Below are 282,745 nucleotides of genomic sequence, written 5' to 3'. Positions count from 1 at the left end.
TGCTTTGACCTGCCTGTGCGGGGGCCACCTCTCCCAGCCCTGGCCCGGATCTGCAGCTAACCAGCCCGTCCACAAATCTCCATCTCCAGCCCAGACCACGGGGGGCTCGGGACCCTGAGATACAGGTCCCTTTGGGCATATCCTCTTGAGTGTTCTTCTTGCAGAAACAGATGGTGCTAGCCGATGGCACCTGGCTCCCCAGCCCACAGGCCAGCCTGGAGACGGCAGCCTTCCCTGTAACAGCCTGCACACCCGGGCAGGGAGAGCTGTCACCGTCGCTCAGAGACGCAGACTCCTGCACGGCGCCTGCAGGAAGATGCGGCCCCCTCGCCACACTATGATGGCCTCATCTCCCAGATCTGCGTAGGGAAAGTCAGCTGCCTCTGCTGCCCTCATGCAGCACAGAGAGACCGCAGCGTTCGGACAGGAGAGGGTGCTGGTGGGGATTCGCCCCGAGAGGCTGCAGTTTCACTGTTCAGGGGCCAAAGTGCCACCTCGGGAAGAGATGACTTGAAAGGGGAGTTAGAAGAACCTCCATTCCTTCTCTGTGCCCAAGAGGGCAGTCTGGTCCCTGAGCAGAAAGACCAGAGGCAGCCCCTCAGTCCTTGCCCCCCCCTCACTTACTTTGAGGGCGACAGTGACACTGGGCCTGGACAATGTAAGTTTCTGCTGCTCAGGGAGAGGCTGTGGGTGGGTCTGGAAATGCCTTCTGGGTGACACATTTAACAGGGCATAGAAGGCAGGTGGGACCCTGTGACCAACCTCTGGTGACCTCAAGTCCATCTGATGGCACTTCAAGGAATGCAAGTGGCCCAGTGCCGGGAGGTGGCCCCCGTGCGATAGAGCCCAAAGCCCTGGCACAGAGCTGGGGCTCCGTAAACGGCGATGATGTTGGTGACACATACCGTCTGCCAAGTCTCGTCTCGAGAAGGGCCGGATGTGTTGAGAAGTGGAAGAACGTGTGTAGTTGTTTTCAAGGAATTTATCGTCCGAACAATATAGTTTAAGGAGCACACGATTTCAAGGGAAACAAGCTGGGTCTATGTTCCTGCTCCGTCCCGTACACACGTGCGCTCCACCTGTGGCTTCATTTCTTGTTTGCTGTTTACCTGCCTGCACGAAGAGGGTCATAGTTCTTAACCGTGTGGTTCACTCTCCTTATTGTTGCTCACCGGTTGTCTGCGGGCTCCGGCCAACCCGCACCCGGGCAGAGGGTGTCAAGGAAGGGAAGCCTCCGTGGGCCGGGACTTCGGAAGCAACGAGCGCGTATCCTGGGTGAGACCTGTGCAAATACAGACAGAGAGGATTTCAGCTGTCAGCTCTCAGCCCCGAGCAGAGCTGGCTTCTCTCTCACTCTCCCTCCTAATGGATGCTTTTTAGTGCATCACTTATGGGTTCATCTCCTTTTCCCTTCAGGATAGCAGGCAGCGCTTCCTAGAAGCTGTTTGCCTCCTTTTATGGGGCACTCGTGCGGCTGAGCCTTGGAACCCTCCAGGCGCTGGGACAAGGAGGCTGGCTCCCTTCCTGGCGGCACAGCGCTGCCCTCCGCGCAGCCGGCCCGGGGCACCTTCAGATCTGCCGCCCCCTTCCTGAACTTCCTGTTGATTTGTAACCCATGGTGATGTCCTCACGGGCTCGCCCTAGAGCTCCACCGGCCGTCCAGGACTCAGGAACCCAGCCCTGGCCCTGGGAAGGCGGAGGGGGAGGGGCCCGAGGCCTGCAGGGCAGCAGATGCGTCAGATGCGTCCTCACAGAGCCCTGCAGCCAGACTCGGGGTTGGCTCATGCCTCTGACTCCTTTTCTCTGTTGGGCCCATGAGGAGAAGAAGCAGGTGGTGGTCCATGTGCTCCAGCCCCGGCAGGTGTCAAACTGAACCTCCAGGCCCTGGCCTCACCCGCCGCCTTCAGATGCAGCCGTCAGCGACGCAGGATTCCGCTTCTCCTCCTCCCGTCCGGGGGCTCCCGGCTCTCCAGGGCCCTCACTTGAGAGCTGAGTCCATTTCGGCAAGTCGAAAGTTCTCTGAGCTCCATTTTCCTGCTCTGTAAAGTGTGAGCAAAGCTGTCTGCTTCACGGGAGGCCGACAGAGCCCCGGCTCTGCTCCTGGGCTGTGAGTCCACGGCCGCCTCTGCTGCGTTCGGAGTCGAGCCCAGTTCTGCACTGAAGCATCTCTCCTTAGTGCAGCAGCTCAGACAAAATCTGTCTTGATGTTTCTAACCCGTGCCGGCTGCAAATTTTTTCTTTTACACAGACCTCCGGGGTGTCCCACCTTCAGGCCTTTATGAACCCCACTGTCTGAACACTCGTGCACAGGATTTTGTGTTTTCGTTTCTCTTGGGTGTATACGTAGGAGTGGAGTTAGTGGGTCATATGGCCAAGATTCAAATTTAACAGAACGTTCTGTGTTTCATCTGGCCCCGCCCATGCAGGCATCTTGCAGCAGGTGGGGGTGGACATCCACCTAGGGGCCCCAGGGGGCTTCTCCCCAGGACTGGAACTGAACCCACTTTGGAAAGCAGCAAATGCAATGAATCGAAGTGGCTGCTGTCTGTCCCTGGCCCCCTACAAACCTGCATGCAGGGCCTTCGAGGGGCCACCGGCTCCACCTGCCTCAACTCTGGGTCAAGGTGGTCAGCATGAGGATGAGGCCTCTGCCCCCGGCTGGTGTCCTAGGCACCCCAGGGACCCCAGGCAGGCCCCACAAACAGGAGAGGAAATGGGTGCCTTAAAATACCGGCCCTGGGCCTTCACACGTGGCTCGGTGAGTAGGCGAGTAGAAACAGAAAGCAAAAATTCACAGAGCCCCGAGCTGCCGGCTCCTGCCGGACGGCCGTGACAGAGCCCCGCTGACCAGGAGGCCTGAACCCCAGAGACCTGTGCCCTCGAGGTTCCCAGCTTGGATGCCAGATCAAGGTGTGGGCAGGGCTGGTTTCTCCACGGCCTCTCTCCTGGGCCTGCAGACGGCAGGCACATTCCTTCTCACTGTGTCCCCGCACAGCTTTTCATCTGTTTGTGACGTCTCTGGTGTCTCTCCGTTTGTCCAAATTCCCTCCTCTATAAGGACACCGGTCACACTGGACCAGGGCCTGCCCTGAAGACTTCGTTTTGCTTAATCACCTCTGTGAAGGCTTTATCTCCAAATACGGTCCCATCCCGAGATCCTGCGGGTTAGGATTTCAACACGTGAATTCAGAGGACACAATTCAGCCCATAACGTGAACTAAACCTGAAAGTCATGCTGGGGCTTTATCTGGGGATGGGCCGTCACCTCCGGGAAGGAAGAGGATCCCGGAGAACATCCAGGTAGGGCAGAAGGATGGAGCTAAGGAGAGAGACAGAGGAAGAAGATGTGAAGGTGGCTGGCGAGCTCGTCCCTGGAGACGGCTTACGCGGGGCCTCGGGGGCTCTGCGGGGAGGAAGGGAGGGGTGACCGCTCCCCAGCAGCACGCTGGCTTCGGATGTGCCGGCGAGGCTCCCGCACGGGCCTGTTGGGTGATTTCCACATCAGGGATGTGCCGAGGGCTGAGCTCACTGCCCCCCGCCCAGTGCTGCTTTTCCAGTTAAGGGCTCCGTAAGTCAGCCCCTGTCCCCTTTCTCTGTCATTTTAATTAAAGTTAGAAGCAGCCCCGGTTTAGACGGTTGCCATTATTAGCACTAAATCAAGCGCTCTTTTCAGATCTCGGCCCCTTGAAAGTCAAAATGGCAGGACAGAGAAATAAATATTTGAAATAATCGAGAAGCCATGGAACGGCACCCCTCGGCTTCGCTGGTGCGGACATTAGCTCTGCTGACCCACCCCCCACAGCAGAGCCGGTGCCCAGGGTGAGGCCCCGTGAGAGGGAGGTCAGGTGCCCGAGGGGCAGACGGGCCAGTGCGAGCCCGTTCCCCAGGAGCAGAGGGGAAACGGCGCCTGGAAGAGAAGCCGCTGGGTCCAGGCAGCTTTCCTGAGTCGAGCAGCCTCCTGAATCCTCAGGCACGGGTGCCCTCACTTTTAATTGTCTTTTCTTTTTTGGAAGGGGGTCACAGGCCCTCTTAGGATGCTCTGAAGGTGATGGCTCCCACATACACACCAGCATCTCACGAAGAGATAATAGGTAATAAATGCGTTGTACCCAGCGATTCAGGAGGCTCTCGGGCCCGGGGGGAGGGCCCCTTGCCTATGAGTCTGTGTCTACAGGAAGCAGTGAGGATAAAACACACCCCTTTGGGAAAAGTAAAAGTAACTTCACAGGGGAGAAGCCTGACAAGCACGACCTCAGCCAGGCGATCCAGGTCAACGTCAACAGTGATGGTCATGGTGACAGCACGACCTCCACAGGGTGTGATGAAAATGGCACTCACCTCTGTGGTCCTCCTCCCAAAAGCCGTCACCCCAGTCTAATCTGGAGACTGAGGAGTCTGGAGAAGTGGCCCAAGGAATCTTGTTCCCACGCCACGACAGGAGAAACACGTCCCCCAATGGAGGGACTGCCAGGCCTCCTGAAAACTATCCAGGTCACCAAAAACAAGGACGGTCTGAGAAACGGTCACAGCCCAGGGGAGCCCAAGGAGACAGGATGAGTCCCTGTCATGTGGGGTCCTGGATGGGATCCCGGGATGGAGCAGGACATTAGGGAAACAGTGAAATCAGAATCAAGTCTGAAGTTTAGCTAACGGTGGCGTAGTGACACTGTTGGCTCCTTAGCTGTGACAAATGGACCTTGGTCATGTGAGATGTTCACAAAGGGGGACCGGGTGAGGAACACACAAGGACTCTCTCTGTTATCTTTGTGACTTTTCTGTAAATCTAAAACTAGTCAAAAATACGTTGATGAACACGTGTTTACCTACATACACATCCAGACCCCCTTCCAGGATGAGGCTGGCGTCAAAGGAAAACAGCTGTCCCCAGAGAAGCAGGTTCTCCTGATCGTCTTTCCAGAGGTGAAGTTAGCCAAGAAAGATTGTTCCTGAAGCCCCTGATGGGAGCTCCACAGCTGGAATCTAAAACCGTCATTTGTCGTCCCCAACTTTCTGTATGCTTTTGAGGCAGGCTTCGCTTTCTGGTAGTTATTTGCCCCTTATCCTATCTTGGGTGTTTCGTCAAGCTCCTGGGACCTGCAATCGTGGCGCCAACGCGGGGTTTGCACTGACTGTGCTTTGCCCAAACCTCTTTTCGTTCTCACAGCGACACGATGAGGCAGGCAGCGTGGTTATTCCCGTCTAATAAGTGATCAAACCGAGGCACGGGGCGTCAAGAACTTGCTCTGGGTGGAGCAGTGGATGCTCCCCCACCTGTGCGTGGGTGTGCCCAGGGGCCAAGACCTACAGACGGACAGGCTGCCCAGAGGCGTGGTGGGAGAGGTCAGCTTCTCAGATCCAGAGAAGTCGAATGGAGCAAAGGTGGCAAGACCGCGTGTCAAACAGGGGGATCCCTGGGCCCGCCTGGCCCTTCTGAACCAGAATCTGGGGCCCAGGAATCTGCATGCCTAGGGGGTTCCCCAGGGATCCCCACATCTGCCTACACTGGGCCATGAGCCACCAGCCAACTGGATTTGGGCCCATTTGGCCACTGGCGACCTTTGGTCCATCTTGGGTGTCTCAGGTGCACATTGTCCTCCCATCTCTGTCCACTCCTTCTCCCCGCAGGCTTCTCCTGCTGCAGGACTGTCACCGTCTGCAGGGAGCAGGCAGGACCTTCGGGGACGATGGGTGTGACGGATGCGTGTGCTGTCCCTCCCAGCCTTGTTCTGATGAGATCCCAGAGTCACCTGCCCTGGAGAGACCACCGCTGGCAGTTCCCCAGGGAGAAGTCCCCACTGCCTCCTGTCCCCCCAGGGGAGCTTGCCGCAGCCCCCATCTCTCAGTTTTTCCACATCTGCCAGACTTCAGAAGCTCCCGTTACAAGCAGGGCATCTAGAACCTGGGGGGACCCAGCTACGAGCACCAATCCCCCCGAGTGACGACGCCCCACAGGCATCCATCTTCCTCGGACAGCTTCCCACCCCACAGCCTTCAGTGCTCTGGGCAGTCCCGGTGCTCGGAGCCCCACTGCACGGGCGGAGGAAGTGCGCCTCTGAGAGGGTGGGTCACCCGCCAGCAGACGGGCCTGCGGCTGGGAGGCGGGGACCCTGATGAGACCCCGTTTCCCCTGGGGCTGACAACGGTGCTCTTTGTTCAAATCTCTCCAGCTATGTCGAGTGGACACAGAAGTGAAGGGACCGCCATTCTGGTCAGGAAGAGAGCTGCGTCTTTGGCTGCCCTTTCTTCCTCCGCTGCCCGGGGGGACACTAGCTGCTGACCCAGGGGAGGGGCTGCAGTTGAGGCTGCCCAGAGGCCTGGTTATGCCTGGGGCAAGAGAGACGGCGTGTGTCAGGGTCCTGTGGCTGCCGGGGCAAATTCATACAAGGTGGGGGCTTCAGACGACAGAAATAAAGTCCTGATCCAGGTGTGGGCGGGACTGGGTCTTCCTGGAGGCCCTCGGCAGCTTCTGTTCCTGCCTCTTTCAGCTTCTGGCCTGTAGACACATCCCTCCGGTTTCTGCCTCCTGGTCACAGGCTGGCTTCCCTCTGTGCGTCTCTGGTTTCACGTGAGCTTCCCGCCCTGTGTCTCCTCTTCTCATCAGGACACCACTCACACTGGACTAGGGCCCACCCTGCTCCAGCCTGGCTTCTTTTTTTTGACTAATGACATCTGTAACGACCCTATTTCCCAATAAGGTCACATTCTGAAGTACGGCGTTAGGACTGGCATGTGAATTTGGGGGAGGAGACACAATTCCGCACAGCACTGGGAGAGGGGGTCTGAGCCTCACGCCTACTGAAACTCTTCCCGGGTCTTTGTCAGAGAAAATTCCTCTCTTTTCTTTTTCTCCCCTCTTGGCAGCTCAGCAAGGGCTCATTCTAATTTCCTTCGTCACTGTCACCGTGTGGTGTCGGTGGCTCTTGCCCACCTTCGGGCCCGGGGAGGGGAGGGGAGAGAGGCCGTGGGGGCCCTGCTCCCTGTCAGGCATCCCGCCTCCCAGCACCCCCCCTCAGTTCCACCCCACGGAGGCCTGTCCTTGTCACATAAACCTTCCCGACATAACTTGGCCGGTCAAGGCCGAGAGGCCCCGTCTCCGTGCTCAGCGGAGGATATTTTCAGCCAAGCAAAAAATATCTTTGTGAGAAGGAATTGTTAAGATCCTGAAGAAAAATAATTGCATGCTGCATCTGTTATTAACCCTATTTTTGGAGAACTTTTCTGGTGCTGTTAATGCTGCCTTAACGAACGGTGATAGAAAGGGATGCATATGCGCACCTGCAAAGCTAAAACCCCAGCAGAGTCTGGATTTGATTTATCAATTCAGGGCGAGTGGAGCTCCAGTGTCAGCTTCACTTCCCATCACCTACCACTCAGCAGAGAACGGCCACTAAGTCTCAGAATCGGGGGAACGGAGTTAAACCGGTGCCGAGGGTCACAGCAGCCTTCGAGCCGGTGCTGCAGATGCCCAGGGAGACTGTGGCTGGCAGCCAGGAGGGGAGGCGTCGTGGAGACCCGGCCCCGCAGGGAGGGTCTGCATCCCGGGTTTGGGCTGCCTGGAGGGAGGGTCGCCTTGGCTGCCCCTGGCTGGTGAGACCCCAGCCGATAGGAGGCCCTGGGGCCTCAGCAGGGAGAACTGGGGCGTACACACCACTTCTCCGAGGCTCTCACCGACATCTGCAAACAGCCAGCCTTTCCTCCTCAGACCCTGCTGACGAGGGTGCCGTTAATCCCACCGCAGCGAGTGGCGATGGAAGGGGATGCATGTGCGCACCTGCGAAGCTGCAAGCCCAGCAGAGTCTGGATTTGATTTATCGGTCAGGGCGCATGACCTCCGGTGTCAGGTTCCTTTCCCCTCACCTACCACCCAGCAGAGAGAGACCATGAAGTCTCGGGTTCGTCTGTGCATGTGCTGCGGCGGTCCATCTCCGGCAGCGCTCCCACCGCGGCCTCACGGTGGAACCCCTGAGAGCTTTGAAAGCTACCGGCGCTTGGGTCGCACCCTGGGCTCTAAAGCTGTGGCCGGGCGTTGGGCTTTCTCAAAGTCCCCCCGTGATGCTAATATGCCACCAGCTTGAAGGCCTGGGAGAGCAGGGACGGCACCCTCAACCCTCCAGACTAGTCTGTCTGGATGCTGCCCTGGCATCTCAGACCCACCGCACCCTCTTCCTCCTGCCCCTTCGCTCCCCACACCCACAGCCACCTGCAGGTCAGAGCCAGCTTCTCCGCTCTGCCAGCTCCGGCCTCCTCCAGGCCCCCACGTGATGGCCCCGCTCCCTGCTTGGACACCCACAGCCTCCCAGGCCACCTGGCCAGTGTTCAGGACTCAGCTTAGAAAGCGCTTCCTGGGGATGACCCCTGACTCTCTCGGGCTGAGTCCTGCCCTGGCCCACCCTGCAGTGCTGTGCTGACTCCCCGGGGGTCTAGGGTCAGGAGCCCGTGCCTCTCAGCATCCAGCACGGAGGGGGCCTCCGTCAATAGTTACTGAACAGACAGGAAATGGGGCATCTGATAAAGCTTCCACCCCAGACAGGGGCTGGCTGGGGCCCTGGTCTCTGGTGCTCAGGTGGGTGAGCAGTAGGAAGACTCGCAGGAGGGCTGCTCTGTCCCCTGTCCCCTGCTGATGAGAACCCGGCTGAGCTCTGCCTTTGGTCCTGTCTGCGTCCACGGGCGGCTCCTCTCTGCTCACCGGAAGCCGCTTCCCCGCACACCGGGCCTCCCGGCTGGAACTCTCCGGGGAGGGCCAGGGACTTCTCTGAACCTGTAATTGTTGGTTCTCTGGGGCTCGTAAAAACCCACAGTCACATACTAATTTGCAGTGGACTTCTTGCTGTTTGCTTTGCAGTTAATTATTCTATCTGTCATCTCAAAGCAGAGCTGGGAGGGACCACATGGAAAGGGCCTGGAATTGTCCTCAAAAGGCCCAGAAGAGGCCCCTCCCTGCCCATGGTGGCCTTGGACTCAGGCCGAAGGTGGGCTGGAGATCTGGCCCAACAGAGAAAGGATGCTTCAGAAGAGGACGGGGCAGGACGGGGCAGGTGGGCCCGGTGCAGCTTCCGATGCCAACGGGAACACCTCTGCGTGGCCACCCCATGCCATCTGGGACATGAGGGACACACGCAGTGGCAGAGGCTCCTTCTGCCAGCTTCGCAAGACCCGGGGGCTGCTACAAGGGACCTAAAGATCTTTTCTGCCAGCAATACTCAAAGTCTGCATCAGAACCTCACACAGTATGTGGATGAGAAAAACACGGACACCTTCCCTCCCCTCCCCCCTCCCTCACAGGCAGAGTCACAGGAGAGCAAGGGAGATACAGGATGCCCAGCTCAATGTGAATTTCAGATGAGTAATGAATAGTTTTTTAGTATAAGTATACCCCATGTAATATTTAAGATACACTAAAAAGAATTGGTGATATTTTTCTGAAAAGCAAATTTAATTAGGAGTTCTATATTTTATCTGGCAACCCTTCTCTCAGGTACCCGACATGTTCCCCATGGCAGCCCCAGGGCCACCTCACAGAGCTCTCAGGAGCCTCACAGCCCTGCTCGGAAGCGAACCGCAGGCTCTCAGACAGACTTTCTAAATGGGGAAACACTCCTAGAGCACGCTTGACCTTTCAACAGTCAAATAGCCAGCTGGTGGCAGAAAGAAGCCTACAGCCAAGTCTCCTGACCTACCCACTATACCCATCCATCCATCCATCCATCTACGCGTTCATCATCCATCTATCCATTCACCCGTCCACTTCTGCATCATCCATCTGTTCATCTATCTACCAATATATCCGTCCATTCATCCATCTATCTACCCACCCATGCATCCTTCAATCCACTTGTCCACCCACCCACGTATCTGCCCACCCAACCATCTACCCACTCATCCACCCATCCATCCAACCATCCATCCACCCATCCATCCATCCAACCATCCATCCATTTATCCATTTATCTATCTATCCATCTATCCATCCATCCATCTACCCACCCATGCATCCATCAATCCACTTATCCACCCATCCACGTATCTACCCACCCAACCATCTACCCACTCATCCATCCATCTATCCATCTATCCATCCATCCATCTGCCCACCCATGCATCCATCAAACCACTCATCCACCCATCCATGTATCTACTCACCCACCCATCCATCCATCTGTCTATCCATCCATCCACCCATTCATGTATCCATGCATGCATCCATCCATCTGTCCAACCAGCCAGCCAGCAAACATTTTTTCAGAACCAGTAGGCTCTGAGCCTTGCACTGGCTGTTGGGGAAACAGAAATGAACAAGATGGAGGTTACTCCAGTGAACTTCAAGAGCCTCTGGGGAGCAGACTCTAGCCTAACACTAGCCTAACTAGCAAGTGTCCTGGGACAAGGGCTTTACTCAAAGGGGGTGTGAGGTGCCCTGGGAGCCCTGTGGAGACAGCCCTGAACTCTGGTGTAGGGAGGGGCTGTCCCTGGAGGTGATCTCGGGGCTGTGTCCCAAAGGAGAAGCAGGGAAGCGGGGAAGGCGGTCCCGGCCGCAGGAGCAGCAGGTGCCCAGACTAGGAGAAGGTGCCGCTCCAGCTCGTGTTCCGTTGCTCGGATGTGGCCCAAGTTTGCTCCCGGCTCAGGCACTGCTCTCGCCAGGGCTGGGTCTCTCCCCCTCAGCACCGCCAACGTTTGTGGACAAGATCATTCACTGTTTAGCTGTACCCCCGGCCTCCACCCACTTGACGCCAGCAGAAGTGGTGACAATCAAAAATATCTCTGGGCCTTGCCAAGTGTCCCCTGGGGGGCAGGGTCTCCCCCAGTTGAGAACCCCTGTGTTAGAGGCTAGAGAGGCAAAGGTGAAAACAAGTGGAGTTTTAGGGTCTTCCCGGAACTCTGTGGTGCTGAAGTTCCCGGAGGAGTGAATACAAGGAAATCCCCCGCCACGCTGGTATTTAAAATTTTCTAAACCACAAGCCAACACTTCAAAAATGTAAAACTGGGGCTGGCCCAGTGGCGCAGCAGTTAAGTGCGCACATTCTGCTTTGGAGGCCAGGAGTTCGCCGGTTCAGATCCTGGGTACGCACATGGCACCGCTTGGCAAGCCATGCTGTGGTAGGCGTCCCACGTATAAAGCAGAGGAAGGTGGGCCCGGATGTTAGCTCAGGGCTAGTCTTCCTCAGCAAAAAGAGGAGGATTGGTGGCAGGTGTTAGCTCAGGGCTAATCTTCCTCAAAGAAAAAAAAAAGTAAAAGTATTTGCCAAGGGTTAACAATATGAATTAGATTGCTACTCTTAAATATATATCAATAATGTATATGTGTGTGTACAGAAACAGTCACTAGCATATTGAATTTTTTCACACTGTTTGTCTAACATAATTTGCAGTTGGCCTGTATTTGATTAAATACCATCATCTTTTATGTACGAGTTACATAAGTAAATAGAAAAACCATTTACAGTCCAATGCCCTATGAAAAATTAATCGTGGGCCTGTCCTGCATGCACATCCCGAGGTGTTGGGGGCAGGTGGCTAACCGAACACGGGGAGGGGACGGGGTGTCATCTAGGACGCGCTGTGAACTTCATTTCTCCATTTTAATAAGTTGGAGGCTTCAAGAATTTTCTGCGGATGTGTGGATTAAAAACTATGGTCGATGGTTTTTTAATCAAATAAATCTTGTAGAAGTTTCAAAATAACAAATTATTTAGTGCTCTGCTAGACAGGAAGCTTCTCTTGGGAAATTATTTCGTTAGTTGTAACATGAGCAATGTTTGAAAGCAGCTCCCGTGTGCTGATCGTCGGCCCACCCCCACGGCTCCTGTTTCGCACGTGGTGACGGCTGCTCTGGCCTCAGTCTCTGGGAAAGAGGAGGTGGCCATTTCCCTCTGAGCCTGGGCCTGCTGCTCGGGCCACCAGTGCCGTCCAGGCCCCCGCCCTCCACGAAGGCTGCCCTGGCCCTCCTCGCACACGTGGCTGGTGAGCCCCAGATCCGGCCCACGGTTCAGCTCAGCAGGGCCCGGGCCCAGAGCCACAGCGGCCAGGCAGGGCAGTGGATGCAGAGAAACCAAGCTGGTCCTCTTCCAGGAGCTCTCGGAGACTCCAGAAAAGTCAGGAAGGTACCGCAACTCCCTCCAGCGTCAGTTTCCTGAGGGGTGGGGGGAAGTTTCTCGGCACTGCGCTCCGCATTAATGTCCTGTGGCTGCCGTAACAAAGGACCACAAACTTGATGATTACAACAGTCAGGTCTCTCCCGCCTCGCCTCTCCCAGCTTCTGGTGGCCCCACGAGTTCCTGGGCTTGTAGCAGCCTCGCTCCAGCCTCTGCCCCCATCTTCCCGTGTCCTGCTCCCTGCGTCTGTCTGTCTCTCCTCTGTGTGTCCCTTAGAAGGACACCCACCATTGGATTTAGGGCCCAGCCAGGTAATCCAGGATGGTCTCATCTCCAGACCCTTGACGTAATTACATCTATGAAAACCTTTTTCTTTTCCAAATAAGGATTCATCCACAGCCCCCGGGAGAGCTACCTTTTGGAGGCTGCCCTCCGCCCTTGAGCCCACTCCACCTTCTGCTCTGACACAGGGAGGCTCTGCAGGCCGTCAAACATCCAGAGCTTTCTGCCTTCCCTCTTGTTTCTGGTCCGCCCAGCACAGCGTGCGCTCCCTGCTCCAGACTCAGGCGGGCTTTGCTGGCTGTGTGTCCTTCCTTGTTCCCAGGGTCTCAGGCGCTGTCTCCCGTCCTCTGCTGGACAATCAGTTCCTTTGCCTCCGCGTTCTGCTTACACACAGGCGCTCCCACACACCCCCCCCCCCCCCCCATCCCCGGGGCATCACTGAACTTTCGGGAACACGGCTGGCCTGGCTTCAAAGCTGCTTCCTCCCCCGGCCGGCTCACTGCCGGGCGCTGTCTCCCAGCCTCGGGGCCCTTAGGTGTGGCCACGTGCTTGGAAGATTGTGGTGGTGATGAGATTTTTCCACAAGGAACCAAAAAATTCTCCCAGTTAGACCCTGTCTGTCTGTCTGTATCTCCTTCCAGCATGTTCTCCCAAGGGAGGCCCTCCACGTCTGCAGCTCCTTCAGCAGGTTGACCCGGGAAGCCACGGGCAAAGACAACAGACGCACAAGAGGGAGAGAGCGTGTGCCCTGAGTCGCCGCTCTGAGAAGGTCACCCACCCACCAGGAAGCCCGGTTCTTAACCTCACGTGACTGAAAACTGACACTGGGGGCTGGAGACCTCGTGCTCTAACCAGGACCCTCACCATGACCCCCGCCAGCCAGGGGCTCCCGCTAAGAGCCACCCGGCTTCCAGGATTGGGGGCAGGATGTGGAGCTCTCTTGCCAAAGGCAGTCCGGATCATGCCGTCCCTTTACTTTGAAAGTCTGATGACGTTGGGAAGCGGTGTTAACAACACGGGAGAAATGCTCATCGTAAAAGTTCAGTGAAGAAGGCAGGATATCGAGCTGTCCGGTCTTAACTACTTCCAGCAGAATTCCGTGAGGACGCCGCCCACGGGGGAAGGGCAGCGGTGGGCACGATATTTTCCTTTCTCCTTGTGGGCCTCCGTGCTCCTTTCCTCCGCTGCTGGAACAAAGCACTGCGAAGGCCGTGTCTTCAGACGACACGGTTTATCCTTTCCCAGTTCTGGAGGTGAGAGTCTGAAATGAGGCTGTCGGCAGGTCTGGTTCCCTCGGGGGCTCCAGGAGAGGATCAGTCGCCTTTCCTGTGGCAGCTCCTAGGTGCCTCCCACATCCCTTGGCTCACGGCCCCACCCTCCATCTTCTAAGTGCATCGCTCCAGCTTCTGCTTCCACGGTCCCACCTCCTCCGACCTCTGGCTCCCTCTTATCAGGACACAGTGATGACAGGGGCTCCCCCAAAGAATCAAGGATAATCTCTTACCTCAAGATCCATGATTTCATCACTTCTGCAAAGTCCCTTTCGGGCACTGGGGATTCGGGCACCGTCATCTTCATGGGGGCGTGATTCAGCCCACCATAGCGTCTTTTCCATAACAAATACATATTATTTTATAATGGACAAAAGTATGTAATACATTTATGGTGCGGACTGGGTGGTCCTCTAGAAGTGTTGGGCTCACGTATTCTATTTACAGTTAAAAGTCCTTAGCAAGGCGTCCAAGGTCCTTTGTCTTCTGACACAGCTGCCTCTTCCGGCTTCATCTCCAGGATCCCCCATCCTCCTCCCTTCCTCCCCACCCAACCTCCAGCTACAAACACCCCACATCTCTCCAGAGCCTTCCCTGCTTTGCTGTTCCTTCTACCTCATGCCCTCCCTCATTCTTGACCTAGAAAATACACACAGACCCTGAGCCTCCACTCACAGCACCGCCTCCAGGAAGCCCTCCCTCCCAGTCTCTTGCAGGTGGAGTTTGTGCCTCCCAGACTGTGCCTCACAGGTCCTGGCTCTGTGCCTGTGGGAATAGCGCTCGCTGTCTCGGACTCTGGCCCAGAGCTGCACACAGAGCACCCGGCACAGTCAGGCGGGGACACCAGGGTGGAGGGGGCTTCTGCTCGCAATGGGGCTCACTCCTTTCTCAAGCATGCGGTTCAGCTTCGACGGCTACGGTTGGGTTTCTGCCCCTGCACCGTCCACACTGATCTTGATGAGCTGCCCAGTGACCAGTGACACCCCGTGCCCTCTGCTCCGGCTTTTTGGGATCGTCTCCTCTCTCCTGGAGCGTGCTCCCGGTTTTCCTCTCACCGCACAGGTGCTCCTCCAGACTCCCGCCCCACTGCCCGTTGTGGCCGTGCCCAGGGCCCAGTGCTTCCTCCCCGCCCTCTCCCCTGCGCCCTCTGGCCCAGGGCAGCCACGGGCACCCTCAAGGCTTCAAGATGCCATCTGTAGACCAGTGGCTCCCTGCGTTTCTCTCCGGCCCCGGCCTCGCCCGAAGCTCCCTCCGGCTCAGCTGTTCATCTGCCCGCCTGACCTCACCCTGCGCTTCCTAACACACATCTCAGGGCAGCAGGTTCCAGACACGGCTCCTGGTTTACACCACTGAAGCCCATCCTCTGAGCAGTCTCCACCTTGAGAGAACACCACCGGCACTGCCTCGGCCAAGTCAGAAACTGAGTCATCCTCTCTCCCCACCGTCTACATCACCGCATCTTTCCATCAGTCAGCCCACCTCCAGGATACATTGGACATTTGTCCTCCTCTCCTTGCCTCCTGCCCGCATTCTGGCCAGGCCACCGTCCTGGGACAGCCCCTGGACGACCTGCAAACCTGCACCCATGACCCGTCCCCATAGAAGAGGCAGACGGAGCGTTGAAGAGCAGAGCCCAGATCAAGTCGCTCCGTGCCCAGCACCTTCCAGGGCTCCAGCTGCACCCAGGAGCCCCCTCCAGTCCCCCCGCCACCAGGGCGCACCACTGGTCCCACTGTCTGCCGCCCCTTCCTGACGGCTCTCCTCTGTGCTCCGTGCTCCGGGCTGGGCCCTGCCACATGCCCCCTGACCACAAAGCTCTCCACTCGTGTCACCTCTTCAGGGCCCCCGATCTAAAGTCACCCCCCATCCCAGCAGGTCATTTTCCTGTCAACCCCACATGTTGTCTTCTCGGCTCTTAATACCTTAGAGAATTACCTTCCTCACACTTCATTTACTTGTTGTCTCTTTCCCTCCCTCCGTTCCATGCCCCCCATCCTAACCCCTCCCATCCTCACCCCTCCCATCCTCACCCCCCCATCCTCACCCCTCCCAGCCCCAGAAAGGGTCTCATTCCTTTACCCTGTTCTCTCCCACCCCCACCGGCACATAGCAAGGATTCAGTGAATACTTTCTATACAAATGTCGCTAATCTTTAGGGTCAGTTAGGAACGGACAAAAGTGAGGGCGCAAACTGTGGAATGCCAAGGGAGGTCCCAGGTCCCGGGACAAGGCCACAAGGAGGCCCTTTGAACCCAGAGCTGGGACATGCCATTGATCTGCCCCGGGGGGTGGCTCCATCCCAGCTGAGTCCTCCAAGCCCTGCAGGGAAGACCCCTGGGCAGGCTCATCGTCTCCCCTGCTCCCCAAAGCCCACGCTGCCGAGGACAGAAAGGGCTTTAATTTCCTAAACACGATTGATTTGGCTCAGTTCATTGCAACATGAGTCATTTTCATTAGCACCCTCTAATACTATTTGAGATGAATTTCGCAAATGTTAGCACCTCCCGTTTTTTTTCTCTCCAGAGTCACTGCAATAAAGGGACAGGAGGAGGCCCCTTGAGAACCCCTGGAGAAACCCAGCAGAGGTCCCGGTTGTCCCCACGCCCTCTGCAAGTCACACAGACTCTGGCTGTGCTGGTGGGGGATGGAGGACGCTTCATTGAAGGGCCGGGCTGCTCTCACCGGGCCGGGGTCCCAGGGTGTGGCCAGCGTCACATCAGGATCACACCCTCCCAGGCAGCCAGGAGGCCACCAAGTTGGCGACGGCTCAGGACACCTGGCTCTGCCAGAGCAGCTTCACTCAACATCTGCCAGTGAGTCCTGTGTGCCAGACGCCAGACATCACGTCGTCAGCATGAGTTTCATTCAACACTCACGTGGCCCTGGGGGCCTTGCGGCATGCCATCCCACTTGCGTGTGGGGGCAGTGGGGGCGAGGGCTCAAGTTGACGTGGCTGGTGAGTGGCCAGGCCAGGTGCCACCCCATCCTGCAGCGCTGGTTCCAAGGCAGTGTGGGGCTGGACATTCGGCCGTCTCTGGTCTAGATGAGTCCTTGTATCCTTGTATCCTGTTCACCATTGACCCTCAGCCCAGTTCTGACTCAGACATCCAAACACGGCCTTGGCTGCATTTGTCCTCACTGACGTTCGAGTTCTCACGGTGGGTCTCATGCCCTGAATGTCAGCCCCATGAGGGCGAGGACCCGTTCCCTGGCCAAGTGCCTGCCCGTGGGGTTTAGGGAACATCTTAAAATAAACAAACAGGGGAATTAATTCACAGAGTAAAGCTAAGGGTTGGGACTAGCTTTCTGCAAATTTGCATTCCCTCGAGGCCTGTGCCTGACAGATGCACAGCAAGTGTTTGCTGTAAGAAGGAGGGAAGGAAGGAGAGAAAGAGGGAGGGGGGAGGAAGAGGGAGGGGGAGGAGGGAGAGAGGAGGGAATGAAAGATGGGAAGAGGAGAGTTTTCTCCAGACGCCGTGTCACCCTTCCCAGGTCCACTCAGTCTGACCTGAGGACAGCGTGCTGTGAAGCCCTGGGCCGCACCTGGTTCTGGCCGGCCAGCCAGGACACTGTGAGGTGCCAGCCTGCCTTTCCTCCTCAGTCCTGATCCAAGCCCCTCGACAGTCATGTCTAAGAGCCAAGCTCTGGAGTCGGCCCCGCCTGGGCTCTGGCCCGGCCTCGGCAGTCCGCTGGGCAGGTGGCCTTGGTAAGTCTTGCGCCTGTTGGAGTTCACTTTCCTCCGCCATCAGAGGAGAACCTGACCCACCCCCCCCCCCCCCGCCAGGGATGGCCGGGGGAAGGAGGCCAGCTCACGGCTGTAGCTCAGAGCCCATCAGCTCCCCGGATCTGGGGAGGGTCACTGAAGTGCCAGGAGCATCTTCTGTTCCCCTCTCTCAATCCTCTGACTCCTGTGGGTCACAGTAAAGAGACAGCAGTGTCACCCGTGCACGAGGATGCGCCCGCAGACTCTGTGCATGAGCCTCCCTGGAGTCTGGGCCGCGCTCTGAGGCTGGCCTTGGAGACCTCCTCTCGGGGCCAACACTCCTCCCTGGATGGACCCACAGCCCAGCGTCACCCACCACCGCCGGACCCTGGTCCCCGGCTCGGCTGCGTCCCCAGCCCCCTGGCTGCCCAGGCACTCGGCTGCTCACAGGCTGTCCTGAGAGGCGGCAGCCGCTGTCCTGGTGATGTGGATCCCAACGGTCGATGAGACTGATCAGGGAGGATCTGGAGGGAGGAGCCGAGCAAACTCCTTCGTGGAGGGCTGTCGATCATCGGGATTTCTCCCCCATGCACGCTTGAGAATTAGATCTGTCTAGAACAAGGCTGGGAGAACGATTAAGGGAAACGGGAACCTAAGTCAAGGTGGGAATGGGGCTTCGCCTCCACCGGGCGGGCTGCCCCATTGCTAGAAAATGACCCGCTTCCTTTCCGGGCCTACTGCGGCCTGAGCTCCGGGCCCCGCGTGACTCAGCTTTCCAAGGAGCCACCGGGCACGTCCTCCATAGGCATCGAGCACAGCGTTTAAGGCTCTCTCACGTCCACACTCTCATTGTAAAAAGGCTTCTGGATGATCAGGTGCTTAGCGTGTGCCAACTTCTGAGCAGAGCACGTCAGAAGTTAGTGTCCTGTCCAGCAGTGAAGCCTGTGAAGGAGGTCTCATTATTGTGATTTTCCCCGGGAGGAGACTGCGGTCCAGAGAGGTTAATGAACCCGCCCAGGGTCACACAGCAAAGAGACTGAGACTCTGCTCTGAGTCCCTCTTCAGTAGGCCCTCGGCCACCCCTTGCCCAGTCCTCCTACCCGCCCACCTGACAAATGACCAGTAGCCCCACTTTCCCACAAGAAACAAGAGTCATTCTGTGCAAAGACAATGACAGTGGAGCATTTCGGATGCTGGTGATGGGCACGCGAGGAAGGCATATGCTCTCCTCTCTCTGTTTGGGTGTTTGTGAAGATGTTCATGATGAAAAGTTGAAAACAAGTAAATAAACTAGAGGTGCCCGGCCACGCCTGGAGCTGTGGATTCAGGTCCTCCCGGGCGGGGCTCCAGCCAACCTCCACCGACACTTCCTTGCTGCAAAGGAAATCTAATCTGTACCGTTTGAGACACCCTTTTCCTCGGCCTCAAGGCTCAGCTAACTGGCACTAGCCCGCAGACGCCGCGTTTCTGCCGTGAAGCCTGCGCCCCGCTAGTGAGCGGGTCGGCACTGACAGCTGGCACACAGCTTGCTCCTGAGAGGCGCCAGGACGCACCTGGGTCCCGGGAACCTCAACCCTCTGGAGAGCCGAGCCAGGCGCCGGGAGCAGAGCCCTGGGTCAGGACTTCACAGCCAGGAGCTGAGAGGACTTTGTGGTCCAGGGAGGCTGGGGCTCTTTCCGAGTTTCACATGCAGACCCTTGGTGATGAGGGCCCTCTCCTACAGACAGCTGTGTGTCCTCGGGCAGGTGACTCAACTCCTCTGTGCCTCATCCACAGAGTGGGGGCATCCTGAGGATTAAACCCAACGGAAGGGGGTGCCTGGTACGCAGTAAGCACTAGTCACGGAGTATGGTCTGGCGCTGTGGGCCTCGGCAGGGATCTGCGCAGAGTCTTTCTAGAAATCGCTGCAGGACAGCCACTGGGTGGACTACCACGTTCAGAGCATAGAGCCCCGCCTGGGAGGAGGCCCTCTGGGAGGGCTCCCTGCCACGCCTCTCCTCCCCAGTCTCCTAGGGGGAGGGCGCCGTGGCAGGTGGGGAGGCAGCTCACAGGCACTTGGGAGACCCTCCCCGCCCGCTCCACCAGCCAGGCTCTGCCACCGCCCAGCGCGGGCTTGGGAGGGGGAGACCGAGGAAATGGGGCAACTGCCTTCTGGGCAGCTGGGCCTCGCGCGGGAGGACGGGGCGTGCGCGGGGTGTGCTCCGCCTGAAGCCGGCTGCCTGCACCCCTGACCCACTGGCCCCCAGCTCCCTCCGTCCCCTCCCCACTAAATTCCCAAAGCAGCGATGGCCTCTTCACTGAACCCCGGGCTCTGCAGGGGACGACGTGGAACCTACGTGTGCGTCTGGCTCCCCGCAGCCTCGGGGGGGCACCGCATGCACCAGTTTCCATCTTCTTTTCCAAATCCCCAGTGCCTCGTATAATGCCAGCTGCAGGGGGTAAACTCAAAAAGAACAGAATGCTGACAAAAAAAGAAGATGATGGGTGCTGGTGACAGGGGACATTCTAAGCTCTTCGACAGACCCCATCGGCAGAAGGAGGAACACACTTCCCGGAGGCCTGGCCTAGTGCTGCTGTTACTTCCAGTGCAAAGTGACAAAGCAGTCGTGAGGCTGGGGAGAAAGCCTTTCGAGAACCCCCCGGCCCAGCCTTCTGCCTCGAAGCCCTCCCCTGAGACCCCAGGACGGAGTGGCCGTCGGGGGCCCAGCGAGCCCTCTGCCTCCCGTCTGGCTGCACGTGCCGCGAGACGGACGCCCTCTCGGCTCCCCACCCACTGGCAGCCCGGGAGGAGAGAAGCGTGAGAGGGGAACGGAGGGCCTGGGCTCCATCCGACATGTTCTGCCTCTGACGGCGTTTGCTCTGAGCCGGAAGCTGGCTCTCCCTGTGCGTCCGGATCTCCTGCAGCCCCTGGCTCACGGGGCCTCCAGCTTCTCCCGAACACATGAGAGGCCCCTTGAGGAGGAGGACCCTTTGTTTCCCGCCAGCAGGCCGGTGTTTCAGACCTTACGGAGTCGAGGCACCTGTGTCAAGAAGAAACCAGCGTGTCCCCAGGAAGTCAGCCAGCACTGGGGCTGCTGCCCACCGGCTGGCCCTCAGCGCCTGGATGTGGACCCTCAGCTGCCAGGGGCCTGGCTGGAAGGACACTGCAAGCAACAGGAGAGCGAGGCCACCCGGCCCGAATCCCACATGAAAATCCCTCATGACATTCAAGGCTGCTTTCTAGGCTGAGCGTTAAAACACACTGCGACGGCTTCAGAAGTCTATTTAATTAGGCAGTAAGTCTTAAAATTAAATTACGGTGAAATCCATAAATCTCTTTTGTACAAATTTAAATGAGGACGGGTGCTGAGTCCCTTGCACGGAGGAGGCTCACCTCCCATCTCCCCCGACACCTCTGGGGTCGGCCTGGCGCCCTCGGCCCACGGCGTGGCCCCCGGCGCTGGGGGCAAAGTCAGACAAGCCCCCTCGATGCGGCAGAAGCAAGAAAGTCAGCGAGCACGGACACCGGCCCCTCCACCGGCTGGGCCGTGACCATGACCTTGTGTGGTGCGTCCCACGGCCCTCCCTCAGCAGGTGAGAGAGACAGGGCTCTGAGAAGTGGAACAGCACCAGGTGGGTATGTACGCCCCAAACCCAACCCAGGCCCCGGGTGACCCCTCAACCCACTGTCCCTGGATGCTGCGGGGGCAGCTGTTTCTCCAACGTGGCCAGAAGAGGCAAGGTTGCTCAGGTTTCAATGACCAAGTCTGTTTTCCCAGATCGAAACTCTGCTTGAAAGGAGAATGAATACTTGCTGGTTTTCTCTAATTCTGCTAAGCGTCCCACCCCCCGCCCAGTTCTCCGAGCACCCTGTCAGGGTCCTGAAAAGACAGTGGCTGCCGCGGTCAGGGCTGCAGGTTAGGGAGATGCCCACGGCACTCCCAGTGCAGGCTGGGATCTTGGGCAGAAGGGCGGAGGGTGCCTGGTCCCCGATCCCCAGCCCCAGGCAAGCATGCGCCCAAGTACCTGGGCAGGGAGGCGGCCCCCTGATGCCCCTCATTCTGAAGAAGATGGGGGAGAGACCTGCTTGGGTCCCAGGTGTGGACGGCGGAGGCTGGGAAAACCAGCTGCCTGGTTCCTGGGGTTCCCAGGGTGTAGCCCCTCCTTCTGGGGAGACAGGAGGCCACTAGTTTTACAGGAAGTTGGGTTCGGGGGCCGCCCCTCCCAGTGGGGTAAGGGCTGGGCCCCATCGCAGCCAGCTCACGACCCCACAGGGCTGAAACCAGAGTTTGGCGGCAAATCACAGAAAACCCAAGTTTCCATGCTGAAAAGTTAATGCCTTTATCCCATGCGCAGCGGCCCAGACCCTGTGAGCCGGCAGGGAGCTCCGGGGCCGGTGGACGTCGACAGACAGACAACATTCTGGCTCGGCCAGCCGGGCCCGGAGGAGGAGGATGGGAGACAGCCGGGGGCAGGCCAAAGCAGCAACTATGGAAACTCAGGGGAGGGCGAGGTTACTGCAACCCAGGCTGCTCAGATCCCCCGGGCCACCACCCGCCCCCCCCCCCCCCTGCACCTGCTGTTCTGGAACGGGGAAAGGCCGAGGGGTTGCTCCTCTGACATTGCACCAGGAGGAGATGACCGCTCCCCTGCAGAGAAGGGGGACCCTCTGCAGGCTTCCCCTGTTTCTAAGCCAGGGGAAAGAGAAATGAAGCTAGGTCTTGTCAGCACCTAAACAAGTATGTCGACGGCTCATTGGGCACCTTCCAGAGATAATCTGTGGAGTGGGCACCATGCCCTACGATGAAGTTACCGTCTTGTTGTTGTTGTTGTACGCCCAGTTACATGCTCCCTCCCCCACCTGTGATGTCCCAACAGGCGACCCCTCCTTGCACACTCCAGGGAGGGGAACTCACCCTCACCCTCGGAGGAGGCAGTCTTCGGGGTCTAGGACTCGAGCAGGTCTCTGTGTGCGGGTTTGGTCTGTGCTTCAAAACCCAGCACGTTTAAAGCTCGAAGCAAGCAGGGAAGTCCGGCCTTGCTGCCCCCGGCCCTCAGCTTGTCCTCGCTCAATTCCAGGATGAACGGCCCCCAGGGGAACTCAAAGGGCCCCAGGGCCCAGGGGTGGACATGGAGACGCGCGGCCCAGACCCCCTTCAGGACGGCCAGGCTGCCCAGCTTTGGGCAGTGGGCAGCACACAGCCTCCAGCCCTTAGCTCCCAGGCAATTCTATCAGCCTTCACTTTGTGTGTTTTTGAAGCTCTGTTATTAGGCGCATAAATGTTGAGGTGCGTAATTTATGTCCCCCTATAAATGGACTCCTTTATCATTATGAAAAGATCTTTTTTATCCCTGGTGATGCCTTTGCTCTGAAATCTTCTTTGTCTTATATTAATATAGTCAAATCAGCATTGCTTCACTTAGTGTAGCATGACAGATCTTTCCTGGTCTATTTACTTTTAGCCTGTTTCTGTCTTTATATTTAACATGGGTTTCGTATGAGCTGGATATTGCTGGGTCTTGCTCACTTACCCAATCTGTCCATTTCTGCCTCTTCATTTAGGCTCTTAGACCATTTACATTTAATTATTGGTTTTCAATCTACTGTCTTGGTACTTTTAAAAAATTTATCCCATATATTCTTTTTTCTCTTTGTTCTCTTCCCCAACTTTTTAAAAAGCAAATGTGGTGTTTTAGAAAATTTCACTTAACTCCTTTATTGGCTGATTAGCTATAAATATTGTCAAAACAAATAATATTTTTAAAATCTCAATAATATCAAAAGTCATCTATAGATTCAATGTCATCTCCATCAAGATTCCAACGGCATTTTTTACAGAAATAGAAAAAAAATTCCTATTTATATGGAATCACAAAAGACCCTGAATAGACAAAGAAATGCTGAGAAAGAAGAACAAAGCTGGAGGCGTCACACTTCCAGCTATAAAATAAAGATAAATAAGGGATGCAGCGTACAACATGATGACTATGGGTCACATGCTGTATGATATACAGGAAAGCTGTTAAGAGAGTAGATCCTTAGAGTTCTCATCACAAGGAGAAATATTTTTTTCTTTTCTTTTTATTGCATTTATATGAGATGGTGGATGTCAGTTAAACCTACTGTGGTAATCATTTCACGATATATGTAAATCAAACCATCATGCTGTACACTTTGGGTGCCCATCACGGGACGAATGGATAAAGAAGATGTGGTATTTATCCATAATGGAATACTACTCAGCCATAAGAAATGATGAAACTCGGCCATTTGTGACAACATGGATCGACCTTGAGGGTATTATGCTGAGTGAAATAAGTCAGAGGGAGAAAGTCAAATTCCATATGATCTCACTCGTAAGTAGAAGATAAAAGCAACGACGAACAAACCCACAGCAACGGAGAATGGACTGGTGGTTACGGTGGGGGAAGAGGGCAGAGGGCAAAAGGGGTGATGAGGCTCACATGTGAGGGGATGCACTATGATTAGTTTTCAGGTGGTGAACATGATGTAATCTACACAGAATTCAAAATGTATTACGATGTACATCCGAAAATAAAAAATAAAAAACCCCAACTTATAGATCAATTATTTCTCGATAACACTAGACAAAAGCGGCCAGCTTGACAGTTGTGCTTTTCTTCCAGACTTTAAAGATGTTGCTGTCCTCTCTTGTAGCTCTCATTGTCCCAGATGAAAGATCTGCTGTGTTCTTCTGGATGTAATGTGTCCTCTTTGTTCTGACTGCCTTTAAGATTTTCTCTTTATCACTAGTTTAAATCAATTTGATTATTTTGTGCCTTTGTAGTTATGCTCGGGGTTTCTTGTGCTTAGAATTCATTGAGGGCTGGCCCCATGGCCGAGTGGTTAAGTTCGCGCACTCCACTCCGGCGGCCCAGGGTTCACCAGTTCGGATCCTGGGTGCAGACCCATACGCTGCTCATCAGGCCATGCTGAGGCGCATCCCCCACAGAAGAACTAGAATGACCTACAACTAGGATATACAACTGTGTACCGAGGCTTTGGGGAGAAAAAAAGAAAAGAAGAAGATTGGCAACAGATGTTATCTCAGGGCCAATCTTCCTCATCAAAAAAAAAAAGCATAAAAAAATTCATTGAGATTCCTGGATCTATGGATTTATAGTTTTCATCAAATTTAGAAAGGGTTTGTATCTTATTTCTTCATATATTTTTTTGACTCCTTTCTCTTTTTTTTTCCTTTGGGGACTTCAGTCACATATATATCAGGATGCTTGAAGCCGTCCCACAATTCACTCATGCTCTGCTATTTTTTTCAGTCTTTTTCTTTTTATATGTTTTATTTTGTGAAGTTTCTGTTGCTATGTCTTAAATTTCACAAATCTTTTATTCTTCAGTGTCAGTTCTGCCAATAATTCCATCCAGTGTATGTTTCATCTTAGACATCGCAGTTTTCACGTCTAGAAGTTTAATTTGGCTCTTTTCTTACACCTTCTGTGTCTCTATTTAATATACTTCTTTTTTTCCTGTAGCTTTCTGAACATATAAAATACAGTTGTACTAAGCACTTCATGTCCTTATCCGTTAAATCTACTCTCTGTGGCATTTCTAGGTCACCCTCAATGATTGATTTTCCTCCTCAGTGTGGGCTGTATTTTCTTGCTTTTTGCATGCCTAGTCAGTTTTGGTTAGATGCTAGATATCGGGAATTTTAATTTATTGGATACTCAAGATTATAAAATCTTATAAATATTCCGGAGCTTATCCTGGGACACAGTTAATTACTTGGAAACATTTTATCCTTTTGGTGAGATTTTCAGATGAAAACAGAGCAGCTTTTTCTCTAGGGCTGGTTTTCCTCACTATGGGAGCGAGGCTCTCCTGAGTGTGGCCTTCGAGGCCCTGTGACATGATGGCCTACCCTCCAGCTGGGGGAACAGGTGCTACTCCTAGTCTTGCGCGTGTCCCAGGATTGTCCCTTGTAATCCTGAGTGGTTTTATCCCCTGGCCTCAGGGAGTCTCGTGACATACCTGTGCCGGTTCACTGAAAACTTAGGGTCCCTCTGCTGAGTTCCAGAATTCTCTGTACAGTGCTCCCCCGTCTTGGGTGCTCCGCCCTGTGGGCTCTTGCCACCTTGGCCCCCTGAACCCCAGCTCTGTTTCCTCCCCTTTGGGGACCTCCAGGCTCCCCCCGGGGCTCCCCCTTCTTGCCGGCAGCCTGGAAGCTGTCCCCAGGCGGTGAGCTGGAGCACTGAAGGGCTTGCCTCCTCTGTTCCACGCCTTTCAGGGTGTGTTTCTTTCATCGTGGGATGTCCAAGCTCTTTAGAACCATTGTTTGCTATATTTTATCCAGTATTTTGGGTTTTGTTTGTTTGTTTTGAGCTCTCAGGAGGGAGAATACTGTGGCTCCTGTTACTCCAGCTTGGCTGGGAGCTATGTTAATTCTTAAATGTTCTCCAGCCGAGGGAAGGCTTTGCTGGAAACAGTCATTCGGCAAATATTTATTCACTGAATGTCAATGTGCTGGGCAGCGGACCGGGGCTGGGGAGGAGGCGCCGTGAATACAGACAGGATGGCCGCCCTCAGAGGCGAGAGGGCTGTTAAGTGAATCTCACAATTAGCTAATCAGTTAAGGTTGTGATACGTGAGGGTGCTAAAAGCCGACAGTATCCAAGCAGATGTGGTCAAGCAACGTGAGGATTCCCGCCACGTACATTTTTGGAAACTGAGTCAGGATGGGTTCGTTTGCAGAATCAGGTAGAGAGAATGGAAGTGGGTCCAAACGGCCCCTGGGTTCATCAGGTGGGGAGCGAGGAGCTGCTGGCTGAAGGATGTGGGCAGAGGAAGGCAGACGGGGCCTCTGGAACACCTGCTGCCTGCACTAACCCCAGCTTGAACCCCTCCGGCTTGAAACTGTAGCCACTTCACTCCACAGCCCAGCAGCCAGGCTGAGGTTCACCGGGCTCACACACCCCGCCCAGCCTACACTAAGGGCTGAGCTGACAAAGCAACAAAGAAACAAAAACAAACAAAGAGGACCAACGAGCCAACAAAGTTTGTTCACAGGGCAGGAAAAGTATAATAAGTGCTGCTCAGGAAAATACTGGTTGCTGGGAGTTTGGGGAAATGGAGGGAACTGGTGCCGGGCTCACGCTTCCAGGGCGGATCCAGCTATGCAGCACGTGGTGGTGGCGCTGCTTACAGGGAAGCAGGAGAGGGACAGAGGGTGGAGAGGGCACCCCAGCCAGTGCGGGCTCTGGGGGGGAGGGTGGTGCGATGTGGGAGGAAGAGAAGGGCAGCACATGCCCGGGGAGGGGCTGAGAGCCGGGCTCAGGCTACCCCAGGGCCGCCTGAGTCTGAGTCATTCGAACAAACATGCACAGAGCATCCACAGGTACGAGGAACGATCTGGGTGTCTCGGCTGAAAGGGATGTTGGGACAAAGGGTCGGTCAGACGTATTTGGGATTACATGGATTAAAACCCCGCATTTTTCTAGGTCATCTCTCAAAATTGGAGCTCGGCTAGAGAAGCCATTTCAGTGAGCTGTGGGACTTTTGGTTGGTGTCTTGTTCCTCCACTGAGCGTTCGTGGAGCCCTCCATGTTCCAGGCGCTGGAACTCATCCATGCACAGGGTACTCGCCCAGCCAGGTGAGGGGGTGAGTGAGTGCTCCTCCTTCCATGCCAGGGGCTGATGCTGACAAGGACACAGAGGAGCCCGGGGGCTGGGGGCAGGAGCAGCCACCCGGTGTCTCCCCCACCAGGAACGGGAGCAAGACGCAGAAGCGAGACTTCGCCTGTTGCGTGGGAAGTGCTGCTGCGGCTGGGGCCCCGCTTCTCCTCGCCTCCTCACGCTCACGTCTCGCAGGGAGAGCAGAGCAGAGAAAACTGAGATTTTCAGGAACTCCAAGGCTGAAATGCACCTCTCCTTGGTCATGCCCTGGGTTGACCAGGAGGAGGAACATGTCCCAGGACAGCACTCCCTCCCAAGGAGCAAGGAACAGGACTCTGGACAGTGCAGGCGTCCCCTGCGGTCCACCCAGGCCCATTCTGTGCTCTGGAGCTGAGCCCATTGCTTAGGAGGGCCCAGGACCTTTGCACGGAGAAAACCGATTCTACGGCAGCCAGGTCGGGCGGCTGGTGCTCAGGGGAGGGGCGGGCATGCACTGGCTGTCAGGGCCGTGTCTCTAGTCCCTTCCTCCCTCTAGTGTAGCCCAGATACTCAAACTGCCGGAGTAAACGAAGCCCTGGGGGCCCAGTCTTCCCCACCCCCACTTTTCAGATGGGGAGAACGAAGCTCAGAGACGGGGAGGGGGGATGGCTTGACCGAGGTTACACAGAGAGCTAAGGATGTAGCTAGAATTTGACACCCAAATCCCCTGATGTCCGGTCCCAAATATCTCCCCACCTTGCCCAGTTGGCCAGAGCATTCCCGAGGCGGGGCGTCCGTCCGGAAGGGAATTCCTCCCCCTCGGATGATGCAGGGCTGGGCAGGCAGGCGCGGGCCCTCGACAGGCACTCACGGTGCCCTGGCGCGTTACAGGCCCCACCTTTCCCCAAACCGCCTTGCAAAGCACCAGCCCTCCCACACTGGGCCCCAGCTGGCAGACCCTCTGCCGTGTAGGATTCACACCAGGAAGGTTTAGGAGGGGCTGGGCACTTGTAGGTGGGGGAGGACAGTTAGTGTTTCATTAAAGATTGATGACACATGCGGCTGGTCATTGAAATAATGGCTCTGCTGACACCGTTAATTGAATGATAAATGGTTCCGCCTGGCTCCTCTGCATCAATGCAGCTCTGAGAGCTGCTCCGGGAAACGCAGCCAGCCCTTCTCCCCCACCCGGAGGTGGACAGTCAGGGAAGGACCGGCGCTCAGCCTACACGTAATGTCAGCTTTGGGGTCAAGGGCGCCGGGCTGGACGTTTCAGCCCAACCCAGTGTTCCTGAGCCCCCGCATGGCACCAAGAGCTCAGCCCACTTTAAATGTCTCCATGAGGAACTTAATTTCATTTTAATAAGACGGATACTGTGTGTAGTCTAACGTCCTTCCTTATTAAATGCAGACTGAGGAGGGTGAAGTTATGAGACAGCCGTCCCAGGGGCAGTGATGTCAGCACGGTCCTGCCAGAATGCAATGAGCACCCAGCCTGCTGGAACCGAGGGAGGCAGCCACCGAGGCGTGCATTCATTCGTTCATTCATTCGTTCACATGTGGCCCATGAAGGAATGTGGAAGCAGGACAGACACAGCCTCACCTTCCCTCATCCTCCTCAGTCCCGTGGGAAAGAAGGACAATCCACAGAGAGCAGCCGCACAGGGGCTGGGCTTCTAGAGGCCCCAGGTGCCCGTGAGCACTGGGAGGGCCCGACCTGCACTGGGGTGCGGGGTGACGGCAGGAAACACATGCCGCCCTCCCCTCCTCGCCCACCTCCCCTGAGGGCCAGAGCCTGCCCACAGAGCCTCAGCCAGAGGCAGACGGGAGAGAGGTCTGAAGTCCTGGGATCACAAATCCCGGGGTAGGGAGAGGGCCCCTCGGGAGACAGGAGCAGGGTCAAAACAGCTGGTGGGGGCGCAAGGAGGCAGGAGGCAGGCCTAGGCCCCCAAACACCAGATCCTGAAGCATTGGCGAGGACGGAGGATTCGCATCAGGGTTGTCAAGAGCCATGGACCCGGCTGCCTGAAATGCTGGCAGGAAGTGAGCAGAGACTGGGGTTCCTGTTGGGGTGCTCCTCTGTAGGGGGTCACAGCCTAGGAAGCAGGAGTCCAGGCAGGCTCCCTGGAGGAGGTACCCTTCGGGCAGGCCAGGCAGTCAGCATGTTCCAAGGGGCACTGAGTTGGCCTGGCACTCTCCTGCACTGACTGTGGATGTGTTTCCCCCTGAATTTCTACTGAAGTTTGGTCTTAGCCTGACTGTGTCTTCCCATGTACTTTTGCCTGTTCCCAGGTGAGGTTTTAGCCCAGACGCACGGCCCCATTAGGCTTCTCCAGCTGGGAAACCCTGGGATGCGGCCTGAGCATCCCGGTCTCCCCCACCCGGGCACGGCTTTGCTTCCAGGCCCTTCCCTGGGCTGACACGGGCCCCCGCACACGGGGGTGAAGGGACGCGGGTGATGTACGGCCCTCTCTTCTCCATCCTTGCCTGAGACAGAGCTGTGGGCAGCAGGGGACCACGTGACACCCACAGAGCTGGGCTGGAGCTTTGCACGCTCAGAATAATGAGGATTTAGTATTTGTCAGCGCTCCGGCTTAGCAAGCATTTCCGCGTCCACATTCACACCATGTGCAACCACCTGCCTCCCCTCTGACAAATGCAGAAATAGGGCTCGGAGAGGCAAGCGCAGGTCACACTGTCAGCAAAGCCACCACGACCGGAGTTTTTCCACAGGACAGAGCCCTCTGGGTTCTCCAGATGGCTGGATCTTGTAGAGACAAGACTTAGGGGGTTCCTGGGGCCTCCCCTTTGTCCTGAGTCCCGGGCACGGCTTTAGTCACAGCATCCAGACCCAGAGGGCCTCTCAGGGATGGAGGACCCAGCCTGCCAGCACTGGGGCTGCCTGGACGACCCTGAGACGTATGGAGAGAGCCAGGCGGGGGTCCAGCAGCAGGGTAGGCCTCGCCCTCTGCTGCACTTCTGCTGAGTGACCTTGAGCAGCTCATGTTACGTCTCTGGGCCACGCCGGCAGATGTCAATGAGACGGAGTCCGAATATTGAACGTGCAGCCCCTGGCCTGCACAGAAGGGGCTCCTGAATGCTCCTTTCTCACCAGCTTCCCAGGCTGCTTCAGGAGCACACACATTGCCCTTGCCAGACAAGCCCCAGGCCCAGGAGGTTCCCGGGGACTAGAGTCCCTCCAACGTTCCTGGCCATGAGGCTTCCTGCAGCCCACCCCGACTTCGTCTTCATTTTCTTCCAGCACAGAAGGCGAGCATCTGATCTGTTAAGTGCACGGCCCACTTTCGCACCCTCAGGCCAAGCAGGGTGCTCTCTGGTCCTGTGTCGCCTCAGCACACGCAGCAATGGACTCCAGGGCGGCGGCGGCCCCGGGAGGTGGGGCCGGGGCTCAGCACAGGCAGGGCGGCTGCTCTGGAGTTAGGATGCAGCATGGTCCATCGTCCCCTGGGGACATTGGAGAAGGAGGTGAGGGGGGGACAAGTCGGGCTGCCCACAACCTGCCGGAATCCAGGCGTCGTCTTCCCACCTCTACCTGTCGTGTTCTCATCCGTGAAGTAGCACACACTTGCTTTTTCACAAGTACGCCTCTGAGGTCAAATAAGAGAGAATGCATATAATAGACACTTGTCCCAATTATGCCTCCTCTTTATTTTTAAGGAAAAAGGAACCAGAATTCAGCACTGTGGAAAATTAATATTGGGAAAGCATCACCAGAAAAATAATTATGCCTCTCCAGCAGCTCATCCTCCCTTGATGGCTCGAGCGACAGAGCCCTCTGAGCTGGCCGGCTGTGCGGAGGCTGCGGCTGGGCTGAAGCAGGCGCACGTCCCCGCGGGCCTGCCCGGCCTCCAGGCTGTCAGCGCTGCCCACGCCCAGGCTGACGCTGCCCACAGACGCGCTTTCCATAAACGGAGGAGGCCACATTCTCTCTCATCTCGGGCAGGCTGGAGAGGGGAGAAGTCACAGCATGGAGAGGGCGGCCGCCTCGGGGAGCCTCCAGCCAGGACTGTCGGATGAGCACAGGAGCTGAGCAGCTCCTTCGAGGTCAAGTAGTGAAGGAGGCACTGCTGAATAGTGCTTAGGTTTGTCTTTTAAAATCGACGACAAAATGAAAGCTTCGCTTCTCGCGAAGAGGAACATAAGCTGTGTGTAGGGCGAGCTAAAAGAGCCTCTCCCGGCCCATCCTGGCGTCCCGAGCGGGACCTCTGCTGGGCCGCATCCTCACGGCAGCTCTGAGAGAGGCCCTGGGTTGTCCCCAGCCTTATAGTTGAGCAACCCCAGACTCTGGGAGTTGTCTGTCCCGTGTCCCCTGATGAGGCTCAACCATCGGGACTCTGTGGTCAGAGGCTTTTTCCCGAAGTCGCTGTTCTCAACCTGAGCTGGGTCTTCATTCACCAGGGACCCCTTCCTGCCCCATCCAGGTGGGGAAACACTTGAGGGCGTATTGATCGCTTTCACCTCGGTGTGTCCTGCTCCGACGCCGTCCCCTGGACCAGTCCCCCACGGGGCCACTCCAGAGCCCACAGAGGCTGCCCACAGCCTCGTGTCACAGAGGCGGAAACAGGCCTGACCTGAAAGCAGGCCCAGGGTCCCCCAGGGGTGGTGACCAGCCTAGATCCTGGTGCCACTGCCCACCAAGCCCTGCTCCGGGGCCGTGGCTGGTCAATGCAGGGCAGGACTGACCAGGTTCAAGCCACCGGGAGCCCGGCCCGGCACCTCCATTTACCTCCTCCTCTGCCTGTCCCCAGAGCAAGGCCACCCTCCCACACGCAAGGCCCACAAGCGAAATGAGTTCTCTTGGTCATGGAAGAAACAGAGAGTTTGCAAGTGCTTCTTACATGCGCTGCGGCCTCAGCGTATTAAGCACCGTTAAGTGCCTGCTCGGCCCATCACAGAGCGTCAGGACCAGCCCTGAGTGGCCTTTCCAGGAAAGCCCATTAGCAGGCGGGGACGGTCCGGGGACGGGGGAGGGTGCTCCCAGTCCAGCTCCATTAACCTTGTTTTCATGGTTCCCAGTCCATCTGGACCAGCTCTTCTTACCAAGCAACGAGCCCATTTCCGCCCCTCTAAGGACTCTGGGAGAACAGGCTCTGCCTCCGGGAGTCAGAAGAGGAGGGAGGGAGCAGCCTGAGCGGAACCTGAGACACACGGGGAAGCTGCCTCCAAATTTCAGGCGTCTTCCCAGCAGCCAGCGTTTGGAACGGGTCCCATCGCGTGTTCTCCCCTCTCACTGTGGAATCCGGGAGATCCAAGTCCAAGGCTTGCTGTCAGCCCCATCACTTTGAGATACTTTATTTCCCCCCTTTCTGAAGCCATATGTATTAATCTTAGAAGGCTTAAATAGCAGAGCGAAGCCTTCATTCCTTTTCTCACCCCATGAGGATTTGTGGAGGTCTCTCGCTGTGCCTGGCACAGAGGTGGGTCGGGGGTTCAGAGAAGCGAGTTATGCCAGTTCACCTAGGCCCATGTTCAAGACTAAGGTCCTTGGAAGGGGGTGGCTGGAGAGCGGGTGAGACCCTGGGGGGGGACAGTGAGGCAGGCCTGGTGCCCCAGATCTGCCCTTAGAGCCTCTGAGAGGCTGTGGCCGGGGTTTTACACCCACGTGGTCAGTTACTCTCACGCTGCCTGGCCGCTGACTTCCTCAGTCCAGCCAGGGGCTTCTCGGAATTCTGCTCTGAGTGGACACAGAGGGGAAGGTGGGGAGGCAGGGACAGAGTCCCGTCCCCTCACCCTGCAAAGATGGTGTGTTAGTCATCAACTGCCACATAACACATTCCTCCAAAACATAGAGGCTTAAATGACAAACGTTCCTCCTCTCACAGTTTTGTTGGGTCAGGAATTCGAGACCAGCTTAGAGGAGTGGTCCTGCCTCAGGTTTCCCTTGAGGTTCAGTCAAGGTGTCGGCCAGGGCTGCACCATCTGAAGGCTCAACTGGGGCTGGAGAAGCTACTTCTAAGATGGCACACCCCCATGGCTGTGGAAGGAGGCTGTGGTTCCTCCCCATGGGGCCTCGCAATGGGGCTGCTTAGGGTCCTCAATACGGGGCAGCTGGCTTCCCCAAGAACAAGTGGTCCCAGAGGGGAGGCAAGGAGCAAGCTGCGGTTTCATGATCAAGTAGAAGTCACTCACTGTCGCACCTTCCACATTCTATCATTAGAGACGTGTCACTAAGTCCAGCCCACGTTCAAGGGGCGGTGAATTGAGTTCCACCCTCTGAAGGGAGGATTGCCAAGGAAAGTGTAGGCATATTTAGAAATTTTTGTGAAAATCTTTCTGTATTTCTCTGTGTTTACTTGTACCTATGGATATAAATATTTAAATTTTTAGAACTTAGATTATTTTATATAATCTGTATAGAATCCTGATCCTTTCATTCAGTCCTGTCATGGAGAAGACCCTATGTCTGTGAATACAGATCTGTATCATTATTTTTGCGTGACTGCATATTATTTCAAATGACACAACGTCCCGATAGGTGCTTATTGAATAAATGGACAATGGATGAATGCCTGGTGCCGTCATTCAGTATATTTAACTCACAACTCACAGGGCAGCCAAGTTGGAGTCAATGTTTAACTCTTTTAAACAGATTTAGATGAATATTGTGGCAGACATGGCTGGTGCTCCACCCGTGTTCTCTTCCTCCAGGGCATGCGTGACCACGTGTCGCAGGGGCCGGTGGGTTGGGCGTCACAGTGTACCTGAGTCTGGCAGATATGGGAGGAGGCGATGGGCTCCACTTCCAGGTCAGTCACCTTCAGACTTTGGAGTTGAAGAGACCGAGGGCCGAGTCTGAGCTCAGCCACTTTCTGCGTGATGAAGGTGGGCTTAATCTCTCCGGGCCTCCGTTTCCCCTTCCGTGTGTGGGAATGACGATCCCATCTCGTCATTAAGGGAACGGATCAGCGCAGCTGGCCAGCAATGTGGTCATTATCGTCCCCAGCTGCTTTGTTCCTCCCCATAAGCCCATGTGGTAGGTGGGAGGGATCTCCTCACATACCCTTTTCTGCACAGCAGGAAAGTGACGTTCAGAAATGTCAGGGGTGTGCCGAGCGGGGTCTGGAGCACAGTCTTGATTTCGAACACGCTGCCCTGTAGGATGGCAGGACGGACCCGGGCTCAGAGCAGTGACAGCAGGCTGGCTGGACGAGGAGAGCTCTGGAAGAGCTGCCCGGAGGCAGGTGTGCCTCGTACAGGCACAAGTTTACGTGGGAGCGATTTTCTTCCTGGCGCTTCAAATAAGCACGTGGTAATGTCACCTTTATGTTCTGAGCAAGTTAGAGACTGTGTTTAAGGCATTTGTTTGCCTCTGTGGCCTTTAAAAAGCCCTATTAAAGTTTACAGCTCTGGAAGGGAGAGCAGCCTTCGTTTCTCTTGCAGTCCGCCAGCTGGCGTGGTCCTGAGGAGGGGACCCCACCATCTTCCTCCCACCTGCCTCGGGGAGGGAAGGGCTCTGCCCAGGAGGGGAACAGCGCAGACCAAGCAACTCTGCCACGTGGTCCTGTGCTGTCCCAGGAGGAGCTGTGATGCGCCAGCTGTGCGAGGCCTGCGGCCTTGCTGACTGCCGCGTGCAGAGAGCGCGCCTGGCATGGCTCCAGCTGCCCTGGTGTCAGAGGAGCCGGGGTGGAGTCAGGAGTGGGCGTCCTCGGGGTGGGAGGGGCCAGGAGGGTCCTGAGTGGGCAGAGCTGCAGCAGCTGCCCTGCTGACTGCTTGAGTGGGACACGGGACCCCAGAGTGGCCCGGATGTTACTGTGCTGGTGACTGGAAACAGTTCTGTTCCCCTCCCCTCTCCTCCGAGTGTCCGCAAACGCTGTTGGAGGCATCACAGACTTCCGTCTGCTTTTTCTAAATTTTAGCTTTATTGAGGTGTAATTAATAGACAAAAATCACACACATTTAATGTATACAGCTCGCTGACTTTGCACATGTGCAAACACCCTTGACACCATCACCACAACCAAGAAGCTCGCTTGCTGTCCGTCAGTCAGTGCCGTGACTATTAGCATCTTATTCGGAGCTTCAGGAAGAGCTCTAGACAGAGAGCCAGGAGTCGGGTCCTGGTCCTGGCTCGGCTGCCGTCTCTGCATGACTCTGGGCACAGCCACTCTTGGCTTCCCCTGCCCTCTTAGAGACACCAGAAGGCTGGGGAATTTGGTCTCGAGAGCGAGCCAGCCGGAAAGTTCTATGATTTGATGACGCGGTGACAAATAGACAGACTGGGGCAGCTCAGCCACAGGGGCCCAGGGGCTGATGGCCCACAGGGACTCGACTCACTCGCCTCCCTGGGGTTGGGCAGGGGCTTGCTGCCTGCTGCCCTCTCCCCTCATCTCTCCATCTTGCAGAAGGTTGAGCAGGCCCTTTCAATGCTCCGCACACCTTCCAGGCAGCTCGTCACTGCGCCAGCTGTGCTCTCACTAGACAAGCCACTGAAGCTGCCGTTCCCGCTGCCCTGGGTGGGTGGGAGGATGCAGGACGATGCGAGCGAGAGCTGGGCGGGAGCGAGGGTCTGCAGTGCCCCCGTGCTGGGGGCAGAGACGCTGGACTGCCGCCTGGCAGAGCCGCCCGCTCAGTCCTTCCACCCAAGCCGCTCTGACAGGCCGTCAGTGTGCCTGCAGATCAGACAGGCGGTGTCAGCGCGCCTCTCGGGAGAAAGGTCACGACGCCCTTGTCTGTTTGGCAAGGCTCTGCAGAAAGGGCCTAATGACTAATTAAACCCCGGGCTTCCCAGGCTGGAATACTAATTGCGCAGCTGCTCAGGCCTAATTGCGCCCCTCCCCCACGTCCTACAGAGCAGGGCGGAGGCGGAGGCCTTGTAGCTTCTCAATGGGCCTCCTGTGTACAGCTCGGGGAGCCCCTCTCCTTGGCTTCTCAAAGCCACCGTGACCTCTTGAGGCTGCTCTTTCCCCTCTCTGTCCCGTGAATACATCCAGAAACAGAGTCACCTGAGGGTCAGGGCCTCTTCCCTCCATTTGCTTCTTTCTCACTTCTATCCAAGAACATGGCACACATGGGAAAGCCCAGCTAGGGCCTGGCTGGGACGGGCACATGTTCCCTCTCGAGGGTCCTGCAGGCTTTGCTCAGTTCCCCACTGGTGGTCCTTGGGCCATCCGGCTCAGACTGGCCCATGCCTGTCACATAGCTCGTCCTCACCCACCCCAGCCAGCTGGTGGATGTGCATCTCAGAGGATCTAGAAAGTGGTTTCACAGGCCCTGGGGGGTTGTATGAACGATGAAGTGAGACGCTCGCTCATGGGTTGGCCTGGCTGCGGGCAGGAGGGCTGGTGAGCCCCACCCCAGTCATCGCCCCTTGTCTGGACTCTTCCAGCCTGGCACGAGCCTCGTCATTCCCAGGCGTCCCCGCCTCCAGCCTTAGCACATTCCTTTCCACCTGCCGGAATGCAGGCCAGTGATTGGCTCATCCCCACGCTTCAGGCCCCCACCCTGGGCCCCTTCTCCAAGACAGCCTCCCTCCCACGAGGCTATACCTTCTTGATTTTGTCCAGAACCTTTGCCGGACTCCAAAGTGGGCTTACGCTGTAAGTGTTTCAGGGTGCGTCAACCTTCTCCCCGTGGAGTGTGGCACCTGATCCATATTTGCTGAAGGAATGGGTGAAGGAACAGACAAACGAGTGGACGATCCCAGCCAACAGTGCCGAAGCCAACAGGGTGGCAGTGCTGCCCCGGGGCCAGGATGAGCAGCCAGGGCCGAGGGGGGTGCGTGACGCCTCCTCCTGGAGCCAGAGCTGCCCCAACAACGTCTCCCCGGGCACCCTCAGGAGGGAGACCTGGGGGTGACCCCTGCAGGGAGGGGCTGGAAGGCAGGGTGGCTGTGGTTCAGATCCCTTCTGTTGACCCAGCTCCGAGTTCCCCCAGGGCCGCCTGGGGCTGGGGCTCCTTCCATCTGGAAGGCCCCGGGGCAGCACACGGCCTCCAGCAATTCAATTACCCAGCTCCGAGGCATCGGGCCTCCTGGGAAGCTCACACGCGGCACAACTGAAATGGAAAACAACAGTCCCACACAGGAACCATGCAGAAGGGTTCAGATGCTTCAGGAATGAAGATTTGGGTTATCCATCAGGCAAGGAACCCCGGGCAGCCAGGGTGCATGCTGAGGCAGAGGATACAGAACAGCTGTGGAGGAAGGCGGTCGGGAACACCAGCCACAGCCGCATAACCAGACGCAGACGACGCGGGGAATAGTGTATTTGTTGTCTAGATAGGCATATGCCGCACACACTAACCCGCTGTGCTCTGGCCTCCTGTTTAACTTAAGTTGCGTTAACAGCAGTTAACGTCCATCTCAGTGGGGTGCTCAGGCTCCGGGATGATCCCCATTTTCGGTACTCACGGCTGACGTTCCCCACTCTCCATGAGTGTGGGCTGGACCAGTGATTCCCTTCTAACGACAGGGGAGAATCTGGCCAGTGTGCTGGGCCGTCACTTCACAGTTAGCTGATGAAAGGAATGTGACCTCCTTCTTGCCTTCGCCCTCCCTCTCAGAGATTCAAGCTGCCCCATGGAGAAGCCGCTGTGGCAGGGACCTGACCACTCCAGCGGGCAGCCGCGTGGGTGAGCGTGGGAGGCTCCTCCCCGAGTCCAGCCTCCAGACGAGGCCGCAGCCCGGCTGAGCCCTAACTGCAGCGCTGGGCAGGGCCTTGAGCGGAGGCACCAGCCAAGCCGAGCCCAGATTCCTGTCCGCAGAAATGGTGAGATAATACAGGGGAATTGTTTAACTGTTGAGTTTTGGGGTGATTTGTTACACAGCAATGGATACCTAATACTACATTGTATTTAGGTCACAGGATATCTAAAGGGGAGCGAGACGCAGCTGGAGGAGGAACGAACGTCACCACAGATGGATGAAGGAGCTCCGTCCCTGTTTTGGGGCAGAGGCTGCGTGTGGTCTCAGTTTTACGAATGACAGCAGCAGCACCTTCAGCATAAGTGTGGATTTTGTTATTTATTTGGGCATTACGTCTATTTAAATGGGTTTTATATGGATGCCAGGTTGACAAGGGGTGGACTGTGGGGGTTTCTGTTGTGTCACCTGTCCAAGCCACATCACTGCCCGAATTCCCTTTCCTGCACAGCCCTGGGCGAGTCTGACCCCCAAGAGGAGCTGTGCTTGGCATCTGGAAGGCAGAGGCGTGGCCACCTCTGTGTTCGCAAGGTGGGAGCTGGCAGAGGTGTTGCTGCAGCTCTTTCTCACTGTCATTTGTCTGCTGCACACCTGTGGGCATGGCAGCAACCTCAGTGCCTGCCCGTTTCCTCCATGCTTCTCCACCTCCTGGGCCAGGTGTGTTTAGCTCCCGATGAAGGGCTCCGTCTTCTGCTGCAGGACACCCCTGCGTGGAAGCTGCAGGCTGTGGCATGAGACCACCCTGGGTTCCCTTCGTCCTAGCAGTTTCCGGCCTGTCCCTCCTTCCTCACTTTACGTCCATCTCTCCTTCCCGACCGGCTGCCCTGCTGACTGCAGGCCCCACCAGCTGACACAGAAGCGAGAGCCGCCCGCAGGCTGTGCCGCCAGCTCCCATGATTGCATCAGGGCCAGTGCAGGTAATAAACCCTTTAAATGCATCTCCCGGTGGCTCTGCCTCTCTGATCAAAGCCTCGCACAAACCTCCTCCCTATACAGTGGAGCCCTGTTCCCCTAGTCCCAGAGGAACAGGAAGAAGCTCTCTGTGCTGTGCAGCAGTCACCGGCGGAGCGGTGACCATGTCCGAGGCCAGCCAGACTTTCCACGGAAAGAATCGCACAAGGACGTCCCACGAAATTCACAGAATTGGCTCCGCCCCTTAGGATGCAGGGACGAGGCCCCCGTGAGCAGAAGCAAAGATGTGCCGCAGTAGCTTATCTGGTCCAATCGAGACCACCAGGGCTAGGCTCGGAGACCAGAGCACGCGTGTGTGCATGCACGCGCACACACACGCAGAAACACACACACACACAGAAACACACACACACAGAAACAGACACACGGAAACACACACAGGTATATACACACATAAGACAGGCAGGCAGATGCACATGGACACACAGACACACACACGTACACAGAGAGAGACACACACACAGACAGACACACGTAAAGATGGAAAGGCTTACTATAGCCCCATTTAACTATTTTAACCCAACACCAGGAAAAATGGCACCTTTAGGGCAACCTGGTGGACTCTTGTCATTCTTGTTGATTCTTTGAAACTTTAAGAGGGGAAAAGGATCTCAGAAAATGTGATTGCACCCTGCCACTGACAGATGGTGAGGGTGAGACCTGGAATGTGCACGACGTCCCAGTGTGTGGAGTTTCAAAGGTCTGAGTTGCTGGTGGTGTGGCGACCCGTGCTGGAGCATAGGTCTTCTCTAGGCGTGGGTCTTTCTTCATGGGGCCCACGGTGTGGGAGGTATCTCCCTTGGGCCCCTCTGGGCTGCCTCTTTGCTGCCTCCCAGCTTCCTGGCCGGGAGATGGCATGGATGCTGCAAACCGTGATGGCACGGATGTCCCTGGCTCAGGCCATCACTCCATCCTGGGAGCTCCTTCCACAGCAAAGGCCAAGTGGAGAGAAGTGAGCTGTGGCACAGAAGCATATGGCGCCCCATCTGGCTGGCCACAGCTGTCAGATTGCCGTGGCTGGTGGGCCCAGAGGGACGGGGAAGGCTGCAACACTGCAATGTGGGCTGTGCCAGTGGAGCGAGCACACAGCCTGGGGTTCTGGAGTCTCCCCCAGGGTAGAGAGGAATCATTCTGCAGGTGCCCACACCCATCAGTCAGCCCTGCCTCCCACGTGGGCTTTAGGCACCAAGACAGGCTTACGTACCGCTGCACCCAGAATCAATTTTCGTCCATAATTTATCAGCCTGTGTGCACTTCCTTTATTAGGCTCCATGGGAAACTCCTGTAATTAATAGTATGATATGAATCTGGAGGCTTGTTTAAAGACCAGATTGACAGAGAAAAATATGTGTTTATGTTTAATGAACCATGTTTAATCCTCACCTTCCTCTGACACCATCACTTCCAGGTGACAGAAGCTGGTGCTCAGAACCACAGCTCTCAGGGCTCTGGGAACCCCCAGCCTTTGCTCCAGTGAAGACCCCGCTCCAGCTCCAGGGCCAGGTCACATCAGAGCGTGGAAGAGAGAGGGATGGGCCCCCTTTCTTCCTTACTCTGCCAGCTGCCTGTCCTCTGCTCTCAAACACGGGTCCCAAGGTCAGTGTCCAGAGTGCTCGAAGGCATGGACACCTGGCAGAGTGCCTACTAATGCAAATGCTCTGGATGGCCTCGCTCACATGGGGAGGAACCAGCCATCACCCGCTGGATGCCAACCTCTGAGCCCACTAGGCTTATGTGCCGAGGGGTTTCTCTCCGTCTCCTTCATTCCTGTTTCCCCAGTGCCTGGCGCATAACAGAAGTTCAATAAATATTCATTGAATAAATGAACTTTGCATGAATTTTAATAAAAATTCTGCCACAGTCAGTGTTATTCCCAGACTTCCGTTTCTCCCTCCTGGCACTTGGTGGTTGTTAAATCAGAAAGCATTCTCTGTCTGCACCCGCCCGTCCAACCAACAGTGCGCTCCTGAAGGATCTGTGGCAGCTACAAGGACAAAAGGAGGCCGCGTCTGAATGTCTGTTGTTGGCATCTGCCTGGTGCTCCTTTGCTCCTCCCAGGGGCACCCAGGGGCCGGGTGGCAGATTATCTTGCCTCGAGGACCTAGGCACTGAGTGATCAGGTTTGGTCTGAGGCTCCAACGTTAGCTGAAGGATTGAGAGTAGTGTAGGAAGCAGCTGGTGGGTGTTATCTGAAATCTTAAAGAAGTGAGGACGGAGGAGGGTCGTGGGTGAGCATCAGGGGCAGAGGAAAAAGAAAGGATTCTGGAGATTCTGTTTCTAAAAGTTTTGCTGAGAAAGCAAAGGAACACTCTGCTTAGGCACCATTTAAAAATAACCACAGTGGGGCCGGCCCCATGGCCGAGTGGTTAAAGTTCTGTGCACTCCACTTCGGCAGCCTGGGTTCAAGGGTTTGGATCCCTGGTATGGAACCCTAATCCACTCATCAGCCATGCTCATCAGCCCACATACAAAGGAGAGGAAGATTTATGCATCTGTTAGTTCAGGGCAAATCTTCCTCACAAAAAAATAAAATAAAATAAAATAAAATAAAGTAACCACAGTGCCCACAGCCAACATTGTACTTGATGCAGAAAGACTGGATGATTTTCTCTAAAATGAGGAAGAAGACGTCCACTCTCTCCATTTCTATCCAACATTGCACTAGAGGTTTGACACTTAATAGCCAAAGCAATTAACCAAGAAAAAAGGAATAAAAAAATGTCCGGATAGAAAAAGAAAAAGTAAAACTATCTCTATTTGCAGATGAAGTGATCTCGTACATAGCAAATTCCAAGGAATCCACAATGATAAACCACTAAAAAAACCTAGGATGAATGAAGAGTTCAGCAATGTGGCAGGATACAGGGTCAATATACAAAACACAATTTGTTTCTATATACTTGTAATGAACAATCCAAAAATGAAAACAAGAAAATAATTCCATTTATAATAGCATTAAAAAGAATAAAATACCTAGGAATAAATTTAGCAAAACAAGTGTAAGACTTGTACACTGAAAACTACAAAACGTTGGTAGAAATGAAAGAATATCTAAATAAATGGAAAGACATTCTGCGTCCTTGAAGCGAAAGACTTAGCGTTGTTAAATGGCAAAACTCCCCAAATTTGTGGACAGATTCATCCCCAGCAAAATCATAGCTGCCCTTTTTTGTGGAAATAGACAGGCTGATGCTAAAATTCACGTGGAAATGCAAGGAATCTAGAATAGCCTAGAACAACCTTGAAAAAGAAGAACAAAGTTGGATTCACGCTTCCTGATTTCAAATGCTGCTCTAAAGCCACAACAAAGACTGTGGTGGGCATAGGGTGGAGTCAGTGAGAGCTCAATGGGATAGAATTGAGAGCCCAGAAGCAAACCCACATGTTTGTGGGCAGGTGATTTTCCATCAGAACCAAGACAATTCAGTGAGGGAAGAACGGATGGTTCTGGGACAACTGGACACCCATATGCATTTCCAAAACTAATGCCTACATTAAAATTAACTCAGAATGTATCCAGACTAAACACCAGAGCTAAAGCTATAAAAGTCTCAGAAGAAAACAGAGGCGTATCCTTCGTGACCTTGGTTTAGGCAAGGTTTCTTTGATATGACATCAAAAGCAGAAGGAACAAAAGAAAAATTAGATAATTGGACTTCATTAAAGCTAAAAGCCTTTGTACGTCAAAGGGCACACAAAGAGAAAGCAACTGACAAGGTGGGAGAAAATATTTGCAGATCGTATATCTGACAAGGGACTTGTATCTAGAATATATAAAGAACTCCTACTACTCAACAATAAAAAAGAGAAATAACCCAATTTTTTTAGAGGACAAAGGACTTGAATAGACTTTTCTCTGACTAGTATATGCAAAGGGCTAATAGGCACAAGAAAAGATGCCCAATATCATTAACCATCAGGAAATGCAGGCCAAAAGCACAGTGACACACCACTTCACACACACTAGGGTGGCTACGATCAAAAAGACAGACAATGATGTGTGTTGGTGAGGATGTGGGCATTGCAGCCCTCATGCACTGCTGGTGGCCATGTGTGATGGTCTGGCAGCTGTTCTGATGTTTAAACATAGAGTCACCATATGGCCCAGCCATCCCACTCCTAGAATATGCCCAAGGACATGGAAACATGTGTCCACACAAAAACGTGTGCATGTCAGGAGCTCACCGATCTGGAGAAGGAGACAGGGCCGAGCTGCCGGGAGTCGGGGGAGCGATGACAGTGACAAACCGTAAGTGAAAGAGGTCAGCCTTTCATCACTAACCTCGATGAGCTAAGCGAGAGTCTAAAAACGGAGCAAACGCCGACTCCCCCTGTTCCGTTCCCCCGTGAACCGTGCACAGGGCGAGGGTCTGGTGGATGGGCGCAGCGGTCAGGGAGCCCTGAACTAAAGGCCTGCCAGTTTCATGGACTCTGGGGTTGGGGTGCGCGAGGGGGAGCTAGGAGCGGAGGGGTACCGGGTACTGAGTTGAAGCGGGAAAAGTGTCTTCAAGTTTTCTCTGTCCCCAACAAGGAAGTCTGGGCAGAGGAGCCTGAAGAGACTCCACCCAAGGCCGCAGATAAAGAGACTTGGGACTGAACATGCCAGGGCTGGCGATGCAGACATGTGAAAGAGCAGAGCTGGCTGGGGACCCTGAGTCCTTGACTGCAGCTCCCTCAGAGACCAAAGTGCACGCTGTCACCAAGTGTGGTGTGGGGGGCAGCGTCCCGGGTGAGGTCCCCCAGGTGGAGCCTCTAGAGTCACCTGTGGTGGGGCTTGAAGACTCGCAGAGGGTCCAACCGGGAGCCGAGCTCCTCAGGACGTAGACATTCGCGGCAGCACTGTTCGAGATTGCCAAAAAGCGGAAACAACTCAAACTCCATCAACTGACGGACAGATAATCAAAAACGTGGTACGCGTACAATGGAATATTATTCTGCCCAACAAAAAGGAGGAACACAGAACTGACGCATGCCACAACAAGGACGAACCTTGAAAACATCATGCTGAGTAGAAGAAGCCAGTCACAAAACTCACGGATCACATGATTCTGTGTGTACGAGGCTCCAGCACAGGCAAATCCGTGGAGACGGATGGCAGGTTAGTGAGGCCTGGGGCTCGGGAGGGACTGCTGATGAGACAGGCTCTCTCAGGGGTGACGCACATGTTCCAGAGTTAGATGTGCTGACGGCCGCACGGCTCTGTGAACATGCTAAAAACCGCTGACTTGTAGACTTTAAATGGGTCAGTTTCACAGTATGCATATTATATCTTAACAAACCTGTTTTAAAAATTCCAGTGACCAAAAAAGACTCCATACCCACCCCTGGCCAGAGTCTCAAATGACCAGTCAAGGCGAAGTCTATTTGGAAGCAAGATCCCCCTGGAGGTAGGGGGTAGGGGCTGGAGGTGCAGTCCCAGAGCGACAGCAAGGAGGACATTTATGCTAAAGTGTGCTCTGTTTTCCTTTCCTTTGTTTGAGAAAAATTTCTGAAAAAAATTTGCAGATTTTAATTTAATAAATTTTGACAATTGTAGGCACCCAGGTGACCACCACCCCATACCCCAACCTATGGAATGTTCCCATCACCCTGGAAAGTTCCCTGGAGCCCCTTCCGGTCACCCTTGTGGCTGCAATGCATCCGTTCGTCGATGGCTGTCACCGTCGGTCGTGCCTGTCCTTAGCAATCGCGTGAACGGCACTGCACGGGCGTTTTGCATCTGGCCCATTTTGCTCCACATCAAGCTGAGACTCCTCTGTGCCGTGGCACGTTTCTTTCCACCGTTGAGGATTGTCCCACGGCACCACCATACCCTAATCTGTTTATCCTATTGCCGGACTCTGGGTTTTTCCGGGCGGGGTTGTTGTGAAGAGAGGTGCCGTGAATATTCCTGGCCGTGTCTTCTCGTGGACGTGGTCTCCATTTCTCCCGGGTCAACTCCCGAGAGCAGAACGGCTGAGTGGGGACACGCGTCCCCCGAAGTGAACACCTCAGGGCCGGGCCCCTGGCCGTGTCTGTGGTCCCGTGCCTCACTCCGCCCCTGGCACGGAGAAGGGCCCTAACGGTGCGTTTGTTCATTCGATGGACTTCCACGACAGGAGAGGCACAGACTCCCTCTCACCGGGGACGAGGAGGTAAAGAACATGTGAACACATCCGTAAACGAGAGTCTCTGGAGAAAAGGCGCGGGGTCGGGGGAGACTGCAGGCACCGGACTGTGGGGCTGGGTGACTGAAGAAGGTGTCGCTGTGGGGGAGGCGGCCCCCGTCTCCACACCCAGTCCAGGAGCACAGAGTCAGTGCAGCTATGTCTCTGCTTCGGTGACCGTCCGCTGTGCTGACTCCGGCCCGAGGAAACCGTGTTCGAGGCTGTACATGGGCCCCTGGAGGGTGGTCCATGCGTCTGTGGGGCGCGCCCCATGACCCAAGCCCTCAGCATCAAAGCCCAGCCAGCCGGAGTTGGGGGACATCAGGAGGATGAGAGGAGGCAGGCAGCCCGCGCCCAGCCTCCAGGAGGGTCATGCCCAGCACCCGACACTGCTCGGTCGGAGGAGAGGACGCCACATCCTCCCAGAGAGGGAACGGCTACGGGACGCGAGGGAGCCGCTTGGTGGAGGAAATCGCAGCAGAGCCCAGCGCTCCCAAAGCCCCTGAGCCGGCGACTCCTGTCACTCCCTGTCCTCAGCGAGGCTTCCATGTCAGCCCTGAGTCCTGCAAGGTGAGGGAGGAGAGTGACAAGGGCACCCGTCAGTTCTGGGCTCACAGGAAAACAGTCTCAGAAAGCTGTGCACCTGCTCGCCCCGACGACTGGGCATCTCCTCCGTGACAGGGGACCAGAGAGGGGTGACCACGGGCTAGCCTCACCAGCGTGCACTCTGGCCAGCCACGGCCTCCCCGAGGATGAGTCTCCTGGTGAGGATGGCCTTTAGTTCCCAAATTCCCAAGCCTCTTCCAGACCATCTGGAGAAATAAGATTTTGTTGTTGCTTCTGCTATCTTCTGATGCAGTTTGGTCCCGGGACTCTGAAAGGCAGCTGCAGATGCTGTAAACTGGTAGATTTCTAGGGGAACCTGTCACAACAGAACATGATCTCAACCGCAGTGGCATTGGTGGGCAGGAGGCAGGAGTGGCCTAGAGGTGCCATAGGCACCTGTGATATCATTGGCTTCCTGTTACTCAGAGGCAGAGGATGCTCTGAATGCACTGTTGTAACCCAAGGGCAAGGCCAGCGGCAGCTTCATGTGGCTTGACTGCGTGTGTGCAGTGTGAGGATGCCCCCAGGTGCCCGCAGTCAGAGCCAGAACCTGGCCTCTGTCTCATGCACCCGCTGAGCTCCTGGACAAGGAAGAGGTTTCCTCCACAAAGGTTGCCTAAAGCTCACGCAACGTTTACCAGCCCCTGCGCCCCAGGATGAGAAGGGAGCAGGAGGCCGAGGGGTCGGAGCCCAGCCTCCCACATCAGATAGACAGCTCCATCCCACCTGGGCAAGGTGGGAAAGGGGGAGCTCACGTTTCTGCCCAGATAAAGGGGGCGATGGTGAGGGGCCCTGCAGCAGTGCAGTTCAGGGGCTCAGCGGTGCATGTCCCCCAGCATCGTAGGAGCTCCGGTAGACCCTGGCCGGCTGCCATCAGGGAGCAGGAGGAGTCACGGTCTGCACCAGAGTCCAGCTGGGAAGGAGGGGCGTGGGTTCCAGGACCTAAGATGGAGCACGATGGCCGCTGGCCCAGGTGTGCACAGTAAAAAGACTGGACGGAAGGATCTGAAATGCCACCGCTGGTTATTTCTGGGTAGTTCTTAATTCTCTTCTTTGATTCTTCTGCATTTATGCAGACTTCTATGTTGAGCATGCATGCCTTATACAATTAGAAACTTTGAGCAAACCACCGTGATCACAGCCACATGCGTCAGAGCCACGCTGTACGGGCTTCGCCCTGTGCTCGGCCCTGTTCTGGGCTCTTGGCATGTATTTCTCCTCATTACCTCTACTTTCGCAGGAGGAACCGGGGGCTCTGGTCAAGGACGTTGCCCCAGGTCATGCAGCCCGTCCCCACAAAACATACTTCTTGGTCATGCATTGGCTTTTCATGTAAGCTCCGTTAGCAGCACCAGCTGTGATTCTAAGACACGGTGGCCGAGACCGAACGTGTGCAAAGGCCCCGGGGGGATTCAGAGGGTGGGCGGGGAACCGGTCAGCAGATGCGGCTCCAGGAGAAGACCCCGAGAAGCAGCCAGGGATGGGCCCCTTGGGCTCCAGGGAGCTGGGTTGGAGAGCGCCCGTCTGCCCCTACTGCCCTGCCATGGCCAGGCCTGGGGACACCCAAAGGTGGGGGAGGCGAGGGTGTCCCCAGGGGAGCACTTGGGGGGAGCTGCAACTCCCAGTTCTGCCTTCTTGGGAAGGGCTCCAAGGCAGGTGTGGTAGGGTGGGTCCCGCCTGACCTGAGGCCACGCCGCGGCTCTGTGACTTGCTACCCATGAGCTTCATGAAGGCTTCCCTCCTCCTCTGTGAGATGGGGCTGGTCAGCCTCCTGTCCACCCTGCTGGCTGAAGGGACAGTGGGGCAGGACAGCTCTCCAGGCCATGAGGATGAAGACCAGCCTGAGTGCCTCGTCTGACGAAGGTGGAATGCTGGTGAAGAAGGTTCTAGAACTGCACCTGGCAGGGCAGGGGTGTGCTGTTTTCCCAACTCTGCTGAATCTTCCAGGACCATGATCTGTCTGACCCAGCGTTAAGTGTCACAGCAGGCTGGCCAGGCCCCTGAGCTGCTGGAGAAGCCAGGGTCCACTGCAGGTGATCGAGTGGCCACGCTGGGTAGTTTGGGGCCAAGGGTGCCCCCGGGGTACCACAGGGCAAGAAGAATCTTCTAGTACATTTCAAGGGATGCAACCCTTTGCCCTGCTGGCCCTGCCCTGGAGTCCCTGGGCCAGTAGGTTTCTGTGTGGGCTCTGGCGTCTGAATTTAAGAAATGTGCCTGGGGATTCTGACGCACCCAGGCAGCTACCAGCACTCGGAGGGCCTCGTTCCCTTCCTCCTTCCCGAAGCCAGGGTTCCCCATCCGACCATCAGGGCCCCCAGCCTGCCTTCCCCGGGGCTGTTGAGGGGGGCGGGAGGTGACCGACACGGCAGAGCGTTTCGACAGCTGCATGCAGGTGGGTGGTTATCATCGTGGACAGCACAGCCTGCCCACCCCCAGCGTCCTCGAGACAGATGGCGGAGCCGGCATGGAGCGGGGGAGGGTCTGTGCTGTCCCCGGCTGGAGGCGAGGAAGGGGGCCGGCTGGGCGCCCCGTCTTGTTCTTTATGAGCTGCATACCTCACTGAGCCCTCTGTGGCCTCCTGAGGTCCGGCCGTTGTCATCCTCACTCACAGGCCAGGGAACCGAGACTCCCAGAAGGTGCTCAAGATCATGCCATGAGGCGGGAGGCAGGCCAGGGGGTCCGCCCCGTGGGCTTTTAGTATCCAAGACGCCCGTGGCTTTGTTTCCACCAGGAGGGACCCCTGCACAGCGGCTGCTCCCACGTCCGCGAGCTGTGCCCAGCACCTACAGGGGAAGCTCCAGTTCCCAGGATCTGGGCGAGGCCACCTAGGGGGTGTCCAGTCTGACCCTGGGCAGACTGTGTTCGAGAACAGTGTGTGAGGAGAAGAGAGGCTCACTCCAGAAAGCTCCTCCCTGCCTCAGTTTCCCCCTGTGTAAGATGACTAGCTTGGATGACAACCTCGGAGCTCAGAGGATGAACTCTTCATTATTGGAAGATTGCCCTGAGAAAACATGAACCAGAAGCCCCACTCCAGAAAAGCACCCCTCCCACGCACTGAGGACGCCCGCCCGCCCCGGCTCAGTCTAGTCCTCCTTCCCAGGCTTCACGACGGCACCCAGGTCACCTTTAATCCTTGACGGCAGGTGCAGAGCAATCAGCTCCATATTCTGCCAGCTGTGTGTGTTCGGGTGGGGGGGGGGGGCGCAAAAGGAATGTTTAATTTTTCACTTGTCCCAAAACCTGGGGAAAAAATAATAATAATTCTGTCTTGAGCACCGGGAGAACATTATTTACAGCCTTAAACTTTCACAACAATTTGAATGCAAAACAGGATGTGCCGTATGTATAGCAGCTCGTCCCAACTGGAAAGAAAGGCATTTGGGAGCCAAACAGCACTTTCCTTTAAACTGCTCACTGAGAAAATGGTAAGACAGTCCGCGTTCCAGGGGAGGCTGTGAGCTGAAAATGCGCAGGTTCCGGAGAAAAAGATGACCGAAAGCGAAAGCAAGAGGCGCTCGATGACAGCCCTGCCCCGAGCAGACCTAGGCGGCTTCCTTTTCATCTAAAATAACATTTTTACTGATTTCGGCGTTCGTGCTCAGGTGAGGTTGCAGAGGCAAGCGGACACCACACGGATGAGATGCCCCCAAGGGCGTGCCCACTGAGGCCATATCCACTCCGTACCGAGGAGACAGGGGTGGGGGTAGGCACAGCTGACTCAGTTTCCCCACTCTTGAGAAGAGAACCAGCGCTTCTATTCCCAGGGGCTGAGATGACTAACGAGCAACCAAGGAGAGCTTTGAAGATGAAAAATATCCTCTCCGTCCCGGGGATTAATCATCGTAAAATGCGTGTTCCGTAACTGCGTGGCGACTTCATTACCCAGAGACGACACAGTGATCCTCCTCGTGCTGCTCTCGGGAGGTTGGTCCCGTTTTGGAGGCTGCGGTACCAATTCGGCGGAGAATCAAAGCTGTCTGCAGCAGCAGCAGCAAAGCTCCAGGAGCGTTTTTATACAACGAGAGACAGCAAAGCAGCTTCCAACGGAGCTAGGCCTCGCGGGGTCCAAGAGGGCAGGGCAGGGAGAGGCAGAAATGGCTCTTAGCTTGTGATGAAAAAATAGGATTGCTCCTGTTTCCTCCTGAGCCGGCTGAGAGTGCCCTTGGCTCTCGGAGAGGCCGTCCCAACGCCGGTGGTGGGCCGGGATCGTGGACGCTCCAGGATTTGGTCCCCCGTGGAGTTCTAGCTGACTCCCTCCAGCTAGCCCCCAGGGACGAAACCCTGGTCCTGGGCTTATGCTGAGGCGATAACCCCCGGGCCCGGCTCTTCCCTTTCTGAAGACTTGCCGTGCGGAGATGTGGGTCAAAGTCTCCCTCCACATCATGGGTACGCACAAAACGCCGTCGGCTCAGTTGCCTGAGACAGTCTGCCCTTAGTGGACACCCTTGAACACCTGTCAGCACTTCTGGGGCCCGCCCCCTCTGTGAGCAAGGAGAGGCTCTGTTCTTCTGGCCTCAGCAGTGAGAAGCCGCCGTGGACCTCTCTGGGCCTTTCTGCAGACATGCGACAGGTGGAGATGCCCAAGGTGTGGACTTGCAGCCGGGGGCAGGGCAGAGAGATGCTGAGCCGACCAGCGTGGAAGACTCAGTGCATCACTGTCTGGTTCCCGCTCCCACTATATCCATCACTGTCAACTCCTGAGCAGCCCAGGGCAGCCCACACTCCTGCTGACAGCAGCCCACCCTAGAGAGAGCAAGGAGGAAACAGGTGGAGGGCATCAGTGACCACACCCACCAGGACCACAGGGAACAAAACTGGAGGGTGGGGCCTGGCAACATTCCAGGATCCCGAACGCCCCCTGCAGACTGCTCTCCTCCAGCCTGTGGGGTTGCGGGAGGTAGAAGGAGAGAGGTATCCGCCAAGGGTCAGGGACAAGGTGTCCTGATTTAATCAGTCAACTCCCTGACTAACCATCCAGTTAGTAGCTGATGCACTCTCAAAAGAAAAGGGGGTCCTCCCTGACAGGTTCAGCTTCTCAGTCTCTACAAGGGATCGGGTCATCTCTTGCATCCTTTTAGCCAAGCTAACCAGAGAAATTTGATAGGAGGAAGCAGAATGGATTTGAAAGCTGAGCCTCACAGGAGGAGCACCCCATGAGGATGCTAGCGGCTGGCGGGCAGTGTCTCTGTCCCAGAAAAGACAAAAATCTCCCTCCTTGCAAAGCTGCAGTTCAATTCCCCTCCACGCTCATCCACGCCTCCCTGCTTGCAGCAGCTCTGTGATCTGTACTAGGCTGCCTCGGGCCCCACAAGTGTAAGATGCAGAATGAGGATACCCTCCAGGGGGTTGCGAAGATGAAGAAACATGATGAGGTTGTTGGCCATCCCAGCCAGCACTCAATGAATGTCACCTGCTATTGTTATGCCATTGTGGACATCCTTTATACCAAAGACGGTTGAAATCTGCACGTGGATGGTGCTTCCAGCTGTGTGCCATCCACTGTACAGCCCCTCATGTCCAAAGCATGCCCAGGTGATCCAAGGCCCCGGGGCCACTCCTGCCATCAGCAAGCTCAAAGGGACCGGGGCGGCCAAAACTCCCTCTCCTTGCTGTCCGTGCAGCTCATGGGGTGATGAGGAGGCTGCTCAGGCCTTTGTCCTGACGGGAAGGGAAGTTAAAATATCTGGATGTCCACACTGCCCTGAGACCCAGGAGCGTCTCCATCAGGAATGGGAGTTGTTAGGACCTCTTCTCTGATTTTTCTCTTAGGAGGATTTGTAGGCGGTGGGGAAATTGTTGCACCTGATACCAAAGTGTGAATGACCCCAAACATCACCTGAGCAGCTCTGGTTAGCTAGGGACCTGGGTGGGCAGCACTTGAAAGAGGAACCTGTAGGGGTTCCCAAAAGGCAGTTTCAGTTCAACCGCGAGATGACACAGGGCTTTGCATTCTGCCGAGGAAAAAGCCACGGGATGCCCTCTGACCTTGTTTCCATCCTTATTTGTCATGCCTTTTGAAATGTCTCTTCTTAAAACACTTTATGGGGCAATCACTCAAATGCAATGGTTGGGAAATAGGTCATAACTTGCTCACCCAACTCACTAATCAGGTTTGGAAATTTCTAGATGGATTCTTGAGCTTAGAGTGACCAACTGTCTGGTTTACCTAGGACCAAACGGTTTCTGGGACATAGAACTTTGCTGAAATTGGGACAGTCCCAGGCAGAAGAGGCCAGTTGCTCAGCCTGCTTGAGCCCTGGTCAAGGTCCCCTGCCGTGGCCCAGTAGCTCCACCCCGATTTCCCTCCATCAGGATGATTGACTGGTGGCCAACCAATCAGAAGCTTCCCTGGGATTCTTCCCTTGGAATTACTGGATCATGGTTGCAGAGGAGGATGATGGTGACCCCTCTGTGACCGAGGCTGGGTTCTCTCTGCCTTCCAGAAAGCTGCTCTCCGTAGAAGGTGAGAAAGAACCCAGACCGTCACCAGATGTGTGCTTGCATGAGTCTGCAAATTCACCCACCTGCCCACGGCCATCTCTTGTCTCTGGGATGACCAGGATTAAGGATGCTGGGAGAATGGAAGGAAGAGCTGTATGTCCAGGCCTGAGCCGTGGGCCCTGTGTTCCACTCCACTGGGCAGAGAACCTGCCATGCAACGTGACTGCACAGCGATGAGGGGCGCTGAGGAGAAGGTATTTATGTGCAATAAATATTGAATTCCACCCCGTGCTTCTCCCATAGCAACGCACAGCCCGGATTAGTTTATGCATTCCACCTACGTCTCCACACCCCTCAGCAAGGTTAATCCTGTCCTGATGCAGGTTTAAAAACTGAATCCACTGCGATGAACAACTTGCGGGCAGCCTCAGCCCATTCTTTTACACGGAGCAAATATGTTTGCACAATGGCTCCGGGAACAGGGCTCCAGAGCTGGAAACTCACGCGTTCAACACGGCTTTGTTCCCTTGGCGGCTCGTTTCATGCATTATATATGACGGTCCCCATCCAGCCCCGCCACCGAGCCAGCAAGCGGCAGCCGCTTGTCAGCCTGTTTAAATCAAGAGCAAAGCAGATTGTGTGCTGGTTCCCGGGAGCAAGGAACAGCGGAAGGATTAGGGATTCTAAGAACTAGCTTAACACAGGGGAGACGTGCACCTGAATTTCTTCTCGTCTATTCACAAGATTAAAAACACACGAAACTGAACAACCACCCCCAAACCAGAATAAAACAAAAAATGCTTACTTCCCGATTTACTTTCCCTGAGTTTCCAGAAGGTGAAAATGACCCTAATCTGTGCAAATCGAGAGAAGGACACTGAGTGACCTGTTTCTCCGGTGTTCTCGGGCTTGTCAACTCAGTTAAGACATTAGAAATCAGACGGGTGAGCAGAGTTCTTCTGGGATTCGGTCTCTGCTCCAGTCTTCGGCGAGCAGCACTGTGCAAACTCCTGGGGTCCCGGGGACGCTGGAGAGTTCTGGAGGGATGATCTGACACAACCTATTACCCTGCAAACTCCGGTCGCCCGTCTTCGGGTGCCCAGCAGGTGCTCTGCTTGGTGTTATCATTTCTGGGAAATTAAGTGGGGCCGCAGGAGAGGGCGGCTTCCTGCCAGAGCCCCAGGCACGGCTGCCCCGCCCGGCTGGTCTCCAGGATGTTAGGAGTGTCCTTCCCTCTGGGGCCTGCCACACGGCCCGCTCTCACCCTCAGCTTCCTCTAGGGTTGCTGAGCACCTCGGGGTGGGGGTGGAGGCTTGTAGCTGGAAGAGGGGCCGCCTAAAGCCTAGTGCCTGGGGCTCGGGCAGAGAGGAGGCTGACAGGGCTGGACAGGGGAGGACAAGAGAAAGGAAGGAACAGGAGGGGGAGCAAGGCAGCTGTGCTGAGAAAGCTGGGTGTCCCTCCACAGCCTGCAGCCATGGGCAGAAGGAAACCTCCCCTCCGGGCCTCAGGGGCAGCCCCCCTACATCTAGGGACCTGTTAGCTAGCGTCCTGGGTGCTGGCAGAGCCCCACCCATCACCTTCTTCCCAACACTCTCTCTCTTTTAACAGCTTTATCGAGATCCAATTCACATTCCATAGAATTCACCCACTTAAAGCGCTCAGTTGAGTGCTTTATAGCACATTTGCAGAGCTGTGCCACCACCACCGCATTCTTGTTCTGGACCATGTCATCACCTCCAAGCAAACCCATACCCTTCAGCTCACCCCTCTGTCCCCCTCACTCCCTTGCTCCTGACGACCACAGATCTCCTCTCTGTCCTCGTGGGCTTGCTTCTTCTGGACCGTATTTGGAAGCTTTGCATACTCCTTAGACCATCAGTGCTTCGTCCGTTTTCATGCTCGAATGGTGTTCCATTAGACAGACAGACCACAATCTGTTTATTTATTTTCAACTGATGGGCTTCTGGGTGGTTCGCACCTTTTGGTTAGTATGAATGGTGCTGCTGTGAACACGGGTGTATGAGTTTGTGTGGATGGCCATGTCATTTCCTCTGGGCACATGTGCACCTGGGAGTGGAACCGCTGGGTCACATGGTTGCTCTGTGCTCCAGGAGCTGCCCCCTTTCACATCCCCCTCACGCCGAGCGTTCTCGTGGTTCTACTTCGCCTCAAGTACGGAGACCTGTGGTCAAGGGCGTCTTCCACTGGATCCGGCTCCTATAGAATTTAGGATCTTTTACCCCAGACAGAATCGTGACTCAGGAGCTGGGGCACTCTTGCCTGTCCTGAGAGGCTCCAGTCATGATGCTGTAACCAGAAGCCATGCAGAGCTCTGCGGCAGAAGGCCCAGGATCCCGGGGTCTGAGTGTGGAGCTGGTGAGGGGTCAAGAGGGGGGAGATGCCAGCTTCAGCAAAGAAGGGTCTGGAAGGACATCCGGTCCAAATGTTTCCTTGTAAATGGGGAAACTGAGGCTCTGAGAGGGCAGGGGTGTCCCTGAGGCTGCAGATGAGCCGGAAGCCAAGAGGACCTGGAGCGGAGGAGCTGATTTGGCAGAAGGAGGCCTGTTCTCTGAGACCTTTGCCATCTGGGTCTGGGGACGAGGTCTGCTTTTGCCTCTCATACTCGGAAGCCCCCACCCCTTGCCACTCCGGGAGGAGAAAGGAGGTGACAGCCGCTGAGGCTGGAAGGAGGACACGCCGGGCAGAAGGTGTTCCTTTGCCACCATGACTCTGAATACATGTCATAGTTCCCCAAGCAGTCCCGAGCTCCTGGAGGGCAGGAGCTGACCCCTGCGTCCCAGAGTGTGCAGCTGATGGGACACGTGTCACCAAGACAAGCAGGATCACAGGACTCAGCTGGAGAGAAGAGAGGTTGGTGGTTTTTGCATGTGTGTATGGGGATACATGTGCCTGTGTGTGTGCATGCATGTGTGTGTGTGCGCATGGGGTATATGTGCCCGTGTGTATGCATGCATGCGTGTGTGTGTGCATGCATGCATGTGGATATATGTGCATGCATGCATGTGCGTGTGTGTGCATGGGGATATATGTGCCTGTGTGTGTGTGCATGCGTGCATGGGGATATATGTGCCTGTGTGTGTGTGTGCATGCGTGTGCGTGTGTGTGAGAAGAAGGAGCTGTTCTTACTCTATAAAGAGGGGAACTGGTCTATCTCAGCTCCGCTTTAGTGGGTCATTGAGATTTTCCTGATTGAATGATTTATCTAGAAAAAAACCAATAGGATCGACGGACATATTGGGTATGTCTGTTGGACTATTGGACCTACAAAACTCAATAACATTTATTTTCACCAATAGTGATCCATTTGAAAATACAATTTTTCGAAAGATGCTATTCACAGTAGAAACAGAAACCATAAAGTAGCTAGAATTTAACCTAACCAAAAATTTAAAACTCTGATATGAGATATTTACACAGATCTGAATAAATAGACACCGCGCTCTCCTACAGGAAGGCCTGATGTCGTAAAGACGTCAGCTTCTCCAGATTAACCCCTAAATTCAGTGCGACTCCAATCAAAATTTTTTGCAGAACTCAAAAGTGATCTCAGATTTACGTGGAGGGATTAAGGCCCACAGACAGTGACATCAATTTTATTAAGGAAAAGCAAAGAAGGTGGACTCATCCTATGAGACACGAAGACATCCTGCAAAGGGACAGACACAGAGCTACAGACTGGAACCGAGATCTCAGGGACGTGCCCGACTGACCATGTGTGGGACCTTAAAACACTGCAAAGGTGGCACCACACATCCAATGGGAAAACCACGGTGGTTCGGTAGATGGTTCTAGAAATGGACACACGAGATGGAGGATAAGAATGAAGCTGTGTATGTGGGGGAGTTACATGGAAAAAAAGACTGTGTGGAACCAAGAACCACATACGAAAAGTAGAATAAAGTCAGTAAACGAGATGCCAGTAAAGTTAGTCGGTGAGACTTGGGGCAGGAAAGACGCTGTAAATAAAACATTAAAAGCAAAAATCATAAGCTCAAAAAACTATAAGGGCAAAGTTAACATAGAGCTGCAGAATGGAAGGAGATATTTGCAGTGTTTTAAACCAACACACGATTAACGTCTAGAAAACACAGTGAGACGGCAGCAAGCCCAATCGCAGAAAAACAGGCACAGGCAACAGAAGAGCAGTGTACTGAGAGGACAGCCTCGAGGCTAACGTGTGCACAGCCCTTCAAACTCCCCCGCAGCAGTTAGGAAGCTGGAGAGAGCAAAGAGTTGGTGAGGAAGCGTGGGAAGCAGCGTGGCCGCCACTGGGGGCGCGGCCATTCTGGAGGACAGGCCACTGTTACTCAGTCAAGGAAACCCCACAGTTGGCGCGAGCACAGGGAGATGTTCCCGTGGGTCCCCAGGGAGACTGCATGGAAGCCTTGGGTGGGGGTGTGGGGGGCGGGGTTGGAGGACACCTGGATGACCATGTCGGCAACATGGACAGGTCAAAGATGACCGAGGCTCACCTTTGAGGGTGCTTGGCAGTTGAAAGCAACGGGCTAAATGTAGACATATATATATATGAAGATGGATGTTCCTAAAAGTCTCTCTCTCTCTCTCACACACACACACACACGCACACGCATGCACACACACCTACACACACCCACAATGCAAGCTTAGTGGAGAAAGTAGAATTCAGAATGAGATACAAGAGATGCCATTTGGCTAAAGTAAAAATACACACACACACAAATGTGCTTTGCAAGAACTTGGTTAAAATAAAAACATATCCACTGAACACATTACAGCGGAGAAGAGGAGGAAGCGTGGGGATGTCAGGACACAGAGAGGGGAGGGGTCGGTGAGGATGACAGGTGGGCTGTGATGTACCCACGGGGACTCTGGAGGACGAACTCTCCAGTTCACTGCCCTTTGCTGGTGTCTGGAGAGCCCCTGACCACCCTTTACCTTCTCTCTACCCTTGATCACACCTGCCAGGAGGCCCCCAAGAGCGCGAGTCCCCCGATTCTTTCCTGGATGCCCAAAAGCAGCCTGGCATTCCCTCCGGGGGCTCCCCTTTGCTGGCAGACACCCTGGTGGAAGACCACATTCCTCTGCTGGGGAGATGCGCAGAAAGGAGGAAGGTAGAGAGAAAGCAATGCTTGGACCAGGTGGGAGTTCAGCCCTGACTTCAGAGGGGTTTCAAAGGCCCCGCTGCACCCACATCTCCCCCACGAGGCCTTCGGCTGAAGACCCGGTCCCTCAGAGTTGCGGGGTTTAGCTGTGAAGGTCCAGTCCCAGCTCCTGTGAGCGCTGAGGGCTCAGGTGGGAGGCACAGGCCCTTCGAGCCACCAGGAGTTCAGGGGCAGCGGCCCCGTTCCCTCCTGGCACAGGTCTGGCTTTGCGGCTTGTCCAGGGAAAGGTGCCCATGCGCTGGCCCCCTGTGCCCCATGGTGCCTCCCAGGGCTCTCGTCCCACCTCGTCTTCTCTCTCCGCCCTTGGAACCATCCTCGGAAGGGGTGGGTCCCAGTCTCTCGCCTTCCATCAGGGCCTCTTGCCAGTGTCTCTAAAACCCTCATCCCTGGGGGATGTTGAAGCCTGAGGGTGGTCCCCTCTGTGTAGCACGACAGCCCTCACTCTCAGCCGTCTTCATGGGTGCAGCATGCAGGGGGCTTGGCTGAGGTCACACGCCGAGCTTGCCATGAGCCAAGATGCGCAGCCTGGTCCTCCCCACTACCACTGCCTGCGGGCCATTGGTGCCCAGAGGGCTGCAGACACCTGCGGAACAGGAGGGGCATGGGGCGGGTAAGATTCTCAGGCGTTGGCCAAGAAATAAGGTCACCACTAGGTTTGGGACAGTGAAGAGATAGAGCTTCCAAAATTACGGGGCATGGCTCTCAATGGGGAGTGATTCTGCCCCGCTGGGGACATTCGGCAATGTCTGCTGACCTTTTCAGTTGCCATGACTCAGGCAGGACGAGGTGCTCCTGGCATCTAGCAGGTAGAAGCCTGGGATACCGCTAACATCCTGCAGTGCATGGGATGATCCCCAGGGCAAGAGATCGTCTGGCCCTGAATGTCGCTGGGGCCGAGGCTGAGGAAGCCTGGGTCGGGACCTTGTTTTTGGTGGGAGGCGGAGGGTTCAGGCCAGTGAGAGTAAGAGAGAGAAAAACACCCTCTGACCTCGACAGCCTGGCCGCGGTGCGGACCCCGCCCAGCGCTGCCCGGAATGTGCCAGCAGGGTCCCTAGGGGGAGCGCCTCTTGGGGGGCCCTGGGCACGTCTGTCTTTGTGGGCCCCTTCCTCCACAGAAAATAGAAGAAGTCATATTTTACAACCATGGAGTTTCAAAAATGAATATAGTCTGGGCCGAATCTTATTTGCTTTTTCTTCTGATTTTAAAAGAAATCAAAAACATTTTTGTGACCCCCCTAAATGTGTCACGGGCTGTCAGAACGGTGCCCCCAGAGCCTCTGCAGAGCCCCACCCCCTCGAGGTGGCGCGGCCTCCCCTCCTGGCTCTGCCCACACAGCAGAGCTGGGCCCACCGCAGGGTGCAGCGCCCGAGCCCTCCATGGAGCAGCACCGCTGGCCCAGCCGAGGGAGGGGTGGGGGCAGGGATGGAAGTTGAGGGTGGGAGGCCCCGGGGGGCTGGAGCTTACAACAGCGGCCCAGCAGCCAGCGGGCACCTCCTCCCAGGTTGTGAAACACCGGACGGAAACTGAGGCCTGACCGGCACGGTGCCAGGACAGGAAGGGCCAGCCCTGGAAGCCGGGAGGGGAGGATGCTGGGAGGCAGGTTGCGCCAGCTGGGGAAGGGCAGACACAGAGGCCACTGACCCCTGAGTCTATCGCAGACCCCATACTTCCTGCTTATCATCCTTCCTCCATGGGGTCTTCCAATCCACCCTGTTCTCCCGAGTCACAAGAGAAAGAAGGCTCAGGGAGGTCAAGTGTCTGGCCTGAGGTCACACCGCCTGGATCAGGAGAACCCAGGTCTGCATGGTGCTGCCCGTGGCATCCTTCACAGCAAGCCCTGCTTCCTCCTCCGCCAAATAGAAATGCTCAAATTGTTGTGGGGGCCCCTTTCCCAGGCTCTGGGCTCCAGGCTTGGCTGACAGCCTCTGCCCCGGCTGAAGGGCTCCGGGTGTAGACCGACCTCACAGCCAGAGGTGCCTGCCGGGACTCCCAGGTGTAGTGCGTGCAGCCAGGCGAGCGGCCCTGTTTCCCACAGCCTGTGGACCTGAAGAGCAGGCCGGGAGGGTGGCCCAGCAGAGGGACAGGAGACAACCTGGCTTAGGGGACAGGCCCCACTCCTGGGAGGGAGCCAGACGCAAGGAGGCCAGCACTGGTGGCCTCGAGGAGCCAGTTCTCTGTAGGTGCGGGAGGGCGCGCCTGCTGCTCCCGGTGCCCTGCAGTTCCTGGAGACTCTTGCTCAGGACGATGAAAGCTGCAAACGACTTCAGTGCTCACAGCAGGGATTTCCCCAAAGACCCATCAACTCAGCGATGGAAATCAGCGGTTTGACTGGAAGCTTCTGGGCCCCAAGTCCTCCGTTTGCTGTGCCGACCAGTCCTAAACTATGACGTGGTGATCCGCTGACCCGGGCCCTGTTGCAAGACCCGCCTTGACCCAGACCTCGAGATCTCAACCATGGAACCCCCTCCTCGCTGCCGCCTCGCTACCTAAGCTCTCACCGGGTGTCCTTGGGGAGTTGGAGAGTGAGCATCACCTGACGCACTCTGCCAGCCCTCCTGCCGCAAAGCCCTTAGGACGGCTCCTCCGAGGGAGCACCCAGGCCCCGAGGGCGGGCGTGTGGGAGTCCCAGCCCCCTCAGACCACCCCTCATGACACGGTCTGGCAGCACCACTCCTCCCACACGTGAGCACAGCACAGGGCGCCCCACGCACAGCGTCAACCAGCTGGGACTTCCTCTGGGACTTTCTCAGTTCCTAGAAACAGCAAGGAACACAGGGCCTGCCGGAGGTCTGGGGAAGCCGGGCCCCCCTGTGGTCTCCTCCTGGAGGGAGAGGGCCAGACCCCGCTGGCTGCCCACGGCGGGCGGGGCACAGCAAAGCATCTCCCCCACGGTCCTCCGTCATTGGGCCCCAAGCACTCTGCCTGGGGTGTGGGAGCGGCCAGCCTAGCGGGGGTTTCCTGTTTTAATTTTATTGCACAGCCCTCTTCCTCTAATAATAGACTATCACCTTTCTGTTCTATGAAAAGGGTCAAGTTTCATTTCTTGTTTTTCCATATGAAATCCCAGTAGTTCACACCATTTACTGAAAGCTTATTCTTTCCCCATTGCTCTGTAGAGCCACCACTGTCCTAGGTCAAGGGTCAGCGTATGCCTAAATGTGTCTCTGGACAGTTTGTTCAGTGCCATCGGTTTGGTCTGTGTCCTGGAGCCAGTACCAGGTTGTCTTAATTCCTGTGTCTCATGACAGCATCGGCGTCAGGCAGAGCAAGTCAGCTTTCCTCGTCCCTGCTCGAGAGCATCTTAGCTATTGACCCTTCGCCTTTTATACAAATTTTAAATTCATCTTGTCAAGTTTTGCAATAAAATGAGCATTGAATTGATAATACAATGCATCTATAGATCAATTAGAGGGAAATTAACATCTTTACAATATTGAACGTTCTAATCCATGAACATGGATAGACTATCCTTCCAAATATTTTTATGCCCTTTAATGTCTCTTTCTTCGTATTTAATAGTTTTCTGCACAGAGGTCTAGCATCTGTTTTGTTAGATTTATTCACGGTTATTCAACTTTGGTGTTGCTACTGCAAATTTTTACAATTTCATCTTGTAATACTTTCTGGCTAATTTTAAGAAACACAATTGAGTTTTGCTAAGCATATTCATTCTAAAAATTTAATGTTAGATTCTCTTGAGTTTTCTGCATACTAACTCATATCTTCTGAAGATAATGATAATTTTGTGTCTGCTTTTCCAATCCTTTTACATTTTTTTTCTGCCTTCCAATCCAACGTTGACCAGAAGTGGCGATTCTGACCATCCTCGTCTGTTCTCAGTCTCTGAGGATGCTTTTCAACTTTCACCATTAATCACGTTGTATGTTGGTGTCTGCAGCTTCTGGGGGTCTGCTTCTATAATCTGTTGTTTCTATTTGTTCTTGCACATTTTGTCTTTTATCCGCATGAAGCTGGTGATATTTTACAATGTTCTAACATTTAATTCAAAAATATGTGTATATACTTGCAGAAATGACGTAAGTCCTGCGACAGTGCTATTCTCCTTCAGAGAAGATTTGTGTTGGTTTCAGCTGGAAGCCTGAGGGCGTGAGCATCTGTGAAGACCTTGCTAGAATTTCAGGAGCTGAGATGCTTTTCCTGGGACGCTCAGATGCTGGCTGTTGATGCTTCATCCTTATTCCTAGAGCAGCCCTTCTGGATCCCAAGCCCAAATTCACACCCTCAAGAGGCCCGAGACCCCAACCTTTGACCTTTAGCACTGCAAAATTGTCAAGGAAACCGACCAGCTTCTCAGGTGTCTTTAGGGATTGGCAAAACCCCTGGCAAAGAGGCCCAAGTCCTGGTTTCCCTGCTCCGGACTTCTGGTGTACCCAATGGTGTGGCAAGGTAACCCTTTCCTAGATGGCTGACTCGGCAAGGTAACCCTTTCCTAGATGGTTCACTTGGCTATGCTTTCAGGCAAATACCTTTTTTAATTATTTGTCTGTTTTTCCTTAGTAGGATGGATGACCCAAAATACCTCACCTGCCATTTCCAGAAGTCAAATGTCTCTTATTGATTCAACTTTAAGATATTTGAACTTGACAGAATCTTTCATTCTCACATCCTCTTAGGAACATTAAATGGATATCCGATTGGATTGCTGACGTCTCACCTGAAATTGTTCTACTGAAAATGCAAAGAAAAGGAACCACTCTGGTCCCTAGGGGGTCACATGTTGATAGAGTTGAGGGACATTTACCTGCTGCCTCTCTCGATGTCCTGACTCACCCCAGGTGAGCACTCCTGCTGTCGTTGCTCCCCGACAGACAAAGTGGCACCCCTGAAACCCACGCCTGTGCTGTGGGAGCAGGCTGCCTGGTCCAGAGGCTCAGGGAGGCTAAGTGGTGTCTGAGGCAACACAGCCTGTCTGCCTCCTCTGTCTCATAGGCTGAAGCCGCTGCACAGAAATTGGCAAAGTCTAGTATCATTGCAGCCCTGATAGAGAGGGATCTAAGGTCCTATGTCCCCCTGGACAGCCCACTCCTTTTGCTGAACCTTTGGTCTGGCCGTCCCACCATTCTTTCCTACTTGGGGAGCTGGTGCATTCAGAACGCCAGCCCATGCATGCTGCCGGAGAAACATCAAGTCACAGAGGAATGTCCCCCCGCCCCGCTCCTCCCCACGTGTCACTGTCCTTGTCTCCTCAGTGAGCGTTTCCACACATCTGCAGAGCCCCTTCCCGAAGCACCCACAACGTGCTCAGGCTGAGCATGATCCACAGAACCAGACATGGATGATGCCTCAGGGATTTGCAGGACAAGGCATGTCCTCACCTTCAGGTCTAATGAGCGGACCAGTGGTCCTCAGTGCATCAGGCAGACTTGACACCACATCTGGCTCTTTCTAGCTGTGTGACTTCAATTTTTCCACCTGTGAAATTCAAATAATAGCTCCTATCCGATGGAGCTGGTGTAAGTAGAACTTAGCATATGACAGGAGCCCAGAGTTTTTTCCCTTCCCCTATGTCAAGTGTCAGTGACTGGCTCAGACCCTGAATATTCTGGAGATCAGATGAGGGAGTTATCTTCAGCCAACCCTCCAGGGCCTCAGGGCACTCTTTGGGGATCCTGGGTAATGAAAAGGCGCTTGGAGACTGTGCTTTCCTTAAACCACAAGCCAGGCAGACCCTTTCCGGCAGAGGCATCCTGGGAGCTCAGTTGACTGGGGACAAGGTGTCCTTGCTGGAGGAAGTGAGCCTGATTCAGCGGGCAGCTTGGTGGGGCCCACGGGGAAGGAAACACCCTCTGTGATCATCTCGTACCTCCTGTTGGTGCAACCAAAGAGCCTGCAGGAAGTGGGTGTCCCCAGGGGAGCAGAGAAACTCCGGGCCCGGGCTTGGGCAACCCTATAAGAGCTGGGAGCCTCTTCGAGGCCAGAGACCAGAGGACATGGAGCCGAGCAGAGTTGCCATGGCCCTGGGGCCTGGAGGCCAGCTCCTCTTGCTGCTGTGCATCCAGACCCTGCCTGCCCAGACTGCCGACACCTGTCCAGGTGAGACGGACCTGAGTTCTCTGGGCCCTGAAAGCTGATAACTGGCCCCTCATTGACCACTTACGGAGCCCCCTCTTAAACCCTCTACACGTGTCTTCTGAAGACTGTCAACAGCTCGACTTCATCCTCTGGCAAGGAGACAACTGGCCCGCATGCTTCTGGTGGGAGGGAGAGGAGCAGGGACTTCTTCTGGGGTCTGGATCCCAAGCCCACGGTTTACTGACGGAGCCTCACAGCCGGCCTGGACTGTCTCGCTGGGGAGGAGGAAAACCCCCTTCACCGTCTCTGTCTGCTCATGGGTTTCCGGAGAGGCGCTCTGAGGTTCTCTAACCCGGGGCTCCCCCACCTGCCCGGGGGTTTAACATAGACTGCTGGCCCTCACCCCAGAGGGTCCGACTCAGCAGATCCAGGGGCTCAAAGGGAGAGTGGTCTCCCTCCCCATCCTAGGCAGGCGGATGGGCCACGCCTGGAGAGGGATTGCTCCCGGGTCAGTCCAGCCTCCTCCGGAGTTGATGACGATGCCATATTCCTCAAAGTTTTCTCTCGTGAGGATAGTTGAATTTTGTGATCAATATAATTCAAATCTAAGAAGCAAATAATTCCCTGGTTCCAGTCTGGCCGGGGCTTGCTCTGTGTCCTTGGGTTAAACACCTCCCCTCTCCAGGGGACCCACACGGACTCCTTCTGAGATCTTCTGGCTCAGGACTCCTATGGTCACCCAAGATCTGAGGGTGAAAATGCTACGTTGACCCAAATTCCCAAAGTTTCCTGTAAATATTTATTGTTACTATTTATTGAAAGTACCCACTGTTGATGCAGCTCTTTTCAAATGCCTTGAGTTATACCAGGATTTTTAAAATTTGCATCATCTAATCTAATCCTCTCCACAGACCTATTCCTGTCTTTCCTGGCAGTTCAGAGGACAGAAGCCCAGAGGGGTTGAGCAACTTACCCAAACACACACAGCACTGAGGGACTGGGTTCCCCTTAGGCAGCGTGGACTCAGATGCCAGGGCTCTGCCTCGCATCAACTCCCCTCCTGACCAGCGCCCACCAGAGGCAGGAAAAGCTCACTGCCAGGCTGACCCTCAGCTGAGGCAGGTGACACTGGCCAGAGCCATCTGCCCAGGCCAGAGGTCACTGCAGGGGCAGATCCCCTCACGTCGGGCACCTGTTGCCAGCTCTGCGGGGCCCTCGGCCCGGGACGAGCGCCCTGACTGGCACTTTGTGCTTCTCTGCAGAGGTGAAGATGGTAGGTCTAGAGGGCTCCGACAAGCTCACCATTCTCCGAGGGTGCCCGGGGATGCCTGGAGCCGTGGGGCCCAAGGGAGACACAGGCGCCACTGGAGGGAGAGGTATGTGCTCCGGGATGGGTGAGGGGTTCCACTGAGTTCTTGCTCTTCTCAAATGAGACCCCAAGGTGGGCAACACCACACACGGATCCCGGGTCGGGAGGTTGGGTCTTGGCCCTGCTGGAGCCAGTGTCAGAAGCCCACCCCCCCAGGCCCACGGGGGCTTCTGAAATTCCCTAGAGGGAGCTGGTCTGTGAAGCATTTTATGAGCGCACGTTTGGGCATATTTTCATGGAATATCTGCTTCCTGGTCCTTGATCCAGTGTTGGCTGTACGTGCCCATTGGCAAGATCTCTGGTCTTGTATCCTCCGTATTCTCATCTGAACACTGAGGCCACGACTTTCTTCTGTCCCCACCTCAGAGGAGGAAACGGAGGCTCAAGGAGTCAGCAGCTTCCTGCGTCTCCCATCGGGAGGCCTGGGGCTGGGCCTCCATCCAGGTCGGCTTGCAGGCCGCCAGTGGGTTCTGCGCAAGGACCTCTTGTGTGGCCCCTCTCCCACCATGGTGGCGGCCCGCTTTGCATGGCTTTGGGTCGCCGAGCCTGGTACAGAGGGCAGGTGTGCACCAAAAGGTCAACAAAGGTGCTGCCTTTTGAGGAGAGCGCCCCTGGCCTGGGTTGTGTGTGTGGACACTCGAACGGCAGCTGGTAGCGACGTCGCATCCAGTCCTAGGATCGGGAGGGCTGTGTGTGCTCACCGTGATGGGCTCAGTGAGGAACGCTGGGGAGGAGCTCTTGCCCGAGGAAGGAGGAGAAGCAAGTCTGGGTCCAACCTCCCTGGACCAGGCTTCGACGGGTGGGTGTGGGTAATCTGCCCCCAAGCTGAGCCAGCCCCACTGCTCTGCCCCTGCCCGCTGCAGGATGCTGAGCCTGTTGGGGGATGTGCGGCTGCTGAGCGGAGCCTGGGGGCCTCTCCTGACCCTCCCACCCATCGCTTGGGATGACTTTGGGGGAGGGGAGGGCCCTGCTCTGGGCTCAGGCCCACGTGGTGTGTGGAAGCTGGGAGCTGGCCCGTCCTAGCCCCCTGCTAGCATAGATAATGCCGGCCTGGGAGGTCACATGGCTCCTGACACCTCCTCTCTCCACGAGGAGGGGCAGGTAATTGCACCCCGACCTCTACTGCGCCCAGAGGCTCGGGCTCTCCGTCTCCCAGGGGACCTGGTGTGACAGGGTCTTGGAGGACGTTTTCCTTGTCCCAGGCCCCTGACCAGACGGTCGAGCTCTGTCAGATCAGCACGCACCTGGGCCTGCTCCACAGAGAGCAGTGGAGGCTGGAAGCCAAGTGGTAACCCTGGGGCCTGAGCTCAGGTGCCAGCCCGGGCTGCACCTGTGCTACTGTGGGTGCTGTGTCCCCACCGTCTGCAGTCACTGCCAGCTGAGTCCCGGGGGCCGCGATTCTGCAGACCACTGGGGCTGGAGCAAGACGGGTCGGGTCTTTACCACTTGGAGCAAAGATCCTCAAGTAGAATTGCTTAGGTTGCATTTTTCTCAATGAAGTATCTTTGGAATTTGCAGGAGAAAGAGGTTCCCCTGGAGCCCCTGGGAAGGCGGGACCACCTGGGCCTAGAGGTACATGCCACCTTTTAGATAAAGAGTGAAGACCCCTGAGTGGGACCCCAAGGTCTGTCTATAGAGAAATGAGAGCTGTAGAGACAGACAGATAGACAGAGATAGAAGGGAGGAGACACAGAGAGGGAGAGAGAGATGGGGGAAGAGGGAGAGAGACAGAGAGAAAGGAGGAGGGTGGAAAGAGAGAGAGAAGGAGAGAGACACAGAGAGGGAGACAGAGAGACGGAGAGGGACCCCGTCATATTTTCCATTTCCAAAGAGCCTTGAGATAGTGTGTGAACTGAGTCCTAAATGCAGGGTCCCGGGTCCAGAGTGACCCCTCCTCACCAGGGGAAGAGTCCCAGAGTCCCCTTCCCCTCCCATGAGACCTGGCGCTTTAAAACCATCGTAAGCCAACAGAGCCATGCGTAGGTAGCGTGCAGAGCCCTCAGCCTGGGACTCCACCCAGCCGACCTCCTGAAAAGCAGAGCAGGTGTCAGTGTCTCAGGGACCAGTCGTTCTCCCCATCAGCGGTCCTAACTCCAGTGTCTCTCTCCAGGAGATCGCGGGGAGAAGGGCCAGCGTGGAGAGAAAGGTGAGCCTGTCCCGCCGTCCTGGCTCCTCGGCAGGCTTTGTCCAGGGGAGGGGTCCCAGAGGCCTTGGTCAAGCCCAGCACCACGCCGTGGGGAGGGTCTCAGACCCAAGTGCCCTCTGTTCAGGCAACGGGGTGGGGGGTTCTCTCAGCTCACAGCCCAGCCTCGGCCAGCGTTGGACCCAATGGTTGGCAAGACTACATGACTGCATGAATGTGGACATTCTACTTAGTCTATTCTTTTTCTGATTTACGTTCATTTATAAAAAAATTTGTAAAAATCAGAAAAGGCAAAACTCAGAAAACTCTAAGACATAGTCACATTCTCTGTCGTCAAGCAAAAAATGCAAGCTTGGGGCCCAGACCCAGATACCAAACGCCTCCCAATCCTCTCCACACCTGGAGACGCCGAGGGGGAGGCCGGGCTGAGCTGGACTGACCGTGACAGACCCGGAGCGGTCGGGTCTCTGCTTCTGAGCCCGTGAGGGCCAAACGCGATGGCCAGGACAGCAGTCCAGTCAGTGCCCCCGAGCGATGGTGCTGACTGTCCCCGTCCCCTGCGGGCAAAGCCAGAGGCAGGAGGGGGCCAAGCAAATGAAGGTTTGCCCTACACGCTCCAGAGAAGTAGAGTCTAGGAGCCACCCATCAGAAAGGGATCCCATCCCACCTGGAAGGATCTGGATAATTGTCTCCATTCTCCTTTCAATGTCCGTGGAGCAACTGGGGCTGGAGGGGTCAGGTACTCTGATCTGCAGACTTGTGACATGTGTGTCCTCTGTACCCACACAGGAGACCCTGGGCAGCCTCAAATGTGTGCCACAGGTGACTGACCACACCACTGACCTGGGTACCTGAGCCTGGACCTGCTCCCCGCTGGCCAGCAGCACAGGCTCAAGTTCCAAAGCCCAAGGACAATACAGTGTCTACACATATTTTACTCCCTCAATTACTCAAGTAATAGGCATCTATCGCCTGGATAACTCTAGAATATTCCATAGTAATTCTGCTGAAGGAGCTTATAATATTCCCTGGAAGGCTAGGTGCCTGGGGACTAAGGTGGGGGCAGCCCGGGAGGTGGGGATGGCAGGGGGACCGGGCTTGGCCATCACAACTGGGTGGCCTTGGAGGGCCGCACCTCTGCCCCGGGCCCCGGAGTCCCCCTCCACCCATGTGGATGCCCCCTGTGCCTGCTTCTCCCTCCTGCCCCTCCCCTGCACCCGCCCTGCCCAGGGCTCCCTGTCCCAGAATCCATTTCCCGGGTTCCGTCCCCAGGACCTCGGAACTGCAAGGAGCTGCTCACCAGTGGCCAGACTCTCAGCGGCTGGCACACCATCTACCTGCGTGACTGCCGGCCCCTGACTGTGCTGTGCGACATGGACACGGATGGCGGGGGGTGGACGGTGAGTGTCAGGATCTCCGAGACGCAGCGTGGCCCTTGGGCAGAGGGGGCAGTGCCTGGGACTCTCACAGACCGGGTTCTACGCCTGGCGGAGAACTCTCTCTGTGGCCTTCATGAAAATGTGTGCCCCTGCAGCCCCGGGCTGGCCCTTTCCTTTCACTGAGGACGGGGAGAACGGGAAATGTGGGTGGGTGGTGAACCCATGTGGGAGGGAGTCCAGGCCCTGGGGTGAGGCCAGGAGGGAAGCCTGCTACTCTCCAGCTGTGTGGCTTTGAGCTTGTCGCCTACCCTCTCTGAGTCTGCATTTCCTCCTTGGTCACATGTGGGCACGCTCCTGACAGGCCCTGGGGTCTGGGCCCAGGATGCTCTGTGAGCTACAAATGTTGCTCCCAAGTGTGGCCGAGGTCCCCGGGGGCTGCCCTGGTCTCCCGAGCCCTGTCGTCCTCCACAGGTCTTCCAGCGAAGGAGCGACGGCTCCGTGGACTTCTTCCGGGACTGGGCAGCGTATAAGCGGGGCTTTGGCAGTCAGCTGGGAGAGTTCTGGCTGGGGAACGACAACATCCACGCCCTGACCGCCCAGGGTAGGGCCCGTGCCGGGGGCTTTGGTGGTCTTGGGGTTCTGAAATCCACATGCCCCTGACCTTAGACTTGGGCCATTTGGGACAGAAGACCCTGCTCCTCCTTTACCCACGGGGTTAACTCTCAGAGCAGAACAACTGTGACAACCTAGGACGTGTGTTCTCTTAGACTCTCTAAATGTTAGAATCAGAGGAATTGGGATTCTTGGGGTGAAGACCTCTTCCGGCCTCAGGGCCAGTTATACCTGCCGAGAGGACGGCGTGAGAAGGAGGCCGTGAGGTCTCGGGTTAGCCCCCTGCCACTTCAGACTGTCGGTCTTGAAACTGGGATCTTAGCCCTACCGTGACCCCTCCCTGGCCTCCCCCGGCCAGCACATGTGACAGTCCCCACACAGCCACACGCACCCCAAGAGAGAGAGGACTGTACCCCCATTTCTCTATCCCACAGGATTAGCTTCTCCGCTGGTCCCGAGGTGAAGTGCCACATTGTAGACCCTTTTTTTCCTGCATCCACTACCCCCTGGCGACCGGGAAGGCATCCGCTCACAGGCCTCAAATTCTTAAAAAAGAAACTACAATAGTTTCTCAACCCATCATGTTAGTAGCTTAATCATCTGCAGGAGAATTTACACTTTCAAAATAGAGCAGTGCTTCAATGCATCAAAGGAGCGCTAACTGTGGGATTTCAGGCACGGCTTACGGAATACAGGGAAGAATTTAGAAATAGACCCACTGCCGAGGTCCTCACATCCACATGGGATTTCCATATAGTCCCAGTCGAACTTTCCCTGGATGTCAACTTCAGACATCCCTCAAGAATTTACCCAAATGCTCCATCTCCCCTCGCTGAAGGCAGAAGGACTCAAGGTTGGGACCTGAAAGCCTTTCCCCCCAGGAACCAGTGAGCTCCGGGTCGACCTCCTGGACTTCCAGGGAAACCTCCAGTTTGCCAAGTACGGGTCATTCAAGCTGGCGGACGAGGCAGACAAGTACAAGCTGGTCCTGGGAGCCTTCGTCGGGGGCAACGCAGGTGAGAGTCCGCACCGGGCAGAGTGGCCTGGGCTTCAGAGCCGGGTTGGGGGGCAGAGAGAACTGCCCAGGGTCCCGGCTCCGTCTCCCCTGGGTGACCCTGGGCTGGGGCCTCCTCTCTCTGGGCCCCAGCCTCTCTGTCTGTAAGTGCAGACACGAATTTCCACGTCTCTGTGTGGCACGGGGACCAGTGACATAATCAGGTCCCGCACCCAAGGCCGTGTCTGCGTGTCTGTGAGTGGGGCCGGACGTTACTGACCCTCATCCCTGCTGACACCTGCAACACGACCGTCATTCCACACGGGGTCTTAGGGCCCTGTTCCCAAACTGTGTTCCACGGAACAGGAGCCCTGTGGGATGTTCTCTGCCTAGAGGCGTCTCTGGCCATGTGACCTGGGGAGGCGTTCCACGTGACCTGGGGAGGCATTCCCTACGGAGCGTCCTCTTGGGAAGCCCAGCATGCAGCGAAGGCGCTGAGAGCTGCTCCAGCAGGAGCCCATTTACCTGTGTCGCACCCAGAGCTGCAGAGAGCAAGGCACTCCCCGGGCATTTGATAACGGGAGCCTTCGAGTGTGTGCCCCCGACACGCACGACCTCACTTGGGCCCTCCAAGGAGGGAACGGGGCAGGGCCCATGGTCCCATTTTGCAGGTGGCAAAGCTGAGGCTCGGGGCGGGCGGGAACGGCAGGAGCCGGAGGTGAGCTTCATTCCCAGGGCTGAAGATGGAGGGGGCCCCCGGATGAGGGCGGTGCTGTCCTCACCGGGAGACCCAGAGATGGGGGACGGAGCCCAGAGAGGAGGAGCAGGCTAGGAGGGACTTCAGGGGCCAGAACAGGTCTGACGGTCTTGGGGGAGCCTGGAGGAGACAGGTGATGGCTGGAGGAGGGAGGCAATGCTCTGTGTGGAGGGGGTCCTGGACCAGGAGCGGGTCATGGACCTTCTGCTCCCTCTGCCTCAAGGCCCAGGCAGGCCCTCCGTCCTCGGGGCTCGGTGATGCATCTCTCCAGTGAGGGCGGCGCTGATGAGGAGTGGGAGGCAGGGCCCCTGACAGCGGGGCCTCTTCTGGCACCGACACCACCCTGTTTCTCCCTGAGCAGGAGATTCCCTGACAGCCCACAACGACCGGTTCTTCTCCACCAAGGACCAAGACAACGACCGGAGTTCTTCCAGCTGTGCTGAGAGGTTCCATGGGGCCTGGTGGTACGACAACTGTCACTTGTCCAACCTGAATGGCCGTTACCTGGGGGGCCCCCAACAGAGCTACGCGGACGGCATCAACTGGAAGTCCTGGCGAGGCTACAACTACAGCTACAAGGCGTCGGAGATGAAGGTGCGGCTCAGCTAGCCCGCGGCCGCCTCCCCACCCGGGCGCTTGCTCACCCCCCAGTGCGGCTGCATCCGAGAGCTCGGCTGTCCCCAGAGAACGGCGGGGCTCCCACGGTCCCGTGCTGACCCCTTGCCTCTCAGCTCTGTGTCACCCTCGCTCACAGCCCTTCTCTGCCATCCGTGTGTCCCAACGCACACGCCCGGGCCTCACCGGAAGGAAGAATTAAATTTTTCAAGTGTTTGCTTTCTGACGGTTTTGTTTTCCAGTTTTAATTTGCGTTGAGCACGCGTCCTTGTGAGCATTCCCCACAGCCGTCGTGTAGCAGGTCCCTCTTCACCTGTCGGTGAGGGTGGGGGTGCTCATTTCGCAGATGGAATTACTGCTGTCCAGAGAGGGCAAGAGGCTTTCCCGAGGGCCACCAGCCCAGCCTGCAGCCTCCTCCACTGACAGCATGGGAGGGCCTCTCTCCCCCCAAAGGCTCCTGCAACTCCTCATGACTCACTCACAGCGTCTTCACACCCCTTTAAGAAGGTCACTTTGGGCCTAGAAAACTCTCGTAAAAAAAGGGAAAAAAGTCAAATTGGGACATTCTGTTTCCAGTCACACAGAATGGATACATTGGGCCAGCTGTCCCCTGAGAACAGCTGAAACGCAAACACCGATCCACGAGGAAATGGCTGCCGAGTCGGCTCGGCCGAGTGGGGTCAGCCGGCTACCCGCATCCGAAACGCAGAATTGGGCCCTGACCTCACACAGCACCAACCCCAGCTCCAGGGTGACAGCAGGCAAGCCTCATAGGAGACGACGGAGGAGCGTGCTCTCCATCCCTCACGCCAGCCAGGATTCCTTAACTAGGACTTCAGAAGCGCCAGGCATTCAGCAAAGATGGATAAATGCGAGCACATTAAAATCAAGAGCTTCTGTTCATCAAACCACACCTTAAGAGAGGAACAGACAAGTCACAGAGGGGTGGGATCACTTTGCAACACATACTCGCCCATTTCCTACTCCTGCCACAACCCATTAGCAAAACTGTAGTGGCTGAAAACAACAGAAATGTGTTATCTTAGCGTTCTGCGGGCTTGAAGTCAACATGGGTATTCCCTGGCTGGAAGCCCGTTGTTGGCAAGGCTGTGCTCCTTCTGGGGTCCCAGGGGAGAATCTGTCTCCTTGCCCCTTCCCCGGCGGGTCTGAGCGCTCGTCTCTGACCCTGCTTCTGCGCTGTGTCTGCCTCTGAGTTCAGCCGGGAAAGCTCGTCTGCTTTGCAGGACCCGTGCGATCGCGGGGGGCCCACCCGGGGAACCTAGGGTCGTCCCCCATCTCAAGGTCCTTCCTTCAGTCACATCTGCCAAGTCCCTTTTTCCATGTAAGGTGATGTACTCGCCAGTTCTGGGGACCAGGGCAGAAAATCTTTGGCAGGGGGAACATTATTCTGCCTACCACAAGCTATTAAAAAAAAAAAACACAGTCTCACATCCAGAATATTTAAGAACTCCTACAGATCAACAAACAAATTATAACAGCTCAGTAAAAAGAGGGTAAGAGATCTGAACAGACACCGAACAAGACATGGTATCCAGAGGACCAATCCAGTTATAAAATAGAAATAGACTTCGTATTTTATTAGTTCTCAGGGAAGTGCAAATTATAGTCAAAATGAGGTACTATGACACTAAAATGAGAAAGGCCGACAGCCCCAAGGGTCGGGGCGCCGCAGCGTGAGGGCGATTTTCACATACTGCCCGTGCAATGCGAACTGATGCTGCCAACTTGGAAAATGGTTTGTGTTAACTAAGAGAGCAGAACACACGTTCCCATAACCAGGCCATTCCACTTCCTGATGTGGAAATAACTGTCAGAGGCACAGCCCCCAGAGGGCCTGGTCAAGAATACCTACAGCCAAACTATTCACAGTAGCCGCACAGGGGAATCAACCTAAATGACAATGAGGAAAATAACGGATAAAAATGCAAGGATGTCGGGGCCAGCCCGGTGGTGTAGCAGTTAAGCTCACATGTTCTGTCAAGTTCATTTCTGTCAAGTTCAGTTCCCCGGGCTTTGGCCCGGGATTCACAGGTTTGGATCCTGGGTGCAGACATGGCACCACTTGTCAAGCCATGCTGTGGTAGGCGTCCCAACGTAGAGGAAGATGGGCATGGATGTTAACTCAGGGCCAGTCTTCCTCAGCAAAAAGAAAAAAAGGCAAGAATTTCCATTGCCCAGAACTCCACGCAGTGATGCAGATTAAACAGCTGCAACCACTCTCGGGACCAACGGAGCGAGCAAAGGTGACAGCGGAGGAAGCCAAAGTTCAGAGAGAATGCGCTATTGATTCCACCTCATGGAAGCTGTTTTCAAAAGTAAAAATGCCTCCAGTGTTTGGGGAAGTGTACCAGGTGGTCGGCCTGCAAGGAAGACAAGGAAGCGACTGCACTTGGGGGTGGGAGGGGGTGGTGACTGGGAAGGGACACCGACGGCCCTTTGGGGTCTGGCATGCCCAACTTCTTCTCCCGGGTGATGGTTACAAGTGTGTTGGGACATGGTGATAAAAACACTTATGTTGCTTTTTTCCTTTTATGCAATTTTGTGTCCATGTTATGTTCACTAGCTTAAAACTGTTTTTAAAGAAAGGGCACACCCTAGATCCAGGAACACAGGCATCTTTTCCTGACGTCTGGGGCCGTTGACTCAGCAACGTGAAGAGAGGTCCCTGCAGCCCACCGGGGGCGACCAGATCCCCCCAGGTCCTGGCCACCCTATCTGGTCAGAAGTAAGGTCTCTTCGCTGGGGTGGTGCTTTTCGTCCTTAGTAGGTCAGCATCCGACAAACCCAGGAAGACTTAGAATTAAGCCTAGAATGGTTAATATAATAAAAAGTCATAGAACTACCACTTTTGCATCAAGGACTCTAGACAGGGTGGATATTTCATAGTCTTATAATGTTTAAAGAATTTGGCATATTATAAAGAATCTCACAAGCCCAATCTTTTGTTTCTTAATTTACTTTTTTTTAACTTTTTATTACGAAATTTTTTCCTTTTTCTCCTTTCTTTTATTTTTTTGGTGAGGAGGATTAGCCCTGAGCTAACAGCTGTGCCAATCTTCCTCCACTTAGTATGTGGGATGCCTCCACAGCATGGCTGATGAGTGGAATATGTCGTCACCCTGATCTGAACCTGTGAACCCGGGCTGCCGAAGCGGAGCTCACAGAACTTTAACCACTGGGCTGCCGGGCCGGCCTCTGCAAATCCAGTCTTAAGTGTGTAATTAACTAATTGACTTACCCGGAAGTCTTGGTGCATTTACACAGTTTGGGCTACGAAAGAGACTTCAGGTCCATTGCATTTCTAAAGTACAATTATTAGATTTCTAAAGATGAATTGGTACTAAGAAGGTTTTGTTCATTAGACAATTGAAACAATTAACAAGAAATTTGAATATACTACACTTAGCATTGCAGCATAAAGTGTTGAAGGCATTTAATGAATTAAGTACGTCGTTTTCAAAGGCCCTTAAAAACTGACGATTAAGACTTGCAGGTCTTACAAACAGGAAAACAGGATCCATAAGGAAGACTTAAAGATGAGGAAGAGCTAAGTTTGTGAATTTGCAGCTTTCAAAAACCAAACATTAACTTTAAAATGCAAAGCAAACCTGTGAAGAGTCTTTTTCTAAACACAAATGCCTCTTGAGACTCAAATTGGCAAAACCCAGCGACTGTCAGGATTGGTGCACGCCGGTGTCTGCAGGGTGAGACAGCTCAGAGAAACAACGCTTCTTCCTCTGGGTTCAGCGTCCTCCCTCAGCTCCCTCCCGAGGCCGGGTCTGTTTCTCTTGACCTCCTCTCTCTTCGCTGGCCGTCTTTTGTATTCATTGAGCATTGGCTCATAACCTGAATATTCTTTTGCTGTTTATGCTCAAGACTGCAACTTGGGTCCCTGACTTTTCACAGCCTGAGACAAATGACTCCTTCCACCACTTTCCCAGCAAAGACTTTTAACCCCCTTGAACCACACAACCCCTCCTGCCTTTTGCATCCTCGTGTCAGGCATTCTAATCATCCACTTATTTAAACCCCGGCAAGACCTTGTCATGAGTACCGCTCAGGACCGGCAGTGTTCGTCTTCACGGAGCTGTGATTTTACCCTTTTCTGTCACCCTCTTTCTTCTTCCATCTCCTTTTTCAGTCTGAGATCACTGTCTGGCTGCCCAACAAACTCCCTTTCATTTCTTTTTTTTTTTTTTTTTTTTTGAGGTAGGTCTGCTGGCAATGAATTCTGTTCATTTTTGTTTTCTGAAAACATCTTTATTTTGCTTCACTTTCAAAGAGTCTTTTCACTGGGTGTAAAATTCTAGGTTGGCAGGTGTTTCCTTCCCACACGGCAAACACGTGTGTCCAGCGTTTCTAGATTCTATTATCTGTGGAAAGTCTTAATGTGGCTCCCCTGAAGGTAACGTGGCTGTTCCCCTCTGGCCGTTTATAAGGTTTTCTCTCTGCCTCGATAGTTTTACTGTGATGTGCCTGGATGCGATTTTCTTTGAATCTATTTTCTCCTCTTTCAAATACTTCAATTACACGTCAAGCAATTTTTCCTTTCCCTTGTCCCATGTCTCTCGTGCTATTTTCTATATCTTTATTCTTATTTTTCCCTCCACGTTCAGGCTGGATAGTTTCTCTTGATCTCTATTCCGGTTCGCCCACAAAGCCCTTCACCCTGCCAGGCTGTCAAAACCCCTGTGTGGCCCGAAATCTTTTCTCTGGTTGGTACCTGACCCCAGCAAAGACCCTGCAAATTCCGCTGTCTGGGTTTCTATTTCTGCCCGGTCTTATTCTGGTAATTCCTCACTGCTCTGATCATCTTCAATGCTTAAGAGAATCTCTGAACTTTGTCCAGCTTTCTTTCTGTTTTCTAAAGGAAGATTGGCCCCTGTTACCTAACCTGCCATTACTGGAAGCAGAAATCTGTGCTTCCAGCTTCACTTGCTGTTTATAGTTATTTTTCCGTGTTCCTAGAGTTTGCACATTTAGCATTTTTTCAAATGATCACTTGATATTCCTTTGAGGAAATGGTCATTCTCCTATTCTTGAATAACTTGTATTCCAGCCAGCATTTCACATCTATGATTTTGCCATGAACACGTCTACGTCCACGTCTTTTCCTCATCTGTGGAATTTTCTCTAGAAGTAAGCCCCCTTGTGAGCTTACTGATTCAAAGGGTATAAACTTTTCTTTAGATAAGTGACACTATCCGGGAAAGACTCAATCATAATACCACCCCACCACAGAACAATTTATTTAAGGCATGTCAATAGTTGCTGTAACTGATTTCATCCTAATTCAGCGTTTTTCACATACTTGAATCTTCTGTTGATTTGGATCACTCCTGCCTTGTGCTCTGCCGAGCGGCTGGAGGAACCGTGGACGTGTGGTCCATAGAACCCAAGCTTGGTTGTCACCTCCGTCTACTCGATGTGCTGCCTGCCGCGCAGGCGCCCTCCACACGATCATCGGAATCGACAGGAAGCCCTCCAGACATACAGAGTCCGGGTATCGCCCACAGAGGTTTTGGTTTGCAGGTCTCGGATGGGCTCCCTGAATGTACTTATTTGGGAGCCTTCCCAGACGGTTCTGGTGGACAGTCTGTGCCGGTTTCAGAGAGCTAAGCGTGCTGTTGGGCGGTTTCCGTGCAAACGCATGAAAGCCCTGGACCCTCTGGCTCAGCAGAGCAAAACTCGTGTCAAAGAAGACAGCGGTGCTGGGGGGGAAAGAGAGCAAAGCAAAGTGCCGCAAACACATTTCAATTAGAATCCACACTCGCACAGGCCAGAGACCCCCGAGCTGCGGAGCCAGACCCGTCATCAGCCGAGGCACCTGGTGACATCCGGGCCGTTCACGATCCTCAGCTTCTCAGACATAGAACCTCCTCCTTAGATATGCAGGCCGCTGCCTCCGGAGCGAGCTAGCCTCTCATCTATGGGTGGTCTGGGTTCTTTTTGTGTGTTTCGTTTTCTGAATATGCGTTCTGTCCCTGGTCCCCATGTCTTGGCCACCAGCCCGATAGAGGCCTTTTCTGAGGATGTTGGGGAAACAATCTTGGACTCCCTGCTGGACAGTTCACTTGGTCGCTGCAAAGATGAGCTCTGCACCGCAGCTGGGCCAAATCCGACAATAGGAAGAGCTCCGGATGCCACGGACCACTGTCCTGGGCCACGCTGCACTAGTCCGAGATGACGGCGAGTTCCTTCAGCCCGCAGGTCTTTGGGAGAAGACTGACCGGTCGTCTGTCAGGGCTGGGGGCCGCTGATGCTTTCTCTGTAGGAGAGCACGAACCAGAGCAGCTGTGCCTTCTTTTCCAATTCTTGACTTGATTTAAATTTCAACCCCAATTAAAATTTAGAATACCCCTCTTGTCATGGACTGTGTAGGACTCTGGGAGGGTCGTATTTGCTGCTTTGGGACAGATGGACATTTCCAGATGGCTCCTGGTTCTTGTGGCTTCCTGGCTGGGACTTCTGCCACATACTGGGGTGGGCGGGTGGGGCTTCAGCCTCCTGTGAAGCCCCAGGAATCAGATAATTGGCCATCCCCCACCCATATGGCTGATTAGTCACTGTGACAATGACGACAGAATTGAGTAGCTCCCGTGTGGCTAAAGAAACGGATAGGAGGCAAAGCTGGCTCCGTGCCCAGCACGCTTTAGGACCAGGATGGGAACATACGTTCCCTCTCTCCCCTGCCCGCGCCTGGTCTCTTACCAGGGACACCTCTTTGAGAAGGTAAGTGACAGGTAGCAATTTTGACAAGTAACGGTCGTATCTCAGGGCTGTAATACAATACAAGCTTGATTCTTGCCCAGGCCACCGTCCACGCATGAGCACAGGTGGGGCCAATGTTGCCGTGATCTGGAGACCAGGCCCCTTCTGCTGTCCGGTGCCCCATCTCCCCTTCCTGAAACACTTCGCGCGCTGGGTTTCTTGCCGGCTCACCTCCACCCCTGCCAGTACCCATCCTCCTAGGGAAGCTCCCTTAGACCTTTCAGGCTTGGGTAGAAAGGATCGGGACCTACGCGGCTGAGTCACGCTCTTCCAAAAACGACCTCACTGGTCTTTGTTACTCAAAGGCTTTCAAAAAATCCCATCTCTTACTGTTTGGGGTCTAGAAAATCAGGTATTTTCTAACTCTGCAAGACCTCAAATCCCACACTCTTTATTCCATTTTTTCCTGCTAGCAAACAGCTCACTTCTCTCTAAGCAGCCCTTGCCCTTGCAACACCTAGTCACACGGCAACACAGACGGACACACGCCTCTGGACGTCTGGTTCTCGCACCCGTCCTTGGAGCTCTGAAGGGTGTCCACGGAACCGCCTTTCAAGTTATTGGAGGCAACACTTTCATCAATCCCCCCCACCCCCACTCCCAGCCGCCAGGCCACTGATTCTAGACTCCTCTGAGACCAACTGCTGTTGAGATAGCGTGCATGCAGACGGCCGCCATGACAAACCATCGCGGGATCACGGTGTGACGCTGCATGCGGTGCACACGCAGCTTGGCCGAGGGCCTCGGGGTCTGCACCGGGGGACTGATCAGAGGTGTCGGGGGCCAGTCCTACAAGGGGTCTGCGCCACCGCTGTCAGCATTCCATCCAGACTTGCCCTTCAACATGGAAGTGCACCCGGGCCGGACAGGCAGTGAGGACATGACTGACGGAGCCCTGACCACTACAAGGCAGTTGGCACGATGCTCGAGCGGAAACCAGCTCGCCCGTACTTGAGGGCTTTGCCCCGTGGATGTTCCACGATGGGTCGTGGGTCTGCTCATGATCTGTCTTTCCTCACTGACCGCGTAAGGAGAGCTGTTCTAGTGAAAAACAGAGGTCAGTCCCGGCGCCTTGGACTCCGGAAGTCCACGCCTTCCCCAGCCTTCAGAGGAGGGGAGCCCGGTTCGGGGTTCTTCCTCTGTGGCTAATGATTCGGGCTGCAGTTTTAATAGGCCACTGAGCCGCCTCTCAGGGGGACCAACCATCCTGGTTTGTCCAGGACTGGGGTTTCCCAGGATGTGGGATGTTCAATGCTAAAACTGGGAAGTCTCAGGGTGACCAGGACAAGTTGGGCACCCATTCTTCCTGACCGGAGGCTACTGGGAGAGGACAGAAGCCTAATGGGTGGGGGCACTTGGGTGTGGAGGGATGAAGGGGTGGAGGGGGCCCCTGAACCCCAGCGGCCTAGTGCTCCTAGGATGCTGTCACCCTCCCAAAACGCACAGCTCTTGCTCCATGGCAGGTTGCACCTTTCGCTCATTCCTCTTTTCCCCCAGCGTTCAGCTGTCTCTCAGAACGTCGTCCCGGCTTTTCGCTCCCATGCCCAGGCCCCCTCCTTGGTTGCTTTAAAGTGCAAAACTCAGGACCAAGGCACGAGTGTGTTCTGACCTGTGCAGAGAGGAGCGTGGCTGTCTCCTCCCTTGTTCTAGACATTATGTCTTCATTAACGCAGCGTAAAACAGCGTCCCATTTCTGGTGAGCAATGTCATGCTCCACCTGGATCCGATTGAGCCTGAAATTGACCAGGTGGCCCCTTCCAAGTCCTTCTCTTGTAAATTGGTCTTAAGGCCTCGGATCATTGGAGGAACTTGTAAACTCCTGATGAAGAGAAGGGGATGGGACCTGGGACAAGTGGGTTTGGTGGGCTGGGGCTGGTTTTGGGGTTCGAAGCCAGCCTCAGCTCCCAAAGGTCAGCTTCACTTGGAGGGAGGGGGCGGTCTTCCTCAGGTCGGGAGAAAGAGGGACGAGCCAGTTCTTGCTAGTGGATTCTGACGGCAAAGAGGACAGACAGCCTGGCTTCACCTCTGACCCCACAGAGCACACCCTGGGCAAGTGTGAGTGGAAGGTGATGGAAGGGCAGAGCCTCTGCAGAGCCCCACCCCCTCAAGGTGGCACCGCGTCCCATCCTGGCTCTGTGCACACAGCACAGCCAGCCCACCCCAGGGCACAAGTTCCCAGCACCCTCCTTGGAGCAGCTACTCACTCTCAGCCATCTTCATCGGTGCAGCCTGCGGTGGGCCTGGCTGAGGTCACACACTGAGTTTGCAATGAGCCAAGATTCACAGCCTGGCCCTCTCCATGGCCACTGCCTGTGGGCCATTGGTGCCCAGTGGGCCTGCAGACACCTGGGGAACAGGAGGGGCATGGGGAGGGTAAGATTCTTGGGCATGGACCAAGGAATAAGGTCACCTCTAGGTTTGGAATAGTGAAGAGGTGGAACTCCCAAAATTACGGGGCATGGTCTGTCCTGACCCTCCAAATAAACGCTATCTCAGTTGGGCAGGATGGGCGCACTTCTCTGAGTCATTTGGGGTCACTCCCTCCAAAGCAAGGCTTCCCCGGGCTGGATCCTGTGCCCTCCTGTGACCACAGAGGTCCCAGCCACAGATAGGAATCTAAGGACCCCACCAGGCTCTGCCTCCCTTTCCCACAGCACAGACCTGAGCCCTTGGAGGAGCAAGAAGGGAGGCAGGGCCAGCAGAGGGACAGGGGACAGCCTAGCCCAGGGGACACGCCTGGCCTTGTCCCAGGCTCCAGCTGGCCTCCACCCCCTGCTCCTGGGAGGCAGCCAGATGCCCTGAAGCAGTTCTGGTGGCCTGGAGGAGCCAGTTCTCCCAGGAGGGTGGGGATAGAGCAGGCACCTGAAGCTCCCAGGTGCCCACCCAGGACCAGCTGGTCCTACAGCAGCCTGGGCAGCACAGCCCTTCAGATGCCCACCAGCCAGTTACATCTTCTCAAGGCCCCCACGTGTACACACATGTGCATGTAGTGCATTTGTGGAAATTAATAAAAGGAACCTCAACTAAATTGGAATTGGGAGGGCCTGCAGGGGCAGCTCTCATGCCCTATCATACACATCAGTTACACCAAATGGGAAGAGACAGATGCTTGCATGTTGGACAGGAAGTACAACTACTTACTACTGAAGGAAGACTTCTCTCTCACCCAGCAACAGCCAATCAGAAACACCGTAGCTCAGCCAATCAGAAATGCTGCAGCCCAGCCAATCAGAAGTGCTGCAGCCCAGCCAATCAGAAATGCCACAGCCCAGCCAATGAGGAGCCATCCCCGCCCTGATCTGTTCCTCTCCCCAATGGACTTTCCTTTAGTGCAGCCCTGCCCCCTCTCCCCCTTTTCTCTATAAAAGCAGCTCCCTCCTGTGTTCTCTGGATTTGCCTGTGGTTGGCCATAGCGTGCACGTCCCGAATTGCAATTCTTTTGATTATTCCTGAATAAACTCATTTTGAAGATAAAATAACAGGCGAATTTGTTTTTTAAGTTGACACAATGCGTATGCATATGTAATGCAGATAAGTTTATTATTACATTAGATTAATTATACAAGTCTCCTTTTTCTCTCAAATATCTTTGCATTTTTTTTTCTAAAGATTGGCACCTGACCTAACAACTGTTGCCAATCTCTTTTTTTTTTTCTGCTTTTTCTCCCCAAAGCCCTCCAGTACATAGTTGTATATTTTAGTTGTGGGTCCTTCTAGTTGTGGCATGTGGGTCACTGCCCCAGCGTGACCCGACGAGTGGCTCCATGTCCGTGCCCAGGATCCAAACCAGTGAAATCCTGGGCTGCCGAAGCAGAGCACGCAAACCCAACCACTCCGCCACGGGGCCGGCCCTACTTTGCATTTTTAAGTACTTTTTTATTTAATTTTATCAAGTCCTGAAAGCAAGAGAGTATTTTCAAATAAATTACAGCAAGGCTCAAACTAAATATTTATAAAAATTATTTTTTAGCTCTTAGCCCATCTCTTAATTAAGCAGATTTTTAAAACAACACTTAAAAAAATTTCTGGCTTGCCAGGCTAAAAATGTTTCTGTGTTTCATAGTTTTATTTTTGCCCTCCACAATAATGACATGGCATTTAGGAAGTTCTTTCTCAAGAAGAATTTCTCAAGATTTAATTTCACAACATTAATTATAACTTCAAAATTATGACTTCTCAAACAGAGGATCGTTTCCAGGAGAACCCAGATTCTAGGGCTGAACGGTCAAGACATGGGGTGAAATTCCCGGTTCACCTTTTCCAGCCATGTGAGTTGGGCATTTTCTTTGCTGCTGGAGGTTTTGTCCTCATAAAATGGAGAGGAAATGTGCAAAAATGGGGGTGGGGGCACACAGGAGAGTCCCTGACACCAGGTCACATGTGAGCTCTTTGCTGCCCTCAAGGACTGAGCCTCAGGGCACAGGACGCAGTGTGAGGAGTTGCCGGGTTCCACGGCAGAGTCAGCACCATCAGTTATTTGATATCTTGCCGAAATATTAAAGACCCAGGTCCATGAGAAAAGAGAAATGATTGGGTATAATTTTATAGTGGCTATGCCCTTCGTTTAATAATAAACCATAAAATCAGTGAAATAATAAACTGTAAAATTGCATTTTAAAGTTTGACAGTTTCTGTCCTGGGGATCCACCAGGGCCAATGAGTGAGTGGATGTGGCCTCTGCCCCCAGGCCCAGGGCGAAGGAAGGGCCACTCCCTCCCTCCTGCGGCCACTCCCTGGGCCTGTCCCTCTTGGTCCTGTGCTGACTCGTCCGGGCCTCAGAGCCAGCACGAGGAGCAAGAGCGGGGATGGGGTCAGGGAGCATGAGGCCGGGAGCAGTGGTTCCTGCTCTTCAGGACGCGGCATCCTCCGGGAAAAGAGAGAAAACCGTGGGTGCTCTCCCAGAAAGTCCCAGGACACACCACATTCTCCACAGTTTGCATGGTTCTTAAACCAGCTAAGACCCGTCTGAGGGACTCTTGGAGCACAAGGAAGGGAGTAGCCACCTTAGACCCTTCTAGATGCTCGCCAAGTAGACAGCGAGGCCAGAACAGTCATAAGGGGGTTAGGGGGACTGGCCAATGCCCAGACAGGCAGACCCGGCTGAGGACGCAGGGACCTCTCAGGGCATGGGGGGCGCAGCAGGGCGAGAGGGCCTGGCACCCTCCTCAGCAGACACAAGTCCCCAGGCTAATGTCACTTTCATCTCTCAGATGGCCTGGTCAGGAAAAGGGGTGTCTCTCCCTACTCCACGTCTGTGCCGGCTCAGCGGTGGGGCAGCTACGCCCTGGACACTTCAGTGAAGTGAAGTCTCTCCCCTCTCCTGGAGAGCTCGGAACAGCCACGCCCGCCGCCTTATTTCATTTGAGTTCTGTTTTTGGTGTGGGATTCACAGGCATACAATCACCTTTGTAAGATGCCTGAGGATGGGTTGCGTGAGTCCCATGGGAACCCAGGAGCCTGGGTGGTGTGGGTTAGTGGGGAGGGGGTGCCGAGAGGGGGGGACCTGGACAGTCCACTTCATCTCTGAGCCAGGGGTCAGCCACCACTTTCTTAGGGGGCTGACTAGAGTAGGACCTGTGGTCCTATGGTCTCTGTCTCCTACTCTACTCTGCCTGCAGCTTGAAAACTGCCGGGGAGAACAGAAAGCAGACACAGACGACGGGGAAGCGATAAAAGTTTATTGGCACACGGACAGTGTGGCCCTGCCTTGCTGACTCCTGTCTGAGGCCATCAGAAACTTCCTCAGCCCAAAGGGCACCTACAGTGCCAGGTCACGGGGAGGCCCAGACAGGCGAGCAGACATGGGAACACAAGCAGGGATCAGAGCAATGCAAACGATGATGGCATCCCGTGTCTGCCTTTAGAGTAAGCAAATATCTTTGTTGCAAATACGTGTTGCTGACGAGACCTGGTGTGACAGTCACTCTTATGGTCACGGATGGGAGAGAAGGGGTGAAGATGGTCAAAGCCACAAAACTGAGAGGCGCCCTGCCGAGGGGCCTGGAGGAAGCCCCTCCATTCGCTGAGGATAGTGACCCAGAGCTCCAGGTCCCTTCCTGATGAGGGCTGGGGGACAGGCTCTCCCACCCGCCATGGCATGTGGAAGGACCTGACGGCAGAGGCTCCGGGGCGGCTGCCCGGGCTAGTAGGGCCGCACCTTCATCTCCGACACCATGTAGCTGTAATAGTTTTTCCCAGAACTCCAGGTGACACTGTTCTGGGAGCTCTGATTGGGGAGGTATTGGCCATTCAGGTTGGACGAGTGACAGTTGTCGTACCACCAGGCCCCCCGGTACACCTCAGCACAGTTGGAAGAACTCCGGTCGTTGTCTTGGTCCTTGGTGGAGAAGAACCCGTCATTGTGGGCTGTCAGGGAATCTCCTGCTCGGGGAGAAACAGGGTGGTGTCGGTGCCTGAAAAGGTCCTGCCCCGGGCCCTGCCTCCCACTCCTCATTAGCGCTGCCCTCACTGGAGAGATGCATCACGGAGCCCCGAGGACGGAGGGCCTGCCTGGGCCTTGAGGCAGAGGGAGCAGAAGGTCCATGACCCGCTCCTGGTCCAGGACCCCCTCCACACAGAGCATTGCCTCCCTCCTCCAGCCATCACCTGTCTCCTCCAGGCTCCCCCAAGACCGTCAGACCTGTTCTGGCCCCTGAAGTCCCTCCTAGCCTGCTCCTCCTCTCTGGGCTCCGTCCCCCATCTCTGGGTCGCCCGGTGAGGACAGCACCGCCCTCATCCGGGGGCCCCCTCCATCTTCAGCCCTGGGAATGAAGCTCACCTCCGGCTCCTGCCGTTCCCGCCCGCCCCGAGCCTCAGCTTTGCCACCTGCAAAATGGGACGATGGGCCCTGCCCCGTTCCCTCCTGGAGGGCCCAAGTGAGGTCGTGCGTGTCGGGGGCACACACTCGAAGGCTCCCGTTATCAAATGCCTGGGGAGTGCCTTGCTCTCTGCAGCTCTGGGTGCGACACAGGTAAACGGGCTCCTGCTGGAGCAGCTCTCAGCGCCTTCGTTGCACGCTGGGCTTCCCAAGAGGACGCTCCGTAGGGAACGCCTCCCCAGGTCACATGGCCAGAGACGCCTCTAGGCAGAGAACATCCCACAGGGCTCCTGTTCCGTGGAACACAGTTTGGGAACAGGGCCCTAAGACCCCGTGTGGAATGACGGTCGTGTTGCAGGTGTCAGCAGGGATGAGGGTCAGTAACGTCCGGCCCCACTCACAGACACGCAGACACGGCCTTGGGAGCCGAACCTGATTATGTCACTGGTCCCCGTGCTACACAGAGATGTGGAAATTCGTGTCTGCACTTACAGACGGAGAGGCTGGGGCCCAGAGAGAGGAGGCCCCAGCCCAGGGTCACCCAGGGGAGACGGAGCCGGGACCCTGGGCAGTTCTCTCTGCCCCCCAACCCGGCTCTGAAGCCCAGGCCACTCTGCCCGGTGCGGACTCTCACCTGCGTTGCCCCCGACGAAGGCTCCCAGGACCAGCTTGTACTTGTCTGCCTCGTCCGCCAGCTTGAATGACCCGTACTTGGCAAACTGGCGGTTGCCCTGGAAGTCCAGGAGGTCGACCCGGAGCTCACTGGTTCCTGGGGGGAAAGGCTTTCAGGTCCCAGCAGAAGGGACCCTCTGGCTCCAGGCATGGCAAGGGGGAGTTTGGGTGGGTTTTTAGGGGAAGTCTGAGCTTGGCCTCCAAGGGGAAGTTTCCTCAAGTCCATATAGCAAGTCCTTGATTGTGTTAGGGACTGTGGAACCCCGCTGCCCACGGCCCTCGGCTGCCCCCGGGCTCCCCGCTCGCGTTCATCTGATGGAGCGTGGCGGTGTCTGCCTCAGCACAGCCGTCCTCCTGGAGTGGGCCGTGAAGTCATGCACGGCCCAGGGTGGGGACTGCTTTAGTCTTTCCTTCGTCGGGGGAGGAGCGGTGCCCGCTAGAGTAGCTGTCTTAGGAGAGGGGCATGTGATCCTCGGGAAGGAGGAAGGAGGGGCGATTTTGCCGTCTCCCCAGGATCAACGACCAGCTGACACTCTGGGCAGGTGAGCCAGAAAGTAAAGATGCCGTCCTCATTCCAGACCCCTGCAGAGTCAGCCTGCTTGGGGGCTGACAGAGGACCAGGGCGCAGGCGGGGCTCTCTTCCCCTGAGGCAGCAGTTTTAGGGGAGGAGAAGTAGTGGGAGGTGGAATTAGGGCTGGGGGTGGGGCCCAAACCCCGAGGGGCTCCCTGTCCCTCCTGTCTGGGGTTCTAAGCTGACAGGAGCCCATGGGCGCAAGAAGTCTTCTCTCCAAGGTTCATAACGTTCCCCAACCCTAATGTTCGGAGAGATGGAGGCAGGGCACGTGCGTCCTAGGCTGGCACAGTAATACCTCCTGCTCTCGGAGTTAACCCCGTGGGTCAAGGAGGAGCAGGGTCTTCTGTCCCAAATGGCCCAAGTCTAAGGTCAGAGGCATGTGGATTTCAGAACCCCGAGACCACGAAAGCCCCCGGCGCGGGCCCTACCCTGGGCGGTCAGGGCGTGGATGTTGTCGTTCCCCAGCCAGAACTCTCCCAGCTGACTGCCAAAGCCCCGCTTATACTCGGCCCAGTCCCGAAAGAAGTCCACGGAGCCGTCGCTCCTTCGCTGGAAGACCTGTGGAGGACGACAGGGCCCGGGAGACCAGGGCAGCCCCTGGGGACCTCGGCCACACATGGGAGCAACATTTGTAGTTCACAGAGCATCCTGGGCCCAGACCTCAGGGCCTGTCAGGAGGGTGCCCACATGTGACCAAGGAGGAAATGCAGGCTCAGAGAAGGTAGGTGACAAGCTCAAAGCCACACAGCTAGAGAGTAGCGGGCTTCCTCCTGGCCTCACCCCGGGGCCTGGACTCCCTCCCACATGGGTTCATCACCCACCTGCATTTCCCGTTCTCCCCATCCTCAGTGAAAGGAAAGGGCCAGCCCGGGGCTGCAGGGACACACATTTTCATGAAGGCCACAGAGAGAGTTCTCCGCCAGGCGTAGAACCCGGTCTGTGAGAGTCCCAGGCACTGCCCCCTCTGCCCAAGGGCCACGCTGCGTCTCGGAGATCCTGACACTCACCGTCCACCCCCCGCCATCCGTGTCCATGTCGCACAGCACAGTCAGGGGCCGGCAGTCACGCAGGTAGATGGTGTGCCAGCCGCTGAGAGTCTGGCCACTGGTGAGCAGCTCCTTGCAGTTCCAAGGTCCTGGGGACGGAACCCTGGAAATGGATTCCGGGACAGGGAGCCCTGGGCAGGGCGAGCGCAGGGGAGGGGCAGGAGGGAGAAGCAGGCACAGGGGGCATCCACATGGGTGGAGGGGGACTCCGGGGCCCGGGGCAGAGGTGCGGCCCTCCAAGGCCACCCAGTTGTGACGGCCAAACCCGGTCCCCCTGCCATCCCCACCTCCCGGGATGCCCCCACCTTAGTCCCCAGGCACCTGGCCTTTGAGGTTGATTCTAACATTTTCAGGGCATGAAACTAGGAATGTCATCCCTGATCCTTCTGCAGGCAGGTGACAGGTGGCCAGGCTGACTGCTGGCCTAGGTAGTTGGCTAATGGAGAAGCACAGGACAGGTGGAGCCTCTGGTCTGCCAGATGGGTGGGGACCAGGCTGGGGGCCACAGGCCTGGCTGGGGTGGTGGTCGGGCCCTCACCCGCCTGTTTGACAGTTCTCCGGTTCCCAAGGCTCTCCTGAAGAGGGGACAGACGGACAAACAGGCTTGAGAGGTGGGAAGTCCAACCCCTGGTCCCCCAACACAGAGCAGAAAATAGAGGCACATTCTAGCTCTTTCCGCAGTGGCAATGGCTACCCATTGGAAAAGCCACACTGGCCCTGGTTACTTGGGGTGGCCCTTCCTGTGCTCCTGGGGGAAACTGGGTCACTAAGTTTTTATTAAACGTCCACTTCCTCCAGATGCTCCATCCCGAAGAGAGGGGCCTCGTCTGAGGGGGCCAGAACAGCCTGTCTCTGCAGGTAGACATGGGATTGGGGGGGGCCGCTATTTGGGGTCTGAGCATCATACGGGCTTCTGACCACGGTGGACCTACAATGGGAGAGGAATGAGGGCCGCCAGACCAGGAGCATGGCGCAGGGGACAGCACCTGGCCCCTTAACAAGTGTCAGTCCAGCCAGTACTGCAGCGAGACCATGGTGTGAACGTGGCTGCAGGCAGGGGTGGCGTGGAGTGGAGGAGGACACTGCATTAAATTGCCCCCGGGACCAGTTGCCTCCCACCCCGGGGAGGGAACTGCCAGGACGGGCAGTCTCAATGCTTTTCCACGCCTTCTGGAAGAGCCAAATCTCAAAGCAGGCTCTCACCTGGGCTTGAGTCCGGTTAGAGATGGGGCGGCAGGTCTGTGCCCCAACCCCACCGGCCTCCGGCCCCCATCCAGGTGTGGTGTGAGAACCACGAGCCCGCGTCAGACACCATCACGTGGGAAGCTGGGTTCCACAGGAGACACATCAGTGTCCACAAGTAGCACAGGCCCAGAAAACACCTGTTGCAAGGCCTGTACCTGCAGGGGAGGAAACATCAACTTCCCTCGACCCGTGTTCTGAGCTGAGGCTCCTGCACCATCAGGTGGATTAACGAGAGAGAAACAAAGGGAAGTTTATTAACACGTCTACCTCGTGGACACAAGGGGGCTGCCAAGGAGATGAGTGACTCCCCGAGGAGGCTCAGAATTTGGGACTAAAGACCATCGTCATGGGGGAAGAGGGCGCACAGCCTCATAGGGGAGGAGACTTGGCCTTGGAAGGACAGACGGGACGTACGACAGTTGGTGACAGTGTGTCTGGGTGCGGTGTTGACTTCCAGTCTCTTCTGGGATGAGTTGGTCCTCCTGGTTCACGAAACCCTTGGGGAAGGGAGGACCCCCAAGGCCCGTTTGGAGGGTCCGTCTTTAGGCAGATGAGCGCGATCAGAGGCGGCCTGCCCTGCGTCTGCCATTTTCCAAGCGTCCTGGCTCAAAACAGCCAACGTGCCGGAGCGGCAGATCTTGGGGTGCGTGTTCTGCTGCCCTCAGCCTGAGCTTCTCACGACCCGGGAGGGGCCGCACCCAGCACGGGGCGAACTTGCTGGGAGAGGCGTGTGTGGAACCCGGGGATGTGGCCTCTCTCGTGGGCCTTCTTTCAAAGTTGGGGGCAGGACAAATGCATGGTGAGACCCCTCGGAGCTGAGGCTGGGAGCCACCACGTGCTCCCGGCTGCCCTGGTCCTTAGCAGTCTGGACGATGCGAGCGGGGACTGCCTCCCCCAGTGGCTGTGAGCTTCCCACCAAGTGTGGACAGGTCGAGAGACTGAACCTCACGGTCTTACTAGCTTAGCACAAAGAAGTCTGCATCAGTTTCATGTTTTGAGCATGGGCAATATTTACGAGAATTTGGCCTATGGACCTGATAATCCAGTTAAAAACGTGAACTTGAGTAGTGGAAGGAGTTAGTGATTTTATGTGGACATCTTGCTGTGTTTATGTCACTGCAGGCCCTCTAGGGCCAGTTCAGCTGATCCCATCTGATCAACAGAATCCTTAAGATGGTTTTCAGGAACTGAGACCCCTTGTCCAGTTCAGGCTGGTTGAGACCACCAGCCCATCAGCTGGGCCTGCGCAGATGCCCCATAAGTGAACTTTTCGATGTCAAAGGTCTGAAAACTCAACCCCCAGATCGTGTCAAGGCCGCCACTGTGTGAACACACCTCCTTTGAGGAGGCGTGGAGTCGGACGGAGCCGGCACAGACCGTCAGTCACCTCCCCTCTCCTCGCCTCCGATCGCCTGTCCCCGTCCTTCAGACCCCCCACTCTCCACCCCACGGATGGAGCCCCCGGCCCTGGATCGGGGAGACGGATCCGAGGGCACATGCCCGTCTCCTTGCAGATCCATCTAGCAATAAAGCTGATTTATTTTCCCAAAAGCTGAGCCATAATCATTGGCTTTTTTAATGCACGTTGGGCAAGAGAATCCCAGTTTTGTGCAGTAACATTTATAGTTTTGGAGCAGTTCAGAGACCCCTGGGTTCATCACAGTTACATGTTTACAATATAAGATTTCTAAAATTTACCTTATACTCAGAAGCTTTCTTAAAGTAGACAAGTGAAATGCTGAAATACAAATTTGAGTATATATAAATGCAATTAAAATGTTTAAAGCTGTTGAATTAACTAATCAGTGAATGGACCCAGGAGTATTCATAGGCCCCTTAAAGAGAGTCACTAAATTTCCCTATGACGTATAGAATAAGGTTTATGCACCAAACTTAAAAGCTCAAGGAAGCACTGGACTTCTCAGGTTGTAATCTTAATAAATGAACAAATTAAATTTGAATCAATTTAAAATATGGTCACACACTGACTAATATTCTATGTGCAAGAAACTAAATACAACTTAGGGATAAAATGCTGCAGAGGAAAAAGAAAAATTCAGGGACCATTCACGGCTGTGCCTTTGAGGGCATTGTTTGTTATGGATGGGAACTGAGGCCCAGAGAAGGAAGGAGGCTGCCTGGGGGCCACACGGCCTGCTAGTGATGAGCAGGATTAGAACTCAGCTCCCTCAAGGTGCAGGGGATGCTCGTGCGTCCACCTCCTGCCTCCCTTCCAGCCCCGCCTTGCTCTGTCCCTGCTCTCAGGCACCTGCTCTCTGACTCCTGACACAGGTCTCCGCCCCCCGTGAGGAGCTTAGACACTGCTTGGGCTCCTGGTCCAGTGCTCCTTTCACCGCACAACCCTCATCCGTTTACCCCTGCACAGGAGTCAGACATTCCCAACTGCCCTCGGGAGGTTCCCACTGGAGCTGGCAGGTCACTCACGCGGCAAGTGAAGGTTCGACTCAGGGACAAGGATCATAAATTAAAGTCCTGTCATTGGCTGCTTTGCCCTTGCCCTGGATCTCTGCTCCAGAATCTCAGACTTCTCTGACTCTTGGCCCTCTAGAACCGTCCTCTGGGCCAGTACGCAGGGGACTTGGCTTCTGGTTTATTGGCCTCACAAGCAAGAGAGAAGAGGGATGTTTAATAATCATCTATGATGTGCCACCACTGGGCTGGGCCCTGTGACACAGTGGGAAACAGCAGACAGGTCCCTGCATTCTCGGAACCTGTTTCATGGAGGGAAGAGAGAAAATAAGCAAGTGACACAAAGATTTAATAAGAATGTGATACGATACAGTATAATTTGAGAAAGGAATGTGCGCTACAGAGACTATATAAACAGAGTGCAGGGTTCACGGTTAATCAGATGGAAACAAAGCTTGAGATCTCTGCGACTTCACGCATCATAGTCATGAGAGTCCAACGTGGGTGCTCCGGGCCGGCGCCTCTCCTCTCAGCAGGGACACCAGACCCACACCCGCTCCAGCATGTGGCTGCCACCCTCCACACACGGCTCCTCTCCTTTCGGTCGTCTTCATTCCAGGCAGCCTGAGTGGAATAGAGCATAGAGGCTGCTGCAAGGGCAGCGGCGGGCCTGGAGGGCCTGTGCCTCCCGCCCTTTCACCCATTTTCCTTTGGCCAGCCCTCTACCCAAGCCCTGCCTGACCCCCAGGGACACTGAGGGGGGAGGCAGCCTGGCGTGTGACCCTGGGAAGAGAAACGGGTGTTGCAAAACACACAGGACAATGGGCGGAAGATATTCAGAGTGCATTTTTCAAGGTGACTGTTTGTGTGGTGTATCTTTTTCCACTCATCAACTTTCATCCTTGTGGAGGAGGTCACTGAGAGGTCGCAACCCTGGCTGATCTGTGAGCTGGACCCAGGTAATCAGATTCTCCTCACCCTAGTCCTTGGAATGGACACTCTGCCTACTGTTCCCACAGTGGGAGCAGTCTCAAGGATGTGGCCTTGAGAGTAAGGTGTTGAGGCCATCTGGACAGTAGACATGACTGAATCCAGGTAAGGTTCTAGATAAGTCTTTAAGATTCTGGCGGGCGAGTGTGGAGATGTACTCATCTTATGGCCTCCTAAGACAAGCCTTGTAAATAAGTTCCCTTGACCTGCCCCCTATAGGTCTGGAGTGGTCTGCCTCTTTCTTCCGTCTCTCCCTGCCCTCTGTGTACAGAAGTCGGATTAGGAACCAAGAGTTGGTGAGCCGGCCAGGAGACTGAAGAAGTGGGCCTTGAGAAAGAAGCATCCGTGGGGAAGATCCCAAGCCGGCCATTGACCTCTGTGTGTGTGGGGGACGGCCTGTATGTTAGATGCTTGTGGACCACAACATGAGTATGGGGATGCCCCCCAAAATGCTGGCTGCTTTAATGTGCTTTTTTGAGAAACCGCATTGTAACGAAGAAGGGAAACGCGTGGCTGCACAGGCGTCTGGCCTCCACTCTGGGCAGTTCAGCTGGCCACCAACGCCCAGCTGGAGGCTGAAGCTCGAGTTAGAAAGTGGGAAGAAGAGCTGAGTCGGAGCAGGATGTGCGGTGTCCACTACTCTGCCAGCTTCAGGGCTGGCAGACAAGGCGGGAGAGCAGAATAATACGTTACAGACCTCAGCGTGCTGTTTTGCAAAGCTAGGAGGCATGAGCTGCCACAGATTAAGGTCCAAGTGCTTGTGACAAAGGCTGATAAGGACGCTAAGAGGTGGAATCCTTGGGAACGTGAGGAGGGCAAAGTGGAAGATGTTGTGCTGATTGACGTGAAACAGGAGTGCCCTAGGCCATCTGACCCCGAATACAAAGTGAAATTTTAATTAGCAATTACCCTAGAAACATACCCCAAAACTCCTAGAAGAATATTTGCATTCTTTCTCTATCCCTTCAAGTTGTAAATATTATGTCTTTGAAATTAAACACCCCAGGAGATAACCAAAACTCTGCCCACAGAGACCAAAGGAAAAAAAGGGAGAAGAGGTTTTTCAAAATACAGACTCTATAGAAGCTCCATTGCCCAAAATCTAGTCCACAGCCTTCACTAGGGCAAATACAAATCTCCAAAGTCTTCTCCATAAATATCAGGAAAAAGCTTTAGCCATGAGGGTGGGTAAACTTAACTTGTTCCATCTGCCAGAGACACATTTGGGTCCAACTGTTTTATAAAATACTGAGTTTTGTATTGTTGTACCCGATTCATGGCTAGAGTTTTGGAATGAAAGGCGTGGGGTCTCTGACTGTGTCTATCTATGTGTTTATTATGTCTATGGGTATGTATTATGTATATATGACGTTTTTCTACCTCCAGAGGGTATTGCCAAAATTATTTTGTGAAAGAGCTCTATTTAATTGGCATAGAGAAAAATAAGCTTTAATATCAATAATGTACTTAGGTAAAACTGAAACTTCATCTCCTTTCATCTGATAAAAGGAGGATGTTTTCTTGGACTATTAGTCTATTCTCGATAACATCGTGAAAGGTTTTTCTTTACCTTTTAAGTAATCTACCTAGAAAACAAAGATTCTGTTTTGTTTTTTTATTCAAAGGTTGGCACCTGCACTAACATCTGTTGCCACTCTTTTTTTTTTCTCTCCTTCTCCCCAAAGCCCTGCAGTACATAGCTGTATATTCTGGTTGTGAGTGCCTCTGGTTGTGCTCTGTGGGACACCGCCTCGCATGGCCTGATGAGCAGTGCCATGTCCACACCCAGGATCCGAACCGGTGAAACCCCAGGCCACTGAAGTGGAACGTGCAAACTTAGGCCATGGGGCCGGCCCCAAAGATTCTGTTTTTATCAAAATAATTTTCTGTGCATCATGTTGTCTTTATCAGCTCTTTGATTACTTAAGAAAACGGAGTCTTCTCTATGAAAAGAGCTAGGGGTTTTTACAACTGTCCAACTTTCTGTGTTTGCCTAGGAAGACTTTAATCGTGACTTTGGTTAAATGGATAACTAAGTCTTGTTTCACAGTGACCTACGACCTTATCTAATCGTGTTTTAAATCTTCTGATATGTTTGACAAACTTCTTAAAAGTCAAACTCTAAATGAACTCTTGTTGACTTTGAACTAACTTTAAGATTTTCCAGAGGGCCTCTGGAACATCTCAAAAGATATGTTCTCTCTTCATATAACAGAGATGATAAACTAATTAGGCTTATTTGACATGTTAAATTTCCCGGGAAGCACTGTGAAATAAGAAGTGACGCTAAACTTTCTTTAGGGTGTATTTGTATGAATCTCTTAAAAATCTGGTATGTCCTGGTATAATGTTATCAGTCGTAATTCTCAAATGTACGTCACAGAAATATCTAAATTTCTTTGTCAATTGCATAATAATGAACTCTCATCAGATCTTTAACCATGGCCATTTTGAAGTCTTTTGTCACTTAAAGACAATTATTGTTTTATTCCGATGCTTTTGCAAAAGTGTTCCTGTGAAAGTGCTTCATCTTCAAGGAGATTCGTGGAAAAGCTCGGACAAGTACAGGTTTCTGACAACTAAGGCCAATTTGCCTTCACGTGGAGGGCCGATCACAGACCTTTCAAGTGCTTCCCCAAGGCCACGTGCACAGCCCCACAGCGTGTCACGGATCGGTAGCCCAGGATCTGTCCCTGTTCTCCTTCCCACAACGGTAGGATGGGCCCATTTCGTTGAGGAGACAGAGGTAACGCGTGGAGACTTGCCTCTGCTGTGGGACGCTCTGCAGACGTTGCTGGAACATCCGCAAGGGAGAGGATGGGTGGTCAGCGCACAGAAGGTTCAAGGCCCAGGTCCTGCCATAAAGCTTTTGGGAGTCATTGGGTCAGGGAAGATGCATGCTGTTCTAGAAGCTGTGACTGATAAGATTTAACCCTATCCAGGCCCTCAGAACGTGAAAAGGGTGCAAACCTTTTAAGGATTTTGGGGGTTTTGAAGGACTTTTATTCCCCACCGGGCACAGTGCCTCTGCCCCTTACACCGCCTGGTAAAGAAAGGGCACGTGTGGGGCTGGGGATCAGAGCGGCAAACTGTCTTCAAGAAGGCGAAAATACGAATGAAGCAGATGAAAGCTCTGGGCATCTCCTAGGCTGGGTTACCATTTGGGTGAAATGTTTCTGTGGCTCTGGAAGGTGTGGGTTGGGTACTGTGGCAGAGACAGAAGGAGACAGTGCTCCTAGGATTTTGGTCCCTGTTCTGGAAGGGGGTCAAAACCTGATACACCCCATGGAGCAGCAGCTCCTGGCAGTGCACACAGCACTCCTCTAGGTACAGCCTCTCATGAAGGAACCGTGTGTAACGATCAGAAATTCCCTTCCAGTCGAGGGGTACCTTGAGAATATGTTCCATTGACCCCCCTCTGCCATGGCTCAGACTCCCTCTTTGACTAAGTGGCAAGACTGTTTACAGCAGAGGAGCACCCTGTCCCCCAGCCCACTGTCTCTAGAAATGGGGGTGCTACTAGGCTCTGTAGAGTAGGGAGATCCTCCAAGTGCCCCTGCCCCATTCCAATCGCGGTTCCTGCGGCCTGTAGAGAGGGAGTGGGGCGATTTCCCGCTGATGCCTAGAAGCCTGGAAACAGGAATGAACCACGGCAGCCAGTGGGCTGAACTCAGAGCGGTCTGGCTGGTGATCACTCATGAGCCCTGGCCGTCAACCCTTTGCACTGACAGTTGGGTTGTTCTAAGGGAGTTAACCCTACGGCTTGGACAACGGGAAGCCGAGGGGTGGATGATCACGAATAAGCCCTTGTGGGGTCAGGATAGGTGGGAAGACACTTGGCTTCACCTGCAAGCACCTGAGACAGTCCTCACTGTCTTCCACGTTCAGGCTCATAGGGCGCTGACACTCCCTGGCAATCTGGATGCTGATGTCCCAGCCCGGGTACGAGCCCTAACCTCTGATCCTTCAGTAGACACAGCAGATCGGGTTCATAGAAAGAGCGGCCCCTGCAGGACCCAGGTGGGATGGTCTCCTGCCAGGGATGCCAGATGGCCCTTGATGTACAGTGACTCGGTTAATGCAGTCACAGCATGTCCTGTGTATTCTCAACAACACCCAAGGCAACTGCCAAAGGAGTCTGGGGTCATCCACCCGAGTTCCCAACAAGCGACAGATTGACAAGTTGATTACACTAATCCCCTCCCTCTGAGTGAGGGTTCTAAATACGCCTTGGTTTGTGTGGACACTGCAACTGGTCTAACCCAAGCTTTTTCCTGTCTTAGTGCAAACCAGGCTGCCAGCATTATGAGATCAGAGAAGCTGAGTACCGTGTATGGATACCCTCATAAAATAGACAGTGTTTGGGGGTCGCATTTCAAAGGTCGTGATGTACAAGGCCGGGCTGAAGAACATGACGCTGATGGAGGTTCCATCTCCCCGATAACTCGCAAGCAGCGGGGTTGGTAGAAAGGAAAAGGGGAAGATTAAAGCAGCAGATTAAATCACTAACAGGTAAAACCACGTTGGCCGGAGGGACTAGAGTGCCGTGCCAGGCTTCAACACATTTGAATGATCAACCAGCAGGGCCTGTTGTCCCATGTGCCAGACGGGACATCCCTGCCGAGGCACCCAACACTGTGAAGCTATGGAAATCCTGAGAGACAGCCATTGCCCCGACTCTCACCGTGGATCAACGTCCTATGCTGCTGAGAACACCAAGCCCCTCACACCTGGGTGGGGCGTCATTTACTGGAATTTGCAATGAGATGTCCCACTGGGATGGGTGAGTTAACTTGCACCCCTTAGTGAGAGGGAACTACTCCATCCCCACTGGGATCCAGCTGTCCTGCTGCAAGCTGGACCTGTGGAAATGCACCATACCTGGGACGGAACATGCATCTTTGAGAGGGGAGAAGGTGGGGTCCTGGTCCAGCATACCCTGCCACCGGTCCCTCTCCACACGCCTGATAGTGCTGCCTCCCCCAGCCAACATGTGTGGTATGCACAACTAGATCAAGTTCCTAAAGCTGCCAGCCTACCTCTCCTCAAGGCCAGGTGGGCATGTTCTGCTTTCCAGTGGTACCATCATTTGGCCGCCATCTTTGTTCCCTCCGTTGGCCTGGAGGACGTTATAGGACACACAGAAGCCCTTACTAAGTTCACCCAACAAGCCTTAAATAATAGCCAACAAAGCCTGTCTTCACTGAACATTGAAATCTCTAATGAGAAAAGCTGTCCCCCGGACAGGATGGCCTGGACATTATCACTGCCTTGCAAGGAGGCACCTGCGCCATTATCCAAACAGAGTTGTGTGTTCACAGCTGATGAGTCGGCTAATGTATCATCTTTATTAAATCCCATCAGGACACAAGTGAATGCCCTGAGGGACTCGACCCCCAGCCTAGGGGACTTAGTGAATGAGTGGTTTGGATCATGGGGCTCTTGGTGGGAAAAATTGCTGCTCCTAATGGGAATCCTTATCTTAATCTGTGTTTTCTCTTGCATGTGCGTGTACTGTTGCTGTGGCGTTTGCCTCCACCGCAGCCAGACACCTGCCAAACAGACACCTCCGTGCTGGTGGACCCCTTGCTGATCACGACCCAGGCTGCACTGGAGAAGGGGGCACACGAGATTGTGGGAGCCGGTCATGAGGGATGGGCTGTGGGAGGAGGTCATTGAGAGGAGGTGACCACCAGTTGACCTGTGAGCTGGACTCGGGCAATTGGGGGTTCCTCACCCTCTTCCCCGTCCTTGGAATGGATGCTCTGCCCCCCGTTCCCACAGTGGGAGCAGTCTCAAGGACGCAGCCTCGAGAGTGTAAGGTGCTGTTGAGACCATCTGGATGGGTGACGTGACGGGACCCGGCAAAGAGTCCATATAAACTTTAAGATTCTTTTCCTTTTTTTTTCAAAGATTGGCACCTGTGCTAACATCTGTTGCCAATCTTTCTTTTTCTTCTCCCCAAAGCCCCCCGGTACATAGTTGTGTATTCTAGCTGTGAGTGCTTCTAGTTGTGGCATGTGGGACGCCACCTCAGCATGGCCTGACGAGCGGTGCCATGTCTGCGCCCAGGATGCGAACGGGTGAAACCCTGGGCCGCCGAAGTGGAGCACGCGAACTCAACCACTCAGCCGCGGGGCCGGCCCCTAAACTTTAACATTCTTGTGGGTGAGTGCAGAGATCTACTCGTCTCACGGCGCCTGAGACAAGCCGCGCGAACGCGTTCCCTTGCTTCTCATACAGGCCACGACCCACCTGGAGGGCTCTGCCTGTCTCCTCGGTCTCTCCCTGCCCTCCACATATGGGGGCCAGTTTGTGAACCGACACTCCCGTAATTAGAGTCTTTTCAATAGTCCTAACCATTAATGCCTCTCAGTCTAGTGGTTTCTAGTTTTAAAGTGAATTTGAGAAAGTCCCAAAGGGTAGCAAGATTCTTGCACTGTGGAACATGTCAGTTCCCGACATGTGCCTGGGAATTGCGCTTCTCTCAGATCTACGTGCTATCCATTTGTCTATTCGGGAAAAAAAAACAATAAAGCAGGATGTTTTGTGCATGTGGCTATTGTTGAAGTGTTTACTCCTGGGAGGTTACTGGAAAGTGATATTTTCCTGGCTGGGGCGCAAAAACAGACCACAACGTCCAGAGAGGCCGGTGGGTGGTCACGCCCAACTTGGGTTCAGCAAGGCAGCCCTGCCAATCTCCCCAGCTAGCAGGTGGCAGCCTGCAAGCCACAAGCGTGGCAGGTGAGCCGGAAGGAGAGGGGTGAGCCCCAGCTCCCACCAGCCCGTCAGCTTCTTTGGGCTCAGTGAGTGATGGGAATGGCCGCAGAACTGGGCCAAAGTGTGGGGTCTTCTGGGCCTCAGGATCTACTGGACACCTGGCCACAGTGAGGGTCCCAGGTTGTGTTCCCCAAGCGTGTTTCTCCAGAGGAATTCTGTTGGTGGAGCAACGTCCCTTCCCAGGCTGCGGTCAGGTCAGGATGGGCTGCAGGGGCGCGTGGGGAGAGGGGCCGTGGTGAAGCGAGCCAGTCCTTCTCTCCTCCCCGGCCCACTTGTTGGATGAAACCCAGACAAACAGCCACCACTTCCACGCCTGTGTGCCTCACGTGTGGTCCTCGGGGCTGGGTGCAGCGATGCACCTATCCTGACGCACGTGGTCAGGCTCTGCTTTTTCCTGGTTCCAGGTTTCCATGTTACCACGATTGCGTGCCAGCACTTCTAAATCGTTCTATTTGAGGGCCTTGTCACCCCTTTATTGGGTGGCAGTGCCTGGCACAGAGAAGGCAGTCAACAAATTGTCATCAAAGGCTGAGTGAATGAATGACTGCTTGGTAGCAGAACCTTCGAGAATGGGAGGTCGGGGCAAGGAAGGCAGACAGGGGAGTATGCTTCCTACAGGAGGCCTTCTCCCAGGGGAAGAGCCCCCAGCGCTGACACTGCCCCTCCCCCCGCTCCCCACTAAGAAGACATGGGACTCTCCCGGGTGGGTCTCACTCAGGAGCCCCTGGTCTCAATGGCTACTCTCCTCCGCCCTTTTCCTGGGGCTCGGTCTGCTCACCTTTGAGGCTGAGTTCACAGCACCTGCCTCCAAGGAGGTGGAGGCCGGCCTCTCCTCTTCCCAGCCTCCCTGCCCACACCCATGGGGTACTGCTCCTGGAGCGGTTCCAGGGCCTGAGGGTCACCGACTCCTTCAGGCCCGGCTGGCAGCTCGCTCTGCAGGACGCCTCTCTCAGAAAGGTCAGCAGCCTTCCGCCTGCTGGATTTCAGCCAGCTCCCTGTGCCAGCAGCTCAGGCCCACGGCTCTCACCCTCCAGCCTGCCCCTCTCTCTCCCTCCTGATTTCACAGCAGCCGCCGTCAGACCTGTCCGGCTTTGATGGGAGAGCCACACCTTGAGTGTCCATTTGCTAAGCATTTATTAGGCACTGCTGTGATCTGTGCCAAGGTTTAAGCAATGGATGTGCTGCTCACACCAGCGATGGCTGAGCTTTGATTGGCATCTGTCCCTCAAAGCATCTCTCAACGTCATCTTTAACTGTCGATGTTGAGAAATGGTTGTCCCTTCCAGCCCTGAAAGTCCTGGCATCTGTGGCTCGGTTTCCTTTGATTCCTGGCCAGTCACTTCCAGGGCTTCTCTTTCCTGCAGCACCTTGCCGAGCGCAGTCAGGAGCAGCCGGCCTGCCTCACGTCCTTCCAGTTCCGACCTCTTCCCCAGGGCTCCCCGTGGTCAGCTCACAGCCTGTCTGCAAGCCCCCACAGAAGGCAGACGACAATCTGACCAAATGCTTTGTCCCTGGTGACAGGGAGCCTTCCATCCTGATGACAGCGCCAGCTTCCACCGCCCGGCCTCGGTGGCGTTGCCAACACTGCCGACACTCGTGTCTTTGCTGTTGTGAAAGCAGTTCCCGCTTTCAGTTGCACTGTCCCAGCTGCCTGAGCATCCCCGAGGCCAGTGGATCTGGAACCCGCACCGGCATCGAAACCAACTAGAGGCCTTGTCAAAACACAGACTCCCCGCCTCCCCGAGTGTCTGACTCAGCAGGCCTGCAGCGAGGCCCAGGAATTTGCATTTCATTAAGGTCAGGCTGTTGCTGCTGGTCCAAGGACCACACTTGGAAAACCACTGGTCTAGGTTTTGCTGCAATGACAACCAACCCTGAAATCAGTGGCTTAAAGAAACAAAAATGTGTTTCTGACTCGTGCCACATCCAAGTTCATGGCAGGTTGGCTGGGGACCCCCTGCAGGAGTCTGCTGGGGATGCAGCTGCTCGCTGAGATGTGGCTGGTGACATCGGAGAGGGAACCACTACTTCAGACCAGAAGAGGCACGCGTCACTTCTGCTCAGGGTCGTCGGCTGGGACGAGCCCCACATCCCACCCAGCTCCCCAAGGGGCCTCGAAGTACCACCCCTTATACAGCTGGACCCCAGAGTGGGAGAGCCTCGGGGACATGCTGCCCGGGGGCACCCACTGCCAGGGTGAGAGCGAGGCCCACACACTGTCAACGTCTGGAAGCCCAAGAGTCATGGGAACTCGTCCAGGAGGCCCCTCAGGCTGGTGCCTGACCACATCCTGACGCCACCCCAGGGAACAGCTGTGTCCACCGGCAGGTCTGCCCGCCACCACTGCTGCCCAGGGAAGGCCTCCCTGGGAGGGCAGCCCGGGCAATGCTATCCTTCCTCTGTCTGTGACCACCACCAGGATTTGGGGAGCTTCTACTGTCCTGTGATTGGGGTCACACAGGGGTTTAATGCAGGGGAAGGCCCTGGTCACACTTAAGAAGACAGCCAATCACATCTGTTTACGGTGGAAACAGTAAACTCGATTTATTGAAAAACTATTACAATTATTCCTCTGTTACACAGGTTTAAAATATTTTAAAACACCCTTTCCTGGGCATTACAGTTAAAACTTATGAATGTGTCTATTGGATTTTTAGGAAATGTACAAGGGGTCATCTGACATTCTCTTTTGAAGGGCCTAATGTCCTAGAATCTTTTTATCACAGGTTTTCTGTTTACTGTTTTCTTTTTCTTTCCTTTCAACATGTGTCCAATTATATCTATTAGGAGGAAAAAATAAAATTACGCCAAAAGAATTTCTGCAAATATAAGAAGTAATTTTATTGCAAATATACCGTAGCTAAGTGGTCTGGGGAGAACGGGACACGTTTTGACTTCAGTACAAATTGCAACAGCTTTGAAGGGACCAACGGAGGAAGAAGACAGAAGAGGAGGAGAACTCAGGAGGGGTGAGAAATCAAAACAGAATCACATGACCTAGACAAAGCCCACAGGGCACCCGGGCCATCCCCGGATATGGCTTTTCTTTTGAAGAGATGAAGGTGGAAGTCGTTGGCGCACGCTGGCATCCTGGCTGGAGAGAGTCTCGAAGCCAGACTTTTCTTTGGCAAGAACGAGATACAATTTCCACGGGAATTCGGGAAATCCTTGTGGGTGGTGTTTGTCGCTCCTGGGTTGCTTTGCTGTGGTTTCTTAAGCTGGAACCACGTTCCAACGGGGTGGGGCGGGTGGAGGACAGCACCAGAACTGTGACTTGTCACAGCTCCTCCCGAGGGCCGTGGGGGGCCCAACTTCCTTCTCCCATCGTGGAAGGAAAGGGCATCGACCGGGGCAGCTTTTCACAGTAAAGGGTTGGCCTTTCCTTGTCGGCCCCTCTGGTCCTCCGCCCACAGAGGGCATCCCCTCGCCATTGCTCAAAGAGAAGGAATGACACCCAGACGGAGCCGCGCTGGCCCCCAGCTCCGGGGCGGCTGAGACCCGAGCCCAGGATGTTGGCGGATGGAAATCCAAATTGTTGACCTGGGAAGGAAGTGCTGCTGGTAGGCCCGAGAGGCCCAGAGTTCATTGCACATTTCTCTGTCTGCCGAGGCCGCGTCAAAGGAGCCCAGCAGAGACAGCACACACGGCCTCAGTTCAGTTCTTGGAACAAACACAGAAATTAGCACCACAGACATTCAGCCACCGAATACAACCTGCCATCGTCACACCGTGGACAATGTGGGAAGCGTCTTTGTACTTTGCGTGTGTGTTTTCAAATCACAGAAGTGCGCCCTAATACTGCTAACAGGCTTCCAGGAGGCCTCGCTGCGATCTAGGGGTGCAAGAGCGAGCGGGCCAGTGGGAAGGAAGGCGACGTGCATTTATCTTAACGTCCTTGGCAAAAACCTGGATCGAGAAAGGTGGGAGAATGAGGCACGGCCAGGTACCCCCAGTGTCGCCTTCAAGGAGATCTTAAAACAGATAGCACCACAAAAGAGAAGTGTAAAAATAAGCACCAATTTTCATTTGATTATCGTCTACAGAAAATGTGGTTTCCCTGCCCTGGACATTCTCCCATCAGGCTCTGCAGGAAGAAAAATGGAAAAAGGAAGCAATTAAAATTGATTTAAGCCTGTGTTTTCATCTAAGTGCATGTAGAAAAGGCAAAGTATAAGATCCTTTTTTTCCTCCACATTAAAAAAAAAAATCCAGAGCTAATCAAAAAATTGTCTGTAAGAGGGCACTGGAACCTGCTTCTTCAGGGGCGGCGTGAATTCTTGCTGCCCTGGGTAAATTTCCAATTTGTTGCACATTCTTGAGCAGGGTGGCAGCAGGGCTTCCCCTTTCTAGCCAGAACTGGACCGCATCCCAGAATGGACGCCACATCCCATTCTCCCGGTGGGACTGAGGCTGGGTTGACATGCATGATTGAAAGTCAGGGACACTGAACATTTATGACAATACAATACAAATATTTACTTAAAACTCACAAAACAAAAGCACCTTTAATCCATCGGAAAGGCACATGCAGAACGACATTGGGCCTGCGAATGGATGTTGAGAACGAGGCTCTGGCAGGGCGGGGATGACCTTTACAAGGCTTGACTCAGAACATTTTTGAAGGTCAGGGGAAATACACATCTTCAAGTTGAATTAAAGAAAAAAACTGATCTCCCAATATTGCAGCCCCACCCCCGCCCTGCGAACTCTCCACGAACGCGGCTGGCGAGCTCCGTGGCAAGAAGTGTGGGCCCCGTTCCTTCCCTGTGGAGTGTGGTGTAGACGGAACGGGGGTGGTGGCATTCCGGCCCCGCGGCTGTGGGACGTCTAGGTCATGTGATTCGGCTCCGGGGCGGGGGACACGGCTCGTTCCCTTTGCTCTCTCTGGGTTGGGGGTCTGGCACGGCACGGTGCCGAGGTGCAGACGAGGGCGGGGGAGGGACGAGGGCCTTCACTGTCCAGGACACCCACAGACGGCGCGCTGAGGTCACGAGGTTGCTCTTGGGGGCCGGGCTCGCGGCTCCTAGCCCAGGAAGCAAGCCGGCCCCACTTCGAATCCGAATTTCTGTGATGCTTCACCGAAGTCATTGAACATGATGTCCACGATGGGCACTTGCTCCACCTTGGGAGTGTCGATTTCCAGAACGGTCTTCTGATACCCTTTCCTTGTCTGTGAAGGGGAGAGAGGCAGACATGGGTCAGAACGGGGGCGAGGGCCTCTCGGGGTAGCTGATCACCAAGCACACCCCCCACCAAGGCAGGACAACCCACAAAGGCAACCGGTTTGCCCCCTTCTTTCGGGCCGGTGGGAGGAGGAGATGTGACAGACCAGAGCACGCAGCTTCCTGCCGTGATGTCCCGTTCCATCCTCCCACAGTGGGCTGAGACGGAGGGGCCGCAGCCCATTCGAGCCCACCTCCTCCCCTGCCAGCTGGGACACCTCCCATCTTACCACAGGGATTTGCCCAAAGCAGCCCCGCCAGGACTGTGGGCTCCACCGAAATGTCTGAATCAGGGGCTTCTTGTGCAAAAATTAAGAATTCCAAGACAGCAACAGCGGGCTGCCGGCCTGCCCTTGGCAATCAGCAGACTGAGTCACACTCAGATGTAAGAGGATTCCACGTTCGCAAGTGTGAGAACAGAAGGGACTCTTACCCACCATCTGCTCCCGAGGAGTCCTGGGTAAACTGAGGTACGGAGGGCAAGGGATAGCACAGCGAAGGAGTGGCCGCTGGAGGAGTCAGCACCCCTGCTCTGCTCAGACCATGTGTTCCATCCCCACCAGCATCTCCTTTCGCCCTCAGCTCACCCCCGGGGGCAGGATGCAAGCCTGCCTTACCAACTAGGAGAGTGAGTCTCAGAAAGGTGCCAGAGCTGTCCCGGAGAGGCGGCCTCCCTCTCCTGCCGGGCCACGTCTCCCGGAATACGGGAAGCGAACGTGCAAGATTGCCCGGGTCTGGAAAGCCACCCAACCTCGGCTCTGAGTGTTCAGGACACTTTCGCATGTGAGATTAAACCAGCCCCACCCCCCAACTCCCCCCAGAGGAGGGTCTCTGATGTCGGTGGCCGTGAACCGTGGCAGATGCCCACCTGCTGCCTGTCCTGGACGAGCGGCTTTCCCTCCCTCACCAGAGACCCAAGCCGTGCTCTGAGCGGGATCCCGCCCCAGGAAGGGTCTCCCTCCACCACCGGATCCCTGGAGACAGGAGGACCAAGAGCAGCACCTCCCCTCCTGCAGAGCGGGGTCAGAGCGTCCCTCTCAGGAGGCCGGAAGACCACCCGGAGGATCCCAAGAAGCACCGGGAGCCTCACACGGCCTGTGAGAAGCTCTCGGTGAGCTGAGCTTTGGTGAGGTGACCTCCACTGTCTGGGGCTGTCTCCACGAAGGCCCGGGGACCCCGCCTCTCGGGATCACACGGGGGTGGTCCCCTCCCTCCCTGCACAGGGTTGTGGCCAACAGGAGTGGGCAGAGGGGCACTGTGCCACTTCAGAGATTAGGCTGTGATATGTGGCTTCCGTCCTGGGCCCCCTCTGCCCCCGGGATCTCTCCTTTGGAGAAGCCACCTCTGGAAGGGCCAGGAGGTGAGGCAGAGCCCCACAAGCGTCCCACTGAGGGGGACCTCCCGGCCCCGGCCGGCACTCGGACCACAGCAGCCGGCGGCGTCATGATACCCTGCTGGTGCTAAATGTTTGTGTCCCCCCAAATCCAGATACTTAAGTCCCATCCCCAGTGTGAGGGTCTTAGGAGGCCGGGCCTTCAGGAGGCTATCAGTTCCCGAGGGTGGAGCCTCAATAACGGGATCCCGGCCTTGATGAGATGCGGCCGGGAAGCCAGCTCTCTCTCTCCATCACGGGAGGACAAAGCGAGAAGTCGGAGTCCGAAACCCCGGCCAGCGTCCTCCTCTTTCCCTCACCCAAGGGATGGCGGTGTTTGCCGACCCGGCAGGGTGATTCCTCCCAGATTGAAGGGCCCAGTGCTCAACTAGCAGGGTGCTCGGAGAGGGGCGAACGTAAGCAGGGTGCCATGTGCGCAGGCCGCTCTGCCACCCCGTCATTCCAGGGCATCGAGAACCACTACCGGCCAGCAATGGCCCCCGGGGGGGGCACAAAGCTGCACAAGCCATGGGATTCATGTGGCGTGGCCCCTTGGGCCTCCTGCCTGGTGATTTGTGTCTCTCTGCAGGGCCGGGCCCCACCTGGCAGCCCCACCATCAGCTACACAACCACACGATGCTCTGTGTCTGAATCCCAATTTCTTGGGCCCTCATGACTATATGAATCCAGCAGGCCTTGGGGGGGCTGAGGCAGGCCACATGTTCTGGGGGGGCATCAGGGCCTCCTGCATAATTACATGGCAGGGCTATGACCTTTCAAGTCGTGGCTAAGCTTTTCGGGGTTTTGGGGTGAGCAGAGCGCTGGGCCCTCCAGGCCAGCCTCGCTTCACGCCGCTCCCCAGCAGCCCCTACACCCACCTCCGTGTCCTGCCCGCCCGGCCCTCCACTCGAATGCCCTCCCCAGCCCGCCTGCACAGCCAAGTTCCTCGTCAGCTGTGTTATTCTGTCTGGAGCCATTCTCTCTCCACTTTTTTAAAGACAACATCTTTTCTTTCTGGAAGTAAATGTGTCCGGAGAGAGAGCTCCCTCCCCTTCCCTGGCCAGCATCCAGTCTGGATATTCCCATGATCCTAAGTCTTGCCACTACCCGGAGGTGCCTGGAGGACGATCCCGGAGCTCAGCGATGACCGCTGCGGGGCCCGGGCACTCGCTTCCCTCCAGCGTTGGGCAGCTGCCTAAACTTGCACTGGCGACTTTCCTAACGGAGAAGACTGCGGTTTGGATCATAACTGCACTGGGAGCTCAGCTCCAGGGCTCCTGGCCGCCGGATCCTCCTGGCCTGTGGCCGGGCTTCCCCGGCTCTGTGGGGGAGAGGAGGCTGCGGGAGCTCCTGCAAACCGCTGTCCTTTCTGTAGAATGGCAGTTCCCCATCGGGGACGATTCCGTCCCCCAGGGGGCATGTGGCAATGTCTGGAGGCATCTCTGGTTGCCACGACTGGGCGGAGCGGGTTCCCCTGGCATCTAGTGGGTTGAGGTTGGAGACGCTGCTCAATATTCTACAATGCCCACGACTCCCCCACCCCAACCCCACACACACCGAAGAATGATCTGGCCCCAAAGGCTGAGACACTCTGGTCAAGAACCAGGTTTTCAGCACATGACTTGAGGGAGCAGAACGAGGAGCGACAGGTGGGAGTTGTGGGCAAGCAGATCTTAGCTCCATTCTCAGAAGAGCTTCCTAACACCGAGACTTTGCAACCATAGTCTGGGCTGCCTCAGGAGGTAGTGAGCTCCCGGTCAATGGGGGCATTCAAGGTGCAGCTGTGCCAGGAAGGGACCCCAGGGTGAGAATTAGGAGACTCAGCTTTGCCAAACCCTGAGGCCCTTGGGCAAGTCACCAGGCCTCTCCAGGCCTCAGATTCGGCATCCACAAAACAAAGTGCAGACCCGGATGAGCAGTTCTGACCTGGAAGCGGGGAATGCTCAGTGGTTTTTGGTGCATGGCGGAGGATGATGTCGTGTGACGCCCCAGAGACCTGCCCCACCAACGGCTGTGCTGCCACAGGCAAACAGCACACCCTCATCCCCAGAAGACACGGGGCCAGAGGAACAGACTTTCTGATTGTGGAATTAAGGAGGATTTGAGCTTGACCTTGACCAGGATTCAGGCAGAGCCAGGAAGTCGAGCTCTGAGTTAGACAGCAGTGCTGGGAGCTTCCGGGGGCTCCAGCTTTGCCGCTGAAAGGAGCAGGGGAGGGGGCTTCAAGAGGCTACGGATGGAACACCTGGATCTTCCCAGGAAGCTCTTATGAGGGGTGGAGCCGTCTGAGCTGGATTAGGGGGGGCCGGGGTGGCCTGCCCTTTAACCTCTGAGGGTCCTCCACAAGATACATTTTTCCAGCATTCTCATCCAGAGAACGGTGCCCTCTTCTGGAAAACCAGTCTGCTCCCTTTACCAAATGACACACATACACTGGGCCAACCCAAGTGTTTCCCTTTCTGCCATGGAAGCCAGGAAGCTCAAAGCCAAAATCAAAATTGTGTCCCCCAGGTCCTGCCTCTCCTTTACAGGATTCCTCATCTCTCGTCACGTCTCCACCTTTGCTGCCGTGTGCTGGTGGGCCCGTGCTGTCTCAAAATACTCACAGGAGCTGGAAATTCTTTCAGGGCTTATGGTGGGCTGAACACAATTCTGAGCTTTTTTTAGGCAAGACTGGATGTGCTCCGGGAACCACCCTGTGAAGCGGGTGCTATTATTATCTTCGCTTGGAGGAGGCAGAGAGAGATGAAGCGATAATTTTACAGGCTGCCTCACGACCTTCTGGAAGCAGCTCGGGGTGCATGTCAGGAACACGAACAGATGCTGGATGGCTGAGGCTCCCCTGATGCTTCTGGATCCCTTTCCCCAGGGAACCGGATCCCTCTGACCTTAGAGAAGGACAAGTTCTGCACATCCAGGGCGGACCTGCAGTGTGGACCACATGGTTCTCGGGGCCACAGAAGCAGGAGGAAAGCAGGGTGTTCCCGTGAAGGCTGCTCACCGGGCCCGGGCCTCCCACCTGCCCACACACACTCACCCTCACCCCCAAAGTAACCCTTGGGGTTATGACCAGATCCTTTTGTGGGAAAAAGGAACGGGGCTTCCCAGGGCTAAAGCGAGTCCTGGCCCCAGGAAGGGGAGGAGGCAAGATTTGAACCTGGGCCCCCCCGAGTCCTGCTCCCAGGCCTGTGGGTCAGCACTGCCCTCTGGCTTCCCTGCCTGACCAGCCTGCCCTGCAGAACCACCTCAGGCCACTCTGGCCCGGTCCAAATGGGGCCAGACCATCTCAGCAGACACTGGGAAATCCTCAAATCCCACACTCGGTTGACAGGATAGGAGCAGCGACAAGCAAAGCAGGCAGCCCGCGGCAGGGACAACAACCCCCAGGCAGGAGCGCTGGCTCCTCGCACGCACACGGGGGCGGCTCAGTGCTCGGGGACACCTCTCCCCGGCCTGGGACACACTGTGGCCAGCTCTGACAAATGCCCTGGGTACTCTGTTCAAAGAGGGCGGGAGAGGACTGGTGGAAGGGACCACAGGTGGTCACTCCAACCGGACATCCACGGGAGGGGCCCTGTCTGGAGCCGGGAGGTACGGAAAAGCTTCCCGACCCAGGAGATGACGGGCATGGTGCCTTCCAGAGCGGGGCATCCCCAGGTGCCGGCCTAGAGCGAGGCAGCACGCAGGGCCAACCTTGGACACCGAGCAAGGGGTGGAGCCCACACTCGCCCTGTCCCCGAGGAGCTCGCCAGGGCGGGGTCCCCGGGCAGGTCTCCAGAGGACACGTGGTGAAGAGAACGGGGGCTGGACATCGGGATTCGACAGTAAGACCCACAGGGGCAGTCCTTCCTGGTGACCTCTGCCCGCCTCCGACCTCTAAAAGGCCACGCGAGGGACACGTCAGAGGATTTTAACGGGATGGGGCCCCTGTGCACAGCTGCGCCCCAAACATCTCCCAGGACAAGAGGACACAGCTCAGACCTGTGTGCTGCCCAGAGCAGATGGCAGCCCCCGGGGGTGCAGTCCCGAGGGGCCAACCTTCGGCTGGGGGCCCAGGCCTCAATCTGGGGGCCACATGGTGGGGAACAGAGGAGGGCAAGCATACGGGGGGCCAAGGGGCCAAAGAGTGAACACAACTCCAGCCCCGGCTCGCAGTGTGGCCTGGGCAAGCCTCTCGGGCCTGGAACAGAACTGCCCCTGGCGGGTGGGGGAGGTGGGTGGGGGGAGCATGGGGTCCAGGGAGATGACCTAACTGGGTGGGGCTGTCCTGGGGGTCGGTGGCTGCTGTCACCCTGAGTCGGCAGAGCCATGTCCTAGGAGCTGATCCCAGCTCAGTCCTGGCCATTCCCAGGAGAGACCCGTCTAAGGCAGGGGGTCTCGAAGTCCGAGATGGACCCACCAGAGGCCTTCCGTGTTTGCCCCACGGCACAGCAGGGAGGGGTCATGGGCCCAGGCTCCTTTCCGGTCAGGTCTCAGCTTTCCCTTCCTCACCCACAGCCGCACGGGGAGGCCCTGGAGCTCGGGCCGTGCTCGGGTATTCCACGTCTCCGGCAGGCATGGGGCTGCCCAAGTCGGCTGTGCTCTGTGAGGGGCCAGCCTGGCAGCCCACCTCGTCTGGGGCCCTCACCACATCCTCCATGCGGCTCAGGGCCTGGCACATCGCAGGTGCCCAGTAAACTCATGTTGACTGCGTGAATGCAGCCCAGGAGGGGCAAGCAGGGCCGCGGACACTCACAGCACAGCCGTCCACCAGGGCGCGGATGTAGGGGCTGTTGTCAAAGGACATCTCCTCGTCGTTGGAGCCCAGGAAGCGCATGGCCTTGTCGTAGCTGCCCGTGGCGGCGTCCTGCCAGGCGACCGACTGGTAGCAGTTGTAGGTGATGTTCTGGTGTGCAGAGGCGCTCAGCAGCCGCAGGAAGGTCATCTGGACCACACCCACCGGGTTGCCCTCCGCGTCCACATAGGAGAGCTGCAGGGCACAGAGGGGGCACTCAGCAGTGAAGGGACACACCACAGCCACAAAGACCCCCATCCTCAGGGCCTGGGCTTCACAAGCTTCACCCACACATCGTCTCCTCTGGAGGGTGAGCCTCGCCCAGGGCACCACCTGGAAGCACGCCGCATGCCCGGTCCCCCGAAGCCAGTGTGCACTGGCTTTCTTGGGGGCTCTCTGGGATGGAGTGAACCACCCCTCATTTCTTTCAGGGACCTAAACAACCCTCCCACTCCTCTTTGCCTGGCTGGCCCCTACTCATCCTCCAGGGCTCAGCTCATGTGCCTCCTCCTCCAGGAAGCCTGCCTGGGTTAGCTGCCCTTGCCCACCTTGGCCTGGCTCAGTGCCCATTTTCCCTACCAGGCTATAAGTCCCTCCACACCAGCACTGGACCCCTGGGTTATAGGTGCCTGGTCGGCAGCCCTCCCTGGACCGTGAGCACCCTGAAGGTAGAGGCCTGGCATGTATGTCCCTGTCATTGTGCCCCAAGGCTGGTAAAAGGAAGGCACTCATTAGATTATGAAATGAAAACCATCAGCTGAGCGCTCGTGTGTACAAGGCCCTGGCCAGGGAGCCCACGAGAAGGGGAGAGAGGGCAGGAGGCCTCGGAGAGTAATTCGGGCCAGTTGGGAGCGAGGCGTGGGGGTCCGGACCAGCAGGAAGGAAGGCCAGCCTGAGGGAGGGTCACAGGCCACAGGGCCAAGAGCCAGAGGGCTGGCATGACTGGGCACCTTCCTGGAAGCACAGGGAGCCATGGGATGGCCCTCAGGAAGGGCCATTCCTGCCTGTTCCCAGGCACGGAATTCAGGGGAGAGCAGAGCAAGTCCAGCTGTGGCCTGGGGGTTCGCCTGGCCCACGCTGGGCGCTCTGGCGACACGGCCATCGCTGAAAGGCCTTGCTTTCTGGCAGCAGACCCAGGGCAAGGCATCCGGGAAAGATGGTGTGCTGGGTCTCACGGGATTGCTCCAGAGTCACCAGCTGGACATCCCCAAACTGGGCTATTCGGTTCAGCCAGGTGCGGGGCTGGGGCGGGGCGTCCAGAGAGACGAGTCACAGCTTCTGCGTCTCTTTTGCAAACCCCAGCTTGCTGAACCAGTGGACACTGCCAGGGACACGGACGCTTCTTAACTAAGACAAGACGTCTTTCCCTCCCCGCCCTGGATTCCTCTTGGCCAGGGAGCCAGGCTCTCCTCGCAGACAGACGCTGGCTGAGCAAGGGTGGCCGGGCGTGTTTCCGTGCCCGACGATGGAGCAGACGACGTCAGGGTCTGAGACCAGCGGTTCCCTGCCCTGTGCAGCTCCACAGCTGCCCCCAGCCCGCCCCAAAGAGCCGTCTGAACACACGAAGGACAACTAAAGTGAGATCGCCCACGTATTTTTGTATATATAATTAAAGACAGCTGAAGGTGGTGGGTCCGGCCCGGGGGCATGTCCCTTCCCACCAGGGCAGGGAGAGCACACAGCCACCGGCCAACTCCAGCTCTCCACGCAGTGACCGGAAACCTTACAGTTGGACCTTGAGGAGAAAGACTGAATACCAACCGGCAGTCTGGACCATCAGGTGCTCCTTCTGGGAGGAAACTTGACTGACTCGAGAAAGGACGCATGCACGGGGAGAGGCCAGTGGGCGGCGCTGGACACAGAAGGACCTGAAGCCCCCAGTGCTGAGCGGGTGGTAGGAGGGCCCAGTAGGGCCGAGCCCCGTGCCCTGTGCTGGAATCCCAGAGTCCCACCGTGTGACCCTGTCCTTCCGGTGGGAGAGGTGTGTGCAGTATTATGTTAATGGGGCACATCCAGGGCAGCCCAGCCCAGATAAAGAGCCTATTTCTTCGAGGAGGGACTTGCATCTGAGTCCTGTTCACTCATAGCAGTCACAGAGCGTTGGCAATAACACAGTGGGAAAAGTCAAAAGATAAGGTGACACTTCCCCTGGGTGGCCCCTTCACCTCCATCCTAGGGCAACTGTCTTCGGAATAGGACAGAAGTAGGAGGTGGACTCTTTGGGCTGGTGGCTGAACATGAGTGCTCTGCGACCCACTCCTCAGAATGAGGAGTTGGGGACGCAAGGGCTGTCCGGAGAGGGCAGGGCCTGTGCAGGCGGCCACCACCACGGCCACAGAAAGGACCCCACCACCTCTCCAGCTCCTTCCCACCTGACCCCTGCACCCCCCAGCCCCGCTCCTTGTCATCCAGCTCAAGCCACCCCATCATGGGGGCCCCCCGAGGGCGTGTCCCCCTCAGGTCCTTCTGTGTGCCAGTAGCTCTTTTCCGAGGCGAGCAAGAAAGAGGTGAAGGAGAGGAGAAACGGCAGGAGAGGAAGCAGGCCAGTGCCTGAGGTCCACACAGAAGGACAAAGGAGGTCCCCCCAAAGGAGGCAGTGAGCGGACCGCCAGGGTCTGCAAAGGGCTGGAGCGACTTGGAAATCAACAACATCGAGGGCGTGAGGTATTAATAATTAGCCACGAAGTGCGTCAAGGTTCAGGAACGAGGGGTCTTCAGAGGTGCGACAGGGCAAAGGCCGGCTGGCAGCCACCACTCCGTAAGTCCCTGGGGGGAAGGTGGCCACTGTGTCCACCCGGGGAGGCTGGGGGGCAGGAACCAATGGCAGGTGGTTGGGTGGGAACTCACGGGACCCAAGAGCTGGCTTCCGAGTGAGAAGGCCCTCCTTCTAGGGCGTTGGGCGGGGTAACTAGATCTGAGGAAGCAAAGTGGGGCTCTAACGGCACCTGCCACACAGACATGTTCTACAAGCTCGGTGCTTTAACTTATTAGGAAGGGGGACGAGAACTCTGTACTTTGTTCCAGAAAAGGGCCCCCCTCAAACTCCTGAGATGCTCAGGGAAAATGCTCCGCCGTGCAGAAGCGGCCGGTGGCCTCACGCAAAGGAATGTGAACCGGCTCTCGGCTCCATGCCTGCCGGGAAAACACATTTGTCTCTTTCAGGAGACGTTGAAGCCTTTCCCCTTCTGGGATGGGCTGTTTCAGATTGGCTCCCCAGAAGTTAAGACAAGGACTCACAGAGTCATGCGGATGGATGCAACTGAGAGGCCCACAGCCCGGTGTGCATTCAGGGCTTAGTGCGATGGGTCCTGGAAAGAATCTGACTAGTTTAGTGGTCCAGGACCCATTTCATCTGACCTGCAAGCTAGAACTTAGCAAAACAAACCCTCCGGCTCCTGGTGCCTTTGGTCTCAGTTCCTGGCAGTGCCCAGCTTGGCTCTGGGCGCCCGGAGCACAAGCCTCCCATCCTAGATCTGAATGGAGAGCCAGCCGCCTGCTCCCAGGCGGAAGGGAACCCTCATTGGGCGTGGTGGGAGCGGGCCGAGGCTGGTCTGGCTTCACGTGCCGTGGAGCGGTCTGGCCAAGGGGGCGAGAGCAGGTGGGCGCACGGTGGCGATTAGTCCCATGCAGAGCCAGGAGCCAGGCCGTGCCGCAAGCAGGCAGCGCCCAGCGGCCACTTACCAGGGACCCTCGCTTGTACTGACTATACCAGGTAGAAGGCTGTTCTTTGGGCCAGCGGGCCATTTTACTCTGGAAGATACGAAACGGGTGGGTTTAAACGACAATCCCAGAGAAGCCAGGGGCGGCCTTACCAGTTTACCACGCTTGAATTCACTGAACCAGGAACCTGGGTTTTCTTTGGGCCAAGAAGTGATTCTGGCCTAAACATGGAGCAGGGGAGGCGGGGAGGGAGAGAAACAGAGAAGGACAGGTTACTCTCCCGCCTCCTCGGGACACGCCCCGCGTCCTGCACATGCGCTCTCCCCACCCGCGTGGCCAACCGGGAACGGATGGCTTTCGTGCCTCCATCTCCCCCCTGAGAGCTGAGGAGCTCCCTCCAGGGCAGATGGGACACGATGAGGCCGAGAGGAGCCCTCGCGCTTTCCAGGTGCCCACACGTGCTCCACATGCAGGGTCGAGTGCAAGTCTTATCAGGTTTTGTATATCTGGCATCAAGCGCAGTGCCTGGCACCTAGCAATGCTGAAACACACTTCTTGAGTGAATGAGTGAATGAATGAATGAACGCTCGCTCATCTTGTGTGATGAAGATGATGATAATAAGAGCCCACATTCACCGATGGGCGGAGGGAAGGACGTGTGGGCATCCTCTCCTCTGATCCTCTGAGCTGAGGGGTGAGGCTATGTCTCCATGGCCTCCACCTGGGGATGTGGTGGGCCAGAGACCCTGCCAGGGTCCACCCCGCATCTGTGACACGGCTGGACCAGCGAGGGGTGAGGTGTGCGTGCATGTGTTTGTGCGCGACGTGTGTGTCTGTGTGTGTATCTGTGTGGGGTGTGGCTGTGGGGTACACGGTGTGTGTGTCCGTGTGTGGTGGCTTTCTCTTTGGGAGAAGTGGCCTGGAGGGTGGGTCCCCTGCCAGCACCATCTGTCCTGTGGCCCAGGTAGCAGACCCCTCCAGGGCTTCCCTGAGGACGTAGCACGAAGCAGAGGCATCATCGGGAGGGGCAGCGTCTGTCCCCCTGTGGGAGGGGAGGGGGCCCCCATTTGGAGTTTTCTCTCTGTAGAGGCCAAGGCCGCAGTTCCCAAGGGTGGGCCTAGTGGGGCCTCAGTAACGCTGTGGAATGAGTGAATGCATGAATGAATGATCCCCTCCTTTAGGAGACCTGCACTGGCTCCAGAAGCGGAGACTTCTTTCCCGGCCGAGGCTGCCTGTGAATTTACTTCTGCAGGCAGAGACCTGGAGCAGAAGGGAAGAGCCCACGCGGCCAGCCTGGCCTCAGCCGTCCACGGGCCTCTGCTTGGGCCCCAGGTCCCAGTCTTCCGCAGTGAGGAAGCAGAAGTCTGAATTCTGGTCCCTAGGCCCCGGCTCTCCTCTGAGCCGGCCTCAGGCAGGAGAGCCAAAAAAGGGGCCCCACTGGAGGAGAAGGGTGTCCAGCCTGCCTCCTGCCCCTCAGGACTCTCTGGCCCTCTCCCTTTGGTTTCCGAATCTGCCACTGTTGGTGTCATGCTCAGCTAACACGAGGGCGGCCTCCTCTGAGAACAGGCTCAGGGGTGCAGACAGGTGCTCACCTCACCCCAGCCCTCGGCCTCACACCCCCGGCCCTCCAACTGCCCGACAGGCAGGGGTTCAGTGCCCAGGCAACCGGGCAGAGGGTCTCTACTTGCAAGTGGCTGAGCAGTCGTGGCCTGAGCCCAAGGCTCCCAGGCCGTGGCCGCCTGGCTGGTCGGCACCCGTGCAGAGGAAGAGAGAGGAGCAGTGGGGGTCACTCAGCGCCCCAGCCTGCTGTCAGGAGCCGCTGCGGCTCCTGGGGGAGTCTTGCTAATTCTTCAGCAGGGAGGCCATTTGCAGAGGACAGACAGTGACAAAAAGGAGGGGAAGCAGTATCGTTTCCACATGAATTTCCTCCTGGGCCTCTGCCAGATGGAAGGGTCTTAAGGTTTGAGTTTTCTTTTTGAACCACAAAGGGTTCGTAGCTGGGCAGGCAGGTTACCAAGTATTTAAAATTCCAGGCTAGGAGAGCGTGCAAAGAAAACAGGGGCCCCCAAGTCATCCCTGACAGCCTGGAGCCCCTGCTCCTGAAAGCTGGGCCTTCTGGTCCACGGGGGTGCTGGAGCTCCCCACAGTGACGGTGAGATGCAGGGATGGGGACCGTGCCCTGGAGAACACAGCCGCTCTCCCTCCAGAGGAAGCTGCCTCTGGGTACTACGGCCGCCAGAAAGCTGAGGGCTGCGGGCTGCCGCCTCCCGCCTGCCCGAGCTGAGCCTGCACAGCAAACACGGCCGCTGCCTCCAGGAACCGGCTGCCCTTAGTTTGGGCCACAAGAGGGGAAGCCGTTGAAGAGACAACATGGAGGAGGGTCTGTCCAGGCAGATGCAGGGGCACTGCGGCCAGAGTCTCCGTCATCTTCCCAATTGGAGACCTCGTCCTCCTCCCCTGCCCTGGGCCAAAGTGGGCCCAGCCTCAGACATACACGCTTGAGAGAAAGCAGCACACACCGGTCCATGCACACACACACACGCCATCCACATGCCTGTCTGCACACACGCACACACAGAAACTCCCACCACAGAGGGCAGGCCCGTGGAAGACCGCAGAGGTGACATTACATTGGCATTCCACAAAATCTCAAGGAATCAGAGCCTCGCTAACCAAACTTCTTCACTAGGCAGACTTGAACGTCACGCCCTGCACTCGGAGAGGCAGGAGCGAGCACCGCGGAAGCTGGCTGATGCTAAGAACTGAGGTGAAGCTTCTCAAAGATGCATTTGCCCCAAAAGTCCTTCCGGGGGTTTCAGGTTGGCCTGAGGGCAGAGCTAGAGAGTCATTTTAGGAAGGACCTGACCAAGCAGAGGTGGAAATGCCAGCATTGGGGGTGGCAGGCGGAAACACACCCACCAGCCAGGCATCCTTCGACCCTCCGTAACCCGAGGCTGCACTAATCCCACCGCTTAACATTCTTCTTAAGGAAGGTGCACTCCTGGAGGAAAAACCTTGATTTTGAAACTGGCCAATTTCTGGTGTTCATTCTTTTTGTTTTGCTTGAGGAAGATTGTCCCTGAGTTAACATTTGTGCCCACCTTCCTCTGTTTTGTCTACGGGATGCCACCACAGCACGGCTTGATGAGTGGTGTGTAGGTCCATGCCTGGGATCTGAACCCACAAACCCTGGGCTGGTGAGGCCAAGTGCGTGAATTTAACCAATACGCCACTGGGCAGGACCCCTGGTGTTCATCCTGAAAGCTGTACACATGAGAAACTTCTGGCACCCTCAGCCTGGCCCGCCACGAGAGGAAGGCAGCTGCGGCAGGCGGTACTCACCCCCTCAGACTTCTTGTCGGGGAAGACGCAGGTCGCCCCTCCCGCCGTGAAGTTGCAGTACACTTTGAAGGAATCCCGGGAGCAGCCCTGGTTGGGGTCCACCCAGTATTCACCTGGACGGAAGAGACAGGGAGGGAGGCGGGGTCGTGAGAGCTGCGCCCCGGATGGTTCAAGAAGCAGCTGTGACATTTAAGTTCAGCAGTTAAAACACACGGCCAGGGCTGGACGCCACCAGCGTGGCCTTTCTGGGGTTCATCTGATAACATTCTGATTTTCCTGCTGGGCCCATAAAGAGACAGGGGCAGACTTGTCACCATGCACGCAGCTGGAGCACGAGGTGCACGGGGCGCATCTCTGGTGAACAGGGGAGGGAGGGCACGGCCCGCTGGAGGGTGCATGGAAACACAGAGACGCTCCAGACGAACCCGGAAGTTCATGCACCTGGGGTCCGAGTCGCCTGAACCCCAGACAGCCCTCAAGTCCAGAGGGGAAACGGCACGCTAACGTGATCCTATTCTTCAAGAGGTGGGCAGTACTCGGTTTAACACGGTGAGAATGGGAGTGATCCGGGTTTTCATGACATGCCAGGGTCTAAAGGGTGCTTCCCGAGCACAGTGTCTAATACTGATATTGACACTGACAGCAGTAGCTCGCTATGCTAAGCATCTGATGCATGTCCCATTGCACTCTGTCCCCCAGTAGGGAGAGGTTTTTATTCCCATTTATCATTATAGGTCATCATTATAGATGAGGAACATGAGGCTCAGAGTAAAGCAAGTCACGTGCTGGACAATGGCTAAGGCCAGCCTAGCACCCAGTTCTGTGTGACCTCAGAGCCTTGACCTCTTTCCCCGGCCTGCCAGGACCTCCTCATCTCCTATGGGGATGTCTCCATCAGGTTCGAGGGGGAGATGCCCCTGCATCCCCACTGGACAGAGGGGAGAGCTGAGTGAGGCACGCCAATGCGGCCTGAGGCCTCCCACCATGCCCGGGTGCCCGTCCTCGCCCCTCAGTCTGCCCCAGGGCCCGGGCACGGCCGCCCCACCGTCTGGGAAGTCGGGGTGGCACAGCTGCAGGTCCTTGCAGGTGCGGGCGGGGTTCTGCTGCGTGCCCAACGGCCGCTTCATCTGCTCGATCTCCAGCTTCAGGGAGTTGAGTGAGCCGAAGATCTCCTCCATGCCGTCCGCGTAGTCCATGTAGTTCTCGCCGTCCCCGTCGTCCAGCATCTGGCTGGCGTCGATGTTCCGCCGGGTCCTGGACGCCTGGATCGGCAGAGGCTGGATGACCTCGCCCGGGGGGCCCTGAATGCAAGAGGGGCAACGGTGGGTGGGAGGGCACTAGATGGGGCCTGGGGTGGAAGCAGAGCAGGGACCGCCAGGGCTGCGCCTGCAGGGCTCCCTCCGCCCGCGTGTGCTGGGCTGCAGACACTTATCCACCCGAGCACGGTTTTCTTCCCTCTTTCCTGCCTCCGGAACATTCTACACCCATCCCCACTGCCCCGCCTTGCCCTCACTGAGCACCTCCCTCCTCCTCGAACCCATGTCCCAGGTGCCACTCAGGCCCAGCCCTTGTACCGCCCAGCCTCGCTCGCCTGTCTGCCTCTCCAGAGGTGCCAGTACCTCACAGCCTGGGCCTGCTGCTCAGTTAGACTCAAAGTGACCAGATCTCCTCTGGCCTCTGCAGCCCAGCCCGGGGCGCAGACACTGGGGCCACATTAACACCTGCTGATGGGGGAGACTGCCCTCCTTGGGGCTGTGTCAGGAGGCCCCAGTCAAGGAGGAGGACAGGAGTCAAGAGGCTGCACCACCACAGGGGGGTGTCCCACAGAGCACTCACTGCACCTTGGCGTATCACGGGGCTCCATCCGGCACCTTGGGGCCTCGTCTAGTGCGGCCCACTCTGACATACGTGTGCACACACACACGCATGCACACGCACAGATACCCACATATATACAGAAAGATGCACGTGCTCTCTGTCTCCTCCCTCCCTCTCTGGCCAACCAGATTTCCCAGAAAGAGGTGGTCTGGGGTGACTTATTTCCCTCAGCTCCATCCCAAGGGACAGGCCCTGCCCCCCACACGCCACACAGACTTCACGGTTCTGGAGAGTGAACCGCCACAAGCACAGATGTTTCCCACCATTCCCCCGGCGTCAGGGGGACCCTCACCCCCACTCCCGTCCTTGAGGGCCACTCACCGGCGGGCCCGGGGGTCCTGGGTGGCCTGCCTCACCCTTCGGACCAGTTGGACCCTGGGAAGAAAGGAAAGAGAACCACATCTGAGCACTGAGGCCTGACGTGACTTAAACGCCCCTTGTGCCTGGAACAATCCCCAGAGACCTGTGCGGAGGAGGTGGAGGGACAAAGTCTAACGTGTCCAGGGAGGGTGTGGACACCCCTTTTCTCCCCAGCCCAGATGTAAGGACTGGGTGTCCCCGAGACGGGAACTTAGGGGACAGAGTCCTTCCTGGGAGGCAGCAGCAACAGCCCAAATGCCTCGGTCTGAGACGACTCGGGCTGGAGACATGCTCAAGACAGTTCAGCAAGACAGGAGCAGCTTGAGCGAGCAGACGGGACCGCCATGGGTCAGGGGGAAGGGAGGGGGTCAGGGTGGCTTCCAGCCAAGGGGACACATCCCTCCCCCTCAGCGGCGTGGGCTGATTCTGGGGTGCACACCACTTACCGAGGAGCCCTTAGCACCTTTTGGACCAGGAGGACCCTGTGGAGAGGGGGCAGAGCATCAGCAGGCGGCCGGCCCCTTCACCTCCGGGCGCCTGCCCTGGACCCACAGTCCCGCTCAGGCCCAGCCTGGTGTCCCCCCTTCCAGGGGCCCATGCTTGCACTTCCTGGAGTGGGGTGGTGGGGGAGGCTGGGGCGGCTGGCACTCACTCACATGGAGGCAGGGAGGGTCTTCTGTCTGCCCCAGGGCAGCAAGCCCACCCTCCCCTGCTAGGAAGTCACAGTTCAGGCAGCCAGAGACCGAGGGCAAAGCGGGCCTGTGGCCTCACAGACGACACAGAGCCCCCTCCACGCTCTCCCAGCAGCTCACAGCAGGGGCCAGCATCAGACTGCCAGGAGCCACTTTGGCCACATGGACTCCAGCCCAAGTGGGGTGTGGTGGGTGACTGGGTTGGGGCAAGTAGAGACTCAAGGTCGTGGGGGATGTCTTTGGAGTAGCGGGTCTCCCAGCAACATGGGGGAGGCCCCAGGCTGAGTGCCTAGAGGATGGGACCCCAACTCCTCCAGGCTGGGTCAGGCAGGCCCTGCTCGTGCTGATGGGGGGCCGGAGAGCCAGCCACTGCCTTCCTACCTCCCGAGGACTCTTACCGTGGACTGTCCAGCTTCCCTGAAATGCCCAGAGGGGGGGTTCCCCTGCCTTTGCCTCCCCCAACCCGAAACCGGGGCCCAGCAAACCCTCTTCCCTGCTTCTGTTGCCCGGAGCCCTGGTGCTGAGTTAATGAACACATGAACTCAGGGCTGTCATCTCTGCCCCAGCTACAGTCCTCAGTCCCAGCTGTTCCATGTGACTTTCCCGTCATTCTCCCGCCACACACTGAGGCCCAACGCGCAGGCCCATCCCGCCTCCTGGCTCTCCCAGGAACCGAGGGGAACCACGCACCCCTCCCAGATACACACCGGCAAGCCGGGAGGGCCCGGGGGTCCGATCGGGCCAGAAGGACCAGTGATACCCTGCAAAGGAGGAGAAACACCGTTAGCATCATTTGGACGACGAAGGATTGCAGAAACGTGCTCTGCTGTCCACGCAGCCACGTCTCTCCATTCTCGTCAGTCGCTTCCCTAACGGCTGCCCTCCAACACGGGGCCGGCTGCACCGAAAGGGGAGCCACCACCCCTGCTGGGCCTGGCTGCCCACCCTGAAGCTGACCCTGTCCGGGACTGCTGGCCCGGCTGAAGGAGTTCTCTGGCACCAAGAGGGCACCCGGAGGTGACTTCCCGTTAAGATCTCTCTTCTAATTTTCTAATTTGAAAGACAGAAACAATAGCTCTGACATCCAGCCCTGGCTTCATCCCCTCTCGCTGTTTTCCGTTCTCAGTGTGGGTCCCCCAACCAGCACAAGCCCCCTGTGGAGGGACAATGAGTGTCCCAGGGTCCAGTCTATTCCATCCATCCTGTCCAGCCTCTAACTGTGCTTTCCTCATCCTTGGAGACTGTGGCCTCTGACCTGACCCTCCCTCCGAGTAGCCAGGACCCTGAAGCTCACCTCCCCTGGAACCCCGAGTCCACACGGACTCCTTACGGGGGCTTAGGCTACAGCGGGCGGAGGGTACCAGGAGCAAGTGTCCCTCCAGGAGGAGAGGTTGCCTCCCTCTGCCTCTGTCGTGCAGGCTCAAGCTTTGGGTCATTGTGAGAATCCCAGAGACTGTCAGCCAGCACCTCCCGTCAGCGGTGCTGCCAGCAGAGGTTTAGGGTGAGGGCACAGAGGGGTGCTCTCCTTTGGGTGGCAGGGACTCTGGACATCTTTCTAATTCTCAAGGTCACTGGGGTACCACACCCTGGGTGACCTTGTCCGAGAGTGCCATGGTGGCCTGGGGACACTGGGCAGTGGGAAGATGGTCAATGCCACGGGGAGAACAGGGGGGATAAGGCAGGGGTCCCCAAGGACGCCATCTGACAACCTTCATTCCCTGCCTCACAGGCCCTGTCCCCTTCCAGGTCAGGCGATGGCCAAGGTGGGCAAAGCTCAGGGGTACATGGGAGCCTGTCACAGCTGGCTTGGGCAGTGGAGGTTCACACGCTGACATGGGGAGGGGGCAAAGACACCCCTCTCCTGCCCCACAGCACACGTTGCTCCTCCCCGGCCATGCAACCCTGTGCCCTGGCCTGCTGGCAGCCGCTTCAAATGGCTCAAGTGCAGCGTGGAGCGGAACTCGGGCCAAGGTTTCCTCCGCTGTGGTCTGCTGGGGGCTGCAAACTCCAGTTAGCTGCAACGGTTCTCAGGAGGCCTATGACCAGGTGTGCACATTCGAGATCAGGGTGGAAGTGAGGATGCAAATGGGCAATCGTTCTGCCTTGTTCCACTGGTAAACACGGCCAAGAATGGCCAGTGACGTCCTGAGCAACTACTTGGGTCAGAGACACTTGCAGATAGGAGCACTGAAATGGCCTTCACCTCTGAGGCCACCAGGGCAAGGAGGGAGCACCTGCTAGCCATAGCCAGTCAAGCCCCGGGGCTGGACTGCAGCCATGTCCCCGCTCCCTGTGCCCCTGGGTGAGCCATCCCCTGAGCTGTTCCCGTCTAGACTGGATGGACGTGAGGATGTCCTTCCGGCTCTAACGTGCCTCGGTCCTCTGGACCCTATGAGCCAGGTTCTAAGGTGCTTCTTGCCAGCGTCTCACGCACCTGTTCTCCCTTGGGGCCGGAGGAGCCCTGGGGGCCCGGGAGACCACGGTCACCCTTTTCACCCTGTTCACCCGGAGGTCCGATGAGTCCGATCAAGCCTGGATGACCCTGTTGGAAAATGAAGGCGTGAAGGCACGTTCGCGGTGACAGCGCCTCACATCCAACGACGGTGGCAGCTGGACGTGGCAGTGCGTCCAGGCCACAGGAAGGCCCGGGTCACCAGCCGACAGCTCCTAGAATGGGAACAAGCCCCAAAGGCAGGTGGGGCACAAAACAGGAGGCCTGAGATGGCCCCTCCTTGGTGACAACCACACTAAGGAAACAGGCAGACGCAGATCCAGACGTAGACAAAGGAGGTGAAGGGGTTCCTGAGTGACGATGTCTGTGTGTCTTTTTACTTCTATGCACTTTGCAATTTTTCTATGGCCAACATGTACCAACATTTATGGACTTACAGGGAAAGAATGTTATAGATACTATAGTTACTTTTTATGATTTTTTTAAAAGAAAAATTCTCTATATATGCTTTTATATATGTTTGTTTCATCGGAGCCCATAGAAAGTTCTGGAAGGGTTCCTCCAGCGTTCAACACTTTAGAGGTGGGGGTGGGTGGTGGTGAGGGGTGTTGGAGTGGAAGGAAAGAGACTCCATGCTGTCTTCTTTTTGACTGGCTTGTGAGCATGCTTAAGTCTGTGATAAACCAAGGCGAGGAGAAAAAGGTCCCCACATTAAAGAAACGGAAGGGCTTTCCCCATGCAGGTCCCCTGCCACTGCTACAGGGAGGGTCGGTGGCCGCTGTGTCCACAGCGAGCATCCGCTCCCTGGATCCTGGATGCCCGTCGGCGGGGACCTCTGCACCCAGCTGGCATGTTCCATCGATCATACACGGGCCGTGGGTCTCCAGCTGAGGGCAGGACCAGGTCCCCAGAACAAAAGATTGGTGTTCCTTCTCCCACAGCCTCTCGAGTGCCCACTCCGGACACTTGACAAATTCGGGTGACGGATCAATATCTCATTGAGTTTGAAACCACAGGTATTTGAGGGGTCCCAAGCTACAGCCACGGAGGCACCCGAAGTCTATCTTACCTTTTCCCCCTTGGGGCCAGAATCTCCTTTGAGGCCGGGGAGTCCTGGGGGACCCTGCAGGAGGAGGCAGCAGGGTCAGAGTTCTCATCCCCAATCCTGCCCCCACCCACTGCCGGGGGTCACCCCTTGGAACGTCACTCACCATGGGGCCGGGGGGACCGTCAGGGCCTGGGGATCCCGGGAGACCTTGTTCACCCTGAAACACAGCCAGCCCTCCACGTGAGCTGCGCCATGGCCTGCCTCATCCCTGTGCCCCTCCTGCAACAGCAGCGCCTTCTCCCAGGCCTCCTACGTCCACTCACCACAGGGCCGGGGATCCCTCGAAGGCCATCGGGCCCAGGCTTCCCAGGGGCCCCCTGGGGGCCGATGGGGCCAGTCTTCCCAGGAGGGCCTTCCAAGCCAGCTTCTCCCTGCAGGGCAGCAAGGAGGACAGAGTGGGACCCAGATGCTTGTGTGTCTGGTCACCCTGGCCCAGGACCGCTGATTGGAAACCCCAGGGAGCCTCGGAGAGAACCTGAAAGGCCCCTAGATATCTGGGGGCCACCCCAATTCTCCACATTCCTTATGGAAACTGCCCTGGCCAATTCTCCATCCCGCTAACTTCCCCAGCCAGGTGGGAAGTTAGTCTCCCAATGGTCATGGCCACCATGGTGACGGCCAGCATGGAGCTAGCGGTCGACAGGTTGCCACTTCCCAAGCAGGCACGGGGCTGCACCCTTTCCACTGCTGCCTCAACTAACGACAGGGTGTCTCCAGGAGGAGGCATATGGCGCCATCTCAAGTCACCAGAAGAAGTGCCCCTCGAGTGCTTGGCGCCAGGTCACGGGCGGAGTGCACAGCACTGCCTCTCCACCTTCTCCGCGGTCCCACCATGGGCACGGCCACCCTCGCTTTGCAGGTGAGGCAGCTGAGGGACCTCCGGGTCAAACACCAGGCCCAGAGTCACCCAGCACCCCGGTCCTCCTCACTCCAGCACCTGCTTCCCCTCCCTCAGGCTGGCGGGGCAGACGGACTGTGGCATCAGAATCTGGGTCCCCAGAGCTGGAGGGCACGCCAAACTGCCTCCCCTTCGGAGAGGCCTGATGCTCCTGCCCCATTTACAGTGAGGGCCAGGCCTCCCTTGGAGGCCCCGTGGCTCCTCGCTGCCTCTGTGGCCTTCCCCTGGTCACACACGTGTCCACATTCCACCCAGCTCAGCCAGCGTGCAACCAGCTCTCTGGAAGCCCTAGGGCAGCACGGTCAGGCCCCGAAGCACGTTACCTTGGCTCCTTTCTCTCCCTGTCTGCCTTCGGGGCCCGCGGGGCCGGGGGGACCCTGGAATAAGAAGAGAGCATGTGATGAGCTGGCCTGTGGAAGCCAGAGTGATGAGCTCAGCGTCTGCAGGGGGACAGGCCTGGCTGGAGGGGGAGCCGGGGAGGGGCTGGCCAGCATGGAAGAAGGCCCTTAGAGCGAGTCCCAGGGACTCCCATTCTGGATGAAGACCTCTGGGTCCATCTGGGGATGAGCTCTGGCTGCTGAGCCTTGGGGAGCCCCCTTCTCCTGGTCACACGCCAAGCAGCTCGTTTATTGTGGCACCAGCAAAAGGCTGCATCACTCAATGTGCAGAGAAATGCCTTTTAGCTTGTTCTGACGTTTCAGAAGCTCTGACCCCAGAGAAAAGGAGCTTTCTCAGCTTTGTGGGTGTTTTTCTCCCACGACAGGCGTTACTGACGGTGTCAGCACTTGGCTGATCCTAAAAGGAGCCAGCACATCGACCTAGCAGGTCTGGGATCTGATGACGCGGCGGGAAGCTGAGTGGAGAGCACGCTTCAAACAGAAGCGCCTTCCTCCTTGGTGCCGCTGAGAGCGGCCGGGTCCAGGCCGAAGGTGGGAGGGGAGGGGTGTCTTCAGGCAGAAAGCTGACAGGAGCGTTTACCCTTTTTCCTGGAGGCCCAGACGGACCTGGTTCACCAGTGGGGCCCGGCGATCCCTGGGTTCAGAGAGAAGAATAGTTAGGACTCAGGGTCCGTTAGAATGGGGCATGGCAGGTCCGGGTTGGTCTGAGGCTACAGAACACACTGAGTTTCTAATCTACTGTGTCCTTGACCAGCCCGGAAGCTGCCTCCATCTTCTCTCAGAGCTGGCAGGAGATATCCAGTGAAGCTCGTCCCGGGACTCTCTACTTTGTCCCCTGCGCTCGGCGCTCAGCTGCAGCGGCGTGGGGAACCTGCCTCCCCCAAGCAGCCTCGTGCCTTTGGGACCAGCGCTTTCCCGCGGCACAGCCACCACTCCTGATGCTCGACCCCTGGCTCAGTCTCCACCATGGCCTGCAGGCGTCCCCTTCTGCCGAGGCAGCCCCGAGGCACGGGGAGGACGAGTGTCGGCCCCGGGCTCAGCCGGGAAGCAGATGTGTCTCTGGGGACCCGGCCCCAAGCTGGCTTGCTCTCTTGGCTTGAAGCCGTGTTTCAAAAACTCAACGTCAGGTGTGAGAGGAACACCCAGCGTGATCTCAGCTCAGGGGCCACCGTGGACAGAGCCCGGCAAGGAGTGGCATGGGACCCCACTGGGCAGAAAGAAGGTGGTCCTGACATTCCGGAGGTGCGGGGGCTCCCTCCACTGTCTGCAAAACTACTGGGCTGTACATGCATTTCTCCTCCTGGAAGCGTGTCCCCAGCTTCCCCTACATCCTCAGAGGGAGCACAGGGCCCCGTCGTGGTGCAGAATCAACATCGTGAGGTAACTGGGTTCGTGTTTGCCTCAGAAATGAACCAGCAAGTTGAAAATCCCAAGAACGCACCCCTACCCTCCCAAGAGGCCATGTCAGGACCCCCAGAGGTCGTGAGCAGACTCACCGTCTGCCCTGGCTCGCCATCGTCTCCTTTGTCACCAGGGGGACCATCTTGACCCTGTGGGGACAAAAGCAAGTTCCTCTGCTTCCTGGTCGGCACCCCGAGCTCACGTGCCAAATGCACCCCCAGTCCCAGCCCGGGAGCCCCACCGGGCCGGGTCCCCAGTGGTGGTGGGACACAGTGCGCTTAACAGTGGGAAATGCATTTTCTCCATCTGATCCCAGAGCGGGGATGCCATCTGGGAAAGCACTGTGGCCACAAGGGAATTCATACAAAAGAAACGACCAGGAAGCACAGAACCGATGCTGGCAGAGGCTGGGCGGGGACTGTGGGGGGCCCAAGGGGCTCTGCCGCCTCCAACACCTACCGCAGGGCCGGGCTCTCCAGGGGGACCGGGATCTCCGGGAAAACCGACCGGGCCCTGGAACAGAGAAAGAGGCACACGCAGGCCCTCAGCAACCCGGCCTGCAGCAATGCTGCCTAGACCACCTCCTTGCCGCCACCCAGTCCCTAGAACATTCTAACAGTTCTGACACTGGCACTTTGCAGCCAGGAAGACTTTTTGCAGACATCAACTCATTTGAGCTGCACAGCGGGCCTGGAAGTGGGTCAGGTGGCATCGGTCCCCTCACTTTCTGGAGGCCCCAAAGGGCAGGCATCTTGCCCGCACTTCCGCTCCTGGAGCTCCAGGCGAGACTGGAACCTGGACCTTTAGGTTTCTAGAACGTGACGCTCTGAAGCCCCTCCTGATGCAAAACCGGGGCAGGCCACAGGACGGGGCCATCCACATGGAGCCCATTTCGGCAAGCTGCCTGGTCTGAGCACAGGGCCCCTGAGGCCTTCTCCCTTGTCCCACACTGCCTTTTTCCCCTCCACGACTTTGGCTCAGTGGCTGGAGTGAAAACCTCTAACCTTTAGAAATGGCCAGGGATCTTCAGCGCACTGCCAATGGACAAGAAGGAACTGGGATGCAGAGCCCCCCATACCCAGCTTCAAGGGCCCCACAGCGTCTCAGAGCTACTCACGGGGCTGCCTTTGGGACCGTCGTCTCCAGGAGGGCCTTTGGGTCCAGGGGGTCCAGCAGCACCAGAAGGGCCTGACTCGCCCTTCTCTCCCCTTTCTCCTTTGGGTCCCTGCAGAGAGAGGCCGGGGTCCCTGCTCTCAGAGCCAACCTCTGTTGCACAATGAGGAGCTGGGCTGAGCTGCCCCCTCATTTGCAGACTGGGCCAGGCGCTGGGCAGCTGCTTGCGCTCCCCCAACCCTCAGCAGCTCCCTCCGAGCGTCCACACCCCCGGCACCACCAGGAGGGCCCAAGGAGCCCACAGGACTCGGCTTCTAGGCGGCAGGGAGTGACTCCAGGACCAGAGAGCAGGCAGCAGGAACCCTGAGGGACTGCAGGAAGCCAGGCTGCCCACTCACTCAGTGGTTTGCAGGCAGAGGGAGCAGCTAGAAGCCCAGGAGACCCTTGTCCACCAGCCGCCTCCTGGGCCCAACAGCCGCCCGCGGGCAGGCCCGGTGAGAATGCTCATCCGACCTGCGAAGGTCTCCATACTGCCAGTCTGGGCAGACTATGCGGGGCTGACAGTTGCCCCCAGATGTTTTACAGCAGCCGTGAAAGGGCCTCGAACTCCACAGATGGCGAGCGACTCGCAGCCACTGGTTGTGGGTGTTCCTTGCTAACATCTGCACACACACACATGCACACGTGCACATGCATGCACATGCATATACACACATACACACATGCACACACATACTCACATGCACACACATACACACATGCTCGCTCTCCATCGCATGCCCTCTTTTTTACAGTGATTCCGTGAGGCAGGCACAGAGGAGACCTGACTCCCATTTCATGGATGGGAAAACTGAGGCAGAGCAGGAGCTGCCCGTCCAGCACCTGTCCACAGCCACACCCTCCCCTCCCCCGGAGCCCTCCACTCACCGGGGGGCCTCCTTCTCCGGGAAGGCCAGGTTCACCAGCTTCACCAGGCTCACCCTGAGGAGGAAACGCGATGTGGTTATGGCCGTGATGAGAACAGTGGCTGCAGCATCCAGCATTTACCAAATCCTTGCTGCCATCGGCACCAGGGGATTGGGGGGAGGGGGGACCTGGGGGACAAGAGCCGTCACTGTCCTTTGACGGCTCCCAGGTTGGCAGGGAGGCACATGAGGAATCCAGCCGTCATGGTCAGGGAAAAATCGGTGACAGTGACATGCGCTGGCTGTGATGGGCACACGGAGGGGGCGTGTACAGTACATCAGAGTGTCAAAGATGGCTCCCCAAGGAAGAGATGCTCCAGGGGACTTCTGGAGGATAATCTGAGAAGCTGGGGGGAAGGGAACGGGGGGACACTACAGGGGGCTGCCTGGCAAAGGTAGAGAGAAAACAGCCCCGTATCCTCAGGGAGGGGCCAACGGGACGGAGGCAACAAGCACGTGCGTGCCGTGGCCGTGGATGAAGCGAGGACAGGGTGTGTGTCCTACGGCGCGGGCTCCGAGAGAAAGACCTCTCTGAGCAGAAGCTGTGCATCATTAATCTGTGGCCGTAGCAGGCATGTGTCTCTCTAACTTTCATATTGTAAAAAAATAGCAGTGACCAAAGACTTCTTGCAATTTAATGGTTCTGGAAATGGTGTCCATCTATTTCTTTCCTTTTGTCCCCAGGAACTAGGATGAAGGCTTTAAATCAAGGCAGGCTCACGAACACGGTAGTCGAGTCAGATCTTGGCACGGTTATGCCCACTGTACACGTGCATGTACAAGCCCACACACACAGGCACGTGCGCGAGCACACACAGAAGCCCTTCCTGCTCACTTTGTCAGGGCCGGGGCCCGGACCCTAAAATGAGTCGGATCAGATGAAGAGGACCCTGGGCTTCGAGAAGACGGGACTCAACTGAAATGAAAACTGTGAACACAGCAACTACAGCACCTCAAGGAATGGATAACTCTGTCTATTGGAGCCACATCTTGGAGAAGGCCACAGGGCCTTTGCTGGCGGGTGTGTGGTTTGGAAATTCTGCGAAAGGCTGTCGTCAATAATGAGGTCACAGTGCCCAGTTCCACGGCACGGACCTCCGACATTTCAAAGTGCATGTGACAGGAGTAGCTCAGCAATGCACCTGTACACGCGCGCGCACACACACACACACACACACACTGTTCTCCTCGCACACTCGCACGTCGGACGCTGTAACAGTTGAGGAGCGTGAGTCACCTTCTCTCCCACTGCACCAGGATTGCCTATTCCACCCGGGGGACCTTGTGGCCCATCAGCGCCTGGAGCTCCAGAGGGTCCTCGGGGGCCAGGGGGACCTGGAGGGCCCTAGGAGAAGAAGAGGCAGTGAGCCTGGACAAAAGGCACATTTTTACCAAAATAGAAACCAGCTGCCACAGCCGGGTCTCAGCGTCCCGGTCACACTTACCATCTGACCCACGTCTCCAGTCTCTCCCTTCTCTCCTGGAGGTCCCGGCAGACCCTGCGGGAGGAATCGGCAGGGCTCAGCAGGCCAGCAGTGCTCCATCCAGCACACGCAGCTTTCCCATCTCCCCCACACGGTGCCAAGCCGAGCACCAGAGGCCTCTGCAACGTCCTTCTCAGCGTACAGCTACGTACGAGGGCACCCCCATGGTCCCGAGTCTCGGCATTTGTCCGAGAAGAAACCAGACACGTCAGCAAAGACTTATGGACACAGGTGCTTACTGCAGTGTCCCATAAAACCTAATGAGCCCACAGCACAGAAACGCTCGAATCAACCACGTCCCCACCATGTGCTGGAATACTACACATTGACGACAAATCATTCCCTCAAAACTAATAAAAGTGACACGTTCGAAGGCTATTGAATGACATTCAACACGACTCGTAATGTAAGATGAAATGGGAAAAGCTGGGTACACCCTTTCCACACACGCGACATGATTGAGATCTTGGGGAGCCAAATAAAATGACACGTGTGCACGTGTGCATGTGAACAAACGTGTTTAAGAGGTGTGGGAGTGACATGTGCCCCTGCTGAGAGCTGTCCTTCTTAGGTAGTAGGGTTAGAAGTCACTTTTGTTTTGTTTTCTTATAATTTGTCAGTATTTTCCAATCTTTCCACAATAAGCATGGAAATAAACGTCACTGGTTAGGAGAAGAAAATACAGGCATGTCTAGAATTAGGGGAATTTGCAGCATTTCCAATTGGATGGGGAAACCCCGGGAGATCTGCAGCTTAGTCTGTTTCCCTATTCTCAGAGACAGGAGGGGAGGGGACGGGAGGGGGTAGGAAAGGACAGGTGGAAGGAGAGGAGAGAGAGAGGAGGGGATGGGAGGGGAAGGCCCAACAAAGACGCGGGAACCATCTGAGGCAGGCCAGCTGCTAGTGTGCAACTCTGCAGTTACCTGCAGCCCCACGGGCCCGGGGGGGCCAGGGAAACCTCTCGGACCCTCGTCACCTTTCTGCCCGAAAAGGCCCTGCTGGCCACGAGGACCCGGCTCTCCGTCGGCTCCCTGCAGGGACATAATTGAGCCATGGGTGAGGAGCGGTTCGTGGGTCACACTCGCTCGAGGGGTTCAGGATGTCCTGAGGGTCCTTAACCCCAGATACTCACGGAGGGGCCTGGCTGTCCGATGGGGCCTTGGGGACCGGTAGGCCCAGGTGGACCCTGTGGGGAAAACACAGAGACACAGTTGCTCCCTGAATCACAGCGAGGCTAAGGGAGAGGGGCTGTCAGCACCGGGGGCCATGGTCCAAGGTCATCAGCTCAGTCCCCACGTGTGGCCGTCACAGGAAGGAATGCCAAGCACCAGTGCAAGCTATGCTGCAGGCTCTGGAATGGGCAACGCTCTCATTCAACCCTGAGCATGTCGGCGCGGGTGGTAGGGGTGGCCGCCACCAACCTCCCACTGGAGGCCACAGTGCATCACCTTAGCTCCCGCCACGCACCACGACATGGGCCCCAGAGGCCCCATTTTAAAAACGAGGATCGAGATCACGCAGCTCATCCGTGGCTGGGCTGGGGCCTGATTCCAGAGTCTGTGCCTGGCACCGTAACACTCTGCACCCATGTGCCAACAGCGCGAGAGGGAGCCGGGCAAACTGGGCACCACTGTCCTCGGCAGCCTGACCAGCACCGGGCTGGAGGCCCCAACAGGGACGCCATCACTAACTGCCTGGGACTAGAAAGAGCCAGTGCAAAGGCCCGGCTGCACAGCAGATCAGAGGCATCCCCCGCCACGGGGAGGGAGCCGGCAGCCCAGTGACAGGGCTTTTGCAGAACATACTAGTGTTTCTGAGCAGATTGAAAAGGAAAAAAACGGGAAAATTCAGAGGTGTTTGGTCACAGTGCTGCTTCTGTCATCGGAGGTGGTTATGTCTGTGGATCCGAAAACCTCAAGGATAAAAATGCTCAGTTTGCTTTGTTTTACAAAGTCTGTGAATGCTTCCTGTATGCTGGTTAATACAGGACTTGCTCACAGCTACAGACATACACAGACACACATCTACACGCATACATCTGTGTACACACACATGTTTGCACAAGCACATGCACACGCACGCACGAGACTTTAACAGGAAAGAAGACCCCTCAGCGCGTCCTGTCGGTTGTTGGTTATGACTGTGCTTATATTAACAACAGTTATCAGTGTCGCAACGACGGTGCCTCACGCCAGGCACGTGGCCCCCCGCCATCGGTGGCCCTGCCCAGATGGCCCCTTACCTGCTCGCCTTTGTCCCCCTTGCTGCCCTTCTGTCCCGGCTCCCCGATCTCTCCCTGCGGAAAGACACGGAAGATTCATTAGACAGCCCAATCACCGTTCGGATGTTATCTGCTTCCCATAATTAATTTTTCTTGGAGATTAAGAATAATCTTCGTCTCCAGGGGACCGTATAACTTTCCTAAGAAGAAACGTTTTCATGTATTAATTTGATTTCCTTTTTTCATACGAGAGCTAAAAGGAACGAGGCCTTGATCTTACGCTATGTAGAATTTTAGTAGATCTGAAAATGTGGTAGAAATCATAATGAAAATATTTACTCTGCTTGTCAAATTGGATGACATGACCATGCGATAATAGACGAGTCAATTACCGGGCTCCCAGAGAAGTTATTAAAACCTCTCTGGTGCTTCGCTCTGCAGGGCTGTCTGCCACCCTGAGAGGCAAGGCGTCCTCCACGCAGAGGTGACAGAGTCGGAAATGTCACCGGAGAGTCACCATAAATGGAAAGCGAAAGAGCTAAATTTCATTGTCTTCATTAAATCCAAGCTAGTGCAGTAACAGCATTAGAATGATAAAGCACGCGCTAATGAAAGAGCGCCTTGATAATTCAGGGGAAGACATTTAAAAATAGATACTGAGTCAAACCTCATTAATTCAGGCCCCAGATTCGGAATTTGAAAGGACTCAGGGGGAGCAGGGAGCATTTTCCTTCGCTCTGGCTCCTAAGAGCAACGTCAAAACGACGACAAGAGAGGAAAGAGGTTCTCATCTATTAGCACCTACTTGTGAGCTACTGCGGATCAAACTCTAACACCGGGAGGGCAGAGCGGGCAAGGGGTCACTCTGCCACCTGAGCCCCTGTGTCGCCCACACCCCTCTGTTTAAAATGACCGGCCGGCGCTGGCCAAGTGTGGCCGTGTACCCTTCGAGCTCAGGCGGACAGCTCCCAAATCTCCTTACCTTATCTCCATCTTCTCCAGGGGGGCCCACAGGGCCCGCTGGACCAGGGAGCCCCACAGGACCCTGGAGACCATCTCGGCCGGCTGGGCCTTGGGGACCTTTCTCGCCCTAAAAAGGAGAGAAGAAGCCAGGTCAAACGCAGCTCCATTGTGGGAACATCCCACCGCCAGTTCGTCGCCTCAGAGAGGGGCTCCCGCGTGGGGAGCCAGCAGTTCTTGGGGAGCGACCATCACCACCCGTCTTTGTAGCAGTTAGATCCTAAGTTAGCATGAGGGAAGGTATCTCAGGGAAAGGAAGCCACATTGTAACTACATATGGCCCTGACTCACTGATCTCTGTGAGCGTGTTCTAGCCTGCACACAGCCCGGATGACTAAGCACCTCTCGCTTTTACAAAATACACAATCTGCTGGTTCTAGGACTCCTGCTCACGTGTGTCTCCCAGCTGTGATAAGACGATAACTTCGATCTCCCCAGGAACATGACGCCCTCCAGAAAGAAAAACTCTGCCTCGGTACCCATCACAAATAACAGAAGAAAGAGGTAATGTGGCACCCTGAAGTTCGTCACACCGGAGGGTCGACGTCCCTAACCCCCCTCCTTCCCTGCCCATCTCCCCTATATAACCGCCTCAAGGTGCTGTATCATTCAAGATGGTTCTTCAGGACGCAGTCCGCCATCTCCCGAGGGTGCTGGCTAACCGTACAGACTTTCCTCTCTCAGCCACTGGCTCGTTGGCGACTGATTGGCACCGGATTGCCACGAGCAGAAGGAGCCCCTTTGTGGCCAGTTACATCTTCACAGCCCTAATGGGTCTCAGCCAGGTGCACTGAGAGTGACTCTGAGCCGCGACCCGTTCCACCCACTTCCTGTGCATCAGGGCTTTTAATCTGCGCCCATCCTAGGAAGGGCTACTCTTTTACAGATGGGGAAACTGAGGCACGGCTTGTGAGCAGTAGAGCCAGGATTCCAACCCAGCCAAACAGATTCCTGAGCCTGTTCTGGGGATCATCGACGCCTAGAGACCAGGAGGGCCTGAGCTCCAGGCTCCACAACTTTCTGACTCTCAGTGCTCTGCAAGCACCCTTCCTGCCGAACACATGGATCTGCTTGTTAGAGATGCACGGAACAGATGCACAGAATGAGGGTGTGCACACCGGAGAGACGGCTCGGAAGGGAAAGTGCACGTTCAGTGTCTGGATCTAAACGCGGCCAGCATCTGCTCCTACGTCACTGCCCCATCTTCTCTTCTCCTGCCTGCATGATTCCCTTCCTGGTCCTCAGTTTAGTTCCTCCTGATGTAAATTCTTCCCTAAGTAAGCCAGGAGACGCCCAGGCTGACTGTGGCTCACGTGGAACCTCCCCGTCGGACATTACTGGTCAGGCCGGCAATGCTTGGAGACACATGGCCTCTCCTCGGCCTCCTCTGCTCTCTGGAGTGATTCTGGGAGATGGACAAGCTTTTAACCAGATGGTGCAACTCTTGAGAGGTTACTGCTCAAATATTTACTCTCTCCAAACAACAATCTTGACCGTTTCCAATCAAATTTGTGTGCACTCCACACGCACTGAGTGCCCGACAGGAGTCAGGTTTCTGGTGCAGAATTCAGCGTGATTGATGGCTCGTTGGACATGATCAGATGCTGTCAGGATTGCCTGTGACATCCTGAACGCATTCTGGACGGCATGGATGCTCCCAACATGGTTTCAGCGGGGAGTTCTTGCACCAGGAAGGCGACCAGGGCCTTCTTTCTACCCAGGAGCCTCGGAGAGCAAAACCCACAAGGAAAACTAGGTCCTTCCAACAGGAATCCCTCAGCTCAGGCATCCTAACTCCGTTGGCGGTGTCTACGCTGACATTTGCTCGTGCCCCCAGAGCTCAGGCTCATTCTGACATTCTGAACTTGGAAGGGAAGTTTGAACTACAATTTGTCTCCACGGCTCTTTAAATGCGGGGCTGGTGGGAGTTTGCAAAATCCTGCAGCAGAACCTACGGGGTGGGTCGGGCCAGAGGATGTCAGGCAGTAGGGGGCATTTCGTGAGTTATTGGGAGAAAGGAGCTTGGGGAGGGGCTGGCTTCCCAGGAGTGTCTAGACAAGAAGGGCACTCAATAATCTCCTTCATGGGAACCAAGACTGGGGCAGGTTCAAGACTCCATCCCCTACCCCTGAGGTCTCACAAAGCTTCCATACTTGGGTTCACTGAGACGATGGTTGTCGGGGGTCCAGGAAGAAGCTTCTCATCGTCCCATCACATCTCTTCTCCATGCTGCCCCCAGACCAACAAAGGAAGCACCCATCCCAAATATCCATCTTCCTCATAAAAAGACCAGCCACAGGCTTGGGCCAGCAGGGAGGGGCTGTGGCCCATCCACATGTGGCCCCCAGAGCCTGGGCCAAGACCAAGGCCGAGGGCACATTTGGACACACACTGTCTCCGGCCCCTCCCTCTGTCTGCACACGCAGATGTGCAGGTGTGACAGGCTGAGCCTGCCCAGGATCCACCCCGAGCAGACAGCGAGCTCAGGCGACTCGCTGGAAGAAGCTGGCCGACACTGGGAACCCGCCCCTTGGACCTCAGTCAAGACACCTGAGGACACACATGCTTCCCTGGAGGACAGCTGCAGACTTCACTCACCACCCCCGGCCTGCAAACACCCAGGGAAACAGCCATGGGAGGGTCAGCACAGGGCCGGGGACAAGGCTGCATGTGGGGGCCCTCAGCGCCTCCGAGGCAGTACTTACAGGAGCTCCTTTCTCCCCAGCTGGCCCTGGAGGTCCCTGGGGCCCAGGTCTCCCTGGAATTCCGATGGGCCCAGCAGCACCGGCCGGACCTCTCTCCCCTGGAGACCCCTAGGGTGGGACAAGAAGATGGCTCATTTCAAAGGCTCTCAAACTGCCTGGATAGCATTTCCTAAATCACCACTTAGTCACACCACTCACCTCTCACTCTAGAGCCCCCAATAGCTCCCCAGGGCCCTCTGCAAGCACAGCTCAGCAATTGAGGCTCTGTGTTTCTGGCCCCTCTTAGCTCCTCCCCTCCCGTAAATTCCAAGCACACACCTGCCCCTCAGAGGGTCTGAGAACACATCCTCCTTAAGTGCTCGCTTGAAGGACCCCCCCCACCAGGAGCTCCCTCTCCCCTTTGGGGTCTGCCTGCCCGCAGAGAGCTCACTTTCTGCCCTGCTCCTCCACGCTGTACGTTTCACAGGGGAGGCTCCACCCCTGGAGCACTGCTGACCAGTGGGATTCCGGCCTAATTCTAGGGGTCAGCAGGGAACGGCTGCTGTTACCCAGGGTGTCGTCCTGCACCCGGCCTCTCTGCGAAGGACAGGCGACACTTTCATTTCCACCTGACTTCTCTGTCATCATTTCTCTCTCAAATGGCCCATAGTTCAGTTGGGGGAAAGAGGGTGTTATCTTGTGCCCACTTTCACAACCAGCCAGGGGTCAGGGCAGCTTCTGCAGCCCCACATCCATGCGGCTGAGCAGGGCTGTCACTTGAAGGGCGAGGGAAATAAAGCAGATGTTTCATTTCCATAAAGGGTGAGCCAGGAACAGGGGTCCGTGGGCGTGCCTCCCGGGAGCGGGGCAGCCTCCTCACGTGCCCCCGATTCCTCCAGACCACAGCGGAGGGTCTGGGGACACTGCACTTCAGCCTCTGAGAGCTGGCATCTCGAGGTTGGGAGGGTCATTTAGTTTCACAGGCGCACAGGCAGGAACCCGTCGACCCTGCGGGCTCACTGGCCTTGGGCAGCTCTGGGCACGTGACAGCCGACCATAGATGGAGAATCCACGCTTACAGGCCACGGAGATCTGTGTCTGTTCCCTTTGGGGCTGCTCCTGGCCCAGACCTGCACTAAGCATGTCAGCGGCTCCCTGCTCCTCCACCAGCACCCCGGGACCACTCAGCCCTCCCTCCAAACTGCCCAGCTCTCCAGTTCCTCATGCAACCTGCCCCTTGGGCCCTTCGTCACCCTGGCTGCCAGCTCAGGACACACTGGCCACATTCCCCCAAGTCCGCCTCCTCCACCCTGGCCATCCTAGGACCACGGCGGGACTGGGGCAGCCGTGCGAGCTCTCCCAGGCCCTGAGACCCCCTGATCTTGCCTGCAGAGTAGGTTTTGAGGAAGAGGATGGATAAAAGGCTTGTGTGGAGCCAGGACCACTCACCGCGGGGCCTGGTGGGCCCGGGGGGCCTTCGTTGCCTTTCAGTCCAAGTGCTCCCTGAGAAGCAATGAGAACGTGGTCAGGGGCACCGTGGGCTGTGCACTGTCAACTCCGTCCCCCGCCTGGCTCCTCACTCACCACTGGACCAGGAAGCCCTCGGTCCCCGGGGAAGCCGCGTAATCCTGGAGGGCCATCTTTCCCAGGGAGGCCAGCGGGGCCTGGGTCACCCTGAAATCAGAGTGCAGATTCGTTTCCGAGCGATGTCCAAGACCAGGGTTCACGGGGAGCTGGGGCAGGCCTTCTCTTCCAGCTCCCTGCGGGATCTGGGTTGGAGCAGCCCCAGTGCCTGGCTTTGAAGGAGCCTCTGAGTCTTGACTGGACTCCTTCACGGGCAGCTCCACGCACTGGAGCGCGGCCCGAGCTCACACCTGGGGAGGCTGGCTCTGTGCATGCTCCGGGGACAGACTCCACCTGTGACCCTCCAGCCGTGCTCCATGGAGCCCCAGGCCCCCTCAAAGTCCTTCGGGGCCACAGTGGGCCGAGCGGGAGCTGAGGGCCAGGCAGCTGCTCCACCTCACATCTACCTTTTCCAGACACTTGGGGTTCCTCGTAAGCCTGCGCTCTGATAAAAGAACCGGCGGCCACAGCGTTGGAAGTGTTGCCCTGAATGGACTCGCCACTCAAGACTCTTATCTTGAAACCACATTTTCTGAACAGATGTTCCATCTGAGCATATTAAAGGGACATTAAAGCTTTGATATCTCGCAGAATTTTCTTTGGGGTCCAACATGAGAGCATGGGGGTCTCCAAACCAGCATGTCCATGGCCTCCTTTCCAATCTCGGAGCTCTCTGTATGACTAGGATATACGTCCACGCCCACGTCTGTATCTATGTAGTATAGACACGGACACACACGCATGTTTTTCAAATACATATACATGCATTCAAGTATATATATGCATATATATACACACACGTGTGTAACTTTTGCAATATTTCTTTACTGGCTCTACTGTACTATTTTTTAAGTTTACTCTCTCACGTGAGGTCGAATAAAAGGCTGGAGAGCTTATATTCCCTGTGTCTCTAACTGAAAAGTTGAAAAGGGCAGGACTAGCCATTTTTATGCTAATGCACAGGAATTACACCACTGACCTGGGGCTCTCGGGCTGGGCTGGGGGAGAAGCTTCTCGAGGAACAGAGGGGACGCAGAGCTGCCCCGGGAGGCAGGATATGAACGCATCTTCTTCTATTTTTAGTTATTTATTCTTTAGCTTCTTATGGTGGGGAATTTTTAAAAGAGTCCCTTTCTGCTCAACTCGTTTTACTGTCAGAGTGTGTCCTGCATGTGGGGCAGCAGGTGGGGAAAGAGCCGGCGGCGAGACGGGGCCCCGGGCAGGTGATCCCAGCCCTGTCACATCTACCCGAGTGGCGGGTCAGCTCAAGCCGTCTTTCAAATCAAGCCAAAGGGGGGCTAAGTTCACAGTCTGGGGAGTGGACTGGCACGAAGAGCATCGTTTGAGAAATTATCCATTCATGGGAAAAAAGGAAGAGAAAACACACCCTCGAAGCATCAGAATGATCCCTTAGCAACAGTTGGCCTGGCAGGGAGGTCGAGGAACTCACCTTTGTCCCTTCTTTTCCGGCAACGCCTGGGAGCCCCTGTTCACCAGGGGGGCCCGGGGGCCCAGGGTGGCCACGTTCACCCATTGGACCAGTTTCTCCCGTGGGACCCTACAGGGAAATTCAGCGTTAGCTATGAGATATTTTCAAAGGACGTGTGAGGGAGGGGCCCCCTCTTTCTAAATCTAAGGAGGGGCAAACGGGCCCCTGTGTGCCCACCAAACCTCCACGTGGCTCTGCACGTCTTCTCCTTCCAGTAACAATCCAGAAAGGGACAGACCAAAGCAGGCTGGGTCCTGCTGATAGCCAGGGCCCCGCCTGGCCCCATGATGTGCTGGTTCTCTGATGAAGTGGGCAGGCCCGCGCTCCCGGGATGTCGTGGGAAATGAGTGCAGCGAGGGGTGGCTTGCAGCGAGGGCCGTGCGGGTCAATATCCTATTTACCGCTACATTAGGTGTGAACTTTCTAAGGAAAGGGTGACGGCTGCCCGGTTGTGTTGCTCTGGGCCATCAGTCCTGGCTGCAAGCCTGTCCTCTCATTGATAGGCTGGCGGTTAGGACAGGAGGCCTGTGGGCCCTGACAGGATCCAGCTGCAGGATGAGGTTGCCGTGGACACCAACAGCAGGGAAAAGCAGACACAGCTGGTCCCCGCCCACGGGGTGGAAGCCAAACTCCTGAGCTGGCCCGGGTCTGGGCCCAGCCGCCTCGCGGGCCTCAGCAGCCATCTCTGCTCTGCCTGCTTGGTTCCTGCTAGGTGTCCAACGGCTCATCCCCTGTTCTCTCCATCTGGTTTCCCATACAGAGCACCTCTCCTAGTGTTAACAAGCACTTAGGACTCAGGATTCTCTGCACCCACACCTTCAGAATCCTGGGGGAAGTGACACCCCAAGCCATGGTCCTGTCTCCCATGTGGGCAGGTGACACAGGATGACCAGTGAAACCCAGGGATGCAGCATCTCACCTGCGGGCCGACCACACCCGGGGGGCCTGGAGGGCCGGTCTTGCCTTGGAAACCCTGTGAAGAGAGAGTGGTCAGGCTAAGACAGCCGAAGTGGCCCATACTGCCACCGCCCGCTGTGGCCTCAGGAGAGGGCCCGTGCCCGCCCCCCGACTGCGTCTCGAGTAGCAGATGTTCCAGACTTCAGGTGAGAAGGTCCATTTCTCTTGTCCCTTTTTTGCCTTAATTTCATGAAGGTAATGAACCTGGACAAGTTAGTCTCACTAGCTGCTTTCCACTGCTGTGTTTTCATGCTGAGAAATATATTTTAAAAGCGCTAATCTTTATGATGCCACGAAGCATTCATTTTCCGAGCAACCTGGTCCCATTTCTCAGCCACCGGAAGTGAGACTTGGGAGCTACTCCTGGGCTGCTAGTCCTCAGCGACTTTGTGGTGACCGTCCTGCTCGTGTCGCTGATGTCTCTGATGCACGACAGGAGATTTTCCCAGCATGCTCCTCTGTCCTTATTGAAATCGGGAAACAGCAAGGACATGCTGCTTTCATAACCCGGGAGCTCGAATGTATTATTAGCTTGACTTAACAGGCATTTCTCTTTCCTGCTTGGTACGCTGGCATGTGTGTACCAGCCCTGCTTCACTTTGAGTATCGGCTTCTCTGCACACACTCTCCTTCAAGAAGAAAGCTGATGGTAAAGCAACGCGAGCTTAATTTCCGGGCGCATCCACAGAGCACGGCCCGTGCCAACGGGGTGCCATCTGCAGGTGCCACGTGACCCGGGGAGATGTGCAGATGTTACACCCCGGAGGCCTCTAGCGGAAACTTGAGAGTCTGGAGAGGCAAGTGCTGGCTTCAAGGCCACAAGCAGACTCGGAGGGGAGAGGACCTGCCGGTGTGGCCAGTGAGCGAGGGCAGCTCACTGCTCCCCTGTAAGGACGACCAATGTGCAGGCACTGACACCGTGCTGAGCCGCTGGACCATGCCAACTTGTGGTGGATTCACCTTCTCTGAAAATTCCAGGAGAGTTCGCTGCTTTAGGCTCGGCTGACTTGCAGGCCGTAGGCTAGAATGGCCATTTTTAATGCAGTATTCTCTGTGGGCAGCATTTACAGGGTCAGAGACAAGGGCGGTGGACAGGTCGAGGGCATCCTGGCTCAGCGGGCCAAGGTGGAAATGCCCCAGTGGAGGCAGGAGCCTGAGAATACGGCAAGAAAGGCCCCTGTTCGGTCCATGCACAGCGGCTGAGGATAGATTCGTCTCCGCCCCTTGCTGAGAAATGTGCTTGGGGCTCACATACCTCTGTGCTTCCACTTTCTAAAGAGAGGACAAAGCCAGCACCACAAGGAAGACATTCTGGAGGGCGCGTCTGGACTCCTCATGGAGGAGACGTCCTCCCCGGTGGTCTACAGACGGCAGTGGGGGCCTGTGTCTGGGGGGCGGCCGGGCGTGGCAGAGGGAGTGGGAAGGAGCTGGAATACTTCCCCAGCAAAGACAAGCAGCTTCATTATCTTGCCAGCCTCTTTCCGGAGTAACTCAGAGGAAGAAGAGCTCACACTGTGCAAAACCTTCCATCTCGTCTCCTCGGAAAGGCGTTAGAGAAACACACGCAGCCCTCAGACGGAAGGCTTTCATCTCTCTCCATAAACAAAGAGCAAAGTGATCGCTTATCGGGCACCGCGCCGTGCGGCAGGGCACCGGGCGGGAGGAATTAAAAGGCTTCATCACAGCAAACCAGAGACAAAGGGACTCTTTTTTAAAGCAGGCACCAAGAATATATTAAATATGGCCTTCCGAATCTTGTCTCAGGCGGTGACTGCTTTTTCTGTGAGTCATTCAGAGGCCTTTGCCCACACGGAAACTGGCTGCAGAGACGAAGGGGCCTTTCCGTCAACCTCCCCGGGTCTGGTGACAAGGAGGTCACCAGACACTGTGAGTCCCCAGCTGTCTGAAGCCTGGAGCCCCAAGGTCACAGGCGTGCCCAAGGTCACAGGCGTGCCCATGCCCTTCCCCGTGACATGCCTACAGTGGACACAGCACGAAGCTGGACCAAATTCCAAATAGCTCACAGGACGGGGAAATGATCACATTTCTGATAAATGCTTTTTCCTCCAGCTAAAAACATTCGAGTCCTTTAACATGCAGAGGACGAAGTCTGTAATGGGCATTTCTAAAGGGAAGGACAAGGTCGAAAGGAGCCTGTGATGGCAAAGCACTGACCACGAGCATAGCTGTGCACCCAAACTCCAGACAACCAGCCACCTGTCTTCGTTACCATGAGAGAAGGTGAAGGAGCCCACTGTCAGCCCCGCGGCAAAGGACCGGAATGGACACGGCTGGGGGTGCAGCAAGGCCCCGTCCCTTCTCTGGGGGCTTTATGGCATGAAATCACCAGGCAACACAAACCTTTCCAACCACTTTTCCAATTCGAATGCACGTACTTCAAGCTGGGTCACACTCAGAATTATTCTGGAGAAGGGAAGGTTGGCTGCACAAGGTTTCGCTATGCCAGTGGCATTTTGTTTGGGTTGCAATGGTTTTACTTGTGACCTTGGAGCAAAGTTGCCGGGACAGCCTTGAAGCCGGCCCCCGCCTTCTGCACACAGACGTCACAGGTACCACTGGCCTGCACGGGGCTCTCCCCAGACAGGCCTCGCCCCAAGTGAGTGAGGACGGCCGGACCTCAGGGCCCTTCCTGAGGCTGAGCGCTCTCTCCCAAGCCGACGGGGCAGGGCTGAGGGAGAGGCCAGGCCAGCCCCTGCCCCCCAGAACCAAGCACTCACGGTCTCGCCTCTCTGTCCAGGGTGTCCCGGCAGCCCATCCTTGCCCGGAGGACCCTGAAGAGAGAAGCGAAGGAAAGAAGCTTCATTCAGTTCTGAGAAGCACACGCCTTTGGGATTTAAGCCCACACCAGGCAACAAAAACTAGAATTTCATTTCAAAAGTAATCACGCAACAGTCATGGCGACAAAGTCATGCGTGGGGCCTGGCACCAGCACATCATCTCCGCGAACCCCCACAAGCTCCCTGAGGGTCACACTGCTGTCACCCTCATCTCTCAGGAGGAGAAACTGAGGCAGGGAGAGGTCAGTCAGCTCCCTGAGGTCCAGCCAGTGGGAGGCGCAAGTGGCACCAGGACCCGGGCCTGTCTGGCTCAGGAGTCAAACTCCTTCCTAACCGCTGTCCTCCAGGGCTGCCCGTTAGGCAACAGTTCCCGTTGCCAGGTGTTTTTCATTCTAGAAGGGTGTTAGAGGAAATACATTGTATCTGTTGTGAGTTAAATTGTGTCCCCTAAAAAGATCGGTTCAAGTCCTAACCTTGGAACCTGCAAATGTGACCTCATTTGGAAACATGTTGTTTGTGGATGAGGTCACCCTGCACTGGGGTGGGCCCTCATCCAATGACTGGTCTCCTGATAAAAAGAACAGATCTGGAGACACAGAGAGGAGATGGCCAGGTGAAGACGGAGGCAGAGCTCAGGGTGCAGCGTCTACAGGCCAAAGGTTGCCAGAACCCACCACCAAAGCTGGGAGGGCTCATGGGACAGATCTTCCCAGAGCCCCCAGAAGGAACCAACTCTGCCGACCCCTTGATCTTGGACTTCCGGCCTCCAGAACTGGGAGACAGCACATTCCGCTGTTTTAAGGGGCCCAGTTAGTGGGAATTTGTTACGGTACTCCGATCGTACCCAGGCAGAAAACAAGGATGGTGTAAATGAGGACGGGGTCCTTGCTTCCACAAAGCGGCTCTCTCCAGCCAGAGTTCCCCCACTGCCTCCCTCCTTCCTGTGCCCGCTGTGAGGGGCCGTGTGGAGCCCCTGGGAAAAGACAAGCACCTCCAGAGGGGCCAAGCCAAGCCGCCCAACCAGGAAAATGGGTTACTTACAGGGGGGCCCTTTGGTCCAGGAAACCCCGTGGGTCCTTGGGGTCCGTTGGGTCCCTAGGGACAGAAAACGGCCAGTTTGAGGAAGACATCCTCTCCTCGCATGTGGGAGCCTGGCAGCTCCCAGGACCTTGTCTTCATTTATTCCAGCCCCCGCCCTCACTGATCCGAAAAAGAGGTCCAGTCAGGGGCGCCGAAGAGGCCAGGTCCCAGAGCAAGGTCCCTCGGGGCAGCATGGGGCTAAGGATCCAATTTCCCGACGTCTCAGCCACTCTCAAAACCCAAGACCAGGGCCAAGGGGATGGGACCATTGTCTTCAACCAGCAGAAGGCTCAACTCCCAGGAAAGGCTACCACTGACCCACCTTCAGATTTTAGGAAACCCTCTCCTCCAGCGGGGTCAAAGGCATGCCTCCCTCTCCTCAGCCCACCCCAGGAAGAACTGGGGAGGGGACACATAAGGCAGCCTGCTTTCCTGGGGATGTTCACAATGGCCCCGGTGTTCATGATGCTCACCCGTTCACCTGGAGGGCCGGCCGGACCATCACCTCCAGAGTTGCCCTAGGGAGAGAGAGAGGGGGAAAGGCTTGTTACTCAGTGCCTTTGTACTATCGTGATTTTTGACGAGAAGACTCTGGCCCACGACATCATCAGAACTTCAGGGTCACATCCCACACGTGCACACTGCTCTACACCACCCGGATTCCCAGCCAAGAGCAGAGAGCACTAGCTGCTGATCCATGGCCCCCCAAGGTTGCCTGTCCCCTAGCCACTGCACGCTATCACTGATATCAACCGGGCTGTGACATTTGCCGGAGGAGAAGAGTCTCCCGCAGCAGTACAAAGACTGCGGTGCAAACAAGAAATGCGTCAAAAACTCACAAGAAGACAGGACACAGGGATCTGTTCCAGGGCCCACCCGACACGAGGCCGTAGCTGTGCCGTGACGTTATCAGCTCCGGCAGGTGAGTGTTAAGTCGGTTTATGGGGAACGCGCCATGCACCCCAGAGCTCAGCACAGAAGAACGGATTGTAGCTTCCAGGGTGGGACATCGTGTTAGCCGTGGGGCAGGCCAGCTCTGCACCTCGGCCAACCAGAAGGCCCCTCTCCTTGGTGGGAACAAACTTTGGAACTACATCCTGGACAGGGCAGGAAGACCCTGCCTGGCTGAGGCTGTTTCTACACTGCCAGTCGGAGGAGTTTGTGCCAAAGACCCTCGGATGAGACGAGAGCATGGGTGAGGCAAGCTCAGGCACTCACCCACGGCAGAAAGAACTTTCTTTAGGTTCCTGGCAAAGATTTCTCTGCAGTTTCCAAGAAGAGAAATAAGCCCTGCCCACCAGAGCCGGATGGGACATTTGTCCAAAGTCCAGCCAGTCCTGGCCTCTTAGGGCCACGGGGCTGTGGATTTGAAAGTTCCAACGTGGGGTGGCCAGTCTGCCCCTGCCCTGCAGGGAGCCACAGCCACGTGGTTCAACACGATCTAAGTCATCCAAGGCTGCTGGGGGACCGGCTCCTTCTTAAACACTCCCAAGAAAACATCTTTCTTTTTTTTTTCAAATGAAAAAGGCCACGGATCCTGTTCAGGTGCTTGGCTTGCAACTTTGGTTCCGGCCACAGAGGAGACCGAAAACGTACCTTGGGGCCAGGCTTCCCAGTGATGCCCCGGGGGCCTCTTTCACCCCGCGGACCCTGGACAGATGGGAGAGAAGAAAGGTCAGCTCTAATCCTCCAGACTCCTAGAGACCTCCTTCCCCTCCCACCTGGCATGCGCCCTACAACGTGCTCCCGATTCTGGACGGCGGCCCTTAAGCCAAAGGGTGGTTACCGTTGGGCCTCGTTGTCCCCGTGGTCCGGGCTTCCCAGGTGTGCCCTAAAGTCAGAGAAGAAGGGGCCTGGTCAGTCACTCTAGACAAACCTGTCACTGCCTGGGTGGCGGCCCTCTCCTGGCTCATGGAGAGACCGCTTGACATCAGAAGCTAGAAGGACCAATCTTCTTATCTTTGTTTTAACGGGCGATTTCTCAGGGCGAGAGAATTCGCTGCACAGTCAATACACAGAGCTTCGTATTCCTGCACAAGGCCTGTTGAGACCCAATTTCCTTCCTGCAGCCTGACAGATGTTTACCACTGTTATCTGGTTTTCGCTCCTCAAAGGATCTCACCTCCCTCTCCCCTCCTCTCTCCAGCCCTCCCTCTGCATCTCTCTCTGCCTCTCTCTCACAGCAGGGGAGGAAATCATTATTGCAAGAAAAGAGAAGAAAGTCAACCCCTTTCATACATAATTTACTTTTGCTACAGTTAAGAATATTAGCCATTAAATTTTCAACAGGCTCTGAGAAGAGCAAACTTGCAATTTAATATATAAATCATACACCCCAGAGTCGTTTGCTTTTCTTCTAATAGAATCTAGACTCCTTTTTCTGTTGCTTGTTGTTTTGCATTTTCCAAACCACAGAAAACAAATGCACCCTGTTTTGTTTTTTTTTTCCGAAGCAAAGATATAATAGCTGGTAAATGCAATTCAGCTACAGCACGTGGAAGTAAGGGACTGAAGGCGGCCCCTGCATCCCCACCACTTCTCGGCGCATTTTCTGGAATTTTATTCTGCTTCCTAATGATAAAGCCAAGATGGATCTGAATTGCTCAAGGCCACCTGATAAATTTGCTCTCACCATCTTTCATTCATTGGCTGCCAGAATCAAAATTGCTTTCCCAAGTCTCGCATTTTGAAATGAATTTAATAAAACCGCTCATGATGATGAGGTAATTAGCTTCCTTTTTAACAACGTACTCTGGTTCCACTGCTTTAATTATATGGCAATATCTTTTGGCTTCAAATAAATATTTGCATACAAAAATTAATGAAACATCTGCTTTCTTCAAATGATGGACTTTTACCCGTAGAGACACCAGGACCGGCCCTGGTTACTTCTTGGTCTTTGTGGGTGCGTGCAGCTGCCAGGTTTCCTCACGCCCACCCTCCACCAAAACCCACCCGCTCGGCCCTGACCTAGCACCACTAGGACGCGGACTGTCGTAGTCTTGCAATCTAACTAACCGCGCCCGAGGCACAGGGAGCAGAAGGGAGCCCCAGCCGCAAATTCCGTCTGGGCCGCCAGGGTGGCACCTTGCCCACCAGTTTTCTTGGTAAATGAACCCAAGCCAGCGCTTCGGGTCCCGGTGACTGACTGTTGTACAGAAAGTGCCCTCATCCGCAGTCTCCTTAGCGAAGTGCCGTGAGCACCTGTCCTCGCGTCCTCACGGGGAAGGCACAGGCAGGCCCAGAAATATCTCACTTTAACCGAGAAGCCAAATGCAGGTGGGAGGCACTTCTGGTTGCCGGTGGTGTTTTACAGGGCTTGGCTCTTCCTGGGCGGTCACGCCCAGTGTCCTAGCACCTAAAAGCATCCATCTGACCAGAATATCCAAAAGGAGACTAAAAAGATCTCTCTGGAGGAGTGCAGCCCACCTGCTCTCTTCCTGTTCACTCCCCACCCAGGGACCAGAGCCACTTAAAGCATCTCCCATCGTACTCCCCCAAGGAAACCCTGCAGCGGGTCCCCACCACCTTGGGATAAAGAGCTGGCCCTGAAAGAGCACAAGGCCCCTGCCAGGCTCTGGTGTCGCCACCCCCTCCTGACAGCCGCGTCCCTTGCCCAGGCCTTGGCTTGCACGGCTCAGTCACACACCAGCCGTCCGTCCCTTCCTCTCTCTTCCTCCCCCACCACAGCCCTGTCCACCCTCCCCACCTCACCTGTCCAGCTTCTGTCCCTTCGTCATGTCCCACAGAATGTCACTGCCCCCAGGAAGCCTTCCCTGACTGCCCGGGTTAGGCTCTGGTTCCTGTGAAAACTCTACCTGATTCACCCTGCCCTCTTTCCTCACGCTCATCACTCTTGAGAGCCGGTCGCTGGGTACCCTCCCTGGACGGCAGGGGCCCCAGGGCCGGGGGCTCTGCAGGCACTTTAGGAGCATTTGCTGTCACCAAATGAAACCCCAGCCACTCTGAATTCCAAAGCCAAGGGCAAGAAGAGGACAGCCACCCCAGTGGTGCTTGGGGGCTCATCAGGTCCCCGAGGCTCAGAGGACGAACCCGTGTCCGGATGCTTTACTTGGTGGACCAAAGAGGACGGGCCCCTCTGCAAGGACCCCAGTGCCCGGCCCCCTGTGGACAGCTGTCAAACTGCGAAGGGCCAGCCCAACTTAGCGGCCCCCATCCTTTGTCACTCGCCAAGCTTGGTGGAAAGCAGTGCCATCATCAAGGAAGTCGCCCCAGTATTTCAACAGCTGGTTGTGCAGTGACAGCTGCTCTCGGCTCCTGAACAGGAGGCTCGGGTTCGTCTTGACGGGGAGGCAGACAGTGGCTCCATCTCACGGTGTGTCGAGCCCCCATGGCCGCACTCGAGAGGAAGGACGGCCTGAAGTCCACACCGTGTGTCCGGCCAAGAGCACAAAGTAGAGCGGAGCGGACTGAACATCGTCGACCGGGCCAGACGCTAGATGCCTGAGGTGAGAGGGCTGCACTCGTGGCTGGGCGCTCGGTGCCTGCAGGGTGCCTGGCAGGTCTGCACTAGACCTCAGTTTGGTGTTTGGTCTCCAGACTTTGTCCCTGAAGATGGAGCCACGGGAAGAATGGGGTGCAGGAGGCCCCGAGGAGCATCTGTGCCAACTCTGGACTCCCATCTCGTGGCCCCTCAGTGGTCAGCTCAGCGGAGCCGTCCTCCTCGTGGTCAGTGGTCAGGCGCCACCAGCACGGAGGCCACAGGAATTCTGTTTCTCATCACCTTCCCCACTTTCACATGCAAATTTCAATAATTTCCATTTGGAATTTTAGATGCAGCCAGTGCCTTCAGTGAAGTGGCGAAACTTGACCAACTCAAGGGACGGCCCTGAATCAGGTCCTGGGGACCTGAGCCCTCCTCCACACCCCCACCCCACGCCCCGGGCCCCACCCTCTCGCTCCATCCTCTGCCCTCTGACCCCACTCAGGCATCTGCAAGGCCTGCCCCGCCTCCTCCGCCGGCTGTCCCTGGCCCCTGCCTACAATCACAGTGGCCCCCAGAACCCCAGCCCCCGCCGTCCTGCTTCATTTTTCCCCAGAGCATGGGCCGCCCTCCGCTGCGCTACTTTACTTATATTTATCTGTTCATTGTCCCGCCTGTAGCAGGTGAGCTCCTGAGGGCAGGGATGGGGTTTCTCCTGCTGGGTCCCCAGGGCTGGAAGAGCCCCTGGGCCCTAGGGGCAGAAGAGAATGGACGGACACAGTGACATGATTCAAAGAACCACACTGTCACTCGGTTTGAAAGGACGGTGAGAGCGCAGGCCCGGCCCTAACCCTGGGCAGTTCGAAGCCACCGGGCACGGCTGGGGACGGTCACAGCTCCCTCTGGAGGCCTCTTCCCTCCCATGGGGAAGATTCCAGAATAAAGGCATCTCTCTCAGAAGGGGAGGACGGCAGATGTGCTGCAGGTCCAGAGCCTCGCAACCCTCCCGCAGGGGCAGGGACGCGGGCTCTCACTCGGCGGCGCTGTGGGGACCGGGCCGTGGGAGCCCGTGAGCCGAGGACTGAGTGGTCCGGGCCTCGGATCAGGGTCTCGTCCTTCTGCCTGATGAACCTGCGGCAGTGAGCTTGGGCCCTACGAGCTGGGTAACCGCGCTTCCCGGGACAGACGTGGCCATTTCCCCGAGGCTCCAAGGCCTCTGCTCGCCTCCAGGCCCCCAGCACCCAGGACGGGTTCAGGCACCTGCCCCCACCAGGAGCAGACGTGCACTCCACTTATATTTGGCCATTGCCCAAACCTTTCCCTTTTGTAAAGTCAACACCTGTGTCATCTCCCCTCTAAGTGCCAGCAGTCCCTCACCCACTGAAGTGGCCACCGGATACATACACGGACACACGCAATCTGGAAAATCCCTATAAATTCCCAAATTAGATGTTTCCTCGGGTTGCTGTCCATGCTTCAGGTCCTGGGAACCACATGCAATGTCACACCAAGAGCAGCCCCTGGCCCCACGCTCCCCTGCTTTCCAACCACCTCTGCTTTCAACGGGGCCCCTGGTGACCCACGGTGCTGATGCGCTGGGACAATGGCCCATGGGGGCTGCGGGTATCCAGGCACCTGTCCAACCTTCTCAGCTCAGAGGTGGGGAGGCTGAGAAGGGAGAGGGGCTCAGACCAGAGTACCGGCCCAGATAGATACATGGACAGACAGAGACAGAAGGAAGAACCAGACAGGTAGATACATGACAGACAGACACACAGACAGACACAGACATAGACTCAGACCCAGACATAGGAGCACTATAGATACGATATCCACACAGATACACAGATACAGATACACACGCAGATCAGATCCAGATGCAGATACAGACAGACAGACGGCTAACAGTCTCCCTGTGTTTATGCTGTTGACTGGCACTCAGAATACTTCCCGTTCTCCTACGTGAACCTGGCAGACACAGTTGTCCACACGGCTGGAAGTCTTTCTCCCTGCTTTCAAGAGAGCTCACCATCTCTGCTTAAACACGGTAACGTGAGCTTGGAGCGAGCCGTCTGAGGAGGCGCAGCCCAGCCGTCTGAGCCAGCCTGGGGCCGAGCCAATGGGCTGGGTCCGTCATAGCACGTGCAAGAGCTGCAGTCCTCCTGAAGCCCGAGGTCCTCCCCGGGCCTGCTGTGCAGAAGGGGCCCTGCACGCACCCCACAGACCGGCCGCTCTGTCCCCCACATGCCTGGGGACAAGATCGGCTCAGAGTCGAAGGCCCAAGATGACCATCTTGATCCCGTTTTCCTGTGTGGCGATGTTCAGGCACCATCATGTGATTTCCTTAATCAGAGGCTGGGGCAGTCCTTGCTGGAAGGCCTGGGCCAGTGAGGACTCAGGAAGGTGGGGGAACACGATTCCCCCAGCCCGGCCCCATGGAACACCTGTGTTCATGGCGACAACAAGGGAACAAGTGCATCACACCCAGGTGGGTGTTCTGTGACAACGGCAGCTTGGGAACAACAAGGGAGGGAAGCTTCCCGAATTGGGAGTTAGTGAGACATAAAATAAAACTCCTACTTTTCCTTTCCTTATAAAATTAGCCTGGAGGAAATGTCACTTGGGTAGAAAGAGAAGAATCTGGGTTTCGCTAATGACCTGCTGAGATGGTGGCGTTTATCAGAAAGCTCTATGTTCCTAAGTGCTTTCCTTTCCCGCCTGCTGCCCCTTCCTGTCGCATCACCACCCAGCCCAGTGTTCAGGAAAAGTCACCAGCGCTTAGTGCTAAAGGCCACGAGCTTAAAGTCAGCCATCTGGAGAGGAGTTCTGGCAGCAAAGTGGGTGAGAAATAAACAGGACATACTGGAGGATATTCCTGCTAAATCCCCAGGCAGCAGAACAAGCCGTCTGCCCAGAGGTCAGGCTGTGCTTACCCTGCCACCCTTCTCGCCGTTGGCACCGGGAAATCCAGGAAATCCAATAGAACCCTGAAAGAGAGTTAATTAAGGAAGAAGCGTGAAAACTGGGCCAGCAGGACAAGCTGTGCTGCATGTGCCAGCTGCAGGAGGAGTCTGTTAGAGTTCACAGGCTCTGCCACAAACTCCACTCATCCACACACCCATCTGCCCATCCATCCATCCATCCACCCATCATCCATCCACCCACCCATCATCCATTCATCCGCCTACCATCCATCCATCCATCCACCCATCCACCTACTGTCCATCCAACCACCATCCATCCATCCATCCATCTGCCCACCATCCTCTCATCTACCCATCCATCAATCCATCCATCCATCCATCCACCCACCTACCTACTGTCCATCCATCTACCCACTGACCATCCATCCATCCATCCATCTATCCATCCACTATCCATCCATCCAACTACCCACTCACCCATCTGCCCACCCATCCACCCATCCACTATCCATCCATCCACCCACCTACCCATCTATCCATCCATTAATCCACCCACTCACCCACATCCACCTATCCACGCAATTATTCATCCATCCATCCACCCACCCTCTCATCCACCAACTCATCCACCCATCCACTATGCATCAATCCACACATCCACCCATCCACCCACCCACCCACCGTCCATCCATCCATTCATCCATCCATCCATCCATCCACACACCAACCCATCCACCATCCACCCTTCCACCCATCATCCACTCAATAAATACTTCCTGAGCATCTCACAGAGTCCAAATCTAAAAACCAAAACTGAGTCTTAACCATGGCTCCCCTTTCTCCCTCTCTATACCCTCTCTTCATACACTCACGTCTACAAAATGGCGGTACTTTGGGAGAAAAGGGAATGCATACGACTAAGATTAACTGGAGATGACATATGAAGCTCACATTTATGACAGTTTGTTTATTGCTCCTTGTTGTCATGTTTCGTTACTTTCCCAGAACACCTCTAAATAAAGCATGGCAGTTTGTAAAGTCAGAAATGAATGCAAATTCATGCACCAACTGTAGCCTTTAACAGCTCTTTAAGTCTAGAAATCAACAAGGTGCACAGAGACAGAAAATGAACCTAAGGACTTTGATTTGGCGAATATCTAAACACCTCCTGTGTGAGCTCCCCTGTGACACTGTCGGAGGCACCTCACCCGCCCACGGAGGTGCTTACTGTCTTCAGCAAGTCTCTACTCTCCACGTGGCTTAAAATCCTGACCTGAATGTATGCCTAGACCTTGAAAAGTCTGCCAATTTCCAAACCTTGTACTTCACCCAGGGGGCTGAGCTTGGCCAGCCCACTCAGACGCCCACCGGCCAGTCCAGACAGCAGACGGTACCGAGGAAGCCTGGGGCGCAGGTTCACAGAGCTCAGTGCACAAGCTGGGTCACCGTGTGTGAAGGCCAGTCGCTGCCCCAGGACTTTCCAAACTGCCCGAGCAGCTTCCAAGTTCTGCCCTCGCCTTCCCAAAAAGCTGCCTGAACTTGACCTATATAACTCTCCCTCTCTCCCAAACGTCTCCTCTTCTCTTCCGCCCTCCTGCAAAGGGACATGGACTTCAAGAGAGAAACATGAACATCAGCCCCTCCTTAACCGCTGTGCTGTGGATGCCACCGCGGTCAGCAGGTCAGGAGCCATGTCTCAGCTGTGCTCGATGCATCGCTGTCAGATGGTCAATAAGGTCTTTGTTCCTGGCCAGCTGCCCCCTGCGCATTGGGAGTGGGTCTACACGCCAGTGTGAACACAGGCCTTCTATGGGGAGGATGGGATGCGTATTTCCTTAAGCGGAATGAAAAACCTAGAGGGGCCGCCCAGCCCTCACGGCCCTCCCTCCATGAACAAGACAGAGCAGGCAAATCTGGAAGGCGCTGAGCTGGAGGACGGCAGAAAACAGTGGAGATGCAAACCTGGGAGGGACAGGAGCTCTCCTTGGCTGTTAATTATGTCTCTAGGGCAGGCAGCTGGTCCCTTTTAAGGAAGAACTCTGAATAATCAAAGGTGAGATTCCCAAAAAAAATGTTCTAAATGATTTCCAAAGCCGCAAGGGGCTGCTTCACTTAAAGCAGAGCGTGATTTCATGAGAAGGGTTTTTTTTTTCTTTTATACTCAGTTAAGAGCAAATAACCTTCAAATCTCCAGGGTGAGGCAGAGCTGAGAGAAGTGTCATGAGTTCTGCATGTGGAGAAACCAGTGGACAGGGAACCCCGACAGGGCGCCAGGCGGTGAGGACCCTGAAGCGTGGCCCATGGCCAGGCTGGTTTTGCCCCCTCTCTGAAAGGCTCGACTAACTGTCCAAGTGTCTCCTTCCAGCCTAGCCAAAGTAATGCAAAAGGCTGCGAACAGGGCAGAACCGAGAGACACAGCAAATGTGACATTCCGTGTTGTCACAGCAGCCACCCTAGGAATGCAGGATGGACCACCGCGTGCTGGGCCGGCAGGGGGCTGGTGAAGCATCCTGTCATAAAACCTAACACAGCTGTAAATTACCTTTGGCCCTTGTCTTCCCGGGTACCCGGGTAATCCTGGGACTCCGAGTTTCCCCTGGGGAAAAGAAAGGAGAGGCATTAGATGGTCAGCACAGTATTGCTCATCCGTTTTCTCAGAGGGGAGAGAAACCAGTGTGTCGGTTGGGGACTGGAGTCGGACACAGTTTCCGAAGGACACGGTCATTGTGGAGAGGCCCCTGCCTGTCCTTCTGGGATGGTGTCTCCCCATAACCCCCGCCCTGATTTAAAAGCAAAGGTCCCATTGAGGAAGCCAAAGTGGTTAGAGGCAAATGCCCTGAGTAAAAGAATTCTTTATCTGTGAGATCCTGCTTCACGCTTTCGTAAAAGAGTTCTAGCCGTGGGCAAGACGAGGCAGGAGCTGCGTCACTCTGTGAGCCCATTCCCGTGCGGGCACAAGATGAAGGGCGGGTGGGCAGCCTCCTGCAGCTGGAAACGGCAGGGGTAAGAACAGCTGCATTTCGGGAGCGTCCCTCCGACACGCCCAAGCCTTCATTCATGCTAGCTTCCTGCAACTTTGGGCTACAGTGGGGGACGCTGTTATGACCCCCAGCGTAGAGGCAGGAATTTGACAAGGACAGGAGTCCCTGCAAGGACAGGAGACGATGCACGAGCTTGCCAGGGCTCAGACCCAGAGCCTCGTGAACACTGGAGGAAGGGGGTCTCCCAAGGGACTGGCCAGGCACTCAGAAAGACCAAACCCAGGACGAGAGAAAGATTGATCTGTCAGCAAATTCACTGGGAGGGCTGGCAAGCGAGCCAGGCGGGAATGAAAGGGACAGGAACCCGTGTCAGGAGTCACACCATCCTCCACGTAGGGGGCTCAGTCTGACTCCGTCAGCCGCCTGGACTCCGGATGCCATCGGGAAGGGTCCGTCTCTGGTGCAGTCAAGCATCCTGTGTCACGTACCTTCTCCCCTGGGGGGCCCAGTGGACCGGGGTCGCCATTCGGGCCTCCACGACCCTTTGGGCCTTCGGGGCCATCTTCTCCTCTGGGACCAGGTGGGCCAATCTCCCCCTGCAAGTCAGAAAAGAGAAGGTGAGGGAGAAGCCCCCAGTCTCCACCCCGCACCACACGACTCTGCCAGCCTTCTGCGAGCGGGCACTGGATCCTGGCCTCTCGGGGTAAGAGCGGCTTGGCCAGCTGGCCGACTCCGGCTCCTTCTGGCAGATGAAACCTCCTCGTGTCACCAACAAGGCCAGAGCACCGTGCCGCAAATTACAGGGCTCTGCTGAGCGGCCACGCTACCCCCTTGCACAGAGCGGGGCTGGCCATTTTCTCGAGGCCACATACTCCAACTTCCAGTTACCGTCTCTGAATTGAGGGCCTCTTGGATGAGAGAATTTTGGCTAACAATAGTAGGCTGAACTGCCGTTTCCCCAAATGGAGCAGAATCACCCAGAAAGCGCCAGAGGAGCTTTCTTTTCCTGAAACCCCAGGGGGTGCTGAAATGGACCACAGCCCCTGGACCGGTCAGCTGCTTGGGTGCAAGTGGCACACGGGGACCCCAGGACGTGTTCCAGGGATGGAAAGGGCCCAAATGCTGCCTCATCCAGCTTCTCCAAGTGTCAGATGGGGAGGCCCGGCCAGGCCAGGAGGAGGCCCTTGGGGGCTTGCCCAGGTCAACAGCAGCCCCCCCGGCCCGGCCTCACCTCCTCTGACCCCTGGTTCCCAGGAGCAGCTGCAGGACAGCTGTGCAGCCCCCCAACAAAAATGTGCATCGCACGAGAACTGTCTGTCCTTAAGAAGTGGTGTTCTCCTTCAACAAAACAATGCCCTGCATTTTTACTGAGCACCCCGGAAATGCCAAGCGCCAGGCAGAGATCCCTCTCTGGGAGAAATCAGACTGATGGCCCTTGTCCCCTTCCTGAGGAGGTGTCTCAGCTCCTACGTCCCGTCCTCATCCAACCGGAGGTCCACTCAAGAGAAGTGCATGACGGTGCAATCGTTTTTGAAAACGTGCCCTCCTCATATGGACCCCAAATGTGTGCTTTGAGTTGTCAGAGAGACGGAACAAAAGGGACTTTCACCAGCCAAACTGAGAGAGGCCCCTTAGAGGTGGGAAGCCACGGTCCTGCCACTATGGAGAAAGTTCTAGAATGCTGTTTTTGGCAGCAACATAACTGGGACATAATTGTGAAACGAATCCCTCTCTTTCATTTCCTTCCTTCTGACAGAAGCACAGATCGCTTCTGCCTTTTCAAGATTGGGACAAAGCGCCGAGCGCACAGGGCCCTCTGGTTCTGGCATGCTCCGAAAAGACGCCTGCAGATCTGCCTTATCGGGGAGTAATTACGGCAGCCAAGCGACAGCCCTGTTCCAGCCGACAGCTGTCTGTCCAGGTGTGCGTGCAGCTGCCGCCACGGCTGTGCCCCCCCTCGGGGGGGGGGGTGGGCATCTCATTTCCTCCCGCCTGGGCTTCAACTCCTCCCGAAGAAGTTGTCGGGGAACTTCAAAGTGCTTGCCCGCCTGAGGCAGGCAGCTGGCCCACTCACCAGAAACTTGCTTCAGTGTTATTTGCATCACCCTGTCCTCGTTTACATGACAACACGGCCAGTGGCTTTCTGCGGAGGGCCTGCCACGTGAGCAAACCCCATTGTCCCCCAGCCTCGACCAGCTCTCTCTGGAGCTGAGATAAATTATGTATTCCAAAACCAGCCAGGTTGTTGCAGCTTCTCCTGACAGCCCAGCAGGTGATCAGAGACCAGAGGGACCACTCGGGGGTCTGGAAGAGCAGCTGAGGAGACGTTTGGGGGACCGAGATGCTCTAAGGGCTGGCAGGGGCCCCCAGACACTCGCAGGGTGCTGCCCAGCTGGTGACTGGCCATGTGGCCCTGGAGGCTGCTCCGCTTCCTGGCTGGACCGGATCGTTTCAGCACCCCATTCCCTCTCTCTCCCAGGCACCTCTCATCCTCCTTCGAGCCAAATGAACTGCTCTGCCATCCAGTGTATAGGCCAGGAAAAAACGCATCCCCACTAACCCACCCACCCGGGGTAAGGACACAGAGCGGAGGGGCCAGGTGACCACAAGGTGACCCCAGGACCCAGGGGGTTAACACCAGCTGACTGCCGCCCTCGCCTCCGAGCTGCAGGCTGAGGAGCAGACAGAGCGAGTGAGGCCGTGGGGCTCCCGGCTGTCCCTGCCTGGATCTCGTCAGAGGCGTCACCTCCCTCCTGAGCAGCTGTGCTGTGGCCCCAAACACCCCCAGAGCCTCCTACAGACTCTCCTGCAGGGCCGTGCACCCAGCTCTCCCGTCCTGCCCCGAAATACTCACCCGATCGCCCTTGATGCCCATGTCTCCTTTAAACCCAGGAAAGCCGTCTTCACCCTGGACAAGGGACAAGAGAGAGAGTCTCGGTCCACGTGAAAGAACCTCCCTCCCAGGTCCCCACCCACGGCCTCCGGGCCACCACACCAGCGCCAGACACGCTGGGCACAGGATTCTGAGTGCTCTGTCCCCTGTCCCACGTGAAGTGTGTTCCCGTTAACCCTCGGCATTCATGGACAGAAAGTTCTGCGGTTGTGGCCGGCTCAGCAGCCCGCAGCTGGAGGGCTGTGGCCCTAGTCGCCCATCTGCTTGACCCGGCTTGAATTTGAAAGCTCTGCACAGCTGCACAGTGAGCAGCCCAGCGCCTGGGCTGCCAGCGCCCGTTTCCTGGAGCAGGTTTGTCCTGTCCACGCATCACTGTGGGCCCAGTAACAGATGATGGGCAAGCATTCGAGAAGGGGGAGCCGGACAGCAAATGCCCCCAAGAGAAACTGGACTGCCATCACTGTCCTTGCAAGTGAGAGCAGAGAAGGAAAATGGAAGGGAAAGCATTTAGGGAAGGGCATGGTGCTGCCCACAGGGCTGGGCCTCGGCCGAGCAGGTGCCCCAGGCACGCATCCTGCGACATACGGGGAAGCTGCACACATTAGTGCCATTTGTGAACTGGGGCATTCGCCAATGTCAGTGGCCTCCTGTCCTCTCAAGCCTCCAGCCTGGACTTTCTTCAGCCAGAAAATCCTCAGATACCGCACACAGGGCCCGCTGGGCTCCCGGGAGAGGGGCCCTGGCTGCATTGTCCCTCTTAATATCCAGGGTCTGCATCCCAGCATCGTTCATCCGCTCCAAGGGGACAGAAAGGAGGGGACCTGGGAAAATCAGCCAGGCTGGCAACATCAAGGCTGGCCGGGAGCTCGCACAAGGAGGGAGGTGACTCTCCGAGATGTGATAAGAATTTGGTTCTCTCTGGCCAGCCGCCAGGCCCGCGGTCCTTATCCGAGGTGTTCAGTTAAGTGCTGGCATCTCAGCAGCAGTGGCCACGAATAATGCCAAAGTCCAGGAGACAGCTCCTCACCCCCCACCGGCTCAGGCTGCCTTGTGTCCCTTGGGGACACAGCAATAACTCTCCTGGCCAAGAGGCAACCCCGGGCAGCCCAATCAATGTTCTCTCAAGCAGTCATGTCTTTGGCTAAAGGACAAATGTGACAAGATACATATGGCCAACCTGGGGCTCTGGGAAGTCATCTTCTGCGGGACAAAGGTCCCAGGACTAACGGGACAAGATTTAGGGATGAGAAGCCTACAAATAACCCTGACAGCTGGGACGACGTCTGCAGCGTGGGGAATGTGCTTGGCACTCACCCCGATGGGCTCCCTTTAGAAAGCGGTGTCCTCGGGGTAGACCCGCCCTCAGTCCCCTGCTTCCTGAGCCCCCCGGAAGCCATCGCTGAGCGCAGGGCTCCTGCCCTACTCTGGATGTGCCACGGAGGGACCCGAAACAGCACGTGTGCCTCTCTGCTTCTGCTCCACAGGGAAGCCCACTGAGAACAAAGACTACGGACAAGGACGCATAGCAGACGGCAAAGATGGTCCAGCTGCTGTGTCATCTCGGTCCAGCGTGGTCACTCGAGCCACCTCAACAATGGCCGATTCCACACAAAAGCATCCATGCCTGACACAGCTGGAGGTCCTGGTGGCACACAGGGACGCTCTGCCCCCAGAGCATCCTCTCTCCCTCCTCGCCCAGCTCTGCCGCAGCTGGAAGGGCGACCGGGATGAACATCTAACAACCAAAGGGACCATTTGCCAGCTGCCCTGTGAGGCGGCCGCCTGGGAGGGGAGCACAGGGCATCACTGGCCTCTGTGGGCGAGTGGGGGGCTGTGCGCTGCCCCAGGGCCAGGGCCTTGGCCCTGGGCAGGGGGCACAAAGCCCCTGACCTCCGGCTCTGCCAGAAGACGCACCCACGGCTCCGAAGGCCTGTCTTCCTTGACTAGTTTTTCCTCTTGAGAACACTCTGTCCCGCAGGGTGGCATCAATTCCCTCCATACTCAGAGGCGACATCAGCCTCAGCGGGTGTCATTGGAGGGCTGTTCCCGATGAGCCCACCAGCCAGATCCAGCTGCGGCTGGGCCACCGCTACGGGAAGGAAGGACACTCACCTTCTCGCCCTTGGTGCCCTTCAGACCACGGATGCCATCTGCCCCCTGTGCAAAGGAAAAGGAAAAGGGACCAGTCACAAGGCGGAGCCTCTCCTGAGCTCTCGCAAGAAACATACCTGAGCCCTGAACATGGAGCAAGGCGAGCTCTTGGCAGCTGACCACCAGCCCAGGCGCCCGCCCCCAGACCAGCTCCCTCTGGCGTGTCTGCTTCTCGGGAGGAAGAGGGAAGAGAGCCCGGGGGCTTGCGGAGGCACCTCCTGTCCTCACATCCAGCATCAGCGATTCCCAGACCAGCCTGCACTGACACCTGCCCTCTTTCAGAAACATCCGTCTCCCTGAGGCCTGGGGAGCAGGTGGGACATGAGGCCTGAGCATGGGCTCCAGAGTCAGGCAGACTGGTTCAGTCAGGCAGACAGGTTCAGACTGGTCAGTGGGGCAGACCGGGCCCCGCTCCGCGGCCTCTGACAATGCCCCAGGCCTCTGCGTGCCTTGCTTTCCTCATTGGGAAAGCAGAGGTGATGACAACCCTTAAGCCATCACTGCCGGTGGCAGGGGAAGGCCCATGAGGCCTCGAGGCAGTGCCCGGCGCACCAGAGGTTCGCCCCCAACGGTAGCTCTGCCCATCTGACTCTTTTCTTTCTCCATTGTTGCTATTAACATGTGACAACATGTTATAACACTACTAATTACTAATAATACCAACAGCGACAATGATTACTATTACTCTAACTGGCTCAGGACGTGTCTGGTCTCCGTGTAAAGCAGAATCCGAGGGTGGGATGTGCCCTCCCCTCCGCTCACTGTGCGGGTGCCCGCCCGGACTGGCTAAAACCCATCCCTGGAATAGGGTCGAGCAGCCACATGCTGCACCCGCCGAGCAGGGGACAGAGACTGACAGCCCATGGCCAGAGGCCTTCTCAGGCACCTGCCCACGGGACCCTGAGAGGGGCCAGACCTCCAGACCAGTTGCAGCCGAGGCTGCAGCCAGGACAGCGGAGCCACTTCCGAGCCCCTCAGGCGGCCAGCTGCCCATTTGTGGAAGGAACTGGGCACAGTTTGCAGGCCTGAGCCTTTTCCCCGGGACCAAGGAGAGGAGCCCGAGAGAAGCTGGACAGTGACTGAGGGACAGAGACGGACACACGCTGAGAGTGCGACCTCGGCCTGGAGGGGACCGTGACCCCAGGAGCACCCTGAGCTCCACTCCATCAGCCCCAGAGAGAAGCTTCCGGACAGAGGAGAGAGAGGTACAGTGCCCGAAACTCTGAGGCCATGGGGGCTCTCGCACCGGCTCTGCTCCTGCTTGCAAGGGCAAGACAGAAGCGCGAAGATCCCTCCCAGACCTCAATTCTAAATCCTGCCTAAATTTTCCCATTTTTGGTGTCAGAGGCCAGCGGTATGGGACGGAGTGGACAGACAGAGCATTTGGGGCCAGCTCCTTCCTTGCTGAGCGGCTGCCCTGCGCCCTGCAGGGTGTGAGCAGCATCTCTGGCCTCTACCCCTTAGATGACAGTAGCTCCCCGCCCCCACGCAGTGACAATCAAAAATGTCTCCTGACGTCCCCAGGGGCAAGAACCGGCCCCGACTGAGAACCACCGGACCAGAGCATCCACTGAGGCCCCGGTGGGCCGGCCTGTGGGGAGGCAGAGCAAAGAAATCACAGGACAGCTGAGCGGAGGAAGCTGCTTGACCAGCGGACGTGAGAACCAGGAGGGATGTGCCTTTGCCCAAGGCCTTGAGTGAAATCCTATTGGGGTCTTCTGCCGGCCCCCCAGCGCCTGTGGGCTCAGGGAGGGGCGGCAGTGATTTTACTGACAGTCAAGCCCAGCAGACGCCCCTCAGACAGGGGCAGACGGAGGGCAGCCCCAAGGACGCTCCAAGGTCAGTGATTCAAAGATCCAAGCCCCTTCTCAGGGAGGAGGCAGGACTCGGTGGAGAAAAGCCAAGCCTCCCTTCCCAAGGGCTGTGGGTCTCCAATGGCGACAGCTCGGCTGTCACTGCCACCCCCCACCGTCCCCTCCCTCCGGGGCTGCTGCTGGTTAGGCTGTGGGCTCCGCTTACATTTCCCAGTGCACGGGGGGATGCAAGTCTATTTCTCCAGTGAAAACAGTGTCCAGCCTCGCCACTCCTTCCAGGTCTGCCTGGACGGCTCATGCCACGAATGCATTTTAATCGGACAGACAGGACAAGAGCATCTCCACAACATTTTCGAGCAAACACCTTTTCAGCCGGCAGAAGCAGCGTTATGCAATTAGCCACGTACCGTAGCTGGCAGAGGCTTCTGCTGTGTGACAAGAACTTGTAAAATAAACGTGCATAGAGCTCACACAATCAGCATTTCTGCTAAATTATCACCTTATAAAACTCACTAGGCCTGTGCCGGGGAAAGTCTGCTTTGGAGAGAGGCCTGGCCGGCCTCCGGCTCCCAATGTGGGGGAGTCTCTGTGGGGCTCTTGTCCTTGGGACACCTGACCCGCTGGAAATGGAAGTCGGGGCCACTAGGGGTCAAGGATGGGGCCCTTGGTTAGCAATAAGCAAGTCTGGGTTTGAGTCCTGAGTGCAGCATTGATTTTACAGTAATTGGGGCAAGTTACTGAAAACTGAGGTCTCGGGGTCTCCATCATCCACGCCACGGGGCAGCCGCACACCTCTGCTTGAAAGTATGAAGACCAGTGGGCTATGGAGTAGGGGGCCAGGAGCTCAGGGGTGTTCATGCAAATCCCTCAAGCTAAACCAACTGTTTCTTATTTACAAACGTATATATTTCCCTTCACATGGCGTAAAAGTCATTTGGAGGGAAGAACCACCATTAGCATTCCTGGGGATGGGAGGCTGGGAGATTTCAGACACCACAACGTCCCCACTCGGAGAAAGGAGGGTGCCCCCCCGACACACTCCTCGGGGCACGTCCCTCTCCAAGTAAAGGTGCCCGACGCACCCAGAGGGCAGCGAAACTGGACACAGCTCACGGCAAACACAGTCAGCTCTAACGGGACGGACGGGACCCGTGTTTCGGATATGGTTCTGGAGCTCTGGGTCCCTTTAACGAGGTTCTGGGAGCCTTTTGATGGCAGAAACATGATTATGAATAAATGCCCAGCTCCCACGACCTCATCTCCCGACAGCTCAGGCCTGCCCAGACGTCACGGATGGGGACAGACTCTTCCTTACTGGGAATGTGCAAATGGCCCGGAAGAAATGTCTCTGAGCTTCAGGAAAGAGCGCCAAGCTCCTCACCTCGGCTGAGACCCGCTGTGTGCGAGGGGCCCAAGGGAGCAGCAGGGAACTTGACAAACAGTGACAATAAAAGTCACGTGAGGAAAAGGCGCTACTCTGTCCTGACAGATGGCCACCATCATGCATCGTGTTGTCACAGACACACTGGAGACGGCCCCCTGCTCCGCATCAGCCCTTCCTGGCTCCAGCTGGTCACCCCCTGCCTTGCTCAGGCCCCTGTCCGGGGACCTGACCTCCCACATAGGAGGCTGGGAGGACCAGGGCTTCTCCAGTCCAGACAGGAGGGAGGTTAAACCACGGAGAAATTCCCTAAAACTTGTCAAGCCTCGGCCCACAGTCCCAATCTTGACCTCCAGGAAGATGTGGGGCTGCAAGAATCTCACCTTGACACCTCGAGGACCCGGGTAGCCGATTGGGCCCTGGGGGCCAGGCGGACCCTGAAACCAAAGGGGAAAGACCATTAGCTCCGTCTCCAGTGGGCGGCGCATGATCGAGTCCAGTCCACTCGGGGGACCTTCCAGCACAAGCCAGAAAGCTCGCGTTCCACCAGCAAATCCCCTCCTGCTACAAGCAGAGCGGGTATCCCAGGTCAGCCCCTCGGAAGACATACGGGGCCAAGTCCCAGGAGCTCTTGGACCCAGCCCCCTGGGAAAGGCACAGCTCACGTCACACAGTGAGTGAGAACACCTGCGACCAAGCGAACTGCAGGTCACGCAGGAAGTATGGGGCGGGGGGATGGGGAACGGGGCTCTGAGGCTTCGGAGGGGCCGAGCTGCCATTAATGAAATGCACTCCGGCCTGGGGACCTTGGAGTAAAACGGGAGAGCCTCCGCTGGGAGGAGGGGACATGGCTGACCACCCAGGGAAAGGACAGCCTCTGACAGCTTAAGGGCCTTGCTGCCTACTGTCCACAGCTCCCCAGAGGAGCAGGCGTGGGCCTGGGGAGGCCAGGAGTAGGAAGGGAGGCAGCACGGGACTTCGGCCACACACAGGGCAGCAGGCAGATCCCCGAGGTCTCAGGCTGCCTAGAAACCAACCCAGCTTTAAACCCCCACATCTTGGGCCCCGAACACACAGTGGCAGTGGGTCAGTAGGAGCCTGTGGTCCAGAGCCTGCACCATCGCCCAGTTCCGTGCGGCCAAGGTCAGGGCTGCCCCTGCACCCCATGTGCAGAACGAGTATGGGCTGGGATCACAGGGACCCAGATGGGGTGGGAGGGCCTGGCTTCTCTCGGGGGGAGGTCCCCACTCCCCAGACACCGAGGAAGGGGCGGCTGCTCCTGCTTATTCCCTCCTGAACGGGGTGCCCAGAGCAGAGACGGGGCCAACAGCCCTGACCGCCTTGAGGACATGCTGGAGGGCCCAAGGGCACGGCCTGTACCCACCTGGCCTCCTTTCTCTCCTGGAGGGCCTTCTTTGCCAGGGTGCCCCTGTCAAGAGAGAGAAGACCAGCATCAGTCAGGGCTGCTCAGGAGGGAGGCTTGCTGACCCCCCACCTCCCCAGAAATGCGACAGCAGGGCCCGGCTCCCGCCCACCTCCTGCCTCCCGGGAAAATGAAGACGGAGAGCCCTGGAAGCGACAGGCAGCTGAGCGCCGCTCGGTCCCTCCCAGCCAGCTCTGAGCTGGTCCTCCCGCCCCTGACCCTCGGCTGCTTCCTCTGTAAAACGGGAGCAACAGTAGGCCACGGTGATAGCCAGAGCGGGGAGCGGGCTTCAAAACCACAGGTGGGCTCCCGCACAGCCATGGGCCATGTCACCTGACTCAGCTGGCACCCTGCCCGCCCTCGAGTGTGGGTGAGCAGGGACAGTGACAACCAGACATTTGCTCGAGGTCACCCAGCAAATGAATCTGTGGCTAAACGAGTGATGACGTGGCCCAGACCTCCAAGGGTCCGAGGGTGCGCACAGGTCTTCACACAGGTGCATCAAATCCTCAGACGACACTGACGGAGAGGGGAGCCGAGCAAAGGTGAGGACCCACAGCCCATGCCAGACGTGGCCTGAGCCCCAGCAGAAACGGTGATGGCCCCTTGGTTACCACCCCTGACCACCCCAGCCCCAGTCAAGTCCACTCGCAGGAATTCGAGCTTCTCTGACTTCCCAACCCAGGCTGCTCGCTGGGTTGCATGCCTTAGAGGTCACAAACCAAACACAGATGACAAAAGCAGGAAGAGAAGTATTCGCTGTCTGCAAAGAGAGTCCCACCCCCGAGGATTCCAGGAACCAGAGGCCAGGTGGTGTGGTGGGGATGCTGGCAGGGCAGGGCCCAGCCACCCAGGATGAGCCCCCACAGGTGGGCCAACACTGCCAGGGTCCCTACGGCCTTTCCAAGAGGCCCCACGAATGTTTGGGGTCTGAAACAAATGCACTGGCTCTAAAGTGAAGAGAACCCCAACACTGAAAGTGACAAATGTCCAATGAAAGGTCAGCTGCACATGAGCCCGGTTACCTAGTACTCAGGACCTGCTCTGGAGCAGAGGTCAGCCGTACTTGCCACGGGCGGTGGGAGCATCCTCAGGAGCGTGACACAGTGCAGGTGGGGCCTCTCAGTGACAGGGACCTGCCCCTCTCTCCCACATGGGTTTTTGGGGGCCTTTACTGCCACTTCCATCAACTGCAGACATCTTTCTGCTTAGGAACTTGGGGGCTTGGGTGGGGGGAATGTCTGTGGGTGGTCAAGCCCCAGGATCCCAGGGATACACACAGCGGGCAGACCCCACGTCCTGGTCACTGAGGGATGCGAGCTGCCCCTCCGTGGGGTAACGCCCTCACTGACGTGGTGGCGTTATATATGCATATAACAGGCCTACAGCACTGAGCTGCCGGCCGAGGAGGTGAGAGAGCTCGTTCACGAAGCACCGGGCTGTGGCCACATTGTGAGTGACCAGCAAATGGCAGCAAGTATTGTAATTACCACTATCAACTGAATCGAGGCCAAACTGCTTTAGATGCATTTTAAGTTGTATTTATAGAATGAGAGTAACTTTTTTGGGGGGCTGGGGGGAAAGCACAAGGCTCACTTATTGAAAATGTTTGAACAGAAAAACATTGAAAGGAAATTTACTACAATAAGCATGATTGCTTTTTGTGCCGTGAAAGGCCAGGCCGTTTTCCTCTCTCTCCCTCTACTTGTTCGCATTTTTCCAATATTCTATAACTAACGCTACTTTTACAATAGAAAAATAATAAAGCTTAAATTATTTGTATTTGATATTTTTCTGATTAAAAAAGTAATATATGCTCATTGTAGAATATTAGGCAAATGGAAAAGAAGATGAAAATCCTTTATAACCTCGCCACTCACAGCAACCACAGCTAATTGTGTGGATAGTCCCTCTAATCGCCTTTCTCCGTGCATATGCATGCAAGATTGGCGTCGTATGATATATTTTTAACTCACCATTATATCATGAGCCTTTTCTCATGTCACTGCATATTTGTTGAAATTTGATTTTTTCCTGGCTCTGTAATATTCCTTCGAACCATAATTCATTTACCCATTTCCCTATCGTGTGCGAGCCAGAATGACTTAATACATTCGGAAACTCCTCACCTTCCTTGAAGGGTTTTTTGTCAATCTTCCTTCCTTTCTTTCTTAAGCCAAAATCAAACCAATACAAGGGAAAGAGGAAGCAAAGCCCTCTCTTTAAGGCTGATCAACAACGTGCTGCTGCCTCTGTTAGGAGAATATTTACTTATATATTTATTTATTTACTATTATTATTATTATTATTATTTTTTGGTGAGGAAGATTGGCCCTGAGCTAACATCTGTTGCCAGTCTTGCTCTTTTTGCTTGAGAAAGACTGTCAGTGAGCTAACATCTGTGCCAATCTTCCTCTGTTTTGTATGTAGGATGCCGCCACAGCATGGCTTGATGAGCAGTGCATAGTTCTGTGCCCGGGATCCAAACCTGCAAACCCCAGGCCACCAAAGCAGAGTGTGTGACCTTAACCACTACGCCACTGGGCTGACCCCCAGGAGAATACTTTTAAACCTTTCTTTTCCTCCAGATTCACATAAGACACCTGGCTCTGCTTCTTTAGGCCCGTGGTGTGCATGCTCTCCCTTTTTATCTTTTGCATGAAGTGTCTTTAGTGTCGACCCAGCACAGCCACACTGAGACAAGTGCACGGTACATTCATATTTAAGGTTTAAATGGTGAGGGAAGAGAAATGGAAGGGCTGCGAGGGGCAGCCTGCCGGCTCCAGGGCCAAGGGGTATCGCAAAGCCCCTCTTTCCCTAAGGAATCTGAACAGAAACTGGTGACCCTTCAGGGACCCTGGTGCCCCGGAGTTTCAATGTGAGGCCAGGCATTCCAGGGCGGAACGGGTAAGGTCGTGGAGGCGAGGGCCGTGTGCCCACCCCTCTCCCGGACACTGGCTCCCTCCTGCAGGGCCCGGGCCTGGCCATTGACATGACATATTGTGGGAAACATTCCACTCGCACTCAACGTTGTAGAAAAGGAAAGAAAAAATGACCAACCACCTGCCATCAGTGGTTTAACCCACAGTAATGGATTCGGGACGGATTTCATTTTGTTGTCACTTCAATTATTTTCCTAATTTTCCATAACAAGATGTGTTATTTTATAATTAGAAAATGCAATTAAGTGTAAATGGGAACTAAAACACGTAAATGACATTTGCACAATCTCCATCCCCTCGTCTCCAAACTCCCAGAAGTCGAGGGGACTGAAGGCCCCAGAGCGGCTCGCGTGGGAACGGACGCGACGGTAGCGTGCCGGCTCAGACAAACACAGAAGCCCTGGGATCTGGGCTCGCGGGACACAACGGTTCTCAGCCGTGAAAATGGAAATAGATAGTTGCATGTTAAACACTCACCAATTAATGGTCCACATAGTTAACTTCTTGCTTAGTTTTTAACGGTGTTATTAAAACAATGAAATACACTGTGTCTGAAATAATTAATCTGGCTGATCTTGCTTTCCGAAATAGGCTCTCTATTCAGCATCAACTGAATACTCTAAAAAAAACCTCAATAGCAGCTTACAAAGAGGAGGGTGGTGTGTGCAGATAAATTGGCACACACACGCACGCACTGAGCGTTCGTCACTTCCCCATCCTCCCCCTGCACACGGCTCAGCCACAGATTGCATCTGTCACAAACCCGCTATTTCGAGGCGGTACCTAATTTGGCTCCACAGCTGTGCGCTCACTCACTGCAAACGTACTTGTTAGTCACCCTCCCTGCTCGGTGTGCGAGCTCTAAAAATACACTCGGCGCACGCGGCCCTGCCCTTCAGACACCGGTGACACGTGCGCTGGCTTGGAGCCCGGCCCGGCCCTCCTTACAGTTAGAACGCCAGGCTGAGTTCTGATCGTTAAACAGCGCACCCTAAGAAACAGCAAATGCTCCCATTCACGCAATCACCGCCCTTTGATTGAAACTTGTTTTGAAAGAGCAAGCCCAAAACCCGATAATTACTGAGCAATCAAGCTCACGAGCAAATGGGTCTCCATCAACGGGGCTGCAGGGGAGGAAATGAGGGCCACACGCTCATCGCCGTCCTGAGAGCGAGGGAGGTGGTGGTTTGCCTGGGTTCCCAGCCCCAACTCCTGGGGCCGGCACGGGGGCGGCTGTGTGAAGGGGAGAGGGGGTCAGGGGTACTCACCGGGGGCCCGTCAGCGCCGGGCATTCCTGGGAGGCCTGGTTTACCCAGCGGACCCTAGAAGAAACCAGAGGCTCTGTGAGCAGACGCCCGGGGTCTCCCTGGGCTGCCCGCGCTCCCCCATATGCCCCCAAGGTTACTTTCCAACATTTCTGCTCAAAGAACATTTGTTGAAAAGGATGCTGAGAGGGGCTCTGCTCCCCTGGCTTGGAAGCCTCCAGCCACCTGTAGCACCCAAAGAGGCGGGCCCTCTCCCTTGGCTGTTTCCAGCGCCTTCAGGTTTTGCTATTGGAACAAAACTGCCCACCAAGTTAAGACGGGAGCGGTTCTCAATGGAGGCGCGGGCCCCGCGGCGCCCGGCACCCTGTGCTTCAGCAAAGCCCTGCGGGATGACAACGCGCTGAGAACCGCCCTTAGTGGTAATTCTGCTGATCCCCACGAGGCGCATTGAGGAGGGTTAAGCCACAGCCCCGGAAGGCTGCAGTGTTCCAGGTCTCTCCCCAGTATCTAGGACTCAGTGGGTGCCAAGGATAGGGTTAGGGTTGCCCAATTTGGTGAAAACAAAAATAAACACCAGCAAAACAAGATGCCCCATTAAATTTAGATTTCAGACAAATAGTTCAAATTTAACAGGGCATCCCATATTTATTTTTCTTCCTAAACATGATAACCCAATACACAGCTAGAGAACAAAGAAAAGAATGAAGGAAGGAAGGAAGGAAGGAAGAAATCAATCAATGAGCAACAAAGACCCCTGGTCTTCCTCTCAGCTTCTTTGCTCAGTGCGCAGTGACCTGAGCTCCCTGTCTTGAGGGAGGACTAAGGCACGCATCACGGCTGGCAATGGCCAGCGCTCATCCCCAGCCTGACGCCAGCAGGAGCGCGCTCCCCAGGGCCGGTGGCCCCCTACGCCCAGCTCAGCCCACGTACCTTTTCTCCAGGAGGACCGATCGCACCCTGGGGGCCTGGAAGACCCTAAGAGAGGGAAGAGCCGGGCATGAAGCATCAGAGAACTGGCTGGCTCAGAACCCCTCCCTGCCCTCCGTCCATCCTCCCTGGACTCTCTCCCTCATCCGGGCACCCACCCAGGTTCTAGGTCACCTCCAGGCTGCAGGACCTGTGGGCCAGACGCACAGCACAGGGCAGCCCTCGGTGGCTGCTCACACCCAGGGCACCACACTGACCACCTGCGCCCCCCACTGCCCGCGGCCCAGGAGCCCGCTGGCTCACTTACCTGGGCACCGGGATTACCCTGCTGTCCCGGGGGGCCGGGCTCTCCCTGAGGACCCTACAGGGAACAAGAAGAAGGCACTGAAGGAGGCTCCAGGGGGGCGGGCAGGGGTGCCACTCTGCTCTCGTGCCTGACACAAGTGCCAGAGGACACCCAGATGGGAGAAGGCAGGCGGCCCCTCTGTCTCTGTTTCTTTCTCTCCTTCTCTCTCTCTCTCTCTCTGTCCCTGTCTCTCTCTCTCCGTGGGCACTGCTCACAGTACGTGCTCATCACCAGCCGGTCTGCACAGCAGGAAGGTGACCTCCCTCCGTGCCCGCACTGATGGGGCCCAGCTCCCAGTGGAACATGTGCCGGCTATGGGATTCTGCAGGAGCCAGAGGGCTCCACAGGAGGGCTCCCCACACGGGGGCCAGGCTCGAGGCCTGTGGCCGCTGCCTTACACCGCCATCTGGGTTTGAGGGTACCAGAGACCTCGTCTGGCTAGGAGCTTGCCCGGGGTAATTGCTGCCAGGCCAGGGCACGGGGACCCCCGAGACTTACCACGTTTCCTTTCAGACCTGGTTGGCCATCCATACCCGTCACACCCTAGATGAGATTGGGGAAAAAAAGACTGAATGTTGAAGAATTAATGATGCTCAAAAGGACAGTCCCACTCCACACGGCTTGGCCTCTGCCCGCAGTGTGTCAGGGGATGGCACATCCTTTAGGGGAGGGGAGAGGCTGGATCCCAAATAAATCCTAAAGGCTCGATCGGCTTGGGGTTAATGGAGCTGCCAGGCCTCAGCACCGTGCGGGGCAGGCTCTCATGTCTTTGAGAGCAAGGCAGAGAGGCCGAGAAGGGTGGAGGGGCCAGAGGTGCCCTGGACTCAGCTTGGCAGAACCACAGGCCTCTGCCTCCTTCCAGAACTTTCACAGAAGCTGCTGGAAGTCCTGTCAAGGGAGGAACTCTGGCATCCCAGTTACTGTTTACAACAGCACACGCTGTGTGCAGGAAAGGGACGCAGCCAACCGAAAGAGGAGAGTTATAAAGCCAGCTGGCTTCTGTGCCCCCATCTGCAAACACACAGCTGCTGGACAGTTACGTGTGTGTGTGAGCATCAGAGCCGGGATGACGTCTCACACCAGCGCCAGGCAAGTGAGCACAGCAGTCAGCGCGGCGAGCTGCCTGAAGGCCCAAGTGGGCCACAAGCTGGGCGGTGGGATCTCATGGGCAGAGATGGGGACAGACACGCAAAGACGTGACAGGACTTACGGGAGGTCCAGGAGGGCCCGGGGGCCCTTTCGGCCCCAGCAGACCACGCGGCCCCTGCAAGAGGAAAGAGCCGGGATGGTTCAAACTCAGCCAGGAAGCCCGGCCCCCCTTGCCCTGTGCCCAGGCAAATGCTGCGACCCCCTGGGCCCCACTCTGCCCAGAGCCTTTGTTGCGACACAGGTCTCCGTGTCTCCCAGGGACGTGGCCAACACCTCCTCACCTGCTTCCTCTCCTCGCCCCACCCCACCTCTCCACCTCGGCTCTGGGAGGCAGAGGTGGAGGTGCCTGGAATCAACGGGGGGCTCAGACAGGGGAGCAAGGGGCGCCCTCGGGGAAAGGGAGCCTTGAGCCTTCCTCACACGCTCGCTCAGGGTAGGTTCACACAAAAGCTACTCTAGAGAAGGCCACCATCGTACTCTGCTGCATGAGCACTTCTGTCTCTCTCCAGCCCCTTGGCACGTGACCTGCGACTGTATTTCTGACATCCATCTGCAGGTGCAGGGATGACGGAGGTAGCAGAAACTAAGTCTCTGATGGGAACATCGTGACTAAATGCACGGAGAGGAAGCCTGGAGCTCGGCTCTTTCCTGGGATGGCCACCACGGCCCAGAGCTCAGTCCCTCCCCTGGCAGGGAGGGGCATGTGTGTGGGAACAGCCCCACGCGCACGCAGAGGGGCACAGCCCCAAGGCAGAACCATCCCCAGGATGGTTCACAGGATTCAAGAGGCACAGGACAGAGTCACCGCCTGCCCGGGAAGCAGCCCACATCTGAACCGCTGGCCCCCACCCTCCTCCCGGGGGGGATCCAGCCTGCGACCGGGGCACAGTGATTTCAAGGGTCCTGAATTTTGATACAGGCTTTTCAGAGGCAGTGGAAGAGGAATCCTTCCCACACTCATTGCCACTTAAATGCTCCCTTCGTTATTTTAATACCTAGTCATAGAAATGTTTTTTGGAAGTTAATAACCCGGAAGGTATCGCTTAGACGTGTTAAGGAGAGAGCTGTGTTGATGAGCTCTCCTTAGTGGCTCATCAGACGACTAGGGTATAATTCAGTGCCAAATGAAAGTGCAAATGCCCACCCCGGGCTCTCCCGCATGCAGCAGCGTTTGCAGTATTTCTCCTCAATTAACATCGCCAGACGCGTACGGCCGCACCGACGTGGGTAACAAAATGAGACATTTGAAAAGTAGCAGTAAGTGAAAAGTAATTAATGTCCTTTTGTCGCTGAGGAAATTTGCTTTGGCCCAAATTAGAAGTCAGCTTAGGGAAAAGAGCTTCTTGACCCCTGGGCAGGGGCGCGCTGCTGGAAGGCTCCATTTTGAGGAAGTGCAGCCATCAGAAAGGGTGGCAAACTGTGGCTGATTCAGGCCCTACAACTGCCCCTGGATGCCACCATGAGGGACCCTGGAGATTCAGCATGATGGACACTGGGCACCTACCATGATGCACTCTGGACACCCACCATAATGACCCTGGACAGCTACCATCATGGACCCTGGAGAATCACCATGATGGATCCTGGACACCCACCATGATGACCCTGGACACCCACCATGATGGACCTGGACACCCACCATCATGGACCCTGGACACCCACCATGATGACCCTGGACACCCACCATGATGGACCCTGGACACCCACCATGATGGATCCTGGACACCTACCATGACTGTAGCCTGGACACCCACCATGATGGACCCTGGACACCCACCATGATGGATCCTGGACACCTACCATCATGGACCCTGGAGAATCACCATGATGGACCCTGGACACCCACTATGATGGACCCTGGACACCCACCATGATGACCCTGGACACCCACCATGATGGATCCTAGACACCCACCATCATGGACCCTGGAGAATCATCATCATGGACCCTGGACACCCACCATCATGGACCCCGGACACACACCATGATGGACCCTGGACAACCACCATGATGGACCCTGGACACCCACCATGATGGATCCTGGACACCTACCATCATGGACCCTGGAGAATCACCATGATGGACCCTGGACACCCACTATGATGGACCCTGGACACCCACCATGATGACCCTGGACACCCACCATGATGGATCCTAGACACCCACCATCATGGACCCTGGAGAATCATCATCATGGACCCTGGACACCCACCATCATGGACCCTGGACACCCACCATCATGGACCCTGGACACCCACCATCATGGATCCTGGACACCCACCATGACTGTAGCCTGGACACCCACCATGATGGACCTGGACACCCACCATAATGACCCTGGACATCTACCATCATGGACCCTGGAGAATCACCATGATGGATCCTGGACACCTACCATCATGGACCCTGGACACCCACCATGATGGATCCTGGACACCTACCATCATGGACCCTGGAGAATCACCATGATGGATCCTGGACACCCACCATGATGACCCTGGACACCCACCATGATGGATCCTGGACACGCACCATGATGGACCCTGGACACCCACCATGATGACCCTGGACACCCACCATGATGGATCCTAGACACCCACCATCATGGACCCTGGAGAATCATCATCATGGACCCTGGACACCCACCATCATGGACCCTGGACACCCACCATCATGGACCCTGGACACCCATCATCATGGATCCTGGACACCCACCATGACTGTAGCCTGGACACCCACCATGATGGACCTGGACACCCACCATAATGACCCTGGACATCTACCATCATGGACCCTGGAGAATCACCATGATGGATCCTGGACACCTACCATCATGGACCCTGGACACCCACCATGATGGATCCTGGACACCTACCATCATGGACCCTGGAGAATCACCATGATGGATCCTGGACACCCACCATGATGACCCTGGACACCCACCATGATGGATCCTGGACACCCACCATCATGGACCCTGGAGAATCATCATCATGGACCCTGGACACCCACCATCATGGACCCCGGACACACACCATGATGGACCCTGGACAACCACCATGATGGACCCTGGACACCCACCATGATGGATCCTGGACACCTACCATCATGGACCCTGGAGAATCACCATGATGGACCCTGGACACCCACTATGATGGACCCTGGACACCCACCATGATGACCCTGGACACCCACCATGATGGATCCTAGACACCCACCATCATGGACCCTGGAGAATCATCATCATGGACCCTGGACACCCACCATCATGGACCCTGGACACCCACCATCATGGACCCTGGACACCCATCATCATGGATCCTGGACACCCACCATGACTGTAGCCTGGACACCCACCATGATGGACCTGGACACCCACCATAATGACCCTGGACATCTACCATCATGGACCCTGGAGAATCACCATGATGGATCCTGGACACCTACCATCATGGACCCTGGACACCCACCATGATGGATCCTGGACACCTACCATCATGGACCCTGGAGAATCACCATGATGGATCCTGGACACCCACCATGATGACCCTGGACACCCACCATGATGGATCCTGGACACGCACCATGATGGACCCTGGACACCCACCATGATGACCCTGGACACCCACCATGATGGATCCTAGACACCCACCATCATGGACCCTGGAGAATCATCATCATGGACCCTGGACACCCACCATCATGGACCCTGGACACCCACCATCATGGACCCTGGACACCCACCATCATGGATCCTGGACACCCACCATGACTGTAGCCTGGACACCCACCATGATGGACCTGGACACCCACCATAATGACCCTGGACATCTACCATCATGGACCCTGGAGAATCACCATGATGGATCCTGGACACCTACCATCATGGACCCTGGACACCCACCATGATGGATCCTGGACACCTACCATCATGGACCCTGGAGAATCACCATGATGGATCCTGGACACCCACCATGATGACCCTGGACACCCACCATGATGGATCCTGGACACCCACCATCATGGACCCTGGAGAATCATCATCATGGACCCTGGACACCCACCATGATGGACCCTGGACACGCACCATGATGGACCCTGGACACCCACCATTATGGACCCTGGACACCCACCATGATGGATCCTGGACACCTACCATGACCGTAGCCTAGAGTCCCAACCACAACTCTCAGGAGGTCTGAGCTTCCTCCCCTGGAGAAGGCTCGGACTGACTCCTTAGAGACGTCCTGCCAGCCTCCCCATGTGCTCTTCCTTTTCTTTCCAGGGAAATCCCCAGACTTGTCTCTGTTTCAAGGCTGAGCCCCTCTCTCATCTATGCTCCAAGTCAACCCCCAATTCTGCCGGGAGGCAGCCTCCTCCTGCAGCCCGTCATCGTGCTGAGGAGACAGCATCCCACCCGGTGAGCGGACTCACAGGTTCCCCGGGCAGCCCTCTGGGCCCGACTTCTCCATCGTCACCCTGTGAGGGAGAAAAGAGGCAGGAGTTTAGGGACAAGCTCTAAAGCCTGGACAGCAGAGAGACGATTTTCCCTTCAGCGGTGCAGAAGGATCCTTTGGCCTGGGGCTGCCTCAGGGTATTGCCAGATCTACTAGTCACTGTACCAGCAGGAAAAGCCCAGAACATTCTCACTCCCAGAGAGCTGCTAGGTGTGCAGCTGCTGCAGGGAAAAGGTGAGGTCTGGGGCCCTGGGACACTCTGCTCAGGAGCTCACAGACCACAGATCCAATGAGGGGAAAGCTGGGCAGAAAAATCATGCGATCAAAAGATCTGGCTACTTGGGTGGGTAAGGACAGAGAGGAATGAGAGAAAGATGGACAGAAACTAAACAAAGATAGATAGATAGATGATGGATGACAGATAGGCAGATAGATGATAGATAGGTAGATAGATGATAAATGATAGACAGACAGGAATGTGAATGTTAGACGGGGGCTGGGGCGGAATCTGAGAGAATCACCAGGTCCCCTGAGCCAGCCCCGAGGGAGCCCAATATCTGCCAGGGTCCTAAACACAGCCGGGAGAGCAAACCAAGATGAGTCTTTCCTTCTGGCTCTAGAAGGAACTGCTGCCCTGGCTTGGCTGGTTCATGGTCAGGAGCTGCTTGTCAACACTCTGCTTCTCTCCATCAGTGCACTGCTCCCTCCTCCTCCCTTCACTGCACATGCGCACACAAACACATACAACACACCCTGTGCATGCACATGAACACACACTCATACACACAGCCATAACTGCACACAAATGCATGCATGCACATTGTGCATGCACACGAACACACACAGACATGCACACAGTCATGCCCACACACATAGCATGCACACACCTTATGCATGCACATACAAATGTATATAATGCATATAAGCATGCAGGCACGCACGTGTGTGCGCACATACACACAGCAAATGCACACACCCATGCACATATGCATGCACACAGCCCTGCACATGCACACATGCACATACATGTACACACACACACAGGAGCACACACCTCCTCGGATTCTAGAAGCACACACACCTAGAGGGCCCCTCACTTTTTCCTCATCTTACACTGGACTGTGCTAAGGCCCAGAGAGGAGAAGCTGCCCTGACAATGCCACCTGAGGACAGACACGCTGCCGCAGCCTGCTTCCAATGCCCTGCCTGCTCTTCTTTCTCATTTCCCAGGGCTCCTCAACCTTCTCCCTAACCCCAGGGCAAAGATAGTCATTTTCTAGACCCTCCACCCTACTCCCCCCAGGTCCCCGAGCTGCGCCACCCCGCCACCTCCGTCTGCGCCTCATGTGGACGAGATCGGCAGAGACACTGAGCTCAGGAGCTCTCCCGACATAGGCTCCTCCCAGGGTGACGGGGCACCTGTCTCCCTGTCTCCTGCAGTTAGAGGCGCTCTTTCTGAGACCTGTGACAGGTGAAAGCCACTCCCGGATGCCGTCCATCAGCAGGGCCCATAGAGTCAACATAAATGTTTCGATGTGCTTTTCTCAGGGGTTCTGTGCGGCCTGTGTCCCTACATCCCATCTCTCTGCCCTCAGGACCCTCTGCCCTGCCCCCCCTCCACACACAGGCAGCCAGGCTCACTGCCACTGGTGTTTCAGGAACTGTTTTCCTGCCCAAACTCCCTGAGGAGATGGGCAGGCAGGTGTAGCTGGAGACCCGGTGGGATACGTACCCTTTCTCCGTCGTCTCCTGGAGGTCCTGGCGGGCCAGAGGGGCCAGGGTCACCCTAGGAAGCAACCAGGGTCAGTGTTAGCCACTCAGAGCAGGTCATGCACGGCTGTCTTGAGTCCCCCATTTTGTCCAGCTTGGAGACTGAAAATCCCAACCCTTCTGCAGACTTTCCTGGAGTCAGAGAAGACCCTTTGGGAGATGGCGCATGCTGACAGGACTGGGCTCGTGGCTGGGTGTAGGGACTCTCACCCAAGGAACTCGGTCACCTGGAGGCAGGTTGCCCAGACTGGGCACCCAGCAGGGCTGGGCGGAAGCCTCAGACGTGGGGCGCCCCAGGACCCTGGGATGGGGTCTGAGCTACACCCTGCTGACTTCTCTGCATGAAGTTGGGGCATAACCCCAGCCCAGCACTGCCCCCAAGAAAGGGCCCCCGCCCCAGACTGTGAGCGCCGTGAGGGATGGCACCGGTCTACCTCACACCCCTGCGTCTTCAGGCACGCACACAGTCGGTGCTCAATACTTGCTCGTCAGTCAATCAAAGGGACTGGCCCTGACCTGGAGACTGCCTTTGCTCCAGCTCTCACATGATTGCCCTAGAATATGTGGGAAGCTGCTGCAGCTAAATTGCAAAAACCATTTCTCGAAGCTTCACGGAACATGATAGACAGACCTCACTGACCAAATCAACAAATGTGTGCATGTGAGTATACACGTGTGTACGCACGTGTGCATGCACATGTGTGTGTGAATGTGCATGTACACACATGCACAGGTGCCTGCACATCCAGAAGGTGCCAAAACATAAAAGCAGCATCATCTACTTCAAAGACAACAGGGAGAGAACATCCAATGAGCTGCAAAGAGCCATCACATGGAGATCACCTCGAACACCATGAGAAAACCAGGGCAGGCGGCCGACTGCGCCACCACACACCCTCCTCAACAGGAGCAGCCACTCAGGACCATCCCAGCCTCCCAGAATCACCACTCAAGCGGTGCGAAGCATGCTCAGCAGCTCCTGAAACGGTAGCCATTTGGATTTCCGAAGGTGTGGGAGGCCCCATGAAACAGACAGAGGATTTCCCAAAGGAGCGGCTCACTCCTCACCCTTCATGCCCCTCGAGAGAGTGCACCCGCTGGCCCCTCCATCATGAGCTGCAGGGAAGAAACCTGCTTCCTTTGGCCTGATCTTCCACCAACAGAGACATCAGGCTGGCGTTCGTTCCCACTCCCCGACAGCTTTGGAACGGAGGGGACCTGACCCCACACAGGAAACCTAAGGCTGTCTGGAAGGGCCTCCCGAGAAACCCCTGTGGTGCCCGAATCCCTCAGAGAGGGGACACTTACCCTGTGGCCCTTCTCTCCCGGCAACCCAGCCAGGCCGTCGAAGCCGCGGTCACCCTGTGAGGACAGAGAGCTGCTCAGAGACCAGCCTGCACACAGCAGGGCTGCCCTTCTCTGAGCCATGGTTCCTGCAGCGTCCATGTCTCCGGGGCCCCTGAACCCCCACATGGTGATCACCGGCCCACCCCTCACCGCACATCAGGTCCACCATGCTGGGTCCATACTCTCGGCCTCTTTTCCCCCAAACACCAATACAAGCTATATACAGAGAGGTGACCTTTGACGCAGAGCCTCGGTGGGACTGAGACCCGTGGTATTTCGGTGCCCACTGCATTGTTGGCATGTGCGTGTTTGCTGTCTGCCTGTCTTGCTCATCACTACGCTCTAAGGGCCAAGTGCAGCCCGGCACACGGTACATATTCAACCTCATCTGGCGGAGGGACGAGCGCTGGCTGTCTCTCAGGCATCCTGCTCCCGGGCCAGCCCTCCTTCTGCCACCCCAGCCTCTGCCTCCTGGGGCCCAGGACAGAGCCCTGACTCGGGGATGTAGCAGACCATGTGGGGTGAAGTTGAGGGTAGGCTAGTTCCGCTTTCAATCCTTCTGTTGTTGGAAGGAGCCCACAGTCTACTGAGAGGACTCATGAAGACTCCCTTCTCCTTCGGGCCCCAGGCCACTGAGGAGCAGGGCCTCTCACCAGCTCAGGACTCACGGGGAGCACCCGAAAGTTCACCCATGCCGGTTATTCAGTGAACAGCTGTAGAGGACACCTGGCCCACTTTTGGGGGGGCCCACTCTCCAGTCCCCCTTCCAGATAACAGCTGCTGTCCCCATCATGGTCTCCTCGTTAGAGAAGGTCAACGTTTGCTCTGGCGACTTGTATGGCCTTGGACAAACTCCCCCAGAGCTGAGAAGGAAAGGTGGACCAAGAACGGGGAGCCGAGGGGAGGCCACAGTGAACCTCGGCGGCCGGGAGGCAAGAGGGCTCTGCCGATTTTGTTCCTGCACACACCTGAGCTCCCGCACGCACCCAACTGCAACATCTATCCCACAATGCCGAGGAGCCCCGACACCCCAAATCTGGACAAGACTTCCTGCCCCATGGACTTACGACAACTTCACGGCCACACATTCTCCAGGTTGGCCCCGGTGTGTGTGATCTTGACGTCCGCACATGGATGAGCAATCTTCATAGCTGGGGTTCCAACCCCCCACTCACCACTCACTTGAAAGGAGCAAGTTTGCCCCCTATGCAAATTAGCTGCAATTGTCGTGCTTGCTCATGAAACTCACCCCACCAACCCATCTTCATGTCAACACGCCAGAGAGACCGATACAAACAGAACCTTCCTCACCCCCAAGGTCCCACTCCCACATGGGTGTAAATGTCACAAGTCATTACTGTCATGCGCCACATAATGATGTTTCAGTCAGTGACGGACCACACACACGACAGCGGTCCCGTAAGATTAGTACCACAAGCCCAGGTGTGTAAGAGGCTGTACCATCCAGGCTTATGTAAAAACACTCTGTGATGTTTGCACAATGACGAAATCGCCTAATGACCCATTTCTCAGAATGTACCCCCATCGTTAAGTGACACATGACTGTCCTTGTCATCATGACCATAGTCATCATATAACCAGAATGTTGGCGGCATCATCAACATGACAACAGCAATAATGGTGATCACGGCACCAGGACACCGGGAGGCGGTGAATAGCAGCCTACCTTGGGGCCAGTTTGTCCAGGCATCCCTCTTGCTCCGTCACTCCCAGCCCGCCCCTGAAACAGAGGAAGGCACATTGTCAGGACAAAGGAGTGGCCAGTTTACCAAGAACTCTGAGCAGTGGCTTCTTGTGAAACCACGTGGAGAGTCCACAGTCCTGTGCGGTCAGGCTGGTCCAGGGGACCCAGACCCTGTGTGCTGGGGCTGCTGTCCACCTCATACATGCTTCTAGTCTTTCCAAGCCTCGCCATCTGCTAATGAACTGCTAATAAGGATTATGCCACCTGCCCCTCAGTGTTTGGAGATGGTAGCCTCGTGTGGCGGATGTGACTGCCTTGGAGGAGAGAAATTAAGGAGCTGTGCCAGCTTGTGGGACTGTTAGCTTCGGACTCAGGAGAGAGCACGCCCCTGAAACCACACACAGCACGTTCCCTGTCCACCATCTGGAAGTCAAGTTAAAGACCAGGGAGCCACAGGGCAAGAGGGAGCAATCAGCCAGTTAGTCCAACTGATGAGAATGAAACAGAGGCCCAGAGCAGTGGCTCGTCTCACTAAGGCCACACAGCCACCCTGAGGCACAGTCTGGACAAGACACTCCACCCTTGCAGGCCACTCCCACGCCTAATATGTCCAGCTAGGGAAACTGCCAAGGACAAGCCCATGTCCCCAGCTGATGCCATGGGGTTGAAGGACAGGGCCCAGACTGACTGGGGCCCACTGTCAAGGCCCCAGGATCACCAGAGGAGAGCCCCGCCAGGCTCGGCCACCCGAACAGACGCAGGGACTCGGCGAGACGTCCACTCGCTAAGGAGGAACGTCAGCCAGCCGAGTATAAAGGGCTGGCCCAGACCAACAGCTTTGTCTTCTCTATGTCGCGTGTGCGCCTGGCCAAATGAGGCCATGACCCAGTGACTCACCGACAAGCAGAGGCAACATGGGGAGAGCAGCAGCTTTTGGTCTCAAAGTACAACAAAGACTATGAGGACAGCACCAGAGAAGCGCAGGGAAGAAAGAAGAGGGGGCTCCAAACAGACCACAGGAGATGATCTGTGCCCCCCAGGTTAAGGGTCACGAGGAGCTGCTGGGGAAGAAAAGTCACCTCAGAAAAGGCGCCCAAGCGGAGGGACCAATGAGAGCCTCTCCTCAGATTCCCAAACACTTTCAGAAATCAAGGGAAATTCGTCGGAAAAGTTCACACGATGTCACAGCATGACATGCCCAGCAAAACGTCCGCACGCTTCTATGACACAATGATGGGCTCCTTGCAGCCTGCTCGACAAAGAACTAGAGGTACAGACGTGCAGACCACTGCAAGCCTCCCCCCCAGCTCTGGGCCCCTCTCCCGCCACCTCTTCTACTCCAGGGGATCTTTGGGGAAAATGTCCTTCCTTAAAACACAGGCGTTGTCATGGCCCTGATGCCACTGAACTCTGCGATTAGTCACCTTACAAACCACTCCGCAAACCTTTCTCTTCTCAGTTTTTACCTTATCCTGACTGAGAAACCATTTCTGGAGAAACTTGACAATAAGTGTCCACGGAGATGCATAAAAAAACAACGAAATAAAAGTCTTTCCAAATCGGATCCGAGATCAACCACTTGTCGACCAAGAATCACCAGATTCCAGTGTTGGTGGCCATTTAGAATCATCTCGCCCAACCCCCATCTGTGTCCAGATCTGTTCCACAGACATGTGGACCCGAGGCCTTGATGGGCCCACACGAGACAGCCGCACGTGCCTGGCTGGCCCTGCCGCCTCCCCCCCCAGCTGCAGCTAACACCCAGGGCCAGAGGATCCAGAACCACCAAGCAATCGCTCGTTTTTGCCTTGTCTATTCTGAAACTAGAGCAGGAGCTGGTCGCCTAAGTGGACAACGTTCCTGGAGGTTCACTCCTAAGCAAACACAACACGAGACCAAATTCTTTCTTCACTCACTCAAAACGTGCACTGGTTGAACAGACCCACTTGTTAGAGCGTGATGTGGGTTCATTCCGGTTTCCCCAGCTTGTCTGGGTGGCGTTCATTAATTTATATTAGTTTACAAACACAGGCCCTCTCGCAGGAGCCTTGGTTGCACGGAAACAAAGTAGTTCCATCCACTGTTTGGGAATTACACCCCAAGCCAAGAGTCCAGGTGGCTAGGAGAACAGAGCAGCGGGCCGGCCATTTCCCCCAAACTGAGGCCATTTCTGGAAAAGTGAGGCTGCCCCCAAAGACGTGAGGCCCATTGATAACTCTGTCTTCTCAAACACTTACTCCCAAAGGGCCTGGGAAATTGCCTTAATGAACAACGTTTGTTAAACAAAATCAACATGCTGAGGACAGAGGCCCCTGGCAGAGGCAGCTGAGCTGTCTCTGCCCTGGGACACAGCACCCACCTGGGCAGCTGGCTTGCCTCACTGCCCGGGGGAAGGGGACCCAGCCTCGGAGAAAGACGCGCCCTTGGGAGGGGGAGAAGAGAAGGGAGCAAAGGGGCTTTCTGCAGCCCGCTCATCATGAGGGGGCAAACCCACTGCAGATTCAGGCCCTTTGGTGACCCACCTGCCATCCATCACTGAGCCGCAAAATACTCACCCTTCTTCCGGGCTTTCCCGCCGGGCCAGGTGGGCCCTGCACACCACGGGGACCCTGTCCGGGATCAGAGGGCAAAGGGTCAGTGGCGTTGTCTGTGTTTTTCAGAGGCAAAAGCAAAGCCTTATCCCCGTGCTTATCAACCCGCCCGTGGCTTGCCGTCCCAGCTGCCAAACGGTGGGCAGCACCCGGACAGCGCACAGTTTCTGCCGCCCCGAGTCGGGGCCCAGAACAGGACAGCCAGCTTGTCCTGCCGCAGGCATCAGAGTGACCTCTGTTCCGCTGCCAGCTGTGCATAAAGCGACAGTTCCCACTAACTTCCTTGGGGAAATGCCGCATTTGGGCACCGCCGGGCAGGCAGTCATGACCTCCAGCGCACACAAGACGCCCCTTCAAAGAGCAAGGCGAGTGCGACGTACCTGAGGCCCCATGTCTCCTGGCTCGCCCTTCAAGCCTCCGCTCCCGGGGGGGCCCTAGGAAGACACGGTCTGGGTTAAAGATGCTCAGCACAGGAAGGTTGCAGGGGGTGGACAGCCCCAGGGGCAGGGCTGAGCTCTCTGCCCGGTCAGTGGAGCCCAGCCTGCCCACCCCGGACAAACCCGAGGGACAAGCGGTAACTTTTCAGCTGCATGGATGTCTTCCTAGTTTTGAACGAACTTCTGGACAGTGAGGGCACAAGCCACAAAGCTCACGACCATGTTTGTTTCTCTCTCTAGGATGAATATGATCTCAGGGCGATGTGTGTACATCCTCTGGGCCCATGCAAGGCCCAGATGCGGGGACCAGCCCTGAGCCAGCGCCGATGTGGAAGGCACTGAACGCAGACCAAGTGGCTGAGCCCACTCCCTTCCAGGGAACGGGTGTGGGGGCACGGGATGTTTGCATTCTCCGTCTCCTTGCACTCTGTAAGCACCGCTCGCTCTCCCTGGAGATCCCACTTGCCCGCCCTGAGAGTGCCCGGTACACACCGCACATGGGGCTGGTGCGGGGGAGCCTGGGCATCCTAGGGCCACCCCCACACTGAAGCGGCCTGGCTTTGGAGACATGACTGTAAAGAATGATGATGCCAGAAAGAAAGAGGGTCGGAGCCCCGGGGCATGAGGCAAAATCACACAGCCAACCCCCTGGCCACCACAGGCCCCCCTCCTGCCCAGGCCCCCATCCCCGATGAGATGCCAGAGATGTAAATGGTGGTGGATGACACCTTAAAGTGTGTCCTCTCTGGGGTGAGCTTGGAGCCTAGAGGGCAGAGGGTGACGGGCTTTGGGGGCCACCTGCTCCCCACCACGCTCCCTCTGGCCAACGACTTACCATGGGGCCGGGTCTCCCCGTAAGACCCATCGGGCCAGCTGGCCCCCTCAATGCCAACTGCAAGAGAAAACAGGACACAGTGAGAAACGCTTGGCTGACTGGTCCTGACGGGCGAGATGAGGCCAGGTGGGAAGGGACCGACGTGAGAGGCGAGGACAGGAGCCTCTGGAGGAGGAGTCAGATCGAGCCAAGACCCAGCCAACCACAGACGGCACGGAGCAGGAGGAGGTGAAGCCAGGTGGGGGCCCACTCTCCAGCCCCCTGAGGACCTTCCCCGAGCCCGCGCCCGCACCTGCCCTCAGCCCTTCACCCTCGGCAGCTGGAAATGCCACCTCCTTTTCTGGGCCTGGACGGGGAGTACTTTGTATGTGGGCACTCATGCTGAAGAACATTTTACTTCCCACAGGAGGAAACTCCAGCATCCGCCGGGGGCTCGGGAGCTATCTGGGGGCCCTCCTAGGGTGAACGAAGCAAGCCCCAGAAGAGGCAGCTGTCAGAGCAACAGCCACACGGACCCCACACGACACCTGCCCACCTATACGGCCCCTGGCTCTCTGTCCCCCGGGCCCCACCTGGAGGACAGGAGGCCCCCACTTGCCGCAGCTCAGTTCAACCTGCTTTCTTCAAGAACCTCAGTTCTGCCCCCGTTGTATGACTCCACTTCCCCCGCACAATGCCATTTAAATTTTGGAAGATTTTTTTGCCTTATAAAATCTTCTTATAAGCCCATCACCCACTTGGCTTCAATTAAAATGCACACAGATTAAAAGGCCAGCCAGGCAGGCCGGGTCAATAAATCCAGAGGCAGGTAATGGAGTTTGATACGCACTGTATTGCATCACGCGGGCCATTTGTCCCATTGCAACAGCTCGACACTTAAACGTCCTGCAATTAGCCGTGCATGCTGATCACTAACATCTACTCTGCTGCGCCAGGGCCGCATAAATATTGCTAAACAAGGGGTTCCCTAGCAGCTCCTTGCGATGCCCTATTAAGGGCGTGCCACTGAAGGATCACCCTCCTCACTCTGCCCGTGGTGATGGCTCTTATCACGGGCAATCAGCAATCTGGAGCCTCATCAATTAAAAACGCAATTCGCTAATCAGCTAATCTGCCAAGAGCAGAGAACTAGGGAGGCAAACGCTCCTCGGGGTCCCCGGGTGAGCAAGGGGCTCTGGGGCCCACAGGCTCTCTCTCTGAGGTGTGCAGCTCGGCCAGACCCCATCATAGGGACCACTCCCCTGGGCCTGCTGCAGAATGGTGGGCTCTGACCCCTCCCCGCCCCCCGGGGCCCAGGCGCCACTCACCCGGGCCTGCTGCAGAATGGCTTGAGCTTGGGACTCCTGGGCTGAGACCATGGGGCCTTTGGAGCCCGCATCGCCGCCCCCTCCGAAGCGGAACTGTGGGTATAAGATAAGGGTCACCAAGGGTGCACCAACATGGGTGCCCCCGCTGGACCCCAGGGCCAAGGTGGCACCCATCAGCCTCTTTGGTGGCAGCAGAGCCTCGGAGGGTCTGGTTGGGCAGCTTCTAGCCCCAGAGTCCCTCTCTGCACACACCACCCTACTCTGCCGGCTCAGAGCTGCCCCAGCCACACCTGCCAATTTCAGCCATGGGCCTCCTGGGGATCCTCCCTCTGTTCAGAAAGCCCTTTCCAGCACCTGCAGCAACTCACCCTGAGACCCCATGGCCCCTATTTATTGCAAGGAAAATACAAAGGCCCAATGCCAATGCCTGCCCTGAGGAGGCCTCGCAGGGATGCTCCTGGTCCATGCAGGGTCTCCCTGAGCTGTGCAAAGCCTCCCGGGTATCAGAGGCAGGCAGTGGGGGCTCACGGGAAAACTGACATCAGCCAGAAGACTGACGTCCAGACCAGCACTCCACTTAGTCGCCCTCCCAGGCCTGGGCTCCCTGTGAAGGAGATGGCCCCGTGACATTCACCTATAAGGTCACGGGCAGGTCAGGTCTAAGGAGGGACCAGCTGGCAGCATGCCCACTCTGGGGTGCGAGTGGTGATGGTGGGTGTTTGACAACGGAGGCAAAAGCCACACAGCTTTCCTTCAGAGAGCCAGAACTCGATTCCCTCTCAGATGGGCCAGCCCTGGATGCCGGTGGACAGATGGAGACCTTGACCACACTGTCCACTCTGCTGCGTCTGTGGAATATCCCTGAAGAAGCCTATTTCTACGGGACGGCTGGCCCAAGTTGGGGCAAGTCTGTGGCCAGGAGATTGCCCCCCTTGGAAATACCCCAGGGCCCCACTTCCCATCATGTTTTGAGCCCACCCACCCCCACAACCTCGGACACTCACAGGCAGCATGAGCATGGTTCCAGGAGGGCCGGGTAGCCCATCAGCACCCGGAAGGCCTGGGCGTCCAGGGGGACCCTGTGAACAGATGAGCCAAGAGAGCTGGGTCAGAGTGCACAAGCACAGAGCTGGGCTGTGGCGGGATGAGGGGGTCGGGAAATACACTGGACAGGCACAGAACAATGCAAGACCCTGTGGCATGGACTGTTCCAGAACCCAAGCCCAGAGAAGGGATGGGCGTCGCTGGGGCTGAGGATGAGGAAAGGCTCCTGGGGGAAAGGGATGAGGAAGGAGCTGGATCCAGAGGAATTCAGAGCGACGGGAAGGCAGGGGATCGCAATCCGGAAGGGCAGAGGTGAGTCTCCAGGAGGCGGGCAGGGGTGGAGTCAGGGCTGCCACCATCCCAGGAGCGGCCCTTTGAGTCTCCAGCCAAGCAGGCGGGGCAGCCCGGAGGAGGCCCCCACTGGCCACTCAGAGGCCCACTCCCCTTGCGCCGTCAGTGAGATGCCACGCCCCATCCGCCCCCCAGTTGCGCACACAGCTGCTCAGACAGACGGGTCCAAGTGCCCGCTTGCTTGCACAGACATGAGGGACCCGAGTAAGCAGGAGGACAATCCACGGGAACACAGCTCCTCTCGAGCAATTTCTAGAACCTGTTTGTACAGAGATGATGCTACACCCTCCACAAATTCTGCTCATCTGGTCCCTAAAGCAGGTCCCAGACAGACATCCCTCGACAGATTCCCTGGAGTGACTCTGGCCAGCTTCAGGACCATATGCGTGTAAAACTAGTGACACAGTTTATTTTCAAAACCTGTTTTACCACTCGGCTTGTTCCCTAATTCAGGCAGACCCCCAGCCAGCTTGCGGCGGACGAGGCTTGTCCAGTGCATAGATGGAAGTTCTCCGTCCTCGAGACTCCAAGGAGCCACACTGCAGTGTCACTGACGGCTGCCGGCTCGTCTTCTGCACCGGCAGCAGGCACACTCCAGCGAGCCAGCCAACGCCACCGCAGCTCGATGCTTGCAGCGCGGAAACACGAGACGGATTCTGATTCCCGGCCAAGAAGACCAAGAACCTGGTGGTTTTCCTGGCACTTATCCAGAAGGGTGTGGAGCCGTCTGGGCCTGAACTAACACTTGCCTGTCTTTTCTTCGGTAGTTACAGTAGCCTCTCCTTATCCGAGGTTTCAGTTATCTTGGAAGATAAAAACTTGTTTAGAAGAGAAAAATCCAGAACATGCTTTGCTGCCCAGGTTTCCTCTTGGGATCCAATGCCAAGAGCTGCTCAGCGCTGAGTTTCCTGCCTCAGAGTGGATCCCAAATCCAACGGTGACTTAAAACCTAGGGTCCATGTCTCCCAGGGACAGACGCGTCCACGTGGTGTCCACGTGGTGTCCGTGCATGTGTCTGGCGCTGGAAGTCAGGGCAGCCCCTCATCCGCTGTTCCATCCTCAGAGAGCCTCATCTCAGCATCCCTCCTCTTGCTCCTTCCAAGGCACAGAGGTGAGAATTCAGCCTCGGGGGCTGTGAGCGCAGTTTCACCCTCGCAAGGGGGCACTTCCTCTCAACTGCAGCCAGAACGATTCTAAGAGCGTGACAGCAGATGAACAACAAAAACCTGGAAACCCTGGAAGAAAGGGACGGTTTGGAGGAGAAAAGTCACCCCCATGGGTCCTTCCGATGTTTCAAAATTTGTCCTGAGTCCTGCATCGCCGCTCAGCTGAACCCGCATTTCCTGCAGTTTGATGAAACTGTCAGCAAACCTTTGCCAAGCACCCAGGTGTGTAACAGAAAGACCGTCCCCTGGGCTGGAAGATGGGGCTCCCTCAAAGCCGCCGCCCCACTTTTCAGGACGTTGAACTCGGGCTAATGATGTGGCTGGTTCTCTGTTACTCAGCCTGCGTCAGACTCCGAGGGACGCTCCAGCAGTCCGGTGGGGAGGTCGCGAGGACCTCACTCCACTCCAGCCTTCGGGTTAGAGGTCAAGCAAGAAATGCTGCCTGGCCTTCATGCATTTTTCTGTATTATTTGATCAGCTGGTCCCCGAATCAGTGGGGGCCAATTAACTTGGTAAAATAGAAATGTTTAAGGCACAGCAGGCAGAGCGGGACTGTCACACCCAGACCAGGTGGAGAAGGGGGGCTCCCACCTCACACTGAGGAGTCACTGCTATTTAATGAGGGGTTTGTCCGAGGCCGCCCTGGCGTCATTCTGGCCCGGAGATGAAGGGCAGTGCTTGGACCCTGGGCAAAGCGGCCATCGGCTGCGGCGGCGGCTTCAGACCAGAAGCTGAACCCACGAGCCCTTGGCTCAGCATCAGGTGAGAGGCACCGGGCCCACCTCCAGGCCGAGACATGGGCTGAAGCAGTAAGCAGAAGCCTGAGCCATTTCTCATACTAAAGACAGCGGGGTGTGGGGGACCCCGAAGACCAGAGGAGGCTTTACGCTGAGATATTTTACCCTATGCTCTTATAAAGACCCAGAAAAGGAGAGAGCGTGGCATGAATCCCTCTAGAGCCTCAACATGCAGTGGTTTTTCCGTTTTAGCTCAGCTCCCGTGCAATTACAGCTCCAGAGTGGCCAGCAAAGCTCTTAGTGGTCACTTCTCGCTGCAGATCTGAAAACCGGGCTCAGCGGCTGCGCCTGCGGCTGGCGCCAGAGCCTCGAATGAAGCTGCCAACATTTGCCCACGCACCCCACCCGACCCGCCCACCTCGGCCAGCCCTGGAGCAGACGGGAGTCCGCGCTGCCCTCACTGAGGTTTTCCAAGCCGTGGATGGCGGACACACGGGCGGGGGGCACTGAGGCCTGTGTCTATGTTCAGCCCTGTCCCCGCTCTCAAGAGGAGCCTCGCCCCGTGTGCCCCTAATACGAAAGAGGGTCCTTCTGACTTCCAGGGGGCTCAAGAGATGAAGAAGAGGCCCAGACTCAAGCTTTGACGTCTCACAGAGACGGACGATCGAGTCATGGAGAGAACGAGGTTCCATCAGACTCAGAGAAGGGTTGCGTCACCGCAGCTTGTCGCCGGGACATCACAGAGACACCCAGCTGTGTGCAGCCTATGAACAGCCTTGTGTCGGGGGGTTGAATGGCGGCCCCATAAAGGACAGGATCTGAATTCTCAGCAGCTCTCAGATGGAGAGAAGGGACCGCACGCCCTGCCCCTGGGAGGAGGGGAGACAGAAAAACCAGTGAACCCTGCGCTGCGGCCTGCGTGACCGTCACTCACAGCAGCCTTTCTCGAAGCGTTCCTCCAGGCCGGGCAGCAGGAGACAAGCACCGGCGGACTCTACCTCTTGGTCAAGTCGCCAGGGACCTGGCCTGTGTCTGCTCCCTTGGCCCTGGGCGTAATCCAGCCAGCCAGGAGGGAAAGTGGTGACATGGCGGGGCATGGTTCCCAGGCGGATCCTGGGGAAACAACATCGGCACCTACGGACCATGCTTTCTAGAGTGTGGGCTAGGAACCGCTGTTCTTCAGGTCATGGCTTCCAAGCCTTTGAAAGCACAGAAAATGCACTCACACGAGATCCCAGGGATGTCCAACCCTGGAAACACAAGGAGGCCCCACCAAAGGGGAGGACGGCTGGTGGAACAGGCCGGGCAGGTCATTCCTGCGGGCCGCGTGGGCACCCAGCAGCCACTGGCGGGTGTGGGCCTCCCCTGCTGCTCCCGCCCAGAGGGTATTAAGTGCATCAGTTCTGCAGGGAGGGAGGCACCCCTGTAGGAAAGGGCCTCCACATGGCCGTGAAGCATCTTGGAAGGAAACCTGCATACTGAACCCCTGAGGCTTCCAGGAGCACCCAGGCCTTAATGGGGGGGGGGACCTTCCTCCTCAGCCGTTCACAGACCCAACAGCACCGAGGATTGCTTTAACAGAAAATAGTTAAGTCTGTCACAAATGGAAAGACTGTGCACAACCTACCCCGAGGGTCACAGGTCGTGGAGGCCAGCCCACCCCAGCTGGAACCCCTGGGAGTCCATTAGAAGGGAAATAAGCTTCTTTCTAACAGAAAACTTTAAAGTGTCAGGAGTTTCTTAGCCACAGCGCCCCCTAAAATGCAGCCGGATCCACTGTGACTTCAGGTGGCATTCACAGAGCTGCCCGGAGACAGAGGAACGCCGGAAGCAGGCAGCTCTCAGACAGGTGCGTGGGGAAGGGCAGGGATTCACGCAAAGACGCTCTGGCCACACACCCTTCCTGAGTACCACCTCTGGGCCACACACCCTGCTGGACATGGGGGTGCCAGTGACAGCACAGAGCAGCTCCCTGGCTTCCAGGTGTTTCCATCGAGGCCAGCGGGTACAGGTCTCAGGCCCCGGCAGCCCTGGGAGTCCACGGAAGGCAGGCGGGCCCCAATCTTTAACGGTGCACCCCACCGGCTCCCCCACCAGCTCCTCCACCTGCTCAGCGTAGCCCCGGGCAGGGCTCTGCGGGGCAGGTGACGCTCAGCACCCGGTCTCTGCCGCTATCCAATCACCGGGAACGTTCACAGACGTTGATGGTGAATTGAGAACGCACAGCCCCGGGGATTTCAGACCCACTGAGTCTGTCGACAATATCCCAGGAAGGCCCAAAGAGCCAGGAATCCACGAAAATGCACCAGCAAGAGGCACAGATGCCAGACCTCACAGAATCGATGCTGGAGAGGGGCTCTGGAAGACCACCAGCCCTGGGTGGCTCAGGCAGCTCCCTCGGGACGCCCAGCTCTCTCCTGTCTTTGGTTTTCCTCTGAGCCTCAGTGAAAGAAGCGGGAGAGGAGATCAATCCCAGCTCTGCTCCGTCTCCCTTTAACGAGTCCCCTCGCCCACCCTGGGCCTGCCCATCTGTCAACTCCGGGGCTCAGGTCCTTCCCAACTCTGACACTGTCCCAGAGCAAGAAAGCATTTGAGGAGCGAGCAGCCAAGAGGTGGCACAGAACACAGGTCCAAGGAGGCCAGCCGGAAAAGTGGGCAGCCTGGGGCACGAGAGCAGGAGACGGAAGCGGCCACAGGGTCTGGTCCAGCAGAAGCATGGGGCTGGCTGGGCTGGAGTGGGCGGTCAGGGCAGGAGTTAGAACGTCTGCCCCAACGTGATGCCTGTGGGCACAGGGTCAGGCTCACAGCCACCTGCCCGCAGCTGCCCTGGGCATGCCCACTGCATCCACGGCACAGGGAGGGGGACGCGAGGAGAAGCGCAGGTGTGGGGAACTTCAAGGAACTCACCGTCCAGTTAGGAAAAAGGGCTCAAAGAAAGGAAGGTTAGACAACAAGACGGAATCAGGAATTAGTCATGGGAAGGACGGCAGAGTCCCAGGATGGTGGGGCTGGGGCAGGAGGAGGGCAGGATCCTTCCAGGTCACCCAGTGAAAAGCTCTCACGTACAATGAGGCCGAGCAGGTGAAGAGGCTCAGAACATGCCACCCCAAAACACGCCACTTTGGCAGAAGGATTATTTTGAGCTGAAGGCAACTGAGAAGCAACAGATGGAGGGCAAGTTCTCTGCCCTCCCCTTCTCTGCCTAAAAGCGGGGCACGCGCTTCCCCTTGTGACGGTGGCATGAATTCTCCACCACCCCTACCTGGATCAGGAGGCAGAGAGCGACCCTACTCAGTGGAGCCAGAGAGCCAGCACTGAGAAGACTGTGTGTACACAGACCTTACTGCAATAACCCTTATCCTCCATTAGTTTCCCCCATATGCTTTCTAGTTACTTCTCCACGATTTATTGCCCTTCGTTAAAATGGTACAGAATCTAACTGCTTCTCTGGGTTTTCACTTCTTTTCTGGGAAGCCCCTGTATATGTAAAATTAAAAATATTAACAAATTCTATGCCTTTTCTCCTGTCAATCTGTCTTTTGCCAATTTAATTCACAGGCCCCAAATGCTAAGCCTAAGAGGGTGGAAGAAAAGTTTTTCCTTCCCTACACAGGGATTCTGAGGCCACCCTACTGGCAGGTGGCAGTGCAGGCTCCTGACTCTGCATCCAGGGTCCTTTCACAGCTCATTGGCAGATGCCCAGGAGATCTGGGCACTGAGGGGATGCTGAGATGTGAGCGGGGTCAACTTCCTAGACAAGGCTGGCTTAAGCAGGGCCCAGAAGGGTGGGGAGTGCTCAGCTCCTACAGTCAGCCCCCCTCCCCCAGGGGGAGGACTTGATTTCTCTGCTGACCCCATCCCCGGTCCCTCTGCTCCTGGACCCTGGCTTGAACTGAAGAGACACCAGTTGCTTAAACCAATGACCATCCACTGTCAGGAGCCTTGGCTCCTCCAGCAGAGCCGCTGGGTCAGGCTGCAGGGCACACCCCGCACTGGCCCTGAGCCAGGCTCAGCCTGAAGGCAGGGACCAGGTAGAGAAGTGTCCCTCTGGTTTGTAAATATTTAGACCCTCAGTGCTGGACCAGTCCTAGTACTGTGGGCACTCAGTGACTATCTGTGTGATGGGTGGACAGACGAATGGACAGATGGACACTCGGAGCAACCCTGAGGCTGACAGAGGTCAGTTGATATCCGTGCACACTGAGAACAACGTCCTATCCTACATCCAAGAGAGTAAACAACGTCTGATCTGCCATGGGGTCCTCTCTCGGTGACGTCTGGACTCAGTCAATCTCGTGGGTCCATCTGATGACAGCTCTGTGGGGGGATGTGGCCCTCGCCCCATCTCACACAGATCTTCAGGAAAAGGGCCTCCGGAGCGAGCTGGGTCAGAGACGGCAGCCCGCTGCAGAGCTTTGCTGGTCCTGGGGTGAGGGGAGAACAGTGGCCCCCCACCCACTTGTCTAGAATTTCAACTGTGGCAGAGAGGGGGGAGCGGCGTGCTGCCAAGACAGGGCAGTGTGGGAAGCCCAAGCCTTCCAGGGGCCGCCGGGTCCCCTGGCCGCCTACTCTGAGCCCCCAAAGCCACCAGCCCTAGAGAAACACCGTAATGGAGAAGATGATCTGACTGCTCTCTGAGGTCATCCAGCCACGAGGAACGAGGACAGCCTTCCTTCTCCCACTGCTGACCCACGCTGTTCAGTCTGAAAGGTCACCCTCCACACACCTGCTCTGTCTGCGGGCATCCGGCCACATGGCCCTGAGCACCGCTCCAAAGCCCCCAGTGCCTGACAGACAAGACCCCCACGGACTCCCCACTGCGCTGCCTCGGAAGCAGACCCCAGCCACCTTTCCACAGGACCCCACCCAGCGGGCACCCATCCACCCACCCAAAAACTGCAAGGTCTGTATCTGCTCTGGGCAGTGTGCCAGGCCCCGGGGATAAACGTCCACTGAGACACACACACGCTCTAGTTTTTCTCATCTACAACCTAGCCATCCGATTACTAGCTCTTAACCTGGCTGTGCTCACATCAACATTCATTCCAGCAGCAGGAAAAATGAAAAGAAAGAAAAAGAAAAAAGCCAAGCCATTCAAGAACCCACAGGCTGCAATGCCCCAAAGCCCCACTAGGTGTCAGGACACAATTGCAGGGTGCCGGGTGCAGCCCTCCTGGATCCTGCAGCAACCCAGGGCATGTCTCCTTGACCAGGGCAACCTCAGGACGCAACCCATTGACCAGGGCAACCCCAGGACGTGTCCCTTTCACCATGACAACCCAGGACGCGTCCCATTGACCAAGGCAACCCCGGGACGTGTCCCTTTCACCAGGACAACCCCAGGACGCATCCCTTTGGCCAGGGCAACCCCGGGACGTGTCCCTTTCACCATGACAACCCAGGACACGTCCCATTGACCAGGGCAACCCCGGGACGTGTCCCTTTCACCAGGACAACCCCAGGACGCATCCCTTTGGCCAGGGCAACCCCAGGACATGTCCCTTTCACCATGACAACCCAGGACGCGTCCCATTGACCAGGGCAACCCCGGGACGTGTCCCTTTCACCAGGACAACCCCAGGACGCATCCCTTTGGCCAGGGCAACCCTGGGACGTGTCCCTTTCACCAGGACAACCCAGGACGCGTCCCATTGACCAGGGCAACCCCGGGACGCATCCCTTTGGCCAGGGCAACCCCGGGACACATCCCTTTGACCAAAGCATTTCCAGGATGCATCCCATTGACTAAGGCAACCCCGGGACACGTCCCATTGACTAGGGCAACCCCAAGATATGTCCCTTTGACCCAGAGCAAACTCTCCCATGTCTGTTGCTCGACTTCCAACAAGCAAGGTGGAGGGAGGGGGAGTCAAGGCCAAGGCAGTCCTCCTCCTGAGGAGGGACTAACACAGGTTCTGTGTGATGCACGGACAGCACGGAGCTCTGCAGCCTGCAGCTGTTGTTACATCAATGCCGGGCCGCAGGGCGCCACTGTGAGGGGCCACTGCAGTCTCTGGGGGACTCATAGGCCCCAGCCAGGTCTTACTCTTGCAGGCACCTCCTGCCCTAGCTCAGGGCCGGTGACAGTCGACCTCCCTAAATCTGTGAAGAGACTGGATGCAGTCGGGGGAGGTATGAGATGGAATGGGGTCAGGAGCAATCTGGAGAAGGAAGTCACTGTGCCAGCTGTCATCTGTACACGGGAGGACAACGCCGGTCACAGAGCAGAGAGGATGCACGGACAAGCCACAGAGTGTGGGATCCCAGGGAGCGAGTCACCCCTTACCCTTTCTCCAGGGTCACCCACTTGGCCAGTGGGACCTGTTGTTCCTGGAGGTCCTGGGAGACCCTAGAATTGAAAATAAAATCAGGACAGAGTTCAGAACTGCAGCCATAGGGCAATACCCCATTCCCACCTAGCCAGGGGAGGGAGGAGGTGGGGCCGGGGAAGTGCTGGGCCCCGGGGTATCTGCAAAAGGTGGTGAGCGCCCCCTCTTTTGCAACCAGGAACTGTAAGGAGCGTCACTGAACCCCCACCCCGAGCACGTCCCACACGTCATGGGAAAATAAAACGTGACACTCACCGCAGGTCCTTCTGGGCCTGGCGGCCCCTCGAGGAGCATACCCTGGAAGAGAAAGAAGAGAGCATCTGAGACTCAAGACTTCATCCTTCCCGAGACCCCAGCAGGGATCCCAGGCCCCGCCAGGCCCAGGCGGTGAGGACAGTTGCCCAGGTGGGTAGACCAGAGGCCGGAGACTGGGCCTCGGATGAGCGCCTATGTCCTGGCAGAGGTCCCGAGCAGCAGTCCCTGTGATGGGGGGCTGTGGCAGGGCCACGGTGACTGTCCTCCGAGCATTTCCAGGCTCAGCGACAAGGCTTGGACAGCAACCCGCAGGCTCCCCTCCAGAGCAGCTTCAAGACAAGTGCCCCACAGTGCCCACACCCAGAGGCAAGAGGGACACCCAGAGCTCCTGGCCCCACCTGCGGTCTCTCCTCCCCCAACACCTGCCTGGGGGAGGAGTGGGTCCCGGGATGAGGGCCAGTCAAGGTGGAGGGACGGCTGCCCAGGGAACGAGGGGGACAGGAGGAAAGAGGCACCACAAGCCGAAGCCTGAGAAGCGTCGGGCCCGACTCTGCTCAGACAGGTCACATTGAGCCTCCAGCCCGTCTCCCTCCAGGTGGGAAACGCTTCCCCTCCACCCTGCTCCTCCAGCCCCTCGACTCGCCGGGCCAAGGCCTGCCCTGCCTCTGGTCCCCTGAGGCCTCGCTGTCTTTACCCTAAATGGGATGAGGCTTCCGGCCCCTCTGTCAGCCTGGGCCCCAGCGAGGTGATGTGGACAGCCAAGGGAGGCAGGGGCTTCTGGTCTCTGCCAGACAGAGCTCCCTGGCCTGGGGTGCTCCCCACTCTCAGCACAGCCCCTTCCCAGCACAGGACTGTTCTCGCCACTTCTGTGCAATCAACGCAGGGTCAGGCCCACTTCAGGGGTGTCGGAGGCAGCCACAACCTCCCGGGGGAGGAAGGGTCTTCCACTCCCTGCAGGGGTTTGTGGGTTGAGAAGGCAGCAGGGACAGTATCTGGGGGCCCTGGGGCCAGGTAGGCTCTGTCCGGCCCTGCTGGGCAGGTTTCAGCCACACGCGGGGCCAGTGGACACAGTGACGCCCTCCTCCCTGTTAATTCCGTGACTGCTGGGATGGGGGTGAGGGGCTGGATGTCCTTGGTCCCTGGGTGGACCTCCTGTCTCCAACGCCCAGACCCAAGAAAGCACGGATCACTTCTCTCTAGGGACGATCAAGGCCACAGCGCCCTGGACTTTTCTTCGAAAGTGAACTGTCCTCTTGTGAAAGCTGGAATTGCTTCCTAGGAGCAAGAGGACGTGCCCAGAAGACACGCAGATCAGCACAGGTGTCGGGCATCAGGCTGGGGGAGTCACCCGCTCAGGGGGCTGCAAAGCCCCTCCAACTGCCCTCGGCCTCCCCACCAGGGCTCCCCAGTCACTGTGAAGATGTACGCTGTGTTTACACAGATGTGCACTCAGAGAAATATTTGGACGTGAGACCTACCCAGAGTTCATCCCAGCAGCTTCCCAAATCCTAGCTTTCCCGTTTTGTTCTCCGACAAAGACAGCCGAGGGGGCTCAGCACTGAGCTGGGATTAAGGGAGAGGCCACTGGCCACTGCAAGGCCTGGGGGATGGCAGCTGTCTTCCCAGACACACCAACTGTTGTTCTCGGGGAGCTGGGGCGATGCCAGGCGGGGATCTCACGGGAGGGCCAACCCGGATCATTCCAGGTCAGCATGGGAAGGAAGCTGGAAACAGCTGGATGAGCCAGCCCAGCGGAAGGGAGGCCTGGACGTTCCCAGGCAAAGCCATCGCCGGGAAGGCGCCCATGGCCACCACCCACTATGACAGCTGAGAGCAGGGGCGTTCCTGCAGAGTGCTAGCCCCGTTCCATACCCCACCGGGTACAGACGCCAGTCTCGAAATCGAGCCGGGCAGAGGAACTGCAAGGAGAGCTCTCAGCCTTCACTGAACGCAAGACAGTTCTTAGGGGAGGTCCATCCATCTGCTAAATAGCACGTTCAAAACACAGTTTTTAAACCACAGGTGTGACCTTGCACCTCTGACAGACATTCCCCAGGCAACAGAAACCACTGAATCTGGGGACTTCCCGGTCCCTGAGGTCCCAGGGCCGCCGGGAGCACCTGGAGGCTGATAAACTGAATCCTCTCGGCTGAGTGGATTCCTGTCCTTTTAAGGAGCCTCTGATGTTGCTGACGGATTACAGAGGGTGCCGGACCCGAGTGGGAAACAGCCGGCCGTGGCCCTGGTAAGGATGGAGAGGAGGAGCTGGTTCCAAGAGCTCAACTGACAGCGAGTGACATCTCCCCAGAGGGAGGTCGCTGGGGTAGGTTGGGGGACAGGAGAAACAGCCACCCAACTTCCACGGGGCCAGGACACCCGCGCGGTCAGCAGTTAGACCCATGGCGGCCGTCTCCCAGGACTCAGCCATCTGTTTATGGGAAGCTAAGACTTTGAGGACAGCTGGTAACGCTCCAGGTTGAGACATTTCAACTGTTTACATGATGTCTCCAGCGGGGCTGGTCAAGGGCCCCCCGACACTCCGAATGGGCTGGGGCTGGATGGGAGTGAGCACCAGGGCCAGAACGGGGAGGGGGGGCGGCGGAATACTTCCCTAACTGCATCCCCATGGCTCACTTTCCCCCAACGAAGATGAGGCGGGTTTTCTGGAGACAGGCTCTCCGTGCTGGACTGTGTCTTTTTCCTCAGTCCTCAGCCCTCCCCTCGGGCCCACCCTGAGCAGTGGAAACTGGGCAGTGGGGCACCCCAAGTAATACCCACACCCCAACTCCACCCCGTAGCCGGGACACCGTAGCTCTGGTCACAGGGTCAGCTCAGTCTGGGGGACGTGAGTGAACAGGAAGCTTATCTGGACAGAGGCACCAGCCTAGCCCCTCCCAGACTGAGGGGATGGCATCGGGACTCCACAGAGCCTGGACACCCACCTGCCCCACTTTCTTCCCAGGCAAGACGCCCCTTTCATGGAAGTGATGGGGACACCATGGACGACACCCCAAGTCAGCGGCTGGAAAAATGTCACAGTCAGACCTGACACCCTGCGAGCTGGGCACGGCTCGGACCACAGAGACGCGACACAGGTGGTTTGCCTTCTGCAAATGCCCCAGTGCACCGACTGGAGCAAGTCCCGGCCACAGCCTCGTGCTGTTGGGACGGCCCCACCCGAGCTGCCGGCTGCACCTCGCTGCCCCCATGGGTGGCCCTTCTCCCTGTTTCTGGACTTGCTGTGGGGACTTCTCATGTTCCAGAGTAAGGGGCCACCTGGCATTAGCACCCCCTTCAGCACCCTTGTACCCACCATCCTCCACTCTCAGACAAGCCTTGTCTTCCCTGGACCCGCCGAGAGGACTGGGAAGGGGGTGTTCCCAGCCTGAGGAAAGGACACGTGCATCCAGTGGCCACGGCCCAGTGGGAGCCAACAGGTCACACCCCTGGGACAGGCCTGGAGGGAGAGCACAGAGCCAACAAGCCTTTGCAGTCATCTAGATGCTTCCACGGGCCGGGGATGAGGGCCAAGCTGGGAGAGCTCTGCTGAACCTCTGCCCCCTGGGAGTTCCACCCCAGAGATGGGACACGTCTTCTCTGCCTGGGACCCTGGGCTTCAGGTCTCCCCATGGAGCCAAGCGCTTCCCACGTGCTACCCGTCGGGGTTCCAAGAACCTTCCCAGCTCCCCTGGCGGATGGAGATCCCCGCAATTCTCCATCCCCGGAACCCCGAGAGCAGGAGGCGCTGGGAGCCCCAGGACCATGTCCTGAGTCAGCCGCAGGAACGGAGCCCTGGCAGCAGAAGCCACAGCCGGCCTCAGCTTGTGTCCGGCTGCGGTGCGGGACACCGGCCTCCTCCCTTCAGCACTTGGGCAACGTGGCAGAGGGGGCCCTTGGCAGCCAGGCCCTCCTCTTGTGGCCAGAGCCACTCCCTGGCCCACACCGCAGTGCCCACCACATGTGGCTACAGCAGCCTCGCCCTGCCCAGCCGATTGCCTGGCACCTCGCCCACCAGGGGGTCAGGGCCCTGACCTCAGCAGCTCTCAGGCCACGGGGTGGACCCTGGTGCTACCTGCCAGCCACAGCTCCCTGGGGCAGAGGACGCTGCAGCCCAGAGTGGGGCCCACCCACACCCACGGACCCACGAGAGGCAGCCTCCTCCTTGTGGCCTGCACTTTACAACAGGCTCAAGTCGTACCTATTGGGCTCACCCGTGACCCTGTTACCGAGCATCGTCGAGTTTTACCCCAATGGCGCTTCAGCGTGGGGCTGTTTGACTAAACTCCCCTGACTTGGTTTTCTAAGCGCATCCATGTTTCACCTGTTTCAGAAACTTGCTCCACACGGCTGCACAGCGGCCACGGAGAGCAGAGTCAGTTAACCATCCCGACTCCAGATCCGTAGCACCCGTTGGCAACATGTGCCCGCCAGCCCCCTCCGACCCCTCCAGAGGGACTCTGCCCCCTTTTCAGAGTTCCCAGTCTCCTTTTTATCAGGGTAAAATCAACAGGCAAAGCAACGCTCAGATTTAAGTGTCCAGGGCAAAGAGTTTGGGCCAATTCGTGCCACACAGCCACCACCTCCATAACGTCTAAGAACATTCCCCCAGCCTCAGGGCTTTTCCAAAGTCTCAGCAATAAGCAGCGAGTGGAGTCCACAAAGTCACATGGCTCTTCACAGTGGCCCCGGGGCACAGAGGGACAGGGGTCCCACAGGTGTGGCCACATCCCCTGGGCTGCAACCCCCACCCCGGCCAGTCTCAGAGAGAGAATGAGGAAAGGTCCTTACTGGTTCGATGATAGCGGGCTCTCCTTTCTGACCTTTCTCGCCCCGTGGGCCTCCAATCTGGGGATCGTCAAACACAGATGGACAAAGAATGAGAGGGAGAGAAGCAAACAGAAGGTCTGAGTCACCCTGCTTACTCAGCGGGGGCTGCTCACAGCCAGGCCCCCCCTCCCCAGGCCCAGAGAGGGAGGTGAGCAAGATGGCTGCCACGTTGCCATTGGGCCCCAGGAGAGCTGCGCCACCCTCCAGCGACCCTGGAAGGAGCCCCACTGAGCCTGCACCCTCCCAGCCACTCACCCCTTCGTAGATGGTGTCCTGGTTTGCAGGCATGCCCGGCCCGATCTCCGACGGGGAGACGGTGGGGTCGTAGTAAGGGTCGTAGTAGTTCTCGTCCAGGTTCTTGATGGTTTCCTCGGTGAACTCACCCTCCAGGTCATCTCTCCCTTCCTCTGGAGGCGGAGCTGGCTGAGAGGGAGGGGCAGCAGGCGTCACTGGAGGACGCCAGGCAACTGGACACAGACGTCCCTCCCTTCTCGGGCTCCAGGCCGAACAACCTCGGGTCTCCAGGGACAGTGGCCTCCTGGAGCCTGGAGCCTAACTTGCTGGTAAGGGTCCTGGGGCCACTGGTGGCCTCTGTACACATCTTCCTCCTCTCACATTGAGGAAACTGTCACCCCAAACCTTCCAAGGCCGCATGGCAAACTAGGGCTACACAGGGACCGGCACACCACACCAGGCTGCACCGTGCACCTGGGGACGTCAGTGCCATCAGGGGCTCCACCCTGGGAGTGACGTGTCCCTAACGCCTCCCCAGCTGACAGAGGGGTTTGGACCCATTTGAACCCAGCGTGTCTGCTCTGTGGCCCTCAAGACTTCAGCATCACGTAGGCTATTTTTAAGTATTCACTCCGTGCAATGGGCTGTGCTAAACTGCTCCCTAGTCTGCACACTTGGCCACAGCCCCAAGAGGCGGATGTCATTAGCGCCATGCCATAAGGAGAACACTGAGATGGAGAGGCAGACTCCACCTTCCAGGGAACTGGCGGAGAGTTAAGGCAGGTGAGCCTGGCGGGAAGGCCCGTGGTGGGGCCCAGGGCTCCCCACCTCACCTCTCCTTCGCCTGCTCAGATCCCCAGTTCATGTACCTGTCCAGCCTGACCCCTCCTGGCCACACATAGGGACACTGTCTGCAAACATGCATGTCCTCATCCGTCTCCAACGGAACCCTAAGAGCTCTCGGTCTCGGCGGGGGGGGTGCTTACTCTACTCATTTTGCAGATGAAAAACTGACAACCCTGAGGTCGACTCGGCAGGTCGGGGCTTCCAAAATGGCCCAGCATCCCTGCGGAGCATGTCAACAGCCCAGCGGCAAAGGCCCCAAGGGCCAGGGTGTGGTGGGCCGGGGTGCAGGGGAGCCACCCCAGGATCCCCAAGGCAAGAAGCAGAGAAGGAGAGCCCAGGGGACCCTCCGGCCCCTCCCCAGGCCAAGCCCATGGGAAGGGAGGCAATTACGTTGGAGCCGTTGGAGGTGCTGACGGTGCTGGTGGGAACCTCGGCCCTGGCCCTGGGTTCGGGCAGCTGGTCGGGGTTCTCGTCAGGGTTCTCCAGGCCCTCGCCGTAGTTGAGGTCCTCGTAAGGGGGCGGCGTGTAGTAGTCCTCGCTGGGCACATAGTCATAGTCCTCTATGCCCACGTCATCCTCCTTCCCAGGCCCCTCGCTGGCGTCGGTCACCGGAGCGGCTTCCGTGGGGGGCAGTGTCAGCTCCTGAGAGCCAGGCAGAGAGAGGCGGTGAGGGAGCGGGTAGCAGGGCTCGGCTTTGCTCTGCGGCTGGAGAGGGAGCGGCCGAGCACGGAACGATGGGCCGACGGGGAGCCCTGGGGACTGTGGGCCCTGGAGAGAGCTGGGCGTGGATGAAACCCTGCAAAATGCACTTGCGGAGAGTGAACCGTACGTCGAAATTTAAAACAAAAGGAACAGAACATTCCAGACTCTTGGAGCAATATGGGCCAGTGTCCCGGCCACGCTCTGGGGAGGGGACTGCTCTCCTTCACATCTCTGCTTCCTGATGTCACATGTCACTGTGGAAAGCCATCTCCCCGGGGGCCCGAAGCACAAATGGTCACTCGGTCACTGGGTCACTCGTTCCCCTGCCGAGTACCCACCCACCTCCTCCCAGTCTCCACACATCACCAAACGGCCCCCACACCCTTGCCATTGCTCCTTCTCGTCCTCCCCCACCACACCCTGGCCTCCAGGGACCAGCAGCCCGCCCGGCCCTGACCTCGGCAATCTCTGTGGTCTCTCTAGCAGCTTCCACAGGCGTCTTGGTTGGGGGGGGCTCCTTGCTCACGTCTTCCGTGTCCTCATAGTAGGGATACTCGTAGTAATAGGTCTCGCCTTCATTCTCTCCTTCCGGGTACTGAAAGTAAATCAGGGCCACGTGAGGAAGGACAGACTCCATCAACAGACAGGCTGCTTCCTTCTTCACCCTCCGGGTTTAGCCGGGAAGAGCAGACACCAGAAAGTCATGCCCAGCTGCAGGCACAAGTCCCCCAGGAGGCCCTGAATGGGGTTCTTCCCCCTCCAGCTCCTCGGGAAGCTGAGCCAGCCCCACAAGAAGCCCAGGGGAGGAAACAGGGGACCCTAGGTCCCCTTCAAGGAGAGTTGGGTCCTAAAAGCTCCAGACATTCGGATCCTTTAGAGCCAAGGGCCAGACAACTGGCCAAACCATGGGCTACGCTGGCAGTGCCACTGTCACTAAGGATACCCCCCTGACCTTCCCTGAAGCCCCAAACCACAACAGGAGGGACCTCATAGTGACAGAGGAGAAGGTCTCGCCCTCAGAGCCATTTCCATTGGAGGAAGTGGGAGGGGCCGGCCAGGAGGCCTCGGCCGCAGGAACCCAGCTGGGCGCACCAGCCAGGCCCATTCTCGGGGTTGCTAGGACGTGCCTGGGCCGTGGACCTGCAGCTTCATGACTCGGGGCGATAGGAGGGAGGCCCAGAGGAGAGGTACAGAGCAGGACTGAACGCTACCCAAAAGAAAGGGGAGTCAAATCTGAGCAGGCGCTGGGAGAGGATTTTCATTGGAAAGCGGCAGAAAGAACTACAAGTAAAATGAGCCTAGGGTCTGCTGGTGTGTGGGGGCAGCTGGACGAGAAAGGCTGCCCCACAGGCCACAGCAGGTCACGGTGAGAGGATGAAGGTATTGGACATGCTCCTGGAACACGGGGCGGGCTGTCCTTCAGGCGCTGCCACGCTGGGGATCAGAGGACCCATCCTTCTGCAACCAACAGTCCTGAGCTCCTCCCTACTTGGAAAGCTCCAGAAGCCACCCAGCAGACCTGGTCCACGAGGACACCATGGCATTTCCACTCCAAAGCCCCCATCCAGGCTGTGAGCCAGAAGGTAAGAGAGACACCTTGCCCTCATCATCTAGAAACCCGTGTGGAAGGCTCTTTACAAATATCCTTTGTGCCTGCATCGCTTTGGGAGCACAGACTGGTTCGGAGAGTGAGTCAGGCACCCCGCAGTTGTCTCCTGGGTCAACTCATATTCTCGCCCAGTGCGTTTATTTAAGACAAGGGTCCCACGGCTTCTGTGTCCCTCCACCTCCACCCTGCCTGCCTGACGCCCCCACCAGGAATCCAGCTGGAGCTCACTCACATATTCATCTGGGTTGGGGTCCTGCGACTGGGGGGTGTCGGGGACTGCAGTGTCACAGTCGGGGCTGTAGTGCTCGCAGTAATCATAAGCTGCCCGGTGGTCTGAGACGAAGAGCAGCTGCTGGATGTCACCCTGGAAAAGAACAAAAGCCTTTGAACAAGCAGCACACAGGGGACTCATGTGGCCCAGGAGACCAGAGGAGCTTGTCCCGATGGCCAGCCTTCCTCTCCAGGAGCTGCTGGCTCCAAGAGCCACTCAAGCCAGGCTGGCCTGCCCACCCACCCAAACACCCATCCATCTACCCAACCACCCACCTGCACATCCGTCCACCCACCTATCCGTCCATCTACCCATCCATCCATCATCCACTCAGCCAGCAACCCATCCATCCACCCACTTATCCATCTACCATCCACCTACCCAACCACCCATCCATCCCTTCATCAGACGCCTGTTGGGCACCTGTCAGGTGCCAGGCCAGTGCTCAGACCTTTTGTCTACCATGGGTGATAAACGCAGCCTGTAAACTCCTCCACCCTAAACTGTGAGGGCTTGGAGGTACCCTCCCTCCTTCCCCATCACCCCCAACCACGGGCGAACGTTGTGTGTTTTTAAAGCAGTAAAATGCCCTATGACCCAGCAATTCCAAGCTTAAGAACTAAGACAGGCACCTGGACAATTCACTCAAATGAGTTCACCCAAAAAAGAATTGCAAACAGGGACTCCAACAAGTCATGCACACCCATGTTCACAGCAGCTCTAATCACAACAGCCCAAGCATCCATCCACACACGAAGGGATAAACAAGTGTCGTCCGACAACGCAACAGAATATTAACGAGCCGTAAAAGGGAATGAAGCACCGACACACGCCACAACATGGACGAACCCACACCACCAGCCACTGAACTTTCTGGTTCTTTTCAAGGCAGACTCCTGGCAGCCAACAGTCCCACGTGTCAGCTAGGAAGAGCATGCAACCATTTTATTCCATCTGCTCTCACCAAGACGTACAGACAGTAGAGACATGAAAGGGTTTCTACCAGGACTAAGGAGCCCGGGTCTCATAAGCATCACCAAACGTTCAAAGACCCGAGGCAGAGGGGCTTTTGGGCCCAATCAGATGGATATAAACCAACTGCTACAGTAAAGATTTTATTATGACTAACGTTTAGATGGTGTTTACTAAAGATCAGGCACGAGGCAAGGGAGGTGCACGCCGTCATCCTTTGGTGCCCACAAGAACCCTATGAATTATGTTCTATTAACTCCCATTCTGCAGCCGAGAAAACCGAGGCCCCGAGAGGTCACCTGCCCAGCATTGCAGTCACACAGCAGCTGGGCGGGGCCAGCTTGATGCAGCTCGCACACACCCATCACTGCATGGCCCGCTGAGCTCGAAGGAGGAAACAACATGGAAGAACATGCCGATTGCTGGCACTCAGTCTCAGAGAGGGGGCCCCAGGCGGGGGTGATCGGGAGCTGTGCCAGGAGTCGATTCCTTGGGCCTGAGCCCGTCCCGCCATGTGCCCGCCTCAACGCAGCTGCTCACCGTGCATGCACTTTTTCCAGAATACGTTATGTGTGACAGTAAAGGACAGGCCCTGATGCCGCTGTGAAACCCTCATCCAGTGGGTTGCGGGGTCAAGGCGCCACGGGCTGCACCCGGAGGTAGGACATTCTCATGGTTTATCTGCACCTTCACTCACTCAGGCCTCACAGAGGCCCACCTCTGAGCCTGGCACCTGGTGACAGACTCACCTCCACCAGGAAGACTCCTCTGCTCTGGCTCACGGACCCGGAAGCTCTGAGGCAGCTTCCTGCTGTGTGCTCCTGGCTCCGTCAAGTCACCCTGCATGCCTAGGGCCCTGGGTGAGAGGGGCTGGGCGGGGCTGGGGGACCTTCATTGCTGCGAGCCTTGTCTGCACACCCCGGTCATTGTATTGGGGACGGCTCTCCTCCAGGGAGAGCCTTGATTTGGGTCCAGCGCTGCACCTTGGATGGAAGGGGAGACCTGCCCACCGGACAGACCAGGGATGATGTGGCATATGAAACAGCTGCCAAGGGCAGAGGGAATCCCAGCCCACAGGGGCACACAGGGCAAGAGCATGTCCACACAGCCACTTCCTAGCTGTGTGGCCCAGAGTAATTCTGCTCACCTCTCTGAGCTCTGCTTTTTCTCCATGAAAAATGAGCACAAAAGCGGTAATATCCACCTCACCAAGTAGAGGAGGCTAAAAGTCCCCCAGGCAACACTCTTGTATACAGAAGGTGCTCAGTAAGAAGGATTAAAGATACTGAGATCAAGGGGGGCAGGCTGCTCAGAAAAAGTCTCGAGGGGAGGGAGGATTTGGAGGAGTCCAGAGGCTGCAGAGTTCCCAGGTGGATGAGGAGCGGGAACCTGGCAGCACACACGTGGGGAGGGAAGGGAGGAGACCACTGCATTCAGGGCAACACTTCTGAAAGAGAGGCAAACGGGCTCACAAGGAGGCGCCAGTGGGGGAGGCCAAGGCGCCAGCGAGAGGAGCTCAGAGGGCTCTCAACAGGAAATGCCTCTCAGCATACGAGGAGGGGAGAAAAGGCCGGCATGTTTACTGCAGGCAAAGAGCCCAGCTCTTTCTTACGCACCCACCATCCATCCATGCATGCATCCATCCACCATCCATCATCCACGCACCCTCCATCCATCCAACCACCTACCCATCCACGCAGGCATGCATCCATCTACCATCCATCCACCCATGCATGCATCCATCCACCACCCATCATCCATGCATCCATCCACCCACCCACCCATCCATCCACGCATTCATCCATCCAACCATCCTTCCATTCATCCATCCACCCACCATCCATCAACTCATTCAACAGCAATTAGTGAGCACCTACTAAGTGGCAGCCACTACATCACACACGGGAGATGCAGTCATGGCCCAGAACACTGCCTGGCAGTGCCCACACTCTCCCGAGCACCTTGGGCTTAACTTGTATCCCACAGATAAGATCACATGCATACCCAGACCATGTATTCATCTGGCTTTCATTGATGCCCCCACAAGTCCACCACCTCTTTCTGGCCCTGCTCTGCCATGGTCCAGCAAAAGACATGGACTGCTCCTGAAAGGCAGAGCCACAAGTGGAGCAAGAGAACGCAGGGCCCGTGAGCTTGAGCCAAAGGAGGTGGTGTCCATACTGCACGTCAGAACCACAGGCCGCAGCAAGGACGCTGCATCCTCCCTGCCTTTCATTTGAAGGTGTGCGAGCCCCTTCTCTGTGCCAGACCCTGGGCTGTGCCGGGAAGGTAGAGAGAGGCACAGGAAGGGACCAGATGTGGACTCTCATCTCTGGACCACGGCTAGGGGGGCGTGCCATCCAAAGTCACTAAGCATGGGTCCCCAACTGGCCTCCTGGGGTCTGTGAAACAAGGTGCTGGTGGTGTGCACTGCTCTGGGGACAGGACCCATTACCCTCCTCAGCCTCCCAAAGGCTCTGTGGGAAAACTGACCCAGAGAAGGGGTGAAGTAGGGTGACTCGGCAGGACAACTGGCTGACAATCCTCGAGTCCAGAAAAGGCCCATTCCTACCTGATCCTGAGGCATGGTTCCAGATATGGGGCCCCCAACTCGGGTTTGAAACGCCCAATGATGAGCGAGGAGCTCCGAATGCCCCAGGCAGACCTGTCTCCACACAGACGGCTCTGAGGAGTGGAGAGCTCCTCTTTCTAGGGTCAGCCCGCACGTCCAGCTCTGCCTCTGGCCATGCACACAGACGGACCCTCCTTCTGTCAGTGTCCCTGGACCACAGCCCGGCCACAGCTCGCACGGGGCACAGTTTGCAGCCCCTCTGCCATCTTGCCTCTAGTCCTGTCCCTCTCAGGAAGAGTGGGAATGAAGCAGGAGCTGCCTGCTGCTGCCCCTGGCCCCCAGGCCCCACCACAGCCAACTGGGGGCATCGTGAGAGGGAAGAGCAGGAGAGGCGCCGCACTCGCCCACACCTAAGCCTTTCACATGTTCTCCCCAGGCCAGCACCCAAACCAGAAGCTTCACTCTCCAAGGTCATGATGCCCTCCATCTCCCTTGACTGGCAGAGCCACTCATTCACTCTCTCTCTCTCTCCTTCTCTCCCTCTCTTCCCTTTGGATGTCAGAGGCTCCTGGCCCACGTTTTAAACTCTCCAGCAGATGAGAACCATATGACAGGATAGTGAATCAAAACCACACATTTTTATTAAAAAACATGACTTCCAGTTCAAATTTCTTCCAATTCAAATATAATATTTTCTCCTTTCAATTGGCAGCTTGACATTTGAATCTATGTTCTCCAAATGCAGTTGCTGGAAGGAAGAGGATGCTCAGGGCATTTGGGGAGCAGCTGGGGCTGCTGGCACTCGATGCCCCTCGATCGAGCAGCCAGCACGCTGGAATACCCCTGTCTGGTAAAGGGCCTGGCTCCCCAGAAAGCCCAAAGCCTCGGGTTGTGGACGTGCCCACACATCTCTGCGGCCTGTATCCCGGGGCGCCCGACCCAGCGCCAGACCTTGGAAATCCTGCACAAGGTGGCACGCGCTGCCCACACATCAGGCGGCGAGCACGGCTAGAGGCTGGGGCATAAACATCATGGGCGGGCGTGGAGCAGGGTGCTTCCCACAGACTCACCCCGGGGCTCTGGAATCCAAGTGCACGTTCATGCTGATCCAGCTCTCGGCCAGCCCCGGGGCCCTGCCTGTGCCGCGCACTCCCCCAGACTGCAGCAGAGTGAACCGGGCTCAGCGGAGGACCCAGCGCAGCCGCCCATGCAAGCAAGAAGCCCCCTTCGTTTCCAGTGCTCACTGTCCTCTGCAAATGCCCGGACCTGTGTAAAATCCCCCGAAATCCTCCAGTGGGGTCTCACACCAAAAAACGTGCCCATTTGTTCTCTGGGCGTGTCCCTCAGACGGCAGGGGTCTATCCATCCCCCTCCCCATGGTGGAGAAGGGGAAACTGAGGCACAGACGTTAAGGCTCGTGCTCAAAGCCCAAAGGAATCTGGGTCAGCTCTGGACCCAGAGCCTCCTCCAGGGCTCCTTCCAGCCAACCTACCGCCTCCTCCCTGCACACAGGAGCCCTGCACCCTGGATGCTCCATGAGGACCACAAAGCCAGAGAGCCGGGTACGACTCCCGCCCTGTCCCTGGGGCTGTGGGACCTCGGCGAGTCTCCCAGCTCTCTTACCTCAGTTGTGGATGAAAACTGTTCTGATAGAGACGAGATGGTTGCTGGACCCAAAAGCACTACGGGGTGCTGGGGGCACCGTCAATGCTTGGGTGGGGTACCACGGGGGGCACTGGGCGCTCCTGGAGGAGGTGTCAAGTGGGTACTCGTGACCTTCACTGACCCTGTAAATGCCATGAGGGGTCCAGGGCAGAGAGAAGTCCCATCTTCTCTTGCCCCATGCCCAGCAGTGGACCCCCGTGGAACCGAGGCCCCTTTCAGAGACTCCGACACACGGGCTCTGGGGCGGAGCGTAGGGTTCGGGATCCATGGAGCCCTGATCATTTTAAGGTGCAGCAGGACTGAGAAAGGCCCCTACAGTCTTCAGACAAGCTCTGACCCTACATTTCGGGCCAAAGGCAGCCCCCCAGAGAGCACCATCCTTTCGTCCCCAGTGAGGCCGCAGGAATTCCTGGGCATGCACTGTTCCTTCTAGAACATCAACTCAGAGCCAGCTAACTTGTCTCTGAAGCAAGGGGGCATGTGCGAGACTGTCCCAGCCCAGCCATCCACCAGCCGAGCAACCCCAGACAGGCCGCAGCCTCTGGGAGCCTCATCTCCCCATTGAGCCAAAGGAACCCCAGCCTCCCCTGGCCGCCTCCACCCCCGTGTGGACCAGGCAGAGAATACCCTGCCGCCAAGATGCTGCAGAGCCAGGACGCGTGCTCTGCTTATTCAACTCAACTTCCCCTGGACTTGGAGTCTGTTCTGGGGGGTGGGGAAGCTGGAGGCCTGTGTGCCCTGTGCGGGGAGCTTGTCTCTCACTGTCCTTTTTCTTGTCAAGCCCAGATGCAACCTCAGAATTCTTCTGAACCCAGGGTTCCGGGAGCCACCACCTGACTCCGAGACAGCATACCGCCTCGGTTGCCCCTAATTCTGGTCCATACTGCCTTTCAAATGTGAAAAGGATGGATCACAACTCTGTGACAGTGTTTTGAGAGCATTTTCAGGATGCTTGTGTGACGTGCAACCAAGCTCCAAACCACAGACCCTGAGACTCACTCAACGAGCCCCGTCTCCCGAGGGAGTCTTTCCCAGTGGTGCTGGTGGGAGGTGCTGGGGACCTGGAAACAAGGGCCGCTGCTGTCCACAGCCCGCAGCCCATCAGGGACCAGTGGGCACAGTCAGCAGGCCAGCCCCAGGCTCGGGTGTGTCTGTGTTCTGGGGGGACTGGGCAGAAGCCTGGAGCCGGGGCTGGGTCGGGGTGCGCACCTGTGGCTACAAGGACCACACACAGCGAGTAGCCTGCAGCACCAGCCTGCAGTCTCTCAGGACCCCACCTGGGCCTTTTGGGAGCTGGACTCCAGCTCTGTGAGGCTGGCCACAGGTCAGAGTTGCTGGCGGGCAGAACCCTGGCCCTTCCAGAGACGCTGAGGGCACCTCAGGATTTCTCCGATCCAGCAGCCCTCTTGGGTGGGGAGGCCCTGACCCCAAGGAACCCTCCAGCAACCTGGCCTCAATCTTGGAAGAGCCTGCTGCTCCCTGCCCCAGAGGCAGCCTAGCAACCCCCAAACTCGCAGACCCATGGCCCACTTGCAGGATCTGGGGTTGTCTGGGGTGTCTGTGCGTGCATGTGTGCACCCGCACGCATGTGTGTACTTGTGTGCATGCATGTGTGCATATGTGTATGCATGTGTGTGTGCATACATGTGTGCAAGTGTGCACATGCAATGCAGAGGACGGCCTTTGTGTGACCTGCTGGTCTGGGTGACCTACATCTGAACAGCAACAGAAAGAGGCCCCCGTGCTTGAGGACCCTCGGGACAAAGTGAGTACGCACATTACAGTTCACTCCCAACCGAGCACCCGCTGATGCTGCTCTTTCCCCGCCTGGTGTGCAGGCAGCTCCTCCCACCAGCCCTGAGCCTCCTGGCAGCGCCATTTCTCTCTCCAGGAGCAGGAAGGCACTCAGGCCCGATTCATCGCCTGACCACAGGCGTCTTGGCTCCCACATACATCAGGATTCCATGAGGTCACGTACGGGCCCCAGCACAGAGGGGGCTGTTGACCTAAGGAGGGCACTGGGGTGACAGTGAGGGGCCTAGGACTCAGTCCCCTCCCTCAGCAACAGCCCACCAGGTCCTACAGCTCCTCGTACCGCCCTGATCCCTTTCTCAGCCTGTGCTGCCCACCAGGTGCCTCAGTGTGTCACGGTGCTAGCCCTCACTGCATCTCGGGGACAGTGACTCCTTCTTGCCTCCTTTGTGCTCACAGGGGTGAGCGCCTGCCCACACTCACAGCCTCTCCAGGAGGGAGCCGAGCCTCATTTCCCCTCTCTCAGCCCCATTTCACAGATGGCACAAACTGAGGCCCAGAGAGGCAGCGTCCTTCTCAACGGGCACAGAGTTGGGGCTCTCGGGTCCCCACGCTGCAGGTCCCACCCCAGAGCTGCATGGTCTCCTTGGCGCTCAAGTGGCATATCCTGTGCATACGACCACCTCGGGCTTCCAGTTCCCATAAAGAACGCTGTCACCTCATCCAGGCAGCCCTCCGTGGGGGCAGGTACCAACCCCCAGCCTCGTGAATGCAGGCTGATTCTGAATCCATGCCTCGGACTCCAAGCCAGACCCTTCAGCCACTCAGTTTTGCTCTAATGCCAAGCCCCAGACCCAGTGCCCTGCTCAGCTTCCCCCGTGGGGCCCAAATTGCTGCCCAGAGAAGCAGGTGCCTGCTGTTTAACTCCATCCTTACTCTAAGGAGGGTCGGTTTCTCCCTTCACATGCCTGATTTCTGCCCTGACAGGATAATAAAGCTCTGCTGGGCCCCTAGAAGCTTCTGCACCATGCCTGGTGGTCAACACAGCCACTCCGCTCTGCTGCATGGCCTCGATGCCCCAGGCGGCAATCGGCGCTCCCTCCATCTTCCTGCTGAGGACAGGCCAGGTGGCCCGCGAAGCCACCAGCCACGTGGACGCAGCAGGGCGCGTGTTGTCCTTGGCCCTCGCTGAGCCGGGAGCACTTTGGGGAAGGAACCAGTTCTGCCTTTTCCAATAATGAGATTTCACCCGGCCCGCGTTTCTGCTCTGAGCTGAGGAAATTGCAGAGTTTTCGTTGGAGAGCTTTGCAACCTCGGGGGCTGCGGAGCTGGAAAACGTCAGGTTCATCCAGATGAGGGAGGCGCTCACTCGGCATATGCCAGCCCCGCGAGCGCGTGCGGCTGCCCCTTCTGACGGCCAGCCAGCTCTTCATTTCCTCTCCCTGCCATCTGATGCTGCATGCCTCCCTTCAACAAAAATCCCACGGGTCCCTGGGGAAGCCAGCCCCGCCGCTGCCGCCTGGCACCACGACCCTCCTGGTCCAACCCAAACAGGCCCCCAGGGACCGCGCCGCACGCTCGGCTTTCCCGTGGATTCTGCAGTCTAATTTTAGCCAGCGCACGGCACGCTCCTAAATGGAGACACAGAGATAATTCGAGAAGACAGACGCTTCTTGTTCGAGGCTGCCGGGGGCAGCGCGGGCGGGGTGGGGGGTGCAGAGGTGGCCAGCGAGCCAGCCATCCGTGGAGCAGACCCAAGAGGGAAGCGTCGACTCTCCTGCTGCCCGTGGGGTCTGGCCACAAATCTGCACCGATGTGCAAAAAGGCAGCCAGTCCGAGTCGGTGTGCCCTGGGCAGGGCTCAGAGAGGGTGCAGGCCTCCCTGGCTGGCTCTCTCCGGACAGGCAGAGGAAGGTGGTGGGAGCCCCGGGGCTCTGGGGGCAGCACACCTGGGTTTCCACCCAGACCAGAGGAACTTAGGTGCATTCCCAAAAGGTGTGGAGCCATGGCTTCACGTCTGCACAACAAGGGGGAGGTGACGCCAGCCTGGGGGGCTGTGGGGAGGGTGGAGCTGCTGTGGTCCCACGAACAGGAGCTGGGGCAGCAGTGCATTGCCCAAGAAGGACCGGGGAATCAGCTCACACATGCGCAGAGCACCAGGGATGTGCACAGGCACGGACCGTCACCATCCACCCGGCAAAGATTTCCTCCCCGGGGAACCTGGAGGATTCTGACAGCCTGCAGTGGGAAGGCGAATGCTGGGGGGCCCTTCTATGAGTCGCTTCCTTGATGTCCCCGGAGACTTCACATAGCAAAGGCCACCCAATTCCCCTGTGCAAGCTCTTGAGGCCCAAACAAATCACATTTGAAATCCTGCTGTGAGATTTTCATCCAGGCAGCACACAACGGAAGAGGAAGGGCCTCCAGGCAGGGGAGGTCGAGACCACTGAGGCCATGATTTTCCGTGTACCACAGTCTGCGAGCGAGTCTAACACTATTCAGGTGAGTGTTAAAGAAAGATGTCCACGTAGTCGGAAACCACCTCCTGCTGCCCCCACCCCAGGTCATGCCTCGCCAGTCCACGTCTGTGACCTTCCCCCCACGACACGGCCGTCTCCGGTCCCAGCCCAGTTCTCACCTGCACCACCAGTCAGGTGCTGCTCCAGGGTGTCTGGGCTCGAGTCTACTCACAACTGTGCTGTGCAGGTCAAACGCAGGTCTAATCTACCATCACCAACACCATTACTGCCATCACCACCATTACTGCCATCATCACCACCATGACAACTGTCATCACCACCATCACTACCACCGTTACTGCCATCACCACCATTATTACCACCATTACTGCCATCACCACCACCATGACAGCTGTCATCACCACCATCACTACCACCATCACCACCATCACTACCACCATCACCACCATCACCACCACCACCATTACTGCCATCACCACCATCACTACCACCATCACTGCCATCACCACCATCACCACCACCACCATTACTGCCATCACCACCATTACCACCACCATCAGAACCACCACCACCACCATTACTAACATCAGCACCATTACTACCACCATCACTACCACCATTACTGCCATCACCACCACCATGACTACTGCCCACACCTGAGTCTCCAGGACGGGGCCAGGGGCACAGGGGACACCTTGTCCCCAGACCAAGGGACAGGGCAGCAGAGCCAGCGGCAGGGGCCAGGCTGACAGGCCCACCTCCTCCAAAACCCAAGAGACTCTGTAAACAGCACAGACCTCACATCCTTCCCTCATCAGCTGTGTGGCTCTAGCGATGTCACTCTGGACATTTAGATGACCAGCCAAGTCCCAGGTCCAAGGGTCCACACTTGTCACCTGGGCAGCACATGAGTGAAGCTGTCCCACCCTCCTCTCCTCCAGACTTTCAGAGCAGCAAGCCTGGGGACGCTGGGTTGAACACGGAGCACGTGGAGATCGCCGAGCACAGGGACACGTGCTTTGTGACAAGCTCCTCAGAGGAGGGCACATGGACCCTGGGCGCCACTGCACAGAGGGGTGAGGCATTGACCACAAGTGGCCTAGGTGCCAGATCCCTCCCTTGCCAGCTGTGGGGCCTTAAGTGCATCACTTGATCTCTCCAGGCCTCTATCTGTTCATTTGTAAAGAGAATCATAAAATCCACCTCACAGAAGTGTCCTGAGCACCAAGTGTGACGGTACGCACAGCACGCTTGGTGGGTCTGGCTCTCAGTCAGGGCTGGATGAATCAGGAGCAACCGCCATCACTGCCACCATCATTACCTTCACTGCTAGTACTGCCACCATCACCACCATGAGTACTGTCATCACCACCATTACTACCACCATCACCACTACAATTACTGCCATCACCACCATTACTACCACCATCACCACTACAATTACTGCCATCACCACCATTACTACCACCATCACCACTACCTTTACTATCATCACCACCATTACCACCATCACCACCACCATTACCACCATCACCATTATTACTGCCATCATCACCGTTACTACCATTATCATCACCATTACTACCATCATCACCACCATTACTACCTTCACCATATTACTACCATCACCACCACAATTACTACCATGACCACCATTACTACCATCACCACCACCACCATCACCACCATTACTACTATCATCACTACCACCATCAACACCATCACCACCATTACTATCATCATTGCCACCAACATTAATACCGTCACTACCATTGCTACCATCATCACCATCACCATCACTATCATCACCACCATTATTACCATTGCCACCATTACTATCATCACCACTACTACCATCATCACTACCATGACCACCATGACCACCATTACTACCATCACCATCAGCAATATCACCATGACCATCACTACCACCATTACTACCACACCACCACCACCACCACTGTCATCATCACTACCATCTCCATCATGAACATCACCACCATCACCACCACCACCATTACCATCATTCTTAGCATCATCACCATCATCACTCTCCCACGACCCCCGTGACCACCATCATCACCATCACCATCAGCTCTCGAGCTCTGCCAAAGCATTTCCCAAACGAAGGCAGTCAGCTGTGACTGTTCATTCTTTCTCCCATTCAATCAGCACTTTTAGCCCCTGTAGGACGAGCCTATGGACACCAAGATGAATAAATCAGCATCCCTAACCTCAAGCCTCAAACTCTTAGTGTGTCCTCTGAAGGCAGCCCAGGTGACGGAGTAACTGACTCTGCCTGGGGAGGTCAAGGAAGGCATCCTGGAGGGGGAGGCCTCAGAGCTCGGCCCTGGAGGTGGATGCTAAAGGTTCACATTCATGAAGGTCCTATTTGTGGTGCTCACTCTGCCACCACCTCATCCCCATCCCCCCGGACGAGGCCCTCCACCCTCGGGCACCAACTCCCTCTCCTTCCTGCCTTCCCCATCCTAGACTCAGACCTCAGGTCTGAAACTCAGCCTCCGCAGGGCAAGGTCCAGACCCTCGATCATCCTGCCCTCTGTTCTGAATGTATGACTGTGAAGCCGCATCACTAACATGTGAAGCATGGTCACTAACGGGCTGGACAGCCACAAATCCCTACACTCTCCGTGGGAAGAATATACCACCACATCTCCCCACCCTGCACTTGCACAATTGATCGTTTTGAACCCGGCTACAGAAATTCACATTTATCCTTACTGAATTTCATTTCCTTGGCTCTAGAACATGGTCCCAGCCTGAAAGACCTTTCTGAGTCTCATTCTGTCAAGAGGAGAGTAACTGGCGTCCTCGCTGACAGTCAGACCTGACTCGGGGTCTTTCTGCAAACCCACGACCAGCGGAAGGCTTCCCCCCTGCATGCAGGACACGCACATCCCGCTGGGGGGCCGGGCAGCAGTGGGGGCTGATTTTAGAGGCAGGGCTGCTCCAAATGCTGTCTGCCATCGGTTCCGCCTCAGAGTAGGCTCTGCACTGAGCCGAATGGAGAAGGCAGAGTTATCGTGAGCAGGAAGGCCCTGTGGCACAAGCCCGGCCAAGGTCCTGGGCTGTGCCCCAACCCCAGGCCACCCTGACGGCAAATGCTCTCCGGACACAAGAGGGTCGGGGTGAGCCAGTGCGGCTAACTCGTGGGGACCATCTGCACTTCCCAGTTTCTGGAAGGTGGCTTCACACACACAGCCTCCCAGAAGCACTAACTGCCCGCAGGCCTCTCGGCCCTGCAGACGTCGGATTGGTAGAATTCCAGGCCCCCATGAGGGTCAAGAGTCCTCCCAGGGCCCTCGAGTCCTGACTGCCGCCTGGTCACCCCAAGACCTTTCCGAAGGACCTGGTTGTGGACCAAGACCATCTGGACTGGCCACAGCTGGACAGAGAGTGGCTGGGGAGGCCTGGAAAACCCAGCAGGGACTGAAGAGGGCAGCGACTCCAGGTGGAAAGCGAGAAGTGCCAGGGCCCAGGGTGGGAGGGGCGGGAGGGAGGCGAGGTCACTCTGAGTGGAGACACTCATGGCCTCGGGGCTGGGAGGGACAGAGCCCAGGGGCCAGCTGGAGGGTCACCCTCGCGAGGGGAGTGAGCAGGCAGGGGCTCTGTCAGGCTGGAGGGCAGATGCCTAAAGGGACAAGGATGGAAATCTGGCATCAGGGACCCAATGCCCCTCATCCCTTCACCTGAGAATCAAGACGTCCTCCTGATCCAGGGAAAGGTCCAGACCTGGGCCCAAAATCCAGCCCTGCACTTCCCTGCTACGTGACTTTGGGCAGGTGGCTTTCCCTCTCTGGGCTCCAGGTTCTCCCGTGTGCACTGCGGAGCCAATGCAATGCACACCTCACGGGCTGCTGGGAAGAACTGTCCAGTCGACCATCAGGACCGGACTACGAGGCAGTGAGGGCAGAACGCACCGTCCTCGACACCAAGAGGGAGCGTTACTGTTACTCTGCTTCTCCAAACAGAAGGGAGAGATTACCTGTGGAGGCAACCGCCCCCCGCCCCATCTCGGGGCCTCAGGCTTTCTGAACCAGCCCCCCTGACCGGCCCAGCGCTGGGGCTCCTCAGGGAGCAGAGGCCGCCCGGTGCGGGCCCCACAAGCACCTGCCCTTCCCAGCGCTGAGAGAGCGTCCCAATAAACGCAGGATGGCGCCGACTGGAAAGGAGCCCAGGATGGACTGTCCACATTCTCCGAAACGGAGACTCAGAGCCAAAGCATCAGAGACCGCCCGCGGGTGCTCCGCACAGCCGTCAGCCGGCCGCCGGCCCTCCCACCCCGGGACACGCGCTCAGGGGCCGGGCACCCAGCACCCGCCAGCCCACCCTCCAGTCTCCAGAGGCAACAAAAGGGCTTCCCCGTGGTTCCCACCCTGGAGGCACGGGGACGCTGAGGCCGAGGGTCCCCTCCCCGCCCTCCTGTGTGGCCTGCCCCTCGGAGGGGACACCTCGCACCCCACAGCCTCGCAACAGCAGCCCAGGAACGAGGGACCATGCAGGTGAGGATTGAACGCAGCCCCTCCACCCTCCAGCTGAGTGTGCGGCCCTTGCACGCCCCTCCTGAATCTCCCCGAAGCCGGCAGGAACAACAATCACGACTGCATTACAATAGTAAGCGCCTACCCTCCCCGGAGTGGGCAAGAGAGCCGGAGAACGGGCCGTGATGGGTGTGCCCATGCCCAGCGGCCCTCAGACAGTATCCCTGGATGCAGATGGACGCCTCGGGCTGGCTCGCCGGTCATGGACCCCGTGTTAAGGGCTTTGTTAGGCATTGTCTCCTTCCATCCTCACCACAAGCCTTACAGCCCATTTTCCAGATGAGGAAACTGAGTCCCAGGCTTGTCCAAGGCCGCGCAGAAGGTAAGCGGGGACCAGGGCTCGGCTGCAGTCCCCCCACATCCCCTGACGGCTGGCCATGGTAAGGAAGCCCACAAACGCAACAGGATCCCCTCGCCCTCCAGCGCCCACACAGGAGCCCTGAGCTTGGGCGGGTGGCTTTCCCTCGGCCACTGACCCCGCCACTGCAGGCAGGACCGCGGGACTCGGCACCCAGGAGCTTCCGCCACAACGCCCTGCCCCTTCAGGAAAGCCAATGACCCTCCTCCCTCCTTGGCTGTGACCCGGCCCGTCCCCGGGGCCCTCCTTCCGGAGCCGCTGCAGCTTGGCGGGTCGACGCGCAGTGACATTCCCTTCTGGAGCCACGGCGCCTATCCTCCCAGGAGACCCACAGATCGGAAAGTCCACTGTAGGCCGGCATGAGGTCATCGCACAGGCCGGGCCTCCAGCGTTGCATCAGCCCGTCTGGGCCGGCACGGGCGCTGCTGATCACAGTTTCCATGGAACAAACCTGAAGCCTTCGTGGGCCAGGCAGCCGGAGGGGCCCGGTCCCCAGCTCGAGGGTTGCAGCAGGGCCTGTCTGATTCTGTAGGCTCTCTCGGACCCCTCCTTGCCAGACCCCCCAGGTAGAGATGGTCCGCTCTGGGCTACTTGGCTCAACATGGATCATGAACACCTGGCACAACCCAGGCCACCTCCAGGGGCACGTCCTCAGAGCTTGACCTGCACCCCTGAAAACCTCTGACCACTCAAGGTGTGATGCCAGACCAAAGCCCCTTGGCATGGACATCATCTGAGACCATGCTCCATGCTCTTTGCCGCTGCCACATGCTCCTGCCTCTGCCAAGCAGCCACACCCTCCCCAATGCCCAGCTGGTCACTGGCTCCCAGCCTGCAGGCTGCCAGCCACCCGTACCAGGAAGGAGGCCAGGCCCACGCTCACCCACTGCCCAGCCCTTCCTGGACCCGAACCGGAAACGAAAACACACAGCCCCCATCCACGCTCGGAGCTGTGCATACGGCTGCCCCTGACCACCCCGTCCAGCTCAGCTGGGAGGAGCAGACCGTCCTTCCTTCCTTGCCAGACACAACTCAGCAGCCTAAGAAAACTCTGATCTGAAACCAACCAAAGATTCATGCCCAGAGACTCGCTTTTACTTAACCACACATACCCTGCAGGAATTAACAGGGAGAAAAACCCCCTTCCACACTGGTGTGGGTCTCTAGTTGAATTGTCACCCCACAAGACAGGTCTAGGTCCTAACCCCTGGAACCTGGGAATGCGACCTTATTTGAAAACAGGGTCTTTGGAGACGTAATTAAGTTACGGGTCTCCAGATAAGACCACCCTCGATTAGGGCGGGCCCTAAATCCAATGACAAGTGTCCTGTAAGAGACACAGGGAGAAGAGGACAGGCCACGTGGAGACAGCCGCAGAGACTGGAGTGATGTGGACACAAGCCGAGGGACACCTGGGGCCACCAGGAGCCGGGAGAGGCAGGAAGTGTTCTCCCCTAGAGCTTCCAGAGGGAGCACAGCCCTGCTGACACCTTTTTACCTTTTTAAGGTGGTTCCCTCTTATTTTATTCTTTGACCATTGGCCCTGAGCTAACATCTGTTGCCAGTCTTCCTCTTTCTTTTGTTTCTCCCCAAAGTCCCAGGACATAGTTGCATATCCCAGCTGTATATAAGTCATTCTAGTTCTTCTACGTGGGACGCCGCCACAGCATGGCTTGATGAGCCGTGTGTAGGTCCACACCCAGGATCCGAACTCGTGAACCCCAGGCCGCCGAAGCAGAGTGCACAAACTTAACCACTTGGCCAGGGGGCCGGCCCCCCTGCTGACCCTTTGATTTCACATTTCTGGCCTCCAAACTGGGAGAGAGTAAATTTCTGTCTTTTTAAGCCACCAAATCCCAGACATTTGTTCCACCAGCCACACGAAACTCATAGAACTGCAACATCCCTGTCCATCCCAGGAATTAGAGAAGGTCCCTGCAAAGCGGGCGGAGCTGAGGGCCTGGCGGCTGAGACGCCTCTGACCCTGACTCTCTCATGTCCCTCTGCATCCCTAGGGGTCCGCCTGTTGGGCGCTGGGCCACCCCGCATGGCCTGGCACGGCAGGGAGGCCCTCTAGGGAAAGCACAAATGGACTCCAAGGAGAGAGCAGCGGCTGGGGAGGACGTGGCTCATGGGACAGAGCCGGGAGGCAGGACGTGATCCTTCCAGGGCTGCTCTGCTCACTGCTGCAGCCGTGGGATGGATCGTGCGGGCTGGTGTTCCAGACAGAGCTGCTGTTCCCACCCAGCAGGCTCCAGAGCTGGGCTCCTCCTGTCCCCAGCATGGGTCTAACTAGCAGCACCTGCTGGAACAGCATCCATGGACCCGAGAGGGACACCCGGCCTGTGGACACCATCAACTGGTGAGCACAGAGGACACAGAGCCAGCTTGAGCAGAGCCCCAGGGCCGCTCACCGCCGGCAGCCTTGTCCCACTGTAGCATCTGCCTTGCCTCTGAACTCAATGCCAAAGGGGAACTCAGAATTGGCCCCGCCAGCCCCTGGCCGCCAGCTCCACCAATGAGCCCCTCAGTCCCTTCCAAAGAAGGGAAAAGCACATTCTGGAAGGTGTCTGTGGTTCCTCTCCACAGAGAAGTTTGGGTCAAGTTGACAAAACCTTGAAGAGGCTGTCAGAGATGGAGTAACAACAGTCCCAATGAGGTGGACGACCCAGATGCTGCAGAGCACGCTCCTTCCCCACCACACAGAGAACATCTTCTCCGGCAAATAGTCCCCAGATGTCTGGGCACCCAGGAAGTGTCCTTCGTCCCCAGTCCTGCAGCTCACTAACCACGTCCAACATGCTTCGCACTTTGCCGTCTCCGCGGCATTTCTTCATGCCCCAACAGCCCCTCGTTGCCCAGTCATGAGCCTTTCCCTCTGGAGCCCACTAGACTCTGGTTTCCTGAGCCCTGTGTGATCTCCAGCATGGGCCGCCCCAGGGAGGCCCTCGGCAAGTAGCAGGTGACAGGATGGCTCCTGGAGGGGTCTGGGGGCTCAGCAGTCACGGCCTGGGCAGTGGGAATGAGGACGTGGACCTGGGCCTCTGGTGCCAAGCTCACGGTTCTCTGGCCTTAGAGACCTTGACGGCGCCATTCTCCATCCACATCCCGGGAGGGCAGCTCTGCACCCCCCAGAGGAAGCCCAGGCCGCCTTCGTGGACAGCTAAGAAAGCCCCTTCTCAGGAGAGGCCCCATTCCCGCCCCAGGAAAGCTGACTTCCAGGAAGAAGTGTCAGTGGAAAAGCCAGAGCCCTGGAAAAAGGGGATCAGCGATTAGGTAAGCGACGGGGTCTTTCTGAACAGCTCAGAGGCGGGCAGGCAGACCGGACGATCGTCATTTGGATGCAATACATCATTCTCCCACCGGCACCCGGGATTTCGCAGAGAAAGCTCCAGTTTAGTCTGTTGGGTCTTGTAGCCCCTTTAAACATTCAACGGCTTAAAAGGAGATTTGGCTCCAGGCCCAGATCTTCCCCTGGGGCGGCTCTCCTCTGCTCCACAGCCCCCCTCCTGGACACGGCTCCCCCCAAAAGGACAGTCCTTCCACCACAGAGCCCTAAACAGAGGCCCTCCCCAGGCCGAGCACCCCGTCCCACGCCCCAGACCCCTCCAGGGTGGCCCCGTCAGAACCAGGCTCACCCCAGGGCTGGGGAGGCCGAGGGAGCCGCGGGCTGCTGACGCCCGCCTCCACCACACACCCAGGCCCAGGGTCTGCACCCAGGGGGGCCCCGGGCACCATGCCGTCTGGCTAAAACTAGGCGCCGCCCTGCAGGAGAAGCACTTATCTCGGCCCTGACGGTCTCCATCCCCAGTTCGCTTCCTCTGGGGCTCCTCACAGGGGACAAAGGAGGCCTCTGTGGGGCCACGCACACCCCAGGAAAAACCCCAGCGCTCCCAACAGACTCTCTAGAATTCGCTAAGTCCCTATTCTGAAGGAGCACTGAGCACAAAACTCAGCATGTGTGTGCCAGCAGTGACTTGGCCATCCACCCAAAGTGCCCAGAATCCTTCCGGCTCAGCCAGCGCTTCTCAGAGCTGTGGGACAAATTGGCTTTTAATGAGGGGAAGCCATCCTTCCAGAGGAGGAATGTGGCTGCAAGAGAAATATTTTTCAACGGTGCGGCCCCCTCCTTTTCAAGAGACTTCTCTAGCAGCCAAGTGGTTAAAATGGCAAGTGTCATTATTTGAAACCTGCTGGAAAGCAAAGCGCTAAATCACTTTTATCTCAAAAGAAATAAAAATTCTGTCTTGCTCCCCACGAGACAAAGGGCAGCTGGGAATGGGAGGCCCACCCACCCAACTTTATCACCGCACTGAGAAGGAAAAAAGCAAAGGAAAACAGGCTCGGGGGCCGCCGAAGACATCACCGCCTTCTGCTGGTCTTCATTACGAGCGACAGGCCGCATTTTCCAACAGGAGTACATCTAACAGCTAGGGACGTCCAGGGCTAGGAAAACCTGCTTCAGAACGTGACGAAATTGTGATCAACAAAAATCTCTCCTTCCTGGAAGCCACTCCCGCTGAAATCAAACGCCATGACCAGAAAGAATGGGTCCCCACAATTCTGAACAAATTCCTGAGCGGCTGTTTCGCTCAACGCCTGCCCACCCTCAGCCACACGGCAAGGCCTGCACCGCTGTTGGGAGGAGCGGAGAAGGAAAACAGGGCTATTCATCGGAGGCCCATTTCTTTTTTTAAATAAGTTTCATCCTTTAATAATAAAGGTAGGCAACGTCGTGAAACGCGGGCTGGGGTCCACGCACATGCATGAACTCTCACCTCTGCCTCTCACACACAAATACGGGCTGGGCACTATGGCTGTCCCCATTTCACAGTAGGGAAAACTGAGTCTCTGACAGGCTGGGCAGCTCGCCCGGGATCTCACGGCCAGTAAACGGTGAGCTGGGATTCAAAACCAGTCTGACCCTCCCGGTGCTGCCCAACAGCAATGCATTCTTCATGTATCTGTGCTCATGGGAAAACAGCTTTTCTGGCTCGGTCAGAAAATCAGGGAGGCAGGATTTGTTTTAAGATCCTGATTTTTTTTTTAAGACAGATAAAGCTTTTTCCTGGACCTTTACAATAAAAGGCACACCGTAAGCACAGAAAAGGCACCAGAAATTACAAAGACTTGGTACCACGCAGAAAAGCTACTGCGCAATAAACTAATTCCAACCCCCAATGCCGCTGCCCAGCCTCAGCACACGCACCTTCGCAGCTCAGAACTTCAACCCACAGGAAAACGGGCAGCGGGTGCCACTCTGGCTGTGGGTCGCTGAGCAGGAATCCAAGCCGAGCGCTCCACAGGTGGGCCCTGGTCAGCCCCCAGCATCTCTCGAGGTGCCATCACTGGTACCCACGTTTTACAAACAAGAGTCCTACAACTCACCAACGTCGCCTGCTTCACCTGGATCCCCTCAACAGCAAAAACTCCATCCCAGTCTGCACGACCCCCAAGCCAGCCTCTGACACCAGCTCCCCAGGAGAGCCCCTAAGCCACCTCCTGCCGGGCAGAGGACAGCCCGGAGGTCCACAGTTCATCCCGGGTCTCTGGGCAAGTGTGGTCAGAGGGTGCGTCTCCATAACTTGCAAATGGTGCAGTGGCAGCAGGATGCAGGCGCCCAGGCCTCCCGCTGTCCTGCACGCTGCAGCTGTCCTGGAAACCTGCTCCGGCCACACAAGGGCTGCCCGGTTCGGCAGGACCCACAGACCCCCCTCCACACACTGGCCGCCAGCCTTCTCCTAATAGGCCCGGCCTGCTCCCACCTTCTGATCTCTCCTTGCTTATCCACATCGGACCACCCGGTTTCTGCCCCACCTGTCCACCTGCTGCGACACTGCATTGACATCGAGGACAAGTAACTCCCATTTGTCAAACGTCACCGTGAGAGAGGTCACATGCTGCTGCTCGTAGCACTTGACCTCATGGAATTTTCGTCCCAGCTCCACGAGGTAGCCGCCTTTCTGCTTCCCTTTTACAGGTGGAGAAGCAGAAGCAGAAGCTTAGAAGGGACAGAGCCACCTGCCGGAGGCCCCGAATCCAGGCCATGACGGAGCGAAGAGTCTGGGCCGAGGCCGCCACCCTCCTGAACCTCTCTTCCGTAGTCAGGCCACACGGCCCCATTCCGACTTCACAGAAAGAGAAGACTTGCCTGTTCGCCCACCCTCCCCGCCCACCGGCAGCCATCGCGGCTGCCACGAAGACAGAATGAAGTGACGGGCACGCACTCTCACCCCCCATGCGCTCAGTGACTGCTGGGGTCCAGCCAAAACTGCGTCCGGCCTGGCAGGACTCAAGTCACAGAGGAGACACAGGCCCCAGGGAGCCCACCCCAGGCGTGAGCACTGGTGAAAGGGACTGGCCGGTCCAACACCGCCCAGAGGGGAGCTGAGGGTTCCGGGGAACTCTCGCCAGCCCTCGGGAATTTCTGAAGGAAATGCTGCCTCATCCTGTCCTCCGTCTCCGGGGACCCCAAGGGTGAAATCAAGAGAGCCAGGACAGCCCTCAGAGACCATCCAGCCGGGGGGTTTCCAAACACGCTTTAGCCACGGCGCCCTTGGCGGGCCCAAATCTTCCTCTGCAAAGCCTGATTATGTCAAAGGAAAGGGAGCCCACCGAGGGGCCTTGGCCGCCACCTAGCCTGAGCCAGAGGGAGGAACCGTGACCTGAAGTGCCTGGTGGGTATCCCCGAACCCCCAGGGCCCTGCCACAGGAAGCTGAACTTGTAAAGTTTCCAGGTGACTCCGACGCCCCCCCGGGGCCTCCCTGGTGACCTGCTTCTCCAAGGCTAACTTACACTGAACCCCAGTCGACAAAAGAGAGGAACGCAGGGCCCCGCGGGCTGCAGTGGGGTTCCCAGGGCCCAGTCTGCTCAGTCCCCCATCTCCGGCATTCCCAGGAAAGCCAGGCTCCAAGCTGGACACCGCTGGGCACTACTGACTTAGAACGTCTCTGAATTGTGGTGGTGCGTGCCTTCCTGAAGCTTCCACTCCCTGGCCAAGCTCTGCCTCCAAGGCCACCCAGAAGGCAGCTGTCCCCTCTTCGCAGGATGGCCCTCCGCCATCGGAAGGCAGGAATCTGCCTGTTTCCACAAGCCCTGGGTCCCGGCTCACCAAAGCCCCATGTCCTGCCCAAGGTGGTCCCCGGGAGACACGTGTATTGGGCCCCGTGGAAGAGTTAGCCATCACTGTCCTCGCATGGCCTCTCCATTCCCACAGACCACAGACACCCCTTGGGACAGCAGCAGTGACCGACAGAAACCGTGGCCACATCGGAATAGCAGCCTGGCCCTGATGGAGAGACAGGCCTGCCAACAGCAGCCTCAGTGGCTCTAACCAAGGAGTGACCGCTCACTGGCGTCTGTTCCAGGTGGCCTGTGGGATGGCCTGGCCCTCCTGCTTACCTCAAACACTTCCTCATCCAGAATCCGGGTGCCGAACACGATGATGCCGTTGACGTCTATCATGGGGTGGTCACTGCGGTCCAGGAATTTGGTGGTCTTCTTTTTGCAGTCCAGGATCAAGGTGACATTTTTCTTGTGGACGCTGAGAGCAATTCTGTGCCACCTGCAAAGAAACAGACAGCCCGGGCGGGTGAAGAGGGACGTGCATCACAGGACGCAATACGGGCACCTGCTGCAAGGTACAGACACGCAGAAAGACTGTCTGTTCCCTGCACGGTCACGGTGGAGCTGAGCCTCTGCAATCAGACGGTCTGGGCACAGACCCCAGCCACACGCGTGCCACTGTGAGAGCCGCTGCACCTCTGGGAACCTCAGATTGCTCGTCTCTCAGACGAGGTCAGCTGTCCGAACCTGTAAACTCAGTGGGAAGCCCTGAGCACAGGCTCTGAAACCCGGCGTGGGCTGGCCAGTGGGCCAAGTGCAGGCAGGGACAGGAGCACCGCCCGGTGGGTATCCCCCAAACCCCCAGCAGCAGGCTGAAGGCTGCTGGAGAAGACCGATTTTGATGGGAAATGGTGGGACCGATGGAGCTATCTGAAACTCTGAGTGAGAAAATACAGGAATCACGTCGTGAAGGTCTTCAAAGACCACTGCACGTGGCTCAGACCTGTCAGCCACAAGAGAGGCCACGCTCGAACCGCCAGGCTTTAGGTACGCACCCAGTAGAGAACGCTGGAAAGACGTGCCTTTGTTTTATTTCGTTTTGATCATTCACCCCCACATCTCATGTGTCTGTATCCTTAAGCATCCTTAAGTCTTTTCTGGAACAAGCTGACTGCAACCGCACAATCTCCTGTGTCCCTTCTGACACCAAGAGGCTACCATCGGATGTACGTCAGTGCATCTTACAAATAGGAACTGGACGTCCACGGGGAAGAAAGGGCTTCCCAAAGCCACGAAGGATGACCCGAGACAGGGACCCAGCCCTCAGGCCCCCGAGGCCTCTCTCTGCTCTCTCTGGGCTGGCGCCCACCCCCTGCTACAACATCCCCATCCGGCCAGCGGGCTTCAGGTGGCCTGCCCCGCCCCTCCAGCAGGAGAAGGATCGGGCTGCTGAGTGGTGCTCACTTACTTGCCATCTGACAGGTTGATGCCCCTGAAGAGAGGATAGTCCTCCGGCCCTGGTTTCCCTGTGTGGTCTTCGTAGAGGAAGACGGGAGAGCGGCCCATCTCCAGGCCGATCTGCTGGATGCCCTGCTCGTTGTAAATGGAGACCAGGAAGGCCTGGCTGCCTTTCTTGGCTTTCACAGTGGTTAGAATGGAGAAATCCTCAGGAAATGCAGATGCTGGAACAGAGGATAGACATAAGAAAGCAGTTAGGAAATCTCCAACTGTGTCCAGCTGCAGGTCTCTGCAACCGAACCAGCTCAGATATCTGACAACCTTTGCCGCATGTGCACAGCCATGGCTGCACATCTGCACCTTGATCAAACGGTTCCTGCAGCCCTTTCCTAGCATCACATGGCCAAGCCTATCCACTTGGAGGCTCAGTTCAAATGCAAACCTCATTGGTCCTTCCAACTGTGAGCCTTCAATGCCATCTTCTCAGTTCCCACACCTCAATACATCTGTGTATAAATCCTAATTAGAACCTCCTAGATTGTGAGCTTCCTCCGGGCAGGGGCTATTTCCGAGGCATCTTTGTACCCTCTGTAGGGCCTCAGGTTGTGTCTAGCAGCTCGTGTCTCATTCAGCACCCTCTGGATGCGGGGAGGAGAGAGAAGCGGGCAGGAAGGCAGCAGGCAGGGGGCATGACTAGAACTGGACCTTTTTTTGCCATTTCTTGGTTGATATGCAAAACAGAGAAAAAGTAGAGAGAAATCAAAAGACTCCAATCCAAATTTTAAAAGGAAAACAAAACCCTGGTGTGTTGGCAGGAGGGAACGCTCCTTAACCACAGACCGGAAACAATCTGAGGTCATTAAAAAGCAGAGCCAGGCTAGCCCTGCCGAGCGCACCCAGGTCTGCTCTACACGTCCAGACTCCACAGGCGCGCCCTGCATCCGGGACGTGACAGGCACTCTCGGCACCCCATCCCCATCAGTCCTGGAGATGAAGTCAGTGATCGTCTCTCACCGCTTGCAACCCGCAATTCTGCAGAGAGCCTGGGGGGCCAATCGAGCACAGTCGAGCCAGCCAGAAACGCTCAGCCAATGTCAATGTGCTTCTCGGAAGCAGCCAGAAGGAGCTGCACCGAGAGAGGGGTCAAAGTGGAACCTCTGCCTGGAGGAAGGGGCCGGACCTGAGGCTGCAGCTGCCCCACGCCCAGGAGCGCTACAGAGGCTGCGAATCTGGCTTAGGGGCCTGGATAAGAACAGAACCCATCGTCAGACCCATCCCTTCTTCAGAATTGCAACAAGGTCAACCAGATGGCCCAGCAGGCCACCAGCCTTGCTGTCAGGTGACAGAACAGAGATGCGAGCAGCTTCCAGCAAGGACACTATCCATGGGCGCCCTCTGCTGACGGAATCGCCGTGCGGCCTGGCAGCTGGCCTGGGCGTCTGGTCCCTGGAGCAGAGCGCCGCAGGTGGCATGCTGGGGAGAAGCTGCCTCCAGGGCACCAGGACAACAGCATCCTGAGGCTTCCCAGGGGGTGGAGGAGAAAACCACCCTCTGTAGGACCCAGAGGGGTGGGATCTTGCTGGAGAGGGCAGGAGAGGCCACCGCTGCTTCAGACGGTGAAGCCACCCCCAGCCTCTAAAGGCTGACAGAGAGAGCATGCTGTGACAGAGGCGGGTGGAAAAGCCCATCTGGCTAAGGTGCCCGTAGGGAAAGGCCCAAGGCTCCCAGCTGGGGTTCAGGACCCCGTGTTAAGGAGCTGGGTGCTGGGGTCTGCTTCTGGGCTCAGCGCCACGGCCCCGCCCACCCCCCAAGGGGACCAGCTCAATGCCCCCATTCCCAAGTGCAGGGGGACAGCTCCAGGAGGCAGGTGACGGTGGTCAGTGCGATCATCTGTCTGAAGAAAGGCCAGTTTCACTGAGGAACCGAGTCAGGCTGTCCTTCTACGGACAGGAAGCCATTTGGGAAGAGGTTTGTTGAGGCCACAACTGTCACACAGCCATCAGCTTCACAGTGTCCCTCCAAATGTGAGGGGGGATGTGAGGGGGGATGAGAGATCATGGCCTGAGCTGTACAGCCACGGAGTGGGAGCCCCAGGAGGGACCCCAGACGCCAGGCCAGTGGCAGGACCTGGTGGCCCAGTTGGTCCCTGAGCAAATGAACGGGCGGGGCCGGAGTGGTGTTGGTCCTGAAGCATCTCAGAGCTCGCTGTCCACATCCAGGGCGGACTGGGCAATTATGACGAGTCAGTGACTCCCTCGCACTCATTTCAAAGGGCCACCTGCCTCATGTCCCCATCTCATGAGGACTCCATGCCACTGACAGTTCTTGTCCTGTCTTGAAGAATGAAGAGCCCGGGAAGTGAGAGGGCCCACTCTCTCCAGCGTGAGACGTGGCCCGGGACCACAAACCGTCTCTCCCGGCTCAGTAAGATGCTATTTCCCAATTTTTAAATCTCTCTGGTAACAAATTTTCTCTGCTCAGATAACCTGAAAGAATAAATTACGTTTAACATTAATCTCTCTCCTGGCAAAATAACAATGGATTTATTGTCACTTTAGAGATGGTCCATTCTAGTCGTGACACGAGCCAGGATGCCGGCACACTTTATAATCCACAATGTCTGGGCAGTCAGGGAGAAATGAGTCTGTCGTCCCACACTTCATATTTTATTTCTCTGAGCAAAGTCATGATTGAGGGGTGGGCTTGGCAAGAGGCCCAATTACTTCCTTGCATCGTCTCCTTTTCACTAAGCCTCGGGCGCAAAGGCACCAGAGCAGTTAGGTATACAGTAGGAGTTTAATCAATGTGTTTGCTGTTAAACTGAATCCGACTAAGCCAACAGTTATGGGACAGGATGTTCTGCTGGACGGAGGCTGATTCTGGAGCCCCCACCCTGCCATGGAGGGAAGGCCTGGGGTAAAGGTGATGGGGTTGGGGGGGACATCGTCACATCCAACCCCTACCTCAGACCCTGATCATGAGGGGAGTCTCAGGGGCCCCAAGACCCCCAGGGCAGGAGGACATGGAGAGAGGACCCCAATCGTCGGCATGAGAATAGAGGGGACCGAGTGACCATCAGGGGAGCCTGCCTTGTTCTGGTCTCCCCCAGAGGGGACCCCTGGACCTGAGTGATTGCAGCAGGTGGCGCTGGTTCAATGGAGGTAGGAGTGCCCCAGCATGGGAGCCCTGGGGCAGAGGGGGGTTCCCAGGAAGCCAGGGCCTCCTCAGGGGACACACTTGCCTCCTGTTGTCAAGGAGGATCCCTGAAGGCTTCTTCCAGGGTCTCAGGCCAGTCTTACCTTGACATGATGTCCCCCATGCAGGCAGAGGGTGACAAGGCCTGGGGACCCCCCCAGGCAAGCAGTGCAGCCCTCTCTACTCTGTCAACAGTGCCCGCTCGCCCAGAGCATCAGTGCTGGGTTCTGCTCTAGTCCTTACAGCCTAGTTTACACGGTGTCAGGGCTACCCAGTGCCAGCCGCTGAGAAAGTCAGTGGCTTGGAGCTGAGCTCCCTGGTCCCACTGACTCAGAACCCAGATGACTAGAAAACCCTCTTAGAATCAGGGCGGAGTGCCAGTCGCCGTCTTGCTAGAAAGTGCAGAGAACACAAACTGCTCATCTTCGCCTCATGGAAGGGCAGGATTCCTCGGGAGAGCCTCAAGCCATGGCGCCTCGATTGTCCAGTCAAGAGACGGGAGACCACAGGCCACTCCCGCAAAGCTGCAGGATCAGCGAGCGGGGAGGCCAACGTGTGTGGACGCCAGAGGTTCACTCATGTCTGGCCTGGGCTGGGGACAGGCGGACACGTCCCCTCAAAGGTTCCCAAATACCTGCTCAACCTTGGCCACTGAGCACTCATGACCCAGGCCCGCTCAGCCTGCGAAGGGGGCGCCTGCATCTTCAGGGACCCCAAGCAGCCCACTGGGCAGGAATCGGGGACCTGCTCCTTATGGGAATAAGTCACCTGCACATGGGCTTCCCTTCGAACCAAGACACGTTTACAGATATCTGTGCTCAACTCAGGCCACCGTGCCCCCAGCCTTGCCGTGGCCACCTGACCACACCAGCCCTCCCTCAGCAGCTGCCCAGCAGACACGGGCACCTAAAACGCAGGCGGACACGGCCACTCCCTGGGAGACGGGCCTCAAAACAAAAATGATGACAGGCGGCGTGCTCATTCAGAGGTTTCCAAGAGAGGGAGGAACAGAGAAGCCGTGTTGTGTCATCAGATCCAAGGTACACAGCGTCACGCTCCGCTGAGGAGCTCTAAGAATGTCCCCTGACAGCTGGCACTGACTCAACGCCTTGGGACCTGCAGAAAGGACTCCACAGAGACGCCCATTTAACTCACCCCACAGCAAGCTCGTTTTATTCAGCTTTAATGAGGTGATGGTTATATATGGACCCACGCTACGACATGAGCTAATTACGACCAGAAGGCCCTGTAAGAGCCATTTAAACTCTTTGTCCAATCAAGGTACTAACTTGAGAGCTTGGGAAGAACGTGGGCTTATAAACAATTCCCTACCTTACTGCTCAGGAACCCATCCCAGACCTCCAATAATGAGTCTGCATTCTGACAGCCTACGCTTTCTTGCCACAGGGTAATGCGAGGGGAAAGAGGATACAAGGACCCGAATTCCAGCGAGTCTGCTGTGCCAATGACCCTGAATTGGGTGACAGAGATCAGACTAAACTAAATGTCAGCAACTGACTACCGATTCCCTCCAAGGTAGGACTCCTGATTTCCAAGCACGGCCTTTGAATGTGACAACACTATGCACACGTGGTACGGTGGGCATTTATTCTAGCGCACAGGGTCACCAAGCTCTTGAGCAGTCAGCTCCCTCAAGTCTTTCCCTGGACCCCGCCCCCCAGAATCTCTACGACAGGAATTCTAAACCGGGGACATGGGGAGAAGCAGGCGACTTCTGGACAAGATGCAAGTGAGCATCCAGTGGTGATTCTAAAAGATACGTCCATCGCAAAGGCTGAGGAAGGCTCCTCCGGATGCCTGGGGAGTAAACCCCACGTGGGAGTGAAGCAGGGAGCCCCGCAGCGAGCTCCGTCTGTGAGGGCGAGTCAGACGCTCTTGAGGCTGGGCATCTGCCACCCAGGGGGACTCGGCCCCCAAAAGTGGGCTCCTTAAGAGACCTTGCAGGTACTCGGTGCCTCTGAGCGATCTCATCAGCCCAAAATGATGTTCGTGACATGACGTGACCCGACCTCTCTCAGAGACGAACTTTTACAAGTCCCGATGGGTTTCGAGGAAGGCTGGGAAACAGCTGGGGTGAAGCACAGAGCTATGGGTGGAAGGTCAGAGGAAGCAGAAATGCAGCCCCTGAGAGTGTGTCCTTCGGGGACACAGGGGGCACATGGGAGAACAGAGACGCCAGAACTTGTCAAAAGATTGCCCAACTCTGGGTTCAATGTCAGGGTCACATCCGGGTCACCAAAAGGATGGTGCACGGTCTTCTTCTAATAATCACAAAACAATCCTAAGGTGAGTTCACCTGCCCACGGGCCCCTGGTCCCTTTCTGATCTGAATCACAATGAGGAGCTCATTTAAGACAGAGGGGAGGTTATCAATCGTGGGCGTATTTATGCCCATCCAGATAAGCCCAGAGGGTGGGAGGAGGGGGTGTCATGTCCTACCCCAGGGCCAGGTGACAGGGACAATGTGGATGCTGCATCTTAGCAGCTAACATCGCTTCCCACTCTGGGTACGTGATTAAAAGCAGAGATCTGGCGCCTGGCAATTGATTCTGATCGTGTGCCTGCGCTCTCTAGCTGGGAGCTATGATGTTTGATTCATGCGTCTCTTAATGTCACTGCCCCCAATTAAGCTTCTCTCCGGAAGCCCTTCCTTTCCCGCGACCCTGAGATTTCTCTTAACCTTGTCACCAGGGAACCATCCATCTCCCTGTTGCATTTGGAGTCCTGGCAGCCTGTCTACAGCTGGAGATACACCTGCCTGCAGAATCGATGGGAACAGATGAGCCTCACGCACCCGACTTTGGTGGTGGATGGTGATGGCTGCTGGGGTTGTGTTTGCACTATAATGAGATCAAACCGGGCTCATTAGCCGGGCTTCCTGGAACACCAAGGCTGCTTCCCCACCACGCAGGCTTCCGGCTCTGCTCCCCGGCTGGAGGCAGGAGGGTGGAGCCGTACGCACCATCCAGAACACACACACGGACGTCTCTTACCAGGGTACAGCTGCTTGGTGGGTGCACTGAGCTGAGCATCTTTTGTAACCCTGTAGGCAACATCCGGGCCTTTGGAAGATCGTCTCGTTGCACAGAAACCTGTCGTCTTTGTTATTCCATCAGGCAAGTTGTGAAAATCTAGAACCTTCAGGAGATCTGCTGGCTGAGCTGAAACGACAAAGGGGAGGTGCGCGGTTAGCCCCAGAGAGGAGAGCAGTAGCGCTCAGCCCAGGCCCGCCTTCTTGGGAGCACGCCGGAGGGTTCACAAGAATTGGAAACCAACCCCTCGCCTCTTCCCCCCACCCGCACCATGGCCAATTTCTGACACTGGGAAGATGCTGAGGACCCGTTCAGGAAACCAGGTGCCCGGCGGAGGAGGGGTGGACCACTTTGGAGAAACACACACGTGTATTTCAGCAGAACCACACTCCGGTCCCAGATCCTGCAAGCAGCCACACGCCAGGGGCAAACCCTCGCTTGCCCCGCCTGACAGCCTCCCGTCCTGAGTCTGCACTCACACTGCTCCTTCACTCCCAAGTCCTCAACCAGCAAGAGCTGGACAACCCCCGGGCTCCCGGACACGCCTTCTCATCAGTGTTCCAGGAACACCTGCCCCGGACCGAAGCTGCAAGGCAGTGGGAGACCCCGTGGCTGACGGACGCAGCCTCACAGAGGGCGGGCTCAGGAAGCAGGATCGAGGGACAGCTGGTGAAGTCTGTTACGCAGCTTCCCGAGTTCAGGCACCGCTACGAAGGAGAAGGGCGGGACGCTGCTGGCACACTCTGTCCCCCACCGCTATCCGATCAAAATGTGATTTTCCTGTAACCGTTCACAGCAAACATCCAGTTTCCATTTGCCCCCAGAAGACCCATGCCTTCAGGGCAAGACAGTGTAGAGCCAAGGACAAGGAGGAGGAGGTCCCTGCATGCCTTCTGGAAAGTTCCTGACCCCCCCATCCAGGGGCTCCACAGAGAAGGGCAGCTGCGCCTGAGGGCAGGGGAGAAGCTGGCGTTCCGACTGAAGCTGGGGTATTCACTGGAGGCCTCGGCCGCCCCCCAAACGCAAAGGATGGCGCCATGTGCCCATGGCTCCCTCCTTCACATCATGAGGACCCCAGACCCCCAGACTGTGATGACCGCAGGCTTGGGATCCGCCTGCCTGTCCTAAACAAGGCAGTTTCGTGTGGAAAGTTCAGCTCGTGTTACTACAAACAGGAGGCCCCTGGGAGGCCAGGCAGAGACAATAAACTCAAACCTGGAGTCAAAGTGACAAGAGCCAAAGCACGGAGCTGGGGGCTGCCCGGGGGCCCCCGAACCCAGCGGCCAGCATCCGCCTGCACACGCGGGTGTGGGTGGGGCTAGCTACGGACACTTTGCTGCGGCATGTGGGCCCTATGTGGCCAGAGCACAACACCGCCCTGTCCCAGGTGGTTGGTTCAGGGGTGGGCATGTGACCGGGCCAGGCCACGAAGCTCCATCCTGGGGCTTTTTCCTTTGGGAAAGAGGAATCGTCTCTGCTCTGCTGGCTCCACAGTCCACAGCATGGGCTACGAAGCTGGAGCCACGGGCAGCCGTCCCCCAGGGCTGTGGGGAGCACCTGTCTGGGAATCTGAGAGACAGACTTGGGCCACACCGGGCTCCTGCATCAAGCTGTGCCTAAAGGCGGCTCACCTACATGAGCCAGTAAGTGTCCTTATGCTTATGGCAATTTGGGTCAGATTCTGACACCTGCTACTACAAAGCCAGCGGCCACGGCTGGGTGCACCCAGGATGGACGCAAGCTGGCCCTTGGGTCTCCGGCCCTCCTTGACTATTCAGGTTCCCGGCTCATCGGCCTCGCTCCCCAGAGGGGTTATTAAATGCCTGGGACTCAGAGGCAAAGTCCCACTGTTTTCACAAGGGCGGGAGTTTTGGAGGCTGGCTTCCCCTTGGCTGGTTTCCGAGGACTCCTGCAGCCAGCTCCTGCACCTGGAGCCCAACGGAACCATCAGACAGGAGAGGGCGGGGGCCCAGGGGGCCGTGTGGCCTCACTGCCTGTCCAGCAAGCTCCTAACAAGAGAACCGCCCAGACAAGGTGCCGTCCAGAGCAGGCCCGGAGGGGAGCAGATGCCGGGCCAGGGCGTCCAGGGCAGGCCACATGGACGGCGCCAGGGGGAGGTGCCGACGGTGCCCTGTGGCCACCCTGCCGCGATGAGATGGGAGCGAGGGCAAGACAGCAGCCTGGGCCAGGCTCCGAGGAGAAAGGGGCTGGAGAGAAGGGACGCTGCTCTTCTCCATCATGAAGTGCGCGCCCCCCCAACAGTTTCCTGCAAGGCGCCCTACTACGCAGCTTCCAGATCTCTGAGACCCCTGCCTCCAGCGGGGCCATTTCTACAGCTCGGCTCCACTGCAGTCCTCTGTCACTTTAATCGAGGGACCGGAAACACGAGGGACGAGGATCTCTCACCTCTGCAGGGACACGATCAGGACCGGCAATGGGAGGGGCAGCGTGGGGACCCAGGGCACTCTCTGTCCAGGCTGGCCTCTGCCCACGTACAGAGTCGCTGCCTCCCGTGGTCTCTGATGTTCCTGAGCGGCTCTCAGCTCCTACCCACAGCCCGGCCCCCGACAGCTGTGGCACCCCTGAAGCCCTCGGCACCGGTGACCCCTCCCACCCAGCCCCCACAGCCCTCGCTGGACGCTTGTGTACTTGACCTCAGAAGCAGAGCCAGGCGTAGGTGCCCGGCACAGCCCCAGGCCTGGACTCGGCCGTGGGAAGACATGGCCGTGCCAGCCGCCAGCTCACCTGCCACAGTGACACAGCGCCAAGCGCTGGCTCATCTCTGAGATTCGGCTCCAAGATCGGCAGTGGCCAGGGGACGGATCAAAGATCCCGGCTGCGGTTTCTGGGACTCACACGCCAAGGGCCCGTGGTGCCCCTCCCGGCTGCGCGGGCCTGCAGAGCTGTTTTCTCGATTGCTGACCCAGAGAGCTGTTTCCCAGGAATCTTCGGGGACATGTTTATAGATCGCTGTTGCAACAAGTTGAAAAGGCCACCAGACCTTTCCAGGCCCAACGCCACCTGCCCCACCAGCCAGGAGCTCCCTGTGCCAGAGCTAAAAAAAAATCTATTTTCAAGTTTTATAAAAGGTGTGGCAAGGGCCTGGGAGGATCAGCCAGGAAGGACTCCTGTGGACTCTCCTTCCCATCCACACGGAGCCCTCCCTCCAAAAACACTTTCCTGAGAAACCGGGACTCAGTTTCGCCATCAGGATGAGAATGTCACTGGGAGACAGCACCAGCTTTGGGGACAGGTGGGTGGGTTTGAGCCCGGCGTCAGCCCACCAGGGAGAAGATCTTGGGGTCACTTCCTCCCTGAGGCCAGTGAGAGAAGCTACCACAGTGAAGAACGCCCCCAGCCCAGTTCCAAGCCCCTCGGAGCTCCACAAACAGCTTGCCCTTCTCGCTCTCTCCTCCTTGAGGGCCGAGCTGGGAATATCCCATGGGCTCCCTCGGGGCTCACAGTGCATCCCAGCGGCTCAGCGAAAACAGCAAAGGAATTGACTGTGAGGCCTCCGCACCCAACCAGGGGCCAGTCTTTGTGCCTGAGAACGACCGGTGATGGGGACAAGGGCACTCCAAAGCCTGGCTGCTTCACGTCACCCTGGCCGTGATGGGCATCACCCATGGCGTGGGAGCAAAGGCCCCGGCGCGGTGGGCACCCCACCTCGGCTCACGCAGGCTCCGGCCCACCCTCCTTTCTGGGTTTTCTGGTGCCTTCCTGTCCCGCAGAGCCTGGGGAATGGAGAACAACTTTCCCAGATCCCCTTTCGGAAAGGGCTCGGGATGCAAATTAGGTTCTGCCACTCAGAGTCTCCTGGAGCTGGGATGTGAGAGGGAGGGTCTGGTCCACCCTGCAGGGTCCGAGACCAGCGTCATGGGGACCCGGCAGCATTCACAGCAGTGGCTTCTTGAAGTCTGGGTGGCAGCTCACTATGGGTGGCACCACCGTGAGTGGGGAGCCTCGTGACCCCCCACTCCAGACCTGGAATAAGGCAGCCCACATCACCTGGAGCCCTCATTTCACGCTGCTGGACAAGAGGCACCAGGGTACCCCTCAGACAGGCTGCCGTGCACAGCATGCCGGGCACTCATGGCCAGACCAGCGGCTGCCTCATGCACCCCAGCGTGGGGACCCAGAGATGGTGGGGCTGAGACTACGCCGGTGAGCCTCAAGGATGTGGCACACAGCCCCGTGAGAAGGACCAACCTCAGCAGCCAGCCTGCCTGTGACCAGCCGGGCAGCTTCCCTGTGCTTCCCTCCCCGGGGCCAGCAGAGCTCTTGGGGTGGGCTCAGGCACCCAGCACCCACGAGAGCCATGGATGGAAAGAGCCGGCTGCACTTAGCAGGAATTTAAATTGGTTCCTCGTGGAACGCAAGCAGCTCTGGACACCCCTCCTCGGTGGTGCTCAGAACAAGGAAGAGGTGACAGTGGCCAAGCACCCGTCTGCCTGACTTGAGGGCCCATCCCGGGCCCACACCCTTCCTTTGCACCTGGAACTCCTCATGGACAATGCTTCTCTGCACGGCCTGCTTCCAGGAAGGGAACAGAGGAGGGCCTGTGGTCCCCACGTGCATTAGAAAGGATGCTGGTCAGGACCCAATCAGCATACTCCCACCAGCTACTGCCGAGCCACCGTCCTGCCAGCCCCAGGACAGGGGAATGCACAGGGAGGGGGCCTCACCAAGTGCTGATGCCAGCGCCTCCTCCCCCCGGCCCTCCCCAGCCCTCAGGGCCTGGTGCCGGGGTCCAGGGACGGGGTGCTTCAGGACAGATGTCTCAGCTGAACAGACCCAGCTGAGCGCCAAGGCCTCGTGGTAGGGGTGCACTTTCAAGGTTTAGTTACTCAGCCCCAGGTCCCAGCAGGAATTGACAGAGAAAGGATACAAAACAGCAGCAGGAGGGGCTGGCCCCGTGGCCGAGTGGTTAAGTTCGCGCGCTCCGCTGCAGGCGGCCCAGTGTTTCGTTGGTTCGAATCCTGGGCGCGGACATGGCACTGCTCATCAGACCACGCTGAGGCGGCGTCCCACATGCCACAACTAGAAGAACCCACAACGAAGAATACACAACTATGTACCGGGGGGCTTTGGGGAGAAAAAGGAAAAAATAAAATCTTTTAAAAAAAACAGCAGCAGGAGGCGGGCGGAGCCACTCGTGTGGGTGGGGCTTAGTCATCAGCTGTGCCCAGAGCCGCACTGGTGCAGGAGCCTGAATATACAGGGCACCCAGCCACGTTTGTTGAATGACTGAGTGAGTGAACCTACAGCGCTTACATACGACAAGGAGGGGCAAGGAGGAAAATGACATCTGAGTACTGAGTCCTGCTGCTATTTCTGTGAATAAAAGCACCACCTCACCTTGGCACCCTGCCTTACGGCCACCGTGTCACAGTGGCCTCACTCGGAGCACTGCAAGCTGCCACTCCATCCGCACAGGAAGGCCCTGAGACAGTCACGCCTCCTGCACGAGGGTGGCCAGGGCTTGTGCCTGGGCTTTTGCTGGAATTCCACTCCTCTTTTGCTTTTCTCTAAATAAGCGATGCGTCTTCCTCACCACTTGCTATCAGTAGAGAGTGCCTTTGAAGTCCAGGCCCCATGTCCGTGCCAGACGGCGTGCTGGGTCATTGTTCCCTCCGTCCCCATGGCACGGGTCAGGAGGTTCATCAGAATCTGCTCTCTCAGTCTCAAATCCATCACATGTCTTGGATTCCACCAGGTCCCTCAGGACTGGAGTCCCAGTGGGAGGCGAGCTCTCTCTCCATCCCCCCAAGTCCAGGTGGCCCCCTAAGCCGGAGCAGTGCCCAAGGCTGCTCTACCATCAAGAGGTGCTTCTCATGGTGCCGTTTCACCTACCTGCCAGACTCCAGGCCCCGGGTCCTTTCCCAAATAGGAGGATTCTGCCAGACCCCAGCCACACGGAGGGACGAGGTGAGGCACTAACATCCCCTTTATCTCTCTAGAGGGTGACTGTCACCCTGTCCCTCCATAGTGGCTGACTCTCCCCACGGTCAACTGCACAGCCCCTGTCCACACGCTGCCTTCACCACTAAAGGGAGGCCGTGGCTCTCTTAACACACGCTCAGGAGCCCGGAGCCAGGCAGCACTGCTGGGTAAGCTGAGTCCGCAGGAACGATGCTGAGCCCTCCTGCGGGCACGTGGTCACCATGTCGGGATCCCCACGCCTCCCCAGCACTAGCGCTCCACGGCCCGTCCTCCAAAGGTCACAGCCCGACACTTACAGCCCCCAGCCCTCCAGGGCCCAGCCCAGGGCCAGCCCTGCCCAGTGTCCGTGGCTGCAGAGGGAGCCAGAAGAACCCGAGGGAACGAGCCAACCGGCGGGGGCAGGGGGCCAGAGGAGCTCTTAGCCCCCCCAAAGTCAACATCATTATCTTCAAGAGAAAATGTTAAGAGCCCTCTAAATAGCCACCAAGGTTGAAGTCCTCAAAATTCTCAGAACTAATTTTAGAGCCAGAAGGGGTCATAAGTAACATCAAGGCTAATGACCTTTATTCTGAAAGAGGAAATGGACAGAGAAGGGGAGTGACCATCTCAAGGTCACACAGTGAGCTAGTGCAGAGCTGGGACTGCAGCGGAGCCATCCTCAGCTTCTGATCCACCCCAATCCTGAACGTCCCTCTACCTTGGCACAGGTAGACGAAAGACGGAGCTAATGACAGGATGCCTACTGCAGCAGGGTATCCGATCTCGCTGTTCCCATTGCGTTTGTGGTTCTCTAAGTACAAAAACACAGGCTTCCCTGGGCTGTGGACCTCAGGAGGGCAGAGGCCCAGCCAGGCATGTCCCGCCGAGGCCCTGGGCCCACAGGGGCCTGGACCCTACAGACACTCATGGAAACTGTCCCGAACTCTGCGTTTCCCATGGCCCTAGAGCACCCAGCATGGGCCACCCGTGGAAGACACCTGCTCTTACTGCCATCCTTCCTAGTTCCTGTGTGACACTTCCTGGAAACAAGAAGATCCATGGCTCAGGCAGGATGGAGGGCAGGGCCAGCAAGGGGGGCTCCCTCCCCGGTGGCTGAGGCCCCTCTGCACCAGCCAGCCCTGCAGGGCGCGGGCGCCATCCGCGAGGTCAGCCCAGCAGGTTGGAAAACAAACAGGCCTTCTCAGAGGCTGCAATTGAAATTCTTCTTCAATGACCAAACTATGGGAACAAAGCAGAGAGGCCAGGGAGGAAAATGTGCTGAGGGCCTCGGGCAGGCCAGGCAGTGGGTGGCAGGTGGGCGGGGAGCCATCCCAGGAGCCAGGAGCCGCAGAAGGTCTTCCCCCTCCCGCCTCGGGCTTACCCCGGGGCTGTCATGGGGGCACAGACCTGAACTCCCTGAGCGCTGTGGGCCTGTGGCCAGGCTCACTGCCACATTGGGAAAACGGGGTCCCCTGTGCCCCTAAAAACACCCCCAACCCTCTTCAGTGGCATCCATCCCCCAGAACTTGCAACTCCTCTGCCGACAGCAAGGCCCCACCCTCACCCTCCCCCTGCCCCAGTCCTGCCCAGGGGACCCCGCCCTCCCCGGCCATCCCCTCACCAATGCCAGGGCGTTACATGGTCCTTGGGAAGAGTGCCCCCGGAACTGTGCAGTGCATAGCGCAACTGCCGCGCTCAAGGCCCCAGGGACACACCACGAGGCCTTAGCGCCCTGGGCCCCACTCAGGCATGGTGTAGCAGAGACCACTGGTTTTGGAGCTGGACAGGGCTGGACTCGAGCCTGGCTCTGCCCACCGTGCGCTGAGGGCCATACGCAGACATGGAGGAGAGTGGCCTGCCTGGCCTCGCCCCCCCGCCACGCACACGCAAATTCCGCCTGCCTCTCTCCGTCAACCCTGCCCACCTGTCCCCCTCTGCCGTTTCATGGGAATGAGGAACTGTCACCGCCGAGCCCAGCTTAAGGCCTGGGGACGCTCAGCAACTCTGAGCTTTGTCAGGTGCTTTTGGCCCATTTTTCAGTTTCTAGAGAAGAGCTGAGAACCCACCACCATGGCTTCCTGGTGGATGTTTTCACTGAAGGAGACAGCCTCGGGTTCTTACCACATTTGTTAGTACGCGGTTGTGTGTGCAAATCATTTATGTAGCATCTATCTCCTTAACCGCACAGCCAACGCCCCCGGGGCAGGCCCGCCTGACTGGGCCACAGCCACATGCCCTGGGGCACTGGGAAGACCCCCCCCAGTTAGGAGACCCATGGCCCTGGGCGCAGTGGGTCCCATCTGGAGCCTCCCTGTCACTCTGTGAAAGGGACCCAGTGCAGGAGCAGCCCGTACCAGGATGGTGGCCAACACAGGTGCAGGGCGCAGCCTGGCATGTGGCCGCATCAGCTCACCTGTGCCCAGCCTGAGATCTGACCAGCAGACAGCACCGGGCACCTCCCCAGGGCCCCCACAGCCACCCCCACAGGGTTGGGAGAGGAGGGTGGGGACGCCAGGGTGCACACTGTGGTCCCAGCAATTGCACCCTTCATGAGAAAACAAGGAGGCCCAGAGACGGAAAGAAGAATGGCTTAATCCTGCTCCTCATCGTGACATCGGGGTGGCGTTTTAAGGGTGCCTTGTAGTCAAGGTGAGGGGAAGAATGAGCTAGGAATTGGGCAGAAAGCCTGAAAGGTATTTCAGACAGTGCAAAGCACAGAGCTGGCCTCCCAGCCCAGCCTCGGCTGCCCCTGGCCTGCAGAAAGCCCAGAGCTCTGTTTCACAAGCAGGAATGCCCGCAGAGAAGACACACCCTCCCCCAGCAGGCGAGAAACGCTGACCACTCTGTCCCCACTCCATTCTCTGAGCCCAGAAGTCCCAGGGCGGCAGGCTCTGCCTTGGGAAACACAGGCATTTCAGTGGCTGCCCAGTTAACAGGGCACTTAGAGCCAGCTCCTTCCCCGGCCCCGGCCAGCCCTCTCCTGCCAGCTTTGTTTTGTTCACACTGCCCTTGTCTTTGCCCTGGAGGGTGCGAGTCCCATTGGATCACTCCAGCTGTCGTCACAGCAACACGGCAGGAAACGGGGATCTCTGTCACCGTTCACAGGAGTGAACATCAGTTAGGGGGTGACGACAGCCAGGGTGCAAGCAGGCTCTGGAAAGGCCACAGGAGAGCAGCACGTGGAGAGAGACAGGCGCAGCCAGGAACGCAAGCAGCTTAACCGAGCTGGCACCACTGATAGCCCTGCCCCAAGGGATCTCCCAACAGATGACACTGGGGCTGCAAGCTAGTGCAACAAGCCTACATGGGGTGCAGCTGAGGCCCAAGCACCCACTGTGTGCCTACACACTCTGGGGGGCAGCTGATGCCCTGAGCACCCACTGTGTGCCTACACACCCTGGGGGAGGCAGCTGAGGCCCCTGAGCACCCACTGTGTGCCTACACGACCTGGGGGGTGCAGCTGAGGTCCTGAGCACCCACTGTGTGCCTACACACCCTGGGGGGGGTGCCGCTGAGGCTCTGAGTACCCACTGTGTGCCTACATGCCCTGGGGGGGGGCAGCTGAGGCCCCTGAGTACCCACTGTGTGCTTACATGCCCTGGCAGCTCACAGAGTAGGCACCTTCCTTTGTAGATAAGGAATGGGCTGAGGGAGGTTAAGTCAGTCTCCAAGATCCTAGTGACATTCAACAGCGGTTTCGCCCCAAGGTCTTCCTTCTGTCCCTTAGACTATGAGGCAGAGTGATAGCAGAATGCTTCCCACACGCCACCAGACAAACGGCTGCAGAGCTCACTCTGCTTACAGGGAGGGACTAGCAGAGAGAGCGGGAGCAGTGACAAAGGCAAAGCGAGATTCATTCCAGGGAAGAGCAGAACTGTTCTTGACGTTAAGGACCTGGGGAAGGCCTTGGGAGGAGAAAAGATCCCCAGCATGCGAGCTATAGGGACTAGAGAGAATCTGACAGCCCCGGGCTAACGGAAGAATGACAGGTCAGAAGATGCCTCTCCTGTCACACTTTCTACAACATCAGAATACTGTTGTGAACACTGACTGAGAAAGCACCCAGAGATACGGTCCTCTGGTTTTCACCGTCTCTTCACAAAGCGCCACACAGGGTACTCAGTAAACCCTCATGGAAGGATGGACACAAGGGCACATGGATGAAGGAAATGGAAGAACGGAGAGTCGGATGGGTGGACGGGTGGATGGGTGGATGGACAGAAGGATGGATGCACGATCAGAAAGATGGATGGATGGAGGAAAGGACGGAAGGATAGATGATTAATGGAAGGAGGACAAAAAGGAAGGAAGAATGAAGGACTTCGTGGATGGACGGATGGACAAGTGAGTGAAGGAAGGAAGGAATGCCATCATCTTGAAGACTCATTTGATGAACTTTAATTTCTCCAAGATTTAGACAACAACCATTCACCTGACCACCTCCCTGGCCTGGGTGGCCTCGCTCTTCCTTTTGGACCAGAGAGTGAAATCCTTGCTATATGCGTGTCCTATTCCATGGCAACCGCCTCCTCGAGCAGAGGCCAACTGCCCCCTGGCTCAGCACCTCTGAGGGGGGCCTGCCTGGGGGTAACCGGTGGCGTGCACTCAGCGGCTCAGATGTTCTTGGTGCTCCACACCCCGGTGGGGAGTGAGGGAGTTGAGGATGGACCACAGAGAGGACTTGCTGCCCAGCCCTCACCACCAGCAGGGGCCTGGGGAAAGGTGCCAGTGGCCCCATCCCGACTCCCAGATCTGGGGGTTGGGAAGCAGCGTCCATCATCCCACGCCTCATCCTTGCCCAGCCCGATGGCTCGCCTTTCCTGGCCAGAAAGTCAAGAGCTCTGAGAAGCTTTGGCAGACGGTGTCACTGCTGGGAGATTTTACAGTGACGGTTCAGCTGCGGGGGCTGGGAGGGCGCCACCCTACTAAGAACACAACGTCACCAGGGAGGAGCTGCAGTGGAGACAACTCTCTCGTCTACAGGGTCAAGGTGCGACAGGTCTGAGACTCGCTCCCCCGGGGCTGTGACCACCCATCTTCCACCTCTCGCTGAGGTTGACCTGAAGGTCCGGACACCTGGCACCTCCCCCTCACCCCTACACCCACACTGCGGCCAAACGCAGGCCAGGTGCCCTTGGAGGGCTCACACACATGTATGTGCCACCACCCAGCCTGAGGACGCCTACAGTCCAGCCCAGCAGCCCCTCCAAATGAGCAGACGACCCTCAACACGCACACACTGTTACTTGAAAGCAAGTCACGCCACCCACGGTGACTCACATGAGGGACAGGGTGACACGGGCAGAGCACACAGGAAGGAGTCCTGCAGAGGAGTGGAGAGAAAGACAGGGCATCGGGAGCTTACAGAAGCCCCACTGGGTTGTCTGGGGCCATACAAGGAACATTCCAGGCTCAGGTAATCCACCCACCCAACAGTGCAGCTTGAGGACGTCCCGGTCTGGGTTGAGTCAGGCCACACAGAGGCTGCCACTGTCCCTATGACTACAGGTGCTAAAGACCAGACCAGGACTCTACACTGAGAACTGGGAGGAAACAGCACAGCTGAAGGACGAAGAAACCTTCTAACCCGCCCCGAAGAAATAAGCATTGTGTCCAGCTTCTCCCTGCATCCACTCAGCGCCTTCTTCCTCTCATTGGTCAATGCTGCTCTCCATCTGTCTTTACAGAAGCAAACGGGTACATATGGTCCTCTCCACCATCATTCCTCAAAGGCTTATGAACAGAATAGAACATGATTGGACATTAATCCTGCAGCCAACTGCCAGGATGGCGTGCGGCAGAGGAGCTGGGCCGGGCTGTGCAGACACAGGTACTGCCTGCCTGCAGGGGCCGTGCCAGGAGCAGAGCCCGCAAGCATGATGGGGAACCAGACGATTAATCTCAGTTTCCTCGGAGGTAATTTATCTCCTTGTTCTGGAGGAAAGGGGCGGGGATGGCACCAGGCGCCAGATTCCACTCTGCGGGGTTGGCCGTGTTCGCACGGGCAGCCTCCGCATGGCCCCACCTGCTTCCAGGAGGCCCAGAGGGTGGGCTGGCGGCCATCAGGCCAGCTGGGGTCACACTGGCAGGGGGCCCTCTGCATCCAGGGCCTCACCCAGGCCCAGCACAACAGGGAGCTCAGGGGCTTGTGCTAAGTGGGGAGTGCAGCCATGACACAACTACAGAACTGGGCCAGCTTCAGGGCACACTCCAAAACGGCTTCTTGAAACGGACAGGCGGCGCCAGTCGCTCCGGCTGGCCTGAGCTGCTCTGGGGCTTTGTTCATCCAGCAATGTTCTCCTGAGCGCCTAGTGTGTGTCAAGGACACAGTAAAGGTCCGCACCCCTTCTGGACTAACCCCCCGTCATTTCGGAGTCCAAGCAAGGCCCTGGCTGCACTGACCTGAGCACCTCCAGCGGGCAGGTCCCCCGGAGGAGCGTGAGCTTCCTGCACATACTGGCGGAGTCCTCAAGACTCCAAACTAAGCAGATTCACATGCTCGATGGAACCAGGCAAGCAGACCCCCAAACCAACAGCAGCTCCACCGCCCTGGGCCCCGTCCTGCTGGGAAGGGTGGATAACAACGGGATCTGCCTCTCCTGGGAAGCTGTGAGTGGCAGCTGAAATGAGTGGCACTAATGACATCAGAGTCTCCAGCTCCGTCCTTCCCTGGAGAGTTCTTACGACAAGTCAAAGCGGCGCCCAAAGGGAGTCCTTCGCTTGATGAAGCTTGAGGAGATCAACAGGCCTCGCCATAAATCGTGACAGGCCTCGACTTCCTCTGTGTCACCCCAGCACCCTGCCGCCTCCTGCCTATGCCATGTCCTCCCCCCACGCTGGACTGGCAAGAAGTGCTCCTGGGGATGCACCACTTCCCAGACAGACTGGGAGCTCCTTGAGAGAAGGGACAAGGGTGACCTTAATCAGAGCAGGAGGAGAGAGCTCGGCCAGAGCAGAAGCTCAGGACAGGGACCGAAGGAACCAAGGACTGAACAAACCAACCAACGAGCAAACGAAGGAAAGGCGGATTCAGCGGGCTCGCAGTAAGTGCCAGTGGGAGAGGAAACCTTTCTGACAGGCAATTTTGCAGCATCCCAATTAGAATTTGCACACGCGCTGACCTGGCATCACCCCTTTAGGGCTGAGCCCTGCAGAAAGCCTCGTCTATGTGCAAGGACGTCCAAGGCGCTGTCGTCTGTAATAGGGAAGAACTGGACACAAGGTAACTGCTCATCAGTGGGGAGCTGGTTAAAGACACAAAGCTGCGTCTCTGACATACTCTGCAGAGGCAGACAGGAAGTGCTCATCTCCATGGTCGGACATGGAAAGACAGCTGAGATGGCAAGCCACAGAGACATCTATAGAGCACTGGCCCTTTATGGTAAATAACAGAAGATCTCTGTGTGCTCTGAAACCACGTCATGTGAACGCACACACGAAAATGGCCAGAACAATGCCAGCCAAACGGGGAAGGGGTCACGTCTGGGAAGGGGCTGAGAACTGGGAGAAGCATGACAGAGAATGTCGGCTCATCTCTCTCTCTCTCCCTCTACTTTTGAAAAATGTTGTAAATATATAGCCACATAAAACTTGCATAATTTTATGAATAAAAACAAAACACATTTTTTAAGTGTGGTGGTTTAAAAATGGCCACAAATTCTTTAACACAAGTGGCCATAGTCGGGGTGTCTATGTCCCCCCTTCCCTTGAATCAAGGTGGGCTCTGCGACTATGTGACCAGTAGAATGTGATGGAAGCAATGGTGCCAGCTCACGGATCTAGACTTTAGGAAACTGGGGTTCTACTTCCTGTGTCTCTTAGAAGACTCTTTCTTAGAACCAGACACCATGCCATGAGGAAGCCCAAGCAGGCCCTTGGAGGGTGCCATGTGAAGAGAAACCCAGGCCCCCAGCCAACAACCCCAGCCAAGCCCCCAGCCAACAGCCGCGGCTGAGCACCCAGCCAACAACCAGGACCAACTGGCCAGCCATATGGGAAAACCACTTGGAAATGGATCGTGCCGATGCCATGGGAGCAAATGGCCCCTGCCACGCCCTGCCCCAAATGCAGATTCAGAAGCAAATGAAGACGGCTAAAGTAAAAGCTGGCTGTTTTCTTAAACGCTAAGTTTTGGGGTGGTTGTTATGCAGCAACAGAGAATGGCAACAAGAAGCAAGCAATAAACAGGGAGATACTTAACAGACATACATGTGACATATATGGTACATATTCAGGAAACTCTTATGACCAAAAAGGAGCAGGACAAACAAATTAATAATACTCAGTGTCACTCGTAGCTAAAGAAACGCAATTTAAATCAAGACTCCTTTGCCTCCCATCAAATCGGCAAAATATTGTTTTTACGTACCAAATTCTGGCAAGGAAGCGAAAGCTCGCTCGGTACAGAGGGTCTAAACTGACACCCTTCTAGGAGGCAATGTGACACCTGGGGCTGAAAGTCTTAAAAGCATTCATTCTACGGGAATTTGCCTCCAACACTGAGGTGGAGATAAGAATAAATACTTAAAGACGCCCACCACACCAAAAACTCTGAAAGAAAGTTAATGTTCCAACCTGGGGGGATGGAATATGCCATGGCGCATCTCTACACCAGAATGCTATACAGCCATCAATTTATATTGAAAATTATATTAATATCAGTTAATGTTATTAACTAATTAATTAAGTGAGCATTAATACTAATAACAAGGGGATATGTAATCATGGGGAAATGCTTATGAGTTTTTTAATTTTGAGTCAGGTTTTTGGAGGTATTGTTTACATACAGTAAAATTCACCCTTTGTAAGTCGACAGGTCAGTGAGTTTTGACAAACAGACAGGTCTGTAACCACCACCACAGTCAAGACAGAGGACATTTCCATCACCTCGGGAAGCTCCCTCTCCCCAGCTGCTGGCCTCTGACAACCACTGATCTTTTTTCTGTCCCCATGGTTTTGCCTTTTCTCGAATGTCATATAAATGGAATTCTATCATATATAGCCTTTTCTGCCTGCTCTTTTCACTTAACATAATGCTTTTGTACTCACATTGTTCCATGTATTCATTCCTTTTTTATTGCTGAGTAGTATTCCATCATATGGACGCACCACAGTCTGTTCATCCATCTACCAGCTGATGGGCACCTGGGTTGTTTCAGGGTGAGGTGAGAAAGTGCCCTATGAACATTCACACCTATGTCTTTGTCTAAACACGTTTTCACTTCTCTTGGGCAAATACGTAGGAGCGGAATTGCTGGGTCCTATGATAAGTAGATGGTTAACCTTATAAAAACCTGCCAAACGGTTTTCCAAAGTAGCTGCACCACTTTGCATTCCCACGAATAGCGTACGAGTTTTCCACGTCCTTGCCAACACTTGCGTGTATACTGGTAGCTCCTTGGTTTTAATTTGTGTTTCCCTGAAAACTAAAGCATCTTGCCATATGTACATTGGCCGTTCATACATCTTTTTTGGTGAAATGTCTGTTCAACTCTTTTTCCCAGTTTTAAACTGATCATCTACTCTCTCCCTGTTGAGTTATAATATTCCTTTACACATGCTACATATGCGTTTATCACACGTGTGTTTTGCAAATATTTTATTCCAGTCTGTAGTTTATCTTTCTATTTTCTTAGTGGTGTCTTTTGAAGAGCAGACATTTTTAATTTGATGAAGTCCAATTTATTAATTTTTTTATGGTTCCTACTTTTTGTGTACTTTCTAAGAAATTTTTGTCTGACTCAAGGTCATAAAAAGGGTTTTCTTTTTCTTGTTTTATTACTTACAGTTTTAAATCTTAGCTTTAGTCTATGATCCATCCTAACTTTTATGCATGATTTGAAGTAAGGGTCCAGGTTTATTTTTTTGCAAACGGATGTCTAGTTGTCCCGGCACCATTGTTGATAAAGACTGCACTTTCACCATTGAATTATCTTGGCACCACTGTCAAACATCAAGTGATCATATATGCATGTGAGTCCCTTTAAGGACTCCAGTCTGTCCCATTGGTCTAGACGCCCATCTTTAAGTCAACACCACAATGCCTTGACCAACCTAGCTCTGTAGTTAAGTCCTAAAAGCACATTGCATAAGCCTTCCAATATTCTTCTTTTTCAAAATTGGTTATTTTAGGTTCTTTGCATTTCCATATAGATTTCAAAATTATCTTGTCAACGTCTATATTAAAAGCAAAAAAAGCCTGCTTCAATTTTAATTGGCATCGCACTGAATCTGTTGATCAATTTTAGGGAAAACGATATCTTAACAATACAAAGTCTCCTTGCCCATGAGAATGGTGGTATATTTCTCCATTTCTTTAGATCTTCCTTAATATCTCTAAGAGACATTTTGTAATTTTTCAGTGTGTGGGTATTTCGCTAAACATATCTCTAAGTATTTTATATTTTTGATGATAGGGTAACGGCTTCTTAAATTTCTATTTCCAATTGCTCATGTGACTATCTAGAAACACAGTTGAATTTTGTGTATTGACGTTGACTCCTGTGACCACACTAAACTTACTTATTAGTTCTAGAAGCTTTTTTTGCAAATTCCTTAGAATTTTTTACATGATAATCATGTGGTCTGCAAATAAAGACAGTTTTAATTCTTCCTTTGCAGTCTACATGCCTTCTATTTCCTGTTCTTGCTTTATTGCAAAGGCTAGGATCGCCAGACCATGTTGAACAGGAGTGTGAGAGCAGACACCCTGGCCTTGCTCCCCGTCTTGGGGGGAAAGCTTTCAGGATGTACATTTTACATAGACGTCCTTTATCGGACTGAGGATGTTCCCTTTTACTCCTAGTTTCCTGAGATTTACTCATCTTATTTTAAGTTTAAAACTATTACAAAGTAGCATATGATCCCTATTTTGTAAATACAGACATAGAACAGATACTGGAAAATAAAGACATCAAAATGTTCAATTAGTAATTTATTTGGCTGCACAAAATAGAAATCATCGGCATCATACTTTAGACAAATAAGGGATTATGATTAACTTTTATTTCATTCTTTATACTTTTTAGTAGCTTTTAACATTTCTATGATGTACATGTATTGCTCTTATAACAAATTAATGGGATAATAAATGCCAGTTAATGTCCAGCAGGAAATAGCACTACACAATTAAATTACTGTCCTCTCTCCATGTCTACCTAAAACTGTGAGACACTCACAGATCTTTTGGCCTTTGTCCTGAAAGCAGGCAATTTTTAACTGCTCTTTACAAAACAAAATGGCGTTTGGACTTCCCAGGAATGCCTACATGTCCCAGTCTGACATTGGAAGTGGGCCACCCCACACCATGAGCCCTCACAGGGCCCCATGGGAAGGCCCACGTCTGGTTCACCCTTGCCCTTTCGGACTGAAATGTGGACAAAAGGCACATGTGTCTGCTGGTGCATTGTTCCTCCAGCACTGGCATCAGGCAGTATTTGCCTTGAAATTCTCGTTAGAAAAGACAGCTTTAGAAAAGGACAGGAACTGGCCCCTAGAGATGTCTAATACCTATAAATGTCACCAAGTAAACAACATGATAGATAAAGCTAAAAGGAATATTTCCTGTTACAAATTAAGGCCAGTCTTTCCCATCAACCCCTCCACACACCTGCCCAGCACGTGGCTCCTCCCAGGGCCCCAGAAGGAGCTGCTTTCGGAGCGGAGGCCGCGGCACGATTCTGGGGGACTTTCGTGCGTTCCATGTCTTCGTCTCTGAAATGATTTTATTCAGTTATGTGACTCCAGTAAAGACTATTGCACGGGTCACTCTGACCTTTGGAGGGACATGACTTCCCCCAGCACCTGGAGGCATTTTTCAATTACTAGAGCTATGCAAGTCTTCAGAACACCCCAACTATGACTCAAGACCAGCTACGTGGACACTGAATGCGCACATAACTGTGCAATAACCATAGACACTCCCCCAAAGGATGCAGCACAAACCAGCGGCAGAACTTGGAACCGACGTCCCCAGTCATCACTCACGGGTCTACGCCGCCAGTCCCAGCTGACTTCCCTGGACCCCACACTCGGTGGGTTAATGAAGTCAAGTTTCACAGTCTTCCCGGGGGTGGACAGCTGCCGGCTCCCCAGGGTTCACAGCCACAGGCTCAGAAAGCTCGGTCAGCCCTCTTAGAAGTGGGTAAAGTCCAAGGAACCCATCTCACTACTGGGAGGGAGCTAAAGCTCTGAATACAGCTGAGTTCTAACTGTCGTTAATAACCCAACTTCTTAGAATAACCCCGTGGGGCAGGAAGCGCTGCTGCGTTCTCCAGATGACGAAGCCGGAGCGAGCCTCGAGGCCCGAGTGACCTAGGGAGAGCCACGGGCCCAATAATGGCCAAGCCAGGTGCCAGGCAGTAAATTACATCCCTGCTGCCTCCCAGGAGCAGAAAGAGGGAGATGACTGGCTTAGAGCAGTGAGGAGCCCCAGTTCCACCACGTGGGGTCCACGTGGGTCCAGGAGCTGAGGATACCGCTGGCCAGGGCACAGTAGCTCGGGCGCTCATTGCCCACTGTTGGCTGGAACGTCATTCTGCAATAAAAGGGCTTTAAAGCATTCCTGTGCTCTAACAGGGTGAGGGTGAGTCAACGTCTAGAAATCTGCCCTAAGGAAACAACCAGAGAAGGAGAAAGGATTTACCAGAAAGATGTTCATCCAAGTGTTATTTATAACAGCAAACAATCAGAGAGAACCCAGCTCCAGCGAGAGAGGAGTGCGGAAGCAACCCTAACGCAAGCACACAGTGGGATGCCCAGCAGCTGAAGAGTTCCAACCTGGGAAGTAATGACCCGGGAAGCGGCTGTGACTGAGCGGGAGGCAACACTGTTTTGATACGTGAGCTCAGCCGCGTAAAGGGAAAAACAGGAAGAAAGCGCTATAGTGTGAATGTTTGTGCCCCCCGCCCCCCAAATTCATATGCTGAAATCCTAACCCCCAAAGACAATGCCCCAGAGAGCTCCCAGCCCCTCCCACCACATGAGGACACAGCGAAAAGGAAAAGGCGTCAGCTATGAACCAGAAAAAGGGTCCTCCACCACCAACAACCGTGCTGGTGTCCTGATCCTGGACTTCCAGCCTCCAGAACGATGAGAAATACATGTCTGTTGTTTATAAGCCAGCCAGCCTTTGGTATTTTGTTACAGCAGCCCGAACAGATTAAGACAGAAAAGAAAAGAAAAAGGCACTTTTATATTTTCCAAATTTGCTATAATGAGCATGCTTTACTTTTACAGTCAAGAAAAGCTGACAACGGCATTTGGAGAATTCATAGACTCTCTGAATCAATAACCAAATATCCTGGAGCATGTGGACTCTCCACCTCCCAGGTCCCAAGACGGAGCTGATCTTCTCTTTTACTGCCAACTGGAAGGCTTCTGTTGCTTCTCCCCACCTGTCCACGGCCCACCTCTGCTGAGAGCCCCAGCTTACCTCCCCCAGCCCCGGCCACCCCAGAGCCGTGGGCCTCCCTCCACTCTGAACCCCTAAAGAGCAGTCAGCGCCTTGTCATTATCCTGACTGCACGGTCTGCTGCTGCTACAACTGGATTGATCTCGTCTCTCAGTGCAAGCCAACAAACACAGCACGAGGATCTAGTCGTGCCTGGTACTCTGCTAAGCGCTGCAGAAGCCGAAGTGTGTCTGTCATTGCTTGTCCTCAAGGAGCTCTAGTGTAGACAGCAGGAGTCTGGGGTGGTCATATATCACCCTGAGGCAAAAATGGAAAGTAGTGCAGTAGAAGGGGCAGCCCAGTGCTGTGATGGAGGAATGGATGGATCAGTGGGTGGGTGGGTGGGTGGGTGGATGGATTTAAGGTCTGGATCAATGGGTGGATGGGTGGGTGGGTAGGTGATTGCATGGGTTTATGGTTTAGATGGATAGGTGGGTGACTGAATAGGTTTATGGTATGGATAGATGGGAGGATGGATGGATGGGTGAGTGGGTAGATTAATGGTATGGAGGAATAAGTGGATAGATGGGTGGGTGGGTGGGTAAAAGGAGGGATGGATTTATGGTCTGGATGAATGGATGGTTGTATGGATGGTTAGATGGATGGATGGATGGATGGATGGATGGATGGATGGATGGATAGACAGATAGATGGATTAACGGTATGGACGGACACACAGATGGATGGGTAAAAATGACAATACACCTTTGCCAATTTAAACCGAATTAAAGGCACCCAAGGCCTCCTCTCTTGCCACTCCCCTTCTCCTGCCACCCTACTCAAGCTATGTTCTAGTCAAGCTAAACCCCACATTCAAAGACCAACATGACACAGCGTCAAGGCCTTTGCACATTCAGTTCCCTAAACTTGGGATCCCCCTGTCCCCTCAGCCTCCACTGCTGGTGAGGCCCTACTCATCTGTAGACCTCAGCTTAGACAATGCTGCCTCTGAGAAAGATGCCCTGAAGCCCCCAGCTGGACCGGTGGCCTCCTCAGTGCTCACTCTTCTATCTTTAGATTGAAACACGTAAAATGACTCAACATTTTGGCCCACAAAATGGCAATTTCCCATGGTTCAACCAAACAGACCTATCACACACTCCTACCACCATCCCATCCCACCAGGATGCGGGACTCGAGGCCAGGGAGCCTCTCCATCCTCTAGGTTCTGACAGCGGTGCCACCATTAACTCAATGTGTCTGGCACACCCCTAACACAATCAGATGGAGGAGTGAACAAGCCAAGCTCAGCTCCTTGCCCCGCCCCTCATAGCTCCGTGTCCCGACAGCACCGACCAGCTGCCCGGGAGGAGAACAGTGGCTGACGTTTAGGGGGAAAGTTCACATTCCAGCAGGGACCTCGCGGAATGAGACACGAGGGCCCCTAGGGAACAAGTGGGGACTTCAGCTTCTTTTCTGGGACAGAGGAATCTCTGCTGTCCCTTGACCTCACAAAGACCCCTCCACTGACTGTCAACACCTGAGCTCCTCCAGATGAGGGACTCTCAAAGCCTCATGTCTGGGCTGCTTTTCCAGGAGGCAGGGGGCCAGCCAGGGAGACTGGAAGGACCCCAGGGACTCAGAACTGTGGAAAGGGACAAGCCTGGTGACAGGAGGTGAGGGAGCATGGGAAGATGATGCAGGGTCATGAGTGACCACTGAGCCGGGATGGCGCTCACAGAGTCCGAGGTCACAGGGCCACACCTACCACCACCCTACCCCGTGCCGAGCCCCAGCACCACGGCACAGAACCTTTCCCACGTTAAAGATGTCATGTCCGTGGCCCCTCGTTCTTTCCCACCAACCCCCTGAGAGGCCCCAGATGCAAACGTTTCTGCAGCCCCAGGTCCTAAGAATGCCCAGTGCCCTGCCAAGCAGCATCTGCAGACGGTCTATGGGCAGATGCCATTCACGGCACGGACGCTGCTACCCGCACAGAGGTACAATGTGTGAGCGTTCAGTCCACAGTGAGCATCGAGAATCAGGCAAGGCACCAGCCTGAATCCTAGACCCCCATTCTCAACCATTGGGTTCTGGGCAACTTCCTTCATGTTCCTCATTTATAAAATGAAGCCATTGTCAGCACCTGCTTCAAACGATTAAAACAATGTCTATGGAGCTCTGCCCCAACTTGCTACATGACTCTAGGGAGGTATGTACTGGCCTCAGTTTCTCAACCTATAAAATGAGTGGATGGGGGTCGCTGAGGACAATTTCAGTTCCGAAAATCTACACGTGCATGTTCCCATCTTCAGAGGATCACCGAATGATACACGCACGATCCACCTGGCCAGTTCCTTCTGGATGGACTTGGTCTTGTTTCTTTTCTTTTCTTCCTTTTTTTTTTTGGACCACAAACTTTTTTAATTGACTAAGTCATTCCAGCCAAAAGCAGCTGCCTGCCAACAGGAAAGGCATGCAGCTCCCAGAGCAGCCAGCCCTCACTTCCCAGTCTCGCCTCTCTGTTATCTACACACCTGCCCAGCTTCCAACCAACCCACGTGTTTGAACAAGCCCTTCACCCAGTTCCAAAGATGCCAGAGAGAATTGCACCCCCATGCACTCAGCTGCCACTCTACGGAAAACCACGAGTCCCAATTTTGGGGCATCCTTCCTTATTATCTATGCACATACAAGCCTAGAATTATGTGTCTTTTTTCTTTTGATAGAGATGGATTCATATGATGAAGAACATTCTTTACTTTGCTTGTCTTTCCTTAACGTATCTTGGAGATCGATCCATTTCAGTAATGTGAAGTCACGTAAACCCCATTCTCTGAGCGGCTACACTGCGTTCTCCGCTGTAGCTGCACAGGCACTTATGTAAACGGCTCTCTTGACGGACATTTGACTGTTTTGATCCTCGTCTCTTCCAGACAGTGCTATATGACTGCTCTTGTACGTAGGTGTCTGCACACACGTGTGAGTGTACCCATGGGAAACGTTCCAAGATGCAGAGCTGGCAGGTCAAAGCGTATGTGCCTTTTAATATTTTGATAGATGCTGCAAATGCCTTTCTCGAAGGGCCATCCGTGAGGACGCCCACGTCCCCTCACTCGGCCCCCAGTGTGTGTACTCGGGGTCTGTCCTTCGTCCACCCGGCCAGGTCACAGGTGGTATCTCCCCAGGGTTTCACCTGCATTCCTTTCTTGTGAGTAAAGTCAAACATCTTCTCACATGTTTAAAGCTATTTGTATTTTCTTTTCCAAGAACTAGTCACGTCTTTGGTGCATTTTCTTGGTTTGACTCCCGGTCTCATTCTTCTGTAGGGCTTCTCTGACTATTACAGCGTATCAATCCCCTTTCTGCCATATATTTTCATATTCTCTCCTTATGATGATTGGTTGCTTTTTGGTTTTGTTTTGGCCAGAGAGAAAATCTTGACTTTTATGGAGTCAAATTTTTTTTCTTTTATAATTTCTGGGGTTTATGTCATACTGAGAATGGCCTTCCCATCCCAAGACTATAAAACCCAATCTCCCATGTTTTCTTCTAGTAGTTTTATGGTTTCGTTCATGAAGTTCACATCTTTGATCCATCTGGAATGCATTCTGGCGCAAGAGGGAGGCACCATCCAACTGCTTTTCCCAAGATGCTCCCTCCTCACTCCAGCCCACAGCCATGACTCACGCTCTCTTTCCCAGCCAACGTGAAATGCTGCCTTCATCAAGCTCTACGCTCCGGTGGGTGCCATGCCTTAAAAGTCAGGGAGCAGCGGCTACACGCCTCCTTCATGTCCCACACACGGGGGCGCTGATGCTCACCCAGACCCCCAAGACGTTCTCCTCCCACAGGTGCAGCCCGAGGGCCAGCGCACATGCCTGTGGTGGACGCAGCTTATGAGACCACACGTCCCCTCAAGGCCTGGTCACTTATAGCAACAAAACAACCGGAAATGACCCACATGTCCAACGGCAGGAGACACCGTAAGTGAATTAGGCTTTCTAAAGGATCATGGATGACGAGAATGGCTACCTCCTAAGGAGAAGCAGGAAGGTCCAAATCCCCAGTGTCAGGACTCCCAGGCCTCGACCTTCAGGGAAGGGGTGCCGGGGGGTTTGCGCCCCCGTTTCCAATCAGCCACCGTGATGTGTTTCCCTCCATGTTTGTTCTTGGTACTCAGACCCAGTGGAGTTTGAGTTTGGGGATTATGGCTGATTTTTATTTTCTACTTTTATATTTTTTTGTAATTTCCAAAATGACTACAATGAACATGTATCCTTTTTCATTACAAAACATATAAATAATCAAAGAAGAAGAAAGAGGAAGACACTCAAAAAGATGCTCCCTCTTCAAGTGGCCATGGTCCCCAACAGGGCATGGCAACATTTCCGCACAGTCCTCCCGCTCTGGGCCCTGGCCGGAGCCGCACCTCACACACTGCTGGCCAAGCATCTCTCCTGTGAGCATCTGCAACGTGTCCCCTCCGACACCCTGGGCAGCATGAGTTCACCCCCCAACCCCAACTCCACAGCCCTGGGGGCCCAGTCGCCTGGCCCCAACACAGCCTCGGAGCCACTGGGCACAGACCAGGAGGGCTCAGGAAGGACACGGAGAGGGACACAGAGCTGCACAGTCAGGGACAGGTCCCTCCCCATGCCATCAACAGGTCCGACTGACCTCTGACCCCCAGTGTCCCCAGCACTGAGCAGGCACTGCTCTTCGTCCTTTGGGGACTGTCCTGAGTACAGGACAGCACAAGGGAGAGGAAACTTGCTGGGACTAGGGAATGCAGGGGCCACCACACTGACTCCAGGACGGGGAGCCCAGGTCTCCGAGGCTTCAGGGTCAGCCCCTTCCCCCTGGGGCCAGACTGTGTGCCTCGCAGGCAGGGCTGCATCCGATTCAGCTGGCACAGCCATGTGCAGACAGTGGTGCTCGGCAAATGCTGAACTGCACTTTAGGAAGGCTGTATCTTCAATGACTCCCTTGGCAAAGCCATGCACAGTGCCTTCAACATTGCAGATGCCCACAAGAACGTCTGCAGAGTTTAATTCAGAGACAGCATTTCTAGAACATTTCCTAAGCCGGCAGGCAGGGCACACAGCAGGTGTGCAGTGCACACAGATGAGGTTCCGTCCAGGAGGCAGCACGGTTCTTCCACTGACAACAGCTCTGGAGTTTAGAGTTACAGACTTGGGCGCAGAATTTGTAGGCCGGCGATGACACGACTAACGACGGGTCCAGGGCACCGTTTCCCAAGCAGAGCGTTTCGTGCCGGTTATCTCTTTCCCATCCAAACTGGCAGCGCCCACATCTCCCTTCCTTTCTGAGCCGTGAAAGCTGAGGCAGGAACAAGACAGAGGAGAGATGAGGGCCGAAGGGTGGCAATGATAGGGGGGGTGGAGAACGACCCCGATAAGCAGGCCACCTCCTGCATCAGCCCTCACTTCTGCCCCGTCGCCCCAGGAATGTGCATGTCCCCGTCGGAGAAGCTCGAAAGGCCCTGGGCAGGAAGCACTGTGCACCTGGCCAGTATCAGGGAGGACTCTGAGGCAGAACCAAGCCTGTCCAGCTGGCACAGGCAGGGTGAAAACAGCTCAGGGCTTCCCAGGGCACGGGGAAGTCAGAGGGGAAAGGAAGGATCTGGGCCCAAAGACGGAGGGAGGGCAGTGAGTCGTCAGAGAAGAATGTGCTAAGCGTCAAGCCTGACATACCCCAGAGATGGGTGGCTGCTCAGCACAGCACAGATGTCAGGGCCGTTCCTGGGTGCCGTTATTCACTGCCTGCTTATCCAACTGCAGAAATCAGAGCGGGAAATATTTTAATAAATGACTGGAAAGAGACCAGATAACCCTCCAGAGGATTTTTTTTTTTTTTTGCCAAGATATTAACCAGGCATCAAAGTTTACGGAGACAGGCACATGCCTGGAGCCTAACAGTTTTCTCAGGGTTTAAACTCGGCAGAGGTGGGGCTGGATCATGGAAACCAGGAGGCGGACGCAGAGGAGTCAGCCCAGGGTCTGCAAGGGCAGCCACCCCCCGCAGGGTGGCTCTGAGCACGGAGCGCTCCAGATGCTGGAGTCCCATGCAGGGTGGAAGGGAAGAGGCGGCATCCTTGACTCTGCATGAAGGATCCCATCGCCCGCCTGGAGTCCTGGAGAACAGAAGCAGTTCAAAGATCAGGCTCGGAAGTGAAGAAGTGGTCTGAAGAAGAGCGGGCAGAAGCTGGCAGTGTTTAGGGAATTCCAAAACCCGGCTGAAAGAGTTTCTGGAAGTTATTCACAGGGTAAGACGATTGATCTTGGAGTTACGGGACCTGGAAAGACTCATCTGGAGAGATTACAGCTAAGAAGCAGGGTGACAGCTGGGAAAACTACCAAGAAGACGGAGGGGGATGAGGGGCTGGCGGGAGGAGGTGGCCTGGGGGCTGCAGAGAGGGGAATTCAAGAATCACAGAGAGCCACGTCCCACTCTTAGGTCTGCTCCTTGCTAGCCGAGTCACCTGCATGAGTCCTCACAGTACTGACCTCACCAGGCTGTGGGTGGAGTGAAAATCCTGGGTTGGAAGCATCCAGCACACAGGATGCATTCAGTGCATTGGCCAGCGATGTGCCCATGGGACCGGGGACACCAGGAAGATGGATGGACACCAGGAAGATGGGTGGCCATACCTGCTTAGGTACACATCACTCAAACACACACACACTCCCTGGTGCAAAGGGGTCATTTACTTGGGGACCCCTTGAGAGAGACTGGGGTGGCTCAGATTGCTGTGCGAGGCATGGTGGCACACCACCGAGTCCAGATTAATGTCAGCCTGGGACCACCTAACAGAGCGCTGAGCCCACAGACTCCAACCCAGCAATCTCTGGACACGCCCCCTGCGCTGAGCACCCGGGAAGGCATTCTGCCACACCTGCAGGACCCAATTCCAGCGCAACCCTGGGCAAACCCTCTCTCCCTTTGCCCCCCCAGGGGCAGCAAGCCCAGAGTACCTACCTCTGTCAAACAGTGGGGTACCCTTCATCCTCCCCTGGAAGAGCCCAGGCCCCCCCATTTCTGCCCACCCTGCCTGGAGAGTCAGCTCAAAACACACTGGCCGACACCTCCGAGTTGACGAATCGCTCTTGGTTCAACCCCCCAGCCTCTTACGGAGCCCCTCCCTCCTTTGCTGCAGGCCCGGTGAGATGTCACAGAGGCCCCGAGACCCCGCCTGCTTCATGGAAGTCCACACCATGCCTCCTTAAACTCTCACCACAGACCTATGAGGTAGACATCATCAGCTCCAACTTACACATGCAGAAACTGAGGCACGGAAGAAAGATGACGTTTCTGACGTGGCACCACGGGAGTATGGCAGCACCAGAAACCCCAGCCTGGCCTAGATTGTCACAGTTTTGTAGAGCTGGGACGTGACACCTCCTCTGGCCCTTAGCTGAGCCCCTCCCCTCCTTAGTCGTGAAATTTGAGGCTTCGATGCCATGGCAGCGAACCAGGTCCTTGCGTCACCGCTGTTTACTGAGAATTCTGCCTACTGACCTCGCCTCCAGCCAGAAATGCCTAGGACCACATTTGCAGCATAAGCTCTATTCCCTTGGTTGCAAATAAATTTAAATTCCCTAACTTTTCCCAGTAGAATCTGTCGGGGCCGTGCAGCGAGGTAGGTGGGCTCCCCAAGTGATGAAATTTCTGAAAGATGCGACAATCCTCTAGGATTCTTCATCCATTTTAAGGAAAAACGAAGAGGACAACCCTTGAGCCTGGTCCTTGGCAAGGCTGCGGCTGCTCACTGGCTTTTTGGACACATCCTGGGCATTTTGCTAATGAGATAAAGGGCGGGCTGCGAAATCAGGCCTCTGGCACTGCTTCTCTCAGGGTTTTTTCTTTTTCTTTTCTGAAATGCTGATGGTTTAAAGATGTGGATCGTGTCCTGGTCCAGCTGCCCTGAACCAGAGAGGTTAGGGCTGAGCTATACCAGCTCAACTGCTGGAAAATCTGATCGATTGCTCAACCCCACCCTGCCCTCGGAGGGGGAGCTGCTCGCAGCACGGCCCACCCTTATCTGTTACAGCCTCAGGCTTGCTCGCACAGGTTCCCTCAAACCGCTTTCATCGTGTGTCAACTGATATTAAACAGGCAGGACCTACCTGGCCATCATCCCTGCCTATCCCCCTTCCCTTCCCACTAAAACGGAAAAAATGAGTCAGACATGGGCAGCTCACCCGCTTAAGACAAACACTCTCCTTGCAGCTGAACACGGGCGCAAGACCGAATCCTGCAGAGCTCATCCCAGAAGCATGAGGAGGACCCTGTGGGGTCCAGGACCCAGGCTGGCTTTGGAACGTGGCTGCCGAATGACAGAGACCACAACACTGCTTCCTCCTGAAACCGGGCCGTGCACCCGCCACCAGCCGGGCCGCAGGGAGGCAGATGGAGGGCAGGGAGGTCGTCCGTGGTGGTCACTAACCTCCTCCTCTCTCAGTCCCCTGCGGCCAAGATGATGAAGACCCAGGAGATAAAGAAAACGTGACCGTGCCTCCGAGGCGGCTGACACCCCACCTCGCTGTGATGTCTGCCCTCTGAAGGCCCCGACTCTAGGCATCGGGCCTGTTCCCAAGAGGCTGGACAAAATCACATTCCGTAACTCAAATGCTATTTTAAAGGCTCCAACTCTGCCACTTACTGGCTGTGGGGCTTCTGTGGGCCTCAGGCTTCCCGCCTGCAAAATAGGGTGAGACTCGTTCCCTTGGAAAGATGCCATCAGGATGACACAACAGTGAAAGGACTTCGGATAAGGCAAAACAAGAAGAAGAAAAGTCCCAGAGAACCGTATTCCCTTGAGAGACAATTCTCCAGCAAACACTCCTGCCCCCCGCGTCACACGCTCTTTCTGAGTCTTTTACACTTCAGGTGACAGACTCAGGAGGGGCCTGGCAGAGTCTCGGGACCCCGGGGCCGGCTCGGAGCCCAGTGGCCCCTCGGCGCCCAGGCCCAGAGCCGGCTCGTCCCTCAGCTGACCTCGCCCAGAATACAGAGCGGTGGGTGGCCCGAGAGCCTGCAAGATGGTCAAGCCAACCGCCTGCCCCGCTCCTTCCAGCTCTCCAGGGGGCAGAAGAACTCCCCCCCCATGGGCCTCCCAGCCCTTGGACGGCAGCCGTCCCCAGAGTCTGCAGCTCGGCTCATGCCAGGCAGCTGTTTATAATCGGACAGGCCCTGACCCAGGAAGGGAGGGGGCACGTCCACGCGGAGGGGCCCGTGGAGCCGCAGGGCGTGTGAGGACAGGCTGATTGTGATGCGGGGGACCCAGTGCAGGCCCGGCTTGCACTGCCCCCGGCGTCCTCCTCCCACGAGAGTCCTAGTGGTATGGAGGAGATGGGGAGGCATGGATAGGAAGAAGAGAGAGCATCTCCACTTCAGAGCGGCTTCATCTTATTTCTAGTGAGCAAGGAACCTTCCAGAACAGCACAAGCCTGTGTTTTGGGGCATAGAAGTCAAAACCGGGGGCTCTGGAGGCCGGGTTCCAGCACTCTCTGGTCTGGGTGCCGTCTGCCTGCACAGGAGTGAGCTCCCCGACCCGAGGTGTCTGGCAGATGACGTCATCAGCTCTGCCCTGGACAGAGGAGGCCTGAGACAGAACCCGAGATGCCCCAGGCCTGAGTCTCAGCACAAACCTGTGAGGCCCCAACAGCACCCCCAAGACCCCCAGATGCCCTTCCCACTGCAGACACCAAGCACAGCCACAGCACGCACCGAAGCCCGCCCAGGGCCTCACACCACAGTCTGGTCCCCGCACTGCTCAGCAGCCTGTGACCTTGGGAACCCCACGTCCTCCAGATCTGAGTTTATTCATCTGCAAAATGACCCCAAGGCCAGAGGCCAGACCACCGATGCCTTGAGCCCTTCTGGAAAGACACAGATTCCTGCCCGGGAGGCTGGGCATGTCCACCCGCAGGGCCTCACTCCTGGGTGAAGGAAATGCACCTAAGGCAGCTCCCTGGTCATACATGCGGTGGGAGGTTCCACAGTACCCCCTGGGTATTATCTGTAAGATTCACCCCACCCGACCTGGGCTCACCCCTCAGTCACCAACTGGGTGCTTTGCACTAACTGCTCAGGCTCCTCTGAGGTCCAGCTGGAGGCGCAAGCTTGCAGGCAACGGCTTTATTCCTCTTCAGGCCACTTTCACACTTTATAGAAACTACACGTACCGCCTTCCTGAGCTCTGCCAGTAATAATAATAATAATATAAAATAAGAACAATATGTAATTATTATTATTATGTAGTAATAACTACAATGATAAAGATCATAGTGATTACTGTTATTAACACAATTCCAGCACCTGCTATCCGGCAATGAAGACATGATGCAGGACACTTGCTAAGGGCATTATAGCCCCAGGCCACCTCCGTTAATCCTCAGAGTGGCCCTCCCAGGTAACACTATTGCCGCAATTTGCAGAGAAGCTAACTCAGATCAGAGAGGTTAAGTAAAGTGTTCAAGGTCACACAGCCAGGGGTCCAAACTCTGCTTTCTTGGGCTCCTATTCGCTGTGCACTGACCCATCACTGGGTCCCATCCTCACCTGCTGAACTTTCAAAAGTCAAAGGAGGAACTGCCTGTGAGCTGGTGACGGGGGCTAGCCCCACGCTGGGAGACGGAGGGCCGGAAGAATGTGCAGACCCCCCATCTGCTGTGCCCAGGGTTTCCCAGAGTGCCCTCAACTGGTCAGCGGCATCGGAACTCAGAGGGCAGGCCCCAGGCTCCACCCCAGGCCCTTGGAACCCAAACCTGTGAGGCAGGCTCTGTGGCTCCTGAGGCTCCCTGTGGTGGGCCCCGCTCCATCTTCTGGCTCTTGTCTACAGCGACCCCTTGCTGAGCCCCCTCAAAGCCCCCCTCACAGGAAACCGGACCTGCTCCCTGTCTCCTTTGCTCCCGATCCCAGACCCAGAGAACTCCAACCCTCTCCAAAGGCTAGCAAAGCCGCTGTCTTGGGACCGGCGCTTGGGGCCGGGACATTCCCAGGGGGCGTGGGGAGCCCCTGCTACAGCTGAAGTGACGGTGCACAGACAGCCTGGCCAGGCACCCCATAGGGTCCTCGGCTCCCTTGGGTCCTCACCCACAGCCTCAGGCCGAGCCAAGCCTGGCCACATGTCGTCCCCTCTGCTGCTTGGCCCCGGACAGCTCTCAGCAGCAGCCTGAGTCCCCCGGGGACACGGGCCGCTCAGCTCTGAGCAGGCGGGGACTCCTCATCGTGGTCGAGCCACGCACGGGCAGGTCACGCAGTGCACAGCAGACCCCTCCCGACAGCAGACTAAGGGGGTGTCCTCATGTCTCAGGAGTGTCCCACTTGGGGCTGGAGCTGGTGCAAGAGCCTGGAGCCTGCACCATGAGCCCAGTCCACATCTTCCTTGGGCCTAAAGAGGTCAAAGAAGGGTGGTCCCTGAGCTCTCTCCTGTCCACCTTAACAAGCCCCAAGCAGCTCTGCACGTGGCACGGATGAGCTCCCGTGTACCCCCGACACGGAGGCCTTGTGCCCATGTCACGCCTTTAACACACAGCAACAACAGTGACAAGAGCCAGCATCGCGAGAGTCCAGAGCAATTTCCATGGCCTCCCTGCAAGCCTCCGAGACAGGTATTATGCCCATTTCACAGATGGAGAAACCGAGGCACAGAAGGGTGCTCCTAGGTGCCTCAGCACCCGCACTGAGCCCAGGCACACAGGGATGGGTAGGAGGCGAGGGCCCTGCCCTACAGGGAAGAGCCTGGAATCGAATGGGCAGTGCTCAGCCCTCCCAGCTCAGGGCGGTGAACTTCTCCGAGCGCCATCTCTGTGTCACTCAGAGGTGATGCTCGTCCCCACCCCCACACTGACACGTCACAAAGATGGAAGCGCACGTGCTTAACGTGCTGGGCCGTCTCCAGCTGTGAGCATGGTACAGAAAGCTGCGTGTGACGTAATGTCGGGGATCTCCTTCAAAGGGATCACAGTGGGGGGGGGGGGCGGGGAGGCTGGGTGGCACGAGGTCAGCCACAGGCGGATCCATGTGGAACCCAGGTGGATCGCGGGGACCTGTTGTGCTGTGTTTGAAATTTCCCCTAACAACAACGACAACAACAATACTACTACTCTCAGAGCCAAGCCTGTGGTAAGCCCCTCCTCTTGAAGCTGGCTTTTCCCCACCTCCCAGGCTCCCTGCTCCCTATGCCGTTACCACAGGACAACAGCCTTCCCTTGGAGAAGAGCAAGCTCAGGCCCGGGCAGGGGAGGAAGACGGCAGCGTCACGGTTCTTGAAGGTGGGGCTGCCATAAAGGAAGGGGGAGGACCTGGGGGGCACCTGCCTCCCTCTTTTCTCTCTTGGTGCTTCTCCCCTGTGGGTGACCCCACCCCCATCACTTACGCCGAAGCACAGTAACTTCGATCAAGGATGCTGAACCTTAAACCTTGGTTTTCCAAGTGTGGTCCCCGGACCCGCAGGATCAGCATGGTCTGGGAACTCATTAAAAATGCAGCTTCCCAGGCTCACCCCAGGCCCCTGAGTCAGAAACTAAGGGGAAGGGGTGTGTAGGGCCCAATGGTCTGTGCCTTAACAAGGCCTCCCGGGGCTTCTGATGCATGGGCAAGTTTGAGAACCTGGTCTGCACCGTAAAGAGAAACCCAGGGTCCAGTGTAAGCAAGAGACCCTCCCTCCTATCTAAGGGAGCCACCATTGAGGCCCCGGGAGGGGCCATGAAATCTCACCTTTTCCCCCTCTAGCCCAGGATTTACAAAGCCAACACCACTGACATTTGGGCTGGATAATTCCTCGTGGTGAGGGGCTGCCCTGTGCCCTGTGGGATGTCGGGCAGCATCCCTGATCTCGACCCACTGGAGGCCTACCGTAGCCCCGCCCTCCCAGTTGTAACCATCAAAAACCGCTCCCAGATATTGCCACGTGTCCCCTGGGGGCAGGCACCCTGGGTTGAGAGGCCCTGCAGTCCACCTGTTTCAGGTGAGGGAGGATGATCCACTAGCCTCCCTCCCTCACCCCCCCCCCTCGGCTGGCTCCAGCTCATGCCCGGGAGCAGCATGGCATCACCCAGCAGTGCCACCCCACAGCTCCGCCCTGGTGTGAGCCCTGCACTCAGCACCCCTGGGCCCACCTGAATGCCGGCACCATCCCAGAGCACCCAAGGATGCTCAGGTTCCCAGAGTTAACTGAAACACAGCCACAGCCCAAGCAGGACTTTCTGAGCTGAACAACCATTATTTAAACCACGAACCTAAATAATGTTAATAATAAGCCCCTGGAAGATAACGACATTTAGAAACCCTGTTCCCTGCACCTCCATCCCGCCTTTCCCCGCCTCCTTTGCCTCTGCCTTCCCGATGTGGACATCTGTAGTCTACAAGTCATGAGAAGAGGCAGTGTCCCTTTCTCCTTCTTTGCATAAAACAAACTGGGATGCTGCGGTCCCCTCTACTCAGAAGGAAAGCACTGTCTACACTGAAGCCGAGGCGGAGGCAGCAAGGCCACTCACAGTTGGCAGGGGCCAACGACCACTTTCTGATGCCCAAGGCCCCTGGCTGCCATGGGATTCTCCCACAGCAGACCAAAGCCCCTTCCCCGGGCTTTGTGAATGGCAAACCACATTAGCATATATGACATAAGGACCTGCACCAAAATGGGGGCGTGCTTCTCACCGGAGGGCAGGGGGCCATCACTCCTTGTGCAGCTGGGCCCCAGAGCCTCCATGCGCATGTCTGCAGGATGGGGCCAACCCTAGCCGGCCAAGGGCTCCTGTGAGGATAGAGCCCTACGGGGCCCCACAGGTAACACCCCAGAGCAGGGGCCAGCTAAATATGAAGGACACACACAGGAAGGTGCCATCTGCATCCACCAAAGGACATCTCCCTTCAAACTTGCCCAGCGGAGGACCCCAAAAGCCACAGAACTGGCAAAGCAGGCTGGTTTCTGATTGGCTGGTGCCCCTTTGGGGTTGGCAAGTGCCTCGCTCTGATTGGTCAGTGCCCCATTGGGGCTGGCAGGTGCCTGCCTCTGATTAGCCAGTGCCCTATTGGAGCTGGCAGGTGCCTCCCTCTGGCTGGCCGGCACCCTACTGGGGTTGGCAGGTGCCTCCCTCTGATTGGCTGGTTCCCCACTGGGGCTGGCAGGTACCTGCCTCTGATTGGTCAGCGCCCTATTGGAGCTAGCAGGTGCCTCCCTCTGATTGGCTGGCTCCCCATTGGGTCTGGCAGGTGCCTCCCTCTGATTGTGGCCGTCCCTTCTGGCTAGCGAATGTTTCACTGCTTTACTTGCACAGGATACAATCGCCTGTTCAGGGGTCTGCTGCCCCCGCAGCACAGGAAGCTCCTGTAGGATGGGCCGGCTCACCTACTGCTCACCTAGGCACCTGTCACCCCGTGCCCAGCACAGCCCTGACTCGCGTTAGGGGTCTGCAACGCTTCAAGCATAGCCTTTGTCACTCTGGATTTCTCCAAGCAAGGGCCAGCCTCTGCTGTGTTCCCTCTGCAGCCGCTACAAGAAAGGAACTGCACACGCTGCCCAGCACACGCGCCCTCTCAGGTACCACCAGCAACATAGAAGACATCGCTCCCCACCTTTCATTTAAGTTAAAACGCTCACTCTTTTTCATTGTCAGATTGCTATTTTTCCAATGCAGGGGTCAGAGTTTTTACATTTAAATCACTCACCCTACACACACACATTGTGATGTCATTTTGTGCTAGTTATCTAAAAAATAAAGAAGTCATTAGAATCCCTACTGCCAAGGTGCCGGTGGGAAAAACCAGGACAGAAGAGTGAACTTCCCCGGAAGAACACAGGTCTAGGAAACAGAAAATTAAGGCTCCCTCCACTTTATGCACAAAGACATCACAGGAGACCAGCTTGGCTCCTGCCCCTGGAGGTCTGTATAATGAAATTTGGAGAAAAGTGGGTCAGACTGTGGTTCCATTTCTTAGGTCTGAGTCACCAAAGAGTGGCGACATCTACTCCTGATGTGAGTTATTACTTAGGTTTGGAATCTGCCAGAGAAACTACCGGGTGAGTCGAAGCTGATGCGATGATGGCTCCAACTATGTGATGCATATAACCCAAGCACCCTATCACCCACACCAGCATCCACACGCATCCGACCTGCATTCACTCATTCTTTCAACTGCTGTCCAGCCTCCTGGGGCCGGCTGGCACAGAAACAGCGTCTGAGCTGGCAAAGCCCCCGCCTGTGCCCACCCCGGGAAGGCACCCTTCCAGGGCAGCAGCCATCACCCTTGGTCACGTCTCAAAGGCAGAAGACCAGAGGCCTTGAGGTGGGATGTGGGCAAGTCCATTCCTGTCTCTGACCCCAATTCCTCCTTCGAAGGTGGGGGTGGCCTGAGGAGGAAGGGGAGGGCCATGCTGAACATGGCAGGCTCCACGACTCCCTCCACGCTCAGGCTCGGAACCGCAGAAGTCGCAGTAAGTGATCCAAGAAATTCCCCAGGGAACACTTTTTGTGTCACCTCTTCTCGTGCTTAGCCGAGAGGGAGGCACTGACGTGACTGCTCACAGGGGCGGGAGAGAAGGAGCGACTCCACGGGGCTCGCTCTGTGCTTTGCACACGTTATGCATTGAACCCTCACAAAAATCCTGCAGGAGCTACTGTCATCACCCACTTCTTACAGATAGGGAAACTGAGGCACAGGGAGGTTAAATGCACAGCTGGTAGGCGTAGAGCCAGGATCTGAACCCAGGCCACCTGCCCCTCGGCGTCACCCGCGCCTTGACCTTCACGCCATGTCCTGTGGCGGCAGCAGCTCTGCCAGTGAGAAGGGCCAAGCCGGCCGCCCTCAGGGTCTCCAGATCTCCAGCCAGGCCAGAAATCTTAAAAGCAACATGTGGCAAAGTGCTGACACCAAATGAGTGCATTCTGTGGGAGAACATAGAGGGGAAAGCAGAAACTATAAGGTAAGATCGCCCTCCTGTGAGTGAAAGAAGATGCATAAAGTTATCGGACCCAGCTGGACCCAGCTCGCCTGGCCACAGGACCTCGGGGCTGTGCAGTGAGCTCCGTGGCCACATTCCATCTCCTCATCTCCCATCCAGCAGGGCGGGTCACAGTAAGAAGAGAAATGTCATCCTGCCACAAGTTCCAGACGCCCCAGGCCCTGCATGCAGAAGCACCTGGGGAGACCTTGTAAACACATGTACCAGTGCATAGATATGCCTGTGCACGCTCATACATACGTGCCCGCCCACAAACACACACATGGACACATCACACACACAGGCACACACAGACATGCATGTGCTCCAACACGCGCGCGCACACACACACGTGTGTACAACCCTCAAATGGGCCTATAAAGCATTTTTACATACATTGCCTCTTGTGACCCATACAACGACCCCATGAGGTAACGTGGGAAAGTATACCACCAAGCAGACGAGGGGACAGTGAGGAAGCAGCTCAGACTGATTCAGCTGTGGATAGCACAGCGTCTGCGGGAACACTCACATTTACAGAGGATGGGGCTGCACTGTGCATTTCCCTTTTGCAAAAATAGCAGTTATCATGAGGCCCTCCGTTTATCAGGTTCTTACCATACCTCAGGCATTCTGCCACGCTGCTTCCTTTACCGCCTCCACCGGTCCTCCCAACCACCGCTCAAGGCGAGTAACGTGCTCCCCCCATTTCCCAGAGAGGGAAGCTGAGGCATGGCCACTGGCCCTGGCCCCAGCCCACCGCCCCCGAGCATCTCTCGAAGGCAGGAAATTCACTTTGCACGGGCCTCCCCACTGTCCACACTGCCCCTGAGTTCAATAATCAGATAGCCAAGGATTGTCCCCTCCCACGCCCGCCTGCCTGTCCCCCAGCACAGGAACCCAAAGTCGCAGCCAGAGGTCCCCTACCCCCGCCACAGCGGCTGGCGTCTGTCAGTCTGTCTGCACAACAGAGCAGACTGCTCTCACCGCACAGCCCAACTCCATGTGCCAGGGCAGTGAACGGGTTAAGGAAGCCCCCGGTCTCCCACTTGTCCCCCTCAGAGACCCCCTCCTTCTCTCGCAGCCACTTCTGCTGGCACAGCACTCCCGGGCAAGCGTGTGCTGGGGGCGCGGCGCCAACCAAGCTAATGAGGGGCTTTCCAGCCAAGGGAAGCCGGCCCGGAGAACACTGGAGCAGAGGGTGGATGTCCTGCCAGGAAGGAGGGACGGAGGAGGCTAAAACCAGAGGTGGATGAGGGCACCCGCCTGGGAGGTGCACGTCGGTGCATTTCTGGAATAAAAGGAAGGGAGGAAGAGGAGGGGAAGGCCAAGGTGAGCCATCACCTCCTCCAGGGAGCTTCCCCAGATCTCCCCAATAGAGCCAACCCTCATGCTTGTCTTAAAGGACACTCGGCATGAAAACGAACAGTACCCACACATGTGCCTCCCATCGGACAGTGAGCGCCTGGAAGGAGAACCCGCCACGTTCACCTCTGTCCTTCCACAATCCTCCAGGCCACCAGACGCAAAGGGGCCACAGGCATACCGATGAGTGAAGGAGCTGATAAAGAAGAGGAGTGGCGGGGATGAAGGCAATCAGTCCCCTTGAAAGCACTGGAATAAAAACAGGAGGGAGGCAGGGAGGGAGAGACCAGAGATGGAGGGAGGGAGGAGGGAGGGGAGTAGGAAAGGAGGAAGGGAGAGAGGAAAGGTAGGGGGAGGAGAGAGGGCAGAGGAAGGGAGGCAGGGAGGCAGGGAGGCAGGGAGGCAGGAAGGAGGGAAGGAAGGAGAGAAGTAAGGAAGGAAGAAGGAAGGGACGGAGGGAGAGAGGAAGGAAGGGAAACACCGTGTTGGCTGAATGCAACATCTCCCTGGTCACAGGCCAGTGGTATCTGGGCTGGGCCCTCAGGCCGGGATGCAGCTCAGGGCACCCGGCCTCTCCCAGGGGAGAGCTGATACAGGGATGTGAAACCGGAAGGTGGATCTCCAAAAAGTCACAGGTTGTAGGAAGGTGGGAGGTTCGAGAAGCTCACTCAGGGCTCAGGGACAGAGGTCAGACAGACCCAGAATCTGGGGGTCCCTGCTCCCCGCTTCCTCTCCAAGCATCTCCTCCTCCGAGGCCCGTGTGAGGGCCCAATGAGATGCTGTGGGCACGGGGCTTAGCACGGGCGTGGAGAGCGCCTGCAAATCCACGACAACCGTCACCACCTGTGATGGCCTCCGAGGGGAGGCACCCTGCCCTGCTCCTTCCATGCAAACCCAGGGCTCCGGGGTGGGCACAGCAGCAGTCCCTCAGGGCCGTAGGTGACTCATCTTTGACCCTGGGGAGCTCGACCCTGGTCTGCCCTCTCATGGTCTCTGTTAAAAGTGAGGGATGGGGGGGCAGCGGGTGTCTCTTCCCCACACCCCCTGCTCCACCCAGCAATGTCTGTGACCCAGGGAGGAGGCAGGGACAGGAGACAGGGCCAGACAGCCAGAGGGCAGGGGCGGGGCAGGCCGGCATCAGCTGTGCTCGGTCGGCTAAGGGCGTGGCCCTGGTGAGAGTCCAGAAATGTCTGAAGGGTGGGGTAACAGGCAGGCTCAGGCTCTGGCTGGCACCCCAGGAACAGCCCTGGAGCCACATCCTCCGAGAAGGTACTTGTGCCTTGGCACCAAGAAGCAACTCCTGCCCACAGCCACTGCCGGTGGTCACAGCCGCTGGGCAGCGACCGAAGCTCCAAGCCCTCAGGCCACTGAAATCCAGACCAGAGGAGAGACAGGACTTCAGGGAACAGCCTGGCTGCTTGGGAACTCCTCCCACTGACTGTTCTTTTATGGGAGCAGGGGGAAGGGGGGCAGAGGATGGAAAAGGATGTCTTTCCAGCCAACTTGATTGAGTCAGAGGAAATTTAACCATTTGGTATCTGTCAAGTCCCACAAAACTTGGACAACTCTTCCCACAAATTATTGCAAAAAGCAGTCACGTGACTGGAGCCAACCAATGACGTGCCCAGGAGATGACCTCAATTTCCAAATATTGGGGTCATGTTTCATTTCACATACTCTCCTTTGCCCGTTACAACGTTAAACGGCCCCAAATGGAATCTAACTTTTCATTCCTTCACACACTTGGCCGAGAGGAAGGTAGGAAAAAGAGCCATGTTCGGAGAAAACTCGGAAAACATCTGGCGGATCCCAAAATGGAGACAAGAAAAGGCGCCTGCTGAGGGGCCTCCCCTGCACCTCGAGGGGACAGCCGCCCCTTCTGGCCACGCACGGAGGATGACTTCAAAACGGTCCCACCCTGGGAGGTGGAGAGGTCTGTGCGTCCCACCCAGAGATGCGGCTTCTTCACGCGCTTCTGAACATCTTTTTGACATAAGCAAAATGTCCAAGTGCACAGCCACGGTCCAGGCAGCGAGCGACCCTGTGCCAGCTCCAGGCTTCTACTTCCAAGGGGCCGCCCCTCAGTTGGGGAAGGAAATCAGAGAGAGAGCAGGGGCGAGAGGCGGTAGGCAGAGATGGGCAGAGGAGCAAAGAGCCAGCCCCAAAGCCAGGAGAACGCAGGCTCCGCGTGCTGCCCGCCAGTGCCCAGCCCCAGCTTTCTGGGGAGGCGACTCCCCTGAAGGATTCCCTCCTGAGGTCCTGCGGGAAAGCCCATTGGAGGAGCTGGGACAGGGCCAAGTCCCTGGGCAACCAGGGGGTCCCCTGAGCACATCCCCCACCCCGATCCACTCAGTCTCCTGGTGGCCTCTATGTCCCCCATCTTGAACTGACTGGGGAGAAACACACAGCCAGTTAGCCTGGGCATGTTGGTGGCAGCCCAGGTATAAGACCCCAGGTCCCCGGAGCCAGGCCAGGCTCCCCTCCCCTCCCCCGATCCCCTGATGGCTCACCGGACACTCTGACTCCTGTTCACCCTCTGTGTCCCACCAACCACTCACTATGCCAAGAAAAGGGGAAACAATATCCTAACCGGCAAGCGGAACATGCAAAGTGATTCCTCCCACATGTCTTCAAATTACGAAGTGGAGGAGAGATGGAGGAGAGTGGAGAAGCAGAGCCTTCTCCCGGGACGGCTGGCTGGTCCAGCTGGCCACTGAGGCCACTGCTCCATCCCTCTGCAGTCATTCCCTCTGAGCCTCATCTCCCCACCTGTTAACTGGGCCTCTGGGGACCTTCCAGGGCCTCGGGCTCCAATGTCTGATGGTGTGTGAAGACCCATCCCATGGGTAACCACCAAAGGCGACACTTATAAAGCCACTGTCCCATCAGGAAGCTCAGTAGGAGCTGCGCGAGTCCAGGCAGCCACAGGTCAGCGCCCGCCTGGCAGAGCCCGCCCACAGGCCAAGGCTCCTTCTAAGGGCAGACCGCTGGCAGAAGGAGCCCCACATCTGTGCATCATCTGAACGGCTCACAGCCCGGACTCTGAGCCCATCTCCTGGCTGTGCTCCACAAATCCCATCCCTGGGCTGCAAATCCAAGAAAAACTGCCTCCCAGGGGGCTCAGGAGGTTTGTGGGTAGGATTAGGAGCAGGGCTGGTCTACCATCCTCCAGGGTTCCTCAGTATCACTGAGCACTTAGGTGGCCAGGATTGCAAGAAACTCTATTCCCTGGGAAAGCAGGGAGCCAGTGTGGTCCAGAGGCAGAGGGAGAGTGTGCCTGGGGGGAAGTCCTGGGCTGGGGGCTCGAGCTTCTGGGACTGCCCCCAGCGGCCCCCAAGCCCAGGAGCCCGGGCCGAATTTGACCGACTGTGACTCTAGGGGGCGACCCCTCCCGGTTTTCAGAAGAGGAAGTTCTGCTGCAGGGCTGTGTGGGCCAGAGCCGGCGCTTGTGATGTGGGACAGAGAACACAAAGTTTGGGGCCGAAAGTTTCCCCGCCTCGTGGACAACCCCTCTGGCTGATCCAACACGCAATCCCCACCCGGCCGCCCCGTTTGGCCCGCGGGGTATTGTGTTGGCGCGTTTCCCTTCCAGGGCCCCCAAGTAGTGGCATTCGGAGCCTCTGCCCATGCATTCCACAGCCGAGGGGGGAAGGCTGTGCAGGCGCAGAAGCGGCCGGCGCGGCGCCCGGGAATGACAGCCGCGCCCGGCCCCGCGCCCCTCGCACCCCGCGCCCCGCGCCCTTACCTGCGCGGCTCGGAGGCGGCGCCCACAGCAGCAGCAGCAGCAGCAGCGGGGACAGCAGCGGGGCGCCCGGGCGGAGCGGGCTGCGCGCTTTCCAGCGGGTGTGGACGTCCATGCCGGCGGGGCGCGGGTCGGGGCGCGCGGGGACGCACGGGCGCGCGGGGCACGGCCGGGGCAGCGGACTCGGCGGGGACGGCACAACTTCAGGAAGTCATGGGGAGCAGGCGCCGGCCCGTTCTCTTTGTGGCGGTGGCTCTCTGGCAGGGGTCGGCTGGCGCGCTCGCCCACCACGGGCGGGAGGGCTCGACCTTGGCCCGCGGGGCGGCCCGGACCCCGCTCGGTTCGCTCGCCCTCGCCTCCTCCAACTCCTTCTCGCCTCCTCCTCGCCGCCGCCGCCCCGCGACCCGCTCCCCGTGGGCGCTCCGCTCGAGTGAGGTCCTGCGCCAGCCGCGGGGACGAGGAGTGCGGACCTCGCCTGGGGCGCCGTGCACTTTTCTCGCCCGTTCCTCCCTCCCTCTCTCCTGGAAGGCACCCGCGGAGGCTGTCGATCCCCACTGCCCGCAGCAAATCAGAGCCCGGCGCTGGCCTCGGCCGGGCCGGCCCCCGCCTCCCACTGGGCGCTGCGGGCGAGGGGGTGGGGACAGCGGGCGAGTCGCGGCGACGGAGGGGCTGGCCCGGGGCGGGAGCGGACGTGGGGCGGGGGCGGCGCCCCGGTTCTTTGGAGCGCGCGCGCCGATGGGCGAGGGGGCCGGCCTCGGAGCCCCGCAGCCCACTCTGGTCCCCAGCTCTTCCCGTCCCGGTGCCCGCACCTGGCAGAGCCCCGGGAAACAGAGTGGAGGGGCACCGAGTTGGATCGCTTTGGGTTGAAAAAAAAAAGAAAGTTACAGCTCACCCCGCCTAACTTTTTCTTTTACGTGGAGGAGTTCAGAGCTCCTCTTCTGGGTGGAGACTGAACTTCCAATCCAGCCAGATCGGGGCGCCCAAGACTGTGGCCGACATGTCAACCTGGACAGAGGACTCCCCCTCCACCTTCCCCCTAACTGCGGATTGGGCATCTGCGCCCAAGTTAGCGTCTAACCTCCTAAGAGGTCCCGAAACCAGCTGGGATGTTGCACATCTGGGATATTAATCAGGCGAAGTTGCCCAACCCCTCTCTCCCCCTCCTCACTCCTGCCTTCTCCCTGGTGACCCCCTGCAAACAAAAGGAGCCAAGACACCCCTTTGGGAGCTGACAGCGGGTAAGGCAGTGAGGGATTGGGACCTGCCACCCTGGGGACCGCCCTGGCCCTGCCTTCCTGCATTCACATCTTTAAGCTGTGAGGAGGTCTGCCTCCAGCCAGGCTGGGGTCGTAGGTGTCCCTTCCATCAGGCTCCCCGGGCCCAGAAAGCTGCCCCACAAAGCCTGCTGGAGCCCAGCCCACACCCTTGCTCTGAGAGCTGCAGGGCTGGTTTTTAGAAAGAGAAGGAGTGGAGGTGAATTAAGAGGCCCTTTCAAGCCTGAGCCATCCCATGCCTTTAAACAAACAGTTCAGCAATGACTGAAACGGGTTGGGACCCCAGCTCCCTGTCTCCAGTTACACCTCCAGCCTGGGCGGGACATTCCCCAAATGCTCGTTAATTCTCATCATTCTGGAAACAGGACAACAGGAGGGGAGGCGAGGCAGTCAGAGGTTAGCCTTGCTGGGATGGCCACGTGCTGCCTCCTGAGCTGGGCGGCTGGTGGCTGGTGCTCACTTCAGGGTTAGGTTCCAATCTGCCATGGGTGCTCTGTGGGCAGCAAACACTACACAGAAATAGAAGACAGGAGACGGGCTGCACATACAGGCACAGAGAGATGGTCGAGACGCATTAGGGAGGGCAAACCGTTATTTCTGGTTTTTATATGTATGTATATGTGTTTTACAACTTGTATAAATTATATACACAATCAGGGCAAATGCATGTGTGTGTGAGTCGTGTGCATGTGTGAGTTGTGTGTGTGTTGGTTAAGCTACAGCCCCTGGTCCTGTACATTCCTATGCAACTTAATGAGAGAGAAATTCCGTCTGACACCCCCTGAGCCCCCAGCCCCGCCAGGCCCCTGGAGCGCCCCCAGCAGTGGGAAGGCCAGCTTCTCCCCATGACTCGGGGTGCTGACACAGGTCAGTGGCCCAGGTATCAGAAGATAGCACAGACTTTCAGGGTTCCAGCTCTTCCACAAGGACACGTACGTGGGGCTCCTTCTCCAATGTCCACATGTGCCTCTGTGCCTGTCAGCCACCCTGCCAACACCTGGAACCCAGAACAGCCATCTCAGCTTTGGCCTTGGTTAACACCGATGGCTCCTCAAGTGACCACCCAAGGTCCCCCAGAAAGCTGACCCCTCAGGAATGAGAAGCAGCTGCACGTGACAGCTGCGAGCAGGCGGGGCAGACCCTTTTTATCCTCTGCTGGAGGGCGAGGGGGCGATGGCTTGTCTGAGCTGACAGAGGCGGGCTTCCACCCCATGCAAGCCTGGAGGGGCATGGGGAGGCAAATTTCTATCCCACCTGGAAACTCAGAGAAAAGTCCCCAAGCTGGGCAGCCTGCCCCATCAGCCCAGGACTGCAGGAGAAGAACGTGACTGTCCAGATGACGATTAGAACCCTAGCGTGCTTGGCTGTGTGAACTGGCCAAGGATCCACACTTGGTTGGGTCACACGCTGCAGTAGGGAGAACAGCATCTCTCCCCATTACAGATGAGGAAATTGAGGATCCAGAGGGTAAGGAACTCACCCGAAGGAGCTCACCTGTGGTGGGGCCAGAATTTGACCCAGGTTTGCCATCAGGTGGGATAGAGGCTGATCACCTTGCCCAGATTCGTGCACCGGTGGCTGGTGATGGTTGACCCCAATCCCAGCCTCCCCCAGCCCTCTTGCAACTGATTGAAAGGGAGGGTCCTTTGAAAACTGTTCACTGTGCTCGTACTCTGCCAACGCCGCTCTCGGCTCCAGGAGCCTGCAAGGAGGAAGACACCTCGAGTCTCCTCCGCACTGACCTTGAATGCTAGGTAATGACTCCAAAACCTCTGTGGCCAGTGACCATTTGTTTGCAGGTGCGCTGTTCTCATCTTCTGCAATGAATTCCAAGTTCAGTGCACATACTTCTGCACATGGCGCCACCGTGGAAGGCACTAACCACTATCCAGGGCTCTGTGCATCCCGGTCCACTGTGAGCGCCACCACCCATGGCTGTGTGTTTCCCACGGTGCCTAGCAGAGAGAGGGGCAGGCCAGGTGTGCCTGAGCTCTGCACCAGGGATCTGACTGCCCAACTTCTCCTTCCAGTGCTGTAGGAGCTTCTCATTTATTGCTTAAGTGGCACAGTCGTGGTTCCCCACAGAGCATCCAGGAAGAGCATCGTGTTGCCCTCTCATGAGCTGAGGTTTCATCCCCCACCCTCCCATCCTAAGGGATCACCCAGACTCCCAGAGTCCTTGCCTGCTGGAAATGACCCGTTCCCTAGGGGAAGCCCTCCAAGGCAGCCGGGGGCCCTCCCTCCTTCCCCGTCTTGGGCAGAAGCTCATCGACCGTGGAGGAGGTGGAGGAACCAATTGTCCTCTTGCCCTCTGAGAGTTCACAGGCCGCAGGGCACCAAGGGGGGCCCAGAAGGGACTGAGTGAGCTGCCACCCAGCAGAGGAGTGGCTGGAGCTGCCCCAACACTCACCCACACAAGCGGGGGTACCTTGGAGCTGCCCAAGGAGGATGCTCCAAACCTGCATCTCAGACCTCCTGCAGTTGGTGTCCTGGGACCAGGCCAACGCCAGGGGCACAGACTTGGCTAGAACCCCCAAGGCAGCAGTCCCCGGCCAGGGGAACTTGGGCAAGTGAGTTCTCCCCCTCAATCCTTGGTTTTGTTATCTGTGAAGTGGGGATGAGGAGTCTGACCTCTGGGACCCTGTGGAGCTTAGATGAGAAGTTAGGCCAGGAAGGCCCGGCCCACACTGGGTATCGGAGGAGACCAGTGTCCCTCCCATCCCCCCTCCCTGCATCCTGCAGCTGGGTGGTCTTCCTCCCCACCCCTCCAAGCCTCTTCCATCCCTTCACCCTGTTTACCAGCGTGGTCTCCTCCAATCATGCAATCGCCCTCCGTTTGAGATAGGGGACATGGAGTTCAGAGAGGTCCAACGGCAGGGTCTGGCCCCCCAGACTTGAACCCAGACATTCCTGCCTCAGCCCTCAGCCCCCATGGGACACTGTCATCCAGAAAGAGGAAGATGGTTGTTTGAGGGCCAGCCGTCGGAAGACAGAAGCATCCTTCGGGCTCCAGGAGCCCCCACTTCTGCCAGCGCTGCCCTGGCTTACCTTCCGGCCCCTCAGCCGTGCCCACCGCTCAGCACAGCAGGGGTGCCGCCTGCCCACAGAGCCAGCCAGGCCCGCCCTCCATGCTGGGCGGGGAATGGGGGGCTGTTGATCCCAGGGGAATCTCTGGACAATTATTAGGGAAAATGGACCACCTTAAAGCCCTAGGACAAAGCATGTCCATCATCCTGTCTTCAGAGCATTCCTCATTCCACTTTGCTGCGGGAGAGGAGGGCGGGAGAGACGGCTCGGTGGGCCGGCCGACCAGCCCAGGGCGGCTCCTGAGGCGGCCCGGCTCCCGCGGGATCGGCTTGCTTGTGCCGCCATCACAAAGCACCAGGGGCTGGAGGCTGCACAGCGGAAGGGTCTTCTCTCACACCCTGGAGGCTGGACGTCCGACATCAAGTGTGGGCACGGCTGGTTGTCCCGCGGCCTCCCTCCTGGACTTGGAGATGGCCGTCTCCTCCCCGTGTCCTCACAGGGTCGTGCCTCTGCGTGTGTGTGTCCTGATCTCTTCTTAGGAGGATGCCAGTCATAGTGGACGGGTCCACGCTAAAAGGAATCACCTCTTTGAAGACCCTGTCCCCAAAGACAGTCTCGTTCTGAGGTGCTGGGGGTTGAGGCCTCAACATACGAATTTGGAGGGACACAAGTCAGCCCATCACACCTTGAACATCTCAGTCCGTGGGCCTTCTGGAGAAATCCAGAGATTCAGGCCTTCTGTTTCCCAGAACAATAGGGACGTTCTGAGGCCTGTGGGAGTAGGGACGGGACCCTGTCTAGCAAGAGGGACCTCTGATGGCGTCTCACTGTGGCCGTCGTCCAGCCCTGCTGAGTGCCTCTCTTCTCCGGCATCCCTTTCTGTGAATGCATGCCCCTTGGCCAGCATTAGGAGAGCCCCCATCCAGGTGCCCAGGGGGTGCAGGGGAATGCGTCGCAGTCTTTGTGACAGGTGTGCACACATCCACGTGGGTGGGAGCCGGGCCTGGAACGCCGTGTGGTCATGTATGCGTCACCCTCCACCTCCAGCAGGGTAGCCACTAGCGCTGAACTCGGTATCCGGGCCAGCCCATCGTCTGTGCTCCACCCAGATTTGCTGGGTGAACCAGAGAGTGCATGGGGCTGTGCTGGAAAGAGCCAGCACAGGGAATCAGGAAGGGGAAGCTTGTCCTCTGGTCCTTGTCACAAGGAACTCCAGGGCCCCACGATTCCACCCAAAATTATATGGGTTTACTCGAACAGTTTGCCGTGAAGCCTTCCGCCACCCATGTCGAAACTTCACAACTCCGAGAAGTGAAGGCCTTTTCTTCTCCCAAGCACCTCCAGCCTCCCCATCCCAGAATCCAGCAAAGGGGCCACTCTCCTCCTAGAGCCCACGTCCAGGGCTCGAGGCACCAGGACCCCCAGCCCTGCACGACCAACCCAGGCAGCAGGTGCCGGCCATTGTCACTCAGCCCAACACACAAGTCTACCGGGAGGCTGGGGTTCAGCATAAATCAGAGCCCGCAGGGACCGCGCCCAGGGCAGGCCGTGACATGATGGGGGAGGCAGCCCTGGCCACCCCACGCTGCGTCCGGCCATCTCCCTGCTGCGTGCCACACGGCTTGGTTTCCCTCTCGTGTCCACGAAGGCCTGGTTTCACTGAACCTTGATGTTCCTATCGGGGCCAAGCAAACTTTGCAAAATAATGGATTTTCCAGGCAGAACGGCCCACGACATACGCCGCACGGACTGTGGACACATAGAGTGAGTCTGTAGTTATTCAGACAGTGGGATGTGGACACACGTTCTCCAGACTCTGCCTAGCTGGGCATGTTACCCTCCAGGAGAATGTTTTACAGACAAAGATTGAGTTTGCTGCCCAGGAAAAATGTGACTTGGAAAAATCCTTGCTGTTAACCTCTGTAAAGGACCATCTGTGTGGGTGCAGAGAGCTCCCCACCAGCCAGTGGGATGCCCCCCAGACTCAAAGAGAACTTCCATGGTGCCTGTGACAGCACCCCACATCGGATCTCATTGGATCTTCCCTGCCGGCCAGCAGGGGACCCCCCACTTTGGGGGGTGAAGGTGGAAGGGTCTATGGAGCCCTGAGCAAAGGGCCTTGTGAGCCCAGCTTCTCCTCTGGAAGGTGGTGCCAGGAGAGCACTCCTTCGTGGGCTGGGGGAGGTTTATGTGAGATGGCACATGGACCGCTCTGGGCACAGAGCACGTGTTCAGGAAAGGTTCCTCCGTCCTGTTTCCTCAGCTTCACCATCGAGGAACCCAACCTCAGAGGGGTGAACAAGTTAACCAGGAGGTGGAGGCGTTGCGGGGAGCCCGGCCCCTCATCTGAGCGCAGGCTGTTCCACTGGCCGTAGCGCTGGGGGCTCCTCTCAGGTCTGTGAGCACAGACGGAGGTGACAGGGCAGAGAGGCACTCCGTGAACCGTGGAGGAATTCCTCGTAAACGCGAGAGGTTCCCGCTCCCATCTGCAGTGGACGCTGAAGTGCCACCCAGAGTCCCCTTCGGATTGGACTCTCCTGGGCTCCTGCCAGGAGCGTTGGCTGTTGACGGCCCTGGCTGAGTTCCTGACCCCTCCCTGCCAGGGAGGCCACTCCAAGGCCTGGCTGGCGGGTGGGTCCAGGCCCTGTCGCCTTGCCTGGACTCGGGACACCTCTAAAGGGCCTTTTCTGCAACTGCCTGGACCTTGGCCTGGGCCTGCTGCCCTCGCTGCACAGGCAGGCGTTGCTCCCGAGCCCTCCCTGTGAGCCCTTGTGTGCGGACCCCCAGGCTCAGAGTCGGGATCGCAGCCCAGACACCATCTCCCGAAGTAGTCCTCCGTGCAGACAGACGGCAGTGGGCACTCAGAGCCTGGGGCTCGGGGGCAGTGCCCTGGTGAGAGAAGCAGAGGCTGCTGTGGATGCACAGCTCAGGGCTCAAACTGCCGGGAGCAAAGGGGCTCCCCAAGAAGGTGACACTGAAGCTCAGACCTTGAGGGCCAGGAGGAGTCGCTCAGGGTCTGGTGCAACCTCTCAGGGATGCCTTCCCTGCACCTTCCTGCACGAGCAGAGGCCCAGCACACACCCAGGCCCAGAGGAAGGCATTCGGGGGCCACCCTGCAGGGGCCACACTGTGCACAACGTGGAAGGGAGAGCAGAGGAGGCCTGGGAGCCGGGAGCCTGGGGGCCTTGTTGGTCCAGACAGGGAGTGACTCTTCCCAAGGAGAATGGGACGTGTACAGGGTTTTAAGAGAAGAAGGCTACATCAGAGCTGCATTCCAGAAAGATCTCTGATTGCTGGGTGGAGAACTGGTCAGAGGGGCAAGAGTGGACGTGGGGAGCCGGGTCAGGACAAAGATGAAGATGCCCAGAGTGGGGATGGAGATAGACACAGGGAGGCGGGCGTGAAGTCAGCTGGACTTGGTGAGCAGGGGCTAGAGTGGGCCTGGGACTTCCCAGGAGCCCAGGGCTGAGCCAGGAAGCTGACCCGCCCATGACCAGCACTCATCATGGACGCTGACCACCGCAGAGCACACGTGTGGGGCCAGGCACCACACGGGGACCCCCCCATCACACACACGAGGCAGGTGTGGTGTCCCTGCCCGTTCACAGAGGTAGGAACCGAGGCCTGGCGAGGTTCACCAGTGCCAGGGCCACGTCCCCAGGAAGGCAGGCTCCATACTCCAGTTTCTCCACATGAGCACCGCCTTCTCGTGTTCCCCCACACAGCCGCCCCAGCTCCCCGTTTGCCTGGCCCTTGGCACTTCATCAGCTGCGTCCTGTGAGGAGTCAAGGCCCCTGCTCCCATTTCACAGGAGAAACCCTGAGGACCTGAGAGGAGACCAGCAGACCGTGCGTTCTAGCAGGTCTCTGACCCCAGACCACTGCTCTCCCCACAGATCCCCCACCACTGACGGATGGGATTGAGGATCCTTCCCTCGGAGCAGCAGGGCAGCCTGCTTCTTAGTAAATCCTGACCGCACGGGCCTTCTGCCTCACCCCACCCTCCCGCCAGCTCCACAGGTGGGAACCGAGGGAGACCGCGGCGCTGGGCCACATCGTACCAGAGGATATGGGGCTGCGGGACTGGAGCCTGAGTGGTCCTGACCTCCTCCCCACCCGTCCCCCAGGTCAGCTGCATGCCAGAGCTTCCCCAGGGGGAGGGCAGCGCCCGGCTTCCTGGTGGGATGCATATTTCTGTGCTTATTGGCACCAAGGCGTACCTGAAAAATAAACTAGTTGCTAATTTAGCATGAAAGCCCACAGATGTGTTTTCTTCACGTGTGCACAGGCCCCGTCTCTCGGGGAACTGGGGCGGCCGTAGGGGGATAGCGTCCAGGTGGGGCCAAACACGCCCGGCCCGCTCCTCGAAACAGCCAAGCCTGGTTTTTAAAAAGCTCCAGTCCTGTGGCCGCACCAGCTTCATCTTGGTCCTTGTCTCAGTGTCCTAGGGCTGCAGTAACAAATGACCACAAACTGGATGATTAAAACAACAGAAATTCCTCCTCTCCTGGTTCTGGAGGCCGGAAAGCTGAAATCCAGGTGTCGGCAGGGCCACGCTCCTCCAGCGGCTCCAGGCGAGATCTGTCCCAGGCCTCTTCCAGCTTCCTGGGGATCCGGGTGTCCGCTGGTTTGTGGCCACATCACCCCAGTCTCTGCACGGTCTTCACATGGCCTCCTCCTGTGTGTGTCTGTTCTTCGATCTCCCTCTGCCTGTCTCTTATAAGGGTACCTGTGACGGCACTGAGGGCCCACCTGGATGATTCGAACGATATCTTCATCTCCAGATCCTTAACCTAATTACATCTGCAAAGGCCCTTTTTCCAAGGGGCCACCATTCAACCTGCCACAGTCCTGGACACAAGACAGCAGGGCTCTGTGCCCAGAGTCTTCACGCACTCCCCACCTGGAGGCCGAGAAGACACCAGAGCCAGCCACGGTTTGGAACGGGGGGTCAATGGTACCTGCTGTGCATCCCAGTGCAAGTGCAGAAACCCCACCTCCTTTCCCTCGTCCCCGGAGCACGTCCCCCACGCAGGGCTCAAGCTGGCGAGAGGACGACGGAGCTCAGTGGCGCCCTGCATGCGACGGCACGTTGCCCGGGTGTGCCCAACGCCGGCTGGGACTGTTGTTTTTTCCAGAAGAGGCTAGTTTTATTTGTTTTCCTTTTTAGCATTAAACCAATGTTTTCAATGGAAATAGCTCCCAGACTAGATTTTCTTCCATAAGAGGAAATAAAAGGGAATATAGAATTTAAAGTGAGTCTCCCGAACTGGAGTCCCACCCAGAAATCGAATTCATTCGTTCCTCTGTGAGCACAGTCTGTCAGCTGAGCCACTGTAAGGATGCACGTGACTCGAGATGGCAGGAGGAGGGGAAGGAGGGGGAGGGGGGGCGGTGATGTTGGAAGCACTGGCATGGGTGGCTGCCTTGACATGCATGACCTTCTTTGACCTCACTCACTCACGCCATGAAACAAAGAGCATCCCCAATTTGCAGGTGAGAATTCAAGCTCAGAACATTTAGAAATGGGCCCCAGGGCCGTTGAGTTCCCGAGTGGAGGAGCCAGGATCCCATTCCAAGCTTGTCCACCCAGGATGCATGCTCTTTCTGTGCAGCCCCCCAACAGAAACAGTTCCTATCAGATCCTCGCTGGCCGTCGGGGCTTGATGTGGGCCAGGGCAGGAGCCTCAGGGAGGAGTGGGGACAGGGCTAATGTTGGGGGACCCGGGTAGGTCTGGCTGTGGAGGCTGACAATGGCTCTGAAAGACAGGTCCACTCTCTAATCTCCAGAACCTGGGAGTGTGACCTTATTTGGAAAAAGGGTCTGTCTGAGATGCTTAAGTTAAGGACTTGGAGATAAGGGGATCATCTTGGTTTAGCCAGAGGGGCCCTAAATACCACAGAAATTGTCCTTAGAAGAAGAAGACAGGGAGATTTTAAATGAGGCAAACAGGAGAGAAGGCGATGGGAGGACTGAGGCAGAGACTGAGTGACATGGCCGTAAGCCAAGAAACACCTGGAGCCACTGGGAGCTGGAGGAGACAAGGAGAGGCCTCCTCTACAGCCTCTGCAGGCCCTACGACCCCGTGACCCGGGGCTGCTGGCCTCCGGAACGGTGAAAGAATGAATCTTCGTGATTTAAGCCGCCTGGTTTGTGGTCCTTTGTTATGGCAGCCATGGGACACTAATACATGGGCCTTCTGAGACCTCCAGGCCAGGTGGGCAGGCCCAGAGCATGGGGCACCTGGAGAGGGACCAGGGGAGGTGGGACATACA

General features: G+C 56.6%; 3 protein-coding genes and 1 long non-coding RNA gene across 8 annotated transcripts; 2 read left to right on the top strand and 2 right to left on the bottom strand.

The window, feature by feature from the left end:
- Nucleotides 1-62,689: 62,689 nt before the first annotated feature.
- On the top strand, nt 62,690-71,074 carry LOC100069029 (ficolin-1). Its single transcript, XM_001498857.6, has 9 exons — nt 62,690-63,000; nt 64,242-64,355; nt 65,867-65,920; nt 66,459-66,494; nt 67,281-67,313; nt 67,764-67,891; nt 68,342-68,471; nt 69,364-69,498; nt 70,595-71,074. The coding sequence occupies exons 1-9, from the start codon at nt 62,898-62,900 to the stop codon at nt 70,840-70,842; spliced, it is 981 nt and encodes a 326-aa protein (XP_001498907.5). The 5' UTR covers nt 62,690-62,897; the 3' UTR covers nt 70,843-71,074.
- Nucleotides 71,075-83,300: 12,226 nt separating this feature from the next.
- On the bottom strand, nt 83,301-87,320 carry LOC102147462 (ficolin-1). The gene is made up of 5 exons (XM_005606047.3): nt 87,292-87,320; nt 86,711-86,838; nt 86,132-86,261; nt 85,092-85,226; nt 83,301-84,021 (listed from the first exon to the last, which is right to left on the bottom strand). Exons 2-5 carry the CDS (start codon nt 86,735-86,737, stop codon nt 83,783-83,785), a joined length of 531 nt encoding a protein of 176 aa, XP_005606104.3. The 5' UTR covers nt 86,738-86,838; nt 87,292-87,320; the 3' UTR covers nt 83,301-83,782.
- Nucleotides 87,321-91,267: 3,947 nt separating this feature from the next.
- On the top strand, nt 91,268-97,973 carry LOC138920751 (uncharacterized). Its single transcript, XR_011432494.1, has 3 exons — nt 91,268-91,519; nt 91,686-96,197; nt 96,959-97,973. It is a non-coding gene; the product is annotated as an uncharacterized lncRNA (long non-coding RNA).
- A 2,739-nt stretch (nt 97,974-100,712) lies between these two features.
- COL5A1 (collagen type V alpha 1 chain) lies at nt 100,713-272,699 on the bottom strand. 5 transcript variants are annotated; one of them, XR_011432493.1, is made up of 66 exons: nt 272,173-272,692; nt 231,739-231,906; nt 225,540-225,753; nt 224,408-224,570; nt 202,607-202,738; nt 201,223-201,360; nt 200,454-200,705; nt 199,239-199,406; nt 198,945-199,001; nt 194,157-194,198; nt 193,859-193,921; nt 185,279-185,353; nt 184,275-184,367; nt 182,968-183,024; nt 182,076-182,129; nt 181,660-181,713; nt 179,087-179,140; nt 177,361-177,414; nt 176,015-176,068; nt 174,260-174,304; nt 169,887-169,940; nt 169,175-169,219; nt 168,638-168,691; nt 168,334-168,378; nt 167,407-167,460; nt 163,158-163,202; nt 162,157-162,210; nt 158,540-158,584; nt 156,389-156,442; nt 154,023-154,130; nt 153,096-153,149; nt 150,563-150,616; nt 144,972-145,016; nt 144,782-144,835; nt 143,659-143,703; nt 143,147-143,200; nt 142,046-142,099; nt 139,270-139,323; nt 138,312-138,419; nt 136,823-136,912; nt 136,688-136,741; nt 135,260-135,367; nt 132,517-132,624; nt 131,556-131,609; nt 130,446-130,499; nt 130,237-130,344; nt 129,275-129,328; nt 129,067-129,174; nt 127,792-127,845; nt 126,869-126,976; nt 126,211-126,264; nt 125,847-125,900; nt 124,931-124,984; nt 124,276-124,329; nt 123,318-123,425; nt 123,158-123,211; nt 123,016-123,069; nt 121,929-122,036; nt 120,202-120,255; nt 119,249-119,284; nt 118,764-118,817; nt 117,610-117,865; nt 116,565-116,677; nt 113,244-113,443; nt 109,524-109,757; nt 100,713-103,364 (listed from the first exon to the last, which is right to left on the bottom strand). XR_011432493.1 is itself a non-coding variant. In XM_070251090.1 (66 exons), exons 1-66 carry the CDS (start codon nt 272,282-272,284, stop codon nt 103,218-103,220), a joined length of 5,532 nt encoding a protein of 1,843 aa, XP_070107191.1. In that variant the 5' UTR covers nt 272,285-272,699; the 3' UTR covers nt 100,713-103,217. The 5 variants fall into 5 exon arrangements, 4 of the variants coding, with proteins under 4 accessions (XP_070107191.1, XP_070107190.1, XP_070107192.1 ...); XM_070251090.1 differs by having other exon boundaries at nt 113,244-113,312; nt 272,173-272,699; XM_070251089.1 differs by having other exon boundaries at nt 113,375-113,443.
- Between the last annotated feature and the right edge of the window lie 10,046 nt (nt 272,700-282,745).

Source organism: Equus caballus, chromosome 25 (genome assembly GCF_041296265.1).
Source record: "Equus caballus isolate H_3958 breed thoroughbred chromosome 25, TB-T2T, whole genome shotgun sequence".
Lineage (NCBI taxonomy): Eukaryota > Metazoa > Chordata > Mammalia > Perissodactyla > Equidae > Equus > Equus caballus.
The sequence above is the reverse complement of the archived record's forward strand: the minus strand, read 5'-3'. Positions and strand labels throughout refer to the sequence as shown.

Bases quoted from the DNA above. Each gene is read 5' to 3' on its own strand.
- LOC100069029 (XM_001498857.6), top strand. From the start codon at position 62,898: ATGGAGCCGAGCAGAGTTGCCATGGCCCTGGGGCCTGGAGGCCAGCTC. The intron at 66,495-67,280 runs GTGAGCCTGTCC...GTACCCACACAG, and splicing joins GGGCCAGCGTGGAGAGAAAG to GAGACCCTGGGCAGCCTCAA. The intron at 67,892-68,341 runs GTGAGTGTCAGG...CGTCCTCCACAG, and splicing joins CGGATGGCGGGGGGTGGACG to GTCTTCCAGCGAAGGAGCGA.
- COL5A1 (XM_070251090.1), bottom strand. From the start codon at position 272,284: ATGGACGTCCACACCCGCTGGAAAGCGCGCAGCCCGCTCCGCCCGGGC. The intron at 179,141-181,659 runs GTGAGTATTTTG...CCTCTGTTTCAG, and splicing joins CGGGAAAGCCCGGAAGAAGG to GGGCGGGCTGGGAGTGACGG. The intron at 135,368-136,687 runs GTGAGTGGTCCT...GTCCCACCCTAG, and splicing joins CGGGCCCACCAGGCCCCGCG to GGGTCTCCAGGGGAGAGAGG.
- LOC102147462 (XM_005606047.3), bottom strand. From the start codon at position 86,737: ATGGACACGGATGGCGGGGGGTGGACG. The intron at 86,262-86,710 runs GTGAGTGTCAGG...CGTCCTCCACAG, and splicing joins CGGATGGCGGGGGGTGGACG to GTCTTCCAGCGAAGGAGCGA. The intron at 84,022-85,091 runs GTGAGAGTCCGC...CTCCCCGAGCAG, and splicing joins CTTCGTCGGGGGCAACGCAG to GAGATTCCCTGACAGCCCAC.